Source organism: Gallinula chloropus, assembly GCF_964237585.1.
Source record: "Gallinula chloropus genome assembly, chromosome: 2".
Classification (NCBI taxonomy): Eukaryota; Metazoa; Chordata; class Aves; order Gruiformes; family Rallidae; genus Gallinula; species Gallinula chloropus.
Window position 1 is genome coordinate 137,816,429 of NC_140086.1, and position 288,358 is coordinate 138,104,786.

The window sequence follows — 288,358 nt, forward strand, 5'->3', positions numbered from 1 at the left end:
TTTCAGATATGCACATTTTATTGGGTTTTTTTTAAATGCTGACAATTAAACTTTAAGGTTTTTATTTTCCACCTACAAAAGAGATACAATTATTTCTTACATCACTCGGGCACAGTGAGCAAAAATGTTACGGACCGCAAGATGATCCAGACACAGCTGCAACCTGGCCTGTGCAAGCACTGAAGATGAGCCCATTCACCCTGTGGCAACTTCAGTCTTCCAAGCATCTAAGACTTGGAAACTCACTTAATGTGTGATAATATACAGAAGCAATCCTGTGCAGAGTAAACTTGATGATGACTCTGAACAGACATTTAACACTTTAGTTGAAAAAGGCCTCAGAAGTGGTGAACACCAGAGAAATGAGATAAAATTTACATTTTCTGTGGAGAAAAGCAGTGACCTTTCTGACAGAATAATTCATAAACACTTATTTAGATATGCAAGCATATTTTATATATGTATTTTCTTCTAGAATATCTCAGGACAGATTAATTGCCCTCACATGTGGAAGACTGCTACTAAGAAGCATAATGCAATGGCTCTGTAAACTACAGGGGAGAGATTTGCAGTCTTAAGCAGAAACATCTATTGAGCCAGCTCTGATTCCTGATTCTATTGGACAGACACTGAATGGACATTTAAAAGCCAGACAACGGAAATGAACATGGAAATTCAATACTTAGCTGACTCCAATAACGCATCTATTCATGTCCCTGATATGTACAATTGTAAGATATTAAATATTAACAGAGAAAATATAATACTTTTGCTTTTTGATCAAGTAGCAGTAAAAAAAGCTTTATTTGGCATAAGAGATGACCTTTTTCTTTTGTCTGTCTTGGCTACTTCTTCCTTCAAGGTTTCTAATTAATTCTGTCTGTAATTTTTTAGCACTCTGTAGAACTTCTGGAGTTCCACATTCTTTCAGCTGTCCAGTTTGGATTTGTCTCCATAGACAAATATATCTTCTTTGAGGTGATCATTTTCATTAGCACCAATACTATTGCCATGTTCTTAGGGAATACTGCCTTCAAAGCGATTTTTCATAGCTTTGTTAACTCGTAATCATTTATAAAACTGCATCGGAGTATTAGTAAAATAATCTAATTACTACTTATGCAACTACCAGTTTGGCTTTTTTCCCTCTCTTTAAATGGAATTACAAAGCTAAATCATATCTGTTATTTTGTTGTGAGTGACCTAACAGTAGCCTCAGAAATACTTTCATATTGCTGGACATAAACCCATGCATACACCAGCTTGCATACCGCTGAAGGAATAGGGTGCAGGTATGGGAATATTGTGTTATTCAGTGCAGAGAAAGAAAATGCTTCTGGAGCCTCCTTGGGAGGAACTGTGAAGTTGTTGTTGCAGTCCTGGGATTGCTATCTTCTGCTTTCCATAAATCAGACTCCAGCACCTAGCTATCAGTTTCTAACTGTGTGTGATAACACAAGGGAACAAAGCACCATATAATATATATAATATATTACATATTGTATATTACACATTATATATTATGTTATACATGCAGATTCAAAGACCTGCATACTCATAACTTCCTGCGAATGTCGCCCTTTCTGGGCTCGGTGCTAATACAAACACTGCGTATTCCGCCTCCATCCCTTCATCCTTGGTCTGGGGCAGCACATCAGTTCTGCCGGTTTATTTAATAGGAGGCAGATGGAAAACATGGAATTGTTAGTTTTCAGCATGTTTTTCACTCCTAACACTTCCACTGACAGCATGGCTCTTTGTAGTTATCAAAAGGCAATTAAACAATTGTTTTTGTGCACTATAAAAAGACACATCCCTACCAGGGTACTATGCACGCAGTATAAAATGTCCACATCTGTCAACTGAAAGGAAAGGTGCTCTAATTTTCTGTGGTACAACAAATGAACAGCCTAACAGCCTGATTTTCCCTATTCATGTGCCATTATCCAATTATAAACCAAACTGATATAGTTTAATAAAAGCATAAAATAGGATTAGTTCTATAGAATAGAATTGTATATTAAGGTTTTTTAAATTTATTCACTTCAAAGAGATCCTCTGCCCTAAAATCGGTGTAATTTCCTGATGCTTTAAAAAATTGCTGGTAAATGAGTTTTTCATTTGCAGCTTTGTCTGGTGTAATAGATGTGTGCAAGCTTTTTATTCACCACCATATTGACTAACATATAGTCAGTACTATCTCTGATTATGGCATCTCTGATTATGCTTTTTGTGAAAGACAGGAGAAGCATCCCGCAGAAGCCAGGTGGGAAGTGGAGTGTTTGAAGTGAAGCAGAGGATGCGGTCAGCAAACTGTTGCGTGTTTGATAAAAAGGCTGGACTGGAAATATAATTTGAAAACTCACAAAAACCCTATAATTGCTCAAGAAACTCCCCAGCAGATTTCTCCCAGTGACACAAATGAAACACAGTAGGAGGCAAATATTAAACTTAAGACATAACAAGACCATTGTAGTGTGTTCAGGAAAACACTGATCTCACCCAGACTCTCAGGTAACCACTCTGTGTGTCAGTGTTATCACTGCATATTTCACAGCTCTGAATTGGTCAAAATTGTCTTGGGGGCTTCCTCAAAAACACTAAGCCTGCTTCAGAACATTTTTAAGAAACAATGAGAGACACAAGGGAATCGATTCACAGCCTCCATCCTTGGAGATACTCAAAAGACACCTGGGCATTGTCCTGGGCAGCCTGTTCTTGGTGGCTTGGAGCTTGAGCAGGACATTAAACGAGATAACTTCCAGAGGTCACTTCCACCCTCAACTCATCTGCCATTCTGTGAATAGTTTCTGTAAGGAACCTAAAAGTTCAAGCTGAACCGATGCACTTTTATTAGCTCTACAAAGCAGTCTCTTTTTCTCAGATTCACAGAGGCAAGCAGAAAGGCAATTAAATGGTCATTGTACTCAAGCTACAGTAGCTATTTCATTAAGGCCTTAACTTGTATTTAAACTCCTAAGCAAAGCCGTCTAATACTGAATTTCAGCTCTCAACTAACTTATTCCATGCTGCTAAGTTGTGGTATTGAATGTCCTTTACAGAACAGTTGTGCCTTCTCTAGTTTAGTTGTCTATAACAGATGAGGTGTCTGTAAAATTTTAGGTGTCTGTAACAGCAACCTGCTGTTTGCCAGATCTGGTAAAGGCCTATCAATCTGTAAAACCCTTGCCCAGAAAGTAAATGTACACTTTGGTCTGAAACTGAGCTGGAAAAACCCTTACTACAGTGGAAAGATTCCACCGTAGTTCTACATCAGTAAATGAGTTTGTTTCTGGTCTCCAGCAGTGTAGAACAGGATAGCCATTGCTATGAAGCATGTGACACATATAAAAATGTTACGTTTTCTGTTGTCTCTGTTCTGCACAGGATAGTGGCTTGTGTACCAGCTGAACCTTTTAAGCCTTATGTCATTGAGTCTTAGACCAGATGGAAAGGCTCTCTGACTTTGTGGTGTCGGTAGAAAATAAAACATGATGATCTCATCTTCAGAAATTTAACAGTTGGTTTTGTAAGTTTTTTAAAAAAAGAAAATCATGAATATTCCATTATAATGTGGGGACTGAAGTTATTCTGGAGTCTTAGAGCTGTAAGTCGGTAGTTCAGAGACAGCCTGATTTCCAGGGAATAAAAAATTATTCTGGGAAAGAAGAGTAGGTTTGAGCAGAAAGTGAGGTTATCTGATAAAGCTAGATGCCAAAGGATAAAAAAAATATGAGACATGCTCCTTTCTCCTTTGTTTCCTAAATGCTCTCTTTCCTCACAGCTGCACACCATCCCAACACAGTGGTGGTAGCACTTTGCCTCCATGAGCCACCACCCCATCCTGTTACTCCACCCTGAACAGCATGCTCATCCTAAGCAGCACAGTGTCTCATGTGGGCTACTGCGGTATGGTACGTGGTGACTGAGAGGATGTGGGACTTCCTCGGCATCCCTGGGAACAATGCCTTTAATTATGAGTAACCTTGGATATGGAAAACAGGTATCTGCAAAGCTTTGAGTGATTATTATTATTGGGAGATGCTCTGTCAGACCCAGATGTATGGATATTATACACCGTCTTACTGTCAGTCTCCTTGTTTCGCTGCTTTGCTGGGCCCTCCTGCAGTTTTATCCTTGTTTTATGCTGGGTTTTGGTCTTTTTTAACTGACAGACAAGGCAAGAAGGTGAATATTAAAGAAAATAAAATCCCCCTGCTTATCACAGTACATGTATTCCTATTACAGATTATAAATAGCAACTCTGCTTCACACAGCTGTTAGAAGTCAAGGTTCACATCACAGAGTGGAGTGTTATCACACTGTATCACCCCCCAAGCCTTGTAGATTAACTGGGAAGCTGGTTTCTTCTGCAAAGCTGTCAGTCTTTATTTTTACATTAACGACAGTCTGTATTTCAGTTGCACAGATTAGCTTTCATGCCCCTTCACCTGGGAAATTTTTAATCAGTTTTTAATACAGACTTCTGATACTTAGGGAAATTTTAACACTGTGAATAAATTGCAGTGCTTGGTGCAATACCTCAGTTTATCTGAGAGCTTTCAAGGTGGAAGACGAAGAATGAATCGACATGGCATATATTTGTAACAGTGAACTGCCAGTTTCATTAAAATGCAAAGAATAAAGTCAGAAGAGAAACTTATTTTTATAAATAATAATAGCTTATTCAGTGGCACTGGCCTTAATCTTTTGGGGAAAGCCACTGTAATTGCCAGCTTCTAAAATTACCATGGTTCACTGTTTCCATTTATCTCGACAGAAAGCACAATTAATTTAACAAAAGGGTATCAGCATCTTTGAATCAATACATTTAAAAGAATCAGTAAAAACCTCAGGAAAGGATATAGGGCAGGGCCCCCATTTTTTACAGGAAACCCCATTGCTGTTAGAATTGAGAACTATTATATATGTACAAGCCAAAGCTGAATGTGATTCTCATCAGATAGCTTTCCAGTCCTCTTTCAGGGCCTCTTTCAGCTATGCAGCCTGATTTCAGGATTGAAATTCTGCTTTCTTTAAGGTCAATACTGACACGTCCCTTAATACCCTTTGGGTCAGAAATTCCACCTGAGTTGTATGACAGGCAAAATAAAGACTCTCCAAGGAGCAGCGTCTGCAGATTTTACTGACTTAAGCCTACTAGAGGCACTGAGTAATAATAATGTCTCACATGACAGTACGTGAGAAATCAGTAATCAACGACTAAAGCAAATTCAGAGTAAGAGCTCATGAGTCTTTAGTATAATGGATAAAATACCAAATATTAGCAAATATTCAGGACTTGTGAAGGAAGGAAAAATATTTCTCTTTCTTTTTGTCAGGGTGTCAGATCTCACATAAATCAAAGTGAATGGTTTCAAGGGTTCTTACATTTCTTTCCAAGCGTTTTTAAGAGCCACCTACTAGTAAGGAATGTGAAACAGTAATCTCTTAATTTTAAATCTAATTCCATCTGTAGTGGGGTTTTTCCAGGTGGTCAGTGTGTATTTAAAATTGTGCTTCTTTTTACACGAGAGGGAAAACTCTGAGATTGAAAAAATACTTTCAGAAGGGAGAGGGGTGAGCGGGAGACATATCCTCCCCCTACCCTAGCACTTCCGAAAACAGTCTCCTAGGTCTCCTTCCTGAGTTCTGGTGGAACTCATCTGATTCTCCAAGTGAATCTTTTCCATTCAGGTTGAGTCAATGATGTTTCCCAACACCACTGAATTAATTCCATCATTTCCTATACTTCTCATCTTGCACACTGTGGTTCAGGTTAATTTGCATAAACCATTTCCATTTTCAGGACACATTTATAAAGTCATTTACATAGCTGACAACTGCATCTCAGTGAAAGATTCATAGCGTGGCTTCTGGTCTCCTGCTAATTGAGGTTAGAAAGGCATTACTGATGTAAAAATAATAATGATATCCTGCAACTCAGTACAAACCTACTAATAATTCAGCTCTGGAAAGAAAACAATCTTTTCACATTCTCTTCTTAAATGTAATTTTAAATCCTCGTTAGTATTCCATGAAATAAAATGTGATCCATCAGTGTGTTATGGTCTTCCAGTAAGAGTTTCAAATGTTTTGCTGATCATTCATGGTACATGTAAACAATTTTATTTGACTTTAAGTTTATATACTCCAGAGTTTTAGGAAAAATGAGCTGTTAAAAGATTGAAGATGAACTGTTCAACTGTTTTAAAAATCTTGGCTAGGTTTTTTTGCTATCAAAGTTCACTTGGGATATTCCTGAAAAACAGTTTTATACAATACAGTTCACTGAAGAACCTCTAAGTTAAGCTGTAACAACTCATCTAATTGACCTCTTAGCTAATAGGTGGCAAAGTGAACCACAAAGGGTCATATTCTCATCTACAGGTGTCTCTGATGTTTATATCCCCTATGGCATGTCAGTGTGCAGTAAGGATGCAACGTCTCTTGAGAACTGTTGGGTGAAGCCCAGTGAGTATCCCAGCTCCATTAGGACACCTCCTACACAGCACAACCTCCTTGATTTTGGAATTGTACTGATCATACACAAGACTTTAAGTTATTTCCACTTCCCCATGTATTTTCTACCAGCCTAAGCAGGAAGAGCCTCAGCAGAAGCAGCCTGCCCAGATATTGTGAGGATATCTGTCATCCCTGCCTTCAGTTCCCTGAAACCATTAGAACATCAGCACTAGCTAAGTTCTATTGAATTTGAAAAGCGTTATGGCCTTGAAGATGTTAAATTCCCACAAGCATCCTGAAAATACCTGACTGGCAAAAAAATCCCTAATTACATGATGGCAAAGGGAAAGCTGTTACACATGTCCTTGAGGTTTTTTTAGGCAACAGAGAAAAGCCAGAGGAGAAAGATTTCATTACCTTTACTGCTCACAGTAAATCTTGAAGATGACACCACCCCAGGAAGATCTCTTTGCCCCTTCTCTCCATCTCTGTGCCTGGTATTGCTTCCCCTTATATTAAAGATATATTAATTGATTGTTTCTTAAGATATATCTGTATTATCTATCCATCATTATTATGCATTATTCAATCACCAGGACCAAGGCTGCTGTGTGACTTGGCTAACGATGGAGGTACTGGGTGACCTCATCTCTGGCACCAACCAAGATTTAAACTGAGGACCTGAGGAGGAGCAGGAATGAATTGTCTCAGGCTGATGCTGGAGTTCAGTCTGAGACAGCAGTGAAACACGCATCTCTTCTGCCTTCAATTCTCCACCAAGAAACCCCTGCCTCAGCTGGCTTGTCGAGGTACAGGGATCCTTCTGAATATTCCTGGCTCTTCACTCCCTGCTGGAAGTCCAGAGACGAATTTCCTCTTTCTGACAATCGTTGTGTTTGGGTGATGCAGGGAAGGGCAGCAGAAAGCTTTGACAAAATCTGCTGGCAGAATACAATACAGCATACCTGTCTAATTTCAGCCCAGACTGTCTTTTTCTAAATTTTAAGAAGTTCTTATTATGAATCTGTTAAAGTGTGATAGGTATGGCACATTTCTTGATAATTCTCAAAATGGACTTTTGCTCCACCAATTATCTGATTCCTAGAATAGATTCTCATTACCAGCAGTGCAAGCACATACTCAGAACTTGTATTTAGTCTATAAAAAAGGCTGATCTTGAACAGCCTCACATGAAAGCTCTTTATCCATAGCTCTGTGGTGATATGGGTAAACATGATTTTGCAAACTTGTCTGCACAATCTACATTTTTTTTCATAAATCTGGAAAATCCAGTGCAGCACTATCAAAACATATAGCTTCTTTTACTATGATGTACATGTTTTTTAACAAAAAGGTTTTCCACTTTATTCTAAAATCTTACATATATTATTTTCTATTATGTCAATATATTTTGTCTTGTGCTCATATTTATTTTTCCTTCAAATGGCTTCTTCATTGCTAAAATGTGGCAGAAAATGTAATCCTCACTATAACACCATAGATGCTACTGGAGTTGTAAGGGTTATTAGGCATCTGTGAGAGGTGTCATGCCTTTGTATACAGTTTACACCATGGGTCGTATCACCTGACTCTACTGCATGCAAAAAGTTATCATTCTTCTCCCACTGACTCTGGGGGAGGAATCACATCTTCCTATATAATCCACATGATGGATTGGGTCATTTGATCCTACTGTAATGCAAATAGTGGACATTCTTCTTCAACTGACTTTGAATAATACTTTTCTCTCCTAAGCCTCATTTCCAGGCATTAGTACATATTAGTAAAAATGATTAAATAAGCCTCTCAACATCCTTGGCAAGAAATTCACATTTTAGTGACAGGGAAACAGAGGCACAGAGATGTTAAAGATCTGGCTCCATCCCAGAATTTATTTTGCACATTTAGGATCCAGTTATCCTCACTCTGCAACCTGCACGTCACTTTCTAGCCACACTTCCTGCGCTGGCATTTGCACTGTGTGCTGCAGCAGAGGAAACGCAGCCCCTTCTCCAGGCATGTGAGCCTACACTGAATCTCACTTCTCATGATCCACGCTAGGAGGCACACATCTAGAATCAGAGGTAGGGCTGCTCCCCTGGCAGGACACCAAGGTTTTACTCTGGAACTTGGCGCAGGATCTTCTGGGTTTCCCATGAGTCACGAAGATCATGAGTCGGATCGGAGCGTGGCAGAGCCAGTGACACATGCACAAGCATGCTGAACCGGCACGCACGGGGCACATGCAGGATGTGTTAGATCAACTGCATGCCTGCCATGGCTCTGGTGCCTCTCCAGTCTGAGATTTGGCACAGGAAGAGGTGATCTGTATTTGCCAAGCAAATGCCAGGCATGAGAGCCAGGTGCCTCAGACCTACCTTGCCTGCTGTCTGGTTTTGCTGTCCTTCCCAGACCACTTTCTAATATTATTAATTTGTTAAGAATTGGAATCTCTGGGAAAAGCCTGAAGTGATATGCAGTCAGTCCCATCGCAGTTGGTCAGGATTTGTCCCAGTACAGAACACTGCATTTCCTAAAACAGAATCATGTGGCCAGAATCATCCCTACCTTTACTGTGGTCGTACTAAGCCATGAAAGAGGACTGTGGTCTGAAGTTTATACCACTGACTCTACTGTTGGTCTAGAGTGTTCAGTGGTAAGCCATCAGTGCAACTCTTGAAACCAGATGCACGATCACACATCCTATTAGGAAACAGGGCTGCTGACTGGGGCACTAGGACGATGCTTCGTTTAGTAAGTACTAAAATATAGCCCTTAAATTTATGTGGAATACGTAACTTAAAAGATGGTCTTACTGAATAACAGGTTTTACCTTTAATGTATTAGGTTATCCTAGTAAACTCATATAAAGAAAAATTATCTTTAAAAATTAAGATTCATGAATACTAAATTCTGATATGCTGAATGTCTGCATTTTCTTTTACATCAGTGGGGTACAGGGACATGCTGCCTTGTTGCAGTAAACTGACTTTATGAGTTTCCAAATAAAGTATAATTAATTGTGATGATCATGTAGCATCACTCTGAGGAGAGTTTGCTTGTGTATAGTGTCCTCTCCTTCCCTTCTGAACCCTGCTGGGGAAAAAGTTACATTCTAGAGTCCATCAACCTGACCCTTTCCTCTCATTCAGGGTCTCAGGAAAGAGATTTGGATAAGAGGGTTCAGTTCAGTAATTGGATTTCCTGGGTAAAAGGATTAAAAAATATCAAGCCATTTTTACTTGACTATGTAGAACTAAATATGGCAATTATTCAAGGAGATGATGGTCATCTGAGCAGCAGTGACATAAAATGGTGTTTTCTAGGATGGATAAGCTGAATAAGGCCTCTTTAGCAAGTATAAAAGGGAAGGAAAACGTATTGGATAAGATAGCTGCTTAATTTGCCACAAGTGGGATGTAAAGTTCCAGCAGGCCAAGGCCAGTACTTAGTGATAAAAGATCTAAGAACAGCCTGGCAGACTTTGAGCTGTAAGACAGGATCCAATCTACAACAAAGCACTAGCTGTTGGAACCTGAACCAAGAAGCAAACCACCACTGGCTGTGGGCTGATGGATCTCAGGATATTCACAACAGGATGCAGATTTGGTGGACTTGAACTGGGGTTAAATAGGGTAGAAACTTTTTTCTCCTGTAGGCAGTTCTCTAGACCTTTTGCCTAACATGATCCCTAAGGGGGCAGAGGATTCTGGTTATTGTCCAATTATGGGTTTGCAGGTATGGCTTGTTGTTGTAGGTTTGCATGGCTGGGTTCTGGTGGAAGAAGGGGGAGGTGCAGGGGTGGCTTCTGCAAGAAGCAGCCAGAAGCTCTCTGCAGGCCCAACAAAGCAAACACCAGCCAGCTCAAGGCTGGAGTCATTGCTGACCAAGGCCGAGCCCATCAGCGATGGTCACAGCGCCTCCGTGAATCACACTTAACAGGTAAAAAATCCCCAAACACAAGCTGCCGCTTTTTGCCACCACAGAAGGTCACTTTGCAGACACCAAGGTTAGTGAAGAAGGCAGGGGGAGGTGCCCCAGGTGCCAGAGGGAAAGATGCCCCTGCAGCCTGTGAAGAAGACCATGGTTGAGTCTGCACTGCCTGTGACGCTGATTGCAGAATGATCTCTCCCGGTCCTTATCTCGACTACTGAGCCTCTCAGTATATATTTTCTCCCCTGTCCAGCTGAAAAGGTGAGTGATAGTGCGGCTTTGGTGGGTGTCTTGCCTTTAGCCAGGGTCAAACCACCACACTTGTATCCATACAGTAGATGCTTGGATGTGGTGACATAAAAGTGTAGAATGTCATTTATTTCTAACTCATATATCATGTCCTTTTTGACTACACAAGTGACAATGACTTTTTGTGTTCTTTTCAAGCCACAATTACTTTTGCTGGTAAATGGTCTGTGGGAAATGAAATCTTTCTTCATGGTATACCATAAAGCATAACCTAAGTTTGCTTTTATCTACATTTACAGAAATCCAGGAAAAAAAACCCACAACTACTAATTCTGAAATATAATGATCCTTTCCACACTATAATTACTTAAGTCTTTGATCTTATGCCATGAAAATTGATGAAATTTCATTACTGACTTCATTAAAAGCTAGATGAAGTGCTCAGATTTTCAGCAAGTTCTTTTTTTCTTGGAAGCGCATCTTTATGGAGAATAATGTTACACTTTCTTCCCAGTGGATCTGGCAAATAACAGGAATATGGAAATTACATATATATTCTTGTGGCATAATGTGTTGCTACACAGAAACACACAAGTGAACTCTGAATGAGCCACCACAGCCACCACTGGAAGCCACGTCATCCCACTAGCGCCATGCTCCAGAACAGGTAATTAGTCCTGCTGCTGCAGCCCATGTAACAGCCTAAGAAAAATTATCTTTATAAAGATAATTTTATAAAGGATGCTTTGGATGGGTAATTTATTTATAATGGTCTTTCTGGAAAACAAGGGACTTGCAAGAGCTTTTGCAGATTTATGTTCAGGCATTAGCTTCTCTAATTAGTCATCAAACAAATTGTTTTGTGCATGATTTATTGACCTATGAGAAAACTAAAGAGAATTAAAAAAGTACATGATGTTTTCATTTATTTACTTTTTTTTAAGTAACTCTCCAGTGGCCAAGCAGAAAGCTAGCACAAAGCTAGCTCCAGCATCCAGGAATCCTGATGCACATTCTCTGCTTTTCCTTGCTGGACAACAAAACAAGGATGATGCCTGCCCTGATTGTCTTAAGAAATATCCTGTAGGAAAATTCTCTGCCTAGATACAGGTCTGTAAAATAGCGCTCTCCTCACTGAAATTCATTGTGTTTCTATTGAATACTCTGTTTTTACTGGTGAAAGCCTTTTCTATATGCCTGAAAGGTCAAAATAAACAGAAGGCAAATCAGCAAATTACTGTTTAATTGCATCTTATGAAGCATCGGAACTGTATGCTCCATTCATCCCATACATTTGTTTTACTGAAATGAAAAATTACTTTGACTTCCACTTTTTATTTTAAATGTATTAGTCCTCCTTTTTAGACATTACATTTATTAATGCTCAGGGTGCTGCAATGGCTCTGAATTCTTATCACTCATTCAGCTGATATTATTACCCAGTCAAAGCTGACATCAGAAATGGTACCTCAATATTAGAGGAAGAAATCATGACTGGAATAATTCATAGATGACACCGCATACACTACCCAGAAGAGAAAGAATCGGTGGTGCTGAGTTTTTTTAAAGTAAAAATCTATACCCTGATCCAAAGTCAATAGAAAAATTCTCCATGACTGAAATTTTGATTCTAGCCCTATGCCAAGAAACCTGTGAGGATGACCAGCAGTTGTATCCACAGTCTTCCTTCTCTCTTTCAATGTCATTTAACAGCACTGACAAGATACATATAAAAACACAACAGAGATTTCTGGGTGTGTTCCCTGCAGAATCAAACAAGATGGAGCAGCTTATGCTACTAAAAAGTAACTAAAGAAAAGAATAAGCAGAATCACAGTACTTAGGAACAACAATTAAGAAAATAATAATTGCATTTAAATTATATTATCTATAAATCTCAATACTTCCCCAATCTAGCTTATATTAAAGTGAGGAGAAGGATGCCTTCACTGTTAGTAAACCCCCCAAAGCTCCCAATATGTTGTAAATATGAAAAATAATTGATTATTTTTTACTCTTTTAGCAGATACTTTCTGCTGCTGCAACCATAGACATTGACTCCTCTTCCCCCAGCTGGTCCTTCGCTGCTGATGCATGCCTGAGCAGCTGAGCTCCCCAAGGCCTCCCTCAGGATAACATTTTTCTATGACTAGAACAAACCGAGATGATCCTGGAATCAAGAGTAAGAAAACATGGAATGGATTACAGCCACAATTGAGCATATTTAGTGAGCTGTAAAATATTGTTATGAGCTCAGGTGTTTTTTCAACCTGCAATAATATACACATGCAGAGCTATGAGACAGGGAGTCTTTATAGGTACAAAGAGTTAACGATCCTTTTGAACCTTTGCATGGAAAGGCTGAGGGTGACTAGGCAGGCAGGAAGACAACCAACTCCTAACAATGAGGTTTTACCAAAGACAACAGGAATTCTCAGAATCCGGCCCAGGTATCTTCGTGGTATCTTCTAAAACCAACAAAAGGCTATTTTGGCAGATAGTCAGCAAGGGTTTTATTGAGTAAATGTCATAAAAAAATAGATGTAGTTGGAAAAGACAATGAGACAAGGTTACTCCAAACCTTATCCCAGAAAGAAGTTGCTATGTATGACCGAAATACATGAAGACCAGAAGCAACCATTGTTCTCTTTGGCAGCATTTAATGACGTTCTGAATCATTGTGATGGGTGAAACTGACAGGTTTTTCAGCACTTGCAGTGATTTACATATGTTCTCATCATTAAAGGACCTGAATAACGACTGCACATACTATTCTACTTGTGACTTGCATGATTAATTCTGTGCTTGGCAGTCTGGCTGGCAATGAGTGGCATCTGTGATTAGCCCCCTTCAACCATTTAAAGTCTTAGGGCAGGTGTGGCTTTACATGGCATCTTCTGGCTTTCTTGATGGCAGGATTTAGAGACTGCAGCCAGGAAGATAAGGCTGGTGACATTGTAAGTCCAGTGTCAGTTTTGTCAGCTTTCACAACATGGGAGTATTCACCTGAGTGATCTGACAGAATTTGTTCTAATAGAAGCATTCTGAGGACTCTCATTTGCTAAACAGCATCAGAATAAGCTGGGGTATTAAGCGACAAAGGTACTGATGAAAGATGCTGACATTATTCCTTTATGAAGATACTGAATCCTAATTAGAAATATTCTGTGATCTAGCTCTGCTTCTACGTGGTTAATGTAATTGTTTTCTTCAGAAATGTCTCATCAGCTGTTACTTAATTGCACAATGTATCAAGCTTTAACTAGCAAACATCTTTTTAAAAATAATTGAAGCTTACTGCTTAACAAAACAGTGATTGAAAGAGTTGATACTAACATAATATCATGCAGTATCAGCTTTTCAACTCTCTAATGATGCCTGTGACTTGTTAGGTTGGTTTCACAGCCTGTAATTGTTGAAAGTAGCAAGTTTATCATGATGACTGTGAAAACCTGTTTATCAAACATCTAAGAACACTGACATTCTTGTTACTTATTTAATAATTCAATGATAATCACTTCATCATTATCATGTTAATAAGGTTTCTGGGCTCTTACTTGTGTATTGGAAGTTTGATTACCCAGGATCTTTTCAGACAGCTTCCTTATTATTTTTTAATTGCTTTATTGATGGAGTAATCTACTAATACAATATATTTGAGACAGTGAAGAGAACCAAAAAAATGATAGCAGTAGTAGGACAGTTGGTAGGACATGTGGGACACCCCTTTTATGAAAGTCATCTTCCTCTTTTTTTTTTAAAGGAGTAATTGTACATCGATATGTTGGGGAAGGGAGACTACACCTTGCAGAGCATCTGGCAAAGGTACACCTGTGTAGGCTTCTATTAAAATACTATAAAACATGGTCAAGACAGGTACGTTTGCAGACTGCACACATTTTTATTTTTTTAGGAGATTTTTCTTTCTGTATGTTGTCACTGATAAACAAAACATTGATGAGTCAGTCACTTAAAGCCACTAGCAGATTACTCGTTCAGGCACCCTGGCAGGAAGAACTGCAGATAGATGCTACGGGGCAGCCACAGCCACCCCTGCTAGCCAGGCGTGGCTGGTTGACAAAGTCCAGGGCATGGCCTCCGTGCAGGAGAACTGCCAGGGAACCAGCCAGAATGCCAACAGGAGTACAATTAGCCCTGGCAACACAACAATTGTATTTACTTCACAGATTCATTCTGTGAAATTATTAACATTGATAAAAACAATCAGTGGAAATACAACACAAGCATAGTGAATACTAATGATACCCAGCTGACCTCTACGTCCAGCCTGTGTTGTGAGATGGAATCATGATTTCATTATTTTAATGTCTGGAGAACTATAAAATTAACTTTTTTATGAGGGACTTTCAGTGTATGAAAAAGAACCCAAATTCAATATGGTAACTGTGAATTGCATATAGAGTGAACGTGTTATTTCAGCACATCATAACCAAACTACACACGTAAACACTAGGAGTTGCAAACACCTTAAATATGGCTAACTTGGATTTTGTTTTGGAGAAAATATAAGTGCAAATAAAAAAATAGTCCCTTAATAACAAATTGTAACTATAGTCCTAGTGGGAGGATATGCTTTTAAAAATCTAGTTATGTGTGGACCCGTATTTATCAAAAAATGGAAGAAGAGTCATGTGGGGAAAAACAGGGTGACAAAGAATATGCAAATACTGTAAAGAAAAATCTTTTCATATAGCAGTGCCCTACATGCAGGAATTTTCTTGGATGGTGTATGAAGAAAAAATGTAAAAAAAATTATACATACAATGACAGATCAGCCTCCACTAAAAGACATTTTCCTACTATCTCCTGGAGCCTCAATTTTACTCTGTGGTTCTTTAGTTACTGCATAAACTGTCACCCTAACACCGCTTCAACAACTGTGTTTGATGAGGATATTGCTCCTAACAGAGCCCTATTTCAAACCTGTAGCACTCATGAAGAAGGGTTTCTCAGAATCTGTCATTCTCTTTGTCCCAGCAAGGTAAGAAATGAGTCCATCTGTGAACTTCAGATGGTTTTAGCAGGAACAGTATCTTTAATCTGGTGAGTGCTCTTCCTTTCTTTGAAACAGCTGACTTATTTCCCTGAACTGATGTAAATCAAGTATGGGTGACAGTTCTGCAGTTGGCTGCTTCTCCCTGGTCCTCTCTTCAGTTGTGTACACACAACCAATGCCTTAGTTGAAATTTTGGGTTTAAATAGTTTAAATTATCAAGTATTAAATAAACTATAGGGCCAGTTTCTACATTATACTAATTTTACTTTTTATAATGCTGTTTAAGATGTGGGCATCCCAACATGATGAAGAAGTAAAAAGTGAACAATTGCCTGTCAGTGTCCATCCCGAAGTTGAGCTGATACAAGCCTAACATCTCAATTCAATTTTGACAAGCGGAGACAAACAGAACACTGCAATTATTTGTGGGTTTGTGCACTGCAAAAAGATATGCGGGCTGTCTTACTACAGTTACACAGGGTGTCAGCGGGAGGACTTACTGACAGGCGTTATTTTATTCCTCCTTCTACCACTTTATCTGCCCAGATGAAGACTCCTGGTACACTGAAAGTTCACTGAAGCAGAAGCTTTGGTCTTATACAGCTGATATGACACTACACCCAAGCGGGTCTTGGTCCAGTACTGGGTGTCTCATGTCCTACCAGAACACAAATACCAATTAAAGCACTGTTATGCTAGCTTCTTGTAATTGGAAAAGCCTATCTCTGCTCCAGTGGATGCTGCACCTGAAACAGTACACTCTGAACAGACTCCAAGGTACTGTTTGCTTTGTGCTGGAGTACTGATAAATCATTCTGGTATCATCCTGGGAAAGAAATTAAATTAAACTGTATACAGAGTGAGTCACATCTTTAATAAAATCTGGTAAAAACCACTTTCTAATAAAGCATTGCAAGGGGTTAAAGAATGAAGGAGAAATTACCTTTGCAAATAAAATTCAAATCATTCAGAGAACCAAAAGTTCAATAATAATGAAATCTGCAGGTTTCCAGTTCGAGTTGCTGTATGGTGCAGCAGCATGCCTGCTACGTCTCAATAATGGTGAGGAACAAGGGTGGTTAAGCTCCAGTCAGCACTGAATTTTCATTTTTTTTATGGCCTGTTACAAGACGACCACTGAGAATCTTCATTTTTATCAAACCATAAAATGAGGAGACACTGATGGACTCCCGAAAGGAAGGCTGATTTCTTTTTCCTCCTTTCAGAAGAGAAGCTGAGACAGGTAACGTGTAGCATAAAACCAGGACTGGTTGTAATTAACAGACTTTGCTTTCCTGAAGCCGCAGGGCGGTAGCTGCTCTGCCAAGGCCCCCTACCCCAGCTGGTGGCCCAGTGCGGTGCCACACTGGCATTTCGTCTGCCCCCAACCCACCGCCTCACTGCCCAGCTCCCTCAAATCCACTTGAGGTAAATGCCGCTGCTTTCGGGGCCTGTTGGGCACACGGGCAGGGCGAGTCGTCTGCCGCACTCCCCTGAGAAACGCCACGCTGGCTCAGCGCCTAGAGGTGCCGCAGCCCGGAGGAGCCGTGCCCCACGGGGCTGGAGGAGGCCCGAGGCTTCGGGTTTCGGGCGGGGTCGCACCTGCCATGAGCCCGAGCCCCTGCCCAGGCGCGGAGCCGAGTCGAGCCTCAGCGACGCTGAACTACAGCGCCCATCAGCCCCCGCGCAGCCGCGCCGTACCCAGTGGGCCGCGCGGTGCGGAGCGCTGTCGTGGCGCTCGCCGGGTGAATGAGCAGGGCGGCCGCGTTGGAGCTGGGCAGCGGCCGCCCCGCCGAGCTCCGGTTCCCTCAGCCGCCGTGGGCGCGGGAGTCGCTCCTATCCTTCTCCTCCTTCGGCAGCTCCGGGCGCGGCGATGAGGCGCGCAGGGCTGGGTAAGCGCGTCGGCCCTCGGCGGCGGGGCCTGTAGCCCGTCTGTGCTCCGGGCCGCGACACCCCCCCACCCACCTGCCCGGCGGGCAGCGGCTGCCTGGCCTCCCCTCTCCTGGCGCTGGAGGTTACACGGACAGGGAGAGGGGCTGAAAAGCCTGTCGGGGCAGCCCGTGCTCTCGTCGCGCTGCGTCCGGGCTTGTGGGCCAGGCAGGGCCCGTGCCGGCCCGCGTAGGGCTTTGGGGGGCGGGGGTGTGTCTCTGCCTGAGGGGGGCTATGCCCGCGGGTGTCGGTTGTAGCGAAGCTCAGGAGCTTCGGGTGGGAAAAGTATTGTGTCCATTACCCGCGCTCCTGTCCGTCTCTTTCTAGCTCAGCTGGACGTGTGGAGCAGCACTGGGATTTGCACTTCATTGTGCTCCTGAGTGGTTCTAACGAAGTGTTCGCTTCAGCCTTGTTTCTGTGGAGGGACAGACACGTTGCCCCTCAGTCAAGGCTCCTCCAAATTCCTAGCTGGCTTTTTAGAATTTTAGTACTACTGTATGTTTTCCTGCTATGTTTGGGAAAAAAACAACAACCCCAAAACAACCAACTACTGTCAGTTTCTTACAAATACAGCTTGATATTGCAAATGCAATCCAAGCAGACTTCCTGGTGGGTGTTGTGAGGGCTTCATGTGTCAAGCAGCAGCCACATTGATGGCTATAAAGAAACTTTGAACTTCCATGTCATAGTCTAGAACTGCATAGGTGCTGTGACCTCAGTGTAAAGCTCAGGTGGTGTTTATGCCATAGAAGTGTGACCGAGTTCTGGTACTTCTTTCTAGAAAGTGAATCTTTAGGAGGGGCTGATGAATGCCCTATGGCTGAACCAGGTGTGTCTGTAAACCTTTGATTTACTTCTTTGATTTTGTGTTGTGTAATAGTGTTTTCACAAGGTAAATCAAGTCTTGGATGTGCTTCTTGCTACATCAAGAGAGGTGTTGGGATGTTTATCATTAAAAGGTGGGCATTTGACAATGCTTAGGTCTTCAGTCCTTTTTGTTTTGGTCAGAGTAAGGGTTTGCTCTTGGGTATGATCTGAGAGGGGTTAGACTGGAAGCCATCCAGCTCAGTATGCTGCTTCTGAAGAGGTGAAGGGATAGATGTTTATGGAAGCAGCACATGGGGAAAGAGCACCAGAACTTCTGCTGTTGTCACCAGCTACCTGGTACTTCTTTTTTAGCCTGCAGTTATGTCATGGTCATGTCCATCTTACATGTCAGTGAGCAGCGTTGCAAGTCAGCCCATAGAACTGCCATGCTGAAGTATCTGCCCTTCCTGTCATTCCCCAGTGAGCTTACTTATGCATCTGTAAGAGAATCTGGGCCTGTTTAAAAGCTTTGGGGCAGTTGTTAGCATCTGCTATGTCACAGACTACGTAAGAACCATAGTTATGGTATTTTGGCCTGAAGCTACATGGTGTGTTAACTTGGAAACTCATTCAAAATTGTGTGTCATTTGGTAGGAAGTACTGTAATTATATTCATTTGTTAAACAAGACACAGTGAGAACAAACCTGACTCTGTAAATTATGTTATTGTAATCAACTTCCTGTATTTGGCATCAATAGTTTTGATTTAGGTGGGGGGGAAGAGCTCCTTGACTCTGTGATAAAATGGAAACATACATTTCACCCAGTCCTGTTGAGAATTTGTCATTAGCTCAACTTACAGAATAATGTCAAAACAGTTTACAAATACACACTGAAAATGTTGTCATTACTTAAAGCACAGCTTTAGGAGTTAATATAAAATGATACCTGTTGGCAAAGTAGCATTGTAATTCTCTCTCTTAAAATATGCCAAACACACAGTGAAATTGTTGGAGATGGAGCTTTATCTGTGAATATGGTTGGTGTCTCTTCTCCCTTTTTCCTCAAAAAGAAAAATGGCACCCAAACACAAAACTTTTTAAAGTGCACTGATTGGGAATTAACCAAAGGCATTCAGATAATTTTAGTGTGGCATTCTGACTAGCCATATAAATACTGGTTAATGTTATAATTGGGTTGTTTCAAGTAATCAAGTAGGATCTATATCATAGAGCTTGTAATAGTTAATTTCTGTTTGTCTTTCTCAGACTTGGTCTCTCTTCTTTGGTTTAAAATCTTAGATTTGAGTTCTAAGACTGACTTTTGTTTAGGCAGGACATGGCTTTAATTCTCCTTTGCTCATGCTGGGGTCCAACTGCTGTCTGTAAATCTTCATGAGATATTGGAGGGAACGAATGTGTGGAGCTGAGGGGCTTTCATTCCCTTCAGCCCCATGTACTCTGCAGAGTCTCAGACCCCCCACATACTCTGTCACATTCTGCCTCTGTTTTTTGGATGATAGAGCGTGTGTGAACAGAACTGCAGAAAACTGACAGAAGCAGCAGTGTTCTGCTCAGAGGCCTGGCTTCTGATCTGAAGTCTTGCTTGTAGGGAAATATGTGTTGAGGGTCAGAGTATGCTGTCTCCTTTAAATGTGTGATCAAGTGGTATTTGTCTTTGTTAGAGAATGATCTCAACTCTCCTATCTTCAGTAAGGTTTACTGCTCCATGTAGTGGTCTCAAAGCTTCCTTCACATCTCCATGTGACATCTAGGTTGATTTCCATAGAAGTCATCTGCGGAGACTGTCTGGGGAAAAAACTATACAATACAAAATGACCCCTTCCTCACCTTCCTTCCTCTGTAACTATGGGCTATTGTGGTTACAGGCGATGGAGCGGCCGCTGGGAACTACGGCTACACCAACAGTGGATACAGTGTTTATGAAGAAGAAAATGAAAGGTTAACAGAAAGTCTGCGCACAAAAGTCAGCGCCATTAAATCGGTAAGTATTTAATTATAGGGGTATCATCATGTTTATTGAATGAAATGATACAGACCAGTGAAGCAGGGGACTTAGTTTAAAACATAAACTTAATACAAGAAAGAATTGCTGTCAGCCACAATGGGCAGTCGTTAATTTGTGAAGCTGATTCTTCCTTTCATTAGATTTTTAAGCTAGAGGTGTCCTTTTTGGTAATGTTGAGGACAGCTGTGGTGTTACTTGCAGCTTGTTGTTCTACAGAATGAATTACCAGCCCTGCAGAAACTAGAAACTTCGAGTTTGGGTCAGTAGACTGTCTCTGTTTCATTTAAGAAAATGGACTGCTGCTTGGTGTTATCATCGTGGTGCATCAGCTTCTGCTGTATCTGCTGATGAATCTGTAATGGTACAACAGCTGTTAGAAACAGCATGCTAATATCCCCTGAAAGAGAAGCTGCTTGTTTTAATGATTCTGATTCTTTCTGGAGATTGAGGATTTCTTTCAAGCAAGTCCAAGTGAAAGACAGCTCTGAATAAAAACTGTGTGGTGGTGTTCTGGTTTATGGCTTTATTTTTTTACCTCTGAACAACCGAAGACTATTAAAAAACCCCCCTCCAACAACACACTAATAGGTGCTATTTCTGTATACCTAGTACAAGCCACTGAATTCTTAGGTCTAAAGTCATTCAAACTTCTATTGTGAACACTGTGGCTTAAAAGTATTTTGTTTAGTCTCAAATAGAAACTAAAACCTCAGGTTTAGAATAACAATTTAGAGTAAGTTAAGAGGGTAGAAAGAAAAGCTTTGACCTTTGTTACAGAGTTTCATTTCTTGTCTCCTCTGTTACATTTCAAAACTGATGCATGTTGGCAGTGCGGTTGATTGTGCCCCATGGAGTAGCACGTGTGCTCTCTCTGCAGTTTCATCTTCTAGTGCAATATAATGATCTTGGGGTATAGAATAGTCCTCAGAGAATCAGAAGCCTCGTGTAAAACCAGTTTCGCAGTGAAATGCAGCAGTAAGAAATTGTGGAATTGAGGTTACGCCACACAGAAGTGTGGGTTTAGGCTAATTCAAAGCATGGGCCCCATCTCCCTCCCTTCTGGGAGTTGAGGTGATTGTTCCAAGGCCAATGTGCTGTTAAGAACTGCTAAGAAACCTCAATAGGGGTTCTTCCCTATTTTACTTGGGAGCTGCTTTTAGGCCAAGGCGCTCCTGGGTGGCTGTGTGGCAGCTCTGTCTGCACCCAGTCTTACCTCCCCATTCCAACCTTAACCTTCACACTCGATGTTGTGGCTTGACCTTGGACCTGTCTCATAGCTGTGGCCATGCTGGGTGATCACCAGGCTCTTGCTGACCCTGGTTACTCTCTCTGGACCAACTCTCAGTTGTGTACTCAGCTTGCTCTCTTCTGCTGCACAGCTGCTGTTTCCTGACACAAAGTGGAGAAGGAATAGACAAGGAATTCCCATTGACAGCATAGCAGCAGCTTGGCAAAAGAGATGCACTAGCAGGTTACAGGTTTCAGCTCTAGCAACACTGACCCAAAAAGTGCTCATGGTTCTCTGCACTGTCTGTGCCAGTAGTTTCACCAGTTGTCCCAGGAAATGGGTAATTGCTACTTCGGCATGTTGCGTTTTTGAAAGTCCACACAATTAACTCTAATAAGGAGTTCTCTGTACAAGGAGAAGAGGGGAGGAGGAGCACCAAGTACTTTCTGTGCCTCCCTAGATGCATCTAGTCAAATGACAAATACTTTCCTAAGGGTTACTGACCAAATACTGTGCGTGTTATATTGGGTTTTGAAAATACCAGGTACTGTTCCACGTTTTAACTGGGAAAATGCAAGTCACATTGAATATTTTACTGTTTTGTCTCATCAGTGTGTAGCTGATTACTCTTTTTTTTTTTTTAATAGCTTTCCATTGAAATTGGAACAGAAGTTAAAAACCAAAATAAAATGTTAGCAGATATGGTGAGTGTTTAGTCACTAACTTTTGTTAAATATTGGGGCAGGATTAAGAAGTTAGTGATGTAAAGCATTCCTTCTTCAGCATGAGCCTTTGTATTAAAATGTTGACAGCTTACTGTTGAGTGTAAAATGTGACTGTCAGCAGCAGTATTTCTGTTAAAAAAGACAGATGTGCAAATGCATTGCTTTCAAGGTGCAACCAAAGTCTTTGTGCTTCAGATACGACTGCTGGTTTTCAGTTAGCAAAGGTATAATATTATTTAAAAGGTAGTTCTATGTTTAATTGTGTTTTAAGAATAGAAGAGGGAAGCAAAAATTAAGGAAGTCAGAAATGCCTTTTCTGTTTGCATCCAGCTGGATAAACGGGTGAAAGTTTTTACTGGTTAACTTCTAGAAAATGCCTCTGAATAATTTTAGGCATTATAGCAGCTTTCTAGTACCTAAATGGGGGGCTACAAAAAAGCTGGAGAGCGACTGTTTACCAGGACTTCTAGTGATGAGGGGTAATGGAAGAGGGTAGACTTAGATAGGATGTCAGAAAGAAATTCTTCCCTGTGAGGGTGGTGAGGCCCTGGCACTGGTTGCCCAGAGAAGCTGTGGCTGCCCCCTCCCTGGCAGTGTTCACGGCCAGGTTGGATGGGGCTTTGGACAGCTGGTCTAGTGGCAGGTGTGCCTGACCATGGCTGGGGGTGGAAATGGATGATCTTTGAGATCCCTCCCACACCAAACCACTCCGTGATCCCGCAAACACTTAAAAAAACAGGAAAAACTTCACTTAGCAACCTTGAGGGGTAGTAGTATTTTTTTTTCCTCCTGAGAGTAACGTGCTTTTTGTTGTTTTGTTTGTTTTCAAATGTAGGATAATGATTTTGACTCTACGGGTGGACTTCTAGGTGCAACTATGGGCAGACTGAGAACGCTCTCCAGAGGAAGCCAGACCAAGCTGTTGTGCTACATGATGCTTTTTGCGTTGTTCATGTTTTTTGTAATATACTGGATTATTAAACTGAGGTGATGCACGTTACCTTTGGTTTAAATGGTGTAATTTCAACTATAAAGCAGTCTTAATTAATGAAGACACTGAGTTAAAGTGACATATTCTGCTGATAAAACACACTGAAATTGTTGTAAATTGCATTAGCTATTAATGCAATGTTATATACAGTTTTTTTAATGTATCAGAATCTTTCCCACTATCCTCTGTTTTGGGGGGATTATTTGTAAATACGCAGAAACTGCTAGCATAATAGTTGCTTTTTTAGGGAAACCAGTTTTTTAGAACTGATTTTTAAAAATACAGAAAATAATGGTTGTTTGGACTTAAAGTAACTGCAGAATTACAAGGCTTTCTCTTTCATTCTGCTTTTAATTCTGGACTGTTCTCTAAATTAGAGCTCCAGTTGCAGGCATACAGTAATTTCTACGTTGCAAAAGCAAGAGGAATAGTTCCATCTCTCTAAATTGTTTTTCTCTGTGCATTTTTAAAAGGCTGGCCCAAAGATAACAAATGGAATAGTGGTACCCCCAGAAGTTACTGCTGTGGATAGGTCTGATGGTATACGTGTTTAAGTAGCTTAAGCTGTATGTTTTAGGAGAAGTTACTTAAAACTGGATTTTTTTAAACTGAAATGTGACAAACCATTTTTGCACATTACTCTTAAGCTCAAATGCCTCTGGTCATTGGGATTGACCAATATGGACATAGTACAAATGTTTTCTTTATATTTAAAGCATCTAAAACTTAATGATTCCATTGAATCACAAGAATTTCTACCATTAGTATATTTACTTTTCAACCTGTGATGATCCCTGAATCTAGACTGCATGATTTATGAAATATAAGGTCAGATACTTTGAATTTTGTATTAAAGTACATTATGATGCACCTGTTGGAGGTGCTGTTAAGTTAAGGGTTTTTTATTTTGAAGACTTAAATTTGGCTCACCTGATAGCTTTGGCTATTAGAAACTATTACACTGCTGAGTTTAACATCCAAAATATTGTTTCCTAGATATTGAACATGTATCTACAATTTTGACAAACCTTTTTTAGAATTACTGTATAACATGTTGCCGTTAACAACTAATTATAAACTGATAAATAAAGCACCTCTAGTATCCTAGCTAGTGTTGTATATATGTATAACTTTTTTTTCCTGCTGTAGAGTGCCCTTGTACTTTTTGGAAATGATGCTGCATTTCAGGGGCTATATATGTGTGGGGAGCACTATGAAAATACAAAGTGGAGGTCTATGCTGTGTCTCTTTCATATCAGATTTCACCTAGAATGGAAATCTGACATGTCAATGACTTCTCTGATACAAAACACATGGGATGCGTAGATGCAATTAAAGTTCCAATGTTTCTAGCCGATTTAATCTTTGACTGTTAAAAGGTCTACAATACTTGTACAAATAACAGAACAGTGAAGTACTAACACCAGGATAATGCATTTTTTTTTTTCATATGAGAATTGCTAGGCTTGTTAAAACAAGTACAGCATTCCCAAAGCAGGCAGTAGGATATAGTTTACCATCGAAAATTGATACACCTTTATAATTTTAATGAGACAGTGCAGGGCAAGGTAATTACTGGAATAGCTGTTTGACAACCACATTTGATCATCTTCTAGAAATATATTTCTAGCTCTCCAAACAGAGCATCTGAGTAATTTCTAGGCAATTTTTGGAAGAAAAGTTTTAAACTACATAATATTGAGAAATGAGGGGATGTAGCTAGTTACATGGCCGATCCAGTTCCTGTCTTTGTTCTGAAGACTATGTCCCTGAAGTCCTGACAGCGCATATTGGTGAAATGATCCTGAAGGACTGGTAAAAGAGTAAGTATAAAAACAACAGGCTTTTAATTTTACATGTCAAACTAGATTAAAATGTGATTCGTGCAGGATAGGAACTAGGTGGTCTTACTGTGCAGAGGAGTGATGGGAAATGGAATTGCAAGTGGGACTCTTAAGCTTGTGTCTTCCCTTCTGTGCTGATTCGTTAAAGGAGGGTTGTCAGATTTTTTTTTTAATGTCATCTGGATAGGGTGGGAAATGGGGAGAAAGATTTCTACATCCTCATGTTTAATAGAAAACACAAGAGGCTTTTAAATTAAATACTCAAAACATGCTCTTTTAATGTGAATCTTTGAAACTGAAACATAGTTAAAACTGACTTGTTTCTGTATGTTTTTACTTTATGTGATGTAGCACATTTCCCTTTCATTCCAGTGAAGGGTCAATCTTGGGCTTCAAATCTGAACTGGAATCCTGCAAGTATGCTTGGAAGGGCTAAGATGTAAAGGTGAAACTGCTTTGAGAATATTTCACATGGGGAAGGGAGTTGCTGGGCGCCTTGCATGGCAGCCCAAGAATTTTCCTCAGTGTCTGCGCTTGCGTTGCTCATCGTGTTCTGGTACAAAAGTATTAATTACTCCAACAGGATTTCAAATTCACAAATAGTAAGATTTCAGGATGCTCTAGTATGACCTTGTGGAATAAAAGACACTATACAGTAGCATGAATTGTACTTTTGCAAAGTCGCAGTTAATAGCGGCTGTGTGAGAACACTGCAGTTATGATTTCTCCTGGTTTTGAAACCTTTGAAACCTGTGTTGCTTACACAGTATTTAATATTGCTTGTCTCAGTTCAGTTTGCTGTAACACAGACTCTACCTCCTAACCATATGGATTATTTCCAAATGGAAGGGAACACCATCTTTTAACTCGCTGTTCACCTTGCAGGATAACAGAGACTCCTTAGAGAACTCTTACCACACGCATCTGGTGGTTACAAGGACCATTCCACTGAAGCTTTTTTGCTATACTACAGTGTATCTTCTGTCTTAAATAGCTGTTTCAGGAACAGTTTAAGTAATCATGCACAATTTTCATAGTAACATGTTTATTTTAATTTTTTTCTTTAATAATTACACACAAAACATGACACCTTACTGCTGAAATTCAGGTCTCCAGAAGATCTGGATACAATTAAACAACTGTCTGTAGAGTTCTACAAATAAAAATCAATCCCCACTCCTCATCACCAAACATCTGTGACAGTGCAGCACAAGTCGATACGAATTTGGCAAAGATGGCAGCTCATTGTGATGATTACCTGCTAAAAGTGAAAGTTAGGGAAGGTACTTGTAATTGAGAGCAAAATCACTGTTCCAGTATTTGAATGTGGCAGGGAATAACTTGTTGCCTTAATTATTGATCTCAAAAGCAAAGCTAGCTCTATTCTACATGAAAATTCTGCTTCTTAAGTGGTGGCTCAGATGCTCTAAAACAGATTGAAGAATATGTTTTTTTCCCTGGGTGCTTATTGTGGAGCAGTAGACTGCCCAAAGCAGTCACATACTGAAAAAAATAGGAAAAAATCCCAAACACCTTTGCAGGAGGCCACATACTTTCAGCCTGCTTCATATCAACAGCAATTCAATGTTGGAGAACTTGAGAATGATAATGGTCAAAGACCTTGACAAGCACTTTGATGGGAAAAGTACAGTTATATTTTCTACTTATTTTACCCTTGAAGACACACTGGCTTTTACCTTCAGCGTGCGGTACGAGCCGCTCTCGTGCTTTCTTAATTTTCAAGGAAGCGTCGAGGCATCACTTGCTTGGAAGTGTTTCCATGTATTTGCATATGATGGAAAGCATGGTTTCATCTGTACCACCTCCAATTGACATTAATCTCAAGTCTCTGTAGAAATACAATGAGTCGATTTGAGCATGTGCGTGCTACACTGATGGAAAAACTAGAGAGCACTACGTACCTATTAAGGCTTCTATGCACTGCTTTTATTAGATTGAAACCCCTTGTTTACTGAAGTACATACATGGTGTGGAAAAAATGTGTTCTCAGCACCAAAAATACCCCTTTGCGTGCGGGGATGTTGCTAATTTAGGAGCAGAAGGCTTAAGGTATAATTTGATGTGTCCAATTTTCAGATTCTTTCAACAGTAACTTGGCACAACCCTGTATTTTCATCTTGAAATGGATTAAAACCTCTCCTAGCATACCACCACCCCTGCTTATGCCTAGCCAGACCTCCTGCAGCTGAACTCCAGACAGACTTCTGTTTAGGTCTTATCATTTTGGGCTGGCATACAAAGCATCACAGGCTCTTCACAAGGTTTTCTTCTGGACTGCCTGCTCAGATGACACACACCCCCCCCCCCCCCGTTACATACTGATGCCAGTTGTCTGCAGACCACCTCAGCCTGGTGAGATGGTCTGCAACATCCCCACTGTTCCTTTGCCAAAGCTGTAGGTGCCTAAGCCTGTGGTTGAATTTTAGGGGTTGGGGGAGCTTCTGGAGGACCAGCAGCAAAATGTACTGCAGTACTTTGCTTTGCTTACCTATGTGGTAACAAGGAGTATTTGTCAGTACATGAGGTAGTGGAGATGGTGTGGAGAAGGCACAATTTTCATTCATGTTTTTAACCACTAAGCATACTGGTCTCCCTCATGGCTATGTGAGATCTGGCATAATCTGTATTATATAATATCATAGTATATTATTATAATTTAGAATTAGTATAGTACTATATAGTACATAAAGCTTCTCTGCTTTAAAAATGAATGGCTGCTCCCAGCTTATTCATTTTGGTATTTCTAACCGCATTCATTTAAAAAAAAAGCCATTAATATCAGTCATCCCCAACAGCGTTGCCCAAGTCCCCTGTGCTAGCCAGACTACAGACTACTGCAACCTTAAACAACTGTCTTTTAAAATTTCTTTTCTCATTTGGAGAGAAGAAATAAAACTCCAAACCAAACCCAAAACTGAAGCAGCTCCGCTAAACCACCTCCACTTAACTGAACAACCCAAAGACTCCCCACCTGCCTATGGGCCTTGAAGGCAGCAGAGCTGGCACGATGGCAAGTCACTGGCTCTTTGTGCTGTGGTGCTGCCTGTTTTTTCTCAAGCCCCTGACAATGCTCAGTATTTTGCATCTTCCCAGCACTGTAGCAACAGTAAGTAATTAATCCTCAGAACTCCTCTGTGATGCCGATAAAAATCCTCCATTTGCAGCAGGAGTCCTGAATACACGGGGATGGTTGATAGGAAGTCAGAAATAGGCAGCAGCCAGCTCTGGCTTTGGCCATGACATGTACTTATAGCTGATAACCTGACACGTTTTTTTAAAAAAAAAAACAAACAATGCCTTTTGCATATGTTTTTGTGGGGGAATATTTGTGTGTGTCTCTGTGTCATTACAAAAGTGCCGGTGATCCTATTTTTGTCTCTCTGGGTGAGGTAAGGAATACTTCTTGCAGAATCTACAGGCAGGTGACTAATGCTGATCTCTTACCCAGGGAGACAGGACAGAAGGTTTCACCCAGTTTAAGAGGATCAAGATGACAAAGGACTCTAATGGTTTTCATCTGGCAGCCCTTTTCTGGGAAAAAGATTTGCTTTCAGTGTAAGAAAACAAAACCGCGGGACTAACTAACCTGCCAGGAACTCCATGAGGAAGCTGGAGTAGTTTACATAGCAAAGGCTTGTATATCAGCTATTTATTATGAGTTTATGCTTTAGTAGTTTATATGAAGACTGCATTATTAATACACCACATACATATTTAAACATACACAAATATTAGAATGCTATTGCTTTAGGTGAGCTACGCATTTTGACCTGGCACAGCAACACTTTGTTTCCTGACTTCTCCATTGCCTTTCCACTGTCCCCACGATGGAGCAGCATGTCCTGCACTACCTGCAGCCCTGCTGAGGTGAGCACTGACCTGTCATGGTCAAGGACCTGACCAAGGACAGAGAGGAACTGGCCTGCAATGCACCGTACAGTTAGGTAAAAGTGTCATTTTGAGGGACCAAACCTCTAGCTGCTTCTTGAATGCTGTTTTCCTTAGACAGTGGAAGTTTGCTTGAGAAGGAGACAAATCCTGACTGTTGTGATCTGCTCCTCCAAAACACCCTCTGCAAAGAGTTTTCACTCAGGAAATTGCACACACGAAACATCCACTGTAGGTGATAGGACCTTCTCTACTCAACTATATAAATAGATGGAAATGTTAAAAAGCAATGATGAATTATTTTTTAATTAAAAAAAAATCTTCAATGTTCAGTTAAAAAAAATACACTTACAAGGGAGGTTGAGGAGCCGTTATTACCCACCAAACTCAATCCAGGTTACAAATAATTCCTGGTTAGGCAGCAAAAGGAACACAAAGGACCCTCCATGTCATCACATCAAGTTTCCCAGTTCCACACGTACCATGTAATATAACATCCTTCAGAAATGTATCAAGCACTTCTTAAAGGAGAAAAAAAACACCTCCCTTTCATCTTGGACTATCCTAATTTGAAGGCTGTCACACTAATAAAGTTGTTTTAATGATTAACAAGCCTCTGATTTACAGGCTGAATATGTTTCTGAGTAGTATAATCCAGCAAAGCACTTCAACGTTCCTCTTCTGCCTGGTGTTGACCCCTCTGAATCCAGAGCGCTGTTCAGTCCTTGTTCTGTACAAGACAAACTGTGTCCATCACCTTGTCTGTAAACCTTTTGGTCCCACTTACCCTGAAGATCAGGCCTGGTCTTTGCTATGTTTTCCTCTGGAAAGCCCTTTTATATTTGGATCTAAAAAGCCCTTTCTGTTCACAAACATCCTGAGAGGAGCCTGCTGCATCATCTATCTTCAGAGCAGGTATCTTCACATAACTTTAAAGTCTTGAGAAAATAAATTCAAGACATTTCCTTTCCCCTTTCCAGCAGTGATCAGTGCTGATCAGCCTTGGGCAAGAAATTGAATTTTGGTGACTCCAGCAGCTCTGTTTTCCCTTGCAGCTTGACTTCATGGCAGCAGTCCCTAGGAGATGCTGCTCTCTGCTTCCCTGGTTAGGAGGCCATTTGTAAATCCTTCCCAAGGTTTATGTGGCTCAGTGTATTACTGCTTCCCAGAAGGCCATTTATAGTTTCCTTTCAGCACAAATTGCACATGATTACAAACATTTACCCTGTTTTTCTCACAATTATTATTTAAAGTTTGTATTGCTGGCAAGATTTTCCCCCACAAAATATACTGATGTACTCTCATGTTTTTGTATTTTTTTACTTCCTCCACCTTCAGACCCAGCTAGTTTGCTTACAGGATGTCCTAACCAAGCAGCACCTGAAGGAGCCATTGATCCTGAGGTGGAAGTTTAAGCCCACACCACTCAGCACAGCAGGTCTCTGGCCAGGCTGGCACAGCCCAGCCGCCGTCGCCTGCGCCTACCAGTTGGCACAGCCCTGTCCCTTTCCCCCGAGGGGCTGTTTGTAAGGGCAGGCAGCGATAAGACAAAGGGTGATGGTTTTACACTAGAGCAGGGTAGGTTTAGGTTAGACATTACGAAGATGTTCTTCACTATGAGGTTGGTGAGACACTGGCACAGGTTGCCCACAGAGGTGGTGGAGGCCCCATCCCTGGAGACATTCAAGGTCAGCCTTGATGAAGCTCTGAGCAACCTGATCTAGAGAAGACGTCCCTGCTCACTGCAGGGGAGTTGGACTAGGTGACCTCTCAATGTCCCTTCCAACCTGACACGTTCTATGATTTGGAAGGAACAGCTGAGCAGGAGTGAACATCACCTTGGCCTGCTCTGGAGCACAGCTCCACTTTAAAGTCCTCACTGTACAGTTACCTACTTTGATTTGGCCTCTTGGAGGTAGATGTCATGTGCTTCAACTATCAAATTCCCTCTCAGGACGCTCAAAAAAGTCAACAAAAGCCACAGACAGGCATCTGTCTCAAAACCTCTGCAGAAAAAGGTTGGAACTACCGATTTGTTTTCAGAGATGACTGAAGAATCATTATTTAGTCTTGTCCCAACAGTTAGCTACTGACATCAGAGCAAACTGTTTTAGTCAGTTTGGTACAACCATCAATTGTCATAATGACAAAGACTAATTAAAAACCCCACAACTGTGTAGACTCATTCTAGCTTAGACATGCTTTGTAAAGAATGAACAAATATAAAAATGTAATAAATAATTAAAAGGCATAAAATATTTCAACTGACTTTTAAGACGCGAGGAATGCAAAAAATAATTTAGAAGGAAATGCATTATTTATTTTAAAAATCCACTCAAAACTAGAGTCTTTTACTGCTGCTCTCTTGAGTCTGCCACAATGCAGCGCATGAAGAAATGACAGCATTCTCCCCATCACACCCCACAAAGAGTAAAACTTCTAAGAAGTGGCAGCAGTTAGACACAGTGTTTAGTACATAGAAGCAATCTTAATTTCAAAGAAAAACCCCAAACACTTTTTTAAGAAGGCCAGACTAGTTCTCCCTGTCACAACTGAAGTGTACATAATTACTATCAGACTATATAGACTATATAGGTAGTGACAATTTCAGGTCACTACCTGAAATTGTTTACAACTCATGAAGTCTGAAAAATTGCAATATACTTGCTACAGAAAGTTTTCCTCACTCTGATCTCTCACAGCCTGGGGTTTTCAGATAGATTGTGAGTTTGTTCAAGAATTGATTTTTCCTCAGTCATGATGTCTTTGAGGCATTTCATACAGGGGAGAGAAAAATAAGCAAACACAACTCCAGCCTGGCACTCTCCTCCTTCGGAATCCTGTTAGTAAGGTACAGGCTGGAAAATCCACTCTTATTGGGTTTTATATTGGCTTGTATTTTTTTATTAAACCCTTTGATATTTGGGGTCAAAACCTTTTTTTCAAACACATTCTCTGAATCCTTACAACCATATATGAGACATCTACATATCTCAAATCAACCCAGTATCGACACCTACATGGTGAAACAGCTAACTTTAAGCCTCTTACAGAGTACTACACTTTAGAGAAGTCATTTGTTCTACAAAGTTTAAAAGATTCATGAATAAAGTCATGTGGCAGACAGTTTTGTGCCAGCTTTTTCTGTTATCTCCCCAACAACACCAATAACTAAAATTCACACGTTTCGTGTACTAACCACGCACGATGCTGTGTGATCTTTGAGGAGTAACAGCCTTACGTGTGTCAAAGACTAACATCCCCTTGGAAACGTGGTAAGGATTATGCTACAAAAATCTTTGTACATTGTGAGTAGACGTCATGCCGTATGGTTACGCTCTTTGCTACTTGACAGATCACAGTGACGTGGATGGTTACTCAGACTGTTCTACAGAAAAGAACGGCTTTAGGAAAGCTTCTGCTTTGCTTATCATTACAGATTAAGAGGATTCTGACTTCAACCTGTAATTGTTTATTTTGGTAATACTCTACTTCTCCCTTCCTGGAGCTTGTGGTTACTCAATGATGGAATTTTACTGATTCGCAGAATATTTCAGAGTATAGATATCACACCAGCTTTCAGCTCGTTTATAACAGTGCTGCTTTTAGACGCAGCAAGATGTGTTTCTTTAGCCAGCTGACATAGTTTATACCAATAGGAAATACTCTGGATTTCTTCTCAGGAAAAATGTTACTGTACTTAGAAACCACTTTGGAATTCACACAGAAAATCCCTGCCTACAGTTAGCAATAAAACACTAGTCTAGGAAATCTAAAGACAAGTCAAAGCTATATAAAAGCATATAGACATTAATCTGTAGGCATTACTACATCAACAGGAGATGCTTCAAGACAAGGATTCGTTTTAACATCTGCATTTCCAGGCACCCTTACCTGCTAATAAAGAGGCTATGAAAAAAATGACTAAGAAAACCCATTGTATCGACAGGCGGCTTAAAGCCACCACCATACAGCAGTCTGCACCTTTACCAAAAATTTCAGGAATTCACAAGGCAAAAAAGATTGAGTATCTCTGACTTACCACTATGGCATTCTTGTTCAGAAAATGCTATCAAAAATAGAAAAAACACCCTCAACCTACTTAAAAAGAAACAAGCCGTTTACAGGTGCTTTTTAACAGTTCTGCTCTCACTTTACACAGGTACATTTACCAAAACTCTCAACTAACTGAACCACTAACTTTGCTATCCTTAGGTGTTTTTATATATATATACACACACACACGTCGAACTGAAATCTACTATTGCAAGAAAATGCAAGTTCTACTTTGATCCTCTCACAAATACAAGACACCAGAGCCAGAATTTTCCTAACATCTGCCAGAGAGAACTTTGCTCTAAGCAGATACATGGCAAAATTTGAAGGGATATTAATTAGTTTGCAAAAAAGGCCTCTCTACCTTTTTAATGATCTAACTACTAGCTGGAAGCAGTTACATCTCATACATCTCACACGGTATCTGGTGTGACTGATTAGGTGGAGACTGCTATCAGAGCAGGGTACTACAGGAGCCTCATGGCAACCTCCAGTTTCACATATATATTTTGGGGAAAAAGATAAAGCTGATTTTCACTGATTTTGGAAGAAAGCTTTGGGTTTAGTTCCGTACTTGAAATCAAGACTACAAGCAAAGAAAAAAAGAGATAAAAAATTCACTTCTTGGTGTGCTTCCCCTTTTTTTTTCCTTTTCCTGTTGTCTGGCAGGTACCAGAGCACCATCAGGGAAAAAATGGAGTTTACTTCTTTCACCTGGCATTCGAGCTAACCTGAGGGCAGTGTAAATTACACAGCTGTAATGCAGAGCCAAGATTTTGCAAAAGAATAGTCAGCCTATGTCCTAACACTCACGTGTCACCCCAAACACAGTGGGACAGTGGATGCCCTTGCACCCACAATGCACATCAGTGGCACACTGTTCAGTGGAAAAATACCATTCACACCGGCTGGCAGCTGGGGCCCTTTTCAAGTGGGTGATCTTTTAGCAGGATGGTCAAGAGGCTAAATTTCAGTAAAGCCAGCTCCTATTTTCATTGTTCACTCACTCACCTGTAAAACCTGCTCACCAGAACCTCACTGGTGAATCCCATTCCTCCCCAAAACTGGAGGCAGCTGTCAGTCACTTCACGGGCCAGACGACCTGCCTTTAGCTTAGCCATGGAAGCAAATTTTGTCACATCGTTGCCTTGCACATAGAGAGCTAAAAAAAAAGAAAGGAATAGAGCAGCACAGTTACACACACACCTCTGGCAATCACCTCCCCATGTCCCTTGAGCCTGACAACATTCTTTGCATGAAGAGAAGCACATCTGGGCAGGCAGATGTGGGAGCTCACCAACGGTGCGGTACAGCAGCGAGCGAAGGAGCTCCACTTCAGCTGCCAGCTCGGCCAGGCGGAAGTGCACGGCTTGGTTGTGCAGGACAGGCTGGTCAAACACCTTCCGCTGGCGGGTGTAGTCTACTGTTTCTTGTATTATAGTTTCCAGCGGTGTCAGGACTTGAAGAAACAAAGCACAAGACATCATTTTAGCCATGCCTGTTGCTTTTCTTCTTGACTAAAAAGGTTATGTTTTTTCCACAGTGTACAAATAAAACATCAGGTTTTCTAGAATGAATTACTCTATGCGCTCAGTTTGGGGTGCGGTTCCAATTCCAGAAAAAGAGTCTGGTATTTCCTTGTACCTCGAAGACCTCTTTATCCCTATTTCACCTGAACCCCAAACTGCCAAAACTTGGACAGGGAAGGAAGTTGGGGAGGAGGGAAGGAAGGCAAGTCATAGAGAGCAATACAGAATGACGGGTATGTAAACTTTATCCTTAATGCCTCATCTGGGGCCCTAGCGAAAGCTTGTGGCAACTCCTGCTTTCCATACTACCTGTGTCCCAGAGGTCTCTTACAATCCTAAAGGAAAAATCTGAAGGCAGACAGTGTGCTCACTGAGGGCTGCTGTAAAAATGTAAATTTAAGGAGGCGTTCAGGGAGAAGGCAGAAACCTATGCAGAGATCAAGGAATACGAACAGATCACTTAGTCTGTCTGCATTTTGTGCTCAGATCCCAGCATAGAAAGGGAAGGGAAAAACATTAAGATTCACAGCCATGTTTAATAAATGCTAAAGAGTGCTTCTAATGGAAACAGTAAAATAGGACACTGCTGGAAGACAGGTGAGAGAGATGGCAGACACTGCTTTAAAGCAAGAGAACTAATTCGCTGCCACTTTCTCACCCAAACTTAGCGATCCCCTGTTTTAAACAAGGAGCAAAGTTTCTATTCTGAGGCAAACCAGCCTTGGAGGGAAGGGCTGGGCTCTCAGTCTCTTGCAGCGCAGAGCTAGGATAACAGCAGGTGCTAAATTTGTGGAGAATTTTGTTTGGCAAATGTGGACCCATGTCACGATAGCAAGCCACAGGGAGAGAGAGAGGGTTCACAAATGCACCTGTATGAGAAGGCTCACGTTTTCTTATTTCCAAGTATGCATGTCTACTCACATTTAGCATCTATACCACAAAACTCCATGTCTGAAATGCAAAATACAACCAAGCTTTGGACTACTAAAAAAAATCCCTTTTCCCACTTGCCAGTTATTCACCTGCCAGTTCCTTACAGGTGCTTGGTGTGCTTCCTCATTCCTTTCAGCATTACTTTCAAGATCATCTCTTTTTAAGCTTCTATACTACCCTCACTAGTAGACTCTGCATCCCTACAACTGCCCCCTGTTGTAATCATTCTCCAGCTCTTCCACAGAACGTTATTTTTCACATGATATACCCACAACCTGTAAGGTGATAAGCTTTTCTCATTCCTTAAATATTTTCCTCTCCTTTCTCAAACAACTACCCTCAATACCTATTTTTCAACAGAGCAAATACAATAATATTCTCATTTCTTCTGTGTTAATACACTATGCTGCCACCCTAGTGCTGGTTTTCTGGACAGGAAAATAAGCAGTTGTTTTCAGGGACATCTCTTGTGCAGAGGAAGATCCCTGTTCTTCCAAAGGACCATGTAACAAAACACTGTAGCATGTGTAACACCAACAGCTTTTGCACTTGAATGTCTATCTATGGTCTCTAGCTTGAGAGATGCCAAAGGGCAAGCAAGAAGTGTCTAGGCACCTCTTGTCCCTTGCCCCGAAACTGATACCTGGGAAGCACACAGCCAAGTCTGAGATGCTGGGAGGGAAACAGCCCCTGCAGTGCTAGGGGAGCAGAAGGGAGGTGGGAGGGACAAGGACAAGGGATTAGTCCTGGGCTGTCTGTCAGAGCAAGGTGCTCCAGCATGGCTCATGTGGTACCCAGCATCCAGGTAAATAAGGCATGGAAAACAGCAAAGAGGAGACAGAAGCAGGGCCGCTGGAAGGAACACAAGAGCACCTATTTGGCTTCTGCTTGCAGAAGGGGTTTGGCTCATCTCTGCTCAGGCTGTCACCACACATCAGGGCTGGGAGTGGAGGGCCTGAGAGAACTGCTCTCAGAGTTTCTGCCTCTGCTGTGCTGCCTCCTTCCTGCCCCAGCTGACCAACCCTGTCCCTTCCAGCACAAACCAGTCTGAGATGCTATGACTACAGGTATTTAGAGCTGTAAGTGTAGCTCTAAGACAGCAAAGCTTAGCTGTGCAGCAAACAGCAACAAAGCCCGGCGCATCGGGAATACCATAACAGCCTTGTACAACACAACAGCACGCAACACTTTGCCAGTCATATAAGTACAGAGAAATGCCATTCTTAACAGTGAAGTTTGCTTTCTCTTGGAACTGGTTTTCCCCCCGTGTATTTGTTTCCTCTTTTGTCACACAGTGCTCTCCACATCCTCAGACAAACTTGGCCCGATGAGTTTCAACTGGCAGCATGTGCAGGAAATGTCACTCTAGGGCAGCCTGAGGAACGCACGGTCTACCACACAGCCCAGAATTGTGAAAGTGCTTGAAGCTGCCAGATGCAGAATAATCTTTTCCTCATCCCTCCATCCAACTTATATTTTTCCACTTGAAACTTCTGCTCCCTGCAAACACCCTTTGCCTTGCTACATCTCCTCTCAAAACAAAAGGAAATTAATGTATTTTTTTCAGCTGTGGTGGATCTCTCTAGTGAGACATGCAGTGAGCTCCAAGCTTAGCAATCGGTCTCTCAAGGACGTGCACTGCCGATGCAAAAGGATCTGTCATCCTGCTTACTGGCCATGACTCAATGGTGCTCATAAAACTGCGAGGACAGAACAGATAGAAGTCATTAGGAAAGTGCCATTCGCATCTCTCACACACACTGAACTCCCTCTTTGCCTCCAAGTTAAGCAATTCACAAAAAACCTGTTTGGTTTCTTGCCATAGCAACATTCTTTTCCTGTGATCAGTGTAACAGGTCCACAAATAGACAGTGTTTACCGAGTGTCACAACATGGGAGAGAGATGTGGCAGCTCTTCTCTTTCAATGAAGCATGAAACACTTTTACCAATGCCTTCGATAATGGATCACTCAGAGGAAAAGATCACACCTGTGACCAATTATTGTAATTCCAAGAAAGTAATTTTCCACTTACATTTTAAATCTGTGTGAAAATTAGTTTTAAAATAAAAAATATGGTGAAGAAGGAAGGAAGGAAGCTCCCCATACATTCTGAAATCTGGTCACAAAGAAGGTAATTAATAAACAAATAGAGGCTGGAGCCCATGATACTTCATACTAAAAATACATAAAACCAAAAAGCGAAACACATACCCCCTTACCAAATGCAACAAAACAAAATGATGGATGCCAGGACTGCTCCCTAAAAGCAGACTGATGATTTTCAATGCCACATGAATAGTCACAAACCAGGAAAGAACAGAAATGTCCCTTTGAGGGCCAGAAGTGAGGACTAGGGTTGCACATACAGACCTAATCACAAAACTACTTAAGCCATGCAAGTAAGTTTTAAAGACCTGACCCTGCACCAAAACACTTGTGGGTGAACATACGTAAAGCCATTTGCAGGCCTGGAAGCTGCCAGCTAGATGTCGTGGTGTAACAAACCACATCCAGGAAGCACCTGGCTCCTGTCCGAACGTCGGTTACTCTTTTGTCTTGTTTACCACAACTGTTTACCTCTGAATTTTGCAACTTGGCCCAAACCATGGCTCTTATTGCTACTCCCAGTACTTTCATGCATTTAATATCGGATAGTGGATAAAAGCAAAACCAGGGAGGACAGCAAGGTACAACACGCTGGCCACCATGCTGCACTGGGCAGCTCCCTCTCCCTCGGTAAGCTCCAAGGTTCTCCCTCCCTGGATGGTCCCTGCCTGGCCACGGTGGGGGAAAGCAAAGATGCCCTTCCCAGACTGCTCATCCAGGGCGAGGTTTTGCCTGCTCCTGCTGTGTTGTTCTGGGGACTAAGAATTGAAAGCTGGAGTCCTGATTCCTGGCAGGGCACAGTGACTGCTGGGCAGTTGTGCAAGGCTGGACAGTACCAAGCTGCCAGTGGTTTCTAACAGGAGTGATCTAACCTGCCAGGCTTTGTGTTTGAGGCTGTGAGTGTGTGTCACTTTTGCCTGCAGTGTGAGTAATGCCATGGACTACTCTGCTGCCTGGAGAGTGTCACTGTAACGCAGTGTTTGTGATTGCTTTGTTTAATGTAGACTTCAAACTGAGCATGAAAATGCACAATGCACAGTCTTGAAGTCGGTGTACACCTTGATTAAAGCAGGACCAGCAGGAGACCATGTCGCCTCCTTGCCTGAGTCTGCAGTGGCATCCTTTCAAGTCTAACCTCCTGTTCGTTGCTCAAACAACTTTCCCATTTACTGTTTAACTCAGGCTGAACTAAGAATTTTGGCCCAAACCAAAGACTTTTTTTCTTTTTTTAAAGCATTTGTACTCTAAAATATTTGGTGTGTGATTTTTTCATTTGGTCACTGAATCAGGAAATCACTTCTTGGAGTTCCCCATTCCCCAACCACACACAGATAGTAACAGGCAGGGTATGCACAGCAGCACAAATATGGTGAGATTATTTATATAACCCTGAAATTTAAAGCAGATCAATCTTCTTACAGTGCACTGTGTTATATATATAAGTTGAAGAAGCAAAACACTGGGGGTGGGGAAGATTGAGAGGCTGAAAATGGACAAGCCAGACTTGGATCTGGTTACCTTGGAATATCCAGAATCCATATAACTCAAATATATGGATTTGAATTCAGAATAACAGGGACACTGTGACAATATTCAGAGCTATACCACTTATGTCCAAAGTGTACAGAGGTAAAACAGAACTACAAAACAAAGGTCTTACATCCTGTAAGAGCCACTTCTTTACACTGCCAGTAATTTAATTTTGTAAAATCCAGGATAAACATCATAGCTTACTGTACTACAGGAGAAGTCACAGTCCTCTTTCATGCCAGTATTTTGATAGCATTTGTACTATATTTGTAGCAGATGTAAGAAAATACGACATCATGTTATCAGCAGAAATCCACCAAGAAAAAGAAACAAGGCAAAACCAGCTTCTGTGATGCCTCACAAAATATTTTCTAATTAAAACTTTTCTACAGAAAGGGAAGTTTTATGTATCTAGGCTATGATAGATTTCAGACACAGATCATAAGAGGTCATTGCAATTTACAATAAAAGTGCTGTTAGTCATGCAAAGGGTGACCCACGTCCCTGCCTGGCCCCAGAATCAAAACGATGACTTACCGGTGGCTACTCCCCACAGCCGCTCTTCTTGGAATTGCAACATCTGATATGTAAAACCCTTTCCTTCTTCACCGATGAGGTTTTTCCTGGGGACCCTTACGTCTTCAAAAAAGATCTGAGCTGTGTCCGATGACCTCATGCCCAGCTTGTCTATCTTTTTAGCAACATGAATGCCTGAAGAAAAAGGGGTATTAGAAAGGCCACAAAAAATACAAGCGCCATATACAAGTACAGCATTTTAAGAAAGCAAGGTTGGCAGATGTGAAGGTGTGTGCCAAGACCACAGTGAAACCCACCTTTAGGAAAAACATAACAGTATTCTGGAATTTAAGAGTAAAACAGCCCACATCCTATTTTTAAGACTTTTTTTCCCATTTTATTTAAATAGCAAATCAGAAAGTGCCATTGTAAAGGCCTGCTTTTCATTATGTCCCCAAATAATAACTGTTTACTAGGAGTAATAATCTTAGTTCGTGCACATCTTGAAATAATGCAATATTTATTTGCTTATATTTGATTTTTAGTGCACTATAATAAAACGCTGAGAATTCAATTTAGCAGTATTTGCTGAGGGCCTGCACTGCTGTGAAACGGTAGAGAAATATTTAATAATGTCATTTAACAATGACAAAAACACTGCTATGTTTTTCTTCCTGGAAATCCTCTTCCTTCCCTGTCTTTCACATTTATCATCCCCTTTCTAGACAATGATGATTTTTTTCTGGTACCTGTAGAAGATAATCACACCACACTGCTTTTTTTGTAATAATAAAAAGTTGGACTTAAATTTTTAACTGCTACAAACATTCAACAATTCTATATCAACTCCAAATTTGGTCAAAAGTATGTATTTTATGATGGGCTACAAAACACTGCTTAGTTCATCTAAACAGTCATTCATAGAAGGGTTCATAATGATCATAATTAATTCCTCTGAGTTTGCCTGTGGACATGCTCATGGAGAGGGTTTGCTTCCCCACAGACCTCTCTATACACAGCTCTAACTGTCACATAATGACTCTGAAATGCAATGGAGGTTTGGAGATGAACCCAGTGCCTTCAGGTTTGGCCATGTTAAGAATTCAGCTACCTAGTCACACCAAGTAGGACTCCGTTCTGTTGGCTTTTTCCCAGCTGCAAGTTCTTGTCATTGTTCAGATGCTGACCACTGCACCATAGGAGTTCAACAGACATACACTGATTTTTCTGGTGGCAACCCCCTTGTCCTCAGTTTTTACCTCTGTGCTGCTCTGGAACTAATGGGAATATTCAGGATGGAAGTCAAGTATGTTTCAGAAGTAAACTGAGGCAAGCAACCAGGTATGAGGATTTGTACATCTACCGAGTCAACATATGAAGAAAAAGAGTCCTTCAAATCAGCATATTTGTCATTGCAGAAAAACAAACATTTTCCTACCCACATACATAATCTTCCAACCAGTTTTGTGATGAGGAGGTATTCTGGTAATATTTTCCTCTCTATTCTTTTTTTTTTTTATTCCCCTACTATTATCAACTGTGGCTTAGTTGGAGTTGGTCACTGCAAAAATTGTTGTGGTCCCTCTCTGTTCTTGTCTGTACCTTGCTATCCTTCACAGCTTTCAGTGAACGTTTCTTTCTGAACAAATACAGACATCTCAACTTCTACTGACAAGAGGCCTTCAGCCATGTGAAAATTACTTTGGTTTTGCAGGCAGAAGCAGCTAGCCATCTCTTCCTTCACATTACTCTCTCTGGCTGCGCTGAATAAGATTATGGAAAGTTTAATCTCTCCACAGTATTTCCAAACACTGCTCTCCAAATAAGGTCCACATAGACTTCCCCACTTTCCACTCAAGATTTTTCTCCACCAGCCAATCTATAAACAGATTATGCCCCAGGAATACTTGCTTTGATGTGTTCAACATAGGAAGAAAATTGGACCAGCTGTACAAAAATATTTGACCCTTGGATTGAAAATTATCCAGCAATTTGCACTCAGTCATGCCAAAAAAAAAGCATTTGTGGATTGTTTCTGTATTAAAACCAGACCTAAATAAACACATGCTGAACCATTTACAGGCCCAAATGATTTCTGGAATATCTTTTCCTGTTGGAGTATTACTGCTTTGTCTCTCTGAGAGTCTCAGAGATCATGTCTTCGGTCTACTTCCAGCTGGTTTTATGCAATCACTGTTCCTCACCCATATGAAGATGCACTTACTGCTTTTGTTAGTGGGTGGTTTATTAAGGACATTGCTGGAAAAAGTACAACGACTGCCAGGTCCTTATATTGCTAAATCAATCGTGTTGTGCACTTCCTCAGAACTACCTACAGCAACTTCTGAAGAAAGCTCTTACAAGTTTGGGTAGAGGAGCTAAATGTGTTAATGATTTCTACCCCTACATCTCCCAGATTGCATTTTGAGTTCAAGTTTCCTGAATCCAGCTGCACCCCTTCAGAGTTGTGCCTTACCAGTTTCACTTGCTCTTAGCTTAATTCCTTACTCAGAAGAATGCCAAACTGTGTCAGCCTCATGTGGTGTCCCCTCTGTTGCTAGCACATCCTTCACACTTTCTTTTTTTTAAAGACAGTGATACAGAAGCATCATTTTGGCTACAATATAGGTATAAAAGTCTTTCTCTACTTAATTATCTTCATTCTCTTCATAAGGAGTACTACACACTAAAAATTACCAGCAGCAGTAGAATCATCTGCCCAAATGACTCCTGGAGTTTTTCTGTAATAAATCACAAGCCATCCAATAACACACAAAATCTCAATCTAGCAAAGCCAAGTGCTTGACTTACTAAAGTCACTCTAACAGACAGAGCCATTTGTGCTACTTGCACTGGTATAACTGAGATGGATTGCTCTATCTCTTCCTGGGCAGCTCTTCCCAGGTATCTTTGATTTTTCATTTCCTCTCACTCCTCCCGTCTTCTGACAATCTCTTTTATTTCCTATATCCTATCTTGAGAGAAAGGCAGTCGCTTTCTCCTGACACCCTTTAGTGCCATTACAAATGGAAAGAGGCACATTTTAAATTGCAGCCTCAGAAAGATGCTCTTTCTCCTTTCCCACGTGCTCTTCTCTTTATTATTTCCTCCTTGCAATCTACCCTAGTCCTGTATGAGGACTCAGAGGACAAACCACTGCAGAGATACCACATTAGCACTGCACACCATTTGTCTATATATCTTAATGCGCAGTCATTTTACGACTTGTTATATTCTCTTTCATCATGTGAGAAATTCAGCTTTTTTGAAAGACATCATTAGCTTGAGGAGTATTCCTGTCATTTGGATATCTGTTGTGAATCCATGTTGCCACTATCCAAATTCCATTTATGAGAAACATGTTCAGCAATGTCAAATCTAGACCACGATTTTCTTCACCCCAGAAGACACTGCACACACCTCAAATTAGAGGCAGCAAATTCTTCTTCATATCTCCAATAAACTATCAGTTGTTGAAGTTAATAATTGGCTTTCAGACTTGGAACTTTTTCCTTTTTTATCTCTGCATTATACAAGTATGAAATTGTTAAGACTTTAATGAAAAATGCTGGACTTGTCTCCCACCTCCTTCTGGCTGGTAGCAAGGAATGAGTTACTGCTGCACCATGGGTCCCTTCCCTATCCTGCCACATAGGCTGGTGACTGCAGCAGTTAGTCAGACACAACACACTCGTTCTTGAGCTTCAACACTTGATAGTGCATCATTCGGTGATGTCCTCCAGCACTTCCCGTACAGTCTTGCTCTGCTGCCCCCCAAGGAGCACAATCTTTGGCAGACAGACATCCTTAGGATGTATCAATCCAGCTGAAGCTTCCTCCTGTGTCAAATGGCAGCCTTTCTCATACTCTTCTTCTTTGCCTTCCTGAAAAATCTCACTTCTGGTGTGACCCACCCACTGAGCACAATCAACTGTCTTAATACTTCATCTCAAAAGGTCACCGGTCCTGGTACAGTGACCCTTTCGGAGGCCAATATCTGCATCGGAGAGAAGAATGGAACCCCGTACACTGTGGGGAGTGCAATTTTTGTTTCTAGGAAGACTTCTACACTTCTGCAGATCAACTTCAGGTGATTCAGGAAATTCTTCTATTCAAAATCAATTTACTGGAAGGTCTGTGTATAGGCTGTGGGACCTTACATCCTCCCTGCCAAAGCTACAATGACTTACATGTCTTTTTGGAATAAGCAAAGTAGCTGAAAACCTCAGAGTCAATTTCTGTATGTTTGATCTGCCTCTAACTGTGGGTTGGCGGCTTCCTTGTTTTTTGCAAAACAGATCTCAGAGAAATAGTATTGCATTTGTACTCTGACCCTTTCATGAAAAATCACAGGGAAGACTTCATGCAGATGGCTGATAAATTTACCTGGAAATTCAAGGAAATTCTGGCTCCGAGTTACATGTTCGCTTATTACTTACCAACAAAGTCAACAATGAGCGAAGCAGTTGTGCAAGTGTGAGCTCCCTTTCAAAGCCTGTCTACAGGCTTTTATCAGCTCACAACCCACTCAGAACTTGGCTTAATTCCCAAGGCAACTCACTCGCTTGACTGAATTCATACTGATATTTAATTACAAGACATTCCCTTAAGTAGCTCTCATCATCCTCTTTTGCAACACTGGAGACCTGGGTTTTCTTCTCAGTCTGATCCATCAACTTACGGACCTTCACTTCACTGCCATGGAGGTGTCCCTACATGTGGAATGCTGATAATGACATAGAATTTTATATGTAAAATACTATTGAATTGAATGAACGTAAATGCCAAAGGTTTTAATATATAAACACATTAATATACACTATTATGTATCAAATAGATGACATATTTCAAATACATGTTAAATTATATATGAAATAAATTAATATGTTGTGTAATTTCTAAAATATTAGAATTAGTGAAAACCAAACATGTTTCAAAACTTTTGAACAGGAGTTAAAACTGCAAAAGGTCCCTGCCAACATAACCTTAACTGCATTGTCTCTGAATGATGTCCTGCATGCACACAGCACATTACAGCTGCAAGGTCTGCAGCCGACTCAGGAGCAGGCACAGGGTAGAGTGTATCCTTAGATCAGGATGCATTTCTTCAGTATCTTCATCCAAATTACTAGTTGTCTACAAAACCAAATCCCTACTTCTAAGATCTTTGAAGCTTTCACTCCAGCCAACATTTAAGTCACATACTATTTTTGTAATTTCAATTTATAATGATAGTAGTGCCCTGGCAAAAAACAGCCGTGAAGCACCCTGTGCATGCCTGCACTTCTCTTCAGCAAGCCCGCCAGGTTGGGTGGTGGAGGAAGGTTACCAGAGGAAGATCAGGACACCATACAACATCACACATCATCCACACCATATAACTGCAGCACAGCATTGCATCCTTCCATTATTCAACAGAACTTGCCAGTAAAGCCACCCTAATGGAGTCAGATACTGTCCACGGGCTCCTGGGAGGCAGATGTTGGCATGTGGGATAAGATTGTTTTGGGAGGTATTTCCCAAATTAGAAATCTCTAAATGCTTTATCCTTTTATTTTCCTGTCTGAGAATAACTTTCAATATTTTCTGAAGAAATTAGACATCAAACTGAAAAATACATCTCCATTTATCAAAAAAAGAAGTATATATTATGTTCACCAGTCCTCATATAAAACAGGAAAGAGTTTAATGCTATTTTGGAGAAATAATTTAAGAAAATTTTACATATAGTTCATACATAGCAAAAATCTATGTAAATAGAGCAATATGCTATTTATTTTGCAGATTGTTTGCATCTTCATGCCTTTTGGGGACAGAAAACGAAGATTAAAGTTTTGTGGAACTTCTCCAAAACTAAAAGATACTCGATGTTATAACATTCAAAAAAATGTTGGCTCTATTTTTAGTGATTTATTTGAAGCTTAAATTTTGTCCTTGGCATTGACTTGTCTATTCATTCCCACCAAATGTTAAGTAATATTCCCATGCAAATGCATCTGAATTACGTGTATAAATTTATTTTTGGCAAAATGGACTCTTCAAATAAAATTATTTGAGAGTCACAGGCTGAAGTCTGTAAAATATTTAACTTCCTTCTCATTTCCTCTTGTCCCTTATTTTGTTGTAGCAGTGTACAAACACATTTCAGAACAAACTTTGCATGACAGTGAAACACCTGACTTAGAAGAGCATTTATGGGTGCCGCCCTTTCTGTCAAACAACTTTTTTTCTTGTATTGGACATACACAAAAAGACCAATAAAATCAAATGAAAAAGAAGAGAAAGGGTTCTGTGTTATTACCGGGGAGATTCATTGGCAGACATATGAGAGACTTATTACGATGGGGAGGGCCTTCGCTTGTGTTTGCCAGCAGGCACATCCAGTCAGCTTGGCACCCGGAGGTAGTCCACATCTTACCACCATTTATGACATACTCATCTCCTTTTTTCACAGCTGTCGTCTTGATATCTGTTTCAAAACATAGGAAATGAAGGATTATTCTTGTTAAGGAGGGATAAGGTGTTCCTCGTACGACTGGCAGAGTCACTCCCTTGCTTTCAGGCAGACAGCTAATATTTGGTCCTCCCATCAAGTCTCCCAAGTCCTCTAACCCTTCCAGGCAGCACAAAGCAGACCAATCTGGAGATCTCTTGGAAGGCAAGACAGGGAAACCAGGACACTTCTCTCACCCTCCGTTAGGTGGAGTCTCCATCCCAGTGGATGAAAGAAGAAAACTTTTCCTAAGTAAATTTGGTCGTTAAAAACTCAGGCCAGAAACATTTCAGTCTGGGGAGATCTATTAGGTATTTCTGTTGCTGTGCACATTAGTCACTGAGGAGGCCATTAATTTCAGAGTCCTGACTTATACAAACACAAGCCTCAGTATCTCTGTATGTATAAAGATATACGTACACGCACTTCCTGTGCATTCTTGGTCAGAATGGCGTAATAAATTTAAAGCTAGTAAACTTTCAAAAGGCCAAGTCTAAATTCTAAGAACATCTGTATATGAAGGAGTTCTAAACATCTGCTGTTTATACCCCCTGGCAAAACACAATCTTATTTTCATCCATGACTCTTCACATCATACTGCAAGCAACCCTAGCTGCAACAGCCAGCCAGAGTGAATCAGTAGTTACTATTTACACTCCAGCAGAACTTCCAGTGGTCTGACTTCTTTCCCCTGCAGCTGAACTTCTTCAACTAAAACCCCAGCTGAGGAAGACTATCCAACTGATACCTACCTACAAGTAGCTAATGGTACAAGACAACCCTACCGTACCCCTAACAGCACCTGAAAGTGTCATGAGACTATAAAACCTGTAAGAGCCCACCTACTGAGGGAGGGAGTAGATGGAGAACAAGAGTAAGGCAGCAAGGGGAGAGGATAGGCACATCAGTTGGTTACACCTTCATACAGAGCCAGCTCAATGTGAATACAAACCTTCTTCCCAAAGGTTCTAAATACAAACCAAATCAAACCCAAGTATCTGATCTTAATTTACAAGATCAATTTACAAACTGGGGCTGAGTTCAGCATGGCTGAAGTCTTGTTACTGAAGGAACTGGGGAAAAATGATGGGAGAATATTGTATATGGTGTAAACCAAGGAAATATCAGATATAGCTATGGCTAAAGGAACTTACAGACACTGGTGAACAGCAAGGGAAAGAGATAGCACTAATTTGGATAAAATCAGCAACCAGTAAATGAACAGTCAAACAGTCAACACTAAACAGTCAATAAAAGTACTATGCCAAATCTGTTTGAGGGACTTGATATGAAATCTGTATAATAATGAAGGTCAAAAAACTGAAAGAATCTTAAGTATCTTAAGATGATCATAATACATGGACGTGGACACTGAACAGTCATATGCATGGAGACTAAATAATAAATGAAGGACACAAAAGAATCTAAATAAGAAATATTACATTGTACTGAAGTGGTATGAAAACAGCAAGAGCATACATGGTGATTTACATCATACATCCCTTTGTTGTGGAACTGTTACTGAAGAGATTAGATAGAGGTCCCATGGAAGTTTTGCAGAAGAACAATGATATTACCACAAATATAAACAGTCCTTGCAAGCATGGCGTCACAGGGGAGTAACCAGCCTTACAGATTAAAGAACAAATGCCTTGCTAATGGGAATGTTCAAGTACTTCCAGATGTGATGGCAGATAGTTTGCTTCAAACACTTGAGAAATAACTATTTAAAATCAACTTATGAAAAGTTGATTCTCTTAAACTTTTATTAAAAGAAATATCATCAAGTCAATGAGTAAGTTTAAAATACAGCAGGCTTTGCAAATCTACTTAACAAAGTCAAGTGGCATCAGGCTCACGGATACATCCAGAAAGATAATTTGTAATACTTCACTGTAATTATTCTCCTTGATAAAGCATAGCACAGGAAAAAGGCTACTTCAGTGAGTGCTCTGTAACTCACTTTTGGCAGGTCCTGTAGTGCCTGTAACTCACCAACTCACAAAGCATGTGTTAAGCCCCCTCTAGGAAAGGCCATAAGGCATCATGGAAAAGCATGTAATACAGCTAGTGCCATATAAGTACTAGCTTATATGGTGAGGTGGTCACCTCACCATTCAAATCACTACATATTCGAGCCTCAAGTTTTCTCCTCCACTGTGCTCTTGAGTTCAACTGTGCATCTGAATAGATTTGACATAAGGAAAGGTTGACTCCAAATTCTAAGATCACTATTACAACCAAAGACAGGCAATGGACATTCTTAAACTAAAAAATTAGGAACACATGTCTGGAATTTACATCATCAGCACAGGGAAAAAAACAAACAAACAAACAAAACTTGCATGAAATAGCTTCAAGTCTAACTGAATGAGTAATCACTTCAAAAAACCAGGAGATGGCCTACAGGAAAGGAAAGGGTTAATCATCAAACTAAGCTACAGTTTGGACATCAGAAGGTAAGAACTGCCACAGATCAAAATGAGTTATATCTTGCAGATGAAAACCAACAAAACTGAAAAATATTGATGGGGCAAACAAAAATGTTTCATTAACAGAAATAAAAAGAGAATGAGAAAAAACATGAGGCATACAGAAGACACCTCAAAAATAAATATTTCACATGAGATTACAAAAGGATTCACAATATAGCTGACAAAGCATCTACAGGAAGGACTGTACAGAAATGAAATTAGTGAGAACTGAGGTTTTGGCAGTCTGCACAGCCTCAGAATACATTCAGAAAGAAAAGAGGATTCAATTTACTAGTGGTATCTTATTTTAAACCAATCTGATTTGTTGTAAAAATGGTCTTTCTAGAGAAAAGCTGAACAGGAAAAATCCTGTTGGATGCAAGTAAACTAAAATTAATGCTACTAGGCAATTATAAGTTAATCTTTTTTTTTAAATTAAGAACTAGGACAAAAGTGGTAACGTAAGCAACTTGGCAAAGGAGAGATTTCATCAGTTTGCATTAAAAGAGGAAGTGCTGATGTGCAGGGAGGGAGGGTACTCTTGAAACTCCTCCTTGGATACCAGCCTTTGGACAAAACCTAGTAAATATTTCCATTAACAATCCGTAAAAAAAGAACAGGAATATGCTAATAAAATTTGCTGATGACATCACCAACACAGACAACTGAGAAATCACCCAGCAAGGAAAGAATGATCCTGAGTTTTCAGATTCAACATGGCAAGTAGAAATACTTCGGGACAAAGTAATATGAATGACTGCTCTATCTTACAGTGTTTTAATAGCAAACTGCTAATTGAGATTATCTGCACAGTTAATCACAAGATTGGCAAGTCAGTAAACTGCTGTGTAATATTACATAACGAAAGGTAGTATTTCTATTAGGATTGAAGAAGTAGCATGTGCAATTTTGTTTGTTCATTCTCAAAAAAACAGAAAAGCAGATGGATTGGATTCCACTGAGACAAAATGGTACAAGATATGTACACTGAAGAGGTAGACACAAACAGGGTCCCTTGATGCAGTTGCCTGGAAGACATAACTTGATATGAATTCCAGAACAGCAGTGAGATAGAATGAGACAGTCATTAAAATCAACACAAATGCATTTATTTTATGGTACTGAGAATCCTGAATTTATAGAGACACGTTCCATATCTACTGCTCTGTACTGTTCTGCTTGTCAAGTCATCTCTGTGCTAGTTTTGTTGCACATGGTCACTACTACGTACAATATACAACAACTATGTTTAAAAGCAGACAGGTGCTCCTTCAAATGTACTTGAAATTTATATTAGGCTAATATACACAGTCCTTTTTGTCCTGTTGAACTTTGAATAAATTAATTCCAGGCATCTTTCACTTCTTAGGTAGAAAACCACTTTTTTTTTTTTCTTCTGTTTTTGCAACACCTTCAATAATTTTGGAACCGGCAGAAGAAAATGCTAGATCCACCTTACCCTGTGTCATTCTTCAGTTTAAAATATATCAGCTCACATGTCAGAAGCACGTCTCCAAACTTCACATGTGAACAGTTGCTACATTTTACTACTCCTACACTTAGCTAAGGGAGACAAATTGAGAAACCAAAGGAAACATCAAGTGCAGTTTCACACAGTTCAGTTTACTTTAAAGCTGGGCCACCTGGAGAGGGTATGTTCTCTCTGCCTTGTGCAAACCAGTGCTAGTCAGAATATAAGCTAGTGCTGCTCATCCTTACGGTGTCCATTTAATCACACTTTAGAAGCACTGTTTAGATTTACACAAGGGCTCACATCTTCCCTAACAGGTGAAAAAGTATCATAACTTCTGTCTGGGTTCATCAGATAATCCTAGCTGATCCCAAATTTCTCTTTACCTGTATTAATCAGAGTGTATCATACCAATTAAACTAGATGATAAACATGCAGCTTACAAAAAAGGTTACTTATTATCTGGAACACTGCATCAAAAAATTAAAATCATATTTAGTAAGTTCTGATAATCATCTAATTAAACTAGAGAGGCATTAATTAAAATAAACGATGTTGTGTCTCCTCCATTAACACAATTTGAATTCTGAGTTATTTTAATGAAAAACAAGTCTATAAAAATTATGGAATTCTTCTTATGAAGAACATCAATTATCTACAAAGGTAAACAGCACTGGATCATGCAGGAAGATTTAGTCCCATTATTTCCTTATTCCTACTAACTCTTGAAAATGACCTGCTGCACCCTTGCTCTAACACGGAATTATTATCTACTTGTCTTAAGAAAATAACATGAGTTGGTCAACGAGATGGACATAGGACTCCACTGATCAAAAGCTTCTGTCAAACTTGGTGATTTTGTCTGCAGAAAGGCACCTCAGTAATTTGGAAGAAAGAGCACAATGTTCAACTTGGCAATCCTGTGTTCAACAGAAAACCCTCTAACAGTTATTTCTTGTCATTCTTTTTTCCTTGAAGTCCACCATTCACAGTCAGATGAGATATATTTTTCTACAATATCTGTTCTAATAAGTTCAAACTGTCTACTGCCTCAAGAACTTGAGAATAATAGTTTCATTTGTCCATGTTTTTTAAATGTATTTTTGTGCAAAACCAAGAAAAGCAGTAAATCACAAAGCTAATAGATTTGGAGTGGCAAATTCTTCATTAGCTCTAAATAAAACAATCACCACTTCAGAGTTGGTTTTGCTGCACAGGGATGACAGAAATGGCTGAGGCCAGGTAAGAGAGATCGAGAGGAACCCATTGTGAAAGTGATGCCATCGTTTTCAGAAGAAACTAGCTCTGCATTTTGCCCACCTTCAGTGGAGGGGTCTGTTTCAAGGAAGTGCAGGTACCCTTGAACAGTTTAAATGCACCTGAACACTGCCTATCACGTACGTCTGCAGGTCTGCACAACTGACGGTGGTTGTGCATCTACAGGAGGTGCTGGAGCTTCGGTTACCAGGGGAGGCAGCAGCAGAACAAACACTCAGAGAAATCCAGGGCCAGCATGACAGATACATATTAATCTGTGGTGCTCAGCTCGAACAGGGTTATAGTTATTGATTCACTGACAAATACATTCGATTTGATTGCTTTTGGCTGCATGAGAGGCATGCGTTACTGCTCCTAGAATATTACTTTTTGCCCTCATCACACCAGACTTTCCTACTTTTGTGTTTCTTACAAATGATAGTAGCAAAGGGAAAAGTCAAAGGAACCAGATTCTTTCCATTAGAATACCAGGCTGTGTAAAATTGGCACTTTGCTAGGTTAACTTACTCGCGACATCTGACCCAGCTCCAGCTTCACTGATTCCCAAGCAAGCCACAAAATCTCCAGCTATAGTTGGGACGAGGAACTGTTTTTTCAACTCATCAGAACCAAATCTGCAACAATATAATGACAAAGATAGGATTTAAAATTTATTTATAAGTTAGTTACCGATTTATTTCTACCCACACAGTGATCAATTTTCCTACGACTAGGTAAATCCTGTCCCAGAGCCAAAAGACAGAATAGATACCCTCCAAAGCTATGATTCAGAGACTTCACCAAGCTTCATTTTACATAAGGTTTTTGGAAGTATTCAGCCATTTTGCTCCCAAATAAACATGTGGTCTAGATGCCCAAAATCTGATCTTTATGAATGCTCTTTTAAATGCTGATGCATCTAAGGGGGTTTTCCCCTCAGTGGTCCTGCACCACTTTGCAGTCAGACAGGATGGAAGACCTGTTCTCTGCATATCTTCTGACTTCTGCAACAGCTCTTTGCCATGCTTTAGCAGTGACTGAAAAGTTATGACATGTGAGGACCAACCTCTGCAAATACCTGTATTTTCATTACTTGTATTTCCCATCTGCAATTAAATCACACAATGAAATCCACTAATGCTTCTTCCTAGATGTTCCTAGAGTCCCCAGAAAATAAAAAGGGCAACAGCAAACCACTGATGGCATTTTAACACACACACAAAAAAATCACTTGGCAATATTTCAATCCAGTTAAGAGGCACCCTGTGTTTTTTTTCAATGGTTAGCTGCTTTCATCAATTCAAAACATGGTCCCTCTCATTTCACGGTAGATTTTGTCCTAATTAACATTTGCTGATTTGGTCTTGCAGCATGAATGGTCTAGTTTTTGAAGCTCTCTTGTGCTAGACTGAAATGTATGGAATCTCTGTGAACAGAAATCCATAAAAGTTAAATTCCCCCTCAGCCTCCTCTTCAGTATAAGGCTTCTGAGGTCAGCATCTCCACTCATTTCCTTAGGCTTGCTTGCAGCCAAAGCAGGCTGCAGTTCCCTCGGTTCTCCTTCTAAAACTCCGTCCCAGTACCTCCAAAGGAGTGATGCCATCTGAGCTAAGACCCTGACCCTTCCTCTCCATTCCAACCCTGACATAAAACAGTCAGAGGACGCAGGATGCCCAGAGAACAGACTGGGAGCTGGCAGACACTAATGTTTTGTGCACACAGAGAACTCAATTCCTAGTCCCGTCCCTGCTGATAATCACAGCAGTAGTTCAAAATAAATACTAGAAGTGAGTTCAGAGTGTTTATTCCCTCCTTCAGCATGCTAGGGGAAAGTCCCTGGGTCTGTTATGCAGTGTACTTTGCCGTGGGTTTTTTTTTTTTTTTCTTTTCCTTGGGCCATGATCAAGTACGGCCAGCTGAGCAGTCATTAGATAAAATCACATCACAAGAGGCGCTAGCAGGGATTTTTGGCAGTGCTTTCTGATGCTTAAAACTTTGCCAAGCTTTAGTTATTTCAACAGACGATTTCCATGACAAGAAATTTTCTCAGAATAATGTTTTGGGGTTTCATGCATTTGTTTGCTTGGTTCAAGTTCCAGAAAACAGTTTGGGTCTTCCCAAAATGAGACTACAGAAGAAGTTGTTTTGCAATTAAAAAAAAAGTCTGGCAGAATTATCTACGGAAGATCATGGGTCTCTATGCCTTGCAGGAAGGACACATGTCAGCAAACAGCGCAGCTAGCTATTGTGTTAGAAGTATGTTGGTTTTGTAAACTTCTACCCATCTTAAATGCATCCCAGAAAAATCTCAGGTTTCCAGAAATGCAATACCCGCTCCTTTCCAGTTTAACAGCTCCAGAATTAGAAAAGTCTGTTTGCAATGAGATCATGCTCTGGCTCAAGACAGCAAAGACTACGTGTGCTTTCTGGGCCAGGGCCATACCCCAGAGTGTAGTTTCTCATGTGATTAACTGCGCAGCCTTAGCATCGCTCTCAAGAATATCTTCATGCATGTGTATACGTATACACGCACACATCAATCACATCAATCACACCAATAAACCAGAGCTCCTTGCTGATGCTGGGCAACCCAGAAGCCATAGCAACACATTAAGAGTTTCATGAAAGTGGTCCATCTTTCTTGCTCCACACTTCAGAAGTTACATTGGAATTTAATGAAAAAATGACAATGGTATATACAATTTTGTAAAAGGAAAATAAACCCATGGCAAAATACAGATGTAAGAACACTTCCTTGATCCACATAAGTTCTCTTTCTGGGCTGTGCCAATTAGTAATTTAAAGTCACCTTTATTCATCTCATATATAAAAATCTGGTTTCTGACAGGTTAGATTGCTACATTGAATGAAAACATGTCTATTGCACATCACTATTTCGACTTAATTGGGCTGATAATCATCTTGGTAGAAGAGCAGAGCTTACTCACATTTGTTTCTTCTGCTTCTGGGGAAAAAAGCTGGGTTGAGGTGAATTAATTAAATTAGTAAGGAAAGTTCTGAGTAGAACTGACAGATACAATAGTATGACACACTATTAAGTGCAAATTGAAATTCTGAATATAAACAGCTGCAGGTAGTTCTAAAACGGCTCTCAGCATTTGATCAACTCAAGTCTTCCTGCAGCAGAGCTCACCTATTTGAGCATTATTCACCATCAAAGAAAAGTTTCTGTATGATCTATGCATTATTCTACAGTATCTCAAAGCGAACACAATAGTTTACTCATGGACTTCCTAGAAATATACAGATTTCCTTTAGGCAAAGAAGAGGGTAACTCTGACTTACTATCATTTTACTTCTTACATACTAGCAAGAGGTAAATTTCTCCCAGTTGTCTTTCTGTTCTGCTCCTTGACTCCATGTGCCACACTTCTGCTTCAGTGTAGTCCTGCTGTTGTGGTTTTGCATGGCTGGGAGGGGGCTGCAGGGGTGGCTTCTGCAAGAAGCAGCCAGAAGCTCTCTGCAGGCCCCAGGGAGTATGGTCACAGCACCTCTGGGAATCACATTTAGGAGAAAAAAAAGCAAACAGCTACTTTTTGCCCCCAGAGAAGGGCATGAGAAGATGTAAGAAACTGTGCAGAGACCAAGGAAAGGTTGGGGGGAGGAGGCGCTGCAGGTGCCAGAGAGAAAGATGCCCATGCAGCCCGTGGAGAAACCCATGGTGGAACAGGTTGTCCCCCTGCAGCCCATGGAAGATGATGGGGAGCACATATCCCACCTGCAGCCTGTGAAGAGACCTCATGCTGGAGAGGCATAACTGGCTATGGACACAACATAACTAGCCACCACAATAACAATGATTAATTATACGTTTTTTAATGGTATTAAACTGCACCTGTAATGGTCTCTGCTCTGCTTCTGGGCATGACCTGGCCTACCTTAAATGTGCTAACACATTAAGTAACAAAAATGAGACCACTCAGTGTGCTTGTTCTTGAAGAAACACAAAGCCAAGATCCCCCTATGTTATGCTTGTGGGAAAGCCACTCTTTGAATGAACTCCTCCCATTTCCACCCTTTCCCAGCTGATCCCAGGGATCATCCTGCTTTTCAAATCTGCTTTTCTGATTGTTAGCTGCAGCTTCTCTCCTTTACAGCAAACATGAAAAAAGACAGTAGAATTATAACTTCTTTGACATTAATTCCCAGATATGCTGCTGTTCAGGGTGGAGAAAGAATCAGTGATGAATAAGCTGATGAAATAGAATATCACAGAATAGCACTCACTTCACATGAAATACTCATCATTATCCTTACTGTTTTCCTATAAATAATAGGTTGGGGGAGAAGGAGGAGAAAAAAAAAAAAAAAAAGCAAAGTTTAGTGCCTACTGCCAAGGTAAAAGAGCTCTACACTGATGTGGTGTCACTACAGATGTGTCATCCTATAGCTTTGTACAAGCGCAGGGAAATGTATCTCATTTACTGCCTCAGCTGAGAGCTGCTTTCTCAACTCTTCTTGAAAGCATGTATAGAAGTGAAGTTTTATATCTGACAGACAGTTATGTTTGGAACCAGACACATCAACGGTTTCATCATTACTGACAAAACATCTTGCATTTATTTCTCAAATTTAGAACTTCTACTGCTTCACATAGGGAGCAGGGGGGTAGAGGGGGGAAAGTCTGGGCAACTTCAAGTGAAAGAAACCTATTTTCCCCAGTATTTGTCTACACAATAGAAGTGCACATAAATTAAAATCTGCAGAGTCACTTGCAAGCTTGACTATGAACACAGTTTTCTGAAGGTTGTCAGAAAGTATTATAAAGAATGAAGAGAGGCAAGAGCAGTGAACAATCAAACAGATATGGATAGCATTTTCAAAATGACTATACTCTTTGCAGTTTATATAATTAAAACCGTTATTACAATGTACTTCCCATTTAATTGAATATCTCAAAGGCCTTCACAAACTGAGCCTTGCCACAGCCTCCCACTAAAGCAAGAAACCCAGAGAAGTTGCAGAAACAGCATTGGGAGGCATCCTGACTTTAAATATTTTGCAGGCTTTGTTTTTCCAAAGTATGAAAATGTTAAAAGGTATAGCACGTGTGTGTGTGTGTGTGTGTGTGTGTGTGTGTGTGTGAGTGTGTGTGTGTGCATGCATACATATGTGCATTCATCCATTCAAAGTACTGCACTGTCTATACATCTCATTGAGGGAACATCTCTAATTGATACTGGCAGCACATCTTCACGGCGTATCACGTTCAGAGTTGGTTTGCAGGTGCACTCATACGTGCTCTATGAATGCTGAATAAAGCCCAAACTCAGGGAAGTCAGCAAAGGGCTTCAGACTAAAAGCCTTTGCTGAGTTTTTTAGGGTGTGATGCTTGATTCCCATATTAATGTTTACTTTGGGCATTGCTGATGCATCATGTGTAAAAACACATAGTTAAGATGCCAAATCTGGATTATGTCTTTGAACTCATTTAGGATTCCCATGTTACACAGACACCTCTAAAGAAACCACCCAGGCTGTGAACGCAGCGTGAATCCATGACCCAGGACAAGCTATTAGCCTGCACTGTACCATATGCAGTGAAGCTGCACCAGTGCAAAATTTCCTGTAGTCACCAAGTTTCTCTTCTCACTAGCAAGTTTCACTTTTACAACTTAGAGTGAGACACTGTACTGTATAACTAGTCTGTGGAATTGACTTAACAGCGGAGGAGAAGTTCGCTCATACAGACGTGGAATTCAATTATGGATTGAATCACAATTTGCATCACAAAAATGTCAAAAATTACATTTTTGCATTTACTTACCATGAACATCCACTTTAGTATTTCACTAGCACAAATCTGTATAGTGCTTCTACAGCAGAACACAGTAACACAAGGCAAAAAAACTTCAATGGAAAGAAATCCCATCTTCTTTTACCCACAGTTTCATTCTCAGTTGGACTGAAAGAAACAAGCTATGACTGCAATAGACAGCATGAACTCCATGCTTTCAGCAAGCTTTTGGTGTATTACACAAAGAAGAAAACCACTTTTATAAAGGTTTCCCATGCCTGAGACCTCCCAAGTCACACATACCTAGCAGAAGGACAAAGGAATGTCAAAGGAACTGAGTCTACAATCCAGGCTCTTCAGTGGATTTAGAGGCATTTTCATCCAGAATAGGAAAAAAGAAAACCCCACACCAACAAACAACCAACCCTGAAATGCTCTTTTGTGTAAAAATTCCTCTCTTGTATGTCTGTTCTGTGCAGAGAAGTTTCTAACTTCATCGTCGTTATTTGAATTTGAATTTAATCCCCACCACTACAATCCAGAATTTTAGGCATATCCATATTCCAGGGGCAAACTGCTGAACCAGCCTGTCACATCCCTCTAGTTTTGCAAACTTCTGTTTTGATGTGGAACTACCATACAAATATGTTGGCAACTGCCACTTTTATTAAGGGAGGAAAAAAAACCCAAGCCAAACCAAACCAGCTTCAGAAAGTGCAGGAGCCTCAATGACAGCAAGTGACAGAAGAGGAGCACTGACACAAACAGATGTGTACAAGCAAAATGAGTAACTGTACAGAATGGGTGTATTCAGGAAGCATGCACATGTGCCACAAATTCTCAGACTCAGACTAATATTGATCATTATTTCTGAAAATTCAGCCAGCGAGGAACACCCTGGAAACCTGGAAAAAGAAATTCAATTGAACTATAAAACAGAGTTAGACTGATCCTACTTACCACAAGTAAATGCATCCTTTGTGGAACTGCACTGGGACATCTGGCTAAGAAAAAACTACAAACACGAATAGGTAGATTCTGGAAGTAAAATTGTTTTATTGGTTGTGGCACCAAGGTTCTATGTAAACATACATCTACTAATTTTTAAATAATGCATATGTTTTATCAGTCTAACATTAAAAAAGGTATAGAGCAGGTTCCTTCCTCAAGCATTACTGAAGAGCAACTAGAAAATAAACGTGCACAGTAATTTTACTTTTTTACCCTTACACAGATTGGGTTTTAGGCCTACACAGATGAGAAGTTGGGGTTTAGGCTAAACCAAGCTTTCTGAAAATTACCTTGTAAGAGCAGGAGTAGCCATGCCAGCTTGCACTCCAATAGCCATAGGAATACCTCCGCAGCGGATACTTCCCAGCTCTTCTGCCACCGCAATGTTGTAGGAGAAGTCCAAGCCCATGCCGCCATACTCTGAGGAAAAAACAAATCTGTGACACTCACCTGCAAGACTGGCATGAGTAACAAGACAAAGAAATAAAACAGTGCTACTGCCAACGTTTGTGGACTGCCATTTCACGGCTAATTTTTAAGCATTTGACAATTATCAGCTTTCTTTTCAGAAAAGAACGTTATTATTTGCAAAAACTGAACTTAGCATTACACCTGCTCTGATTACCTGTGTGCACATCAGGTCATCTCTGGATATCCCAAGCAGCATCTCTCCTTTACTAAAGGCAGCAGCAAAAAGTGACATGCTGCTGAAAATGGCATCAGAAGGCAAAATTATTCCATCTAACAACAAGGTCATATGAAGAAATCACTAAGGTAAGAAGTGCTTTTATTTCTCTGTGATAATGCTCGACACCTGTTCTCACCCCTCAGTGCACTCAAGTGAGCTCACCCATCTCACATGTAGCAGCCAAGTCAGCCCAGAGGAAGACTGCGTGCGCGCAGGCGGCATCCCTGTGTTCAGTTAATCCATGCTAGACCCAAGCACAATTGCAAGCACGTGTATTTCATATCCTGGCACCTGGTCGGTGCAGTCATTAAAGCATTTTTCATTAGCAGGAGGCTGATAACCCAGGGCACTGGCCAGGCGCCAGCACGGGCGGTTCCTCCTCCCCACATTCCAATCTGCAAATTCAATTAAAGAGGATATTATTCTTCACCTCCTTCTCATGCCCTGCGTTGATAAACCTACCACATAGCAAAAGGCAGAAAAATGCTACATTGCTATGATGGATGAGGTAATTTCTAGCTGTAATAAATAGTTTATAGTCCAAAGGAAATACGGTGAGAGAGAGAAGGTTACTGCTTGATGTCATTTATTGACTGAGCAGCTTTGACTAGATAACTTTTGCCAACTTTTTAGTTCTGAAGACCTAAGAAAATTTCAAATAAAAAGAAACAATCACCTCACCCTTCACACAGACAATTAGGTGCAGATGCCCCTCTGTCATTTGCACTTGCTGACATCAAACACTGAGCTCAGCCCTCTGCTGACCTGGTTTGAAGTTTGCAAAACAAAACATTAATTAAAAAATCAAAACACCACACTCCGGACTTTGTGTGCTATCATCTGTTTCCTAAACCTACCAAAACTATCTTTGTGCATCCATTTTCTGCAGAAAGGAAAACATGATTGGAAAAGACTAAGAATGAAGCTCAAATCTCAAATAACATCCTTAGGTCAGCTTGAATATTCTGGACTGTCAGAATTTTAAAAACAGCTACTTGTCCAAACTTTTACCTGAAAATACGTTTCTTTAAATTCTTACTTGGAGCTTAATCAGTACAGTGAAACAACAACAATATGGGGATGTGTTTAGCATAATACATAATCCAATTCTCCTGCATTTACAAAGCCCCCATCAATAAATAAATGCTGTAAGGAACAGTAAGGAATGTATGCACACACAGGAGCATGGCTATTTAAAGATGTGTGGTATGAGAATTTTTGCTAATTTGAAATGAATTTGAAGCAGAGTTATAGATTATCACAGCTTCAGTACTGCAAAAGTACTTTAAATATATATACATATATATATTTAAAATCAAGCAATTATTTTATTACCAAAGTACAGTTATTGCTAAGTTTAGGTTTGGTTTTGCCAACCAAGCAGTTACATTCCTGTCTTTCCCTGAATATCACAAAACAAAACCTGTTTCTGGTTTGCCCAAAGCAACTTCACCAGAGGAATGGTATGCACAAGTGACCCAAAGGAGGATTGTTGTGTGTGGGTGTACAGCTTACACACGTTCTTTGTTCATACCTAAATTCATTATACACTACTATATAATAGGTTTGCCTTGCTTTTATTTCAGATTAGTTACTAAAATGGTACATTTTAAAACAAAATGCTGCTAAAGTCCAGATCTCAAAGAATCATAGAATCTCCTGAGTTGTAAGGGACCCATAAAGGATCATCAAGTCCAACTCCTGGCTCCACACAGGACCAGCCAAGTCAGAGCATGGGACCGAGTACATCGTCCAGACACTTCTTGACCTCAGTCAAGGTCAGTGCTGTGACCACTTTCTGGGAAGCCTGTTCCAGTGCCAAACCACCCTCTCAGTAAAGAACCTCTTCCTGGCATCCAGCCTAAACCTGCACTGTCACGGCTTCATATCATTCTCTTGGGTTCTATCAGTGATCACCAAATAGAGGAGATCTGCACTGGCCCCTTCGCTCCTCCTTGTAAGGAAGCCATTCTTGTGATCACACTGAAGGAATTTCCTACTAAAGGGAGGAAAAAAGATCAGATCAAAGCCTTGGGAGTTGTGAAAGTGGAGGGGGGTTACCCTACCACGCAAAGAGATGACGCATCCTCTGAAGGTTTGATAATCTGGATGTAGATAACACAAGAGACAACCACAGGTGCAGCCATGCAGGAAGGCAAATTCTAAGAACATTAAGCAGACAATATCCAACTTTTCATCAGTTCTGTTCCAGAAGCCAAGGAGAAAGGGTTTCATGGAGAAAATGTGAGTGGTTTGATGGGCGATAATTGGAAACTCCTCTTTTGAGCCCAAAGCACTTGACTGAGACAGGCACTCACCTGTCAATGAGCCCATGCAGCTACATCTCACAGCAATTTGGGTGATATACCACAGCTAAAGACAGTTACGTACCATCTCTTTGGCGAAATAGATGTCTGCATCGAGACATGCTGCCAGCAGTGTCGCACACAGCAGCAGCACTGGCTTCAAGCATCACTGCAACTTCTTTTTTCCCCAGCACATGGTGACAGCCTGGCTTCAGCAGCCCCACTGTCGGTGCTCGAGCCAGCTATTTTGGGGCTGGTCCATGCACATCAGGTCTTAAACTAAGACAAACCCACCATTTGTGGTTTTCCTTTTTTGTTCTTATCTCCATCTGTTGCAGCAATGACAATGAACATCTCACAGCATGGATGTTTAATTCTTTTTTGGAATAAGGCTCATTCTTTTTGGAATAACTCTTATTTGCAATATGGGAATAAGCTGGTAGGAGAGTTGTGGTTGCCAGTCCCACCAACAAACACCATTTCCTGGAAGTATCAGTAAAATGCTGTTACACTAATAGGTCCATCTAATTTTCAATCAGAAAAGCAAATATCATGTCTAACAATTTTTGGTGAAAAAACATCATGAAAGGAATCAAATAAATTGAAGATTTGATTTGGTTGTGCTTGTAGGGTTTTTTAAATTAATAACAAGCACATATAAATATTCATGTGTAAAATATTTCTAGGGTAAATATTTCATTTAGCTATGAAATTAGAGGAGTGACCTTTAGAGATTTGTTTGGCTACATTTCCCTTTTTAATACGCAAGAAATTGTAAAAGAATAAAGCAAAATTAGGTGGACAGTCTAATGCACTAATGCTTTTGTACTTCAAAACAGGTAGAAAAAGGCAACCCTGCTACAGTCAAATTGTTACTCTTGCTGACACAACTTTCAACTCCTGGCTCCACACAGGGTCAACCAAGTCTGAGCATGTGACTGAGTGCATCGTCCAGATGCTTCTTGGACTCAGTCAAGCTGGGTGCTGTTCCAGTGCCCAACCACCCTCTCAGTAAAGAACCTCTTCCTGATATCCAACCTAAACCTCCTCTGTCGCAGCTTCATGCCATTCCCTTGGGTTCTATCACTGGTCACCAAAGAGAGGTTGGTGCCAGCCCCTTCGCTCCCCCTTGTCAGGTAGCTGTACACTGCGATGAGGCCCCCCCCCAGCCTCCTTTTCTCCAGGCTGAACAAACCAAGGGACTTCAGCCTCTCCTCATAAGACTTCCCCTCCAGACCCTTCACCATCCTCATTGCCCTCCTCTGGAAGCTCTCCAATATTTCTGTGTCCCTCCTGTACTGTGACCCCCCAAACTACGCACTGTACTCGAGGTGAGGCCGTACCAGCGCAGTGTAGAGCAGAGGTCTTTCCTACAATTGTTTCATTTCTGTGAAGATCAACACATTTCTTGTCAGTTATTGAGCCACAGGCTGCTTGTTCAAATATGACTCTGTTCAATGATGAGACAGGCTTTAAGTCTCTAGTCCAATTTTTTTAAAGAGTTTATTCTATTTGGAATCTGATTCTGAACCCCATTTGGTAGCTGTCAGTGGGAATTACAACATCTGGGGCAAAAAGTTCTCTAAGTGAGTTGAAGCAAAGAGAAACAGGCTTTTCAGAATGTTCCACGAATGTGAGCGAGCCTTGAAAAAGGAATGGTCTGAGCACAGTACAGCTGTGTTGGTATCTCAATCTTAAATACTTAGAGAAATTATCTTATTTGTTTTCAGAGCATCTGAAGTTCACATAAAGTGTACTGACACCAAAGGAAATCACGCAGTTTTATTTCCACTATTGGCACCTAACTCATTGCAAGGAAAAACAAACGTGTGCTTGTAATTCTAGTGACTAGAAAGACAAATAAAAGATGAATCAACTCCCATTTTTAAGGTAGGTCTGAGAGACTTCCACATCTGACACCAAGATGACAGAGCTAATTGCCGGTTTTCAACATACCCTACAATTTTAAATCAACAGAAGCAAAATTGCGTGTTCAAATCTTACTCACCTGTTATAAATATAGTTCAAGAATTTCGACTCCAGAGGACTACAAAGAGCCTTGAAGTTACATAATTACAGACGTCACCAGGTAGGACAACACAGAAATCCTACCGTAATTCCTTTCCTATTCTTTACATAAAAGGAATTATCAAATGGTTACTCTCCTTCTTGTGCAATTTCCCCTGAACCCATTCTCAAGAGTCCAGGGTGATCAAGCTCTTACCACCTTTCTGGAAAAAAAATCATTTCATGTAACAGAAACATTGTGCATCTACTCAGCCTCATTGAAATAAGAACAACGTTTTTTGTTATTTCATGTGGATCAGTACACAAAAAAAAACCCTAAAACCACCATCTTCTCAAAAAAAACCCCACCCAAAAAACCCAAACCAACCAGAGGAAAAAGAAGCAAATAACCCCTGTGCCAGATGTGAAGATTATCTTACCCAGACAGATCAACCTCCCTCAGTTTGTCCCAAAGTTGAAGGAATTATAGTGCTCTATATTTGTGTTTGGTTGATCCTAGAAACATCATCGCCACACAGAGTACTTGGTATCTCACAGATACTCACTAGTTCATCCAAATAATCCAAGGCAGGTAAGGACCCCTTCTGCTAACCACAGTTTTACTCAGAAATATTATTCTTGAAATCCAGCATTCTTTGGAATAGGAAAAATATGGAATGGCTTCTCGTTTCCTCTTCAAACATACACGGTTATCAACATAAGTGCAATCCCTGAGCAATTAACAGAGCGAGTTGTGTGCTCCTGTAATTAATACTCATAGCTACAGAAGCCATCACAGTTCCTGCTTCAGAAACTAAATTTACTGAGATGAGTAAAGTGATTGGATCTGTCTAGCACCATTTTAGATTAAGACACAGCTACACTGGAAAACACAGGACAAACTTCCCTGACAGTGTGAGGATTTAAAAAACAAAACACTCTCCCCCCCTCCCCCACCAACCAACTATTAAAACAACATAAAATGCCAAGTAGGAGTTCAGCAGTGCCTGCCACTGAGCAGATAACCACCATAGGACCCAGTCCTAGCTGGGGGCTGCATGTAAAGAGGGTTCAGAGTTCGTAGGCCACTGCTCTAGAAAGCCAGAGCAGTATATCCTAAACCACTGGTTGACAACAGCTGCACTTGTTACTCTCTGACTCCCAAAAGCCTCCCTCACAAATCTGTAGGTTTTATTTTCTAAATGGTTATACAGTGTCACCAAGAGCCATCTGAGTCAACAATCACATCTGTATAAATCTTCAGACTCAGAAGGATATTGGACATCCCCAAAAAATTAAAAATAATAATAATAAAAAAATAAATCACACAAAGCCCCCAAAATTGGATACAGTGTTATGGGGAGGAAAAAGCCAAACTTCACAGTATAACAGAATAAAATGTCAGCATGGCAATACAAGAAACCTTAACAGTGTAAAATGACACAGTAGTAAAAAGAAAAAAAATATGGAAAAATGAAAATCCAAGATTGCACAGTCCCAAGCACCAGCTGTTGCATCAGTTCCAACTCTTGAGAAAAACTTTATGCAATCACAGGTCACAGATTCTTCAGTAATCTTCTGCTTGCTTTTAAAATAAGATTATTTTTCTCCCTCAGCCCTGACCCAACATCAACACCACAGAAGCCTAGTTATTCCTACAATGTTTTTCTTTAAGGTTAAAAAGTACAGATCTCAATTATTGTACATTTGAAAATGTCAGTCAAACTAAATGCCACAGCATGAAGAAAACAAGAAAAAACCCACATGGAAAAATAAAAGTTAAGAAGTGTACAGGCTCAGTATCACCTCCTGAGCTTCAGTGGCAAAGCCACGCTACTTCTCATGGGGTTTCTCTTTGGGCTGGCTCATAAACAAACCACAGCCTATATTTCAAGAACATCACCTCTGCAATCTCCCCACTGCTTGAGGTCAGTCAATCAGCAGCAACTGTCAACCCTTACACACAGTGATACATTCCTACAACCTGTTGCACATTCCACTTCTTTAAGCTTTTCCAAGTCAGGCTTATCCAGCAGGGAATACTGCTTCTCTCCATTTCGAAGACCATCAGCCTTCTGATGAACAGGCTTTTCCTCTCAAGAAAACAACTGCACAGCTGCTCAACAAGCTACTTTTAAATGTGTGAATTCACTTTGAACAGGTATTAAACCAATTAACCTCACACCTGTACATGAATGAAGCAGATACATTATCTTTACGTGCTATTGGTGCCTCTATTCAGGACTCTTCCCCTCTTGTGAACTATCACAAACTACTACAAAAAGTCTGTGTAACTTGCAACATGGCAACAACACCTGAAGTGCGAATACACCAACAGGTACTATAGGGAACCTACAGCAATATATGGACATTAAATATCCCACAGGTGAACAGGAAAGGAAAATGAGAATAGACTTAGCAGCAAGTAACAGACAGAGCCCAAAGAACATTCTCTAGCTTAAGCACAGCAAATGAGTAACAGCACTGTGAATACGAGTATGTACATTTGTAAGGATTTTTGAACAGATGGATGAAAAGGGGTCGAGATCTGAAAACAGATGAAATTATACTTGGTTTTGTAGCAAGCCCTATGAGCAAAAAGCAGACTAATTAGTTTCATTTCTTAAAAGGCATCAGGATATAAAGTCAATATTTAAAAGATAAGGTTCATTCAGGCTCTCCTGAATTCCACATAAATAAATAACTGAAAAGCAATACTACATGCCTCGGGGATTAAACAGATTTATTACATTTGCTACTTATTAAAATTTCTACACTAAGATTTAATACAAAGGCTGACTATTTATCACTTGAAAGCTGTGTTTAACGTCCTTCCCTACAAGATCTTTTATTCAAACCAAAGCTGATAAATACCTTGCTGGAAATCCAGGCTTGTCTGACATGGAAATCTTTAGCCACTTAGCTCAAGTTGTCACACCCAAAGGCATAAATTTCACTAGATCACAAGTGCCAAAACTTGTAATTTCCATATGGAGTTACAAACTGAGAATTAAAATTGTGGGTATGGGGAGAGAATTTTGACAAATGTTGTTTTTTTAATAAATTCCAGGAAAAAAAAATCAGAATGTGTGCAGTGAATAATTAATTGAACCCTAGATGTGCTCTGGAGCTAGCCTGAGTAGCACAGGGGCTTTAGTTCAGTAGTGCAAAACTCCAAATAGAAATACACCACAGGGGGTTTCCAAAGGAATTTCTGATCAGCACAGGCTTACAGGACCAAACTATTTTCCAGTGGCTGACCCCTGAAAAGAAGCTGAACCTGAACCAGTCACTGAATAAAGCACACCATGCCATCCAAGAATACCCGTCATACTGCAGACCAACATATTCTCATGAGGAAAGCCCCAGCTGAAGGAGCTGGGGCTGTTTAGCCTGGAGAAGACTGAGAGGGGATCTGACCCATGCTTATATTGATGGATGAGGCCAGACTCTTTTCAGTGGTATCCAGTGACAGGACAAGGGGCAATGGGAACAAACTGGTACATGGGAAGTTTTGTTTGAACAGGAGAAAAAACTTTGAGGGTGGCTTAGCACTGGGACAGGCTGCCCAGAGAAGTTGTGGAGCCTCCATTGCTGGAGATACTCAAGACCCACCTGGACACGACCCTGTGCAACCTGCTCTAGGTGATCCTGCCTTAGCGGGGGTTGGACTATGTGATCTCCAGAGGTCCCTTCCAACCCCTCCTGGTCTGTGATTCTGTAATGCTGCAGCTAGAAGCACAACCCTCTGTCACAAAGGAATTTCCTTGTTTATAAATATTAACAGGCAAAAGTCTTTTCAGCTGGCAACATCTGCATCCTCAGGCTGGCGAGCTGTCAGCGCACGCAGCTCTGGGACCGCCAGTTCCACAGCATCTCCTGCCTGGCAACTCCCAAACCCTTGCCCCACAGGACAGACTGTTATGCTGCTGGAGTATCTCCAGATGTTTCAACTTCCCAAGTGAGGAAGAGACCAGAGGAGAGTATCTTCTATGTTTTGTGAGAGTTTGTGAAACCTGATTGGTTTTGAAACTACTTTGAGTTAGCAAAAGCAAAGCAATAAAAAAGCATCCCTATTTCTGAGCAATAGAGTGTGGTTAGCTGTTTAAAGTAGACCCTAAATGTTCTGTTTTCCAGAGTTTGAGCTCAGACAGGGGAACAAAAAAGGTAAGTAAAAATGCAAAAATCTCAATATTTTTATACAATTAAATTGCATTATTTTGTCGAGTCATTTGTTGTTGTTTGGTTTTTTTTTCCAAAAGATATACAAAGGAAATTTCAAAATAAAAATCCCTTCTGGAATGAAAGATTTTTCACAGTGCCTTTACTTTTCTCTGACATAATAAATATTTCAGTTAAACTGACATGTTCCCATGCTTTCTTTGTTCTCGATAATTTTAATGGAAAAAACCCAAACGTTTCATTGATAAATTTTATTTTGTTTAAGGAGCGTGGAAAAACACTTTATGCACTATTCTAGAGACAAAAACCACCAGGTTTTGTTCTCATTTTTGCCTATGGTTTTGTGTGCATCCTTGACCTAAAGATGTCAGCCATACCGTATCATAAACAGATTATCCCTCTCTGTAAAAAAGCTAACACAACAGGATTCTAATCTGCACTGCAATCTCCAATGTAAAATAAAGTTACATCATGTTGTACTGACCGCAAACAAAAGGATTCTCAGTATAATTAATGCTTAAAGGTATCTGTAGAATAAGGAAAAAAAAAGAAAAAAAAAAAACACAAAAACCTCCAGAAAAATCGAAAACCCATTCCAGCTTCCCCAACTCCCAGTCCTGCCTCAGAGAACTCTAACCCTAAGTGCTGATGCACTAGGCAGTATAACTACCTTTTTATCATACAGTTTGATTATAATTTCTTACAACAGAAAACAGATTTAGCCACAGCAAATTAAATTCTATAGTAGAAATGCATTCGCACTACTGATTGTATAAACACTTGTGTCTAAAATCAGACATCTCTCAATCATGAATACTGTATCTGTTACTTACAGACCATTCAGGAATGCAAGCAGGGATGTTCATGCATTCAGCTATCACTCAGGAGCTCCAAGAACATCAGCGGCTGGCTACTCATCTCAATCATTTGGGTTTTTTAAGTATGTATACAATAAATTATATCCTAAATTCTTGTTCTATAAAATATCACACTAGAGCTACATAGCAATAAATATGTTATTTAGGAAAATAATACATTGAATATGTGGTCACATAGTAAATTTGCAAAGGAAGTAAATATTCTTGCATACATTGAGTAATTCTGAATTGAAAAGTATATTAAATCAACATATATACATTATATATCCATAGCTACAGGATAGCTCTGAAACTGAGATTGAAATACCCACATTTTAAAATAAAAACAGCAAAACAAGTTCATCTAATTGGGAGTGCAAGGAGAAATCCTCCCCAGAAATTAGGAAATTTTTCCATGAGGTGCTTGAAAAATAATCTTGGAAGTATTGCCAAATACCTGAGTTCCTATCTTCATGGCTGACTACTCTAGCCAATAACGTACCTTCCTTTCAGAAGAAAAATACCAGTGAGGCTGGAGACCTCTCCACCACCCGAGGAGACAAATATTCCTAAGCCATCCTGCTGCCCCCATCTCTCCCACACACCTACAAGTAGGCAGAAACTGTGGAGGATGGGTGAGGGAAAGTTAGCTTTTTCACAAAGGAAAAAGCACTTGTCAGAACCACATATTTTTACAATTTTTTAAGTTGTTTTTTTACTCTGCACTTTCTGTTTGATCCATCTAATTGCAAACAATTTCAAAAACATAAACTTGGCAACCATCCATCAGGTACCACGGGTTTATTACCGCGCTGTGTGTGCTGCTTCTAAATGAGCAACTGAAACGTCTGAAATAACAAAGAAAATCCCAGTCAATTTATTGGTATGTAGGTGTAAGAATCTGCAGAAACAGAGCACACAATTATAAAATTATGTTAATACATCAAGGCTTGTTTGGTGTTGTGAGAGTTACATTCCTTTCCATCTCACCAGAGGCACTATTCTAGGATCACGTGCAACAGACACAAAAATACTTGCTCGATTTTTCACATCCCTCCATCCAGCTATAATGAAACAGCTTCTGTGGCCACAAGACCTGCTGAGCAGCACAGGGCTCGAAGAAAAGGAACTGAGGAGGACTTTATCACTACAGGCACCTTTTACTATGGTTAGACAGCTCACTATGAAGCCACCCTGCTAAGGTTGCTGATGCACCTTTTGTTTTTCCGTGGTCTCCTGGACACTGTTCAGAGAGATAATATTTTTCTACCACTTTCTTGATACTCTTAACACACATCTCTGAAGAGCTGGCTGATAAGCTTTCCAGTATTTCAGAGACAACCTGAAGAGGTGCTGGGCTGAACTCTTCTGCTCATTGTGATGTTTGCACATGACACAGGAGGCAGCTGGGCATGCCGGGATCATCCAACCACACAAGGAGCCCATTGCTGCTGCACCTTTGGAGTTCACCAGCAGCTGAGGTGCTGCGGGCTTTCCACATTGCTCAGCAGAGGCAACAGACAGGCAGATGTCTGCCCTGGAATGGCTCCATCTTAAAGGTGCATTGGTAGCACAAAGCTTGTATCTCACACCCATGGAAAAACACAGCAGGCTGAACTCCTCTGCATACCCTTACTCTGGTGGAGACACCAATCCCCACCAACTCCAGTCTTCATAAACTGCCCAAGAGCTGGAGCAGTCACTCAGGTTTGTGAGGCAGCTTTTCCAGCAATGTTAGTGTGATCAAAGTCCACACTTCATAGTGTGATCACACACATCACAGTGTGATACACAAGCAGACACAGATTTTAATGTGACCCATTCTGAAGCTTCTGCAATGACTTAGACAAAATCATAACAAATATGTTAAAACTCATCAGCTTCACAACATTGAGCATGGTGCATATTCTTTCCATGCTTCATCATTGTCATGCTTTCTCTCCTTCTTTTATGGACTGCTACTATTTGCTAACTCATTATGCTTAATGAAAAGCCAGATTAAAGCATATCTCAGCTTTAGGTAGTCACAAATTTAGCAATTCGGCAACTGTAAATCAATAGCACTGACTGCTTCCTTTCTTCTAACTACATCATTATACTGAAGAATAAGAAAGCACACACCAAAGACATCAAATTATGCTAAATTCTCGGTCTATGTTTAAAATAGTCAAGGAATGAACGATAATGTTGTTCACTGAATACTGAATGGCTTCAAAATTAGCAATAAGGTTTACAACCATGCTAAACTTTACTGAAACAATAAAAAGTTACATAAACTATTCCTCAAATCTAAATCTGAAATTCTCTTTCCACTTAAAATAAAATAAGAGATGGGGTGAGATAAATTTTTCTATCTGGAAAACATCACAGCATCTCCTAGGCTACAGCCTCACCACTTCAAGTCAAGGGACATAAAATAAGTCAAACATGAATTAATGCCTATCTTCTTCCTCCCAAAAGCCCTTGCAGAAACAAAGGAGAAAACTGGCTCGTTTATTTTTTTCACATTAATGTAAACGTAGTAACTGTAATGACTGAGCTACAGATTTTCTGTTTTTCTTACAACACCAAGTGTTGGTGAAGAGTCTTCTTTGAAATCCTTCTCACACTGAGACTGTGGCGAATGCTGTTTGCTAAGTTTTTGAGCAGCACTGATAAAGTGCAGACTAAACTGAAAGTGATTAATTAAAGCAAGACATGAAAAATGTACCAAACACAAACTCACCCACAGAGCATGCTAAGACACAGACCGGTAGCAATCACACTTTCAAATCAAGCTAAGTCACTATTCTTGCATCTTATGGAGGTTTAAACAAAAGAATCAGATACATTTCCTACTGCACAGATTCTTCTTATGTGTTAAAAGTATTGCCATGAAGAGAGAAAAAAATCCCCACACCCCCCTCAATTAAAGAAACCCTAACCTGTTACCATTTAGGGAAATGGCTGTGTGGGGGTGCTCTGCTGCTGCAGACTGAGGTTACTCTAGCTATGTCTAGAGACTAGAAAATGTCTCCCACTTGCAATTTAATTGCAATTCACTCTGCAAGATTTGGCTTGCTCCTGATTTTGTGTTGGAGTGGTTGGTGCTGTTGGAGTCCTGTTTAATCAGTCCCTGTGAGTTGAAAAGATGGGTGCAGGAATATCACTCTTAAAGCTAAATAACTTTTAGCTAAATAGAAAACTACCTACCAAACTTTACTGTATTGGAATTAAGAACTTTACTTTTATTCAAATGAGTATGGATAAATCACACATTTTTATATGATATTTGTACTTCTTCCAGTTGTTTTCCATCTCCCATTGTGTCTGGAACTTCCAGATGAGTCTTCCAACAAATCCTGTCCTCTGGTTTGGATTTCCCATTCTGACCTGGGATGAAACTTCTTCCTAATTTCTCTCTTGTTGGAAGGTCTTCATCAGTGTAAACCCAGCTTTGGGCACTGTGCATCACCCAACCTTGTTCCTTATGCTCGTGAAGATTAAACTACTTATTTGCCACATTTAGGATGCTTTTGAAATATCCTAGCAAGATAAGCAGGCATTGCAATCAAGAAAGCAATCAGATCACCAAACACAGAAAAGATGGAAAAGAACCAAACCAAATTCTTACAGATTTTACAGCTGGATCAGGAGCCCTCTGTTTAGCCTGCCAGCAACGGAGAATGTGCAACAACAAGGTTATATAAAAACTAATCATATTGGAATTTCATTATCCCTAATGTTTCCCTGTTGACTCACTTTTTCTTTAATCTGACCTCTAGCAAAGTTTCTCAACTGCTTTCAACAACAGCCACAGTACTAAGCTTTGCCAATCACTAAGCAAAAAGCCCTCATTGCTGTTCCCATTTCTTGATGGTCAGGTTTCACTTGGCAGATACTGGGGACTCTGTTACCAGGTCTTTCCTGCTGAGAAAACACCGTATGACAGAGAGGGGCCAAACGCCTGTATCTCTTATCCCTCATATACCTTCATTTTTTCCATCTCCTTGCACAAGGAGAAGTATTTTTTATGCCTTGGAAATAAATGGCCAGTGAGGCAATAAAGCCATGGTATTATGCTACAGACTTCTTTTAAAATGTCTTTCTACCTAGCAAAAAGACAAAAAATTATTTTCCCTTAATGATGACAGCGGGATCCACAAAACTGTAAAAGGCATAGAAGAGGGTGGCATGAAAGGACAAAGTAATTTAGAGAAATATGCACTGCCTACAATTTAATACTGTGGTTTTTATGGTCTCTGTGGCAAAGCAGATGTTGCAAGATACCTTACAGAGATACAATGAGCAGGTCTCTTGATACACAAATGACGGGATTTTGCCACAATCTGGAAGAAGTCAAACGGGGGGTGGGGAATTATCAAACCTGAAGATGGGAAGAGTGTAATTAATTAAGAACACAATAGAGGAGTAATTTCAGGGAAGTGCATGGGGAAGGAAGGTAGACAGATGAGAATGATGCTCTCCATCACACACAAAACAATGGAGAAGGAAGTCTAAGAATAAAATTATTTTATTTTTAAACCTAATTCAATGAAACAAGGGTAGAAGGAAATATGAATCCTCACAACTAACCTGGTATGTGCTCTAACTTGAGACTCCTCTTGGTAAAAGCACATGGTAAGCGAAAGCTGCTTGAGAGGCAAGAGAAAACCTTGGAGAAACACAATCCAGGTAAACTGCTTATTGTAACTCAGAGGTACTCCTCAAACACCAGTAGGGTAAGATGCAAGCTGGAGGCCTCCAGTGCAAACCAGCCCTCAGATGGCCAGTGTCCACTCTCCGGAGCGGCGATATGGACACCACTGAGATCTTCTTGCTAAGTAAAATCCAGAATTGAAAAAACAAAAAGTCTTTTCTGGGTTTCCAAATTTTTATGCAGGCATACAGTTGCATTCTTTAATAGCTTAAGTTTTTTTATTGCCATCCCATAACCTTGTCTGTTATAAGAGTGGAAAAAGGCAGACACAAGACAAACCTAGCCACAGGCTGAGGGCACGCAGCCCTGCAGAGACTGCCACCCCAAACATGGATTTTGGACCTCTACCAGCTGGGACTGCATTTTCCTCATCCCACTGTGAGGATTGGTTTGAAGATAGCAGATTATTCTTAAGTTAACTGCAAGCAGTAGTCAGCAGGAGGAGAATTTTGACTCTTGGAGCAGGAGTGACCGACACACCGTCCTGCTGTCTGCAGCACTGCTGCTATTTCAGCATAGGTATAATTTGCCTCCACCTGTTTCCCCATCCCTCAGCCATGTAATTGTAGCTGCCTGAATGCAACTGGAAGTCAGGAAATAACTGGTACTAAAAAGTAACACATTGGTTCAAATTATATATTTCAGTGATTACTCTGTCTCCCTGCAGAACAGAGTAAAACTTAGTTGGTGGGGGGTTTTTAAATAAACTTGTAATAGATCATTGCCTTTGTGGCAAGAAGGGATGCTTCCACTTAAAACCTTCCCTTTTTTATGCTACAAACAAAACTACACGCTATTTTTTTAGGACTCTTTTATCACTAACCACTATCGAAGGGCTGTCTGAATAATGCAAAAAAATCAAACTAGGTGTATGTGAAAATCCTCCTGTCCCATATCCAAGCTCCCTATAAAGTTTCAAATTTGTTTGTTTAATGCCCTACTTAGTTTTTTTTTGATGACAAGGTAACAAAATACATAAACAAAATCACACCAGTTTCAGTGGTTTGTTCCATAAAGTTTAGTCTAGAAGTTTTTACATCATGTATACTCTCTAACTTCAACGTGACTTAACAAGCTGCCTAGAGGCGTAACAAGAAAACTAAAGACTGATGTATTTCTTGTTTATCATTTTCTCTTTGCAGCTGAGACTATTTTCTTGTTAGTTTCATGATAAATGAATTCATATATTACATTACTTTCAATGATACTGCAAGACAGGTTTCTTTTACACTGAGACAGAACAAAGCTTTTTAAAGAATATAAAAAAATTAGAAAAGTCACAAGAAAATTCACTACTTAGAATTTATACATGTGATTGAAATGTTCATAGGAAATAGTTTGTAGTCAGAAATGGATGGTCTTTATGTCTGCTCATAGAGAACAAACTTATAAACATGAATTTGAAATTGTTTAATAAACACTTTCTCTGAACAAATTTATGAAGATTCTGGAGACAAGCTGCCAGTTCTCAATAACAACTTGATTCCCTTTTCATTATTCATACTGTGATACTGTTCACTGAAAAGAGACTTATTTATATCTGTATCTTATGCATACAGAAAGATGCTCCTAGTGATGATTAAACAATAAAGACTTGAGGACTTGAGAAATAAGGCCAAGTAACTCTACAGTTCCATTAAATGTAAAGATATATTAAATGTAAAAGTAGTCTGTATATAAATAAAAGAATTTAATTTCTTTAATTCCTAGTTATATATTTCATATACATATATTAATACTGACTACAGGTACTCCTCTGATCTTGTCTTGACTTACTTCCTACACTGTTATGATGACTGGCTACAAAATGACTCATTGTCCTGTTATTTTAAAGGCAAAACCTTCAAACCATTTCCTGAGTTTAATGAAAAAAAAAGTAAAATTAATTTGTCAGTGGTTTTTTTGTTTTAAAATCTAAAAAAAAAACCCAACAAAAAAAATTAGATAGCATCATAACACAGAAAGAATCACTGCTAGTTGCACCACTGAAGATTAGTAGAAGCCAGGACTCACCAGTCACTGATAATTAAGCCTATTATCTTTTAGCAGCTCCATCACAGTAAAAATTTAGCCTGGGTCAGGCATGAGCACATTTCTGTCACATCACCCAGAGCATGCTCTACACCAATTCCAGAAATCAAAGGTGCTACCTGACCTGGCCTGAAATCTGCTGAAGATGTTACCCCTTCAAATATCTGTTAGCAAATTTATATTGGGGTGTTACTTTTTGATACCTCTATGGCACTTTTTGGTCTCCCTGCTGTTAGCTTGATTCCACAACCAAAGTCATGGTTCAGGAGAAGTTAGGTAATACGTAGTCCAACAGACAGAAGCTGAAAATATCAAAACTGAGTCTGGAAACAAGATTCAGATTTTCATTAATGAACTGCTATAACAATCTTGCCAAGCAGAGCGCTGACTATTCCTCTACAAAAAATACAGTCTGATATCTTTGAAAGCATACACAGACATACACAATATCTTCACTGCTTTTCTTTGTTATGTTGGTTGGGTTTTTTCCCCTCCTTCAGGAACATAATTTTTTACTGGAACTTTAAAAACCTACTGACAAGAAGTTTACTGTCCTCATTAACTTACCATCTTCACTTTGGAAATAATCTACAGACATCCATAGGCCACAGGCTGAAATCTACTCTAATTTATCCACAAGTACTGGATTTGATCAGTCAATTTCTGTACAGAACTTATTTACCCATATTAAACCTGAAGTCAGATGACATGCTCAAGTAGTCCCCCTCTTGCCACTAAAACTGAATAAAAGAATCAAAAAAATTTAAGAATGCCATGAGTCCCAACTGCACGTTTTCTCCTGAACATTTAATAAAAAACTGGTATGTCTCAAGCAGTGAGGTTTCAATTTTTTGGTAATATGTGATAATCTCACCATTTTATTTGCTTGTAATTTTTCAGGCTAAATTTGTCCTTTTCTTCCACTGTCCTAAACATCTCTACTTTTATTTTATGCCTGACACATACATTGTAATCACACGCCTTTAATCATGCCCTAGCTCAACTACCAAGCTCGTTAATTGCTCCTACAAATTGATCCTTTGAGTTTTCTTCACTTCTTCCCTGATCTCATTAGTTTGCCCAAAACTTTCAGGCCAAGACATGCCCAGCTAAGAAGTCCCATTCCAAATCTGTTCTCAGTGTTAATAACAACATGCAGTTAATTTCAGGTTTGGGCAGAGTTGTACATGAAAATTCCCTGAAACACAGGAAAGGTTGATTCCCTCTTTTTTGAGCTATGAGTAGTAATTACGGTGATGACCCTTGCAGCATGCGTGGTAAACAGCTGCAGAAAGCAGCCTGGTAGCAAAGAGAAAAAGAAAACCACTTCTTAAAGAAGGGATCAAATTCTGCTCCCACTTACAGAAAGGATAACTGCAAACCTCTGACAGCTGAATGCAGTTCTGTGGTACTTGCTGAACTTAGGCCTTCCAATGGCAGAAACAGTCCAGCATCACAGCGAAGTTCCTGTCATGGTCAAGCGTGAACAGCTTTCAAAAACATCTCTCTTGCTGATGGAAAGGTGATTTGTGAAAAAAAGACCACAGACTAAATAAGACTACATAAAGATACATAAATTGTCTCTGGTAGCATGTAAAAAAATGGTCTTTTTCAGTATCTTTTATTTGGGAAAATACAAAGGAAGTATAAGAAATTAAACCGAGTTAAAACAGTGAAAAACAGATCTAAGCTCTTTTTATTGCCACTACATAAGGCACGTGCCAAGAAAACTGATGTCTTGTTTCTAAACTTGTAAATAAACTGCAGCTTTCCTAGTCAATAATGTGTACAGCATTAACTATAAATAATCAAAACCAAGACACTTCGCTTAAGAATACCAATTGCTACTTGGGATTTGGAGCAGCTGATGCATGGAGACTCCAATACCAATTTTACTGCAAGTAAGCAATCCTACTGTTCCTTTTTCTGAATATGAAGTGTGACAGAAACCGCAGTCACCCTTTCTGCTACAGCTTCCAGCTCCTTGAGAAACATGGAAACAGCTACACTTCATCTCCTGTGTATTTTAGGAGGCAGGTCTGCTTCCTTCATTCCCTCCCGAGATGGGAGGTTGGGAAATCAATGTGAAAGCAGCCACAGTTTTGATGGCAGTGTGACAAACACCCACACTGCACTACTGCAATTTAAGGTAGCTGAGGGTCTCCAAAACACAAGGCATCCCTCTGAGTAATAATTCATTTGGAAATATGTGTCACTACCACACTAGCAACAACTGTAAACTCACAGAAAAAAGTCTTGCTAATATTTTCTTACGATGTTTACTACTGTATTGGTTTTAATCAGCCAGAAGCTGGGTTCATGCTGCCAGTCAAAGAAAATGACGGACAGAGGAACCTAATCCCCATATCACTGCATGACCAGACACCACAGAGCACTCTCTCAGATAATGTGCTCTCTGCTCTGCCACCCATACCTTTTGATACCTGGCAGGTTTGCTGCTACATTGGAGAAGCTGGCTAGCCAGGGAGGATATGCACAGCACATAGCAGCAATGCTTCCATGCCCACAAATCCACTGCTAACAAGTCACTTCTAACCACTCAGCAAGTTGGAAGACCTTGAACTACAGTCACGGGCAATAACCAAGCTATCAGCAGAAAAAATGCACAGCATTGTTTTGGAAAATGTAAAAAACCCCACCAAACAAAACCCCAAAAAAACCCCAAACAAAGCAAACAAAAACCCAGCCATGACCAATTTAAATTTTTATTCTTCCAACAGTGAGATCTGAGCATCCACACCTTTTCTGAATGGACAAGGACACTCAGGTGTATGTTCTCTGTGAAAATTGGAGATTGCTTAAGAAATGCTTACAAAACTGCAAGAGTTATGAAGCACAAGCACGCTTCCTCACTTAAATAAAACTGTTAAGTTTTCATATTTCAATATGACACATTTATTGCAAACTTAGAGTAATGTCCATCTGCCCTGTTGTGAGAATGTAAAACTTAAAGAGTTGGTAATGCTTCACTGAAATTTCATTTGCTGATTTATCATGTCCAACCAGCAGTATGGCTACTGATCAAAGAACACCACCCTCTAAGAAAGAAGGCCACCCCCTCAGACTGCCCATAACCGTAAACAAGCAGGAAAGGGCCCCAGAAAAAGGATGCAATTATTTCACCCTTTAGTTGCAAAATAACATGTGTTCATTAATACTTCTTTATGGCCTGGAAAATACATCTGCAGTTGGATGACAGTTGATTTAGTTTTAGGTAGTCCAGTGAAGGGCAGGGAGTTGGACCCGATGATCCTTATGGGCATCTTCCAACTTGGGACACTCCATGGTATGTCTTAACATACACATACACACAGAGCCACATCCACATAATGGATAAGGTGGCACACGTGTGTACACAAAGTGTACACATGCATGCGCACAAGCTGACTGAAGACCACCGCCCAAGGCTTACCTTGGTTCATGTAGGCCACACCAAGCACAGCATAAAGGCTATTATGTCACTCACCTCTTCCCCCTCTATAGATGACAAAAAGGGGTAGAGAGAAAGCTTGAGAGATTTCTCCAAGTCTGCTCAGCCACACCTGCGCTTCAGTGGTGACCTAGAGCTGCACCTGGTGTCTTCATAGAGACCTACTTCCTACCATTCCTACATCTGCAGGTCTAGTAATTAATAGTCAGTGCATTAGTCCAATTAGTTTCCAATTACATCTTTTAAAAACTCGCTTAGAATTACGGCGACTAAGCCATGCTAATTAAATACTGAAGCAGTAAGTAGAATTAAGCATCAGGAGAGGTTTTGCTGTGTCCTGCTCCCAATGCACAAAGGATTTGAGGGCATTTAGTGAAACATTAATTGGACCTGTGAGCTTCTGCCTGACCCTTAATTTTTCTTTAACATATTTAGGCTGTGTAAAATATGCATAAATTCATGAATATGTAAAGCACAGCTACTGAAAATGGCTTAATAAAGATGTCAGAAGAAACAAGCCAACAAAACTTTTTCTAAAATGTCAAAAAAACTTCACTGCTGTGTAACTAACGTAGAAAAAAAAGATACATTTGACAGTAGTACCATACCATCTCAAAGCAAAACAGAAACACCATTGCCACTGGCCACAATATATAGCTAAAAAAGCACTCCTCCAAAACCAGAACAGTAATTCTCACAATAACCTGAATATATGCAATGTTACTGCAGCCCACAAGCATAGTGAGGCATATATATGATGAAAAATAAATCAGATGGGTAATCTGACAGTAAGTAAAGAAACAGTGAGGATAAAAAAAAAATAGTGAAAGTGGAAGCTAGAATGGAATCTTTTCTTCATAAATATTTATGGCACAACAGTGATAGTCATTAATCTCCTCAGTGTCCCAGCAAAGGAAAAATAATTACATTGTGGTATCTTTTGCCATCACATCACAGGAAATCCTGTCCTAAAAGGAGAGCTCCAGAGCTCTGCACCACCAGGTTCCCCCTCCATGACCCCAGGCAGAGCTGGGAAAGAGGCAGCATGTGGGGTAAGTGGCTCCAAACACACCTGCTCAGACTGGAACCAAGGGAGTGGGTAAGACAGGTATTGGGCCAAGGGAACAAACAACTTCAGTTCACAACAGTGCATTTCTCTTCTTAGTGCCATTCATTCCTGTCTTGCTCCTCTCACTCTTTAATGACTTTCTCAGACACGAGGGCATCAGTTGTCTTCAGGACCATGAATTAATCTGGCTAAGCTTGGTAACATCCAGAAATATCAAAGGAAACTGAGCATTTAAAGTTTTTTGTTTGTTTGTTTGTGAAACCAAACTAGAACACTGCACAGCTTCGTAACAACAGCTCTCAGTGCCCCCCTCCTTCTCAGCACTATCACTGCAGCCCACATCACATCAGTTCTATTTCATCAGAAGTAGAACTCTGCCCCAACTTTAAAAGCTGTTCTTGGTGAGAAAGGGGGTGCGGTGACACCTACCCGTTCCCAGAGCTGGCATGTTCACAGGTGCCTCTGGGAGTTTCCCTCAGCTACAGAGAAGCTGCATGAGACATCCCCTGCCCTGTAACCCAAGGCTTATTAAGGTCAGCGATGATGCTGCCTTCAGAATCATTGCAAGTAGGACTTGCCACCTGTCTCGACTCCCCCTTGCTCTGCCTTGTGCTGGGGTAATCATTCTGGGAGAGGAGAAAGCTGCAGCAGTTAAACACTCAGAGCAGACCCATGGATCTGGTTTTGCAGCTGAAGGCAGCTTGAAGGCTTTGTTAGAACCAACAAGGAAAAATGCACTAAGGAAGTAAACAGAGGAAGCGTATTTATCACATCACTTCCTTTTTCTCACTGCAAGATCAATTTTCAAAAAAAAATCAAATTGCAAATATGTGCATCATCTCACTGATGTTCAATAGGAAAAAGACACTTAGGCCTTCAAAAGTTTATCTTGCACAGAGGTTATTTAAACAAAGATGATATTCAGCCCTAAGCAGAAAAAAAAAAGGCCCAGGTAAGCAAGAGGGATGGTATATTCCACTATCTGAGAGTCCCAGCCAGCAGCCTGAGTGTTTAAAGCGCTGCTGCAGGAGCAAGATACAATGCTGACACACAGTCTTCACAGAGCATCGTCTTGAAAACAAGCTTAACTATAATCCCTTGAGTTTGTGTGTTGCAACCTGCTCTGCGAAGGACAAATCTCACACAACTAATAAAGCAATGCTTTGATTCTGTTTTTTTAGTGCCCGTCTTCAAAACATGATGAGATCAAAGGCTATGTTGAACATGGATATTTTCATCTGTCCCTGCACTTTAGAATGACTTCATATTGTTGAGCTTTTTTCTGATTGGTTGCAATTTATTACTTATGAGTAAAACTGCAGCTGACCATTAAAAACGCATTTGTGGTATCCTTCAGATTCTCCAGGGTCAGCTGAAATAAAAACACCTCTGCCAAGCGATTTCACAGCCTGCTGTCTGAGCAGCAAGAACATTTTTCAACATTTTAAAAACATTCCCAGTATTTCTGAAATTAACCACTCTCACAACAAAAATAACTTTACTGAAAAACATGACAGAAAACTGGGGATGGAGAGGGGAAGCTATGTAAGGAGATGCAGAAGGTAAGCACTTCTCTCTATGGTTCATCTGCTGGGGTCTTTCAAGTCTCAGACTACAGTAATACTTCCCCCCCTCCCCCCCCCCCGCAAGACTTTCTGAAAGCAAACAAAAACCATCCTGATGAGGAATTTTCCATCTCCCAGGTTCATCACAGCTACCCAGACTCCTAAAATTAGGGTCTGATTTCTAGCTCTGCTCTGGACAGCCTTTGCCACCTCTGGATTTCAACTGGCAATTGTGAACTCTCCTCCTGGCAGCTGGCTCAGGCAGCAACAAGCTCTGGGTGAGCATCTACCAACGACCCAGTGTCGTGGCCCCTGCTTACAGCAGTGGTTTCTAGGCATAAGCAAAAATAATCATGACCATATGAGAGTTTCCATCCCATTTTCATAACCCTGCAAGTGTAGTGCTTGTGCTGTTCTTTGCCTTTTAAAGTATTTCTCTGGCATAAATAGAGGGGGAAAAGGAATCATGTTAATGGCTTGCACAGCTCCAAAGCCAGGGATAATTGCGAGACACGAGCCCTGCCCTCACCAGTGTTTTGGTTTACTGTGCATTTTGCAACTGTGGCCACAGACAAATTGGTGCCTGCTTATTTACATTAAGTTTTGGTTTCTCCTGTTATTTGTTGTATTAATTTTCTGCTTTCTTTTTAAATTATGTGTCAACTAGATGTCAAACCTCTCCCACCCCCCCTTTTTAATGTTTATATTTGCATGTCCATGGCATTAACTACTTCACAGCAAGTAGATATTTGGGACTCAGAATAATTTGGGTATTGTTCCATTTCACCTTTCCTCACTAAGCTACGTCTAAAAAATACTGATTTCAATTAAGTCCTTTATTATTATTCAGCAGCTCTTATATTTAAATTCCTTTTCCTCAAAGAACCTGTTAGTATGCCTCAATAACTAACTTTAAGGATATTCCCTTGCCAGAAATTAAACTGCAGAGCTTTGTGGTTATTGCTGAGTGTTGTCAGATTAACCTTAATATTAAATTAAAAGCTGTTTCACAATGTCAAAAAGAATGTTCTGTATAATAATCTGCCTTCTGATGGCAATTTTGTATAATTAATGCCACCTTTTCATGCAATCTTTTGTGTTCCGAAGTTTATTCTGTACTCCCACATGGAAAATGAGATCATTCAGCATGTGGAGGCATTTACAGAATACAGCTCACTACTACCCACTGAATCAATAAAATACTGAGGGGAAGGAAAAATATTTTAACATCTCAACTGATTTTTCCCTTTAAGAACTATTAGCACTTTCATTCAAAAGACAGCAAAGAGGATGGTGGTAGCCAGTGTTAGAGATCACCACCCTTCAGACATGCTGCTCCATCTCCACATCAGGACACGGGAAGTTTCTGATAAAGGTTTTCTCCATCTTTCAACACAGACAAGCTTGTTACAGCAGTCTGTGGCAGAGAAGGTGGCAGGTTCACCCTCCCAAAACCACCAGCTGTGTCAACGTACCCACTCTTTATGCAGTTTCTCCTTACTAAATCCATCAGTGGAAGGCAATCCACACCACACCAAGGGACAAACACAGATACACTGCAAACCAGGCAAACCATTTAAAGCCATGCAGGAAAGATGCATCTGCAGTACTCAGCATGGGCACCAGACAGCTCAGAAGTAAGACCTGATGCTGCCTCCTGATTCTCCATCATGCAGCTCCAAGGTACAACATAGCATGTCCCACCCTTTCCACCCTTCCCACTTTGCTCCACACTTTTCCTTGTGGAAACCACACTATTCTACAGATCTGGGTAATGGTCACTCCAATGGTAAACATTTTTAGGTTTGGAATCCTAGATTGTTTTAAAGGCACTTGCCTTAAACCTGGGAGCAATTAAAACCTGTTAAAATTTTAGAAAGATCAGAGTTGGAAGATGTTGGAATTCTTTACATTTACATGCTTTTATGTTTCAGACAGCTAAACAGCTTGCAAAATATCCTCAGAGAAAGCCCATTTCATTCTGTTTCTCTTGTTTCCAAATAGAAAACTGGCATTTACCCTTCTTTCCCTAATTTAAGAGGCAACACCGTAGAAGTTGTGCAATGGACGGATACTGATCTACCAGGTGTGATACTGAAAATCCCTGGAGTTGTGTAGGGGTTACACTGCAGTGAGTCTATGGGCCAGATCAGTTTTTGTGCACATACGTTTGTACGAGCACCTCCAAAACTGAGTGTTCCTTCTGTTTTAAAGGTACCAGCTAGCAGAACTTGTAACACCTCTTTTGTACATTAAAGACCTGCTGGTGACTCAAAGCTGGTGATCATTAATTGCAAAGTTTTCAAAGACCAAAATACACATCTGTAGGAGAGAAGAAACTGGATTCTCAGTAGCAAGAAATAAATGCAATAAAAATGGAATAAAGTGAAATTAGCAACTTGAAAATAGTTGCAAAGCAAGTTTGCTGAACATTTGCAGAACATTTCCTGTTGAAATGATTTCTACTTTAGGAATTTTCCTGCTGGTATTTGCTTCCTCTTGTATTCTCCTCTCCACTTCCTCCTCTGGGACTATGGGACTCAATGACATCCATCTACGACAGAGGATGGGATTCTCAACACTGTGCTTGGAAGCAGATAAGGAGAAAGAATAGGAAACTGCTTTTACTCTTGAGAGAATCTGGTTTATCCAGACATCTCATGAATGTGGTGACTGAGAGTCCAGGAGAGACCTGTCCAAATGTAGCAAATGCATCACTTTCTTGTACAGGTCCACCAGCCCGAAGGTTTTACAAGGACAAATGAGGACATATGGTTTACACAACACAGAGGCATGTAAAGAGAACAGCACCATTTACAAAGAGGTCAGTCAGAGGCTATACTGTGGTCAGATCGAATCCCCAAGTGCAAAGATGCCAGTGTCTTCTCCTCCCCCTTTGAACTGCAGCACTGCTACAAGCATCACCTTCCATAACTGCATTCTTTTAGCAATGTGGAACCTGACACACACAGAACAGGAGTTAATCTATTACTTGAAGGAAGATAACATACAGGTGGTGGGGGAAAGAAAGCCAACAGAGGCTTTCAAATGCTCAAAAAAAATTATTACATGTTGTTCTTTTTGTTCTCCCGAACAACCCTAAGCACAGTGACACTGTCCCACCACCAAAGCTATCCTTCCCCCATGGTGCCAAAAGACCCAGCTAAGCCTAAAATAAAAAGCAGCCTGATTTTGACTTTTTTTTTTTTTTAAATCACGTGCCAAGCATGACACCAGCCTTGTGCAGAGGAAGCATCTGGACACACTGGAATGAATTTCCTGACATGCTCTGAGTGACAAGCTCAGCTAATAACTTCTTCCCATCTCATACAGAAGAGCAAATTGCTCCTGTACTGCTTCCCTTAGAAAAAAAGGGGAACAAGCCCACATTTTTGACCTCAACCGAAGTCCACAATCCAAGTACAGTGGATTTGGAGGCTTTTTGGGTTTAGTTTGTAAATATGGACTTCCTACCAGGATTTAGTCTGAACTGCTCAGCTATGAGAAGAGAGGCTTGGAAAGCAAATCCCTATTAGAATACTAGAGGAGTACGATATTCTATTTATCTTCCAAAATAAAACTCCCGAAAAGGTTATTGAGCAAGAACAAACAAAAGACTAGGTAACAGAAACACAGCATGTTACTAGCTCAAGGAAAAAAATATGCAATTTAATCTTTAATAAGCTTTCCCCACAAAGCAAAGTCCATCTGTCTAAATTTCTCCTAAATGGCACTGTCTTTGAAGAATAAATCCACAGCAAGTAGATGATAAAAAAGCCTCAATTTTCTCAGCCTTCAGGACCTTAAGGTCTTTAACACTGCCAGGAGTATCTGACATAAAAGATGATTTCTCCCCCACCCTTACACCAAGAATTTAATTAGTTTTTCACAAAGTATTTTTATTACACTCAGTTCTTACAAAGTTAAAAATGAAGAAACACCAAATAGCAGTTAGAGAAGTAACACCTGAATCCTCTGAAGGGAAAAGTGGTGCAAGAAAAAAGAGGCAAGAGGCTTGGTGAGAAAACATGCACAGAGGTAGCTGAAAACAGTTGTTACAGTTTCAAAAACAAATATGGATACTAATGACCTGTAAAAAGTGTGATCACAACCATTCCAATATATGAAGTAGGAGGGAAGTGCAAAAATTAAGTTTCCTCTCTTGGACTGGGGGAGGATCCTGAAAAGCTGAAATATCCATTGTGGGCTAGTTTTGGTTGTTTTTTTTTTAAATCACTGGAGCTTTTCATTCCTGGCAAAACTGAGCCTGGAGCAAATCTTTTCCTGCTAGACGTATTTCTCCAGGAGATTATTTTCTTCCACACAAGCCCTGGCTCTGCCATGCTCAACCTGAACCCCTAGCAGCTCTGGATCTGCTGGCTGCAGCCTGATGTCATCTTCCCTCTGGTGCTCCATGGGCTTGGGGAGAGGGCTCTGATGGGGTGTCCACATAAGCCTAAGCCTCGGAGAGGCTCATCATTTGGTGAGCTCTAAAGCAGGTCAGAGTACTCAACCCCTTCTATCACAATCCTGCAGCTGCAAAGTTCCCCTTGGGTCAACAGGTAGAGAGAAATGTTTCAGTCAAGAAAACCATCCCTTCTTCCAGAGCATTTCAGGGCCATCCACACTGTCTAACTGAAGCACCAGGGCTTCACCTTGCATCTCAGTGAAGTGCTGAACTCCATCCAGAGGAGCACAACCTCCCCTTGAGCAGCATCTGCCATAACCCAAGGCTGAACTCTGCTCTCAGGCAGGTTGAGATGATCAGCATCTCAGGCCAGGGGGTTACTTACATCAGCAGATAAAGTCCCGATTTCTGGCATAAGACTACAGCCTCTTGCTGGGACTACAGCTCCGATCCATCTATTTGTTACTATCCAACTACAGGCTATTTTACTCACAACAAACTTAGACCCCAGTGCACGCAGCAGTGCTAAACATGCTAGAGAAGGGAGCACTGGTGAGACAGTAGATGCCACAGAGTATAAGAACCTGTGAAATGGAGTATCCAGCAGCTCAGGAAATGAGCAGCTGATGATCAGAAATACAATTACTCTCCCTGAAGTAACTGTGGATAGTTCCACCATCTATAAAAGTACGTAATAGCTTTGGGATTCCTGTTAAACTTTGTTCCATGTTACTTCTGCAGGATGAGTTTCACAGGTTATGCATAATGTAAAAAGGAAAAAAAATAAATTAAAAATCCTTTCAGCAAGCTTATTAGTCACTGATCTTCCACTCTGCCAAGAGACCCCAGCTCTTGAATAATAAAGCGAGGGTGAGCATAACAGTCTCATTCATTTCCTCTGACGTACAGAATAGGAAGCAGAAGAAATGCTGACTAAAGTCACCTTCAGAGATTTTTAAAGCATATCAATGCCATAAAAAAACTCAAATACCTGCCCCTGTGATACTCATTCAAGGAAATTTTCCATTAATTCTGCCCTTCGTTTGCCCGTTCAGCTAAACAAGTGAAGCCAACTTCTAAGTACTCAAGGTTCTGGGCAAGCACACATTTTCTGCCAGCTTCACGGGCTCAAGGGAAGTGCATATACAGAGGTCACGGGGTTTCAAAGGTCCTGTGCAAAAAAAAAAAAGTCCCTGACCTCCTCCAGAGCCGTGTTGCATTCCTGGCTACTGCTTCCCAGCACTGAAGACATTTCCCAAAGCAGACAAGACCACAGAGTGGGTTTGTGGTCTTCAGAGAAACAATAGCTACTTCACTAGTAGAGATGACTGAAAAAACAGCTCTTCTAGGCTACCCGAGGAAAGGCAACAAAACATTTCTTCAGGAAATGCCACTGACCTGCAAGAAAGTGGTCTCTCCCCAAATGGTCTCCCATACAACTGCTTGAGGATTGAAACAAACAAACACACCAACAAAAAAAGCACCAACAAAAGTCTCATCAACAAACAGAAAAAAAACCTGACACTGAAGTCTGATATCAAAACTGATTCTAGAAAACAGAAAAGTGGTATTAAATTTCAGTGTATGTACAAGTCTGGTGTTTGAAAGAACATTTCTTATCACACTGCCCTTGGCCAACCCTTGGCCAGTCGGTCAACACTTCAAATACTTAAACACTTAAAAAAAGATCTCCAAGCTCTTTATGTTACTGAAAAAAACCCACAACTCTAGATGATTAAGATACCTAAAGAGTTTCTTAAATGGACAGACAGAAAATATTTTTAAAAAGTTTTAATTCAGCCTTCCTTTTAATTATTTTTAATTTTTTTGTTAATAAACAACATTTCTTGTACTTTTTTATTTCTTCTCTTCAAACAGGGTGAAGCCGTATTGCCTCCAGTTGATCATGACTTTGAAATGAAAGCACAAAACAAAACACACCTGGAACAAAAGTGTTACACTAATCCTCACACTGTCTTGTGGCTTCTTCCCCCCTTTTTTCTTCTGAAACCTGTTACACCATGCCTAATCCCCAGTCTCCACCCCAATAAATTTCTGATGTGTCTCCTCCTAATGTCTCCACCAACAAGGTCAGCTGCAAAATAACTGAGGCAGCTTCTCAGGTTTCACTGGCACCATATCACAGAGGCAAGACCGTGACAAGCTCTGCCCAGCACACCACAGTCCTATTCAGAGCTCTGTCTGCCCTGGAGACTGATACGGCTTCACAGAGTCTTGGGGTTGTGGTATTTTTCCCACCTTTCGTTTTTACATCGCACGTTTACTTGTATTCTGTATTGAAATTGCAAGGTGTACAAAAAATCCAAAACCCAAATATGAAAAATCTGAGCACAAATCAAATAATTGCTTTTGCTTTCATTCAAAATTCTAAGGAAAACAACCATCACTTCATCATATCTTATCAATGTCTTCTCTATATTGGGCTATGGTTTGCAGGAAACATTTTTTTGTTCTCTTTGGACATTCCCATTACATGGGAAAAAACAGTATTTAATATCTAGTGGCAACCATTTCACAACTATTTCCATTGGGAATCAAAGCAGTAGGATCAGATAGTTAATACATTTAAGTGCATATTTAAATAAAAAGGCTAAAGGTATCTTGTGCTGCATGATCAAAGGTTTGAGGAACAGCTGACAGGACAAGGAACACCAGCTTTTCTTGTCAACTCCATCAACAGCCAAGAATATGCTGTCCATGTGAAAAAGTCCTGATATTTATTTTATGACAGATTTTAAATGACTGGATAAACTTGCATTCTAGATTTATTGCTTCTTTTAGTAAACGACACTCAAATCTTATTTCCTTAAACCACAAGATGTAAGCACATACCCCACTGCTTTGCTGAGAAGTTGTCTGCTCGGTAGATCATTTGTGGTTTCTAGGAACAGGGTGATGAACCTAATTGTAAAAAACTCTGTCCCATGAATAATCCTTGTTCATGTGAAAGTAAGCCAAAATTATGATTATTTATTTAGTGATGTGCAGAAGACTCCAGATTAAATAATTTTATGCATCAGACGAGAACCCAGAGCACTGTCTGGGACAGAAAAGTTACAGGTCAGACAGATGGACAACTTCCTTCTGGTAGCTCCAAGCTCCAGGCACAGTAGATCCTGGCCATTCCCTGGGAGACTGCCAGCCTTGAAGCGCCACCAAACTACTCAGCTCCTGGAAAATGTTAGGGAATTGCCAACATATTTCAGAGCAATGCTGAGAAACAGGATGCTTCCTATAACAGCAGTGCAGGAGAAGCAGAGTGCATGCTTCTGCTCTGCTGCACCTATGTACGGCTGGCAGAAGGTAACAATCTCTGCAGCATGTTTTTAAACACTAACCTACAGCTGCTGTTTCATTCAACAGAGGCACACTCTGGCACAATTTTTCTGGAGAGAATAAAAAAAAACATTAAAAAAAATGAATCTGGGAAAGAATAATAAATGTTGGTCAGAGCTGGTATTTGTGAACAATCAGCTCACGCGTTCTTGAGCGTTTAGAATATTACATTTATCACTTTCGCTTATCCCTGTGAATGAACCAGCAAGAGTCACGAGTCTGTTCCGCTGAAGAGTGCAGTGCCCTAACAGATGACCAGGACAAGCAGTCTGTGACCATGAAAGCTTTGGAGTCAGGAAGGTACACTGAGGTGCACGGTGCTGCCCAGTCCAAGCTTCATAGCTGGGTCACAAACCCACGACTGCCCTTTGCTCAAAGAAGTCATGCGTGTCAGGGGACTGATGTAAAGCCCTTAACTGACTCCACATCTGGGTGCAGGTTTCCATGTACTCAGATATTTGAGGGATATACCTCTGAGCACTGCAAAGCAGCTTTCCCACCAGCACACCCCAGAGCACTGGCAATTATTTCACAGAAAAGTAAGTGTTCACTGTAGAAATCCTCCCTTGTGCAGCCAGTCTCTTGAGTAGTGCTTGTATCTCAGCATTGGGCTACAGCAGTATTATTTTCAGCAGTAGGATCTGAAATACAAACTTTGCAGAGAAAGCAGGGACATGCCTTTGAAATACATTAAAACCAAGCAAGTGGGCAACATCAGGCCAAACTGACTAGATGTATATTTCTTCAAGATATATAGAGGTTTAAAACCAAAAATCATCAAAAATTCCTTCTCTATGTATAAAATGAAACATACTCCACTGCAGTACATATAACAATTTATGATGTGTACACATTCATGCTTATTGCTGCCAAAATACTATGCAGGACAAATTATTACTTTTCCTTACAGGGTATGGGTAACAGATGGACAGAGCAGTAACAGAATCACACAATCACAAGGTTGGAAAAGACTGATCACTGAGTCCAACCGTTCCTGTCCTATGCTAAATCACATCACTGAGTACCTCATCTACCTGTCCTTTAAACACATCCAGGGAAGGTGACTCAACCCCCTCCCTGGGCAGCCTGTTCCAGGCCCTGATGACTCTTTCAGTGAAAATTTTTTTCCTAACATCTAATCTGAACCTGCCCTGGCACAGCTTAGTGCCATTTACCCTTGCCCTATCTCCTGTCACCTGGCTGAAGAGACCATCGCCCACCTCTCTACAACCTCCTTTCAGGTAATTATAGGCAGCGATAAGGTCTCCCCTCAGCCTCTTCTTCTCAAGACTAAACAACCCCAGCTCTCTCAGCTGCTCCTCATAGGATTTGCCCTCCAGCCCCTTCACCAGCCTGGTTGCCCTTCTCTAGACACGCTTGAGGACCCGTTGTCCCTCTTGTAGTAAGGAGCCAGTACTCAAGGTGCGACCTCACCAATGCCAAGTACAGGGGCACAATCACCTCCCTGGACCTGATGGCCACACTGTTTCTGACACAAACACCCGAGCCTGCAGCTTGGTTTGCACACCTCACTAGTGAATTTACACAATTCTCAGAGTTGCAAAGCACACATAAATAATGCAATTCAAGTTACAATGGCACCAAATACCTGCCTGCCTCCCCACAAATGAGCCAGGTCACCTGGTCCAGTCAAAAGAAGCTGTGAAGTTTTAAAACATCTCTCACTCCTGCCTCCAATGTATCTTCACCTCAAAAACAATTCACCTGGTTTTGTCATTTACTAACCCACTCAGAAACTGATCGATTGATTGTCTGGACTGTACACAAATCTATGAATCAGTTCATTATTTAGACTAAGTCTATAAAAGACTTTCAACATGGTTGTGCCAACACATCAGAGTGTAGGCTCCAAATATTCTAAAGCCTGTTTAATAGACTTTAGAAGAATTTCAGAATAAAACAATTTTTTGTTCATTTCCTACTTCACTTACTCAAGGATATCTCAGTGTCTCTGATGTGTGTTTAAGTATTACACAAGGGTAAACAATAAAATCACAGAGGAGCTAAAAGCAGTGTACACACAAGCCCTATGTCACATAACTAGATATGCTTAACTTCCAGGTTTCTTGTGAAATGGTGATCTCTATTCCTCACAATACCACACAGAATCATTGAATCATTTTTGCTGAAAAAGACCTTTAAGATCGTCAAGTCCAACCATTAACCTAACACTGCCAAGTCCAACTCCTAAACCATGTCCCTTAGCACCACATCTATGCAAGTTTTAAATACCTCCTGGAGTGGTGACTCATCCACTTCCCTGGGCAGCCTGTTACAATGACTGAGAGATGATTCAGTGAAGAACTTTTTTTAATACCCAATCTAAACCTCACCTGATGCAATTTGACCCTGTTTCCTCTTGTCCTATCCTTTGTTACTGGGGAGAAGAGACCAACTCCCACCTGGCTACAACCTCCTTTCAGGTAGCTGTAGAGAGTCACAAGGTCTCCCCTCAGCCTCCTCTTCACCAGGCTGAACACCCCAGTTCCCTAATCCACTCCTCATCAGACTTGTGCACTAGACACTTCACGAGCTTTGTTGGGTTGGACATGCTCCAGCACCTCAATGTCTGTGAGTGGCCCAAAACTGGACGAAGTACTCAAGGTGCGACCTCACCAGTGCTGAGTAGAGGGGGTGATCACTTCCCTCATCCAGCTGACCATACTATTTCTGATACAAGACAGGATGCTGTTTGGCCTTCTTGGCCACCTGGGCACACTGCTGGCTCATATTCAGCCAGTTGTCAACCACCCCCCCCCAGGTGCTTCTCTGCCAGGCAGCTTTCCAGCCACTGTTCCCCAAGCCCGTACCGTTGCATGCAGTGGGATCCAAGTGCAGGACCTGGCACCGAGCCTTGCTGCATCTCATGCCACTGGCCTTGACCCCTCAATACAGCCTGTCCAGATCCCTCTGTAGAGCTTTCCTACACTCAAGCAGATCAACACTCCTGACCAGCTTGGTGTCACCTGCAAACTTACTGATGGTGCACTTGATCCCCTTATCCAGATCACTGATAAAGATATTAAAGCCTGGGGAGTACTGAGCTCTGGGGAACACTACTTGTGACCAGCCACCACATCTCTTTGGGCCCTGCCATCCAGCTTTTTATCCAGCAAAAAGTACACCCATTCAAGCCATGAGCAGCCAGTTTCTACAGGAGAATGCTTTGGGAAAGAGTCTCAGAGGTGTTACTGAAGTCCAGAAATAAATCATTAAAAACACTGCAATTTCAGTTCTCTGCACCTTTATCTCAGAAGTGGCTTGTTCCAGTTTGTCAAGTCAGAAAACCACAAATTGCCAGCTCTAACCTTATCCAAGTATTAAGCCCCAAGGAGCTAAATTCCTTATATTGCTAACCTTAGAATCACAGAATATCTCAAGTTTTAACGGACCCACAGCGATCACTGAATCCAACTCCCTGCTCCTTGCAGGTCCACCTAAATCACAATTAAGAGCATTTTCCAGAAACTCCTAGAACTCTGACAAGGCCTGGTGCCACAGTCACCTGTCTGGGAGGCCTGTTCCTTCCCTCGTGTCTTTTCATTACCATGTAGCATAGGAGGTTATTGTTATGTGCATTACTTGCCCTGTAAGCAAACTGCCTGTCACACACAAGGTTCACAAACACTCTGTCTATGCCTTTGCCTGTCCTTTCTGGGATGAATGCCAAAAAGGATTAGTGCTATCCCCAGGAGACCAGTTAGTAGCACAGGAAGCCCTACAATTGTGTTGCAAGGGTAAGCACAAGATTCACAAAGGTGGCTTGCAGTGTTAGTCACCTGTCACACAGGGAGAAAAATATTGCCAAGACCTGTTTTCCACTTGTATGAAAAGCCACTTCACTGCTAAGGAGACCTCTGAACTTACAGATGCTGGAGTAACTGAGGGTGTATGCAAGATCCCCAAGGATATTACTAATGCTGCTTATGATTTTGCATGAGCCAGGCCACTAGGGATCATAAATATTAGCTCAGAATAGGAGAACCAGAACTAAACACATTTTTTGTCTTTTCCCCTCACCCCTTCCTTTCTTCTTATTCAGCCACACACGTTCAGGTTTGCAGAGCCTGGACACCAGTTTCTCAACTCACTCAAATGCTGGGGATAGAAACACTTACCTAGGAACAACACAGTTTTACTGCAATCTTGCTAATCCCCTCTTCAAGCCAGATGCCATTCAAAGTTTGTGATTTGGTTATTGACCTATGGGATCTGCAAGCATTGACACGCCAACAGCTCTTCAGAGATTCCCCATGTCACCTGCAGAATGACTGTTTTACAATATTTCTCCCCATTTCAGCCCCAGGAATGAAATCAACCTTCACCCCCAGCAGCTGGTAATACAAGACTGAGTGGATAAAAGTGAATCAAGCCTACGTTTCAGAAAGAGAATCTTCCCACACTCTCTGCACTTGGTATGCTGACATGTCTTAAAGCATAAAAGGTGCATTTATAGTTTTCAGAAAGCTTTCCGATTATGCCATCTGGGTTTATGACAGATGTCAACAATATAGCATCAATTTTTTGAGAATGGGGAAAGACAGTTATGTGTAAACTAAAGAGACTTATAATACCGAGGCTATTTTAGTATAAGATCATTCATTGGCCCATGCTTTGTCAAGAGCCAGACTTGCCATTTGATCTACAGGAGGCTGAAGTCCCTTGGTTTGTTCAGCCTGGAGAAAGGGAGGCTGAGGGGAGACCTCATTGCAGTCCATGGCTTCCTGACAAGCGGGAGTGAAGGGGCTGGCACCACCCTCCTCTCTTTGGTGACCAGTGATAGAACCCAAGGGTATGAAGCTGTGACGGGAGGTTCAGGCTGGGTATCAGGAAGAGGTTCTTTACTGAGAGTGTGGTTGGGCACTGGAACAGGTTTACAGGGGAAGTGGCCACAGCACCAAGCTTGACTTGAGGTCAAGAAGCATCTGGATGATGCATTCAGTCCCATGCTCTGACTTGGCTGGTCCTGTGTGGAGCCAGGAGTTGGACTTGATAATCCTTACATGCCACTTCCAAATCAGGAGATTCTATGATTCTATGTAGAACCATAAACTGGATTCCTTTAGTGGAAACTCCCAAACAGTATGTCTTCTTTGATAATGTCTCAACTCCTACTTTTTTTTCAGGTGTTATATTTAATCTATTCAGCTGCTCTCTTTAGTGTGTACCCTTTTCCTATTCACAATTACAAGATTAAGAACAACAGACTTTTTACTAAATTTGCCTCTTCAAAAAAAACACAAATACAACAATTTTCTACAAAACCAAAGGAAATTTAAACCAAAGTTATATACAGAGACTTTCAGAAGCATGAGAACAGGAGGAAAACAAAATCAAGAACACCCTATAAAAGAATAAAACAAAGAAGTCACAAAAGCTAATTGAAATATTCAACTCAATCTAAGAGTGTTTAGTCAGCGGGTTCTGAGCAGGCTGATTGCCAAATAAATGATCACAAGATACTTCTAAGAGTCTTCATTGCTTCTCCTGCTGTTTTATCATGATGTTATGTTGAAATACCATCTTGCCTTTTGATCCAGTTCAGTGCCAACTAGTCAAATTAGCTTTCTCTCACAAAGTAGATCTGGCTTCTGATTCAAATCAGCATGAAGGTCCTCTTTTCACCTTTTTATAGAAGTAAGGACTATCCCCCAGCACCTGGAGTCCTGCCTTGCACTCCATTCTTGATGAACAGGAATGGAACAGGGACAGCTGTTGCTAACTGTGTCTTAGCTACAACTAGATACTAAGTGCTTCTAGTCAACTTCATGACGCCCAATGCATCTGCCAGTTCACGCAAAGCCTGTGATACACAGGGGCAAACTTGGCACAGCAGGTATGCCATGAGAGAAGTGACCATCGAGAGCTCAAGAGCCTAACTGGGCACAAACACAGCTGGGCACCTGTTAGACATTTCTAACTTCTTCTAAGGAAGAGGCATCTTTAATTTCAACATAATCTGCAACTACCAGTGGTACACATACCACATTTTAGAAACTCCTGATCTGCCCCTAAGTATGCACGTAGCTGAATTGGGCGAGTTACAGCGGTGTCCTGCAGGACAAGTGACAAGTGCGAGGATTTGCCTTATCTCAAGTACAAAAGCAGAATCCTAGGAACTAATCCGATCCCTCTATCAACAAAACATTTAAAGGAAGATTATCTCTTCCACAAAGACTCACTGTCCTTCAGTAAGCCTGTTCTCTGCTGTGTGTTTCTGCAAAACTGCAATCGAGAGCTGAACAAGCTATTCCCAGAGGCACTGCTGCACTTCCTAACCAGCCATGAAGAATGAAGCACTCATGTTTCCATGTGGAATCAAGAAAAAGAAATAAAATTAACTCAAGTGCTTATTCCCTTGTTTGATCAGACATATTTGGTGATCTGTGAAGTGCAATCTCCTTCTTGGCATTTTCAACTGCATTTCATCCTGCACTTGCAAGACACTCATGAGAGAGGAGGTGAAGAACAAAAGTCTCACCTATGCAGAACTTGTATCTACACATACAAAAACCTGTTTTACTGAGATTTTATTCCAATCCACTGAATTAAGGACAGATAAGCACATGAAATTTCTTATGCTTATCTGATTGAGGTCTCCAAACCACTGTCATACATCATTAAATTTGTCATGAATTTGACTGAAATAAAGCCGTGACTAACTTCAGTCTATTGGGGTTTTTTAGAGGCTTATCAATGTTATTTCTTGATTGCAAACCACATATATCTCATACCTGCTAAATATTTCAGATTTACTGGCTCATTGGTACCTGAAAACATGGTGCAGTGGCTTTTCTCTCAAACTCTTAAAAGTACAACTACTATTACCTAACTACAAATGCGCTCCTTTGTAAGTGAAAAAGGGCCGAGCAACTAGTTCAGTTGGCTTCGCTTAAATCTACTAAACCAAGCACAAGCACTACAGCTCCTGCCGTGCAGAAATGTTTTTTAGGCAAATGAACACCCTTCTGCCAAATATATCCCCTTTAGCTTCTATCCAGAAAAAGTATGTTTCGGTTACTCTCTTAGAGGCCATAAAGCCCTGTTTCACCTGAACTACTTAGTCCCATTCTACTGACAGAATTCACTGTTCACCCCAGGTCCTTCTTTTGCACATTCCATATAATAATAAGCTCTAGTAATACAGAAAGGGGAAAAGAAAAAAAGAACATCCCCACACTCTTTCAAAATGCCTCTCCGCTACCGAACGCTCATAAGGCCTCATCTTACCAGAGAAATGTATACTCCTGAAGAAGACAACAAGGCTAACTGTAGAGGATAGTCTAGATCTGCATTCCCACATTCAACACACAGACAATTGGAATAAATACGCTTTCGTAAGGAAAGATATTGCATAAATTTCCAATTGCAGTTCAATCAATCATTTGAAACATTTGTTTGGTTTAATCAGATGCTTATCTGTCTCCAGTGACAAGAACATACTGCTGCTTACTTTCTCCAGTCCCTTACCCAGCATATCTGCCAGCAGTAGGAGAAGCAACGTGTAAAATTATACTTTCCCATCCATGTCTTGCCACATGGTTTCCTGATTTTCCTGATATATTTGTGAACGTATTTGTGCAAGTGCATTGCTAAATGTTTGACAGAAATAAATGAAAGCTACTATTTGGACATACTTGTCATAATTATTTCTACATGTTAATGTATTCTGCTAAATATTCCTACAGGACTGCCAGTGAAAACACTAACAGAGTACCCACAACAGGCATCACTATTTCTCATGTCTCACAGTGATACTGTGTGAATATGCAGGGCAGCAGACACTGCCCTCCTACAAACCTTTCTCCCCCCTCCTCTTTGCTTTGCCTGAGCTTTTACACCAGGATTCCTGTGTATTTGCATCAGCTGATAAAAAACTTGTAATCATCTCCGTCAGCATATGCAGGCACATAACAGTACATTTTGAGCCTGTGCCTTTGGCAACATATCCTAAAATTTAGCAACATCCAAGGCTTTCATTCTTAATAAGATCACAAATGACCACATAGATCTTTTCAACTCATCTAATCTGTGCATAAAATGTTCCAAAGAGAATGTCTTGCCCACTTCCCATAACAAAACATACAATGGCCAACTACCAAGACAGTTTCAAATATTTTTGCTGCCACCCTTAATACTTTCCACCCTTAGTTTTCAGACTGTCAGTACCTCAACAGACCAGAAACTTTATAATTTGAGGAGAAACACACAGTAAACACAAATAAAGAAAAACAAGTATACAGAGATGTTGGGGTTTTTCTCCCCTGAAACTAAATACTTCAGGCTGAACTGAGTGTTTCTGTGAAACACATTTTGCACAGAGCAAAAAGACGCTTTTTATGCATAAACAATATTCACTTTTTCAGCATGTATTTTACTAGTAGAAAGAATTTCCTAATAGAACACCACACACGGTTGCCCAAGGAAAACCAGCATATGCACTATTTTTGAGTCCTGTAAATAATACCAGAGCAGAAAAACAGTTCAAAGAGATCAGTCTTTCTCTGGCAGAAGACTGACCAGACAGCTCGGTGAGTTAAATCCACTGATCATCTTAAAGATTCTCCAATTATGGGTGCATGGCTGGGCCTTGCCTGCAGTGTTTACACGATCCTTCTAACTAACATCCGGAACTACTGTACTACAGCCAATATTCTCTACAAGCATAAACAACTGTGGAAAATATATAGAGGAAAAACCATGACAAGTTTGTAACCCACAACTACCTATGGTGAACCTCTGCAATACAAATACAGCCCCAAAGCAGTTCTCCACGCAGAAAAAGCTCCAAATGATAAGGGACTCATGTTCTTTAAAAAACATGGTTCCTATTAAGCAGCTCATTGTTCATAAAGGGAATGGTGTTTACACAGGAAGAAGTCCAGTTTCAACAGATCTGAAACCCAACAGATGTTTCCTTCTATCTAAGCAAAATAAGTGTGTGACCCATTTCTGCCCAATCAGAAAGCTTAAAAACTAATTCTACAGGGGAAAAAAAACCCAAACCAAAACAAAAAAAAACTACCAACAAGAACTGTACTTGACAGAAACCCTGGAAAACAAAACAGAAAAAAAATTAGATTTCAAAATTGCAGTTGCTACTAAAATGAATTCCCTTAAAAATTCAGTCTTGGGATGACACTTGTGCCAAGTCCCTCTGCTGAGACTGTGCTGTCACACAGTTGACTTTCACTTGCCCTCACAAGAACATTTCAGTACTTTAGGATGTGCCTGGCGGTACTACACCATTACAGAGCAAAGCTGGATCTGCTGGTGACATTCTGCTGTGCAACTGAATGCTGTGAAGCCAGCATCTTACAGTGAGTCGGTGCATTTTCTGTACCCAAAAATACCTTGGTCCAGAAGATGAACTAAGATGGACCGTGTGTTGCTGAGAATTTTATACATTTTTTCTAACAGCTTTTATAAAATGCAGCTGCAGAGACCCAACAAATCAGATTAACAGCTAGATACAAGTGTCAAAGCTAAGGCTAAAATATTCTTAAAAATGAATATAACAAGCATTGTCAGTGCATCCAACCTTCTGTGCCCATCTCTACCTCCACAATTCCTTCTTCACTAGATTTCACTCACATTATCGCTTGTCCTAGCTATGTTGTAAGCATTATACAAAGTTCCCATAATGTTTTTTGCACAGCATGCTCAAGACTGAGGTTCCTTACCTCAGCCAAGGCCTCTGCATGCCCTGAGATGCATACAACAAGAGGGGGCTGTAATCAGGCAGCAATGCAATGCACTATTATTACAAACAATATGAATATTAGCAGTATGAAGGAGACGCCTTTGAGACAAGGTGTCAAATACAGCAGAAGGTAGAAGTGGTTTTCTCCCTCCCCCAGTAATCCTATTTGTCCTTTAAATAGATCTTAAGTATAATTTCAAACTGTCAGCATTTTCGTAAAGAAATTCCAGCTCAGACCTAATTGGATTTGTCAGACAAGCTAAACAGTTCTGCAAGCTCCAACAGCTGAACAGCTAAAGAGAAAAAAAAAAAAACAAAACCTTCCACACTGGAATATTTAAGAATATGAAAGTTCATTTCAAGGGGAAAAATCTCCTCTGAAAGTGGTGAAAAGACATAATTTGTTCCACAGTTCAAACCCTGTCCCTTAGCAACATAATGATGCGGTGTGGCATAGCCAAGGTGGTGTGGGCTGCTCCATACAGATGATTATCTGCAGTTAAATGTTCAAACATTGTCACTTTTGCCTGCTCTGAATTCACTGCAATTGCTGAAGGTTTGCCCATGCAATCTTGCTTTTCTTTTAATGTTTTTTAAGTATGAGTAAGAAAATGGGGCAAAAAACCACCCACAGAATTCTGATTAGAATATGGAACTAGCAGTTGAAAAGGTGGCCAGTATGTATTACATCGATACAAACATATAAAAACTAGGGGAATATGTATTTTAGCTGAAGAGCAGAAATATCTCCTATTCATCTGGACTTTTTTTTTTCCTCACCAATATCTATCTGTAGGCATTCAAATTGCTCTGTTCTTCCTGTATCATCAGCTTCTTGTTCTGTACATGCCTCTGTGGGCTAACATAGTGCATTTTAAAGGCAGTCTAGGCCTAAAACCCACACAAACCTCATCCTCTGAAAAGCAAGATGGAATCCATTATAATGATGTGGAGGTTACAGATTAAGGAACTGTAATAGGCCAAATCTTAGAACAATTTCAATGCCTTCAAATTGTTGTTTCTTTATGAAGATTGAGACTATTCCATGTGCATCCAGATCCAGAAGAAAAGCCCTTATACAGAGTGTATGTTGAAAATTAAAGTGATACTTTACTGACTTTAAAATTGCAGATTTTTAATGTTTATATTTAAAGGTATATTAACTTGAACGCACAGCAACATAAATCACAAAATTATTTGGGTTAGAAGTGACCTCAAAAATTATCTAGTTCCAACCCACCTGCCATGGGCAGGGACACCCTCCACTAGACCAGGTTGCCCAAAGCCCCATCCAGCCTGGCCTTGAACACTTCCAGGGACAGGGCTTCCACAACATCTGGGCAACCTGTGCCAGGGCCTCACCACCACCACAGTAAAGAATTCCTAACATCTAACCTAGACCTGTCCTTTTTGAGCCTGAAGCCATTGCACCTTGTCCTATCACTACACGCCCTGGTTAACAGTCCCTTTCCTACTTTCCTGTAGGACACCTCTAAGGATTGGGAGGCCACAATTAGGTCACCCCAGAGCCTTCTCCAGGCTGAACATGCCCAACCCTTTCAGCCCCTCTTCATAGGAGAGGTGCTTCAGCCCCCTGGTCATCTTCATGGCACTCCTCTGGACTTGCTCCAACAGCTCTATGTCTTTCCTCTACTGGGGACCCCAGAGTTGGATGCAGTACTGCAGGTGGGGTCTCATGAGAGCAGAGCAGAGGGGCAGAATCACCTCTCTCGACGTGCTGGAATACATTATTTTCTGTATTTGAGCAGCTAGTAACCAGCATGCCTGTGACTGAGGAGTACAGGTAAACTTTGCATTGAATTCCAAACCACGTGTTTATATGGGGCAAAAGTGTTTTGAAATAACAAAATGAGTCTATCACAGTCAACATCAATACTCAGAGATACACATTCTCTCCTACCTGTTGGTTTATCCACACCAAGGAAGCCAGCCTGTCCCAGGGTTTTAAATACTTTATGTGCTGGGAACTGTCCTTCTTCTTCCCACTTGTCCACAAAGGGGTTAATCTCCTTGTCAATGACCTATATTTGAAAAATAAATGTTAGGAGTTATTAACATAGATATTCCTACAGAAAGACCTTTGACTACTTTTTTCTAAAAACTTCAATTTAAAAAAGAAAAAAAAAGCATGCAGGGAAAATGTCTAAAGCCCATTAATTTCCTTAGCTCCTGATGGATGTTCTTATTCTCCATCCACCCATAATTATTACAACAGATGCAATGAGGCAAATATAAATAATTTGTTCAGCAATTATACCTACTACAACAGGAAGACCTCAGGGCTGGTTTAAGCCTCTCTGAGACCCACAAAAATGGCAGCTCCCTCTCACCATTTGTTACCTTTTTGGGTACAGTTTCTAGAAAGTGACAGGAAGGAAAATCTGGATTATCCTCAGAGGGACTTTACCAAAGAAGGATGATGATCTGTTCACAATGACCACACATGCTACAAAGACAGGCAAGTAGGAGAGACCTCCCTTCCCCTCCCTTTGCCTGAAATGCTCTCAAGGACATCAGCGCTGTGTCCAGCCTGCAGTTAGAACTGGAAAAATCTGTTCTTCTTCCAGATTTTATAGGATTTCCAAGTCTAGTCCCTCGGCAACTCTCAGCTGGACTATTGCTACACACCTTCCAAAAGTCAATGTCCTCAGCTGCCTGGCTATGGCCTTTGCTCTATTCAGGCTGCTGTCTCCTCTTACATCTGGTGAGAGCAAAACACATCTGGAGTACAGACACTACATTCGGTAACGCTTTTAGGTTTCAGAGCACAATGGTTGGACATCTCCCCCACAAAATCCCAGTTTTCCATAGCCATGGGAAGGGAGCAAAATGGGAGCAGTAACCCCTGAACAGAGCCAACTCCATGCCAAACAGATCCATGCCTCAGGGTGCCCCACGTACTTGTGTTTCTGCCACCACATTCTGGGTCCCCAAGCCTACCGACCTGGGATGAGGCAGGCAGGGTTTCCAAGTCGGTTGTACAGTGCCCACCCCTGTCTAATTCCACAAGCCAAGCCCGTGCCACCAAGTGCACTGTGCGGCTGGGTCAGCACAAACAAAACAGTAAAGCCACCTTCCTTTCCCCAAAACTAACCGCCAGTTCCCAGTAGAAAGTTGATGTGTTTAATCCATGACCACAGTTTTGCTGCTACACTGTTTTACAAAGATAGAATTTATTATTTGAAGAACTTACTCCTCTTAGTCTTTTCTCCACACTGAATAAACAAGTCCTGTGGTGCTAACTATTTCTTGAGCTGGAAATAGACTCCTCCTCCTCCCAAACTGCTGCACTTACGAGATCCTGTGGAGCTGTCCTCTGAGCTATCTATTTATTTCACATTCTTTGGAGAATTTCAGCCCATATATGGCTGCTTTCTGCTTCCCAGCCAGCCACAGAAATAAGGATACTTCACTGCTGGTAACAGAAGAATCACTTTTTTTACTTCTTTCAAGAAATTCTGAGAAACACACATACTAAATGTTCAAGTCATTCAGTTATTATTTCCTCCCTTCTCCCTCTCTCATGCTGAATAAAGTAAGCCTCATGATCAACAGTAACAAAATACTCACCTGCACACTACCTAGAACACCCCATATTCAACTTTATGTTGCTATATCCTAGATGCTCGGGCACTAGGATGATGACACCTGTAACACTGAGTTATAGGTGGTGAAACACCTTTTAATTTATTGAAATAACAGCTGATGATATTCACCTCGTAACAGCCAGGGAAATGCCTGAAAGAGGTTATGAAATACACTCAGAAAGTTACACTGTGTTTTGATGGATAACAGAGTTTTGTGCTTGTTATGCCTGGTGCCAGGCCAAGTGTTTCACAGCCTACATACAAAGCTACCTTTGAAGTTAAATGGAGTCATAAGAATGACTAAGGTGTGAGAAAAGTTATTTTACATGACTTCTGCAGATTGCAACCTGCTTTCTCCTGTGCCTTTGAGCAAAACTCAAAATTGTCTCACAGAACCAAAGCTTACGAGCAGGTGAAGTTTGCCATGTTAAACAAAAGAAATCTCTCTTGCATGATACAACAACAAAAAACCCAAACTACCAACAGTAGTTTGCCTCTAAATTCAAGAAAAAAAAATAGTATCACAGTCTAGATACAGATTCCCACAGTTGTTTCTTAGCCACTGGACCATCCACTTTAAACCATATTTTTGTGAAGAAATTACATAGGTCCTGTCAAAAACTTTCACACATTAAACAAAAATTGTTTGCTAAAAATCACACATGCTATTTACAATCAAAAATAACACTTTAAAAAGATTAAACTCACTTTTAGGCATGCAATCTCATTCTTTTAGAAGTATTATTCCTCAGAACAAACCTTCAGAAAACATATCCTCAGAGAATTTGCACAGAGCAAGGCTGTGGGACAATGAGATGGCTTGGATGTGAGAGGGGAACAACTGGGGGAAACACCTCCCCTTGCCTGGTCACAAACATCAGCCATGTTGCTGGAGAACTGCAGTGCTGGTCAACTGGCTAATGCTTCAGTACTCATTTTTTGGTATTACCATCCCTTCATATAAAAGCCAGGTAAAACAGAGAGATTTTCAAAGAGCCGAGGCAACAACAACTGAAGGAACACAAGCAGCTACAGAATGTGTGCTTAAACACTGCCAAAGACAGGTTTATGTGGATGCAGGTCAAATAACACTGCATACTTGATCATTTAATTTGCCCCTCCCCTTGGCTGTGACCAGTTACTAGCATTGGTCCCCCCCAAAATATTTCACACTTGAATTAATTTAAACCTTGGCTGTAACTTTGGATTAAGTTAATTTCACACAGCTTTAAGAAGCTACCATCAACAGATGCAGGAACCTTAACCTAAATCCTAAGGTATACATTCAGTGCTCGACAAATATACAGAAGTGAGCTTTCTGAAGTAGGTGAGCAACTATATTGTTTCTTTTTAGATTATCTTTATTTCATAAGATATGTGAAAAATCACAGGTGAAAACATTTAGACTTGTATCACTAGAATACTGCCTGTAACAAGACCTAAAACTCCTCTCAGAAGTAGTATTTTAACATGGTGTGCTACAGATGCTGTTCTGACACGTATTCCCAGCCATGAAGGAAATCCTTTTACCTGGTCTAGCTGGCCAAATCTGAACAGCATTTGTGATGTAAAGACAATTTAGGAACCATATATCTTCCTTACCAGCTGATCAAGTACCAGCAAACCACGACAGAAACTGTTGTTTTCCTGGCAGTGAGGGCACAGTAAGTTCATGTACATGGCTGGTGTTTTCTCAAGCTGCTTCACCCAAACCATGAGGATGCAAACCTCAAGGACTCAGTTCTGGAGGCTGCCTTGGTTCAACAAGAGTTTGGGCTGCTCTCCAGGAAGCATCCAAACAAATAGCTTCAGGGCTGGGATTTTTTAAATAATTTATGGCTGATACACTGTGGACATTTGCTCAGACAGATACCGAGCGAGCCAACAAACTCACTTCATGTTGAACAATGGTAAGAAAAATAAAAGTGTTTTTATTTGTCTTGACAGAGTTTTGTGAAAACAGCACCTGTAGCTTCCTGCCCAGGAATGGGGAAACGCAGTGGCAGAGTTGGGGAAGGGATAAAGATGGAAATTCTGATTATTTTTTTTTTAGCACACTAATTTCTCTGTAAAACAGAGAAATGAAAATACCTCCCCAAAACACTGCCAGACAGTTGCACATTTTGATTGTTTTTCCACTGGAAATTAGTACACTATTTAAATGAGAGAAGCAAGCAAAACACACATTTGGGGATGTCCCTTCACACAATGCTCAGTATTTTCTGCGGATATTGTATCAACACCTACTCAGAAACATAAGCAATTGCCATTTAATTCTTGGTGTATTCTAAAATAAATACACTACTTCTATAACAGTAGAAACTGCAATTGAATTACTTTGAGTACCAATAGTATGTACAGATGTCCTTTTACAGTAATTAAAGATTTCTTTCCATTATTCACCAGCAACATTATCTTCTATCAAGCAATTCAAATCAGAAACTAAATGTCATACCACTTCTACACACAATGCATCCCTTATAATACTGTGGCCTGGTGGTATATTTCAGCTCAGACAACTCTGCAGCATATGGATGCCCATGCTGAGGACAAGGCACCGCTTCAGCAAGATGTAAACCAGAGTTGAGGTGTTCAACCACTCAGGCCACCAATGGGTGCTACCAAACGTGGCGGCCAAACCCACCCCATGGGTGCAAGGCAGTCCTGACCCCAGAGGAGAGCTCCTCACTGGCTATGCTGCAGCCTATGCAGGTCCTCTCAGCGGCCCCTCAGGGGGTCTTATACATCCCGACAGCAGCTGCTTGTTTCCTACATGCTGGTCTCCATTTGGGTCCCCTCGAGGCACACATCCCAAGCACACCAGAGTTTTGCAGTGTATATTTTCTGTTTCTTCTTGCTCCTGGGCTTGGAGGCCATTGCCCTCAATTGCCTCACAATTCCTCCAAAGCCTAAACAAAGTTTGGTGGCCAATTGTTCCCCAGTAATACTCTTCAGAAAGCTAGAGAAGGGGCACAAGAAGAAGAGTGGGATGTAGAAAAACATTTGGGACAGAAGCAGGGTGAATCAAAGTGGGTGAGAGGATGTCATGTCCTTATAGCTGCTGCCTACTAGAGAGGCTGTGGAGAGACAGACGCTTCGGCTCTGCCACCTCACTGCTAAGGACATCTACTAGGACTTAGTGAGCAAAGTTAAGGTCCTGCTGTCCCTCTTGCATTTGTGAGGTCCCTCCAGTGCTAGCAGGTGGGACCTGTTCTTCCAGTCCTCCTGACACATGGTAGGAGACCCCAGGAAAAGCCAGGAGCTGCCCGGGTGCCCAGATCACTCAGTTTGGTGGTAGCGAGCCCAGTCCTGCAGCGGTCAGTGACACAACAGAAGAGGCAATTGTTCATTGTCCAGTGATACCACGTGCAGAAGCAGTATGTGACACTGAAGACCACAAGAGGTTAAAAACAATCCCATCACACAAAGATGATTTAACCACACAGCAAGCAGAAAACATTCCCTGCAGCAGTAACCTTCCCTGCTCATCAAAAGTTATTTAGCACATGTTCTTCTGGCAAAACAAAGTCCAATATTACCAGTTTGCCTGAGGTCTGAGGCAATCTAGAGAGCAAAGCTGCAACCTACTGCTTCCTCTTCCAGGACTCATTACTACCACAGGGTAAATATTTCCAGGAAGCTTTGTTGTACCATCTTGCGGAGATTGGTTCCTTTTTCAGGTAGGGTTTTGCAGGGTTTTTTTGGTTTTATGTAGGTTTTTTGTTTGGTTGTTGGGTTTTGTGTATATATATATATATATATATATATATATATACACATACACACACACAGAGATTAATTGAAACTAGGGGAATAGCCCTCATTCCTTCTCTTATAAAAATATGCACACTCTTATTGGTCCTAGATGCTTCCAAAACACATCTCCCCTTCACATGAAGAAGTCAAGTCTCCCTCTTGTCCACAACATGGTAGATCTGGCATTTGAGCACGACCCGCACCTCTTATTCTGTATTCACACTGAATACTCAGACAAATGTATGACCTGACACCTGGACAAATGACCGTCTACAAGAGTTGTCACTGAATAATTTGCCCTCTGAGTACGGGATTTGCAATTGCACCTCAATGATATGGAAACTTCTATACTCAGCTGCAAGCAGACTGTTGCTGGGAACAAGCCAAGAAATGTTTTACGCAGTGATATAGGATTGAACTGTGTCCTGGTTTTGGATAGGATAGAGTTAATTTTCTTTCTAGCAGCTGGTGGAATGCCTTTGTGTGGTGGCTGGGATAAAACCAGGACAAACTGAAAAAGTTCAGTTGAAGTGCAGACAGCCATTGCGTGACCCTGTGAAAAACACTTGGCAGAGAAAACCAAAGTCCTAAAAGCAAACTATCCAGATAATTAAAACAAAGAACAAAAATGAAGTAATTTTGACTTCATCTTTTTAAAGCTGCATGATTCATTTTTCAAACCCCCATTTACAAAATTATAATCTAGAGGGCAGTTCCCTGTAAAGCCTCAATATTTTCAAGCCATCATTAAGATACTATATAATAATGTGAGCATAGCACATAGAATAAGGAGGAAATAGCAGGAAAAAACCACAGCGTTTAAGAATCCATCTAACTTAAAACTTTACAACTAGTACCAATGAATGTAGAGAGTGTGGTCTAAACTTTCATATAAAGGTTTGAAATAAGCAGCTTTAATTTCTTTCCGTATTTTTCTGCAACTACTGGAAATACTTTTTCAAAAACATTTTGTTACATATTATTCAATCTTGTTTTCTCCCTGTGAAAACCTAAAATGAATGAGGAATTACCACATGTATCCATGTCTCTTTAAAAAGCCTTTACTGGATTTGAAGGGAAAAATACCCCCCAAGTTGTATTGTCAGTTTATTCTCCATCTTTTTTCAATTGCATTTCCCCCATTATAACTGAGGACCAACAGGTCTAATCAGAAATGTGATTGATTTAGCCTGTACAAATAAACTCACTGCTATCACTCCAAGCACATCCCATAGAGGAGAGACACACAGATTGAAATTCATGGACTAAAAAGCAATTGCATAGAAGTCCTGGATAAATACATGGTATTAAACAGTGGGATGAGCTGTTCTTATCAGCATCTTTTTGAACACTAATCAAACATTTCTGAGCAAGAAATAAATGGTTGTGGGATTACTTAAAAAGAGAAGGTAGGAAAGTTGTTCTTGAAACTTTGTCCTGTATTCACAGGACAAAGAACATGGCAGACACTCATACAACAGGCAGAATGGCTACCAATGCCCACCCCTTGAAAAGGTCAAGACGACCAAGGTCATTTGGTCTCTGATTTTTCAAGTATTTCATGTGCAGAACTCAACCACATTACGTGGTGCCTGCAGGACAAGATGCAACTGGCCCAATGAAAAAAAACCTGCTAGATGAAAAGGACACTTCAAGCCAGCCAGAAGATAACACTGAGAAGAAAAAAGAAAGCCAAGTCAAATACGTCTATCTTTTTTATTCTTTTAATTCCATACAAAAAAACCCCAAACCTTAAATAGATGTTGAAAAGCAAAAATAATAGTTCTATCTACTCTCTTCAAACACATTAACAGTCCCCTTGCCTTGCAGGATTAGAGAGACGAGGTGAGGATGAAGTGAAGTGCCTGGCTGAGCACTGGCTCCATGGCAGGCTTTTAATGCTCACCACCCTCTTTTTCCATGGACTGCAAAGCTGATCTTTTGTTTTGCTTGTAAATGTACTATGCACTGGACAGGAAAAAGGAAGAGACATCAGGCATGTCAGGCATGCTACATATAACCTCTCCTGAATCCACCCTGTGATTGTATTTAGACATAAATACACATAGATTTCAGGTTCTTTAGGTTTCCACTTTTTCCTTTCCTAAGGGGCAGTACATAAGCTTGTGACTTAAGGTAAAGAAAAAGTCATTCCAGCTAGCACTGTAAAGCCGGTTCAGAGGGGCAGGCAACACTTCATCGCTAGTGCCCCTGGTATCTTCAGGATACTTCTACTTCTCTGCTCATTACTGCAAAGCAAAGGTGAACAGGCCTGGCTCGTGGCTGGGCTCCTCCACGGCTACAGAACATAGCTGTGGCTAGACTTGAGCTTCCAAGGAAGCTCCCAGTGGATTTAAAACCAATATTCAGTTGGTTCATGTAAAAGAAAATGAAAAATTTCCTGCGTGCTGGAAAATACATGGCTGGAATTGGAAGACATGCATTTAAAATTTATAATTAGAGCACCACAATTCCTTTTTGTACATTCACTTAAGTCATGCCACAGGCAATAAAGGAATCCTGCAATTTCCTACAGCAGTGCGTACCAAAGGCTGCAGTGATCGGCAAATGCAGGAACAAGCTGCTACTAAATTAAATTTTCCCTTTCTCAAAGGGAAAAAACAATAATGGATGGAAAAACCCTGTAACATAAGAGTTGGCAGCATCTCCTTATATAATAAAACACACCTGTCATTTATTTTTACAAAATCTGATTTTCAGAAAAAAGGTATGCACTTTACCAGTATTCTGCAATTTTGCCTGGTCTGTTCATTTGGCAGCAACTGGACACGCTCCTATTTAAATCAAGGTGTTTCCTTCCTCTCACTCTCTGTGACAGTTCCTCACAATGTACGTCATACATAAAGCAAAGCCGATTGTTGGTTCAGAAATCTGAATCCTGCAAACCTTTTGGTCTCATACATATGGCTGCAGTTTTTACTTCAGGATACAAAAAAAAAAACCCCACCACCCCAAACAAACCCTGAATCAACCACAAATTTTTTGCCAACACTTACCTAAAACTTTAAAAACCTGCCAGGGAGTGCAGAAGCATGCACTATCCCTCCACCCTGTGCAGCTGCTGGTACATCTGGGAGCCCAGCGCTGGAGCAGAGGACACACATCATCACCATACTAAGAAAATAAAAGGTCCAGTCAAGGACCCAGATGCTGAGCCCACCTTAACCTTTTCCTGAGCAATATGATGCTGGAAGACCCGCTCCAGCTGGGGAGGGACACACATGACCCTAGCCAACCCCTCTCCCCTCCCTACCGCCTTCTCCCCAGGACAGATGCCTCCTGCACAGACTTGAGGGTCCTGGCAATCCCTGCACACTCTCAACCACAACCCCTGCAACTGCCCTATCCAAGAATATGGTAGAAAAGGGAGGATCCCAAAATTGCTTTCCACTCTGCATTCCAAGAACTGCAGCTACAATACTGAAATCTGTTTTCCAGCAAAGGATAGGAACACATTTGCAAAGCCTCCCGAGATCAGGCAATCAGTTCTGTGCTGAGTTCCATGAAATTTCTCACCTTCCCTCCTTTGAGCACATGCAGATTGCATTTAATTTAAGCTGCCTCTGTCAATAATATCTACTGCATCTTCCATTCAGCCACACCACAAAGGGCAAAGCAATATGCCATCAAAAGAGCATTTCTCACTCAATACTCAACACCACAGGCTTTAAGTCATGTGGGGCCCTGTGTTCTTTCTGGACAAGAACCACATGTGCACGTGGTACTATTGCAGGGAAAAAAAAGCAGATCAAAGAAATTCCCTTTCTTCTACCTCCCTTCTACCAGTCATCAATTGACTGGATTTAGCCTTATTCCCATCAACCACAAATTCTGTTCATAAGAAGTGTGATTCTTTGTATTTGGTAACGAGGCAACCTCTCCAGGCACCCTGTGAGGCTGTCCACCAGCTCCCAGAACACAAGATATCAGTTTTAATCTTGCCACTAACCTTTTCCCACATACAAGTCACATCCTATCTAAAAACTCCCACAAGGGACTGTCTCAATCAACTTGACCTTCAGGTGGAGGGCTCATCCCAGAAGGAATCAGAATGACCACAACCCACACACTTTCATAATATAATAGGCAAAGACTTTTTGCTTTTCCTTTGCCTGGCACACAGGGAACCCAGAATCAATGAGAACAAGTGAGCGCTGAGACATGGCTGTTTCTAGGATCTGGGGGCAGATGCATTCAAACCTGGGTAATCCTACAAAAGCAAAAACGTGTGCCATGTCAGTCATGGTGCTGATCTCAGATAAGCCTTCAGGAAGGCTGGGAGCTCTGGCTACTTGTATCCAGTTGTGAAAACAATGCAGAAGTGAAACTTTTATTTTTGCCCCTGCAACTCCTACTTCCCAACACAAAGACTGCTGAGCAAAGGTACAGTGTAATGCCCACTAGAGGTTGGGATGTTGAGGTTTGGATCCTTTTTTTGACTGGGTTACATCCCTGCAGGAACTAAACAAGTTTACCTCACTGTGGCCTGTGCCATTCCAGTCCACCTCTGCACTGCAAGGTCCTTGGACATTGTGGAATCGTATGATGGGATCCAACTTCAAACCCATATGCCTATGGAGTTCAGACATCTTCCCCAGCCAAACACTGTTCCTCATCAGAGGGCTCAGCACTTAACTAGGTAGCAGTGCAAACTGAAAACTGTTAAGCAGTGTTGCACCCAGTGCCGACAGGGCTATACCATCCACATAGACTGATGGGTTTCCTTCATCAAGAGATGTCCATTAGAAGAGCTTTCAAATTTTCACAATGCTTTCTTCAACCAACCAGAACTGCAAGTGATAACCAGGTCTCCTGTTGTACTCCCAGGACTTCCCAGCAAATCAGTGGGCCATGTTAAGACAGGGATATCTGTGCTATCACACCTGTACCCATAGAAGTAGTCCTGGACTTAGAACATGGCTTGCTGAGTGAATCCATCAGCTGATGAATCACAGAGGGGCTACAGATGGTCCAGAGAAGGGCAACATAGCTGGTAAAGGGTTTGGAGCACAAGTCTTAAGATTAGCAGCAGAAGGAACTGGGGTGTTCAGTCTGTAGAAGAGGAGGCTGAGGGGAGCCTTTATCAATCTCCACAACTCCCTGAAAGGAGTTTGTAGTGAGGTGGGGGTTGGTCTCTTCTCCCAAGTAACTAGCAATAGGATAAGAGGAAATGGTGGCAAGTTGCATCAGGGGAGGTTTACATTGGATATTATGAAAAATTTCTTCATTAAAAGAGAGGTCAGGCCTTGGAACAGGCTGCCCAGAAAGATAGTGTATGTTCAAAAATCCCTGTGTATGTTCAAAAATTGTGTAGACATGGAATTCCAGGACATGGTTTATTTGAGCTGGTGGTGTTGGACTGATGGTTGGACTTGATTTAGAGGTCTTTTCCAACCTTAAAGATTCTATTCTGTCCTATCCAAAAGGCCCACATCATGACTGAATCCTTTAGACATTAACAGAACACAGTCCTAGAAACCGATCCTAACTATGGCTGCCCTTACCTTTTCTTTGTCTTGGGTCACTGAAAAAGGACAAATGCTCTCTGGAGCTCCTCAAAGAGTGGCTCTGTGCATTTCAAACTGTAGATGGACACCCACCACAATGCAGCTTATGCCATTTTATATATCTGAAATCTATATTCATCACCTAAGAGCCAAGTATCTAGTAAATTTGGGGTATCCTTATGGATTAAAACAACTGACCTCATTAAAGGTCTGCTAATAATACTGAATCATCAGCTAAAGATTCGGACTGTCATCTGAGCCACAAGAAGCTTATACAAGATCTACTTACTGCATTACTCCAGCATCACACAAAATATTTTTACTCAACAAGCTCTAGTTAGTTCCTTCTGTTTTCCCTTTATCTTTTTGTGTACATGTGTGGTTGGGAGAAAGTTAAGCTGGAATAAAATGTTCCAAAGTCCTCTCCAAACAAGCTGATCTTCCTCCAAGATATTATCCATTTCCCCTGGAAAAGGTTGGTTTCTTCTCCAGAGTGGACTTTCTTATTTCCTCTTCTGCCTTTGAAAATGCAATCACAACATGAGCCACTGTGCGCATCCCAGTGTACACTTTTAATGGCAGTACTTACGACAACGCATCTGAGAGGACCCACTCGCAAGAAACCCTTCCAAATCTGCCTGAAGAGCATCTCTGCTCTCAAACACTGCAGTGCTTCTCCAATATAAACATCCTGTCCACAGCAAGTTTGGGAGATGCCCACAAAGGAGAAAGAGGGATCCCAATGACAGACAAAATCCTGACAGTTCTGCAGCAGTACTGGAAACCAAACAGCAGCAGGCGTGGCAAAGAGCACTTTGCAGCATGGTCAATACTCCAGCCTTTCAGTCCTTTAGCTTTCACAAAGCACATGCTCCCCAGGTGTTCCTGCACAGGCAGCGAGCAGAACATCCACCACAAATGAGCAGATTCAGGTGTGACTCCCCTTGGGATCCTGCACCTGTCTCCGACACTTCTCGCATTTTCAGGAACACAGTACGTTTCATGGGAACAAACCCATTCCAAGTTTGACCAACCTCAAGTTTGCACAGCATATTTTGAAGGCTGCCATATATAAAACGGTAAATTGCAGATATAATGGGAATACTGAAAATTATTAAGTTGCCCTGACTTATTCCCGCAGAGAAACTGATGCTGTAAGGTTTTTTTAATGAGAAGTTAAAAACTAGTTATTGAAATCTGAGGGAACATACAGCTGAGGTGGTGTTACCAGGGCTAGTGACCAGGGATCTGTGGCTCTTAAGGGATACTGAAAATACATGCATGGTGCACAAGCCTTGCTGCATGACAGAAAATAATTTTAAGAATCACACCAAGCATCCTGGAGGCCTCCTCATACAATCTATCAGCGTTTGTTTATCCAATTTCATCTTCAAGGAGTGAAGCTGGATGTAGGCTTTCATGCTGCATCTATTCCAAAAAGGGGGAAAAAAACAGAACCAAACCCTCTCCCAGAAAATCAAAGTCCGAGACACAGTCAGAGTACCCTGACACCCGACTGGGAGATGTCACATTCATTAGTATGGGTGCACGAGCAGGGTGGGGAGATTTCATTGCACATTTCCAACCAAACATGGCCTAAAAAGACTTGGGCAAAATTCAATTTTCTGAAGAGTCATGACAAAACCTATATAAACCACAGATGCTGCTCAGTCATAAACCGCTTACTAAGACATGATTTTAATTGTCAGAACCCAATCAGGTGTGACAGTGATATATAATACCTAGACCCAAACCACAAAAATGTCCCTTAGGCCCAGTTCTCCTACTAGAAGACTCTCATTGAGAAGTCCAGCTACATGCAGCAGCAATTCGTTTTAACATGAATATGAGGTAGGGAAAAAACCCAGTGTTTGGACACAGCAGCTTCCATCTCAGACGTATGCACCACTATGACCCTTAGTAACAAGAAGGGCATTGCTCATAGAATTGCCTTTACTGCATTTTTGCTACACAATGAAGCATTTGTACATCAAGTGACATTTTTCTGATTATCAAAAAAAGCTTTTTACAGAGCTTGTTTGACTGTTCTGAAGCTTTTTTTTTTTTCCCCTCCCCTAACCTGACTGAAGATCAACTCTTGGTAAGTCACTGCTGAATGTGCTGGATGGTTCCTCTTAGTCCAGTGGCATATTCCAGCTGCCTCTTCCAATAACAACAAAAATCAATTATGAAAATTTCTGGTCTGTTAAACTGCCACCAAAAATTCTTGGCAATACAAAGGATGTTGCTATATTTATCTATACCAGAAAGCGAACTAGCCTTTAAATGTTTATATGATGCTTCTGTCAGACAGAAGATGACAAAACACACTGCAAATATCCCAGAATCTCAGAATGCATTTTGCTTCCCCTTAGACAGAAGGGCACTCAGTGCAAAATCCTTGAGCCTTACAAATGTCACATTTTTAACTGTCTCCTTCCTGAAACTTTTACCTTGTGTGCATGTTAAGTAAGGGTTTAAAATTACAGATGCAAGTCACGTATTTCAGAGATTCCTCTCCCTCTCCCTTCCCCCCATTTAGTGAGACTAACTTTTAAGTGATTTATCTGTAATACCAGTAAGCTACTACTTTGCTATTCCGTTACTGGTTTTTGTGATTTGCTAGGAAAACTTAAAAAACACAACCCTACCCAAGGTGCTCCAGTGGCAACCCTTCAGTATTTTGCAGGTGGTCCAAAAGAACCATATACTTTTGACAGATAATTTACAGTAATTTTACTAGAAAGTTAAAAAGGAGATCCTGCACGCTCTAATATGAAGGGGCTTTGATTTTTGTAAATATATATACTTAGATATATATTCTATATATAAACAGAAACTCATGGCATACTAGCTAAGAGTGGCAAATAAGGTAGCAGTGTCCTTTGATGAAGTCTGTCACAGGAAAAATCCCCCTTATCCTACAGAGATGTAACACAGTGTAACTAGACTAAGTCACCACTGGATATGAAATGAAATTACATGCAACTCCAGCAAAATACACGTCAATCCTTTTCAATCCTATTTCCCAAAAGCTTCTTACTACTAATGCCAGAGGAAAAGAAAAGTGGACAGCGTGTATGTATCCTATACGTATAGGCATAGTGTTATGCATACACACAGAGTAGGTCAAATGTTTTTCCTTCCAGACAGTTACACTATAATTGAATCACTGCAGCAAGCTGTAGGATACCACTGCACTGCAAGCATTGTTCAACAAGTTGAGGAAAAGTTTTCGATCTGTGAGAGGAAGGGTGGCGACCTATAAAGTTGTAAAGGAAACCACTCACAGGCTTATTTCAATACCCCTGCTAAAAACAGCCCCTTGGAACTGTTAGAGTCTCTTCCTCATCCTGCTCAGAACAATTGGAAAATTACAGACCATTTAACATACATTTATTTAATAGATTAAAAAATAAAATGGAAACAAAATATAACAGTTCTCACTCATCGAATCACACTCATTTCTCTGGTAGTTGCACTGGGATTTAGTTAGATGAAAAAGTGACCCAAATTACATACCAGGTAGACTTAAAAATGTGTTACAGCTCCAAGTGGTCATTCTCTCTCTAGAACTGTACTTTTCAGCCTATCCTAAAGTCATTAGGGACAGGTTCGACTTAAACCAACTGATTGCTAGAAGCATTGGTTGGGGTGAACACAAGCCTGGATTTGACATAATCTGGTAACTTTTTTCCTCCATATGATCAAATAAAACCTAAAGTAAATGCTCTATAAGCTTTTTGTTAAATACAAGACAATAATAAAAGTTGGGGGTTTTTTGCTTACTGTAATTTTTTCTATAATATGATCAAGCACAGGGATCTATGTAAAGAACATAGCATGACATTCCCTCTTAGCCCATGATGCAATTATCTGCACTGAACCCAGCAAGGTAAAACATACTGCTGGCTGCGCTTCAGCAGGCATGGAGGGAATAAAAATGGGGGCTGGGGGAGTGAAGTATCTGTAAAAAGTAAGTAATTGCAGTGTGTCACACAGCAGAGCAGCAAACGCTGCACCAGCAGACACTAACACAGCCACTTTTCCCTGATCCTTTGGTAAATACACTGCTGCAAACATCTGAGGTACAGAACAACGCATGCCTTAACCTATCCAGGACAAAGCAGGACTTGTAAAATCTTCCAGATCCACATTACTGACACCACGAGGTGTGGCCTCATCCTCTGTATTTTAGAAGGACATTGATTTTTTGCTACTGCAGCTGTGAAAAGGTAACAGGGACTATGTAACAGGGAGCAGCATGCCAGGATACAGGTTCAGCAGGCTCACTTCAGATGGCATCAGCACAAACTCAGCACTGTGGTACTAGCTGCAAGATCCCATACTGTGAATCCAGGTGAGAGAAGAGGATTCACTTCCAACTTCTACCAATTCCTTCTGTCACCTCATTTTTGCTTTGCAGAATGTTCAGGAATTTAGACTAATTTTTCAGGGAACAGACTAGCTGCGCATCACTCTTCCTTATTGCTCAGGTTTCTAAAAAGCTCGAGGAGAACAAGCCTCATCTTAGTGACAGAAAACTTGATTAATGAAACAGCCGTTGGGTTATCTTGTTTAACACTGGAAGTGTGAAAGCTGATTCCTAAAAACAAAACCAGACAAAAAACCTGAAGTACAAATCACATGATTCAGAAGCAGTTCCGCTATCTTCTGCCCACAGTGAACTAGGAAAGAGCTGAATTTTGGAAAAGTTCACATTTATCCATGAATGTGTAAGATTCCTCTAAAATTAGCATCTGTGGAGGATACGGCAGCACAGCTCCGGTCACACACATGGGTTAGCATTTAGTAGTCCAGCAATATTATAGGGCAATCCAGCACACACTGCTTTTACAAAGCTACAGCAGCACACTGCAGCTTCAGCCAGGGCTTCAGCCAGGCGAGTGAGGGACCAGCCCTTACCACCCGTGACCTCCGCACGCACACCCTGCTTGTGCGCAGGTGGCTGCCGCGGTAATGCTGTTTACTCCTTGTAGTAGGGACTGAACTTCAGCCCCTTCCCCGTGAGCTCACAGTTTAAAGGCACACTTCTCCCACGTTACAGCCCGGCCGAGGCTCTCTGCCTCCCTAGCTGTGCCAGCTGTACGTGGTTATGCCACAGGTGGCCGCTGACCTCCCGGCTGGCAATACGGAGAGCGCACCGCCACCGCTACCCGCGCAGGGCCACTTGGCGTTATTCCGTTTACGTGCTGAATTGCCGCCTCTCCTCTTTACGATTCGGTTTTACAGTAACCTCCCGTTACCCCCCTGCTAGAAACGGTGCCACCGAACAAGGGGCCACGAACAGCAACTAGCTCGTCTTTTGAGGCAGCTGGGAAGGGGCCGCGGCAGGACCCCCGGGGCGGCAGCAGGGGCCCGGCGGCGGCACACAGCCCCGCACGCCGCCGCTCGCCCCGCGGGACTAAACCCCTCGCTCGGCCCGTGGCAGTGACACACGACAGGGAAAGGCTTTGTCCTCCGCCTGACACACACGGCAGGGAAACGCTTTGTGCTCCGCCTGACGCACGCAGGGGGCACATAGCTTCGTTTCTGACGCTAGCAGGGGGAGAGTTCACTTATTTAAACACGTTCCGAGCCGTTCCGATGCCCTCGCCCCGCTTGCTACCCCCGCCTGTTTCGGCCCACGAGGCAGCGCGGCCGGACGTCCCACCGGCTCCCGGGCCCGCCCGCCGCCGGGACGCCCCGCTACCTCCCCACCGATACCTTCCTGAGGGCCGCCCGCAAGTCGCCGTATTGCGGCGTGTCCCTGACGAGCCCTCCGTCCCGCTGCCCCGAGCTGCCGACGCGCCCCGGGGCCGCACCGCCGCGCAGCGCCGAGAACAAGCGCACCCAGCGCCTGCCGCCGTGCAGCGCCATGGCCGCCACCGCCTGCCCCGCTCCGCCCCACTTCGCTCCGGCAAGGGCAAGCGCGAGGGCCGCGGCCTGACTCGGCGGGCTTTAACGGCCGGTTTGGGTCGCCCCGGCGGCCCCTGCACCGCCCCGTCCTGTCCTGTCCCGTCCCGTCCCTCCTGCAGCTCCTCTCCCCCGCAGCAAGCCACGGCAGGCTCTCGGGTTACAGGCAGGTTTTCTTTAATGCCAACGAACAGCCATGAAGCAACCGACAAACGGGTGGCGAAAGCGGGCGTCGCGAAGCGAAAGGAGCCGTCCCAGCGGGCGGCCACGCCGGGGAGCGGGGAACAGCCGACCCTGCCGAGCGACCGACGTGGGTCTGGGCTAATTTCGGGTTGGTTTCTTTTATTTTTGTAAGAAAAAAACACTAATAATAAAAGTCCGCTCCTGCGCTCGTTCAACAAGGACCGGCGGCGGTGGGGACACGCTGGTGACTCCCTACAGGTACAAGTGTCTGCTCCGGTGGCAGGCGCTGGGTTCGTTTTCCTAAGCGATGACACAGCCTCCTTTCTCCTTGAATGGGTTCTTGTCCTCGGGAACCCCCTTCACCAGCGGGTCCTCGCCCGACCGCTCCTCGATGTAGTTCTTGATCTCTTCGGAGCACTTGGACACCTCGAGTGAAAGAACAGAGAAGTGGTTGCGTTACGGCCGGAGCTCACCTCGTACACCAGAACAGCACATCGGTGACCTCACATCCTTCTTTCTCTTATTTACCTTCCCATCAAATACGAAAGATCTGACTGCAGAGCCAGCCAGCACTAAGCATGTGCAGACTCAGCTTCCTTCAACTTCTTTGACACCCCATATTCACAGAACACGTGAGCATCACTGGAAATGTCTGTGTCACTCGAACAGCATCATTAAACGTGACCTTTTTTCCCCCCAATCTTTCTATTAAGCTGCAGATCATATTCTCCTATGGCATCAACATGACTTATGGGCAATAGCAACTTTCAACTCAATTATGAAGTATTTATGACTTCACATGTTTTCCCAAACAAAAGATGCTGTAATGATTTTTCAGTGGTAACACTCATTCTCACTGTATGGTTCTATAACAGCAACCCTGCGTCTTGAATGCCAGCAAAGGCCTGACTGGGAAAGACAATTTACTTAGAGGTTACCTGGGGTTATTTTGAACAATGGTTAATGAAACAGCTGTTAATAAACAGTGCTATGAGAGAACGTAATATGCATGACACTTTGCATGACACTCATAGCAAACTAGAACTGATGTAGGTGAGCCCGCACAGAACTCACCTGTGAAGAAGAAATGGGTTTAGTCTGTGTTCACTGAGACAGGAGCACACTCAGCACATGTAGTAACCGTGTCTGCAGAGCCCATGGGTGCACAAGCAGGCCCCATCAGTTCCAGAGGATCCTTGTCCACATGCATTTCTTATTTCCCTTCACTATGTAGCAGAAACTGTCCTTAGGTGCTGAAATACCTGACATGCCTGAGGACACACTCCCAGCTCTATCCAGACCTCCTCCCCTCCTGCCCACAACCCCTGCAGAAAAGAAGCAGTGCTGAGTCAGCAGCAAGAACCAGCTGTTGGCCAGGCCACTATATGACTGTATTTCTAATTTAAGGAGTCTCACTTTCTTTGTTAATTATATTTTACTTCATAGGTAAAATTGCAACATAAGAACCAAAGAATTTACCTGCTCTACCATAGACCAACAGAACATGGCCTGTGCAAAATTAAACTATAAACCATTAAAAAAACCTCATAGTTAATTCCCAATTAAACAGTGCAAAAAAAAATAAGGTCCAACCACCTCTAGCTGCATTACAGAAAAGAATTTGGACCTACAAATCCCGTTACACGTGCCTTGCTTGTCTGTGTCTCCCAAACCCTGTTCACTCAAATGGGGGCACCTTATGCCATAGTGAAGTTGTGCTCCAAAGTATATGCAGCACCAGGTTTGTTTTACTTCACTCAGAACTATCAGGACTTTTTATTTTTTACATATAAGAAAAAAAGTCTGCTTAAATACACATTCAGACATTTTTATACATTCAAAAAATTACTCTAAAGGCTTTTTCCTCTTTGTGCTCTAAAGGTATAGGAAAGGGTCAAGAAAACTTTGGCTAGAGATTTCCACTTTTGGTGACACCAGAAGTGTGGTTTCTGCATTTCCCTGTATCTGTAACATCCAAACACGCATCAGGAGACTATGACAACACAGGTTTCGTTCTTACAGTGAAACTTCTGTTGTAACACACTGGTAAAATTGAGGATGCTGCCTGTGCTTTACTACACATGATTTGAAAATACCACTTTTCATAAAGTTAACAGGCTTTTGGTTTATTCCCAATATTTAGGCAAGAGTTGTTATTGTTGTTGTTGTTGTTATTGTATTTGTACATTCCATTTCTTGGGAACTCTCTGAGGGATGATATTGATATCTATAGTACTTGGATGTGGAGCCCTCAATACTGCTGCTGATGCTTTAAGACTATTGACAGCTAAACCATATCTGTTGCTTTTTTGTATTTTCCAGGCTAAATACCTTAAACATAATTTACATGACTAATGTAACTGATTCCCACCTATAAATGTACTTTTAGTCTTAACTAAAGTGTTTGTTTAGATGTATTTTGCTTCAGCTGGCATGCAAAATAATAATAAAACAGAATATTATTTTTATCACGGAGGAAGATCAGTTCTGCATGTATTTAACCTATAGAAAATGTGCAAAAATATCACAGGAAACTGCTTCGCCCGTGGAAAGGAGCCAGCGGTGTTCACGCCTGCAAGGACAGTGTTTCTCTCGGCCTGTGGCTCTGTCCCGGCAGCCCTCTGGCTCCTGCCCGCTGCCCGGGCACTGCACAGCAAGTGAAGCGGGGGAGCGGTGCCGCTGCGGGGGAGAAAGGGCATCTCCCGCAGCCCCGCCCGGGGCGGCGGTGAGGTCCCGGCCGGAGCGGGACCCGGAGCGGTGCCGCTGCAAGGCCTCCGGCCAGCACACCACCCCCTCATTTGGCACCGGCAGATTCCAGCGCGTTTTACAGAGGAGGTGAACTGAGCTCAACGCGCTCCTCCCTTGCCAGGCACGGCTGCCTGGGGCTCCGGGGACACGCAAGGGAGAGGAAGCCAAGGAGTGCCAAATGCAACGGGAACAGCCGCGGCCGGCGGGCCCGTGCCGGCTCCTCGGGGGCCTTACCCCGGCGCCGATGCGCCCCTTCCCCCCCTGTTCCACGGCCACCCCCCTGAAGGACCGGTGCTCCTATGCGGGGCTAGCGGTGCGATGTCGGTAGAGCTGACACCACCAGTCTCTGCCCCAAACGGGCTGGTTGGACCGACGGTACAAACTGCAGTCGTCCCGAAAGAGCCGGGGCTCTGCCGGAGATCGGTTCCCGAAGCCCCGCTACCCTGTCTTCGCCGGGCTCGCCGCGGAGGGACGGGGCGCTCCCGCTCCGCGCCGGCTGCCGCGACCGGCCCCGTCGCCCGCCCGACGTGTCCCCGGGCGCCGAGTGAGCCCCTGCACCCCCGCCCGGAGAATAACGGCATTCTCCCCGCTCCGGCCCCGGTCCCGTCGTTGGCTCCGGCGGCCGGGCAGCCCCGGGCCCCTTCTCCGCAGCCACTCACCGGCTGCCTCTCCAGCTTCACTTCTTTGCGGAGCTGCTCCACTTCCATTTTCAGTTTGTCCTTCTCGCTCAGGTCCTCGATGTTGATGGCTGGCATGGTCTACACTGCCAGAGCGCGGAGGGACGGAGGGAGGACAAAAGGTTACTTCTGGGCAGCGAGGGCGTCGGGGCCGCAGCCCCCGGGAGGGCGCGGGGCGGCGGGGCGGTGGGACGGCCGCCCCCGGCCCGCCCCTGGGCTCACTCACGCGGTGCCGTCCGGGCTGCCCCGCTGCTCGGCGGCGGCCGCTTCCTTTCCGGCGCGGCTGGCACCCCTTCCCAGTGCCGCTCCGGCCTTTAAACCGCCGCGGTAATCCTCACTAACCGGATTAAAGACCGCCGCCCGACCCCGCACCGCGGACGGGGCGTTGACACGGGCCCTGCCCGCACAGGGACGGTCCGGCCGCACCAGCGCCCGGCCCCGCCGCCGCATCGCCCCGGCGGGGCAGCCAGCAGCAGGAGCGGGGAGCTGCAGCGACCCTCTTGTCCCGGCCACCCCTTCTTCCCTCCATCTCTGCTACTACTGTGGGGCAAACGCAACTTGGCCGAGTGTTTTGGTCCAGCAGTGAGGTCTTTCTTCCCCCGCGCCCGTCTTCTGCTGCTCCTGTCCCTCACAGGAGTTCTTGTTTGCCTGTGCCACCAGCATCCTGGGGCACTGTGCTCCTATGCCGAGCAGCAGCAGGTGGTTTGCATGGGCACGTACCTCGATGCTTGTGCACTGCAACTCTGAACAGACTGGACGAAAACATATGGTAAGGAACGGATTTCAGGTCAAGTGCTCAGGCAGGCGGCCAGGCTGTCAGTGGCAGACACAGCAACTTTTCATGGTAGCTATGTCTGCAAAGCAGAATTGCAGCTTTGTGTGAAAGGGATATCATGCCTGGCCTGCACAAAGCATCGCTGAAGTCCTCAAGTTATGATGGGTGTTGAAGATGGGGTACCGTCTGTAAGAGAACAGTAGGAGGGTTTATAAAACACAAGAAGTAGTAGGCCATTCTACTCCTGTGGTTGCATGTATTTTCAAAGTCTAGATTCCAAACAGGGGGCTGTGATCTTTGGAACAGGGTGGTCCTGCCATGTGTGTTTGTACAACACCTAGCATCTCTGATCCCAGCAGCTGCTTTCCTACAATACCAGTGGAGGCAGAATCCACTGCCCATTACACTGGACAGAGCTGCAGGCCTAGAAGCAGCAACTGGAATGGGCCTGTACAAGTCCTGTTTTCTGGCACTTCAAAGGTCGCTATAGGGAGTTGCTCCTCCCTCTTTCACCTCTGGCTTCTCCCCTTAAAGATACTCTTTGGTCTTCCTCTTCCCACTCACCAGATGTAAGCAGCTGCCAGTAGTATGTAAGATTTACATCTTTCTTCTCCAGTGCTGTGCCTATAGTGCTCTTGGGGTTTGTTTTATTTAAGCCAGTTCACTAAAGTCAGTTCCTCTTCCCCTCCCTCTGGCTATGATCCCTCCCTTCCAGCTGTTGGCCTGCAATTTTTACACCCCCCCCATAATCTACACAGGCAGCTGCATCCCCGGATGCAACCAGCTGCTGGTCCCTGGGCCAGTCAAAACAGGTGGAAGGAGCAGGCTGAGCTGCCTCTCTGGTATGGGTATGAGCAGAAACATTGTGGTGTGGAGAGGTACAGAGTCTGTACCATGGTGTGGTGGTGGCAGGCATAGGGAGCAGGAGAGAGGGTGGGTTTTTGTACATGGTTAGAGTGGTTAGGGTAGGAAGGACAGCTGCAGCTTGGTGTTGATAACCCTGTAATGGGAAGCCTGCAGCGAGCTGCCTGCTGGCATGAGTAGCTGCCGATTGCAGTTAGTAAAGGACTTTCTACCACTTGCTCTGTTAACTTTTACTCTCTAGTTCATGTATTTTTTACAGATACTTACCTAATGTAAGTGAATTTATATTCTGTTACAGCAGGGGAGCAGCTGAATAAATACTGCACTGTGCTGCAGCGTAGATGGATAGGTGGGTTTAGCTCAAACTTTGATTTGTGTGTTTTCCCCGGGGGAAATGGAAAATATGGAAAATGGTTTTTGCATGACAGCATTCATTTTGCTGCTGTTGTTTAACGGAGTATTTCAATGACTTTCTTTGAAATTCCAAGAAAATCTGATGAAAACTGAAGGACAACAGTCTAGTAATATTAAAATCATGTGAGAGTTTCCTAACAGTAGAAAGAAGGCCTTTTGTTTCCTAACAGTAGAAAGAAGGCCTTTTGTTTATTTCTTTTTTCCTGGAAATAGAAAATGTATGGGGGCTTTGTTGATTGGAGGTTTGTTTGGGGGGTTGGGTTTTTTTTTTCCTATCTAAGCTTTATTATAGCTGTTGTGCTTCATACATACCTAAAAATGAGGACACCTGTTACTCACAGTTGTAGCTATGAGATTCTAAACCATGACAGTTGTGTCCAACAATAATGCCTCAAACTGTACCAGGATTTATGCTCTTGTCACTTATCCTTTGGCAACTGGAGATTCTGAAAAAAAGAGAAAAGGGACAGTGCTGAAAAAAACAGGGAGAGTTGCCATTCATATCCTCCCAGAAGCTATTGAAGTGGGGGTTGAATTTGCTCCTCTTTCTTGCCTTTATGAAAAATAAAATTGTGTCAAAAACACCTAGTTCATAATCTTCCATGTTGTAAGAAAAGCAGAGGAGCCATGGAGAGAAAGTAAATTCCTGAAATAATCAGGGTGCTATGGAGTTCCTCCTCTTTACACCTGACTGGGGCTGTGGCCCCGTTCCTACAGGCCACAGATTTCCAGAGCCCTGTATGGCAATCTCATGCAGGGCAGTGCTTGCCTGAAGGACCGAGGACCGACACCCTACAGGGAGCAGAGAAGAACAATGGGAGATCAGATTATTGTTATCTATGGAGATCACGCCTAATTTGCAGCCACTCTTATCTCTCTTACTGTATTAAACGTGGAGTAAACACTAATTAATGTAATGGCTCCAATAGATTAGAGAGGGAAAGCATGCTGCCTGTACTGCTCACCCCCTCCACCACCGGACCACGCCAGAGTGCCTGGCGGGGTTAAAATCTACAGAATAAACCAAGTCACGGTACTCTCCGCAATCCAGCTTTCAACCAGCCAGAGTTTCATCCATTCAGCCCACTGGGGTTCCTAGGACTCCGAGCTCGCCGTCGGTGCCTCGGCTTGCTCCAGTTCATCAGCGTTACACGCCGCAGTATTAACCTGGTAACGCGGGCTGACGGGTGTTCGCCCCAGTGGCCCTCGCTAAGCGGCCTGTGCTTGACGCGGGTGGATCGGGACCTGCCCGAGACGCCCGTGGTTGATTTCCAGCGTCCTGCCGCCCTCTGTCCGGAGCCTCCGAACCGGGAGCGGCCGCCACAGGGACGAGGGGGGCGGGGGCGCGGAGAGGACTTTCGCTAAGTGACCCGTCCCGGATTTCGCCGTGATTAACAGGAAATGCTCTCTGAGCATCATCCCGTAATGGGGAGGAGCGGGGAAGGGGGCAGTTCTCCGTAGCCCGGCGGGGGGCTACCCGCTCCCCCGGCGCTCGGGCGCACGCAGGCGCGCAATTTGCCGCGCCCCGGAGATGGCCGGGTCAGCGGGGACCTGCTGCCCCGCTGAATCAGACGTTCTCCTCCCACCACATGCGCAAAGAGGGAGGCGGCCCGGGAAAGCCGTCTCGGCGCATATAAAGCGCTGCCGTCGGGTCGGGCAGCGCCGCTCATTCCCGGGACCCCTCTGCCATCCTTCCACGCTCTCCCTCCCGTCCGCCGCCGCTGCGACATGGCCGCCGGCCGCCGCCTCCCGCTGCCCGCGCTGCTGCTGCCGCTGGCCTGCGCGGCCCTGGCCCCGCGAACCCTCACAGGTAGGAGCGGGGACCCCGCGGGCGGCTATGCGGGGCCGGAGCCTCCTCCGCTGCCGAGGTGGCTTCAGCCCCGGTCGCTCGTGTCTCCCGCAGAGAAGGAACGCGCCTGCCTGCTGCCCCCCGACGACGGCCCCTGCCGCGCCCTGGTGCCGCGCTGGTACTACGACAGGTACACGCAGAGCTGCCAGGAATTCACCTACGGGGGCTGCCACGGCAACGCCAACAACTTCCTCACCTTCGACGACTGCGAGAAGAGCTGCTGGACCATCAAGAGTGAGTCCGGGGACCGGCCCAGCCTCCATCCTCAGCCCCGAGGGCTGACCCGAAGGGGACCAGTTCCCCGGAGTGCCCCGGGGACACCCGGGGGGGACGGAAGGGGGATGTGGGTGCACCGAGGAGGTCGCGCTGCTTGCGGGATGCTTCGTGTCCACCCTGTCTGTCCCGCCTGCTTGTTGAAACTGTCTCGCTCATGCAAGTTTTATGCGGAGAAAGCTGACTGAGGTGTCCCAGAGGGGACGTGGAATTTAACTATTAATATTTAAAACGTAATTTAATCTTACAATTAGTTCATAACCAATGCATGGGATTCCCCCTGTGAAGCCTATCCCACTTTATGCAAGGAGGCAGGGTGTGGGACAAGCTGTGACTTGCTTGCGAGCCGAGCGATGGTGGTTTTTGCCTGTGTCCCCATGTTGTTCGGTGTGGGGAGCAGGGAGGGATGATTTTACAGCGGATGAAATCATTATTTTTTTTTGCAGAGGTGCCCAAATTATGCCGTATGGAAGCTGATGGAGGACCTTGCAGGAGTTACCTAAAAAGATACGCTTTTAACTTGAGCTCGATGAGGTGTGAAGAGTTCATCTATGGTGGCTGTTATGGAAATGGCAACAACTTCAGAGATTTGCAGTCTTGCGTGGACCACTGTCTGCCAGAGAGAAGTAATGGTTGTTCCAAATTTTTAATAAAATAGATGCTTTGAAAGCGATACAAAGATGATATTTCTTTGATGTTTTCCCCTGCGTACTCATACAGAGGTATTTTTGAAGACTTCTGGGAAACAGATGTTTATATTTTCTGCAGACTTTAAACAGCTGTTACTAAAGGACCAGAAGTGCTGTGTTAGTTTGCTGTTGTGACTTTAAACATGCTCACAGCTACACCAAACTGCTCCTTTGACTTTTAGTGAGCTGTGCGTGTGTAATCTGAAGGGAAATAAGGTTAGAGATCTGTGTTGAGGCAGATGCATGAGACATCCTGACAGTCACCTTCAGGGCAGTGGAAAAGTCTTCCTAAAATTTTTAGGTGGATTTTTTTTTTTTGGCAATCACCAACTCAACTTCTGCTAAAAGTTTGTTGCCTGGTGTGACTCTTCACTGTCTCTCCACACAAGCTTTTAAAGAAGAGAGGTGGCAATTATGAGCAGGTGACTACAGCTGAGTCTTGTCATAAACACTAGATTAATACCCAGGGCAAGGTAGGATCTTTGCAGACGTGAGATACCAGAATGTATAAAAGCTGTCACTGCCTAAGCTTTATTAGTGTTTGAGGAGACAGTTATTTTGGGCTGGTGACAGATTGCCAGTGTTTTCTTAGATGAACATTGAATTATTTTTTAATTCCTCTGTTGCATATCCAATAAATTGGTAGAAGGGCTCCAGCAAGAAAAGTGGAATTTTGATGATGCAAAATGGAACATCAATCTTGTGTGGAAAGTGGTGGGTTTTGTATTTTTTGCTGCAAGTGGGCAGGATTTGCTGACAAAATCATAGCAAGGGAAAGCAAAATAGTGCTTTTTTTTTCCCCCACAAAGGTAGTTCTACTGGAGTTATTTTTACATATATATTTGGAATAAGACTATGTAAATAGCTGCTGTATGTGTGGCACCACAAATGATGAATTTCACTTGTGGGATAGTAATCCTGTTTTCTGGGACTGTCCATTGCTTTTTCAAATTTACAACTCACAGGAATACGATGTAGTAAGTCTCTGAAGTCACTGGTAACAGCCAAGTCAGTTCAGTGGGAACAACAGCTATTTAGCCACAAATTACTGGAGGGTAAATTTTAAGAAGCCAGACACAGGTATTATTACATTTATGTGATTTATCTTCTCTTTTGTTTCTTTCCCCTTTTTATTTCAAGCTGGTCCCTTGTTGTGCTACAGCCCAAAGGATGAAGGATTGTGTTCTTCTTCTGTGCCTCGCTATTACTATGACAGCAAGACAAAGTCATGTAAGGAGTTCAAATACACCGGCTGTGGTGGAAACACCAATAACTTTGTTACTGAAGCAGATTGCTACAACGTCTGCAGGAAAGGTTAGATACTTTTATGTTTATTTCAGTCATGAGCAGATAAAACAATCCAAATCCTCACCTCGGCTTGTTAGAAGGGTATGCTTTTTTAATTTTGCACTCGGCCTTGTCTCAGGCAGGGGAAACTGAGATGCAACACTGAATCTTTCTGACAAGAACAGTACAATTTAAGGTGGTTACACCATTTTTGAATGAAATGTAGAGAAGAGCCCACAAAAAGATTAATTAACTTACTAGAGCCCACAAGGAATCAGTCTTTAAACTGATCAGTACCAGCATGAACACTAATTAAGGTCTCATTTTCTTCCAGGTATTTTAAAGTAAGATTAAAATAAGTTGTGAAATCAATTTACTTTTTTTCGTTCACATTTTCAGGAGTTACCATCCTCCCTTGATTCCCTGCTGCCTGTTTCCATTTCCCATCCCCATTTCTAAGGATTTCTGTCTCATCAGTTGTACTGAGTCAACTGTTTCTGTGGCTGTGGGTAGAAGGGCTGGGATTGATAGTTGATCTTTCCTCATGGTTTTATTCAGATCAGCTACTGGCTGTGCTTGTAAGTCAAAACAGTTGTGCTTTTACTTGCAGTCCTGTGTTCATACTAGCTGTTGCCAGTGTTAATGCTCTACTTTTAATTCATTTGTTATATGAATCCATGAGAGAAAAAAAAAAGCATAATTATACATTGATCCTCAGAGCAGTTGGGAAGCAGACACAGCCCAGTACTTAAAAATTGCTACTAACCAGGGAAAGAAAAAGGCTGTATTTGTCATATACATTGACTTTGGGTGTAAGGAAAGAAAAGCCAAAATTAGCTCTGTGGGAGAGATGCACAAGGTGCAAATACTTCAGCATGTAAGATGTGTAGGGAGAAGACTTGAGTAAAGAGATGAATCTTCAGTTTTGGGCTAGAATTTCAGGGCTTGGGCAAGAATTGCCCCTCAGGTACAGTCCTTAGAAGCAAAAATACTGTCTGCCAGTTAGTCATGGCAGTAATACTTCTGTGGGTGACAAGTCTGAATGTGTCTCTGCCATTCTAGTATTGTAAGGGAGTCTTTAATAGCACACTAAGTCTATCTGAAATGCTTGTGATTATCTAATTTGCATCTATTACTACCTGGGAAATGGTAGGGGCTGGCTCCAACCTAGGTGTGCAAAGCAAGGAGGAAGGAGACTGCTACCTCAGCATCTTGCCTCTGCGCTCTGCCCCTGCATGCACCCAGCCAGAGGCACCTGGGGTTCTCCCTTCCTCACTCTTTTTGTGGAAGAAAGAAGTAGGAAATGCTGTTTGTCTCTCAACCAGAGCACCAGATAGCCAAAGTTAAAGGATTGGTTATAAGCTTTTTCACTAACTTAAGGATTTCACAATTCAGGAAGGCTTGGTACAGCCAAAGCCCATAGTTAAGGGCATAATTAGTGCTAATTAATGTTGTGCTTTACATATTCATTTCTATAGCTTGGGAGTGTACAGCAACATTAAGTAAATCTTCAAGGCAACCTAGGCCACTCCTTCTCTCCTGCTCCCCTAATTCCCTCCCCAGCATCTTTCCTGTTACCTTTCGGAGTCTCAACTTGAATTCAGTTGACCTTCCCTGTGCAAATAGGCAACTGCTGTTTAAGTTCATCTATAGCTTCTGGAGTGCAAAGGTTCTGATTCATTTCATTAAAAAAATAAATGTATTGGAGTGACAGTGAAAGGGTTGGGAACTGGCCACAGGGGCTCCTTGTGCAGGTAAATAGGTAGCATAAAGACAAAAGGTCTTCAGTCAGGCGTGCAAAGTACTTGTTTTCTCAACTGCATGGCCTCTGCAAGCATTTCTGGAGATGACCCCGATTGTCTCTGGCCACTCTGCAGCTTCTGTGTGAAATCCGGTTCGATGCGGAAACCTAAAACATTTAACTTTTTCATCTCCCACAAGCACTGGTTATATTTTAGGCTTTGCCCCACTGTTGTTCAGAGAAATGTAGCAATAGAGGGTTGGGGTTTTTTTGAGGTCTTTTCCTTTTTTCTTTTTTTTTTTTTTCCATTTTTTTCCTGACAACACGGTGTGTTTACTTCCATTCTGCTGTCACTGCAGGACAGCTAGAAAAAACTTTGATGTTTGTTCAGGAAAAGAGCAGCCAAGTAGGACTCCAGTGCCAAAGGAGACCTTACAGTGTGAGAGAATGGGAGTCCAGAACACATTTTACAACATGTTTGTTGTTATTGGATCTACTGCTTAAGTAATATAAAAACTGTTGGCATAATAGGAAAAAACCCAAACTGAAACACAAACAATAAAGAGTAGTAACAGTTTTTTCATACTGATTCCCTCACTGCTTCCTTTGTTTTCTTAGCAGGGTCTCAGAAACCAAGAATCAACAAGCCAAGAAATGTAGTCCGCAGAAAAGTGATGAGAAAACTGATTAAAAAGCCTCAGACATATAACCCGAAGTCTTAAAGCTGATGGGCACTTGGATGTTTGAAATATCTTTTGATTCCACTTTCTTCTTTTGCAAGACGGTTTCTGCACAGTTTTATACACGGACAAAGTTCTGTCTTTCAGAACTGCTTTTTATTTCCAATTTACTTTTTATAAAGAACTGCATTTAATAGAAAAAGAATGAACCTAGGTGTGGTTCTTCTGTTGTCTTTGCAGCAGTACTTTGGCAAAGCAAGGCATTTAGATTTCCATGGTTTGTGTAAGGGGGGGAAAGTTACTACTGCCTTGGGAGAATATTTAAACTGTGACAAATTAATGTTTAAAAAATCAATTGTATCTTAGTATAACTAAGGAGAGTGCAAAACTAAACCTCTACCATGGATTTTGCGGGCATCCTCTGCTTGCTAAAAAAGGAACCTTTCAGAAGCATGTTGAGAGGCTTATTCCCCTGCCATTGTAGACGATTTTGCACTATCATTTACATAGACTGTCCTTTGCAGTTCATGTTCATAGTCAACATTTTCAGAAGCCTTTGTAAAAGAAATACAAATTTGAATCTGGCTCATCCCAGAAGACATAATTGGGACTAGGGACACCTTGATAAACACTCTGACAAAGGCAATTAATAAACTATTTGGGTATTAAAATGAAAATGTTACAACCATTATTTTTTCATTACATTTGAAATTTCTGCTGAGTTACACTCCAGATCTGTGTGGTTATGTGATGGCTGTTAAAACAGAAAAGCAGAAGCTTCAGCAAATCTCATGTAATCCCTCTTGAGGCACTATTACATTTGTTATAGTAGATTGTGCCTATGGTGATATTATTGCACCTTCTTTCATGTTTTGTATTTGAGCCGTGTCTGAATTTCAATGAATTTAATCTACTGTATTTTCTAAATACAAGTTTGTAAGTAATGTTAATAAAATGTTTTTAGAAAAAAAAGGAGAGCTTGTTCTGTCATATGCTTCTCTTAATTATTCTGAATTAGTTGTATATCCAATATGTGTAATGGAACCTGTTATTTACTAATTATGACTCTAGAAGAGTTTAGTTGTCTCTTAAATCATTTCCTTATGCTGAGGTCTTTACTTCAAAAAAGCCAGTAAACTACATTGATGTCATTTAACCCCAGCACTTTTTATGGCTCAGCTGTCTCTCCCTGAAGAGCTGCTCTCAAGGTGCTTAGTCAAGCTGATTGTCCACTGCTGGGTCTCCTGTTTGATCTTCCACTATCTGAAGAGCTTTTGTGCACATTGTAGGCTATTTGCTTGAAATGGCATTGGCTTTCAGGTAGAAAATGTCAGGTGTGTGCTTTATCCCCATTTTTGAGTGGGAGCGCAGTGCAAAACGAGTCAAGATTTGGTCTTCCTACTGATTTTTTCTCACTGCTGGATTTTCAGTCTGCTGTGCTTGCCATAGTCCATTTCTGGTTCTTGATCTAAAAAACCCCTTCTTATTTCAATTAATCTATTGCTTAGTGCTGATGAAAGAGCAGGCTCAGGGACACAAAACTGCTGGTGACACAGTTCAGAGTGTCCCGTACTAAACCTCTTCACTGGTAACTGGCCCACAAACAGAAATGGGGCCAGTCTAACCTCACTGTGGGAGAAAGGGCATGTGACCCATAGATGCTGATCATGTCCCTTCCCTTGTGGCAATGCTGCTTAGAAGAGTAGCCCAGAATGCCCTTCTTGAGTATTTTTTTCACATCTAGCACTACTATTTGGGGCACTCCAGTGGCATTTGTTGCAGATTCCTGACCAAGGTTTAAAAACCCACAAGCCGATTTGAGAAGTGAAAGTTCAACTCAAACACTGTTTTTAAGTGTAGAGGATCTTTTAACAGCATCCCTGTGGGGTATAATCTCTGGTAACATGTTTGAGAAATGGACTGTTGCTCCTTAACTCTCTGGGCCTCTGACTTCCATAGGATTACCTTGGGGCATTAATAGTGGGTCTGGGATTTAAAGGGAGCCCAAAATCTGAGAGTAGCTCCCTCTCACTTTAATTTTTGATCTTAGAATTGGGTACCTGGTCACACGTCACAAGATAGCCCGGGCAGTGCAATACTTAGATAGTGTCCTGGAAGAGATTCAAGAGTTTGATAATCTTCTGCTCATGCCCCCTCAGGGGCTCAGTGTGAGCTTTCTTGCTGGGGCAAGCTCCATCCAGGATACAGGAGTGGTCACTGCAACCCTTTGTAATGTGGCTGCTCCACATGCTCTTTTTTTGCATAAAAATATCATTCAATGTCCAAGGGTTTACTCAGTGAACCATGAGAGGCTTGGGTTTTAATGCCTTATTTACCTGATAACACACAGGTATCTGACCTCTTGGACAATCCATAGTTCTTGCAGGGTTTCCTAGTGAGCAGGTTGTAGGGTATTCTGGAGGTCTGAGGTGGGGTGGGGGGGGAAGAGGAAGGGGAGAGGCCATGGAGGTTTCTAGCAGTCCCTTAGTGAAGCTATTCCACTTTGTATAAACAGTACCTTCTTTCCACGTAAATGCCTGAATCCCCCTCCCCTTGTTTTTTGAGCTACAAAGAATTGCAGCTGCCACTATGCTGCTTTGCTTCTATGTTCTCATGTTACTCTCATACCCCAACAGACTCCTGTGGCTTTGACTAATCTAAATAATTCTCCATCATCTACAGCATTTTATATGACTCATGACTTACTTCCTTTTTCAGGAAGGTTGGGTCAACTGTTAGCATTTTGCCACGTTGAAAATTAACACAGCCCATACCATCCAGCAAATTAGCTTTTATTATAGTAGCCAGTGTCCAGCAGCTGGTATTGTGTGTCACAGCCCCAGTTTCTACAGCAGAGGAGGGAAGCAGTGATTATAATCGGTTGGGTTTGTCTTGTCTTGCCTGGACAAACTGCCCCTGAAACTCATGACTAGTGATTTGCATGGGACAGTCATACCTGCTGCTGAACAGTGGATGCTGAATTAAGCAGATTTGACTGAACTCCATTGCAAATAACATCATTGCTCTTTAACTTTCCATTGCAACCCATAATTCTAGTTCTTTTCTTAGTGGCATCTTATCAAGAACTATATCTAAAAATAAAAGTCTGTGTGGATTCTTCATCCTCAGTCGGTGGCAACACTCGGAGAACTGCTTTGTAAAAGCATTTTGGGAGCTGGAGAGTGGCTTCATCTTTATATTGCGGTGGAATTTTAACTATCAAAAAGAGAAAAGAAAAAATCCATGTGGAAACACGTAACGTTTTTATTGATAATCTAAATGATGGCAAGCAAAATTCCACCACATCTATTTTAACAGTGATTGGTCCCAATAGAATACTTTCTCACAGTTCCATGTTTTAGGAACATAACTTGCATCCCTCAAGTTGGCTTGCTGACTGCCAGAAGTTACCCTGGTCCTCTACCGATTCTTGTCAACCGAGGAGGTGGAAAACATGGAACATTTAATTAAAAAAAAACCAACAAAAAAAGACACAATGGATCATATTAAAATAAAGAAATAAATCACTGTAGTTGTGTCTCAGTTCACAGGTGAAAGGTTGTGTCTCCAGGCTTGAAGTCAGCTATGCTGCTAAAGGCACAGTTCCGGATCAAGAAATCTGGATAAACACAGTCCAGCTGTGGTTCTGGAAATCTGGAAGAACCACATTGTGGATGGGCCAGAATTATTATACATTGACATTAGTGTTACTGAAAGCAAAACCTGCCTCATTGTCCTTCTGGAAAGCTTTTTATTATTATGCATAACTCTGACTGGTGATAGTTCAGAAATACTCGCTTCTCTTGAAGTGAGCCTGATTTTTCAGTGCATGGTGGTCCTGTACAGTAATGTCTATCATCTGACTAATTAGTTAATTGCTGAGGATAAGGGGTGTTATTCATAATATAGAGAGACTTAATAAACAGCAATGATATTAAAAGAGAAACAAACCACATAAATAGGAGGCCTAAAAGCATGCTGTCTGAGGTACCGGCAACTGATGTGATCACGAGCTGCGGTTTCCGAATAAATGCCAGAGAAATGACCATTCCCAGCTCATGTCCGAACTATTCCTAACAGAGAGACAGTGCAGGCAAGTTAAATACTAATTTAGGAAATGTAAAAACATTTTATCAGTCGTGTAGGAGTAGAGCCCCTTTTAATAGAGGTTCCCTTTGTACTGGTAGCACTGGCTATCATTTTGGATGAAAATGGACAAAATGGACACCCTTCCAGGCACAGCAGGTTAGGTGCCTAACTGCTTTCGTGGCAGGAGGTTTAAATGCTGTTTGAACTCAAAGTATGCCATGCTGTCTCACGTGGTGGGGCCGAACTTCAAGCTGGTGAGCATATAGTAATATTAAGCCTTGTTTTTTCTCATGTTAGATCCTCATTAAAGGCCTTGATATACTATCTACACGTTAAGTTCTTTCATATAACTGCCAGCCGAACTACAACATTTTTGGTCTGTGGGCTTGCTTGGAGGCTCACTGCTCACCAAGCAAGTGTGCAGCACGTTTCCTAAGAGGACAACACATCATTAAAACTTTTTATATGAGATCCAGTAATAAAACTTATAGTAATTAATAAATGCATATGAACTATGGGGTATTTTTCTCTGTGTGGGAAGCAAGATAAAGGGGTAGATTATGCTAACAAAAAGCTATTTAAAGTGTCAAGAGGGTAAAGGGTGAAAATATACCTCATTATTAAGCCAAGAAAAAGTTTCCCATCATCACAGTAGTTTTCAATGGGAAATCTTGAGTTTTACTGCTGTTAAAAAAGGATGCTTTCTAAAAAAGCCTCCAGTAGAAAGTAGCTCATCTCTAAAAGTGGGAGAGAAGTCTGTTGAGAAAAACAGAGATGACAAATGGTATTTGCTGCTCTCTCAAGGATCCAGGCCGCCACACTGGAGCACAAGGAGCCTGTACAGCTGCTGCTGTGCCAGCCAGAGGGACTCTACTATAGAGTCCAGCAAGACCTGGACTAAGTCCAAATGCTTCAATAACCTTTTAGTGCAGAAGCATGGTCTTGCATGGAGCAGCATTCTCCTGCAGCCATACCTGTGTTTGCTTTAGCTGAGCTCTTTGTCAATTTTAGTCAGTGGATGCAAGCAAATGAATGAAGGCTAAGCAAAAAAAGCCTGACCTTTATTTCAGCTCCCCTACAGCTGCTGCATGTATGATAGGAATGATTGCATGCAATAAGTTCCTCTCAGGTGGGGAAGGAAAAGAATTTCTTTACTCCAATATGTCTTCAAATAGCATTAGGAACAAAACCACTATGAAGCCTATTATATAAAAAGATGGCAAATACCCTGTTTTAATATTAAAGTCAATTCCTTGATTAGGTTTTATCAGGGTTTGTCCTTCCAACTTTTTCAGGAGTCTTCTTTTAAAATCAAAAGCAATATTCATATTAATAGAGATCAGTGTATAAAGAAGGAGGACTTTTAAAATCTCCTTGGTTTGGTTTAAAGTCATCAGACAGCTTGGATATTCTTCCTTCTGATATATGTTACTAGACATCTAATCTAAGTGTCACTTTAGCACTGGCAATTAAATTGGGTTTCTTAACTGATCTCCCAATAGCAATTTTGCATCCTCCTAGTGTGAGTTAATGTAAAATAAAACTATGCAGTATGAATCACACTAAGTTCTAATTCTTATAGGACTATTTAAAGCTACAACCACCTGAACAAAAGTAAATGTGTTACTGAAGTGGAGCTCACCTCATTTTGTTTTTCAATTTTGTATTTTCTTTTTAAAACTGAGAGTGCAGAAAGATTACAGGCTGTACTCTGCAGTTGTGCTGATAGAAGCTGCTCTTGACCTCCAGATATACAATAAAGAAGCTCTTTCCAATGGGCTTTTGCAATGGAGCTGACAGAGAATCATCCAACTCTTTAGTGCCTCATTTTTTGAGTAGACACCTGTTAATATTTTTATCCCCAACACACAGGATTATGCCTTTGAATGCAATAGAGAGCACTTGATAGCATTTAGGATTGAGGCTTCTTTATAATGCTCCTTTTATTTTGTTGGTTTCAGTTTATCATGGAAGTGTCCTGAAGGCTTTCTCATTTCAGCCTTAAAGGCATTAGGGACGACTGTGCTGAGTCTCAGCTGCAGAGGGAGAGGCTCTGGACCTCAGAGTCACAAAATGCCCTTGAACTATTTGTTGCTGAAACTCTCTGTCCCATGAAGGAACTACTGAGAAACAGCGCAGCTATCTCTGTGGAGAGGAGAGAAGTATGATGTATCCTAAGCACTTGAGAAAGCTAAATCAGGGGAAAATAAAATAGCCACAGCTCTTGCAGGCTCCCTCCTTGCCGTGAGAGAGGTGTTTTTCAAGCTGTACAGTGGTGTACAGGGAAGCCTAGGCTGGAAGGGGGAGGGGAGACCCTTCTCTGACTTGCAGCACCTCTTGCTGCTTTGTGCTCTTGAGCAGCCTCTGCCCACACTGTCTTCATGTGACACCCAGGAAACGCCAGACCTGCCCGTTCTCTTGGTGTTTATTAGCCAAGGCTGGACCAGGCAACCTCTGAGCTCCTTTCAGCCCAAGTTTTCCTATGAGTGACTGTCTTCAATGAAAAGTAACGTAATGTTGGAAATGCTATTCTGGGCACTCAGGGCAATTCCCATTGCTATTACCTGGGGAAATCCCTATTCCCAGTGCAAGTCACAGCCCGTGCTGGGAGTTTTGCTCTGGAGGTTATCTTTTCCAGAGCTGTGCAGAACTATGGGCAGCTCAGTGCTGGGTACACGGGCAGAGAGTTACAGAGCAAGAGGAGCAGGGCATGAGGAGGGATACAGCCCTGTGTGCATCAATTTGGGGGAAGCAGGGAGGGGGCTATGGGGAGAAGGAGAGCAGGACTGAGAAGGTGGGGCGGTCACACCACACAACCTGGGCTGCTGGAGTGCTGAGGCTGGTAATGGAGCTGCCTTCCTTGCTCCTTCTAGGAAATCCATCCAACTGCCTTTTATGTACACTATGCTCTATGGTCCAAGCAGCATATTTTACTCTAAGGAGCAATATTGATTTACGTGCTTTGAGGATTACGTGATAAACTTTTTGCCACATCATATTACATCATTGTCATACACCAGCTAATATACAAAAAGGTGAAGAAATTAATAATTCAGCTATCTGGTTTCTCAGGTGGGAGCATACAGTGTTGATAGAGCTTTGAAATGCATCACTGTACTTGGCAAAAGCCTAAAAGTAATATTTTTCTCCTTCAGACATCCAAACCCATAAAATAATGACTATTTTGTTTTCCAGCTGATGCAATAAGTCTTAGCAGCACTGGAGCAAATGCTCCATAAAGCACACCAAAGCACGACTTCAGGATTTTTGCAACTGCTGAATGACTGCGACAGCTCTTCTTCTATTTTATTGTATTCAAACTAAGCAGATGTGAAGAGAAATTGTGATACCTAACTATATACTTACCTTGCAATGGTATGCATTATTGGTAGAATTCATTCACCATTGGCAAACCTACTCCTATTTTCTTACAGATACTCCGGAAGATGATTAGGTAGGACTCAATCTTTCTGTGTGTTTGGTCTGTTAATTTCCATTTAACAGTCAGTCAGCATTCAAGACAAATGGTTATTTTCCTAATCAATAGGTATGGAATCTCTGTCTTGCCGCAGAGGGACCTTATTGGATATGTTTGGTCTGCGCAGGGTGTCCTTTACTTGGAATGCAGATATGGCAATCTGTATTTTGGCCTCTGTCATTTCCTCAGCTTTGGTAACGTGGGAGGACCAAGAGGAGATAGATGGGGAAGGAACTGCACATCCTGTATTTGTACAGAGAGTGTTTGCACAGCTGAAGGTGAAAACGGAAGAGCCCAGGAAACAAAGACCTCATTTACAAAGGTGTTTGATTTGTGGGAGTTTAAGAAGTGTCTGACTGCCTAACTTCTTGTCCTGGTTTTCAGCTGGGATAGTTATTTTTCACAAGAAGCTGAGAGGGGACAGAGCCAGGAGAGCTGACCCAAACTGGCCAAATGAGTATTCCATACCATATGGTGTCATGTGCAGTATGTAAGGGGAGGAGCTGGCTGGGGAGGAGGCACCGCTGCTCAAGGATAGGCTGGGCATCAGGTTCCACGCAGTGAGCAAATTGCGTTGTCTATTGCTGGCTTTGTATATTCTTTCATTAGCATTGCTTTTGTTATTTTCCTTTGCTTTTCCCGTCCTAGTAAACTCTCCTTATCCCACCTCACGAGTTTTACGTTCTTCTGCGTCTCCTCCCCATCCCAGGGGGTGGGGGAGGAGTGAGTGAGTAGCGATGTGGTACTTAGCTGCCACCCGAGCTAACCACAACGGTCCTATTGACAGAGTGGGAATTTCCCAGGCACATTTTTACTAGTGTCTAGGGCACCTTATCTCTGACCTTGGACACTTATCTCTATCTTTATTTATTGAAGTAAATATCTTTGAAAATCTGGCTCCACCTCTAATTTTCATAATGATTGAAGACCAGAGGGTTCATGGTTTATGCAAACTGTTCTTCTCAGAATCGTTCACTTTGGCAGTGCCTAATATTGAGACTCTTTCCCTTCTTGTGTGCTAAGTGCCAGGACCCCACTGTGCAGTGCTCAGGGGGCTGGGTGACCAAGGAAAGGATGTGCAGAATTTGGCCCATTAGGTGGGCAGCTGTCTGGAACAGGAAAACTGAAAAACAGGAAAATAAGTAAAGAGATATATGCACATATAAATGCCCAACTTGGTGCAGCTGCTGAATCAGCCAGAAATTAACATCTCTCCCTCTATACAGAATCCAGGGACAGAACCCAGTCCATGTTGCTTTCTGCCTTTGAATCAATAAATTTGGCTCAGTGCGGTTTGCAGCACAAGATGTTTTCCAGAATTTAAGGATATTGATTGGAGAAAAAAAACCCAAAAGAAAGTAGAATTTCCATAAATGCTGCAGAACAAGAAGATATCAAGGTGTGAACCACCCCCAGTTTCAGTTTTGTAAAGCAGAAACCTGACTGGCATTTTGCGCAATGAAAACCACACCCTTCTCCATTCAGCTCTGATTTATTAACTAGAAAGCTCTCATATCATTCCTTCTTTCTACAGTTGCTGGTACTATCTGCAGTTTCAGAGAACATAAAAGAAAACTTGCTGTGCCAAAGATGGAAGCGATAATAATTTTCATTTTTTAACAGTTATCTTTATTGCATTTCTACTTTCTGTGTTTTCCAGTTCTGAAAAGAATCATTCATATATTAAAAAAAAACCCAACCTTCATATGAAGTTGGTCTCAGGACATTAAGAAAAAACATCCACCACACCCTGTGATTAATTCATTAATCCATCTTTCAAAACAAGTAATCTAATTAGCTTGCAAACATGAATATGACGCACACATGGCTCTTCAAATAGTGTTACCATACTGAATAGTTCAGATTCCTGTGATACCCAGCCTTTCACTAGCTGCTTCTCATTCCAGTATGGCCCAAGACCAGAGCATTTTTGCTCTCAAATGTTCTTGCTCTATAGTATGGAATGAGCTTGTGATCCAAGGTTGGGATGCAAAGAGCAGCTTTCTTTGAAGAAAGTTAAAACTGACTGGCTTAAGCATAGTTGACCAGAAAAAATGTGGATTTTGAAAGACTGTAAAGCTGGGATTTGCCCTCTTCATGAGCACTAGAACTCCACCAAAAATTCCATAGCTCATGCAATATATGTTTTTGTATACATGAAAGAGAAAGAGAAGTGAGGGGAAGCAGCCTACCTGGTGAAGAATGCAAGGAGAAAGAGGTCCATCAACTCAGCTAAGAGAGCTATACCATGTCTAGAGGCTACAAAGTAGTGTAAAGTAAGGGTCACAGCTTTTTGCAGGGCAGGACTGAAGCTGAATTTCATATATGCCTATCAACCAATTGAAAGGCAATCTGGAAAAATTACCCAATAAAAACATTACCATTCTATTCGTAATGATACAATTAGCTTTAAATATTTCAGAAAGACCAACCAGGATAAACAAGCTGGTTTTAATCTGCTATTGTAACATATTTTTTGTCCCTTTTTATGTCAGACTCTGCTGTCATGTCGCAAAATCTCAGAAATGGGACTGTGGTGAGCATTTGGTAACTGCCTCTGTCATCACACCCACATTCTCAGTCCTTTCAGCTAATGCTGCCGTGCTAAATTAATCCTTGTCATCATCCAACAGGGAGGACTTTATTTTATGGTATTGACTTCTTGGCTTTTTGTTAACATTTTTTGGCACAGATTGTGATATAACTGGAAATTTTTTTCTCAAGTTTTTTCAAAGTTCAACCCAAAACAGAATTTAGGTCCTAACTATTTTGTTGATTAACCTATTTATTTTGGAGAACTGTAGGGAACATGACCTGTTACTGAGAATTAAATCGTCCCATTGAGTGCTGCAAAAAGAGGAAAGATGTAAATGCTCCAGCAAAAACAAGGAAGCTGAATGATGTATCAGATTTACCCATGTCTGACAAGATGTCTTCTGTCATACCTAATATGTGGTTAGTGGCTGGCATGGGTGGAGATTAGCATGGGAATATACGTATACACCTTATGTGTTGCGTAATGGTTCTTGCATTGGTTCCCTGCACATGAGCTGAATCAGAAAGCTCTTACGGGATGGCCTGTAGCAGGTTATGGGAAAGGCCACAGATTTGGGTTCATGTGGATCTAGTCATGCTAATAAAACAGCAGGGAGGTTCGCAAATGCATTGATGGTTGAGAATGACCAACATGAGAGTAAGTAACAAACTGATGAAATTTGTCCTTTAGAAGCTTCTCAGTAAGGAACTTCCTGAACTTCCAAGAACATGGCCTGGAAGCAATGAGAGCACTCAGTACGGGTGAAATGCAGTTCTAGTAAGCAGCACTGCTTGTCATAACCCCAAATTACTGTCCTTTGGGCAGTCCTGAAGTTCTAAGTATTTTCTTCCACTGCTAAGCTGGAGCAAAACAAAGCAAAACAAAAGTAGAAATACCAGGTTTTCTAATGAAAGACTAGTTTGGCAATATTGAATCGCACTTCAGATGTATCATTTTTACTGAAAGAAGTACAGGACTAATCATGTCCAATCAAAATGTATCGAATGTAAGGAAGAAAAATGCTTTTCCTTTTCTCCCCTATGAAGTACAGGGAGAAGTTTGTTCTCAACAGTCTCACTCAGACTGGTATTTCTCAACAGAAAGGTTGTTCTTTTTGTAACAGTGAGGCAAAGCCTTGTCAGAGATAACATGTATACCCTGTTCACAGATACATATCAATAAGAAATATTGGAAGCCTAGCAGATGAAAATTCAGTATGATTATTTGACTGAGTATATTGTGAAGAAGTACTGGTGCTTATACATCCACCATTAGTGCAGTTGTCAGGGATGTTTAATCTACAGACAGGTTCCCTTTATCTGGGGCACTGGGGCTGAGGTTTAGTGGAGAAGTGAACATAAAGGAAATGTTTTGGTTTCTACAGATACACAAATTCCTGCAGAGCCAGCTCATCTGTCTCTGCATTGTGCCCCCAGGGCTTTCAGCCCAGAGTCAGCAGTTACCAGCCCAGTCTCAGCCTTGCATGAAAGCACCAAGGCTGCTGCTGCCTGAATTGACTTTGAAAACCTAGTAAAGCTGCACTTGCCTGACACAACACATGGGCTAAGAAATCCTATCAACAGGAAAACTGGAGACATCTCCATGCCCAGCACACAACTAGGGTGATGTGTTGTTGGTTCTACTTATGCTCCCCAGTGAATGAGGAATGATTTTGCAGAGTAGGAAACATGCTCTGTCTGCTGAAGGACAGTTAGAGATGTAGCTTTCACAAGATTAATGAAAATTATTTACAAGTTAGAAAATAGAAGAGCTAACTGATTCCCTAAAACAGCACGGAAAGATAGTGGTAGAAGACAGAACTTCCCTTTGGGTAATTCTAGTACTTAATGCCAAGAAAACTGGCTCCTCAAATAGGTGACTGGTTTTAGCACTAATGCAGTCAGGTCCAGCCAGATGACAGCACAAAAAAGGCAAAGTCCACCTTTCTGCAGAAAGCAAGATGGACATAATCTTAGATTATTTAGCCAAGTGTTTTCTATTTCCAGCTTCTATGTTAATGCAATTTTATTTTATATTTAGTCTTCTTACATACTTTTTTTCTGCTCTGCATTGAATGTTTGGATTCTTTTGCTTTAGACACGTAGGTGTGGAATCTGGTATGATGGAAAGAGCAGATACTGCAGCAGTATTTGACATAGGCAGACACAGGGGGGAGTCTCCTCACACAGCACTGACCCATTCCCACACATCAAAAGTGTTTCAAAAAATAAAATCCCACCAATTTTTACAAGCAGCAGAAATAGCCATACCATTTTTTTGAAGTTAAATCTGCCCAGCAGTCCCTCTTTCTGCACAAGACTATCCTTTTTTACTTATTTGGTGTTTTGCAAAAGACCTGATCCCTAAAGGTCTGTCACCCAAAAGGCAGATGTATATAACACAAATTATACTGAGAAATGTGTAAGTATAGTAAGCTCAGTTTGATTCCTTTTTTCTAATCATAAAGTAGGCCCTGAAAACTAAATGAACTAAATGTGTGTAATAGGCTGTTCCTGTAAAGTCATGCATCTATTTTTTTTGTAACTAAGGGTTATTAATGTACTGAAGCGTGAAAGAGGCTTTTGTCTCCCACTGATTTTATTACATATAATACTGGTTAGTTAGAGGTATTTGGAAGAAACACAGATAGTTCCTTCACTTCCTACGTCACATTTTCCCCCAAAGTTAAAATAAAAAGATTGGTTTGTAGTATTTGCAGTTTGTTTTTATTTTATACCTCTGTTTTTATAGCTTGCTATTTTATCACGTTCCATAAAACTAGATCCAGATCCCACCATGATCTTATTATCCCTAAGTCTAACCCTCCACCCTTTTCCAGGCAATACTTTTACTGAAATTCTTAGGATTTCAGTTGAGTAAAGACTAACTTCATACGGTGGGATTTGGCTTTAAAACTCTCTTAGGTAATCTGAGTTTTCCACTGCTTTAGCAGTTTAAATTCCAGGCACGCCCTACCACAACCAAATATGATGACAACATCTTTTAGAAAATCATACTAGCTTTGCTCCATTAGTTTGCTTCCCCTAAATTCTTGCTTTGGACTGTTGTACCCCCTGTAAGTCAGGTCATACTTTCCTGGCTTTTACTATTCATAGAAGCTACTTAACAACTCTTCCAATACATGTTTGGTAAAAAATGAATAGCAGTCAGCAATGCCAGTTAGACCAGAAAATGTGCTTTAAAAAATAACAACCAGGAAAAATGCTAAAATAACTCTTTTGGTATTGTAATAAGGCTTTCTTTTCAAGTTCAAAAAGTCCTGTGAATTCTCCTGAGGACTGTCCATTTTCTTTTCTTCTTTTGATCATCATGACTGAAAATCTATAATGTACAGTCTCCAAAATATGACTTTTCCTTCTGTAAAATCATACTTTTTTCATTAATGCTTTTCAGAAATAATTTTTATGGCTCAGAAGGGGAGTAAATTCACTTTTAGAACCAGATTTCCATCAGATTTCCCAGGTCCTGCTGTCACAGTGCCATGAAGCTCAGCCCTTGTGGTACCACTTTTGTTCTGGGGTTTGGCAGCACACTGGGCTGAGGAAGCAATCACCTTCTGTGTTATTAGAAACAAGGTTTGGATCATGCTGAGCTGGATTTGGACAGGACAGCCACATGGCACTGTGGGACAACCACACCATCTAAATTTCCACTACAAAGCAGACCTTACCCTGTCCCTGGTTTAATTCCTCCTTTTATTCCCTTCTGGCTCCATGGCCGCACAGAGCTGACATATTCCAGAATGAAATGAGATACCATTTCATTAATTACTGGAAAACAGAATTGGAAGTTATGCTTAATAAGCTTCACCGAGAAGTTTCTGAAAGTACAAAATTGAACCCAATTGGAAAATCATTACAAAAGTAGATTTAGCTCATTGCTCATTAGTGTCAGAGATTATTCTTGATAAATGCCGAACTACTACAAAGCACAAGTTCCCTCATCTTCCAGGAAAGACAGTTTTCTGTGAGACCTAACCTGCATGTTATAATACAGCCAGAACCTTGGGAGCATTTAGTGGTGCAGTTCCCTGCCATATACACAGAGCTTTGTGCATTGTGCCTCCCTGTCAACCTGCAGGGACTTGGAAACCTCCCAGGCGTGCCGTGCTGGACTGTTTTCCTTCTTCTCCAGAGCAGGAGCTCTGAGAGATAAGCTGTCTCCCAAACAAGTGGGGTAAGCCTACAGTTGCTGCAGTGTCTGCCCCATGCTGATCCTGCTTTGCACTCTCCAAAATATGATGAGAAGACATCTTTTCTACATGCTCCACAGCTCCCTCCTTCCACACAGGCGTGTGTGCTGTGTGAGCAAAGCCCAAGTTTGGTGGGTCCTGAGGTCCAGCAGCTTGAAAAGGGGCTTAAAAAAAGACAAGATTTGAATTGTGCTAAGGGAGAATTTTTTTCCTCCTCTCCTTGCAGCCTGCTAGAGATACCAATGAGTTTGTCTTCAGAGCTCCCAGAGCCTTTGAGGTTATTTTCATACAGACAAATGAAATCCCTCTTTTCATGTGAGGGGTATTTGGCTCGTATGCGGGCAATCTGAATAAATTGATACTTCATATCCATGAAAATTTATGATAAGCCTTGATCATAACCTGTTAATGCAATATAGTGGGTGACTAATTTCACCTATTGTATAGCAAGGTAGAACACCGGTAGGCTGTAACGAATGCATCCAGCAAGGCCTAGTTGCTTAACTATCACAGCAAAGTGTTTGTGACATCTTATATCAACCGCCGTCATGCTATCGGTTTGACAAGACCTGCTACCAATTGTCCCTGGTCAGCTGGATGGGTCAGCTGAAGACCTGTACCAACCATATCCTTAGTGAAACAGTAGCACCAATCTATCTGTCAGCAGATTTTCTGAGTTCATTACTGTCTTTTGCAGAGCAGCTGCTTTCCTGCTGACAAGGAAATTAGTGACTCAGTGGCTTAATAATGCAATGAGCTGTTTAATAAGGTAAGGAACTGTTTTAAACCATTTTGATCTCCTCCAAATTGGATAGATTAAATATTTGGAATAATACTTGAGCATCTGCCTGAGTCTTGCTTTCCTTTTCCCAGACGTAAGCTACATTTTTGTTATTTCATGAACTGTTGGTGTTTGAGTAACTGCATCTAGAATCTCAAGAAATAGCCCAAGGATGGACAAGTAACAGGTTGTCTCCCTGATCCCCCTTCACTTCCACCTCTTGCATGCTTGTTTCAGGTGAATTACAAAAAAAGGGAGGGAAATGCTTCAGTAAGATAATCTAAAATTATTCTTTGACTTGATTTTATCTGTAAATAGTCCACCTGAAGAAATTCTGCTGAGGGTATGCCCGTACAATCAAAAGTCTTTGCCTAGCTCTATAGTCACTAAGAGCAAGGAGAGGACAGGGAGAATATCAGGCTAGAAAGGAGTGGTGATTGATCGGAAGACACAAGAAACATTGCACTCTTCCGGTTAATGCCATTTTGCTCGAAGTCCTATGAACATGGCATTTACTTAGAGGTATTAGCTGCACCTCTGTGCATGTTAGTTCAATCTCCTTTTCATCTCTAGCATTTAACCCCAGATCTCTTTGTTGTACTGAACAGATAAACAAACATTTAAAAAGAAGTTCTACCTTCACTATTTCAAGGTTCAAAGAGCCCGTGTAAAGCCTTAGGACAAAGAAGCAAGAAATATTTTTGCCTGAAGGGCTCCATGGCATGCTGACACAGGGGATCCCGTGGGAGGCTTGCCTTTCAGAACCACTGTCAGACTTCTGCTTCCCAGGCAAAAGAATTTGGGAACATTTAGAAGCTGATTCAGATAGTTTCTAGAGAGACAGCACAAACACATTACAGCCATTGGCCAAGGGAGTGGTGGAGCACTCAGTGTTACTGTTGGGGGAGTCTGTGTGTCCTAGCCTTCTGTCTGTAGGAGGTACATACCATGATGTGTGCTTGCCTGGGTGCCAGCAGAAGCTTTGAAGTGTACGGGAAAGATTTGCTGTGTTCCAAATCCTCGTTGTTCGTTAGAAGAAGGTTCACCAAACAAAAGAAAAAGTAAATTAAAGCATACTTACTCAGCCTTATCACAGACCAAATGTAGAAACCTGTAACTTCCTAATACATTCTTACGGCCCCTAAATTGTACATAGGGAAGGTTAACTGCCAGACAATAGGATCCATCAAAGTGACTATTTAAAGTAGCCAGTAAAAAGTGGGCTGCAAGTAGGCCAATGGAACTGATTCAGTCTCATCCCAGCTCTGGCCTATCATCCCGGTTAGGAGTCCCCACAATGAACCCTTCCCTGGAGGAAGTCTGTACTGGGTAATATTCCTACAGTTTCATCCATCAGCTCAATGGTTACAGCCCTTATCTAGATTTGAAGACCCACAGTCAGCTCCTTTCTCTGTCAAGATATTAAGAATCCCACACTTTCTTCATAAATAATCTAGCCTCACAATATACCCTCTTTATAGCTGAGTTTCTCACAATGTCTCTTGTTGAAATTATTCCATAATTCAATATTCATTGAAAGAGAAAAATGCTTTTAAACATATCTGGATTCGAGAAACCTGCTTCAGGGAGTATTTCGTATGAAAAAACCCTGAAGCATCTGCCATCTGAATCTCTGCCTTTCCAGAAAGAGCAGTTTTACACTCAGATTCTAGTAGCTAGTTAATCTCCCATGGGCCCCTTGTGTGCAAAGCTTTTCTCCTGTATGTGCTCTAAGAATGCCAATATCTAGGTGATTATGAGACATGAAAGAATGACAACTTGGTAAATCTCACAAGGGTAGTTATGAATGAGATGTTGGTTTACTTCTGACCATGGCTGAATGATCTTTATTCAGCTGCGGTGTTTGGAGAAAAGAACTGTAGGTATCTACAGAATTTAGGAACTCCCAACATTAGCTGGAAAGCCTAGGACACGAGTTTTGAATACAGACACCTGTAGAGCAGTCACTGAAAAACACACAGGTTTTTTTGTATGTGTACTTTAACAGTTGCCCTTAATAATTCCTTGGGCTGGTTCTCCACTCTACTCCTCTGAAGCCAGTGTGTGCTGCTGTACCAGCATACTCTGCCGGTGGGGTCTGTCATACTGCTCACACATTTCAAATGTATTTCTGCAGTGAACGCCTTCAGCAGGAGCCTCTTTCCAACACCAGCCTCTTCTTACATTTTCAGGTTTTTATTCCATATTGCTAATCAAGTAAAGCAATCCCTAAAAGTACCCGTGGAACAAAGTGCAGCTACAGATCAAGGACTAAATAACAGAGATAATATGTTCCCTGTGCCAGGAGAATTATCTCACCATAAATATTTCACATGCATTTCTAAGTAACTGTGTGTTCCTTTCCAAAGTGCATCATCTGATTGACTTCAGTTTTCAAATGCAGTAATTCCTGCAGGTTGAATAATTGCAGCTGCTGAGCAATCCTGATTTATCCATTCTAACTAAACATTGCACAATGCAGAGAAATCACCAAGGAAGATGTTCAGCTAATCAGTTCCCCATGATAAGGACACCTAGGCTAACTCAAGGAGTCCTTGTTGTGCTTTAAAGACTTGTTTTTTTGGTGTCAATATTTCCAAACCAGTTGCTAGCACAGTTCACTGCCCCCAGAAAGTAAAGCATCATCTTGTGTTGTGATTTCAATTAACTTGGGCTGTTGCAGAGACCTCCCCCTCCAGCCGCGCCTCTGCCTGCTGTGAGAAGTGGAGGAGATTTAAATGGATCAGTTTAGACGGCAGTCAGGTTAAATGAGTGCAGATCCCTACAAGGAAATAGCTCATTTAACTGTTGAGCACAGTATCTTTGTTAAAAAGATACTTGGTTTGGGGTGTGTGTGTAAAATAATTTGATTTCATGTAAAATGCTGCTTTCTCAGTGATTTCTTAAAATACATTTAAGTCCCAGCTGTATTCCCTGGATAAATCATCTTTGAGCTAGGCATAGAAATTATAAAATATCTATGAAAAGAATTCTGGAGGATGAAGTACTGCCATGATGAGTTCATTCCTGAGTAGCTCTGTAAAAATAGCACAAATAATGTCCCGGTTATTTTTTTTCTCTCAGATGATCTATAAAATAAAGTAATGAATGCATTTCTTGCTACGGAAGCAGGGTGATGGTGAAAAGTTCCTATTGAGATCAGTGGATGGATGTAAATCACTGAGTCTGGGTCTAGTGTTTCACTTTATTTCTTCAGTCTTCTAGGAAAGCTGACTGCCTCACCTGTCCAAGTAAACCGAACCAATTTTCATACTGAAATTCCCCCTGTGGTGTTTGATCTGCATTAAAATACTGATTCCTACATTTAGTCTCAAAAGCAGAAAGTAGGTAAAATGATTGTGAGTTTAATAGGCAAAAGGTGGTTCTGTGCTTATCTTGGAAGCTGAGGACTGTCAGAAATTGAAATATCTTGCTAATCTCAGGCATAGTGACTTTTTCACACCTCCAAATTGTGTTGCCTCATGCCTGAAACAGTGTATGTACAACTCTCCATAATATCCTGCTATTGTGTACGCTATTATGGACTACCCTAGAGAAGCAAAGGAAAACATCTTCTCTACCTTTACCTTCTTGTTGTATACACATTTGGGTTATTACATCTTTACTCCAGCTGGGACATCTGTCAAAGACTGAGGAGACAGAAATGGAAGAGGAAATTGCTGATTCTCGATTTATGTCTATCAACTGGACAGTCTTAAACATCTAATGAGAGTTAACATACACATGCAGACCTTTTGCTCCTTGAAGAAAACTTGCACTCAGCCACTAATAGTCTTGTGCATATAGAAAATCTATCTCAATTTTTCTTTTTCACAGGGAAAAAAAAAGTAGAGAATCATCACTTATACAAACAGGTAAAAAAAAACAGGGTAAAAAAGGCTAAGAAAGATGCTGTTTCTACTGAAAACTTCCTCTAAATGAAGAGGAACTTCTCTCTTTTGCTGGACAAGAACGTTCTTAGCATCCACGTCTAGGTCTGGGCCTTAAGGAAATAATTTGCAATCTACACCTAACCTAAATACTTGGTGTTTTACCTCACCTGGTAAATTGTCTACTAAATATAACTGGCCTTAATTTCTTCCACAGCCTCCAACAGTCATAGCTGCTATCTAAGGTATCAAATTTGTCTTCTAAGTAGACAGGTCTCCCAATAGCAATATCCACATCCGAACAGAGCTATTTTTTTGTTGTCTGTCATGTTTGTTTCTGCAGCAGTGCTGCCCTTCGATCATACTCATGTTCTTGCAAGGTTTGGGGTGCTTTTTGTTTTGGTAATGTCATCTTGATAGCAATCGCAAAAATGCAAACAGAAATTGTTGGATTTCAGAGTTCAGGCTGGACTATGATGAACCAAATATTTTGTCTGATGAGTTCATGCCCAGAACTATGACAGACTATGCCTTTCTGCCTCTCTGGTGTCGGGCCTGTGTATCAGCTTGCCTTTTATTTTGATAAAATCAGACAAAACAATGACTGTTGTTACTCTAGCAGTTTTATCTATGCAGATTGCAAGTGGTTTATTGTGTGACTTAGCTTTTGGGGTGTTGTTTTTTTCTTTGCCCTTTGTCTGTACAATGCCTCCCACAGCTGGCAAGGCACACCAGAGTCTTAGCAAACAAAACCAGTCACAGTAATGTTGAATATTGAATTAATTCCCATTAGGTAGCAAATGATGATGCATCCTTAAGCAGTTCTTTCTTGCACTTACTAGATCTGGGATTGCTTTTCTACTTCAGTTTTCTAGGTCTCTTGAAATCATGCTTTCCTAAAACTGAGTTGAATGTTGAGGATGTTCAGTGTATTGTTTGCCAATGTCCTAACAGTGTAAAGAATGAATAAGAGAAAAATAGTAATATGAAAAGGAAGCACTTTGCAGAAGGAAAAGAAAAAAAAAAGTTAATATCAATAGAGCAGATGGAAAAAAAAATGTTGCCTTCTATTTTATAAAAATGAATAAACTTCCTGACCACTATTTAAATCGTAGGGAATTACAGTATTCTACAGACTGGTTGGATATTATAGTATTGTAGAGGATAGGAATAAGATGGGTACATGAGGTGTTTACTGGTTATGGTAGTGTAGGGCTAATGATTGGACTTGATGATCTTGAAAGTCTTTTCCAATCTTGGTGATACTACTATTCTATGATTCTAAGAGTACACAAAGGAGCTTTGTTACAAACCCAGTTGTTTTGCAGAAGCATATTTATCACCTGGAGAGAACCTAAAGAAGCCAGAAGAGCAACATGGTTCACTAAAGTCAGCAAGAATTATTTTTTGTGGAGCACACGTGGTGCAGTAAGCCAGTGATCAGAGAGTTATGAGGGCAAATTGAGTATTTAGATGTGGAGAATAGCTAGCAGAGATAAGAGAAATATCTGATATATTGAGGGACCCCACAGGGGAAGGGAAACAGTTGGCAAAGGAAGAAGATGAGAGGGAATGGGAGCATTATATGTCTAAAGACGTAATACTGATCATGTAGGATGTTTGAAACTTGAAAAAAAGAGAGAAGTTTATCTTCAAAAATGGCATTTTATCTTTTGTAAGGGCATTTAAGTGGGAATTCTCTTTGGGTTCTTTATAAAGATTTGTACTGATATAAGTAAAATGAAACCTAAGCTGGGAATTTTATACAAAGATTAGCCAGTTGAGTCTTTATTACCACTGTCAGGTTATAGAGACTGTGAATTATGTTAAATAGAGATAAATGATTTTCAGCATTAAATAAGATTAAATGAGGCAGAAGTAAACCTTTAGGCATCCTCTGAAAATAAGCGCAAGGAGAGCTGCTGAGTTCAGATGGGAAGCTGTTGGTGTGCCCGTACCTGCCAGCAAAACCTTGGCAGTGATTTCTCTTCTGGACAGCGCTTACTTTTCAGATCCATGCTTCAGTTCCATAATCCAAGAGCAGGGAAAGCTGCTCCCCTGTTTTAATCCCATAAAATTGAGGAGAATTTCGCCAAGTGATCCGAGGTAGAGGTGATGGAAGTCCATGCTCAGCTTTCTCTTTCAAACAAAAAAGAATCAAAAAGCTCTAAAACTTTCAACTTGCAGGATATTGTCACTAGTTCTGATCACTGTTTCACCCTTTTGGGACACTGACACACTGTCCATTCCATGTGCTCGCTGTGTGTAGAGGAAGTGGTGTTGACCTACTGCATGTATTACCAACGAATTGCTGGAAAGCTTGGCTGGTTGGATTGAGCACTGTGCCTCTTGCTTTATGGAGCAGAGGATGCTGCGTTACAGACCTTGGAAAAGATCAAGCTCCCCTCTGTGCAAGCAGTACCTGTGGTACTACTCCTATACCCATTTACAACGGTTTGTTGGGGTGCTAGGTCAATGCTGTTTCCTTGGATTTGCAAGCAAAGGGTTGTAGAACCAGTGGTGCAGACAAAGAAGCACTACAGGGCAAGAACTGCCAACAGAGCAACTTCAGATATTAGGCCTGTTATAGTGAAGGAATTGCATTGCTGAATGAAGACTTTGCAGATGTACTGGAAACATGAAAAAAATACCACAAATTATATTTCTATTCAGCTCTGTGACTCCCAACATAAGAAAGACATGGACCTGTTGGACTGAGTCCAGAGGAGGGCCATGAAGATGATCAGAGGGCTAGAGCACTTCTATGAAGACAGGCTGAGAGAGTTGGACTTCTTCAGCCTGGAGAAGAGAGGGCTTCAGGGAGATCATAGAGCTGCCTTCCAGTAACTGAAGGGGTCTACAGGAAAGATGGAGAGGGACTGTGTACAAGGGCATGGAGTGACAGGACAAGGGGTAATGGCTTTAAGCCGAAGGAGGGTAGATTTAGATTAGATATTAAGAAGAAATTCTTTCCTGTGAGGGTGGTGAGGCCCTGGCACAGGTTGCTCAGAGAAGCTGTGGTTGTCCCCTCCCTGGCAGTGTTCAAAGTCAAGTTGGATGGGGCTTTGGGCAACCTGGGCTAGCGAAGGGTATCCCTGCCTGTGGCAGGTGGGTTGGAACTAGATGATATTTGAGGTCCCTTCCAACCCAACCCATTTTGTGATTCTACGACTCTATAACCAATGCAAGGAAGATTCTGAAGAAATACACTTCAAGAATTTGAGAGTAAGAAAAATCAGGATATTCTACAAACAACTTCTAGAAAGGTCTGAATTCCAGCATGTTTGGAAATCAAGTTTTTTTATTGTGCAGCATATTTTCAAAATCAGACAAAACGGTTCTTTAACCTCTGCCTCTTTGGATGCTGCAGCAAACTGAGCAAAAGCAGAATTTATGAAGCAACTTCAGTTTTTATACATACTTATAGGGGAACTATATCTGACCAGCTTCCTAAGTGTTCCACCAAGTTAACATGGGGCATATCAGTTATAATTTCTTTTTTTTTTCTTGGAAAGACAGACTAGAAATTAAAAGATTGCTTCCTATTGCATAACTGATTCTTAACAGCCTACTGCTGGGAAATGATAGGTCAATGACAGGCTGAGAAGCCTTAGTGGTTTCAAAAAAATTAGTTTGTGAAGTGATATGACACAGTAGTCTGGAACAGCCGAGGTCTGGAACATGGGTTATATCCTTAATTTGGGTTTTGACTGTCAGATATAATGGTGTTATCAATGCTCCTCTCACGCCAACATTTTAGGTTTTCAGAGAAGGGATCAGATTTAGAAGAGGCTCTTCAATTAAACCAGTCATGTGGCAATAAGTGGAGTGTCACCTTTGAAAATTAAAAATCCAGTGTAGGTAGAAAGTGCTACTGCTACAAAACACAGATGTCCTGGGATCCCTGAGTGCTGAACTCTCTCTTGTGTGGGAAAAGCAGGCAAGAGGAGAAAGAAATTGTAGCACTGTTATGAGGATTCCTAGCTCTGATCCCCCTCAGGGTATCTTCTCTGGTGATTCTTCTCCCTCCTGTGATTCTCCCCACGAAAGACTTGAAATATCATGTCAAACAGTTTATAGCTCTGACTCCAATACAGCTTTCATTTTTGGCAGCTGGTCCAAATCCTCTCCATTAACTAGGGCTTATAAGGAACCACCAGTTCATATTGAGTTAGACAAGAGAGAAATGATGTATGAACATTTTACACCAACTTGAAGTATATTACCAGTCCAACTAGTTATTTAGAAAAAGTTATTCTAATGAGCTACACTGTCTGGGTTTGTTTTGGTTGTTGAAATTCTCTCATAGGTACAGAACAAAAGATTCATGAGGAGAGAGTGACAGGCTCCCTGGCAGAAACACTCCAAAAAGAAAAACAACCTTTTGACCTTAAAGAAAATGTAAAGCTAGGGGAATTCTGTCATCTCACAAAACACTGTGACAAGGCTAGGGCTCCAGGGGTGATTGAGAGGATCCATTCACCCCCTTAGATGCAGTTAAACCTGCTAACAATATAGTAGGTCTGATGAAGGACAAGCCTGCGTGATGCAGAGGCAACACAGAATAGCATAATGCAATTCCTTTACATGATGGCCTCAGTGCATTAGAAAGAAATCATTTGTAAAGAAGAAAAATATCTCAACAAAACCAGTGGCACATCCTGGTATTTCCTAGCTGTTCCAACTGGACCTGCTGCTGGCTGGATGGGCCACGCTTTGGCAGAGCTTCCACACATCATAGTCAGTCAAATCTCTGTGAGGTGCTGTAGCTGCCTGGAGAGGTTTGGAAGAGTGTATTGACTTATGTGGCAGGGGGCAATCATGAGTTTGATGGTTGGGAGGAGACACGGAGCTGGCCATATCACAGGGATGTTTCAGACTCTCTTCCCTGTGCCTACTTAAGCTTAGCGGTTTTCAGACAGCACCTGAGAATGAATAAATACAATACAGGCTGTTCTTTATCCCCAGCTCAAAACTTAATTTTTCATTTTGTGCACAGTATTATCCATGCCCACTGGTCTGTGGGACGTTCTCTGCTTAGCTGATGACTGACAGCATGTCTTTTTTCTCTACATATATATTTTTCATGCCATTTCTGCTGCAGAAAAAACACTTTCTGCTGCAAACATCAAAGATTATACTGTTAACTTGAAAGATTGTCCTTGACAGTTTTGCATCTGTAGAACAGTTTAAAATGTTTTCAAGAATCCAGTTAAACCATGGCAGAAAAACAGGTCTAAATGTTGTCTAAAAGGAGATCAAAAGTTCTATTGTAATTATAGCAAGAGCAGAAAGGAAATGAGAAATTCAGATCTGTTCCACTGGGTGCATGATATTCATGTGAGCAAGTTTTCATTATATTAGTGATTTCAGCAGAAGACAAGGAAGATATATAAATTACTTTTCAGTTTGCTGTGAAGGGGAAGTAATTTTGCTGGGCCAGGCCTACACTATGCTATTTAAAAAACATGGTCAAGATCTCTGAGAAAGATCTGCTTCAGTCAACCATAGCAACGCATTTAAACTGTGCCCACAAGGCCAGTGAAGCAGCTGAATGGCTCAGCATCCCTGACTGTCCTGGCCGGAGTCTGCCTGGGGTGGACAATGGCTCCCACTTATGCAGCAAAGTTTGTGTTTCATGGAAACAGGCAGTGGAGAAGGAAAGAGGGTGAAGGTCAAGATGCAATGAGCTTCCTTACCTAGAGATATGAGATGTTTGAAAACCCATGGTTTGCATGTAGGACAAAGCCACAATGTTAGACATGTCCTGAACAACGATGGGACCAGTACAGAGGTAAAAAGTCTGGGTTTCTGGTGTTGGCTGTAGTGCTACAAGTCTCAAAAGAGATTTAGTTATTTTTATTGCTCTCCTCCGTAGACAGTGAGAGGTGTGGCCAGTTTCTTCATCCTTTAGAAAAGTCTCAGTGCCAACAAAGTTCATTATGGAAACTGGTTTCCATCCTCACTGGAGTTTGCTGTGGGATGTGCTCTTTTGTTATAAGACACTCAAAAATACAAGAAAAACACCCACTCATCATACCACATAGTCTAGAGAAGTCACCTCTGATGCCTGCTACAGACGGGACCTCTACATTTTGAGTTAAATCCTGTTATTGAGAACCTTTTGTAGATGAGAAAGATTACTCTGAGAAGCAATTTATGATTAACCTGGTCTACCCTTCAGATTATAAAAGATCTCACTTCTATGCCCTTCTTTCTATGCCCAGTTATTATAAAATAATTGAATAGTTTGTGTTGGAAGGGACCTTTGTAAGTCATGTAGTCAAATGCCTCCTGCAATGAGCAGGGACATCATCAACTAAACCTGGTTGCCCTAAGCCCCATACAATCTGACCTTGAACGCTTTCAGTGATGGGGCATCCACAACTTCTCTGGGCAACCTGTTCCAGTGTCTCAGTAACCTCATCACAAAGAATGTCTTCCTTATGTACAATCTAAATCTACCCAATTTTTTTATTTAAAACTTTTTATACCTTGTCCTATTGCTACAGGCCGTACTAGAAGTCTGTTCCTGTCTTATAATTCCCCTTTAGGTACTGGAAGGGTGCTCTAAGCTGTCCCCATAGTAGCCTCTTCTCCAGACTGAACAAACCCAACTCTCTCAGCATGTGTTCAGAAGAGAGGACCTCCAGCCCCGTGATCATCTTCATGGCTCTCCTCTGGACTCACTCCAACGGGTCCATGTCTTTCCTTTGCTTAGAACCCCAGAGCTGGATGCAGTACTCCAGGTGGGGTCTCATGAGAGTGGAGGGGCAGAATCATCTCCCTTGACCTGCTGGCCATGCTTCTTTTAAAAACAAGTCATTCAGCTTTGCTTTTCTGTAGCATTTGTGTGGGTGCCACTGTTTGCTGCTAACACTAATTGGACATTAGAAATGCGGTGTCACCACCTACTTGGTGATGCTGAGCACCTTTGGGACAAAGCCTGGGGATATTACTGTTCTCAGACTATTGTTCTTGGACCACAGTGCTTGACCACCAGGCCAGATATGCAAATAGGGATCAGTTAACCCAGTATGCATTTGCATTTCACACTGCAACTGGCTTAAAGGAAGAGTCTGAGAATGTTAAAACCACTCAAACTGCTGTCTGTGCTGGCACCAGTATAAAAATTTCTAGAAATAATCTCTGTATAAGAAGGTATTATATGTTAAACTTGGAGACTCAAACCAAGTGCAGCATTAAACCACTGTTGGCTGTGTCTACAGTGCTCTGAGAATGACTTAACCATGTAGTGCAAAAGAATATGCAGTTTAGCAGACTGTATAGTAGCTCCTGGCAGGACATGATGCCAGACACGTTGAGGAGGAAGCTTGACTTAGTTACCTTACAGAGTTTTTGCCTAAACATCTTTATTTGATAATGTATGGAATGATTTTAAATTTTGCTTCCCGTCAGGATCCAGTGCTTGGCCAACATCCAACGCTGTGGGCTGGAGTCTGACTCAGACCCTATTTGCATTCAGGCAAGGTAGACTGGTGACTGAAATGAGACAGGTACTTGCATTGACTCATCAAGTAGTTATCTGAATATCTAAGTACTTCCTTGGAATATTATGGCACCTAAATCTGTCAACTTATTCTTTAGCTGCCGGTCTACAAACTTCATTTCATGGGGATGGTTTTGCCGATATTTTATCATTATTAGATCTTACAATTATGGTACATCAATTCAGTCCTCTCCTCTGCCTTTTCAGTTTTCCAAATGGTTGTGTTAAGAAACACTTTGGTTTTTAACCAATTATATAAATTGCTCCAAACCTCCACTTAAAGATATATTTCCTAGTGAAATAAATTCTATAGCAACAGACACGTATTATTTAATGAGAAATGGTACATAAAGAAAAAAATACTTTAATTTGTATTTTTTTCACAACATTTAAGAATGTGACTTTGCAACTTTAACTCATTTTAATGTACAAATTACTTAAGAGTTATTGTATTCCCCTCTGATTCATGAGGAACTGGAAGCACACAGCAAGGGTAAGGACAAGGAGTGAGGAAATGAAATTTGAGCTTTTTGACTTGCCATCCTGAACCTGAGCGACTTGTACCCCTGGTCCTCAGCCCCTGGAGATGATCTGAATGCACCCTGCCTGTCATGCAGGTTCAGCATGTGACGGTTCTTGAATAATGATTTGAGAAATGAGCCAAAGCTGGTTGCAGAAACCTTGTCATATTTCATGCAGAGAGCTGCCAGTCTCTGCACTGGTTGCTGTTGTTTGTCATTTGTGTCTTCTGTCACCTAGATAAGACATCACTAAAAAAAATTAAAATAGCCAAATCCACAGAACAGGAAAAAGTGATGGCTTTGCAAAGCTTGCTGTTTTTTTCTCAGCAAAGCTTGCTGTGTCTCTTCTCTCCATGTATATGGATTGTGTTATTCTTTCCCTAAGCTCTGAAGGAAAAGAAAAAACCCCCACAACCCACAGATGTACTTTCTTTTTAAACAGCCTGTAAGAAGAATATTATTAGGTACTCTTAGTTCAAATACACGTAGTCACTTTTTTAAGTTAAAGGTCACTATTCGTTTTGGAGGGAGGCTTTAAAAATCCAGGATCTGTAACATTTATCCTGTGCCTCTTGTATAATATTTTCACTGCATTAGCAATGGTCTTAGATCTACAGCGCAATGAGTTTGGAAAACTCAGGCTACTCTGCGTGGCGCTCATTGCTAAGTAAAAGTGGTGTGGTTTTCTCAGACACAAATTGCCTGCAGCCCTCCCTGAAGAAGCAAGAGCTCTGTGTCTGAGCCTGTATTTATTTGGGTATCTATATCTAGGTATAGGAACATATTTTCAGCAGTCAAGTGTGAACATTTTGGAAATGTAAAAATTGCTGCTGGCAAGAGGTAGAGATCAGGAGAAAAATCTGAGTTCCTTCAGAGCCATCAGTAGGATGTAATTGACACACTGACCTTATTATTTTGCAGAAAATCATGTAGTAAGGGGTTGATTCTGCCTAGATCTTATAGCGATGCAGATAGTGTGAGACAGAAAAGACCTATCCACATAGATAGTGTGAGACAGAAAAGACCTATCCACAGGATAAGGCCAAGGGTCATAGAAATGCAGCCTTTCTCCCTTGCTTCTCTTCTTCTCCCCAGGTATTACCTGTCCATGAAGGAATATAAAGCAGAGTTAGAGACAGAGCAGAACCACATTTTTTTCTTTGTCCTAATTTATCTTTGTCAATAATGATGTCCAGTCACTGTCAGGGAGCTGTGCTTCACCTTTACCAAGAATTACAGTTAATGTCCTGGAAGTGTATATTGCATCAAATTCCTGCCAACAAGTCCTCTACTGGACTTCAGCTATGGCACAGGGTTCCCCTTGTCCCAGTCTCTCAGGGGAACCCACAAAAAGAACAGCACAAATTCAGTTTTAATTCATTATTTACCCTCCAGAAAGAACTGAATGTCTCCAGAAGTAATCATCACTCTACTGTTTAGCAGGGCTCTTCACTCAGTGACGTGGCTGCACTGGTCCTGTTTTGCCAGTCCATGAGAATCATTATGCCCTGCGCAGCTCTGAAAGCACGATGAGTGCTTGTCTTCCTCAGACCCAGAGCTAAACAAAGCCTGAAATGGGACATGACTCCTCCTGGCCATAGCAGTTGAAACAATGTTGACACAAGAACAAATAGAATAAACAATTAGTGGCCAGTTTAGGACAGAAATTCTAAAGTGGTGTGGATCATGAGGGCAGTGAGGTTTTGGAACAAATGGGAGCAAAGCATCCTTATTAGGTTTAAGATGGACTTTAGCCCTGGCTTTATAAAGGAGGTTTTAAGATGCGGTTTTCTGAGCAGAGACTCAGTCCTTTCTAGTCATATATGGTTTGCTGGGAGATCTCCTTTCCCTCCCAATCCCCACATTTACATGGCCGTCTCCCAGATGCAAGCTTGCCTGGTGCTCTGATAAAGCCTGTGTCTACGTGCACAACTGATACGTTCTCCAGCCAGCCACAGTTGGCGAGGGCCTGATCAATGTATGTGCATCATACTGCTGCTCACCTATTGTACAGCCTCAGCATCCCTTGGAGGAGCTCTACTGTTTAATTACATGTAAATCTGCAGGAAAAGCTTATCTTTTATTTTGTGCGTACATCTCTGTTACCTCCTTTACCTGGGTCAAATTAAACCTATTACCCTGAACCCATTACCCTGTATATTCTGTACGTGGTAGGAATATTTACCTAATGGAAACTGTAGCTCTTCAATGTTTTTTAAATGATGTATTGATTTGCTTAACCCTGGAGTCAGTCTCATTTCTAGGCATCTAGTTGAACTCTGCAACACTTCTTGTGTACTTTGATAGCAGTGTTTCCGGACCAAAAAAAGAGAGATGCTCTGTTGTGAAAAACCCATCCTTGGGTCCTTCCCTAAATTCAAGACTTGCACATCAGTGCTGTGCCAGGCCATACTATCCTTCTGACCTAGGATGGGCAATGGCTATTTCTCTGAGCAGATTCGGGAACCTCCACAGGCTCACCTCCGTCCACTCCATTCCCTGTGGGCATTTGTACAACTCTCAGTCTTGCCAACTCATGTCTAAGAGAGATCCAGATCCTCTATTAAAAATCTACTCCAATTTCAAAGTTGAGCGACCACAGGCCGAGGCAACTCATCGATGCTGGCTTTGCACAGGCAGTCTGCAGGGACTCCTTCATATGGCAAAGTTTACTGCTGAGGGGTGTGAAATTAAACTTTATGTAGGAAAAGGCAGCTGGTTGTCTTCCTCAGGGACTTGGTAACTGCAGATTCTACAGCCTATTTTGCAAATGATACTACTTAGACATACTTAGCATTTGCAAGTTTGTCCTTAAATCTAAAACGTGTCTCCTCTGCTTCTATTTAAACTGATTTTTTTGTCTTGCTCTACCCCCACAGGCTGCCTAGAAAACCACCCTAAACTCTTTTCATATTGTTCAATTATGTTCTCATTTAGATGCCTCATTTCTATACCAAATTAATCTAATTTTCCTATTTTTTACTTTTATATATCCTAAATTTCAAATAATTCATACTATTCTTTGAATGCAATTTCTTCTGGAGTCTTTCTGGGTACCAAAGCTAAGCTGCTTAAGCTGTAATTATCTAGATCATGGGGGGTTTTTCCACTTTAAAAATAATTTCTTTCTCTTTATAGTATTTGCCCTTCTACAGTCCACTGGGATTTCACTATTTTTTTGTAAATGCTTTTTTTGATGTTAAAAAAATAGCTATTCAAGCACGTGCAGTTTGACCAGTTTCATAAGGAATCAAGGGTGTGTTTTTCCTATGCTTTCAGTCTGAATATATCCCACTCATCTAAACAGTATTCATTCTACCTTTTCCCTCTCCTGATGTGGACTTGCTCCTTCAATATTCAATAGCTCTTTAAACAGCAATCATTATTAAGATTTTTGTGAAAGCTTAGGACAGATAGGTCTTAAACAGTTTAATCCTATTCTTGATACTCATTTTACCACCCTTTCTCATAAGCAACATATGGGTGAAAACATAGCATATTACTTAACTTATGCATTTAGCCAACATTTGGTTTAGTTGCAATTTTTGTTCCTTTCTCTTTGAAATTAATTTTACCCCTCTGCTTGCAGCAATCAACTATACATATCTATAGTTACTATCACTTTTTATTTCTCTCTGATTTTCTGGTTCTCCAGGTATGCCTCATCTGGCCTGGTGAGACACTGTGGCATTTTGCTATTTTTATTCTACAGGAGGACAGAATGGTGCTGTGTCCTTGATATTCTGCCATATTGGAATTGCCATGTCTCCTGAACTGTTTTTTCCAGATTGCTTTTTGTATATATATTTTTTTTAAAGTCCCAATCAAACCCAGTAAAAGTCAAGCCAACCAGGGACAATTTCAGAGCCTCCAAGCCCTAGGACAGAGAGCTGTGCCACAAGCAGTCCAAGGTATCATTGTGCTGTCTGAGCTGTGCCATATTGCCTTTTGTATGAACATCAGGAAAAATGCCAAGAAAGCAACAACAGATGTTCATTTTTGGCAGCTGTGCATGTGATGAAGGGAACACAAAGTAAATACACTGACTATATGGAGGCACATGTATACCGTGAGTCCCACTCTCAGAAGGGCTAAGAAAAGCAAGACATTTGTGCTGATGAAGGGAAGGGATGGCACAGTGGTTTTAGTAGCAGCAGCTTTATGGAAAAAACCATCCCCCTGCAGAACTGCCCTCCCTGTCTTGTGTGACACCCCAGCTCCCCATGACAAAACCAGGAAATTTTCCCATTAAATGGTGTTAAGGTCAGTTAGCCTCTTTTCCTCCTTTGATCCCTTTTTCTATTCCTTGACACTCTTCAAGTAAGGGGTTGCTTATTTCCCTGCTGTCTTTAAATGCACAGGGTGCTGACAGCCCAGCTTGTTCCTTGTGAAACTCTGGGAGAGGAAATCTTCATCAGATGTGGTTCTTTTGTCCTCTGGTAAGCACTTACCTGTTGCTGAAGGAACTGTCCTTCATTAAATTGCATCACCACCCATCAGCAACTGCAAAGACATAAGGCAAAAATTACATTCTGGAAGTGTTGTAAACAGCAAATATAGATAAATTTGGAATAACCACTAGCAACTATTTTGCATCTTTCTTCTTCCCCATATATTATCTGCTTTCTATTCTTTCTCCACTCCCACCACCATTCCTTACTTGCTTGTCACTGAAGTGTTTCATGCCTCCAAGTAGCAGGGCAGTTCATTGGTAACCCAGCATGAGCTCACTCCTGTTCAAGTTTGTATGTAGCTGTAATTGTGGGGTACCTGAGTATAGCCAACAAATTGAACAGCAGCACTGATGCCCCGGGAAGTTATATAGAAAGCACTCCCTGAAATATGTAGCAGGTGAAGAAGTGTAGAAATTAGGTATTTTTTTCTGCTTTCAGTTGTAAAAACAGTCTCAGAAAAATACATGCAGGGGTGTACCACCCCACCCTTAGCACCCATTGTTGGGAACAAGATGCCAACAGGTCCTCTCTTGTTCAATTATGGCTGTTCGCAGAATTTTCAGATGTCTTCTCTAGTGCTTGTGACAGCACCAGCTACTGCTGATCAGAAATGAGAACTACTGAAAGAAAAACCTGCTTTTTGATGAGGGCTGGCTGGCAAAGGCACAAGATCCCTAGCCATAAGGTAGACCCGTCCCACTTGCCCATGGCCCGAAGTCCTTGAAACCCCTGCATTTATCTCTGTTGGTTTTACTAGCAATTGATACAAGATAATTTTACATTCTTAACACAGCTATAGAAACCAATGCATTTGGACCTTTAAAGCTTTCCTGGAAAGAAAAGATGTAAACAAAGGCCTGCCATGCCTTGCCAAGGCAGGGTCATGCCCACAAATATCCTCTCAGCTTTTATATTTTAGCTGTGAGAGATAAGCAGATTGTCTCAGTGAAGCCTTCTATTGCCATGGTGTTTCTTGACATCGCTACAGCCCAGGTATTTTTATTACATTGAATAAACAGTTTGTATAAGCATGTATGTGCATATGCCAGTGATGTATTTACTGAAGTGGTTGCTGCTGGTGTTTGCTCAGCAGAGTATTGTTTATGCTTTGGCAAAAGAAATCATTTTATGCCCATTGCAATCTCCAGGTCCAAACCTATTAGAATAAGCATCCTAATATTTAAAAGAATAAGCATGTCTATGAATAGAATATCATCGTAGACCCTAGACAATGCTGAACATATTTAAAAGGAAGACAAACATCTGCTTTAACCTGGAAAGATTGTGTGCTGGGTTTGGTTGTTGTAGAGTTAGTTTTCTTCACAGTAGCTGGTACCTGGCTGTTTTGGATTTGCACTGAAACAGTGCTGATAACATGGACATGTTTCTGTTACTGCTGAGCAGTGCTTACACAGAGCCAAGGGCTTTTCTGCTTCTCACACCACTCCACCAGTGAGTGGGCTGGGGGTGCACAAGGAGTTGGGAAGGGACACAGCTGGAACAGCTGATACCAACTGACCAAAGGGATATTCCATACCATATGATGGCATGCTCATCTTATAAGGGACTGGAGGAAGAAGAAGGAAAGTGAAGGGGGATATTCAGAGCAATGGCGTTTGTCTTCAAGTAACTGCTATGGAGCCCTGCTTTCCTGAGGATGGCTGAACACCTGCCTGCCCGTGGGAAATAGGAATGAATTCCTTTGTTTACTTTGTTCGCATGCATGGCTTTTGCTTTCCCTGTTAAACTGTCTTTATCTCAACCCACAAGTTCTCACTTTCACTCTTCCAGTTTTTCCCCCATCCCTCTGGAATGGAACAAGCAAGTGGCTGTGTGGTACTCAGTCGCTGGTGGGGTTAAACCACAACAGGTGGGAATTAGTTCTTTTTTTTAATGCAACTGCTTCTGACTTTGTTTCAGTATTGCCTGTGCTCTAGAGTATAGATCTTACCTCTTGGTGTTAGATCCCAACTGTATCTTGTGCATTGCTTATCATTCTCATGTACAGAATATTTTCACAACTTGAAATTAACATATTTGCATCTTTAAACTTCTTTACTTTTAGATGTCTCTCTAATTTCTCTATTTCTTCCTAATAAAAAGCAGCAGCCGAAGCACTAGCACACTGCACTGAGAGGTGCAGTATGAACTGCTTCAAACTACCTCAGCACACATTGTGCAATAAAGCCTGCAATTGCCCATTTCTGACTTAGCATTCCTAAATACTTTAGCCCTGTGAGCACTGGACATACTTGCAAAAAATTTGCCCTATTCCAAATGCAGTGATGCCCAGTAAGAACCCAACCCCAATTCCTTCTATTCCCAAGATCTCCCTTAAAGGCACAACAGAAGTGTAAATGCTGGAAAACAACAGGGTATTGCAACAAACCTGTGACAAAAAGGTCCTTTTTTAGGAGGGAGAGAAAGCTTAGCAAAATTTTCATGCCACAGAGATAACTATTTGCATTAAGGAAAATAAGTTTTAACCATGGTAAAGTGAAACACTTAAAGAAAGCAGAAAAGAAGAAAGTGTTCCAAATGCCCACATTGTTTACCTTTAAACAGTAAAATACATCACAAAGCATACCCTGAGTCAGAGCAGGGTATGCCACTGAATTAAATTCTCTCTCCTGGCTATTGTAGCTGCATAAACTATAGCTTATATCCAGATGACAAAGTGAAGAGCTTATTGATTTCTAGATAGAAATAGCAAATAGCAACAGGCTTAGAGTGGTTCAGCCCCAAGCAGAGAAGAAACAGACTGAGCCTCCATGGGCTGGGATAAGGACAGTTACTGACAAAAACACCATGAAAGGGGAACAATAACAGCCAACTATATTCACACCTGCCGATAGCACAGAGTACCTGACAATTACAGAGTTCTGCAGGACATATGGACTTGCACAACACCCCAGCCACACTCACACTACTCTGGAGGCATCCAGGAGTGCCCCTCCCCAACCAGCCCCTTTTATAGGGAAGTGATGTCAGGTGGTGTGGAAAACAGCCCGAGCTAACTCAGCTCACCTGTACTGGCTGCTTGGGGAGGTTGACTCTAGCCTGGCCAGAACCAGGACAGGGCTCAATAGCAAAAACACACCCCAACCCATAAACTTTTTCAACTTTCAAAAACAAAAGAATGAATTTTAAAATCAGATGTCTGTATCTTACTGAACCTTGAAGACATCTGACCTCTGCAGGGTCATCTTCTCAATGGTGCTTACTGGAAGTTCCTGCCTGTGAAAGGACATCTATATGGTGGAGCTTTCCTAAGTACCTTATAGGCAGTGGTCCACACAGATTGGTGAATTCTCCCACCAGCTTGCAGGTCATACTGTGATGGGTAAGCCTATTCTCTTCTAGTGTCTTATATTTCTGTCACAAAAGGATTGGTGTTTCCAGTGTCAGTATTTGTGCAGGCTCTCTTGCATTTTACTAAGTCTCCTGGTTTTTTCTCTTCAGCAGTGCCTTCCACATGTAGATTTTTTCTTTTCACATCCTCTGCTGAGTACTTTTGCTCTAGTCTGTTTTACAAACCCAAATTATTGGCAATGATATCAGTTGACACCTGAAAGTGTATTTTCCTTTGACTATATAACATCTGTTGAATCTTGGGGGAAAATAAGTAAATAATCTTATATCTTTAGCTCCCTACATCAGTTTGTGCAAAGCACAGATAACACAGTCATTTATACACATATTTGGCAGGACAAAGGATTCCTATTTTTGAAGCATGAGAGAGATAGGAAAACATGCTATTTCCTTCATTTTATGAACTATGTGCCGGTAACACGTTGTCTGCCACTTCCTCCCCACAACTATGCACAGAGCCCAGCCCTGCAAAGCCTAAAGAACTGACTGAGGATGCCTCATTCCTGCAGGTTATGGCTGAGGTTTTGCTCCTGGGAGACAAACTCAGTTATGTTGGAGGAGGGAAAAGCCAACCCAGAAAGAAACTACTATTACTACATGTCAAAAAATGAAAAGCCTGACATGTTACTGTACACAAAGTATACTGTGAGGCGAGACACACAGTCTTCAGCACAGGCCCTTCACTCATTTATGTGACAACCTGTGATGGGAGAAAGTTGACATCAGGTATAAATTCAGCCCACAGAAACAGCAGACTTGAGACCAGGTGTCAAAAAAGCTTCTTTGCTTGATATGCAGCAGAGTTTAGATTCCACATTCAGGATTTATTTTGATCTTCTCATGTCTAGCTGATGATTGAAGTAAGTTGCGTGCTTTGCCAGCTAAATGTCTCCTGAAAGCTACATTTATTTGTAAGACATGACTTTTAAAACATGTTGTTCTTTATATTGATTATTCATTTTGTAAGCTGTTTGGAGTGGACCATAGAATAAGTGCTGTTTTTCTCCTCCGAACATCACACACATAAGACAGGATTTTTTCCCCTTTTTTAAAAAGCAGAACAAACACTGAGAAACTCATCCACGTAAGGTTTTACAATAAATATGGTATTTTGCCCCGTTACATTGTGAATACTCCCCAGTCTGCAGAATTCTGAAATATATTCACACCGAAGTTCAATATATTCACACCAATATAATTTCACTTTGGTGAGAAATATATTGACACCAAAGTTCAACTAATCACCTATCCAACAACTTGCACCTTGGACACAAACACTTTAGTGGGGTCCTTTTACTTCACAAGTGGGTAGTACTGGCAGTCCTGTTCTGCCTGGTTCACAGTGTGTTGTCTTGGTTGGGCTATTGGAGATGCCTGTGGCTGTGATGTCACTCTCATAGTCTTCTGCACAGCATACAGAGCTGCCAACATAGTCCTCATACCCTTCAGCTAGCCCCTTCTCTCTCCCTCCCTCATTTTTTCTGATACCCATAGCCTGACTCAGCCTCTGTGTTTTCACAGGGCTTTTAACTACCAGCCTGAGGCAAGCTGAAAGAGGCAGGAGGAAGGAAGGGAGTAGGCCAGGAAGCCACTAAGCCAATTTCCCACTAACCAAATGAGCAGACTCCTGTACATTTTCCATCTTCTCTGAAGCCTGTTGAGATCAGGAAGACTGAGATTTGAAAGTCTCCCATAGCCATCTGTAGGTCACTCAGCAATCCATGACTTACCATGGCTTCCAGACACTGTCCAACACTGATTTTTTCTAGTAGGTCATATCTCAAGCTGCAAGTTATCATCCCTGGACTATGTGCATTGCTGAAGAGAGGCATAGCATGGTCCTATCCTGAGGTCCACTGGGCTCTGCTTTCTTTCTTTTGCCTGTTCAAGAGATTCATGTCTTGCTGAATGTTGGGGTCCCTGTAACCCCACCATGTGCAGCCTGGTGTCTACCACAGCACCTCCCCATCTGCTCAAGGCACCATGAAGTTTATTCATTTGTGACCTATGAGTTGATTTAAATGTTCACCCGTTTCCACATTGCCTTACATGACTGAGCAGAGGGAGTGCCTCCACAAGAAAGATCTAATAACTTCTTCCCCCATGTAATTCAGCTTTTCCTTCCTAGCTGTATTAACTTGTATTTACTGTAGCTCTCTTATTTTTGATCTCACATGATTCCTTTTTTTCATTAATTAGACCTTGTTCTTAACTAGGCCACATACATACTAGACTACTATCTGATTAAATGAAGAAAATGCCTCTTTAAAAGGAAGATGATCCCCAGGATAAAGGGAACATAGAACTAATGAAAGCAAGGGCAATTGTGATAAAGGTTGTTAGCGTTGTATTTTTGTAGGAAAAAGCAGCTAAAAGGAACATCCTTGTAGTTTAAAATAAAATGCAGCCTTTTCAGTTTGGAATTCATACAGAATTTGACAGTTAAGCCTATTTCACAAACTGATGAAATTTATTTTAGAGATCAATTTTCTTCTGGACTTAAACTTTTTTCCTCAGCAATGAAGAAAAGAACAGAACAAAGATATCACTCCTCATGTTAATTTTTGCCATGTTTTGCACTTCACAGGTGAAGACAAGATTTCTGTGAGAAATTGGAAGATTTTCTGTGAGAAATCTAGATAAGATTTACTTACTATTCAGAAGCTCTGTGGAACTACTAATCAAAGAAAGAGTTACTTTGTAGCTTCATGTCACATGTGATTCAGCCTTATTTCCTAGAAAGACAAAATGACATAGTAACACCACATAGCTGGATGAAAGGTTATACTTTTCATTAATATGCTGTACCATGTCATAGACAATTACAACCATTAAAGGAAGTACTTCTAAGAAAATCTATATAAAATATTCTTTTTCTTGGACAAACAGAAAGTAATCCTTACTGGAAGCTGTGGAAATCTTCCTGGGAAGAAAAGTTCACCTTAACCCGTCATCCAGAAAAAGACTTGCAAATCCAAAATGTCTTCCCTAATCTCTGTTCCATATCAGAAATATTTGACTGGGTGATACATCCCCTGGAATTTAGCAGTTCATTCATTATATAGGCAGCTCCAGGTTCTTGCATTCCTGAAATCAAAAACTAATTGCTCTTCATCAGTACATGCACAAACTCCAGATTTTCCTCATCAACTTTCACACCTGGTTGCAAAGTCAGTCTAAGAAGTTTTTGGCCCTGCTCTTCCTTGGGTACTCCCATTTCTTCTCTTAGTTGTGCTGCCACATCACACTGTCCCTTCATCTGCATTGGTACCACTGCTGGAGGAATGTATGCTGGCAACACAATTAGGCACTTGAGCTAGTTTTTTTAAAAAATATTTAGATATTTTAAGCCGTATGCATCCCTGTTCTGTTTCCCAGAAAGGCCCTTGGACAAAAAGCAGCATTATAAGGTAATATCTGACAATGGAGAGGCAGGAATGAGGGGCTAATGTGGAAAGAAATAGTGAAAGTGACTGAGAAGCTGAATGCCTGGATGCTGGGTTGTCCCTGGCAGAAGGTGGAAGGACATGTCAGGGAATGATGACAAAAGGTAACTAAACCTTTTAAAAATAGAGTCCCACTATAACACCTGATGAAACAGATTTTTAAGTGCTATAATTTCTTTGCTGTCCTTTGATTGTAATGGATTGTGGGAACTATTTTTGACACCTGACTTGTTAGAAGAATACACTCATTAAACAGGAAGGCAGCAAAGTGCAGCTTTCCTAAAAAAATTAGCATTTGTAGTCCAGGGGCTACAAATTATGGCTGAACTTCCATGGTGATCTTTGCAGTTAAACTTAGTCGTAATGTTCAGTTTTTGGGTAAAAAGGAAAATTCTTCCTCCCATCCTCTGGGTACAAGGATGATCATCCTTGTATAACAAGATTTGAGCTTTAGAACAGCTTCAGTGTGTAAATTGACTTACTTGCCAGGCTGCTCAGCTGTATCTGTTCAGGAAATGTATCAGGAGATGTTTTGAATTTGATTCACAAGGCATAGCAAAAAGCATCAGCTGAACAGACTGACTCACTTTAGGGAGGTGAAAGAGAGTGTGAAGGGAGGGAGGTAAGTCGGACCTCATATGCATTACAGTAAATGCTCAGCACATGCAGTGGACTAGATGGGAGAATATTCCAAGTAAAGCTTTATGTGAGTCATTATATTTTACCAGGTGACTGATCAGCACATCCCCAAGGCTCTTCTGTGCCTTTAGTATGTTCTACTTGTGATTAGATAAAGCACCATTCAAATAAAGAATAATTGGGTTCTGGTTCTCTTCCCTCTTACATCAATGCATGCCAGGAGCCAATGGAGTCAGAGGGGTGTAGGGGTATTAGCTCTAATTCCCAGGCTTTCATATGAGTTGCCTGTTATTGAACCTGTACAACAGAATAGATTATTTACAAGTTTTATTCTCAGTATTATTTCCTTAGCTGCCCTCCTGTCTCTTGAAGAAATAGCTGTACCCAGCATAGATCCAAGCAGGAAAGGGTAAGCTTAAGCAGCTACCTGACTCTCCTTGAAGAGATCACTGTCTTTATAGGTATATCAAATCCATTGCTTTTTTATGAACTGCAGTCAATAAGTTTTCACATTGAAGATGAATCTCTAGGAGCTGCTGGTGGGCATAGTAAAACCAGAGGTCGTTAGTCTGCTTATGAGCAGGAGTCGAAGGCTAATAACTTTCTTCACTAAGAGAAGAACTTTCTGCTGCAGGAATAGCTTGAGCTCTGCCTGAAGACCATGTTTTGTTTCAAAACCTACGAGTGCTTCTGTTCCTCCTGCTCCACATCTGTTGGCTGTGTCAAGTCGCCCAGCTGCTGCAATGAGTAACTTCATAAACAATCTTCTCCTGGAGGCACTGAAAAAGCACCCAAGCAACACCCTCATAAGGTGGGAGGGAGCGAGCAAGAGCAAGGGCTCTGAAAGGAAAATCAGTTAGAGAAATATTCAGAGAGATCTGTGAGGGAGGAAATGATTGCAAGACACACTGAAGTGTGCAGGAAGACGTGGGTGTCTGGAGCTTAGGCAGAGCAGGTCTGGTCCTGAAGCAGAGGATGAATGTTCATCCACCTCCAAACGGACTGCAGGAGTCTGCACTGAGCACCTGGGTGACCCCATGCTCAGCAGACAAAGTATGTCACCCAGGAAGTGCCCATGTTGCCCTGAGACCTCAGCCTCAGGGTGACAGTGTTTGCTGCCACAGGCAGAAGCTTTGGTCTGACACCCTGCTCTGCTGGAGAGGGAATAATTCCCCTCTAAAGCATTTGGCTTCTGCAGGGCAATGACTCGGTGGGTTTCAGCCAACCTGCTGCTCAGTTGATGGAGCGAAGTGCACCCATGCACCAAAGCTGGACTCAGCCCTTTGTGCAGGAGATGCTGGCTGAGCTGTGAGAGAGGGCTTCTCAATAGAGAGGGAACCCACATCCTGTCCGTGCTTCTGCTCAAGAGGGATCTAAACTTTTTTTCTGAGGAAATCTGAGAGAACATCTCAAACCCCAGAGAAGACTAGCACTTCCAATTTCATTCTTCTGCCTGAGCTTTCTTCATGGACTACTTCAGGTCCTGTTCTCAGGACCATCAACCCCATGGAGTGCCCCAGCCCTCTGTGGCCTCCCAGGGGCTGCTTTCTGTTCAGCAGCCTGTTTGCAGCTACTCAAGACCTTGCCTAAGCAATGGGTCAAACATTCTTCTTGTACTAAGATTTACTCAACAGAAGATTCAATATCTGTACATACAGAGCCCTATCTCACCTGTTTCAGGGATCCACATGGCTATAAAGAGAATTAGAAAGCCTTATTTTTTGGCATAGGGTTACCTGGCTCATCCATAACTGGGGTGTGTCAAAACACAGATTATTTGGGGAGAGATGTTTGTGACTGATTCAAAAGGAATTTTCCATCACCAGCATTCCCTTGTCAGAGTGAGTCCTGAGGGCACATTTCAGATGCATTCTTAACACTAAGAGTCTCCTAAGCTTCTGGGGACACTAAGTTTATCCTCCAGAATACAGGGGCATCTCTCAGCTGGATTCCTCCTTTTGCTGCCAGTGTCAGAAAAACTGGTAGCAGCTGAGAAGTGCCTTTTTTTCTCTCAGCTCATGAAATGTGGGTACGGAGATGTGAAGTGGTAGCCCACAACAAGGGCTAAGCAGCACTGCTTTGGAGTCATGGATCTGATGAAAACATTCTCTTCATGCTAAAGGAAGTCTTCCTGATGCACTTTTCATGCTCAGGTTTGTGATACTAGCCTTGCTTTGCTGTAAAAAAAACCCCACTGAAACACTAGACCAGAGTATAGATCAAGAGATTCTCTTTATAAGGAAAATATCTATGCTAATTCATTGAATAATGTCTGATGGGGTGATATTTTTAAAAGGACTTTTTGCATTTTTCCTCTCAGCTTCTGTTACATTGTGTTAATGTGTTCCGAGTTATTTCTAGAATTTAAAAAGGCAGGGAAAGATCCCTCATTTTCTCAACCATTACCAGTAACTATGTGTTAATAAAAACATCGATACTGCAGGCTTCCTGATAACACCAGTGAAACAAACTGAATTTTGTGTACTTATAGACTCATGAAGAACACGTTTGTGCATATATATTTGTGTATATGTGTCTATATATACATATACAGAGATCATATATTTTTAAAATAGAAAATTCTTTGAAATACACAGACAAGATTGTTGCTACCGTGCATAGAAATTTAGAGAGGACAAGATTAACACTCCTGTACCAGCAGCTTTATGAAGGGCATAGTGGCACATGTTTGCCATATCAAGTGAATCAAAAACAGGTAGATGAAGGTCTCCACTCTTTGCTCTAATAAAGATTTTTAGCTCTGCTGAACATAACACCTTAATAAGTTAAAAGCCTGGGCCTCTTAGATGTCCTACCCCCATGAGGCTCATCTACACAATCTGACCACTTCCTTTCCTAAAGGATGTTCATACCACAACAGGAAAAGCCACAAGGCCTCAGTCATCTCCTCTTGTGTAAAATCCCACAGCAGGAAAGGGGTTCAGGGGTGGAGGAAAGCTCCTCCAGTTTTCCCGACCATCATGTAAATGGTGATGCCTCTATGGAGTCCTACTCTAGGTACAGCAATCAGCCAAGCCCATCACCACTGCTCTTTGTCAGTCATGGTCCTTTGAAGATACCATTAAAAAAAAAAATCATCAAACCAATATTTTCTGTAGCACAGGCCCCAGGCAAATCTTGAAAAAACTCCAGGTTTTGTAATGCTTTCTCAAACAAGGAAAAAAAAAAAGGCAACTGTGAGGTGTAGGGCTTCTTTCACCCATTTCACTTTCCAGCTCCTCTTTCCCATATTTGTTATGCACTATCTGTTCTGTTAGGTGAAAAGATGGGGCCTCAACTTCAACAGTCATCTACCTTCTTTCACTGTCTCTTTTCCCACAGCCTGTTAAGATTAAGGGGGTTTTGGTATATAAGAAACTAATATCCATAGTTTTGAGTGTTGCTGCTACTCTCTATTAGCTATATCCCTTTATAGTCAATGGGGACCAATCCATGAGCTGTAGAAGTAGGTGAACAATAAAAGATGAAAAGTACATCATGTAGCAGTAGTTGAGTGTGACAGCAAATAAGCAAGTTGTTTTTGCTGTGAAAGAAGATATCATGAAACAGCGTTGCTGTTATGACTGTTGTTATGAGTGCTTTTGCCCTCACTGTCTCTCACAGGAAAAACTTTTCCTCACTGGGACATGATAAAATTCCACTTCCCAGTCAGTGCCCCTGCAGAGGCTCTCAGCACTGCTGGCAGCAAGGTGAACCCCAACTGCTGCCACAGCATGCCTCTGAAGCTGCAGAGTCGTCTACTGCTCCAGCTGCTCCTCTGCTTCTCAGGCGTAGCACCCCTCATTCCCTCAAAAATCACTGGTGGAGGACAGGCATTGGAGTTTATAAGAAGGAGTGAAAGAATTAGCTGGAAACTACCAGGAAACATAGATACAACCAAGGTTATAACTGAGCTCCGTGATTCCTAATGACCAGGAAACATGTTGCTGAGTAAAGAGAAAGCCAGAATGCCAGAGCCTTGGATAATTCAGTAAAACAACCCAAGCAGGAAACAGAAGACAGCACCTTCATTGACATGGCCCAAATAGGACAGGTCTGCCTTCAGACAAGATTTCTTGCACATTCTTCTCCTCTAAGACAAACGTGGTCTCCACCTGCAACTAATTCAAAGTAACTGTGGCCTCAGCAGATCTAAGGTAGCAGCTCTTGCCTTGCTTGGTACTTTCTCAATGCATTAGTAACATCTCCAGATGAATGAGCTCTCCTAAAATGAACAGTCAAGGGTACTGGCTCACCAGACATGTGGCTTCACTTGTCATTCTGATTCTTGCTTCTGCCAAGGTTGAGTTCCTAGTTAGACTGCATGCTTTTTTTTTGTGAACAGATTTAAGAGACAGAGAGAGCTAAAAGACGCTGTTGCCTGAATACATACAGCCCTGAGCATGGCACAGACCTCAGGACAACACCTCTTAAGAGTCTTTTCTTCCAAAATATTGGGCAATCATAAGGCTGATTGCTGCAGCTTTCAGAAATGCAGATGTGAACACCTTTGTGAGCATGGCAAGTCCCACTTGCCACCAAGCAAGAGATGGAAACTTACTGCAGGAGTCCCCTGTTCTCTTAGTGATTCTGAAAGGATTTCTATTGGTGCTGTACTGGTTGCCTTCAGTGCACAGCTCTTTTGAGCTTGTCCCTTATCTGTAATTAACAGCCAGTTTTGGGTCTGTAAAGAAATGGACTTCTATTAGCTTTTGGGCAGCTTCTCCAGCGTCAGTGAACTCAGTAAGTACCAGCACTTGATGTGTACCTGGAGTGACAGGTGGGAGGGAAGGTGGAGCCTAGATGAACATGCTTTTCAGGCTCACAGATCTGATTTATTTTCTTTTCTTATTGTAGCTGCTTATAATCAGAACTACTCACAGAGAGAATAAATATTATGATTATATTTTCTTCTGTTAATTAAAAATGAGAAACAGCAGTGAGTCATTTTTGGTCACAGGGAATAAAAAGTGAATCAACTGTTATTAAAACCAAAACCACTGTTTGGGACACTAATGCCACTTGCATTTGTCTCCTGCCTTCTTTCCAAAACACTTTGCTGGTTTCCTTGAAGGCTTCCTTGACACTAATTAGGATTTCACACTTGTGGGACTATGAACTCATTGAGAGCCAAGGAAGCAGCACGAACTGGTGAACCTCTAAGACGAAAAGATTACGTTTCCATGCGAGTGGTCAGAGAAACAAAACAGCTTCTGAGTCAGGAGTTGTAAATGCTGGTTGGCCACCAGGTGAGCCAAGTTCACGCTGAGCACACAGGTACTGCCAGCCCTAAGCTGTAGCTGCTCTCTGTGGATGGGAGTGAGCAGGTTTTTTTCTGAATCCAAAGGTGTGTTGGGAGAGGCAGCATGGGCCCACACTGTCTTTCACCTGGGCACCAGATTGCCAGTCTGTACCCCATCAGTGTTTCTGGTGATAATGCATGGGCAATGTCAGGCAGACAACATCACCTGCCAACGGGAAACAGAGGCTTCAAGGCAGCCAGAGCTTGGGCTGCACAGACAGCTACAGATATATTACATCACCCATACTTCCATGTTCAGTGGTAGCAGTTTAGAGAAGCCAAAGGAGTAGTTGTCTCTTGCTTTGCTCAAGACCGGTGCAAGGGATCATTCCAGTAAGGCAGAATATGTAAGATTCACAAACTTTGGAAACTTTTAAAACTTTGGAAATGGTGTAAATTTCATGCTGTATTTCTGAGCGAGTGAATGTAGGACAGGGTAGAAAAAATCTGTGGACAAATGAATTGGTAATTACTGACATTGAGATTCTTGTGCTTTGCCCCAGAAAGCAGTTAATCCTCTGCAGAAACAAGATGTGAACATACACTGAACACTAAATTGGTCAATTTTCTTATTCCTAAGTATTGGAATAATATACCAAAGTTACAATCTAGAAACAAAATTTCCCTCAAATCTTCTCAGTTTTCCACTTGGGTTTTTAATGTCCCATTAATGCCTAAAATTGTCCTGAAAAGTAGATTGTAATAATAATTTTGTGACTGCTGTAGCACCAGTTTTTCATACTAGTACAAAGCGGTTTAAGAGAAAAATGCATACTTCCATATCTGTCACCTGTCTCCTGAGGTTCTTTTATTTGTGTGGTGAGTTGACCCTGGCTGGAGGCCAAGTGCCCCTAAAGGTCCTGTACCAGCCCCCTGAGCTGAACAGGGGGAGAAAATATAATGGAAAGCTCGTGAATTGAGATAAGGACAGGGAGAGATCACTCACCAATTATGGCCACAGGCAAAACAGACTCATCCAGGAAAAAAAATGTCTAAGGTATTACCCAATCAAAACAGAATAGGATAAGGAGAAATAAATCCAGACCTTAAAACACCTTCTCCCACCCCTCCCTTCTTCCCAGGCTCAATTTTATTCTCAATTTCTCTCCCTCCTCCCCCTGAGTGGCATAGGGGGCTGGGGAATCGAGGTTGAGGTCAGATCATCACACATTGTCTCTGCCACTCCTTCCTCCTCAGGGTGAGGACTCCTCACACTCTTTCCCTGCTGCAGTGTGGGATCCCTCTCAAGGAAGACAGTCCTCCACAAACTTCTTCAATGTGAGTCCCTCCCATGGGCTGGAGTTCTTCACAAACTGCTCCAGCATGGGTCTCTTCCACAGAGTGCAGACCACCAGGACCAGACTGCTCCAGCATGGGCTCCCCAGGGGGTCACAAGTTACCCCAGCAAACCTGCTACAGTGTGGGCTCCTCTCTCCACAGGGACATAGGTCCTGCCAGGAGCCTGCTCCAGTATTGGCTTCCTAAAAGTCCACAGCCTCATTCAGGTGCCATCAATTGCTCTAGTGTAGGATGCTCCATGGATACCATTGCAGGTGGTATCTCTACTCCCCATCAGTCTCCATGTGCTGCAGGGCGACAACGTTCTCCACCATGGTCTCCTCCACAGGTTGCAGAGGAATTTCTGCTCCAGCACCTGCAGTGCCTCCTCCTTATTCTTCTTCACTGACATTGGTGTCTTCAAAGTTTCTCTCATCTTATCACTCTTTTCTCTGGTGGCAAAAAGGGTTTTTTCCCCAGAGACACTGCCACTGTCACAGATTGGCTTGGCCTTGGTCAGCAGCGGGTCTATCTTTGGACCCTCCTGATACTGGCTCTGTCAGACCTGGGGGAAGCTTCTAGCAACTTTTTAGCATAAGCCATCCATGCAGACACCACCCCTCCAACACCCCCAACTCTCCAACACCCCCACTACCAAAACCTTGCCATGCAAACCCAAAATGGCATGCTGGCTTCTTTATGTTTTGTGCTCCATCCACGGTAATAAAAGTTCTTACAGTGACTTTTGACCTCAGAGATATTTCTATAAATAAATCACTCTCGTGAGCATCTGAACACCTCCACAGCCTCCCCGACAGACTCTCAGAAGCAGTTTGCCCTAAACAGCAAGTAGGAAGCACCTCTAGTTCTCATTGATTTCCACTAACCACTTCTTGCATGATAGTGGTTATATTTTCTCTTTGAACTGACAACCCCCATAAGCTGCTTTAGTTTTAATAACATGAATTAGAACCTTCATGTTACATGCCTGGAATTCAGACTGGCTCCTACTATGTGTATGTGTCAGCCACAATCACTTTGAGGTTTTGTGGTTATTTTTTTCCAAAGGTCTTCTTAGAGTAACAGTATAAAATGCCAGCTTTTTGTAGATTGACATTTGGATGGGCTAGATGGCCACTCATCAAAGCAGAGTGGACTCAGAAGGTTTTAACAGTATCTCAGTAACTCTACCAGGGGGCATCATCAGCACATGGTGAGATAAGAAAATAACATGTTGGGTTTTACTGTAATTAATACTACTGCTACTAACAATAACAACTATATTACTAATAATACATAGCTGTACATTCTGTTTTTCCCCATTGGTTTCAAAGTACTTCTACAAAGGCAGTTGAGATGTTTCAACTCCAGTAAAAGGTAGAGAAGGAAATGCATAATTGGCAACAAAATACCTGATTTTCCCTGTATAGTTAGAGTCACACAATCTCTCTCTCTCATTTTTTTGGATATCTGTTGTTTTTCTCCAGTCCCATAATAGCATTAACAAATAAATTGATGCTAGAGATGCCATATAAAATTTGTAGCTGCTGAAATCATGAAGTCTTGGGAGGAAATACCTTGCAGCAGAGCTGAGCTGAATTAACAATTTTCCAATTACAATGTTGAGAGTGCACAAGAGCTAGGAGATGCTAAGTGTGCATATTATAAGTAAGGCAGAATCAGCACTGGAGACATTTGGCCCAGCTCATCTCATTAGGATTTAATGGCTGGTTGTGTATCACACCCTGGTCGTACAAGGTCACCACTCAGTGCTCTTGCTGACACTGCCAAGGAAACAAACTCATGGTAAGATGATGGAAATAACCTTTTTATTCCCTCAGATAGTAAATTCAAGGGAACCTGCCAGTTTCCGAGAAATGGGAATAGGTATGAGGAGAGGCTACATATTGGGGGCAAAATTCCTGGTATAATAATCTAAAAAGGGCATATACAAGCCACGCTTTCTTTTGATCCAAGCTTTAACGACTGGAAACATGGGCTGGAAGTCCTGGGGCAAGCAGACCCTCCTCTTGCCCAAGTACAGGTGAGGGGAGTTGGTCATGCTGGTGAGATATAGCATGGGTTAGACACCAGCCCTGCAGTGTCAGAATCACAGTCAACTGAAATAACGACAATTCTGTCCATCTGTTTCAGAAGAGCCACAGACACCAGGGAGAGTTCTGGTACTGATTTAGTATCTGGAAAAATAGTCATAGCAGTATTCATTATTATTAGTGTTATAGCAGCACCTAGAGACCTGTCCTGGGACTGGGAATCCTTTGCCCAGGCAATAAGCAGAGAGGGGATGAATGAGATTCCTTGCAGGGAAGAAGTCACAGTGTAAGTGGAAAAGAGAGAGAAAAGCTGGAGAGGGAAGGAGGTGAGGAGCAAAACAGAGGGTTTACACTGGCTGGCAGATAGCCTGGGCTATGCTTGGGTTTAACATCTTCTAAACACAACGGGACCCACCACTTCCGCGTGGCTGTGTTGACATGCACTGTTTTAGCCTGAACTTTCCTCTGTAGGGTTACATTCGGGCTTAAGTTGTCATGGAAGGCATGGTTAGACTCTGCACGTACTCGGAGGTATTGTTAATAGAGGGGGAAAGAACCCAGATGCAACTATGGATTGTTTAACTTTTATGCACCAAATAAAAAATTTCTTGTTCATTGAGATAATTCAATCATTGAAGGAACTGCAGATGAGGCTTTAAGGAAAATAAACTTTAAGACACCAGTGTTTATTAAAATCAGCTGAACTTTCTGAGTGTGAGCTGGAAACCTGCCATTCTGGATTTTATCCAAGCTACTATAAGAATAAATCACTTTTACTGCCTGTAGCCTGAAATGAACATTCATCAGAAAATTAACAGAAAACCCAAACAATTATAATTTTCTAATACTGAGGTACTTTGATCCATTATAAAGAGATAAACCATGCTTTGTTTAATGTATTTCCAACATTAACATCCTAAAATTTCATGTCTGGGAAAGTAAACACAAAATTAGAAGCTCAATTACAGACATCCATGAAAATATTGGCCTTATTTCTCTTCTGATCTCATAATCATACATTGTGGAAAATTAAGTTGTGCATCCCACCAGTAACAATAAAGCTTTCTGTGTGTTTATAGAAGAGAGACAAAGAGCCTTTGGCAAAGCGTTTATCAGTTTTCACTATTTTTCCAATTTTCATGAGCATGGCCTTGCATGAGTTATGAACCTAATGGGACTTAGAGGAAAGTGAGCGTTTTCTGCATCTTGCAGACAATATAAATATAAGTGTTGTTTTGCAGTTTTGCTGGGCGTTTTTCTCCATGCGACGTTGCTGGTGAGGGACACAAGGGTCGTGGTAGCTGCACGGCCACCACCAGGTGTCAGCACAGAAGGAAGGCCCGAGAGCGATGTTCCTCCAGTGTCCCTCAACGGCTTCTCCGACACTTCCTCAGCCTTCCCTCGCTGCTCTTTGCTGAGCTGAAGGCTCAGATGAAGACTGTTCGGGTATTTCAAAGATCCTGCAGCCAAGCTGCATCATTAATTCCCAAAAGAACGTAGGAAACTTGCGGGGCTCACAGTGTGAGAGGCTGATCCTTTTGCAAGTGTGTGCCTCATCCTGGGCTGTTCTCATCTGGCTTTTCATCCTTCTTTGCTGAGCAGATTTCAAAAGTAACCCTTGGTTTGTTTTTTTTTTTCTTGCTAATTACTGTCATACCTCACACAATTAGAGAGCTAAATGGGTCTCACCTTGCACATTTAGATTCCATGCAGCCTCTCTTCACATAGCATCCCACTGTCAGGACACAAAATGAGCAGGTGAAGCAACAAGCCTGTCTTTCAGCAGTGCTGATGGGAGCTGCGGAGGAATCAGCAGGGCCACTCGACAGTGCTGAAAGACCACACACACACATAGGTAGAGAGATCACTGACCTCCCTCTGACATGGCCTGCTTCCCAGAGAGGTTTCCGCTGAAGCCCTGCTCCGTGCAAGTGTGCAGGATACTTGCTTAGATCATCATTCTGTTAAGGTTAAACATATTTTTTAATAAATTCAGAGTGGAAACCTCCATTATCTTCAAGACATCCAAGTTCTAGATGCAATTGCTGAGGTTGGCGTAGCTCTTTTGGTCAATGAGAATGAATCATGAAGGTACCTCATTCTCTTTACACTGTCTGACTGTAAATAGTCTCGAGTGATGAAGTTTCAATTACATTTTCTTTTCACAAATTTAATAAGTGTGAGGTTTTATTATTATTTGCTTCAATTTTGCTTGTTCTTCCTCTTGCAGATTATTTTTTTCCTATTTGCATTTTGCTGACTTGTGTATATTTGTAATTTTAACACTTATTACATTACAGAGTGAATTAGTTCTTCAGTTAATAAGTAGTTTGTGCTAGTTAGCACAAAATATTGTGCAAAAGCATGTGCTAGACTATGTCTGAAATAGCTCTCAAGCTTGTGGTTTCCAATACCTACTCCCTATTCTTTATATTGCAGCAGGTATGCACAAAGTTAGCTGGGTCAGACATGTGGAAGTGTAGTGATTAGTCTAAGGAAATGATTCCTGCAAACTGTCTGTTGTTCACATTGTTGGTCCCTCCACCAGTGAAAATTGGAATTGGGAAAAAAAAAAAAAGAAGAAAGCTTTGGATACCCACATTATCTTTTGTATGGAATAACCTAATTTGTGCAAGTAATACCAGGGAATGGGAACACCTAACATTTTAGCTTTACATAAAGGAGGAATCTCTTAATGGTTTGATTGTCACAGTCACAAAATAACCTAGAGGACTAGGAAAAAAAATTCTCTTGAAATTTGGAGTTCAGCATTATTTTAGAATGGAGGAGTAATTGTGTAGCATGAAAACAGGACCTGGCTCACTGGTGATAGATACTATGCTGTCAACAGCAACTGGGTTTGCAGTTCTCTGTGCTCCTGTCTGTGGTTTCTTTACCAGAAAAAGACTTTTCTCATTCTGATGAAGCTCACTGCTCATAAAAGAGAGAATAGTTTATCTGAAGAACTAAAGGAAAGATGATTTCAGTTGCCAGTACGTTCCTGTATGATTGATACCCTAAGGAAGGAAAGGAAGATGCATGGGATCCAGATGAGAGCATTCAAGACAGAGTTAATAGCACTTCAAGTGCCACTTGCCCAGTTCAAACGTGTGGTTGCGAAAGTTGTGTTGTTTGCTCATGAGAGTGCTCAAAAGCATATGGGAGTACCTTCAAAGTAGTTTGGCATCAATCAGATAGCTCAGTGGACTACTTTATTCAAGATGTAGAAGTGACACCCAGGACAGTGGAGAGAGAAGAGGAGCTGGCTGCAAGTGAGCTCTCTTTGCTCTAGGAAAATGATTTGCTACAACTGAGCCAAATGAAATAAAGTGAATGAGACACAGACACAATACAGAACCTTTGGGGAATCCAAAATATGGACAGGAATATTGGTCAGTGGCTGAAAGTGCTTGGAGCCTTCAAAGGATTTTGTGATGTTTATGAGAAAACTGATACCAGGTGGGACACCTGCAGTGAGATGGCAAGGAAAGCCTTAGAACAGATTGTAGGAATAAATCCGAAAATAATGGAAAAAGAGTGGTTTGATGAAGACTGTGGGAAAGCAACTGAGACTGACATACAGCAAGGCTGTAGCCTGAAGAATCGGGACCGAACTCTGGATGAGAAACACTGAAGTCAGAGGGAAAGTCGTGAGACCAGCAGTGTAAGGAGAAAGGCAATACTTTCATGGCTTGGGGAAGAAGGTGACACATGACAGTAAGATTAGTAAAATAAACACATTTTATAAGGGTATCGATGCATGGAAGAGAGAATATTAACCACATGTGTGTCTGATAAAGAACAAATAAGGAAACCTTTTCATTATAAAAACCCAATTACAGAAGAGTAAGAAGAAGTACTTTTATGTGTCCACTACAGGGAGATGGTTAATAGTGAATGGAAAGCTGTCTCCCAGACACATGAGCTATTTGTAGAAGAATTAAATTTTGAAGTGATTTGAGAGGCGATCAGGAGCTCAGGAACAACAAAACACCAGGTGCTGATGATGTTGCCACTGAATTATTAGAAATGGGAAAGAATATGACAGATTTTTTTCTGTAATTTATATGTTTGAAGAAGAATTCCAAGAGAATGAAAGCAGGCAGCCAGATTGCTATTTGGGAAAAAGGGAACAGATCAGAAACACCATCACCCTCATTTTCTCAGTCATTATGGCCAACAGTATCCTGTTGCTGCTATCTTTTTCATCGTCACATTCCTTTTACTAAGGACATGTATGAAATATATGTTCTGGAAAAGTCTGTCTGCTATGAATCAGCTGTTTTCATGTTGTCATTACTGGATAAGAAAAATCTTTAGATTATTTGAATGTCTACATAATTTTCTTATATTTTTAAGGCGGTGCCTGAGCTGAAACAGAAGCTTGTGAAAAATCTGGTGCAATTATCAGGATGGTGTGATTGTGTGTTTGGAGTGCAAAATATAGTGAAGTAAAGGAATTGCATCTGTCCCATCCTGGAGACTTAGGGCAATAGTGCTGATGGTTTATGTCTTTCCGAATGGGGTAGCACAGTTCCAGCACAACTCGCTAAATGCACAGGTTGTGCAAATGTGGGCACTGCTTTTGTAATCCTGTGAAGGGGAAGTGAAATCTTGAAGAACATGAGAAAATTGAGATCTAATTGTAATGAAGATGTGATCAGTTGAATATGGTTTAAATGAACAGGACAGGGAGAAGTATGCCTTAATGGAAAAGAAAGTACAAAATTTGTGAGAGATGCAAAGAATCCCTACAGCTCTTAACACTGTGATTTAATGGTTAATTTTTTTTTCAATTTAAATCATGATACAACTTTAAATCATGTCATTCACTGGACAGAATCATAGGTCACGTATATATAGCAAAAGGTGGTTTCTTCAGACTCAATTACATTTAAGTATATTAAAAAGCTACAAAACATCTCTTCTTATAGAATTACACTATATTTCCAGCCAGGTGTTATGCCAAGAATAAACAATGTTTTTAACTATCATTCCTTGGTCTTGCATTCAGTTTTAAGTCAATGCAGAGATGTCTGTGTATAATGTTCAAGCAGCATCAGAAAGTGTCAGTTGTCTAAAACTCATCCTGCAACGAGCCTTACAGAAAACTTCTAGGGACATGAAGTTTACCTTTTCTGCTCATATTCCTGATGGTATCCCAGGGTCTAGGTGTAATGACACAGTGCAAGGTTGGCAGCCCTGACTTAACAGAATAATCAAGTCTGTATTATGAGGAGTGCAAATACATTTATTTTTCCTGGCTGTGGGACTGATCCCACGAACAGCACTGAAGATTATTATCCTGTCTTTTTTATGTGATTACAGTACATGTAGCAAAAAGCTATTAGCAAACACTGTGTGCTAGAGCACTGAGCTCCCACCTGCACCTGTGAAAAAGATGATCATTTGGGTGTACTTAATATCCCTAGCTTGGCTGAGAGTTCAGAGCAGCTTTCCATTAAAAGAAACAAGGGAAGACAACAACAGACACAGAGGAGACTCTTTGATGAGCAACTGCCTAGAAAAAAAGGCCAGAAAGATGGAAAATATTATGGGCACCTACTTTTCATTAAAAAAAAGTACACAGCTCTGTTTCTCAAAAATGGGGTGAAGTTGGATGCCATATGCCTTATTCCTTCCTGAGAAAGCAGCTGCTTTATTCTCATCATGTGCACACCAAATCGATGGGGGAGCAGTTTGGTTCCTGAGATCACCCCTGTACCTCTGCAGGACCTGGCTCTGCCTGCTACTGACCTGGCAAAGAAGAGAGAAGCAACCACCAGCCATAGCCATTGCCTACGATGCCAGCTCCTAAAGGCACTGCAGAGATTTCCTACTCTTTTCTTTCTTATACTCTCCCTGGTGTTGCCTAAAGCAGCAGCTGGCTGGGCAGGGAAAGAAATTGGGAAGGAACAGTAACAACCAGTGAAGGGTATCCAACACAGGTTGTGGAACAGAATTCTGATGACATGGAAGGCCGGAGTGAATTTATGTTACAGCTTCCAAGGAAAGTGTTCCCATGGAGGGACCAGAACAGGATTTCTCCCAGGGCTGATGCCGGTATGAGCTGCACAGAAAGGAAAGCCTGGGTAAAGCACACAATCCGTCCTTGCTATGCCAGAAAGGGGAAATCAATTCCCAGGGTCTCACTTGGTGTTCACGCTGGGCAGTTCCTGCAGAACCTTTGTTTCCATCAAAGGGCTGTTTGTCATTGTATTTTGCTTGTGCCACATTTGTGGCATTTTTCATTAATATGCTGGATTATTTTTTTTTTTAATCCTCTCCAGAATGCTGTATTAGAGGCAGTGTGGGGCTTGTGGGCTCCTGCTTTCACCGTTGCATTTCTGTTTTCTCAGATGTTTTAACTACAAAACGTAGAAAACACAGCAAAGGCTCCTTTGCAGCCCTTAGATAGGAAGACAGAGAAGATAAATACTTTCAGTTAGAAAGGCCTGCTCCTGATGGCTTTTTTTCCCCCAAAGGCAATTCTAGGTTGACATCAAAGATGCATCGTGTGTAAACCAGAGCTGCTACTACAGACAAAAGGATTTTAGACTTTTGGGGCAGGGCAGATGGGCATCGCTTAGCTGGGGATTGCTAGAAGAGAATCCTAAGATTGCATTTAAGACTGGAAAGATTCATCTGGTCTGTCCTTTTCCCTGAATCAGGTTTGTATACAGATTTTGCATACTGACTATGTAGGAGCCACATTTCTTCCCTGTTGTGGTTAGATGGTATATTTCTGTCCATTTCCTTTGTGGAAAAATGGGAGCTCTTACTGTGTTTGTCCCTCTGCTGTGTAATCGGGCTTGTTGCTGCCTGGAGCGGGGAGGGAGGGGGAGAGAAGTTTATGAAGGCATGTGGGTGGGAAAGCAGAGCTGTCAAAGGATACATCAGGAGGCTGTGATGAGGTGGGAAGGAGGAAAAGGTAAGAAAAAATGCAGTAAGTATGGAAAAAGCAAGTGAAAGGCTTGTAAAGTATGGAAGACCTGACCTTGGCTTATCTCTCCATAGCTCTGTTGCTGAAAATCAAAACTGCTGCAGCACTCCGGGAGTGCTCTAAGCCTCAGTAACATGCAGCCAAGGGCCTGGCCAGCAGCACCTCTGCACCTTGCTGCCCATGGAAATCCACTTTGTGGGTAAAGGACTTCAAGCCTCCTGGGTCTCCTGACAGTAAAAAAAAATCACAAATTTAAAAATAATGTATATTTAGACAGTGAGAGAAAGCAGACCAGAATCTTGTGGGTTCTATATATGGAAAAGTTTATGACAGAAAACTGCAGTTGTTCTATCCAGCAACTAAATAACTTCTTGTGAAAAGACAGAGCACAATCCAATTGTCCAAAGGTTAGGGGAAAATGTGAGGAGTGTTACAGAGAAAAGCGATCCAGACCTTTAGTGGTAACACACTGGCTAGCAATAGCACTGCCTTTCACAGCATTTAAGGAAGGGCTTTTTCCTGCAGAATTACTGCTGTATTTGTAAGGAAGGTAAACTCTATTTCTTCTGTTTTGCTTTGATTTTAATTTTGCTTAAACACAACTTGAAAAGCAAAAAACCACAAGCTTCTTTCTTGTCTAAATAGAATACAAGTAGACAGCAAAAAAAAATTATCAAACTTTTTTTTCCTAATGGAAAATTAATTTCTCAGTACCCCCATCCCCATAATGTTAGATTCTAGGCATATTTTTTGCTGAAAAAAGAAATGTTTAAATTTTTCTCTTGAGGAATAAAAAAGATAAATCTCCCTGACAAACATGGGCAGTACTTAAAAAAATACTGTTTTACTGCAAACTTAATTTCACTTCAAAATCAATTTTGAGAGAAATTGATTTCTCTCAAACTGTTTTATACCCCAGCCAGGTCCCATAGTATCCCTGCTTCTGCTTAAGAATAGTTCCTAGTGCTGGGGATGCCCCGTCCCCCTCCAAACCTTTTCAACTGCCCCACCAAGCTGCAGATCAGTGCCCACACTGTAGAGAATGGTTCTGCCTTTGGACTACTTACTAACAGGGGAAGGATGTTTCAAGAGGTTGTCTTATGAAAACAGCTATGAATCCATAGGATAAATTACACCTTCAACCTTCCCCTGCATAGGATTGCTGATGGTCGAGCACCTCAAGTTACTCAATAGCTCTCCAATGTTTTTTCAGCTGAACATTATTGCTTTAACAGACAGTAACTGGAACCATGGTGAGTCTTGGCACTTCTCTTATGACCTAGAATTGTGAGCAATCAGTCCTAGAGGTTGTCTTCTCCATCCTACAGCCATTTCGCTCTATTTTGGTCTTCCAGCATCTTCAACCTGTAGACAAAGCTGCTTTAGAAATGAGCAAAATTATTAAGACTGGAAAAGTGATGGAATTTGACATGGGACAGTCACATCACACAATCCTAATGGTAATCGAAAGGGTAGAGTCAGGTCTGTCCATGTCCAACTTCACCTTTCTTATCACCTGCTTGCACAGAGATTTTACTACAGGATCACTAGTAAGCATAAGTCTCCCTGACGTGAGAAAAATAGAAAAGAAACCAAAAGAAAACCCCAAAAAGCACAAATAAGAGGCCAGCTTCAGTTTTTCCTCTCAGAAAGAGACAGACTCCCTGCAGTCATTTAAAGTACAAAACAAATGTCTCCGAGATTTATATCTATGCATTGGCTTGAAAAAATCCTTCATGGGTTTCTGGCAGCCTCCTTGGAAAATGTTATGTCAGAGTTTCTCAGACATTACCTCTGAATGACAGATCGTCTGCGTCCCTCACCACCCAGTCAAGATGTTCAGGAGGCTTATTTATCTGAAACCCTCTCTTCTTTCCAGTTCTCAGTGTTGGGCAGCAGTCACTTCTAGGTAGTTTTACACACTGAGAGAAAGGTTTGCTTTGGTCTTGATGCAATTAATTTTGAATAAACATCCACCAAAACAAATCAGACCACTCGGTTCCATGAATGAGGAAGATTTCATTCTACTCTTCAGTGATGGTTTGTGGTTTGACAAGTTTGTTGCAGAAATGTGTCATAAATGTGGGACCTCACCTTGGCGGAGCAAGAAATGATTTTCAAAACCCAGAGACTATCTTTATCAAGAACTAAAATGAAAATATTATTTTCAAGTTGTTTTTAAAGTTATAAATGACAGTGTACATGGAAAATACAAAATACGTTGAAAGTAAGGCAAACTTGAAGAAAAATATATTATCAGATTGCTAATAAAATACAGAACAGCTTCTGTAATTTCCTTTTCCCTTGACCTTTCTCACAGTGATGCTCCATCCAATTATGCATTTATCACATTGAGTTATTGAAGAGGACCAGTTCTGAAAAGTTTGAGTACCAGAAAATTCCTGCTTCTTTAGCAACAACAACAACCGCAAAACCCTTTTGGAACTCACCTGTAATCAGGGGATGAAATGTAGCATGGAAAATGCCCAAGCGAAGCCACTGTCAAACGCCAATTTGAGAGTATTTTCTTGGGCATATGTTGGAAAATCAGTTGTCAGGTCACTTCAGAAAAAAAGTAAAAATTAATAATTAAGATTAATTAAGAAAAGTAGAATTAATCACTAAAGCTGTCAGGCAATGCTGATTATTTAGAAGAATCAGAGACCTCTCAGACTCCTCTGTCTTGTTGGTTTAGTGCTATATGATGTGCTTTAAATATAAAAATATAAATGTCTGAACTTCTTTGGTGGAGGGAAAGGGCATTGGGGGTTCCTTCCAGACTGAGTTATTTCTCAGAGCAACTGATCCTTTATTAGATCACAGTTTCTTTGTGCCAGATGGCTTCTCTACGTACTGTAAAGTATGAAATGAAAGAAAAAAAAAAGGTGTGATGCACAAGATTGGCATTTCTGTTGGTAATGCAGATTAGCAGTGAGGAAGAACAAACACACTGAATTTGAGGTTCAGATCTGAAGTTTTCAAAACAAATGATACACAGGCAGGTCAAAACTTCTAAAATGTTGCTGACTGAAAAGCAGAACCCAGGATTACACTGAAGAGCCCAGTATCTCACCTGATGGACTTTGTATTCGCGCAATATGCTCCTGGCCACCCCTCAAACATCCCTGGCCCTTTGACAGCCCCCATGCCCCAGGCAGCCTAAAGTCTCTGCTCACACACCTCCTGCTGCAGAACCAGAGCCTGAAGGACTTATTTTGTGCACTGAAACTGTAATACTGAGCTCAAAAATATGCTCATGCTAGGGGAAAAGTATCTTTGTGTTTCATAAAAAGCGTTGGATTAGTTTCTCCTGCCATAGTTATTCATAAAAGCTTCTCAGGTCTTACAGTAATTTTAGAATAGGCTCATTTGCCTGCTGACAACAGTGAGTGAATGAATGGCCATGCTGAGTCCTCCACAGAGGATTTAGAAAGTCTGCCTTTGGAGGACTGACATGTGCTGCTTGGCCACCCTTGTTACTCCATTTGTGGTAACGAATGAAAAAAGTATCCCTCAAAATGGAAAAAAAAAGACACCCATAAACCCGTGGCTTACTAAAGGTTTGATTTACTGTCTTGGGTACCTGTTTCTGAATAAAAGCCAGATTTAATAATAAAATCTTGGTTTCTATGCATTTACCCAAACTTGTGACACCTTCCAATCGTTGATTTTTCTGATGTTGTGTATATAGAAACATGGAATAAGCCTCGACTCCTGGGAAGTTTGAATTTTTAGGCTTTTCCTAAATGAGGAACAAATAAGATTCATTACCAGTGATACAAGTCTGCAATTTTACCATTCATAAATCTGTATGTACAATTTAAAGCAAGTTTCCAAGGCTGGGCTTTGTAAACCACTCATCATAAGGCCTGCAAAGCTCAGAAAGGCTGAAAACAGATGCATTGAGTGCTCAGCAGTGAGTAAAGTCATATTTGAGTCTGGCACACTGGATGTGTTAGTACATGTCTTAGCTGCTGTATGGTCAGAGGTATCACACACACACACGTACCACTGCAGAATGTTCTGCGTTTTACCTTGTTCCCCCATTGCCTTCACTCCCAGTCCAGCTGTTTTCACAGAAAGCATAAACCTGGTGCATTTCCTTGACAGACAGGGAGGATTTTCCCTGTAGGAACCTGGCTGTGATAAGAAGTGCAGGCAGGCAGAACAGGGAGCATCATGCTGTGTGTGCGGTTTGAGGGCAGCGAGGGGCCGCGCAGCAACGATCGCTGGCTTGAAAGTCGTGTTTTAAGAGGTTAGAGGCTCCAAAGTAAGACTTTTTCACGTTTCTAAAACAGATGGGAAAAATTAGTGGAATGGAGTCTGACAACTCCTCCTTGTGACCTTGCTCTACAAGTGCACACGGAGATGTGAGCTGAGCTAAAGAGTCACTCAATGTTGTTCTATGGCACTGTTGTAATGGCATTTTTCAACTAAATTTACTGTTACCTTTGCTCAGAATCCATCAACATTTTTGGAGAGGAATACAGAGAAGGTAAGAGAGAAATGTTTCTCACAGCACTTCCCATAAAGAATGCAAATATTTGCCTTCACTCTGGGTGGGTAAATATCCTTTGGCAATCAATGGCATTATTGATCTTCACTGCACGAATATAGCTAAACAGGAACCATGGGATCTATGTGTAACAAACAGAACAGGCAAACAGGCATGACAAATAGCAATTTTTACTGTTTTTCAATTGATTTCTTAATAATCTATATGTGCTGAGGTGTGGGACTCCATTTAAAATACTGAGATGTAATTCCACTCATTTAAACCCCCTCTGACTTGAGAAAGAAAAAAAATGGGATGCCTGAGCGCTACATCTCTAAAATTATCCCTGACTTGGAGTCCCATCTCTTCCACTTCTAGAGCAGTGCTGTGTGCTTATTCTCTTTCTTCTTGGGCAGGTCAGTCAAGATGAATGAGGAAACCAGTGGGATAAGGATAGCCAAATGTGGTCGATAGTGCTACTATCAATAGTCCCCCCCTTGTCAACAGAGAGATGAATAAACAAAAACTGCTTCCAGTCCATAGAAATATTTCATCCTTGTATTTTAAAAATACAAACCTGTTGGATATAGCTGAACTGATCAAGCCTGTTGGGCAGCTCTTTCATGCCAAATATGTTGCTGCATGTTTTTTATGCTGTCTTCAACAGTTTCTGAAGCTTGTGCAATTCTTGTCAGCCTACTGACCCTATAGGACATGCTGGTAATGTGTCTTGCCGCAGCTGTGATGTGAAAGCAGTGTGGACAGAAGATGGAGGTACATACATCAAACAATTACTAGGAGTAGTTGTATTCTCAGCGTAGTTGCATGTGCCAGAAATCTGTTCCAAATTAGGTTTTGTGGAATCCTAAGACAAATGAGACAGATGGAGATATAACTGCATTCTTCTGTATTATCTTGGGTACACTTAAGCCTAATTGGAAACTATTGAGTTTACTAGCTTGGAACATATACAACACATCTTTAAGGTTTTTCTGATTTACATTTATAAATGTTCTTATCCTGTTAAAGATTTCTTTTTTCTAAACAAAATCATATTTTGTTTCAGTCAAGCCCATACCTGTGTAGCAGAAATATGGTACCCTGAAACACTGAAAGAGGAAGCAATATGACATAAATATAGCTCCCTATTCAAAGGGACATTAACCTTTCATTATACACTGTCACTCCTGTTGAGAATTCAGTGCATACTTGAAAGGAGTTTATTATATGAAACTATTACTTTAGTTGACCTCATAGATTAAGATCTTTGTGCAAAAGAGACAGAGGTTATGACTGATCACCAGCTTGAGTACTCTTATTTATTAAAGGACAGTGGAAAAGGTCCAAGAGCTGCTCCAGTTAAGTACCAAATTCCCTTGCTAGCAATAGTGTTTCAGTGAAATTGCACCTGTTGCACTGTGTGGCCTTTGTGTTAGAGAGAAATAGGCTCTGGTTTTACCTTCAAGAGCCTCAGACAGCATTGCACTGTGAAATGCCATAGCAGGATGGGGAGGAGAGTGGAACAACTTGGAAACTCCACCTCCAACACAGGTGACCACTGCTTGGGGCTCCCAAAATATGCGCACATTTTCTTTCCCTTTGGAGATAACACCCCGGGGCTGCTGGAGGTCCCTTGGTGCTTGTCTGCAGCTCTGGGACTGCATTTCATGGCTAAACTCTGTAACACATGTAATTATGACAACTGTATCTAAACCTTTAAGGAAACTGTAATTACAGATCAGTTTATATCCACAATTATACAGGTTCAGTTCCTATCTTCCGCAGATCCGATGCCTAAGAAATGACAACCGCAGCAGCATCATCATCATTGACTGGTAGATGACAGGTTGGCCATGAGCCAGCAGTGTGCCCTGGTGGCTAAGAGAGCTAATGGGATCTTGGGGTGCATCAGGAGGAGTGTGGCCAGCAGGTTGAAGGAGGTGATTCTCCCCCTCTACTCTGCCCTTGTCAGGCCCCACCTGAAGTATTGTGTCCAGTTCTGGGCTCCCTGGTATAAATAAGACAGGGATCTCCTGGAGAGAGTCCAGAGGAGGGCTACAAAGATGATTAAGGGCCTGGGGCATCTCCCCTATGAGGAAAGGCTGAATGACCTGTTCAGCCTTCAGGAAAGAAGACTAAGAGGGGATCTGATTAAAGTTTATAAATATCTTAAGTATCAGATGCAGGGGGAAATGGCCAGCCTCTTTTCAGTTGTTTGTGGAAACAGGACAATGGGCAATGGCCTCAAGTTGGAGCACAGGAAGTTCCACACCAACATGCGGAAGAACTTTTTCCCAATAAGGGTGATGGAGCACTGGAACAGGCTGCCCAGGGCGGGGATGGGGTGGAGCATGTGGAGTCTCCTTCTCTGGAGATATTGAAGAGCCATCTGGACACCTATCTGTGCGATCTGTCCTAGGGAACCTGCTTTGACAGGGGGATTGGACTTGATGATCTCTGGAGGTCCCTTCCAACCTCTACAATTCTGTGAATTTGTGAATCATTGCTCTGGGACTTGGGGGTGCATCAGAAAAGACTCAGAAGTGCAGGCCTGATTCGTCAAACACCAGCATCGCATCAGCTGAGCTATCTCCACTGGGACTCTGACTCCAGAGAGCTGGAGAAATTAGGAGCACTTGTAGGCTGCCAGGATGACCGTACACTGTTCTGTAGCCTTCAAACCCACCACAAACAGCAGCCTTGACAACCAACCTGCACGTGAAGACAACAGGAAAAATGAAAACCATCGATGGTATTTACTTGTCCATCAGTAAGAATCAGGCACAGAAGGTGAATAGCATGCTGCACTGTTCATTTGCAGCTTCTTAGTAGTTACAGAATTTTCAGTACTAGGAGCCCTTTGAATCTAGGTTTTCCAAAGGCATCAAATGGATGTGATTGAAAGCAGAAAGTGTGAAGCAAGCTGAAAATTATGAAGTGACTCCACTTAACCCCATGCTATATGTCTGTGATAATTACTGACAAGTTCTGTGCCTAACCACATGGAAAATGGGGAAAATAGTGGCATTAATCATAATATGGTGGTGTCAGTTTTCTGGAGAGTTTAAACTCAGATACAAAACAGATTTGTATTTTTTTTTTGTCTTTGTAGTAAAATTATATTTTATTAATTGTTATTAATCTTCTGTGAAAAGAGATTAGAGTAAATCTGAGGGTAACAACAGCATTTTTTCAACTCCTCACACAGAAGAAAAAGGAAAATATTATATAAACTGACACCATGATATAAACAGCCATAAACATGAAAATATAAGAACTCCCCCACCAGCATCACACCAAAGGTTCCTTTTCCAGGCTAAAGAATTGTAATCTATTTAATCTTTATTGAAAAAAACAAAAGGAAAAAAAAGAGACTAAATGAGTATTTCAGGAAGCCTCTGAGTTTATCTCTGGTTAAAACACTGCAGAAGATGATGTCAACTAGAGCAAGAAATTTAACCTAATCCAACACGTAATTCCAAATTTTTTATTGCCAACAGAGTCTATGAATACTGGCAGGACAGAAAAGGCATTTTAAGCATCACTACAAGCTTCCCAGGACTGCCTTTCTTTCTGATTTTATGGAACTTGTCAGAATTTATTCTGACATATCTGTCAAGGTCATGAGTCCTTAAGCGACATTAGGGATTAGAGATGGAGGCCAAACAGGACCCTTGCCCACTTAGCATGCGTAAAACTACTGAGACCAGTTGTATAATGCTTCATTCCAGACATCAATAGACAGTAAAACTGATAGAGATTGCCTGAATCAATAAACTAACCCCTGACTAAAATTTGGGACTAATACTGACATGAATTTAAAATGCAGTGATGGATGCAAAAGGGAAGTGAGGAGAAAAGGGTTACTCTGAGATGTTTGTCTCAGTTTTATGCCAGGTATGTCTCTCTGGGGGAGGAGGAGACTTTGGAGCTTTGTGACTGTAACTCTCCCAAGCACAAGACTCCAAGACAAAAGTCTTTATAAAGCAATGAGTCGCTTTAGTTGATACTGGGGGGTAACATAAGATTACACTCATGTGCCCTCTTTAGCCTATGGATTGGATTAGGATAAAATTACATCTTTTATTTTTTTTCTCTAAACAGAAAGATGAAATATGGTCTCATGTTTCAAGAAAGAAACATTTACATTCTTCAAAGTTCAAATTAATCCTAGAAAGCTGAATGACTTTTGCTGTTCCTAATTGGAATCCTTTATTTTAAATAGATGTAATTAATTTTCAGTTGAAATAAAAAGTTATTTTGAAGGCAAGTCATCTTTTGCAGAAAATACTGCATTTGCTTCTTATTTTTCCTCCTTCTGAAAGCCCTATTCAAATATAAAGACAAAGATGAAGCTACAGGCTTTGCTCTTAAAAGTGCTGCTCTGTCATTACCTTTTTGATGCACGAACATGATAAAACTCTTTGATGTAGCCTTGATGAGCTCCAAATGTTCTTGGACTCATGCAAGCAAAATGGATGTAGCTTCAAAGCAGAAATTCTTCCAGCTCCTTTTTGTCTATAACAGATGAGGACCACTTAAAAAGAAAAAAAAACAGCAGAATTTGTACTTGGAAAAAAAAGTATAGGGTTTGAAAATGTTATGTTTACTAGCATTTGCAGCAGTTTCTACAATGATCTATTTGTAAGACATAAAACTCTTCTATTCCAGTGTTATTTGGTTGCAAAGACATTTCTGTACAAATATTACATACATTTGAAAAAAAATATATAATTTTTTCGTGCTCCGTGGAAGTCTCCAGTTGGGGACTTCTTTCTTTGGAGACTTCTGTAGACTTCTTTGGAGACGTCTGTCTTTGCAGGAAGAGAAATAACATCCACTAGTTTGAACAAAAAAGGGCAAAACAGGACCTGCAGTTCTGTCATCTGCTACTGGTCTGCCCTTGACCTATTCTGTAAAGGAGTTCACACTCATAAATACACACATCAGGAAAACGTGTGGCTGGACTTTCAATCAGTATTAACATCCAACAAGGCTACAGACAGCAGGAAACCTCAAATAATGTACTATTATTAAAACATGTGCCTGAAAATGAAGCAGCTGTGATTGTAGCTTGTTTCTAAGGCTGAAGAACTCCAATCAGCCATGTAAGTTTTGAAGTCCAAGGAGTCTATTGAAAAAAGGAACAAAAAGGAGATTCCATTTTGCTTGGTAAGTTGCTTGAATACATTGGAAGGAAATTTGGCAAATGTCAGGACAAAGCTGATTTTAAATCAATATTTACGATGAAACAAGTTACTATATGCTGTGAGATGTTTGATAATGGACATCCTTCAGTTAAGACAATCTAATCACTTGGAGGATACTGGGGGGCAGTATAGGAGAAAGTCCTCTTGACCTCCCATCTCTTGTCTCACCTGTAGCTATTCACAATGAAATCAGTCAGCCTTCACTGCAATGAATACTTCCTCTGCCCATCCATTTAAACCCAAATTAAACACAGCATTTAACAGAACTTGTGCCTGCATTAAACTGGCTTGTGACATGTCTCTGGACACTATGGGCTGGTGAGTGAATACCTGTGTGGGTGCTTTAGAGATGGTCCCTGTCAAGTTCTAAGAAAACCAAAAGTAGGTGGAGATTTTTCAGTGGAACTTTTTTCTTCCACCTTACACCAATTTGGTGAAAAGCTAAACAACTCTTATCTGGAAAAAAAATGTATTCAGAAAAAAAAAAAACCAAACCCAAAAATGGAGCTTCAGGTTTTCTTGATTGGAGTATTATTTAATTTTCCATTGCCCCTTTCAATGTTATTTGACCAAAAAGCACGAAAATCCTGAATATCTTTTGCAGTAACCTAGCACAGTTTGGTACAACAGTACTTGGAAATACCTTAATTGATTCAGTCTTGTTTGTTCTCCAGGATTTCTTTCTATAATCTTTGAAGTTAAACAGTTTCCCTTAAAAGAAAAAAAAAAAAAAAGTGAAGCTAGGCTGAGGTTTCACTAGAAAGAGGGTGTCCAGAGATGATTAGTGTTTTTTTTACCAGCATTAAGGCAATGTAGCATCCTGTAACCAACTCAGGTATTAGGAATTTTCTGCAGAGTGCCAGACCAATGTCTTACCAGCTCCACAAAGAAGCCAGTGCTGTTATCCCTCTCTGCATGTTGAGTTGGAGGCTCCCAGAGAAAGGATTCATGTGATTTTGTGCTCCCTAGATATGGTGGTGTCTTGTCTTACCGTGTGAAGCCCACACTCAAGGAAGGAAGGGGAAAATCTAAACTGTTCTTACAAAGCCATGATATTCAGGACAGAACAAGTCTATGCAGAGCTCAACCTTTTCACTGACACAGCCAGTAGCTACCGTTTTCAGCAGCATAAAGCAAAACTGCTGTGAAACATGCTGAGAGATGAAAAGGAAAGTAGAGCAGTGGAAAACATTGTCAACAGATGAACATCTCAGAAGAATTTCCTCACTTTAAGGCAACACAGACCTCCTTGCCAACAGCCATTGAGATGATCTCTGGAGCCCAGCAGCATGCCAAATCCATTGCCCCCACCGAAAGGCGTGCAATAATATTCAGTCCTTCAAGAACTTTCTCAAAATTGAAATGATCCACCCATTCAGTTTCTGCTAGGCACTGCTGGACAAATAATACTGTAAAGAGGTGCCTGCCAGTGTCTTTCTAAAACTGAAACAGCTCAGCAGTTTTATCTGAGGTTTATAGAGAAGTTCGAACTTGTTTCAGCTGGGGATGTAGGGCTGACTGCAGATGATGGAAATGAATGTGGCAAATGCAAAAAAAAGTTAGCATAAGCCACCAGAAAGTGAGTTATGTTGTTTTCTACAACTTTCAGAAGCTGGAGACAAATACTTTTCTTTCTTGAATGTAACAGTAAATCCAGGATGCTGGAAGCTGATTTGCAATCCGTCTGCCATTGCCATGGCTGGGATTCAGAAAAGGAATTCTGGGGTTGCTCTCAGATCTGTACATGATGCCTTGGATCTGGATGATCTTGCAAGTTTTCTGCCTGCCTTGTAAAGCTATTCAGACTGCAGCTGCCACAGAGCAGAGGCCTGCTCAGAGCATAAAAAGTAAGGTAAATTTTTTCTTCCTAAAACAGCAAAGAGGTATCCTAGATGCTTGAAGAGTTGGTGGGAGACTACAGCTTGGAGGAAAATGGAGTCCTCATATCCTATTTTTTAGGAAAAAATCTTTGAGGTCCTCTTAAAATAGGTGCATTTTTTCAGACTTTTTTTTTTTTTTTTTTTTTTTGCCTCTGTTGTGTAGAAGAAAGTCTCAGCCTTGCTGGGGAGCTTCCTCTGCTGATCTAGAAAATCATAAGAAGAGAAGGCTGCTGATTTCCTTTTTTGAAACAGAGGTTGTTCTGGCTAATCCCACCAGGTATTATTAACTGGGTTTTTCATATCTGGCAGAGAAAGCCAGAGGATGAAAAATGATTATTCTCTTACTTGCTGGCTACGTTTGAAGAGAGTTGCAAGTAGATGTTGTAACAGTCTTAACAAAAAGTGTTCTTACTCAACACCGAGGACTTTTCCAAATAACATAGTAAAAATGTTTGATTGTCTTTTCAGTCAGCGGTATGCTAGAGAACAGCTACACTTCCCCAGATCCCAGCAGCCGTGGTAATCTTTGCCACTCAGAACAGAAACCGGCTGAAGTCTTCTGTCCGCATCAGTTTCTGGTTACCCTTCCCATGTCTGCATAGGGCTTCTCCACGTGAACTCAGCAGCCTGACTCTGCTCTTTTAGGAAAATGGGGTATTTTAGCACTTTCTGCCCCCTGGGTTCAGCACCTGCAAGCAGCGTCCAAAGGTTACTACTATTATTTCTTGTATTGTTGTGGAGCCTTAGAATTTGAGGGGAGAATCAGATCTGATTGCAAAGGGGGTTGAACAAGTGCAGCTGGCAAGTCCTGCTCTGAGGATTTATGGACCTTTGTAGCCATAATCCTCATTATAATAATTTACAGACTTACACTAGCAGAGTCTGGCAATTTAGCTTGTGGAACATGTAAGTATGGCATGGAGCAACTTAAGGAAATGGCACAAAGGGATATTCACATGAAACAATTCATGTGCCAAGGTTTAGGAGACTAATCTCACTTTATAGCCACTGTATGGTGGAAAGGATCCAAGAAGCTATTCAGAACACTGAAATTAGGCTCCTGCACTGAATCACAACCTGGAAAAGTTCTTGCCCCATCTCTCCTGAAAAAGACGACCACTTCCAATCTGGACACAAATGGTAGATGCCAAGTTTAGGCAGTTTTAACACCTTCAGAAACTGGGTTTTCCCTAATAAGAAGTCTGATGCAAAGCACAATGACACTAAATCATTCTGATGAAACAAGCAGTTTTATGAAAATTTAAATGTGCAAGTAAGCTAGTTGTAATGAAACAACCTGAAATATCAATTGGAAGTTTTGATTTCTACTTTGTGATCTAGATCATTTTTTTTAACCTTATTGTCATATTAAATACTGTTTTTATGGACTTTTGGGAACAAATTTCTGCTGAGGAGCACTGGGTAAAGATGCTCAGGTTTTGGGCAACCAGTCAGGTAACAACAGCTGTGTTGTCACTGGCTGTGATTGGAGATGGAGGACAGGGAATGGATCTGGAGCTGAATTATTTGTATGAGAGGTGCGGCTGGCTTCCTTTGGCTCCCCAGTGAGAGCCTCAGGAGAGCAAAAACTGCGTAAATTTTAGCTGGAGTGGCTTTGTCTCATTCTTTCAGAAGTCTGTGATGTATTGTGTTATTATTGTTGTTGTTGTTATTTTAATAGCAATATGTGCTGCATCAACCACACTTCTTATGCTTATTATTAATAACGGATGCTGCAGGATGATAATACTAATGCAAAAGGAGAAATAAAGCAACAAGTTAAACAACTGTGAAAATGTTCATTGCTTCTTCAATACTCCATTAATCCCAAAGCAGTTATAAAACTCTCTGCTGGATATTGGCTGCAAACCAATGTGACAGACGGTGAATAAAAATAAGTGTCTTTTAAAAACCACCCACAGTAATATATTTCACTTTTACATTTTAGGCCGTCATATCTGCTCCAAGCCATGAGGTAAAAATCTATCTATGAAGTATGTATCTCTGTGAATAACTGTAACAAAAGGGGGTGTGTGTGATCAAATGATATTTAAAATTTAATGTACATACATTGCTTAGAAATAAGTAAACTAACTTTAGAATTTATTTTCTAAAACATTATAAAGTTTATGTTACCTGATAGGACTAATATGAAATTCAATTAATTGTGTACTGAAAGTTCAAATGGAAATCAAGAATTGTCATTGAGAGACTGATCTTGATATGACCCAAAAAGCCATACCCTTGTTTCAGAGGATGAAGTGCTGTTATAAGGCTTGCATAAAGGAAGAAATGGGCATCAAATAGTAACTCTTCTGGCCCACACCTGCTCTTCACTCTTGTAATTGTTCTGTAGTCCTTGTGTTAATGATGCTTCTACTGTCAACCTCATTGTTGACGTAAGAGTGAAACGGATTGCTCTTTTCCTCTTGCAGCAGTTTTTAATGTTTTCTAATTTTGCATCATTTTAAAATATTCTGCAGCTAAGGTGTGGATCCCTTTTGAATTTTCACACGCTTAGGTCTGTAGATAGTGTTTATTTTACAAACAATAAAATAAAAAACAATGTTCTAGCTTTAACCAAAACTAGTCAGGAATCACAGAAAAATACAGCTAAATACTAATGGATAAAAAGCAAACAACTTTAAAAACTTCAAATGTTCTACTTAGATACTTAAAAAAAGGCTCTGATTTCCATTTCTATGAGGTCTTTCACATTTTAAGGTTACACAAAGAAGTCGCCCCATGTCATACTGCCAGGCATAAAAAAATTCCTACTTTTACATGAAAGAGCCACTGACTGGTTTGCACCCAGTTTGTTCCTTTCTATTTTGTTATTTAACTCCATGATATCTGAGATCTTTGCTTTTAATTACTGAACTCCTTTAATGATGTCCCTTATCTGTATCTCAGATCATCTGTCTCTTTTCAAAGATACACGAACCTAATATGCCACTGATGATACCTATTTATGTATCTTTAGGTTAAATAAGGAATGTGAGCACTGTGATTTATGACAAACATATTTCTGAAAAAATGATGAGCCCCGATTCCACCAGGATGAAAAATGATGGATGCAGGATTCCACCACATCTTTCGGTTTACAACCATCTGGGCAGAAAGCAGATAACCAGTAACAGCTCTTCAGATGGCTTTCATAAATATAGGTACAGGCTGAAGCAGAAAGCTAAGCAGATACCTGGAAAACATGGCACTGCTACCTGAACAGCAAAGCAACAGACATAGGACAGAAGCCCAGAGGAAACTTGCTCCAGCTGGCTGGTCCCACCTGTGGAGTCCCAGCTGGCCTTGCAGATGACCCCACAAGCACGGTGTGGGCCTGGGGCAGGCAGGTCCCTGCTGCTCTCAATGGTGCCACATGTGCTCCATGGATGAAAACAGTGCAGCAGCAAGAACTGTGATGCCAGCTCTGGACAGTTTAGAAGTGCTGTCATTATGTGGAGAACAACAAGAGGTCAAATCTTTGGTCTTTTTTCTTTTTTTTCCTTTTATAGCTTAATATATCAACAAGACAAAATCCTGATGTCAGGTTTGATTGGCTGAGTGTTGTTTATGGGCATGTAGCCTGCACTGTCCCAATCTTTTAGACTTCGTTTTGTCCATTGCTCCTGGTACTGCTGCAAGTTTGTGGGTTTATTTTTGTTTTTTACCAGGTATTTTACTGCTAATGGTTTATTTTATATTTCGTTGGCATTGAGTTGGTTTTTTTTCTACACAACTTTCTTAGCAGTACTCCTAGAAGAATAAGCCAGTAGTTGCACAGCAGTGCTGATGAATCTTCCAGCATCCAAAGCATCCACAATTAAAGCTCATTATTCCAGCTTGCTTTACAAGATAATACATTTTCAAAAATCCAACTACAAGTTAAGCACCAAAATGCTAATTAAAAACAAATTAAACATCTTTACATGTTTGAAAGCTGTAAGAACCTTATATTGTGACTGAACTGTCAACAATAACCTTTTATTAGCAGCTCTGTGCACTGTGAAACTGCCACTCACATAGGAAAGGGAGCAGACACAGTACAGCTCGAGCATATGGAAAACAGTGTCACAAAATATAGAAGCAGACAATCTGAATATGTTTTCATTAGATGCTTTGGTAGTCATGGATTGACTGTAAACAAACCATCAAACATCAGGATAGGATCTATAGCCTATTAAACATCCCAACCGCATTTTGTTCCAAGTAGATATGTGAACCAAGGACCCGCATCACAGTGTTAAATACTGCACTTTTTAAAAATTGTGGCAAAACCCACGTGTTTTACTAACAGAGAACACAGATGGTCCCAGTCCAGAAGGGTGGACAAAAACTTGATGTCTGGTCCAAAAATTTACATCAACACTCCAATTGTTTACAGTGGACAACATGAGCAAAGTTGAGTGAAATTTCTGCATCCTTCACAGATTTTCAAAATCTGCCCATTCTTTAATTGTATGACATTTAAAGTGTAGCCACCTGACTACCTAGATAGAAGGTATCAAACCTGAGATGAATGGCTCTACCCTTGCATCACTGCAATTACTCCTTGGGAAAGCAAGATGCCATAGAATGACTTGCTACATCTGGTCTTCTACTTCTCTGCATGGATTTATACCAGAAAAGAACTCACTCTTTCTCCTCCTGCCTTATGAAGTCCACTCCTGTAGCTCTGTAGTTTTCATACCAACAGGTTATACCAGCGGGTACTGTCACCAATCCCTTGAGATGCTCCAGCATGGTCACTGGGGCTTTATGCAAGAGAGACCATAATGAAGCGAAAGGAGTAGGGCACCAGGACCACACTGGAGACCTGGAAAACAAGGAGCAAGCAACTGAAACACCACCATCCCTATTACACGTGGAGACAATACTTAAGTGTGGCATTTTTTCTGCACTGAAGGGCCCTTAGCAAAGGAAGCTCTTACTTCCATGTCAAAGCAAACATAAAACAAACACAATTGTATCCACAACATGTGGATCTCAGAACTAAGAGCAAAGTACACAATCAGAGGTGTGTGAATATGGGCATGGAGATACACCTACATCTTACTAATTTATCAGACACCCCTTATACCAGAGCACGATGATCCCCTTTATCACAAGTAGACATGTATCAGAGGGATAGCAAACCCAAGGTAAGTCTGAACCCTTTCTGGATTGCATACTTTAGGTAAAAACAGAACTCAGTTACCAAGTAAATCTGATCTTAAAAATAAAGCTTTTGTTTATTACAGAGTCAAGACAAAAATGTAGCCTTCTGGCCAGACAAAATTATTCAAGCTTTAGTAACACAACTAGAATGATCCTAGGACTGCACCATTATTATCTGGCTTTTGTAAAAAGCCTACAAGGCTTCACAAAATCTTCATGGAGATAAACCTAATATGCAGAGTCAACCATTCTTGTTGAGAGAAAGGAAAATGTATCTTTCACATTCCTGGTACTGAGGCCTGCACTGAAACAGAACATATTTTCCTCCCTGTTGCTTTCAGATACATACATAATTCTTTCTTCTCTTAGTGATTGGTAACAAGAGAACTTCTTTTCCCTCTGCGGTAGTTCAGCCCAAGCAGCGGCTGAGCACCACACACCACTCACTCCTAGAGGAGAAACAGACAGAGTCTCCACAGGTTAGGAGAAGGACAGTTTACTGACAAAATCACCATGAAAGTAGAACAATAACAGCCTCATACCCAATGATAACACAGAGTACTTTACCAACTCAAGAATTACAGAGCACTACCCAACACAAAAACCAGCCTACCACTCTGGAAATACCCATGAGTACCTCTCCCTGACCACAGCCCCTTTTATGGGGGAGTGATATCAGGTGGTGTGGAAGCAGCCTGGGCTAATTCAGCTCACCTGGGCTAACTCAGCTCACCTGTGCTGGCTGCTTGGGGAGGTTAGCTCTGGCCTGGCCAGAACCAGGACACCCCTCTGTGCTGATTGAAGTGATGCAGTTCGTCCCTTTCTTGCTGTCAATACTGCTGTATGTTAGCAGAGTGTAAGACAAGCCATTCGACATTAACTGGACTTCACAGAGTGAGTCAGTGGCTATTTTACCAAGCAGAGGTGTAGGAAGAACAAAGATGAATCACATACTCCCTTACCTGCAAGTAGTGTGAAGCAGAGAGCTGTCTCAAAACAAGGCAGGCAACTTCTGTAAAAATTTATTCCTCCTTACTAGCTTCAGCTTTCCAAAGACACATGTTTCTTGTTATGTGGCTGTTACCTAAATGCCTATTCTGTTGATTAACCAGTGATTTTGACCTCCGGTGTAGTTGATAAAGCATTTCAAACCCGTCTTTATGAAGTATGCTCATTAAACAAAATCGACATGCAATCACTCTCTTCTAAAACAGGTGAAGTATTTCTCCAGAGCTTTATTTAGTCCCATTTTTTATTCTGAAAATAATTAGATCCTCAGAGTGAAGTGCTGCACAACTTTGGTAAGGGCAGCAGAATGATTCGTTTTCTTCATTCCGTGACTATTGCAGCAGCACGTGCTTCATAACGGAAGGTAGTGAAACGAGATATTACACCAAGTGCTCTCCAGAGGCAGCTTAAAAAGCTGCCTTCTTGCACCACTGCAGCGAACTCCAGCTAGATCACTCAGATTCAAATATTTGAATAGAAGTGTGTATCCAATATGAATCCATTGACCCTTGACAGTAAACAGGAATTCAGAAGCCTTGGAAAGAAACTTTTCTTCTCTGAACTCAGGTCTACTGAAGTCAATAGATTTGCATTAATTTCAACAGACTCAGAGGGTCACATCCAGAACCTGCCTGGAGAATCACCCGTGCAGCCTGAAGAACTGAACTTTTCTTCAACTTCTCCAAATTCCTCTTATCCAGGATAGCAATCTTATCTTGGAAATAGGGGAGGCCAGGAGCTCCTTTGCATGTAAAACATATGTTTTACATTTTACAGAGGTAATTTGAGCCCTGTTCTCACGACAGGATAATTCCTTTCCTTTTGTGTGTGTGTTGGCAGGGAGGACAGGGACAGATGCTATTATTCCCAATATAAAAAGGGAGAATTTAGGCACAGAGATTAAAGATAAATATTTATTAATTTGAATGTCCTGTTTGAAGCAACAGAGCCTGAATTTCCAGAGAGCTTTGTGTTATTTAGAAATATATGTGTTCAAAATACAAATTGCAGAGACTCCAGCTGCAGCTGTGATTTCTCTGTGCTTTAACAAATCAGAGCTCCCAAGTCAGACAGCTGGAAAATGGATAACACAGAGACTGCATGTGAAAACTTCAGTTTACCTGATCTGTCCAGGGCCACACAGGACCTCAGTGAGAGTTACAAATAGGGTCCAGTTCTCTGGGACAGCATTCATTGTCATATGCTGACGCCTCTTCCTTTAGTACCCTGCCTCATCCTCTGCTTATGATCCATTTTCCAGATGGACCTGGATCCATTCAGTCAGACCCTGATTAATTCCCAAACCAGCTCCATGACAGACAGCACATGAGGTAGGAGTCCTGAGGTTAAAACCCACAATGACCATGAACAATGCAATGTCCAAAGTTGTTGCTTTCTCTACATTTCTCTGTGCTCTTAAAATGCTTTCTCACTATTAACAAATAATAAACACAGTGGCTGTTTAATATAAACGAGTCACAGGGTGTGGGCGTGACATCTTTTCTTCTTTGTTGGAGCAAACAGAAGAAAACCCCGAAATTTCATAATATTGATGAAATTGAGCTCAGGGAGAGCCCTCTGATTCACTGATGCTTGACCTAATGAAACCTCAGCAATGTATTATCGTCCTCCCCAAGGACTGGCCCTAGAGACGGAAAGAGATATTCTGTGAACAAGTTGTGAAGAAGTTTGCCAGCAGGAAGAAATTATGAGCCTAGGAAACTTTGGGTTTTCTCCCAAGGAAAGGTAAACTTACTGTCAGTATAGAGCCATATCTCTTTCCTCTATCCACCCCTTCTCAGCTCTGGCTCTTGCCCCCTCATCATTAGGCAGTTCCTCTGCACAAGCTGAGCTTTGGATGCTGAGATTGATGGGTGAATGAGAGTGGAAAGGTCCCCTCTTAATTCTGCATCTGGACAAAATGCAGCTGGTGCTGGGCTTCCCTGGGGAAGGTCTTACTTAACTTTATTTACTTATTTATTTTTCCCTCAGGGAAATCTGTCTGGCAAACTTTAGTAAGTACCTGGTCCACACAAAATACTTGAGCAGTGATAACAAAGGGTATATCCCCAGTGTCTTCTTTTCCACGTTTCAATAAATTGCTCCAAAACAAGCAAAGCAAACAAAAAATCAAATCTAAAAAATAACACCAACATTTTTTAGGTAATTGAGACAGTGCACTTTACACCAACCTGCATCTTAAAAAAATGTGTAGAGTATGTTGTCAGAAATTAAATTTAAATATTCAGTCTCTGGTAGATGCTTAAAAAGAGAATACCAGTTAAAGTGCTTAAGTTCTAGCAAAGTTGTATAACTGAAAAAAAGTACTGAGAAATATTAAGTAGGTTTTAAATAAAGCTGGGTCTGGAAGTAAAATTGTATTAATCTACTTTCTTTGAAAATTAATGAAGACACATTTATGAAAATTATTTGTAAATACATGGTGGTTTTTTTTCACAAGAAAAATAGATTTACAAGGAAACTCACTTTCTAACACTTTCAATGGATCTTATTTTTCTCTTGATGTGACATTTTGAGAAGCAATTTGTCTAAATTTCAAAGTTAAAAAAAAAAAAAAGAAGCAAAAATACATAACAGAAAGTTTGCCTTTCCATTTCGGACCAAAAGTTTAGAACTCTATCTTCAGGTCAGATCTTCAGGAACTGTTCTTTTGCTTAGTTGCCAAATCAGGAAAAAAATCTGCCATACACTGCTAAATAAGTGTCATGCCTGAGCATTCCCTCAATTCTCCACTTTCATTCAGAAATATGCTGGTGAACAGATTCACTATTTGGCCCCTATCCAATGAAAACTTAAACATATGTATAATTACACCTTTATTCACAAAGTATCTACATGGTTTTATCACATGAGTAGGTCCTCTTGGCATTGAAATCTGAATGTTGAAGAGGCAGATAAAGTGCCCCAGAACATTCTTTCAAAGAAGCAGCCTGCCATTTTTAACCCAAAAATAAACCACTTCATAAACCAGGAAATTAACACCTCGTCAGCCATGGGATTTATTTCCAGGGTAGCTGATGAACCTGTGACAATTTAGAATGGCAGTGATTTCATTCCTATTAAGTCAAAAAGAAAAAGGCTGAGCCGATGAGATTTGGCAGATGTTTCTGCACTGGAGGAACAGCTGTTCTCAGAAAGGTTTCTGTCCCTCTGGAGCCTGACTTATAGGAACGACTTCATGTAATTTTATTTTACTGGAGAGGTAAAGAGGCTCAACAAAAAAATAAAAATACACTTTTATTGATAGGTGAACTTTGTACTATTGGAAGGTCTTTTGCCACAGGGTAGAGATCAGCCATTGAAATATTCAACTGGCTGCCACAGGCCCCATTTAGTCAATAGAACCAAATAATCACAATGATACCACCAAAATAAATCACATAAAAATCTTATCTTTCACCAAAACTCTGATTTTGCCAGCAGCAATCTACTTTTGGATTAGAACAGCAATATCAGGGGTTAATAAGACATAGGGAGGTGCCTATATCCATAACACAGTCTAGGCTTTGTTAAAGGAAGGTACAAAACCTCACATGAGAAAAGGCAATTGACCTGTAGTGTCAATGTATTCATTAGACCAACAGTCCCTGGAAAAGCTTCTTCCCCAAAGCACTGGTTTCAGCTGCCACTTGCTGCTTTGGGGAATTCTGGCAGCCTATTCAATTTTTATCAATTAGCAATTAATTAGCAGTTTCTTACAGAAAACATCTGATAAACAAACATAAAATAAACGCATACAGAATTCCCTGAAGATGACCTCCTCTTAAAAATACACTTGAAAAGCTAGCATAAGAACTTTTTAAAAAGAGAAAACCAAAGAAAACACTCTAGTTTCAAGTGATTTGTTTTGAGTTGAGGATGGATGGTCTTTAGACCTTTGTCAGTTCTTGGGTTATACTTGACAAATAGAAGGACCTTTGAAAAGACAAAGATGGCACTAGAATGGACCTTAGTCTCTCCTTGCACAAGTTTGCAAAAACCCTTTCAAACAACATGGACAGCACCAGGAGTAGAAATAGGGCAGAGGAAAACTGGCTGTTTCAAGGGAAGCCTAAAAGACACTTTTGTATGAACTGTTTTAATGGCCACTTGAAAGGTAAATGTAAAATGCTTATTAAAGTTACTTATTAACTGTGTCTCGTTCATTTTCACCCCTGGGTCTTGCCTGAGCTTTAGTGGAAATCAAGTTCCTTGAGGTATAAGGAAAGCACAGTACTACTGATTTCATCTCTCCCTTGCTCTCATACAAGTACCTTGTAACCTACAAGATCTTCTCAAGCTGCCAAAGAACGTATGAGCAAGAAGGAACAGAAAGCTTGTGCTAGAAATAAGAAGCTGCAAGTTTTATTTCCTCAAAGCAGAAGAGACTGTCCACAGCCTCCACAGCGTGATCCTTCATTTCTGATGTAGTGACGAAGTTACAGGACGTCAAATTTGTTTGAAAGGGAAAGAGGAAATGTTGGGGCTGAACATGAGTATTTTACCATATGTAAGTGGAGCTATAAGGGGAGCTGTAAGAATTGTGACTAGTCCTCCTCATTCTGTTTTCAGAGCAAACATGGGAGTTTGGACAACTCATTCTTCTAGTTGAAAACTCCCTCTCATTGAGAGAGGGTAGAGGGGATCAGATTCTCTTGTGCAGTTGTTACACAGCTGGAGCAAGAGCTGAGAGACCAGGTCCACCTGTATGCTCAGAAGTGTTACTCTGGACTGACACACCGGTGGCTTTCAGGTCAACCTTTCAGAGAGCCCTTTGTTCTACGAGGTGTGTAACATCATCCTGTAGACTGTGTCATCATACAGCGGTTATTGCCCTCCATGGTTGCAGGCTGAGTTATACAAGTCACTGCACTGGGGCTTCTAGGACATCTCTTTCTAGGACTGTGTGCTTGATGAAGATGGATTTAGCCATACTGAATAGTGATCTTGCTTCTCTACAAGCACAGCCGTGCAGGACTCCTTGGTGCTGTCTGAGCACAGCATGGTGTGCTGCATGAAAGCTCCCTCACAGCCTGGAACAAACCCCAGTGAAGCACTGGGCTGCTGCTGGAGGCAGAGGGAGCTCCTAGCCAAGGCTATGGCATTCATTTGCTGGGACGACAGGATCCTGCAAGCCCTGTAAGAACATGTTATCTCTGATGTATGTGTATATATATATATATATATATATATATATATGTTGCTGAAGTGTTCTTTTCACTGAAAGCTGGATGTCCCAGCTCAAGCAGCAATGCTGGTCTGTAGATGGAAGAGCTGACCAAGCCCACAACAATTAGAAATCTCCTGCAGCCAAGCCACCAGGCTTTGTATCATGTCAGCTGCTGCTTTGAAGAATCGTTTTTGACTGCCATTTATGCCTCTTGCTTTATCAGCTTAACCTTGTGTTGCTGAATTCATCATTTCTCCCTTTTTCGAAGGAGTGCCTGTTCAAAGGCAGCACAGCTGCAAGTGCTCTGGAGGACCCAGCCATGCCAACACCAAGAGGGGAGTTTCAGAATAGTAGCTTTAAAATCCTCTTGCCACAGCAGAGTGAGGAATGATCTGATTTACCCAGGTGGATGATCGGGCTGTACATACAAAAGTCATTATCTGCATTCCAGGTGTCTGGGAAGATTAGTGATTCACTCAAGTGTGTCTCTGGTGGCTGAAGAGCACATCTGAATCCCCTGCTATGTCTCATGACTGCACAGTTGGGAATGCAATCAGAAATATTAAGCAAAAGCTTCTGGATGATAGAGGCGGGCACTTGTCAGTCTCAACTTGCATGATACGATGCTGAAATGTTAAAACACACAAGTCTCCGGTTCAGATTCCACAGCAGTGCCTGGAACAGGGTAGAAGAGGAATTTAAGGCACCTGAAAAAATAAATTGTCATCACAAACAGACACCATACACCTCCCTGACTAAGGCTCTCCAGGTGCCTAGATCTACTCACCATATACCAAAACATCTCCAGTCAGACCACTTTGCACTCTATGCCTGAGTGCAGCCATTGAAGTCCCCTGTGGGATCAGATCTAGAAGACATTTCCAGATTGCACCTTGCACACAGCCATCAGATCAGTCTCCTCTGAACCTGTATTTGCAGCAAGGTAGTGTCGCTAAGTAGCTGGATAACTCACTTGTCGGGGAGGGGAGGATAACGGGGATCCTTCCTCTTAGAACAGTTCATATTATCAAAGCAAATCTTAAACATTTTCTTTAATTAATTTCCAGCCCCAAGCTCCTTCTTGTATGTTCTCACTTTAGCCCAATGGACCTTCGGTTTTCTGCGCTGCGGATGAGATCCAGTGGAAAGGGCAGGAATGCCCCAGAGGAGAGAGTCTGCCCACCCATACACTGTCCCACAGGGTGTACAAGCTGTACCTCAACCATCTCAGGCTGAAGTATAGTTGGAGCTCCATCATCTGCACAGTGGCTGGCAATTGTAAAGCAGAGACAGCAGTGGTATGAGGCTTATCCTTAGTATTTATGATTGTCCTATTCAATGGGAGATGGATGCTCTGTTCCCGTCCTAAGGCAACAGTCTTCCTGTGTATTTTACAGAGTGCCGCAACATTTCTTCCAGCAGTCTGTGTTTCATCTAAATCCTTCTAAATCCTTCTCACCTGTGCTTGTTTATGTTTGTCTGCAAAGAGCATCCATAGCCCTGAAATACACCAAGTGAAATGGTGGATAAATATCATCCCTTGAATAGGTCATCCTGTTAGTAAAACTGCACACAATGAACAAAAGATGCTTGAAGACAAAGTGATATTGAGCAAGTTTCTAGTAATGAGAAGTACAGGTTGTCTGGGCTTTTTGATAGTAGCTGAACCTTGGTCTCAAGTCTGTATGACAACAAATCTGTGAATGGGGATTTCCTGTGTCAGGTAAGGAACAGCATTTCTCCTCAGGGCCAATATTAGTATCAATATACGTAAATCTTGTTAAGATTCAAGCTTTAATTTCACAACAACTTCATCAGAAAGCAAGCACATTGATACCTACCTCATACAGGAATCCTTGGCAGAAGTTACACTGGTTATGATCTCTCTTGGATTTGGAAAACTCACTCAATGTAATGAGATAACCTTGTAAAGAAATAAAAAACAAGCTCCCTTGGAAGTTGCTCTCACTTCTTTGTCTGAATGAATGCTTCTAGCACACCTGAAGCCTTCGAGTTTACCCAATAATACACTCTTAAAACATTGGCAATCAACTACTAGAAAATCACTTTTAGGGAAGAAGTTCACCAGTTAAATAGACCTTGAATTAGCTGTTTTCCTCCTAAGCTCTCAGCATCTGAAGCGGTGCTAATGCCACTATCTCAGCTTTGGTTGTAGAGCTTAGCTATGTGCACATGTATCACAGCTGTTTTCTCCCCTCTGGACAAGTTCTGTGTGAACCGATGCTTCCAACTCTACTGAGTCTTGCTGAAAGCCACCATGATGGTGGCTGAGGATGAGAGATGACCAAACTTCCTCATTTGAATATTTTGTTCCTAGTTTTTTTTTTTTTAATTGGATTAATATAAATGACTTTTAATACACATCAATGAATATTAATGAATAGGAAAATATTAATTTATTTGAATTTTTCAACTAGGGCTAATAAAAATTTTCAGATAATTTTTTCTTTTAACAAGAAGGAAAAAAGATTATCTATGTTTGTTCTATTTCAAAATGTGTCCAAGAATACTTAGAAAGATTAACATTAAAAGAGGAACTTACTTCTGTTTTGCTTCCTTTACAAGCAGATCCTCAAATCTGTAGTGACAAAACTGTGGCTGTTTGCACAAATCCATTTGCAGAATAAACTCCTATGGAAAAGCTATGCTATACAAGTGAATATCTGAATAGCTATACATATATATACATAACACATATTTACTTGCCTTTTCCTAATTTAAATGTGAGCCATCAAAAGGGTCCCAGAGGTTCTTGGCTTCACTGCATTTCAAACTGGATTTATAAATAAATTAAATTTAGTAAGAATTCTGAACAGTGAGCATTCATTATTAACTTTTTCCCATTTATAACTGTGTGTGGATCTCCATTTCAATTTTCTTTCATTCTGGGAAAATCCATTTATTTCCCCCCAATTTGCTATTACTTTAGGGAAATTATTATTTTAAAATGCAATATTCTTTCCCAGTTCCCATCATGAAAGCAACAAAAGAAACACCGATCATACATTGCTCCCTGGGAAGTCCAAATTTGTCGTTCCTTTTATGGAGGATACCTTTTAGCTTTGCTATTGTTCTCAGGAAACCCAGTACATCGGGTTGTTTAACAGACCATTTTCACAGTATTATTCTTTATTGTCATCCCAGGATTTCTGGCTGATGTGACTACACACATCTACTACCCAGAGCTCCAGAGAAGCTCTTTATATTGCTGTATTTTATTAGTCTGCTATATTATATTAGCCCCCAGGCACTTGAAGTAATTAAAGGAGGAATCTGCTTTTGGAAGAGCTCTTTCAGGGGGTAGTGACTGTGGGCAGCTTGGCAGAGGTGCTGCTGCACGTTTATCGTAGTCTAAACAGTCACAGCCACAGAACTCACACTTTTCCTGCTGTCACAAAGGAAGGCACTGTGAAAAGAAAATCTTATAAAGGAAGCTGTGAAGGTTTAAACAGCAAGAAATGGGTTTGCATTTACTGAAAAGAATGGATGAGGGTAAAGGGAACTCTGCTCACGGCAATCTGTGAAATGAGCTCCTATCTTGGTACCACAAGAATAAATAGGCATCTAAGGGGACCCACGAGTGAACATGCAGTCCTTCCTTGCCAAGAAGTATTTGAACTCTGACATCTCACTGTTATTTCGAGACATTTTAATGGAAGATTTCTTGTAGTAAAACCCTAGTCTGGGGGACAGATGAATTTTGAAGGTAAATAACAATTGTGTACACAGAAAAGCTATTTACAGGAATGTAGAAGAGTTGCCTATTAATTATCTTGTTGGGTTTTGTTATGTTTGTGTTGGGGGGTGGGCTTTCCCAGAAAGCTATAGATTTGTCTATAGAGTAGAAAGACATCCCCAAGTTACAGATAAACAGATACAAAAAGTAGTAAAGGTAACATCACAAAAACTTCTATATATTCCTAAAAACTCTGATGTGTATTCAAAACTCAAAGCTGGTCAGAAAATGGGCTTTTTTCTCTGAAAGTTTTGGTCAAAAATCTGAAATCCAAATATGTTTTTGTGGTTCTCACCTTAACAGAGATCAGGAAGGCGCAAATAGCTGCGCATGATGGAGACTGAGACATTATAAAAAACTATCAGCTAAAGCTGATCAAGAGGGTGACTTTGAGTAAAAAGGAGCAGGTTAGCCTTCGGAAAGCCTGATAATAGCATCACAGGAAAACATGATTGACTTGATCTGAATGCACTTCATACGTTGGGTTCCAAAACTATCTGTTCATTGCTGTTGTGCACCAGCTCAGCCGTAGCTTCAGAGACTCGAGATCCACAAGACACATCAATGCTAATGCTGGAGGGTGGTTTCAGAAACACTTACTGGCTTTGTATTTGAAATGTGTATTTTTCACTTGGAATTATCTATGTTAAACACACAAAAGCAAAAGCAAAAGCAAAATATGCTGCTGAAAAGGCTTTATTTGTTACAGCTAAGGAAAGAATCATCCTGCCAGTATCAAGGCCAGCTACAATAAACCGCTGCCAGCGGGCTTCAGGGTATTGTAAGTCCCAAATCAGTGTCCAGAGCTTGTAGTGATTTGAAGCAGTTCCCATAGAGTAGGGTAGAAGAAATTGAGGAGAGACTTTCAACTACAGTACTTGTCAAAACATTGTTGAATTTTCTGCCAATTTTACAGTTAGCAACTCATTAAACTTCCTCATCTAAAAAAAAAAAAAAAAGGAAAGGCATTGATTTTCTATTTAAATGGAGCAGAACCTTTTCATGCTTTGGCCTATGACTTCCTATATGGATGAAAAAGGTTGTCATGCCAGTAGTTTCCTAGAACCAGGCATTTATTTGGTCAGTGACTCTTAACACCCTCATTAGAAACAATAAGCGATGATTGTGGTCTTCTTTGATAAATGGGAACAATTTTTTATGGTAAATCTGTAAAATGCCTTTGGTTGCCAAACCTAATAAAATCTCAAAAGGAGAAATATTTCTTCTAGCTGTAGGCAACCAGCCATAAACATCTGAGATGGAGACGAAACATGTCCACATAAAAAATGTTTTATGCACTTCCAGTGAGCTCAGTCTCATCTTGATCTTTGCTAATCAAATCTTTACTCGGGAATATAACTTCTTGCCTTATTAGCAGGTACAGCAAAAGGTCAACCATTTAATATTAGCCTCAGTTTCACTTCTTAGTCAAAAGTCATACGGCATATTGGTGGTTTTTTTCAGACTTCTGTATTTTCAATCACATTCTGGACACTGGATATGAAGCTCCTTACTGCAAATGAATGAGCAGTAAGAAAAGGACTGATGAAAAACACAGTGTTTGAAGGTTAAAGATTTCAAAAGACAACAAAACTGATAGTAGGTCAGTTCTGCTAGCAACAATATGAAGTGGGTTGTTAAATCTTCTAAAATTAAAACACATATATGCTCCTACTAACGCCTTTATACATTACAATAACCTGTAGTTGTGATTATATATTATTATGTGTCAAAACAAATGGATTGTAAAACCCAAACTGAGTTCCCTGCCAACAAATCCTACAGTGAGAAGAACATGAGTGACACTTGGAAAAGAGCTTACAGATAAAAAGAAGGCATATGGCTTTCAGATGCTGAAGCTGGTACCAAAATTCTTAAAGGCTTGTCCATGCTAGTAACCCTGTACACTAATTATGGACTTCCTTGGGGTCTTCTTTAATTCAGACAGAGATGAAATGGTTTACAGAGCAAAAAGTGAGATCTGCTGAACTGCTAAAGCTGAACTAAGGTCTTGCAATAAAGTTTTTCTATAGTATGACTGGAAATGGTAAGCAGAGGTATGAGGCCTTTTTACAATGGAACAATTCTCTCAGGCCATTTGGGGAGTGAGGTTAATATAACACAAAATATTGCATAAACTCATTAACTGTAAGAAAAGCATCTGACTCACTAGATGCTCACCCAGAGAAATAAGTCTCTGATCATCTATTTACAGCCTGCAAGCAGAAGCAGGCAGACATGCTTATCTGTAATCTCTTTTTTATTGAATTTCCATATTGACTGTAATTTGTATATACATCCCCATAACTCACGGAAAGGAAAGCTCAGACCTCATGACTTTAACGATGGTGTAATCACCAAGCAACAGAGGAACACACAAAAGCATGACTAGAACACAAAAAATGACACCCAGCATTTGGATGTATCTTCTCACAAACACAATTCTTTAGGATTGCCTTAGGGACAAACTATCTTTTCCAGACACACTTCAATTACAATGGGAACCCGCAGTTAACTTGCATTATTTTTGTCTGTTGTAAGTATGAGACCGGAACACCTGATGAGATATCAACATGTAACAGCAGTTCATGCATGGTATACTCCTTCATTATAGAAAAGAGTAAAGATATTAAAAAAAGCCGCTTCCATCCCAGTCTATCGCAAAGTGCACAAACCAGAACTAAGGCTGCATCACGCTGAAATAGGAGCTATTGCAGAGAGCATCAATAAAGCCCAGCATCCTGTTCTGCAGCGCACATACAACCTATTTGACTCAAGGACACATAGCCATTCCTCCTTCTCTTTGTTAGGATACAGAGTTGTTGCAGAATAGAAACTTGAGATGTGTAGGAAATAAAGAGACAGTTCAGAAATATATGTTTCAAACATTACTTGTTTCCAGAATTTTGTAATATTTCATTACTTTCCTGTCCCAATCCTCCATGAATCTCTAGATTATTTCTTTGAACAAAGATGGCCATCTGCCATAAATTCTGTCAGCACAGGAAAGTGTAACTTTCCACTCCCCTCTTTTTTCTTACTTTCTGTGCTTACCCTTCACACTTAGATAGTTAACATTTTGATATTGATGAGGCAGCCATGGGTATAAAGTACACTGTCTTGCTTTCACATAAGAAGTTCAAGCCTGTCACCTTTTAACAACTTCTGTCGTTTGTCAGAATTTTGCTGGAAACTCTTAATAGCGGGTACAAATGCATCCAGAGTCAATGGTGTTGAATCTAATTCAACATAGATTTAGTCCGTATCTTGCTCTAACTTCTTGCTCCATTTCCTCAATGGTGACAATCGCTTTTAAACTTGCGGTATGAATGGAGCAGCTGCTGTGCTGTATCAGACCCTTCTTCGTAGCATTCTTAATAATACATATAATGTTTTTCACAGAAATTGCCACTGCTGCTCTAAGATCTACTTGATGTTTCACAGAGTGCCTTGATTATACAAGTACAGTCTAAGCACACTTATATTTCTCTGGGCCTGATCTCCATGTGTCTAATCATAGCCAATGCTCCTTGCATTCTTGATTGGTAATCAACTTCGTTAAAGCAAGATTTGAGAAATTACAGGAAGCCTAGTTGTTGGATCAAGGAGAAGAGACACAAAGCCACTGTGAATACCTGATGAATGGAAGAGCCTGTGGGACAAGACAGACACACAAAGAGATAATTTAACCTCAGCAGGAAATCATGAGGAGGAAAGTAATTGTGTCAAGGACAGAAACGAGATCAAGAAACCAGAAAAGAGAAACTTTGCAAGCCCTCCAAGCAGGAGTTAAAATACTTATAGTTCACCAACAAGTTTGGAACATAATATTCTTTGAAATGTAAAACAAAATCTTTGGTTAAAATGTCTAGTTACTGTAGAATCTTTGGAGGCTGAGGCTTTACATTAGTCTGTGATGGATGGTCCTTAGTATAGCTGGTCTATAATCCATACAGCCTCAAATCTGAGCAGCAATAATCATGTTAGATAATAATAACAACAATACTATACCTTAATATCAGTTTAAGGGCAGGCTCTGCTGTGCTAAAGAAAGGCCAAAGGACAATAAGTCTGTCTTTTTTGAAGACTGCAAACACTGTGGCAGATAAAATGTTAATGTTTTATTAGGACCAACGTGCATCCAGATGAGCTGTGATGAAAAATATAAATTTCGAAAGTATCCCACAGCCTTACCATAAAATATCCATTTTAACAACTAGAGGAAAAGAAAAAGCAAATTAAATTGCTCATCACCCCATGGAAAGAGAAGCAGCAAATTAATCCTTATTAAACTTACACCAAGTATGTCTAGGACTTTTAAAACAAGCAAGCATTGCTCCTGCAGTGTTGCATGTGGATTGATGGTGCAGGAAGACACCAGTCAATCCATCCTGCAGCTCCTCGCCCCCAATCCCTTCGGCCCAACCTGCTTTGCCTCACAGCAGGGTAGAAACGTGTGGGAATAGACTCAGCTGCCAGAGCTTAGAGGCTCCCACCTCTTATGTATTAGTGTCAACCTGCAGGATCTGTAGACTTCTTTCATAGAAATGCAGTTAAAAGCTGAGCAAGAGACACTTTGGCATTCTGCTCCAGTGCTATTATGATGCGCTTGTTCATGTGGAATTTCCCTGTGACATCATCAGTGGTAACTAAGCAGGATTTTAGAGCTATGGAGAGATGGAATCTGAACCAAACCCCACTGAATTTTTAAATAGTAAGTAGTCATCTTAAAAAGAATGGACTGCAGAGTGACATTCTTCTAACAGCCAGTGAGACATAGACTTTATTTTCACCTCATTTTATTGATTTTTCCAGAGATAGACCGGAACAACTTGATATAATGTGAAAATTGCTCCAGTGTACCTTTTATATTAAAACAAAGCAAATACCCCCAAGATATAAAATCAATTAAAAATTAATAAACTAATGTGTAAGGAACACAGAGGTAATAAAGCATTTGTTCTTAGTTAATGCATACATTAACTCCTGAATCAACAAAATAAAATAATAAAATCCCCTGACCCCTGAAATAAAATACTTCCTCCTCTGCAATAAATGTTTGGGCATTTGCATGTCATTAAACAAGTAGCTTAGAAAACTGCAAAGAGAACAGGCAGGAAGAAAAACGTGGTCTAGATACAACTGTGCTGCAGCACAAGACTACCAGTCAGTCCATTTTCGGATAGCATTGCTGTGCGACATGGCAACTGCTGTGGGAAGACACGGTAGCAACAAAACCTGCTAAGTAAAAACAAGCGAATCACTGTTTGCATCAGTTCAAGTTTGATGCTCTTTTGAATTTCTGCAATTTGAGATTTGTTCCTTTATGATAAAAGTTACTGTTTGCATGAGGGAGCAAGATTCATCCCTTCATTGACTAAAATATGTCAAAGGAATAAGCAGAGGGCAATAGCTCTGAAAATTTGTGTTACTCTTTATGATTTAAACAGAAGCTTGAGAAATCAATCTTTTTTCTATTGGAGTTGACGAGGCTGTTCAGATCTACACCTCTCTGATGACCCAGTGCTGAAAGCCAAAGGGAAATAGTTGAGTACTGAGAGGCGGAAGAACGGAAGCAAATTCTGTGTGCCTTGCAGCACAGTTTAAGCCGTTTCAACCTATTGATAAAATGTGACCAGATCTGCAGAAACAGCATCTCCATGTGGTCCTTCACTCAATGTCCTCGAATCCGCACGTAGTTAAAGGGCGGGATGCCCACAGAGAAGAGACATGAGAGAAGTGCCACGCTGTAACTGAATGTGGAAAACGGAAGCTGAGAATGATGTAAAATCTGGGCAACACAACAAACATGGCATTTCAAAGACAGGCCTTTTTCATGGCTCACCCTCATATTGATCACACAATAACATGAGCAGTATGATGCCATCATGGCATTGGATTTCCCAACAAAGTGAAATTTACCGAAGTTAAACCGTACATCAACAGTAGTATTTTGTGCTTTTTCTAAATGGAGCTAGAAAGCCCGTATCTGAAGAGTGACATCAATATTCAAGTCGCATTTAAGTCTGAGATTTTATAACTTCCAACATAGTGTTCTCAGAAACATCAAAGTTAATTAAATTTTAAGAGGGTACCCTACAGTGTTATCTAAAAGCAAAAGAGTCATTAATCTGGTGTTCCTTCTCAAAGCCATCAGCTGCTTCCTGGCCTTTGCTAAGATTGGAAATCCATTCTAGAAGCTGCAGGCTACTTTTCATACTTGGAAAAGCACATTAGAATTAATACATTGAACATGCGACAACACATATGCATCAGCAATGTGTGTTATAAGCTGGATCTGCGGCAACTGCGATTAGAGAGGCAAGTGGGCGTGAGGGAAGCAGTCTGTAAGGGCTTGTTTGTCCTGTTGTTGTGTTTTAAAAAATGCATTAGTGACTTATTAAAGGACAAAGGCTAAATTAAGCATTACTAATTGGCCAGTCATTTTAAAGTTTATAACCATCTAGTGAAAATGGCTTTCAGAAAATCTAATTTTGAACCAACTGTTGATAATAGTTATTAAAATGCATAAATAGGCAATTTTTGTAAACTGTATTTTATAGCAGACCAGATGATACAGCTTGAAAAATTATTCTCTACATTCAAAGGGAATCACATGCCTCTACAACAGAAGCAGCACATTCTGAGCAAAGGACAAGTGTTTCTGAGTTGAAAGAATGATCTTAATTCAATTAAGACATCTTGAGAGAGAAGGATAAGTAGCATTTGTAAAGATGGTGCAGATATGGTTAGCAGAAAAACATCAGAACAGCAGATCTAAATTGCAGTTTTCACATAGTAAGCTGGGTGGGACCACAGGATATAGTATTTTATATATAATATTCATCCAGACCTGAACTCCCAAACTGTACATCTCACAGACAAAGCCACTTCTGAATAATTCTATTACGGTACTTTGCATAAAAGTACCTAACAACAATAGTTATTATATCCCAAAAGAATAAACCCATTGAGCAAGATGATTATATGACCTCACTTACATGAAGTCTGTGAAATCAGCTTTAGCCTGAAGTAAGAACAAAGTGGGATTTCCATCTAATGTTTTAATTTTGTGACAACATTCACAAACTACTTGTCGAAAATAAAAATTGGGATCGAGTTTCACTGAGTTGTATGAAAGCAAAACTCTCAACCACAACCCTAAATTCAGCTTGAGGGGCGGATATGGGGGTAGCGAGGTTTTTTCCTTATCTTATTTTCCTTTAACGTACTCTGAAAACAATTGCAAAACTGGATTACTGCATGTAGCATTTTTGCTATACAGAAGTGTGGGTTAAAAAAACCTGTGACAGATCAGGTAAACTTGCATTGCAAAAAAATATGCTGCAAATTATTAAATCCCTTTCACGTTTGCTCTATGTATTTAAAAATATGGGTGGACAGGAAGAGCTTCCACTCCTCTGAAAGTGTATCCTACTGTATACATTTCAGACTGCTCAGAACAGAGCATCTTATGTCACATTTATTATAAAACTTTGAATACTTCATACCATACAAATTTTCAGATCTGTTTAGCCCATATAGCTGAATAGGATTTGATTCCACATTAAGATCCATATGGGCAGAATTCAGTGCCACCAGCTATTTGACTTCCAGATCTCACTCTCAAAAGTATTTGAAGAATTACAGAGAAGGTTGCTTGGAGTTACCACAATAATAAGGATATTAACAAGAATAAAATTAAAACAATGTGGTGTTTACTGTATTTTTCCTTTAAAGGTTTTCTCCTTAAATTTTCTGGGGCTGAACAATCTCTCTCTCTCTCTGAACAAGCTCCTTCACATGCTCCATTCCTATTAAGCTGAGTAAGTGGTGGCATGGTTAGGACTAGTTCAGTGCTAGAACTGCTAAATGGTCTGCTGCTCCTCTTCAGGATGTATACTGGGCAGAACTAAAACATCCTTTCCTTCAGTGGTATGGCCAATTTGGATGGTGCCTATCTGCCCGGTCACTGATCTTCATTATAGATCTTAACATTTTGGAATATCCCACCCACTGTCAATTTTGGTTTAAAGTAACTAATGACTTTAAATGCTATATAAGGTGGATAAACAGGCTAACAAAGTAAGAGTACAATCACAGAAGCCTTGATCTCTTGGGAAACCGGGCAGAGACATTATACAAAATATGCTAGGGCATCTCACACTCTTTCCTGTTACAAGTGACTTCCTCCGATTGTAACAGCAGCTCACCATCAGCACAAAAGACCTCTAACAATCTAGAAGCATCCTGTGCTGTCCACTTGACTGGCTCATGCATCAACAGTTTCCACATCTTTATCCCATACACAATACGTAGCCTTCAAAGTAATTTTTGGTTGCTAAGGCAAGGACAGAGGCTGAGAGCTGGATAGCGTTAGTTATTATTTATACATTGCTGATCTGGCAAAGCACTTCATTACTGACTGAATATCCAAGACGTGATAAATCCCAAAGTTGACTGAGGGCCAAACTCTTAAACACATTCTGGGATCAAGGTTCAGATAGACGCGATGATTTCCTGACACAGCAAAGATGGGTCCTGGCCTCTCAGGGCACTCTGTAATAGAGAAAATGAAGAGAGAGCATCAGCTGGAGGTAACATTTTCAAAGCAAAATAAAAGACAGTGACATTTACAGATTTGTATAGGGGTTTTTCCTTAATATTTTCTTGATTATGCTAGGGTTTTTTCTATTAATCTGAGATAGTAGCATGTCCTGAACATAAAAGATAAGTGATAAAGGGGGTTGATGACAGTATTTTGAAGGACAGAATGGAAACTGTAATGGCAGCAGGCTCATTAGATGACAATAGCATGGAGAAAAGCTCACAAGTACTCGTGGGAAAAGAGAAGGTGAAATGTGTGATATGAAATAATGAGAGATGAACAGAAAGTGACTGAAAATACCCAGGTAGATCCAGGGCCATGAAAAGTTCTCTGAGCTTTGTGCTTTGAACGTCTCCTTTAGCATTACAAGGATCAATGGGGTCAGGCTGCATCCATTGTGCTGTTGGTGTCAGTATGGAGCAATGGGATCTATATCCAGCACACCAGGACCAGATGGGTATTTTTCTGCTTAACATGAGGTATAAATACCTTTCTAAGAGAAAATTTCTAAAGAGAATTTTTTTTTTTTTTTTTTTTTTTTAGGAGTAGGGACCTTCTTCTGCCAGAGCAGTTAGACCCCTACCAATGCATCTAAGTCTTTTAGTGAAAGCCAGAGCCTGTAAAAGCGTGACTCTGGGCCATATTGCACAATTCTACAGATGCCTTCAGGATCCTGCCACAGCTCAAGTGCTGTTGCTTCCTTACTGAAATCACACGAAGCTGAAATCAATCAAAATCTTTTAGTTAAGCCTTTTAGTCTGCTGCTCAGGCTGGAGACTGAGGTGAATCCGCAGATAAAGATGAGAAGAGGGAGAACACATACAGCAAAGCAAGGAATGCTGAGCAACAGCCTTAAGTCTTAAATCAGCTTTGAAAAAAAGACCATAAAGCAAAATGAGCTGGTTGTCAAAGGGGCTCCACAGGTCAGCAAACTTTATGTGTTTATAATCTTATAGTCTTTATAGACTACCCACATCTCAGTTAATCAGAGCTTGTCGGGGGTTCTTGTGAGCATTGTTTCATTGGAAAGTAGGGAAAAAATGGGTCGAATCATAACTTTAAAATGTATATATTTCCCTTAATAAGATGTAAGAGAAACTGTACTCGTTCCCTGGGATGCTTGTTAGGAGCAAACATTTAAATTCAGGTGAGAAGTGTCCTGTCCATGATATTTTGACTTGGACAATCACTGTCCAATCCATTTGTCTGGAAAAATGCCTTGTATTCTTACATATATTTTGATCTGACAGGTCTGACTCACGCAACTCTTCTGAGAAATGAGATCAAGTCATGTTGAATTAACTTGAGTAATACCCAAAATAACTATTGTAATCCCTGGTTTTATCCTCATCTTGGTTGTGTTGAGGGTTGAAATACAAAGCCTGCAGAAACATTGCCTCCACATATACCCTGCATGCTGCTCTCTGCCTCTCCATGCAGGTAGAAGCATTTCCCAGAGCAGCTCTACAGCACCGTGCTGCTTCCAAGAGGACCAGCCCTCAGAGAAGGAGCCTCAACTGCCCTTAGGAGCTGCACTCACAGAAAAACCCTGAACAGTGTTTAAGAGACATGAGGGAAGATGTGGGACAGAGTTGTGTTCTCATTAAGCACCTTATCTGCCTTTTGAGGAGTGTGATATGTTGCTAACCAGTTGCCTGAAAAGTCTCTGAGGCAAACACAGACAGGTTTTCTGGTCACAGATTCACAGACTCACAGAATCACAGAATCATAGGGGTTGGAAGGGACCTCAAGAGATCTTCTAGTCCAATCCCCCTGCCAAAGCAGGTTCCCTAGGACAGATCGCACAGATAGGTGTCCAGATGGGTCTTGAATATCTCCAGAGAAGAAAACTCCACAGCCTCCCTGGGCAGCCTGTCCCAGTGCTCTGTCACCCTTACTGGGAAAAAGTTCTTCTGCATACTGGTGTGGAACTTTCTGTGCTCCAACTTGAAGCTACTGCCACTTGTCCTGTCTCCACAGACAGCTGAAAAGAGGCTGGCTATTTCCTCCTGCATCCCATACATAAGATATTTATAAACATTAATAAGGTCCCCCCTTAATCTTCTTCTTAAGGCTGAACAGCCCCAGTTCACTCAGCCTTGCCTTGTAGGGGAGATGCTCCAGTCCTTTAATCATCTTTGTAGCCCTCCTCTGGACTCTCTGAAGGAGATCCCCATCTTTTTTATACCAGGGAGCCCAGAACTGGACACAATACTTCAGGTGGGGCCTGACAAGGGCAGAGTAAAGGGGGAGAATCACCTCCTTCAACCTGCTGGCCACACTCCTCCTGATGCACCCCAAGATCCCATTGGCTCTCTTAGCCACCAGGGCACACTGCTGGCTCATGGCCAACCTGTCATCTACCAGGATCCCCAGGTCCTTCTCCACTGAGCTCTTCTCCAGCAGGTCATCCCCCAGCCTGTACTGATACAAGTGGTTATTCCTTCCCAGGTGCAAGACTCTACACTTGCTTTTGTTGAATCTCATTTCATTTCTCCCTGCCCAGCTCTCCAGCCTGTCCAGGTCTCTCTGGATGGCAGCTCAGTGTTCCTGCGTGTCAGCCACCCCTCCCAGCTTTGTATCATCGGCGTACTTGCTGAGGGTCGATGCTATTCCCTCATCAAGGTCATTGATGAAGATGTTAAACAAGACTGGCCCCAATACCGGCCCCTGGGGAACACTCTTAGTCACAGGAAAAAAAAAAAATTAAAAAAAAAATGGGCACATCAAATCCTGGCTGTAAACTAATGGGAAAGGATTCTGTCTATAAACCAAAATCTGTTTGTTTAGTTTCTCTTCTCAGTATAGAAAGGCCTCCTTGAGCAGGATACTTTTCACTGCTTTTAGGCTACACTTGCATTTTTACAGCTTCTGAAAGCCTAAGTTTTGTTTGCCGTCTTGGTGCAATTTTTAAAAGGTTAAATCTGTGCATGTTTGTGACATGTAAAATCTAGATAGATAACCTTAAAAGAAATATTTAACTAATTTATACAGCAGGTAAAGGTCAGATTTGGTTTGTAACTTACCAATACTAGTGCTGTGCCAGCAATTAACACATTATCACATATGCACCGTGAAAAATATGCCTGTGAAGGGTGAGTTTTTCCTCACAATTTTGCATGATGGGCAGGGTGTTACAAGACATACACTAGCATAATACTCAGAATGCCGGGAGTGTCAAAGCTGTGTTTGTTAGAACAAAAGAAAAAAATCAGCCATCTGATTTCTGCTGGGAGCTGACAACCTGATTCTGCCATTCTTAATACATGCATTGTATTTGGTAGAACAATGCTACTGAATTTAAGCAAGCAACTGGGGACCATGAAAAGATGAGGCTAAATCCTCTGCAAAAACAATGTTGTTTCAATAACTACAGACAAGTAAAAATCTTTCAGCCCCAGTCACTAACAGTAGAAATAAGACTTGGAAGAAGAGGTGACATACGTGTATCTGATGAATATAGACCTTTGTGTTTAAAGAACACACCTTTCACATGCACTCTTACTTCCAGTACAGTGTTATTTTCTGTTCAGCGCCGTGCGTGCATTGTTTAAAAAGGCTTCAACGTGCATCCTGCATGTGAGACTCTGGAGACTGCTGAGCTGAGAGTATATGCCTGCTACTGGGGGCAAAGGAACAAATTATATGTTTCAAATATAATAATGTGAACAGGAGATATTTTTATAGAGAAAGAGGTTGATCAGCATTAGCTTTAAAATAAACAGGAAAATTAAGTGAGCAAGAAGGAGGGCAGCAGAGTTGAAATTAGGTGAAAGTCAGTTTATGAAAGACTGGTTAGGACTCCAGGGAGCATAACAAGATTAGATGTTATGGTTCCATTTAATGCAATGGCAAAAAATAATAATAAAAAAAAAAGGACAAACCAGTAATACTTAAGAGTCAGATTCTATGTTTTTTTTTCTGAAGCATGTACTTGGGTTCATTCTAAATGTCCAGATCTAACCATCTTCAGGAAATACAACGGATTTGTCATAATTAACATCCTAGAATATCAATAAATCAGGTATCATATATTTGATATATATTCTTACTTCTCTTAAAAAATAGAGATAGGGAGCTATAGCCATGAAATAATTTCATACATTCCTGAAGCCATATCCTCTTTTTTAGCATTAATATTGGAAAACATTAATACAGGGGCTGCCAAAGGTATTTGAAATCCATATCCATTCTCTAGCAACCCCTGCTTTAGATTATGCATTGCTATGATTTGAAATGCTTAACTGTTTCCATTTCCTTCAACTCAGCTATAAGAAATTCAGTGTATTCTGTCTCACCCGCTGGCTGGTAGGCATTATCACAGCATTGCAGCATAAAGGTCGTAAATACTTCAAGAAGCTGATTTAATCCAGTCAAAACACACAGTTGCTTTGAGTATTTTTTTCTTCATCTCTCTGGAAAACACTGCAGTAGATTGTCTGGGGGAAGATTTCATAAGAAATCTTTAAAAACAGACTAGAGAAATCCCACAGACTTGAAGAATCGTGGCATAATTTAATTTGGTACGAACGTCATCTAGGCAAGCCCCTGTACACAGGAGCTATAATTTCCACTTCATACCTGATTGTACCATGTCTTGACTAATTGAGTTTTGAAGATATCCAAGGTTGGAGACTTCACAACCTCTTTGGGCAATATTTAACCACTTCCACCAAGAAAATTCTTCCTTACAGACAATGAGAATTTCTTATTGCAGCTTGTGACTGTTGCCTCTTGTCTTCTTGCTATGCCAATCTGAGAAAAGTCTGGTTTGTCCTCTCTGTAATTCACCTTTAGGTAATTGAAGACAGATATTAGGTCCCTCCATACTCTTCCTGAAGCTGAACAAACCAGCTCCTTCAGCTTGTCCTCATCAATCATATGGTCCAGCCTCCAGAACATTTCAGTGGTTCTCTGATGAACTCTCCCATTTGTCATTCCCTCTTTTGTCAGCTCCACCTTACAGAGGTAGATCTGGACACAGTGGTCTTGATGTAGCCTCAGAAGTGCCTCCTAGCAATCAGCCAGTTCTGTGACGTGTGTGTTTGCTAACAGAGCTCAGTTGGTGGTTTTATTGTTTGCAAGGGCATGTTGTTGACTGGTGTTGACTTGGTGTCCACCAAGGTATCCATTCCTGACTGTTTTCTGTCCATGATATGCCCAGCTACATTATTCTGTTGAAAGTGGAATAGCCTTTATATGTTTAAATTATTTTAATATATAATATGTATAGCATATGGGATATTCTTTCTTTATTTTTTATATATATTTCTTAATTTGCATACACACACACACACCCTCCTCATACCCCATACTCGACCAAATCCTTTTTTTCTGGAACCTTTTTATAACTTTACTGATTTTCCTGTCTTGCTTTTCTCCTTGGTGTAATACTGAACAGAAAAGCAGATAAACTCTAGTGCTTTGTATATTAAAGTGGGTAAACCCCTTATAACCTCAAGTGAATAAACTCTTTTCACCTGTTTTTACCCTTGACTTGAGTGCTGTTGTGCTTTACAGTAGAATAAGATAAAACTTGGGCCATTTATTATGTACATGGACCTGAGCCTCTTTAATTATATTTTCAGTTTTATCGATCTTTCCTTGAAAACCACTTTTTCTAGTAATAGATCCCTTTCTTAGCATTCACCCCCTCTCAGACCTTTGGAAGACCTCAGAGAGTTTCAAATTTGGTAATCAACAGTAAGTAGCAAAATGACTTGCTCTGATGCAAAGCATGGCTGAGTCACAGCAAGTTTTATCAGTGGCAGCTCTCCCTGTGCTGAAGGTCTTTAAAGCCATCAGTTTTCCTAAATTGTGCTGGCAGACTATTTTTTTTTTTGTCTAACACGCAGTGCACAATACTGTGGGAGCTGTTTTTACAAGGATAGCTAGGGAATGAGAAAATGATTCTGAATCTTCTGAGTGCTTCTTCAGTGCCCCAATTTTAAACTATGGAGTGGGTTTGGAGAAGTCTCCAAAAGCAGATACTGATACCAGTTCTGAAGATAGCATTTTACTGCTTACGGCACAGGGTTTTCAATTTGGATTGCCAAGACTTTGCTAGATTTGGAGATAACTCTTGGAGTAACGTGGACAATGAAGGAGAAAGTCCTTGGAAACATTTCCAAGTGTCCCGGGGGAGTGAGGCCATTGCTGAAGTATCTGAATACCTTCTAAGCTTTCCCCTCTAAGCTGGAGGGAAGGCATGAGTTTACAAGGGAGAAGAAAGGGCACAGAGAGGAAAAGGGTTGAGCAGCTCAATACATATCTTCCCATCTCCACTGGCCCTGTCAAATTGAATTCATTTCACACTTGAGAGGCTGAATGGTGACAGAAAAATCTGAAACAGTTTTTACTGAGTGTCTCCTTATTCAGGCAAGCACCTAAGTGAAAAGCAATGGGCTTTTCCGCTCCTAGTCTGCATGAAAGGGCGTGACAAGACGACCAACCATTTATTATTTATTATTTATTATTTTCTGCAGCAGATCACCAAAAAATAAGACAGAATGGAATCAGGACACACAATTCAGGTAGCTCACGTCTCTGCCTAATGCATAGCAGTGGCTGCCAAGTAGCTGCAATTCATCATTAAAGTCCACCATGGTACCACCCATATCACCCAGACCAGGAGTCTGCTGGAAGTAATTTTATTCTCTTTGTGGCCTACATGCATCATTTTATTTTGCCTGGAAAATAGGGCAGGTAAAAGGAAAGAGGTGATGATTATTTTGTTCTAAGGTAGTCAAAGCACAGCAAGGGCTCAGCCAGACCCAGGAGCGCCAAGTGTCCTGCAGTACAATCCATTTTGGACTGTATAACCAGTTCTTCAGATCTTCCAGTGAAAAAGATGTGACATCTCCACAGGTAATCTATGCCTTTGTTTCACCCTGATTACTGTCAAAAAATACTTCCTGATGTCCACCCCTAAATCCCGGTTACTTAAAGCCACGACATTTTACTTCTTACTTGCCGCGAGTTAAGTGATCATAACCTGCTTTCCTTGTTGATCGTTCTTGGAGTACCTTTTAAACTTCTCGACCCACACATGATTGGCTGCTGATCACTCTCACAGCTCTTTGTTGGTCTGTTTGTATCCTATTGCTGTTTGACATTTCAATACAGTTCTTTGGAAAGAAGCAGCTGTCTCCTTAAAAACCGTAGCCACAGACCTCTTTGCTTTCTGCCCAGGTTATGATACATGAAAACTAAATGAACATGGAAACAAGATAATTCCTTGCTACAGTTAGCTTCCTAAAAAGGGCTAAGCAGCCCTTTGCATTGTTGCAAAAAGGGTTGAATCATCTGTTTCTTACTTACACTTGTGAAAGTTAAAACAAGTATTACAAATTTTAGGGGACTCATTCAAAAGTTCAATACCCCCACCCAAATCAATTCACAAAACCTCCATTAGTTTAAAACATACTTAATGACCAAAATTGTAAGCCAGGAAATCCTTTGATGTATTTTCCCTAAATCTAGAAATGGCCATATGCCTCTGAATATTTTAATGGAAAATTTTAAAAATCCAGGACATTCTGAGTAACAAAATTAGCTTTTAATCAAATTTCAAATTTCATTCTTTAAAACATCCAATACATACATTTCTAGAAGAATACTATATTATTTTAAAAACTTACGTGAATTATGCATCTCTTCTAATGACTTGGAAATACGCTTTCTTCATAGCACATTGCACCCTAAGAAAAACCCTATTGCCTCCAAACCTCCGATCATTTTCCGCTGAATCAGGATATTTCAAACCAGCATTTTCCTACTGCCCTACACAATCATTAGTTAACCAAATCTCTCTTCAGCCCTGGACTCTGGACACCAGACATTAGCTGGGGTACTGCATTGTTACTGTATGTTCCTATTTTCCTCCAGCTAGGTTGCTTCCCTAGCCATCTGCCCTTTAAGTTTACTTTTCCACATTATTTTTTGTGTTGCTGTATGCCACAGGATCTGCTTGCTTTAAATAAGGCTGGCCGTTTCATCCTTTTTTGTATTCCATGTTTAAAATTCCAGAGTGAGCGGAAACCCTTCTTTCGCAGGGCCAAGGAGCATGAGACATACTAGCTGCTGCCAGGTTGCTGGCTGCGGACCAGGACCTGCTGCCTCTCCTCAGGACAGGACCGACAGCATCCCGCTGGTGTGAGAGGAAGCAATCCAAACCAAGCAGCTCCACAGCACCTGCAGGAAGCACCTGATTGCTTCTATCTTGTGCCCCAGAGGCAGCAGCTCCTGCTGAGCTCCTGCTGGCATTCTGAATGCAGCCACTTTCTCCTCCCTTGGAGTGGGAAAATAGGTCTAAATTCACACTGAAAAGGGGTGGGGTAGTATGCCACCCTATTCTGCTGCAGTCTGCATGTGGATCACACAAACAGGAATGTGTTATACTGTACTGATTCAGGGAGTGAATCTATTTTTTCACTACACTGATGCAAATTAGACAAAACTGCTCTGAAGTCACGACACCTAAACAAAACAATATGAAGCAGGCTGACTAACCCCAGCACAGTAACTCCTGAATCTCATCCACAAAAGATGGGATGGTCAGGCACCCATCAGCACTGAAGAAGAAAGAAACCTGGCAGAGATGCTTTTTGAGCTGACACATTCTGAGAGGATACAAGGAGCAGAGCAAGGCCATTATACAAATGTTTGTGGGGATTCCATTTTTTTGCAGACTAGTAGTGCAAAGACAGTTGAAATTCACTCTGTTGTGCACATGCTTTCCTTGGAAACCTGATTATGGAGTGCATCAATTAAATGTTCATTCCCAGTCACCAAATCGACCCGTTATGACACAAACTGCACTACCCAGTATTTTTTCCCCAAAATAGCTCCTATAAGTGTGACAACAAACCTTCCTGTGTGGGCTGTATTAAGGTCCACTGACAGCTTACGGTAATGTTAGATAGCGACAAGAAAGAATGCTGTGTGTGAATCATAAACTGCAAATGCTACAGAGCTGATTTTGAAGGCCAGGGCATCAAGGGAGGGAGAAGAAGGGAGAGGGCACATGCTGAAGACAGCTGACAGAGGTGCCAAGTGCGTACCTTCGGGTTTTCAGATACAAGAAGAATTTGGGGACCTCTAGAGGCAGATACAGGCTGACTGAAGCATCCCTTGGGTACTCCTCAATTTAAGTTGTTCTCCCTGGTTGTTTCCACACTAACCTTGCCCATAGTAGGACAGAGTAGTTGTGGGTGAAGAATCACAAATCACCTACATGTAGGGAAAAAAAAACCTTGTGCCATGAGCAAATAAATTTCTCTCTCTGAATTCCTAACTTACGCAAGAGCTTCTCCTCCATTCCTAGCACACCGTTTCTTTCTATCTCAAGTAGCTCCAAGAACCACTAGAGGAAGAGAAGTAAATAAAGGTGATTAAAAAAAAAAAAAACAAAACCAAAAAATTCAAATCTCCAAAGTAGGTGCTGAAATTAAAGTCAGGGACTTTCATGGTCTTGTGGCAGGATTCATCCAGGATCCCTTATTGTACATCCAGATTAGGAACTTCAGCTTGGTGAGCCAAAGCAGGTGAGAATATAAACAAGGAGCCACGATATTCTCTCTCTTCAGTGTGAAACAGCCTTTAACTGGCAAGTAGGGAAATATAGAAGATTGGTTTTAAGCCATTTCCTGTCAGGAATCTTTTTAAGAGTTGCAAGAAAATGCACCCTTTTACTCAGATTCCACACCTGAGTCTTCTGCTCAAAGGAGTGGTACTGACTTTGCTTCCAAGAATGTGAAACCTTTTGAAGAAAGAAGCAGATCCAAGACATCAGGTTCCTAGGGTTAGGTTCATACATCTTCCTGAGAACTTTAAAACCCATACCTGGCATCATTTTTAGTTGCTGCTCAATCGTTAAATGAGGAAGCAACCAAATTCCTAGAACACCAGGCAGTGGATGGGAAATCTGCGTTCTCATCGATGCTCTAAGGAATAAATGGTATTTTAAAATGTAGCAATTATTTACCCAGTTTCCAAGCAATAACGGATAGAGGAAGCAGAACCCAGAAAGAACCTGATTTTTCAAGCTATTTGCTTTTTAGAGCTCTGATGCATTCACTGTCCAGCTATAGTCTGCTGTAACTGCAGACGGCACTGCAATTAATGCTCAGACTTTGTGCTGTTCAGATCCCAGATGTTTCATGAAAACACAGAACAGACCATTAGTGGCCAACGTGTGAAATGCTGTTTAAATAGATTGCTAAGCATTATCTAGAAACTCCCTGAGAGCAGCAAGGAGAATATGTCATTCTCCAAAGGCAGAAGTAAACATCTTTAATAGCAATTTATGTGCTGCAGAAATTTGGCAGTGTAAAATGAAAGAGTCTGAGTTTATAAACAGAAAAAGGGTGTTCTTGGCAACAAACAAGGAAAAAGGAAAGGGGGAAAAAGATAAATCCTTGAAAAAAAATAAATTCAAAGGTAAACAGTACATCCAGTTGTCTAAAGTAAAAGTTGTGTGAACTACAGGCATTTCAAAACTTTGGTGTACATGCAGTAATTTAACATTTGACTCCAATTTGCTGTATAAATACTCTCTCCATCTTATGTCCAGTAACAACGAGCAACAGTAAGGAAGACTCGCAGTTATTCTGAGTCCTTGGACAACAGAAGCATTCCCAGAAACCGGCTAAGCTTGGGCAGGGCATAGGAAAGGCTGGAAGCAAAAAGCCTGTTGCAAGTCTGCAAAAAAGTGCCAAAGTCACACGAAGAAAGAGTTTTCCTCAGGGCTCAGAAAGGGTTGGGGTGCAGTTTGTTGAGCCTGTGAACTATGAAGAAGGATTGGAAGAAAGGAGTCACTCTTGAGGACACAACTGTCAGTGTGAAGATTAATTTTCAACATTTCTGTATACTGTCTCACCCAGCACTTCACTATGTGCCCCACCTGAAGAGGAAGTTTTCTCTGCATACTCTACTCGTATCTTTGTGACCAGAAAAACATTTGTAGGGACTGGAAGACCATGGGATCATTTGGGCATCTGTAACTCAAGAATAAGGAAGGACAGATATATCCCAAGGTGCTGGAAAATTTGTGTCCTGCCACATGCTGAAACACATGACTCTAAGATATAGCTGAAAGTCACCTCCTGCTGTTGAAAAATCAAGACAGTAAATCAGAAACAACATTATCTGTAACTGTATGGAACTGTTGGGTAAGAAAATAGCTAAGCAACGCAGAGGTCAGGCTCTCTGTTCTCAATTTCAGCATCATTATGGCCATAAGTGTTGACAGACAAAAGGTGAGGAAGTAGCATGAAAAAGGGAGAGCAGAGAAAGTTTATGGACATCCTGCTTGGAAAGTACACATGTAAACATCTGTTTGGGCAGCATGTAGGCAGGGAGAATAACTAGAATACACTTCCTTGAGATAATAACTTCAATTAATTTATTGCTAACCTATCTGTAGCATGAGAGAAGGAGGCTTCCATTCCTCCATGGAGTTTTATAGTTTATTCCAATTTAATTCTTCTCTCCAAAGCACAAATATCTTTCTGACATCTGTGCAGACCATATACTGACTTCCAAGTCCTGTCTCAAAATCTTGAAGACATGAGTTCACAACAGTGAAACACTCATGGTAGCTGAACACTACCACATTCATGTGGTCTTGTCAGGCACAAAGTTTTAACTGAAAATCTTTCAGAACTCCCAAAAACTCACCCTAAGGAGATTTTCACCACAAATATGTAAGGAAGAGCAAAGGAATTGAGCTCTAAAAACATGGTTTGGATGCAGAGCAAGCTATTAGCTCTATCTACAAAAAAAATTTATATGCCATTAATGTGAAAAGTAAAATTGCACTCTTACTTAGGAGAGCACTAATACAATATGAAATTGGATAAACTGGCTTTTAAAAATCTGTTGGGTAAATTGGTTTGCAGGAAGAATGTGCTAAAGTAATGGCAGGGATATTGTTCAGAATTTGACCCTTCTGTTCAATGGGGAATTTAGAAGTACCACATCTGCTGTCAAAGCGGAGAAAAGGAGGAAGAAAGTAAGACTCAGCAGAAGGAGAAAGAGGCTATAAATAAGCAAAGAATAACAATCCCTAGCTAGAGATCCTACTATGAAAAGCTAGAGAAACAACCCAAATGGGTTGTTTATTCTCAAGCTGCTCTAACTCAAACAGCTTTCATACAAGCATAGATGGTAGTAATAGAATAGAAATGACTAGCCCTGTCATTGGAGCCAACAGGATGCCTACCAAGAGGAACTAGCAGACAGCAAGCAAAGGCAAAAATTTACCATGCAATTGCTCCTCCAAGCTAGAGTGTTAGTGACACTTTCAGTGTGTGCAGAGAATACCTTTGTGTCAGGTAATCTATTGTGCTTTGAAAACAGAGAACTGCCTTGCCTTCTGCATGGTCTAAATGATTGTTGGAGGAAATTGTGTCTAAATTAAGAAGTGAATATTCAGTACAAAGTTACTTTAGACAGACTTTCCTGCATGAAAAGGCCCAGTCAAATTCCAGGCATCATCACACATCATCATGTCACTTAGAAATTATTTTTAAAAAATCAGTTTTTATTTTTTTCCCAAAATTTATGAAGAAACAAAACCATGGCTGATGAACTGATTCTATTCCCAGTGAACTCACTGTTAGACTGGGCATGGATTCCAGGGGAATGAGGACTGGAGAGACAGGTTATAAAAACTTAGATTGAGATCTGGTAGTAAGTTACAAAAACCATGACTGCTTATTATCCCCAGTTCTATGATTTTAAGGGAAAAAAAAAAGAAGAGGCATCTAATTCAATTAAATTAATTTTCATCCTACCCTACACCTATATCAAGCTTCAAAAATGTTCATTTATTTTGGAATATATGTTTCTAAAGCAACACTGTATTGTAAAATGTCTTGGAAATCTTTGAACAATGCTAGAGTGCTGGCTGAGGCACTGGGAACTGTGCTTTTATTTTGGGGTGTGAGTTGGTTTGCTTGTTTGCCTTCTCCCCCCCCCCAAATACATACTTGAAATATTCAGTAAGTTCCAAAAACTTTAAAACAAGTCTTACAACACTTTTCACTAGGCAGCAATACCTACAAAATAACTGAATGCTATCAACTTGAAGCATGGACCAGAGTGAAAACAAGATTTCTCTTCTCCCCAGTCATCCCTGTCAATGTGTTATTTTTTCCAGTTACTCATCTGCTTTTGATATTCTTCACAAATGATGATACTAGAAACTTCAGTATTTGCTTGCTACAAGTCTTTTAGTTACATAGCTAACTAGCTTCAACCAACTTCATTTGTCACCTCTTTCCTAAAAATAGCAATAGATACTCAAAAGCATAGCAAACTTCTGCTCAGCATTTCTGTGTTCCTCTCCTCATTCTGCTGTACAGATGTAGAAGAACAGCAGAAGTAATGTTCTTGACCAAACAGTCTCAGTAGGGTACTTTTAGGGTATTTTTAGACACTAAATCAGTGCCCTATTTTGCAGAAGTTATCTAGCCTCGATGTCAGTGAAGGTTTCTCCCTTGTCTTTTACTAAGGCAGCCCAGTTAGACAGTCTTCACTTTGTTCCACTAGGCTGATGGATATACTCTTCTGGGGTGCTTTGTATTTGAAGAGTACCCTTTTTTTAACACTTCCTGAATGAAAAGATTATCTCCTGCCTTGAATGTTGTGAACTCAGAGAAAAAAAAATCCTTTCCAACAGACCACAGACAAGGTGCCACTAGACAGACCTCCAATATTTGGATTTCTTTATTGTCTGAACTAAACACATTCCTACAGTAAGAAAATTCATCTTGATATAGTAGCCTTCCTCTGGACACAAATATCTCTAGCAGCTTCATAATAACTACAAAAAAAGGAAAAGAGAAATCAAACAAAACCTGTAGTCCCCTCTCCTAAACATTTCTGTATTCGCAACCTTGTTCTGGAGAAAATTAAAATGCAAAGCAACAGCAGCACAAAAAAAAAAAAAAAAAAAAAGCAGCAAAATCCTTCAACACCTGAAAGAATATCTCATGAACAATTTATAGGCTGTTCTGCAAAGTAAAATTGACTTACAGCAACAAGTTCAGCCCACTGACTATCCCATGCATATTGTTCTTAAATGACATATATGAAACTGGTGATGTGTGACTGAAGTTGTTTTGGGAAGAAGGGAATTATACCCTGTCTGACTTTCCTTGGAAGGGATTGGAAACACCTTTAAATTCATTTGCTAGACCTTTAATAAGAATTGTGTCATGTGAAACATATTTCATACCACACACCATCTGATACTCTTGCAGGGCACCGTAAATAGCAACACTGCTAGAAAGACTGGAAATCACAAATGCTTCAGTTTTCATTATGGTTTAATAAATATGGAAACAATATTAGTGTTAAATGCTTTGTTTGTGTTTCCAACTCCGCTTCTAAGGACCAGATCTTGTAGAGACATGCAGTAAGCCAGTTTCCATGCCTCAATAAAATCCATTAATCATCACCCAATACTGAAATCTGGATGAGTAAATTGCTAGAAAAATAATCTCTGAGGCTGAAACCAGATACAAGCAAAGCAAGTTCAGTGATGTTACATTCAGACAGGTGATGTCGACCTGCTCAAAAGATCAGGGTTTGTATTGGACTGACGTGCATTCAAACCGGTCCCACCACATCCCCAATGTTGTCCTTGGAATTCACCCTCTTTAGAAAGAGTGTATGGAAATCCTAACTATTGAATTTACACCACGTGCCCAAACAAGGACCAGGAATTTTAATCACATCTCTCTCAGATGTTCTTTGGTGATTTGCAGCCTCCTTTGAGCACCCAGCTAACACTGATTGCACTTAGCCTGTGTTCACAGTTTAGTCCGTGAGATTTAACTGGACAACAGATGGATCAATAATATTACTAGAATAAGATGTAGTCGTGTACGTGTGTATGCCTGAGTGGTAAGGAGAGAAGGGAGAGTCCTTGGTATCGTTGCTGCCTGAATTTGGATGATTTTCACACTCCTTTGTAAAACTGCAAGTTAAGTGACAGAAATCAGGCTATGACAAATTTGGAAAGATGAACCTTGTTAAACCCTTATGAGGTGAGGCACAACTCAGAACTAAAAAACATTCAGGATTTTTATTTTTAGTATATGGCTGCAAAAGCTAATGCTTTAAAAGATTTCAGCTTTAAAAAAATGCACTCAAACACACCACATGGGAAACAATGTCAGAAGTTTTATTTTCCAATTGCAATTTATTGGCTGAGACACTTGTTATTTACATACAAATTTCAGATTTTTTCACTTACTGGTGCCTAAAAAAAAAACCCAACCTGGAATATTTTACCAAATTTCTTCTACAGCCAAGGTCCAGAACTCAAATAGAAAAGATATTGTGGGCCAAGACTGGAATGCATTGGCAGCCCTCTGAAAACTTACAATGCTCTTCCTTCTCAATATATGGCAATAGCTAAAATGACTGTTTTGGACTTGCAAAGGTGACAGCTGCATCTCTTCCCTTTCCAACTTTTTTTTTTCCTTTGGAATAACATTGTGTTCAAAAACAGAACATGGAGGGGACAGAACACAGAGGGTATTTGAGACATGACTACCTGCAAAGACTTTATGGCGGTAAGAACTAAGGAGAAGGGTTTGCCTCAAAGCCATAACTTTTATCCAGACTGGGAATAGACAAAGTGCCAGTGAAACTGGGGTTCCTCTGGGAGATCTTAGATTGTAATGTCTGGAAGCTCTAGAGCCAGACATCTCTGCACTGCTTTAATTGGCTGAAGAAGGGCCAACCTTACAGTGCTTTTTCAGAAATATGGGACCTATGTAGGAGCTCTGCAGGTGATTTCACTTACATTTCAGGAGAAAAGAAGATGTAATCAAGGTAGATCTCAGTGGCATAGCTAGGACTGCCACACAAAGTAAATCATTAGGTTCAGAGGAAGATGAGCAAGAAATTTATGCTCAGACATTTCCCTCAAGACTTGTGTTCTGTGGTCTGCAGCTCTCTGAGCACCTGACCCTCAGTGTCTATATTTAGTTTCTGTTAATGATTTGGCTGGTGAGATTTAAATGGGCAGCTGTTAGAGGGAAACGGGTGTCAAAGATAGCCCGTCAATTACATTGCTGGAATAAATGTGTACTTGTGTTTGTGTACCTGTGTGAAGAGAAATGAGAAGAGAGTAAGAGCAGAAATGAAGAGGTGAAAGTTTAAGTTATGTGAATCAATATGATAAGCATACATCTTGTCTCTGTAGTATCTTCATGCTTATTCCCTTTTCCAGGCTAGTGTCTGTCCACTACGTGTGCAGTCTCCTACTTGTTCTGTCAGCAGAACCTAAATTCAAGCCCTTTGAGATGCAAACATTCTTGTACTACTGCCTTTAGTAAGTCCTGTATATTGTGTAGTTACAGATCTACTCATAATTATGCTTCACATTCCTTACATAAAGGTTAAATATAAAAACAGTAAATGATCTTCTCCTGCTAATCAAACTCTCTAGACTAACATGGGTTATAAATATGATGATGGATAAAAATGCTGAAAATTAGTTCCTATTGCACAGATTCCTCACAAACTGCAGAGTCAAGAAGACTATGAGGGAACACAGATGTATCTGCTCAAAACCATCTGAACCTCTGCCTCTTCAACTCAGCTGCACTGTTAATATTGAATAAAGGTGGTTACCATTTTGAAATGAATTCTGCTTATTTCATTTTTACTTAAAAAAACTAAGAAAAAACATAATCCAGATTTCTTCTAGAATGTGTCATTGTGATACTGCTAATCAACCATAAACACAGCTGAAATATTTCCCAACTTTCCTATCTTATATGATACTACAAAAACCCACATATAAGGTATCTCCCATCACACTGCTCAAGTATATGAATGCATATATAGTCCTAAACCTCTGGTAGGCATTTTATTGATCAGAGTAGCATCTCCCCCTAAAGATTAACGGCTCCATTCTGCAAACATTTCTGTACCCGAATAACTCTGCATCAATCACTTCTCTGTTGCTGTGGGAAAATTTTCACGTTCAACATGAGGAGTTTCCTATGTACTACTTGCTTGGATGGACAGGAGTTCATTTTAGACATGTCAAACTGAGTGACCAACTAATGATGATAATGAGAACGATGGAGGCTACACTTGCTGTGAAGAGCTGGGGTTTAATCAGTCATGTGCTCACTACAGTTACATTTTCTAGGCTATTTGACTTCTTAAAATAATGTGCTGGTCAGACTTAGAGACAATAAAATATTTCTGTCTAGCAGAATAAAGGTTTGAGGTAAAATTCACCTTTGTTCACGGAACTACTATGAGCTTATAGCAGTGCTTTAGTTTTACTTAAAACACATTTTGAGGGGATAAGTAAAGCCTGAATGATACACAGGCCCTAGGCCATTCTTACAAAGATAGGAATTTTATTTCTATAAAAGTACATAGAAGAGCCTTGAGTATTAATATAGATTCTTGCATTGCCTGTAACTCTGAATAATGTGAAATTTCTCATATTAAAAATACATTAGTGACTCAATTAATGTAAAGGTTATGTTGATGGGACCTTGCAAGTATGTTTGATTTATGAAATATGCCTGCTGGTAGTTTGTAGAAATTTCACAGGGCTCTTGGGATACTTTCCAGATAAGTTTTATATAGTCTACAGTATTTTATGTTTTGTATACAGTATATATCCCAGGGAAGACATTTCTAGCAGCTGTCAGTTCATTTAGCTCTGAAGAGCTCCTTCTGATGCGTGTCCCACGTTCTCGCTAGAACCACAGAGGTACACACTGGCTCAGGGCATAAGCTTCCGAGCAGAGCTGGAAAATACCTGCTGATTGTGAGTGAATCAGGTGCTCGCCCTTCGGAAACATTCCCATTGCCAGGGTTATATTTATCCCGTTTGCTTTCCTTCTCCTTCCTCTGTCCAGAGCAAGCAAAGCCCATTGTGTTTCTGCTACCAATATGGTATCATTACTGAATGCTCTACTAAAGAAATCATACACAGCTAATTCCTAAATTAAAATAATCTATTCTGTATAGAAAATTGCATTCAGTGTAAATACTAATAACTGAAATGTCTATATCAGTGAATCTATTCATTTTTCCTTGCTCTTTGAAAACGTGAGTACAACTAATGTTCCTGTATTTATCATTTCCTATTTTTTGCTTTCATGTTTCCTAATTACTGATGGAGGGGCATTTGCTTTAAAAAAACCCTTTTCCTCTAGAGGCATATGTCTCTTTTTTTTCTCTCACTCCAAAATGTTTCCGAGATCCTCTAAGAATGTCCTGAGACGTGAACTGAAGAATCAATACTTGGATAGGTTAAATGACATAAATTAAAACTATAAATTTAAACCAGGCAAACATAATTACCCATGCTTTTTTGTACATTAACAAATGAATTGAAATTATTGTACATTAAGCAACTGATTGAAATAAATCTATTGTGACATTAAGACAATTTGTACATCATTCTAATGAGATGTTTGAAGTTGGATAAGCACATAAGTCTTGATTTTCAGGTTTCTACAAACAAAGCTAACGTAGAATTAAACACAATCCATTAATTTTTAAAAGGGCTGTCTTAAAAGAACAGTTACTTCTTGGATGACTTGATGGCTTCTGGGAATAGAAATAAAACACACGCAAAATTTCCATCACTAAGTCATTTGTGACCCAGATATTGTATCTTCCTGACTCTTCCACCAGGCTGCTTCTCAATCAGGCTATTTCTTTTCTTGGAGTACTTATAAATGAAATTCTCTCGTGTGTTCAGATCATTAGAAGAATTGGCCAGACATGTATTCTTTTCCACTTCTCTTGTACTTTATTCTAACTTCCTCTTTTGGTATCTCTAACATACATTATTTCTATCAAATCTTCAAAAAACGCTGTTCATGAGACCTTCCTTCTCCCACCTTTTTATTTGGCAGCACTAGAGCTTGAGGTTGGATGAGGATTCAGAGAAGCTCCACTGGCAGCAGAAATAACATCTGCATCATAACATAATCAAATTTAACCCTTGCCCGAGCACAGTGGTTCTCCTATTTCAAGAGAGGACACTTGGGTCAACATGACAGCATGAGGCATATGAGAAATTTGCAGTATTCTGCCCTGTGGGAAGTGTGCTTCACCTATTACAGAATTTCAAATACAGGTAAGGCCAGTGGTTGTCACTGTCTCTATATTGGCGGGGAGAAGGAAAATAGGAGGAAATTTATCTTTAAGGAAGATATCTGGTCCTGCAGTAGCTCTTTAATGCCATGCTAATCTGCTACAGCTGAGGATCTAAGTAGTGCAGTTTCTCAGAGCCTGAGATGCCCGAGTTACACACATTGTGCCTCTGTTCTGGTCTTCTGGATTTATGCCTCCCCATTCCTCAGATGTACTCACACACCTTCTTGTAACAACTGCCTTAATTTACATGCACGTCTTATGGCACAGTGCTGCTCTGTTCCCCTAGGAATCCTAGGCTAAATTGTTCATGTGCCTTCCAGCCACTTGAGCATTTCCATACTTCTCCTGATGTTGCCTTTCGTGTTTGAAATGGACTTCTTCAATTGGCAGTAGCTTCATAAAGCTGTTTACTTGCCTTTCTTCAAACCCTTAATTCCAGAGTGACCTCTTTTCCTGAAAATTGGAAGTTATCCAGTTAGGGATGCATGATCTGAAGAGCAGCTATGCCCACTCCATGAATTTCCTTCTTGCTGACATGTTTACAGGGATGCAGGGCTAAGGAAGCCTGCATTGCTGCTGATGGTACTGTGACTATTCTTGGAGTCTTCAATCAAGCCACTTCTAGGAAAGCAAAATCATGATTACAAAGTTGTATGCAAAAGAATTAAATATTCCCATGGAAGCCTTAAAGGGACTGATCTAATGTGCTAAAGCTGATGGCAATTTCCCATTCTATTCACTCAGAAGTGGATTAGGCCAAATTTATTACCCTTTTTGTTTAAATGCCGTCTTTTACTCCTTCCATTTTCTATTGTCCAAATTAAGAATGTAGCCCTTACTCAAATGAATTACTTATAATCTGTTTATCAAGGGGTACAGCATGCCTACATGCTCTTCTGGAGATTGCTCAGTGCTGGCTCTTCCTATGCTTCAAACACCCTAAATGTGAATAAAGCCTTATCTGAAGATACTGGGCTCCAGATAGCCCCTATGGCATACACCACAACACGTAGGAAAATCAAACAAATTATGATAGGACATAGTTCACCTCCAAACAGTTTGCAATGCAGGCATCTGTAAAAAAATATGAAAATACCTCTGCCCAATTCATGAGAAGTTTATAGATCCAGCTTGGAACTTGTTGGGTTTTTGTTTTTTTTTTTTATTTCAAATTCTGCACCTGACAAAATGAGGATGGTGCCTGTTTCACAAGTGGCATCCTTACCTGTAGTACCACTAACTATACAAAATTTGTTTAGGAAGGAAAAAAAAAGATGGGGCAAAAGAGACAAACTGCAGAAATGCACAACTTTCCATACTCAAGGGAAAAATGCTTTCCTTTGTAACAGAATGAAATCACTGAAACCTTGGAACAATGTTTTCACTTCCTTAACTTTTCACGTATGAAACGACACTATAATCTCACAACATAGAGTAGCTCAGTCACCTCTTTTGTGCAGAAGTCACAGTGTTGTAATGACTGCTGAGCACAAACAGAAATAAAACCATCAAGGTATGGTTAATAATAATTTTCCAGTGGTTATTTATGGGCCTGATCAGTATTTCATTTGCATGCCAAATAGTAACTACTCATGCTTGCAGTCCTACGGGGCACAATGGAATTGCTTGTAGCAGAACAAATCAGAAAGTGTTGCTTCGGTGTGCTAGGTAATGGTTAACAAAATGGGAGTTTATTAAAAAAACACCCAAACCTTAGAAAAGCTATTTCCAGATTATGGGATGACAGATTTATACTTCAGCAGATGAACGCTACTCAGTAAGAAAACAGAGCAACATAAAATCTGTTTTGAAATAAGTATAAAAACAGTCATTGAGAATGTGATGCTTTCCAATCATAGAATGAACACTATTAGCCAGACAACACACAAAAATCCTGAACGGCTGGACTATGGAAGAAACCACTGGTAACAGCCCATCACCTGCTTTCATACAGTTCAGCTGCTTTCTGCATATTTTAAAGCAATCTGTAGTTACTTGGTGACCCATTCACCCCTTCTCTAAAACCTTTGGAAAAGAAAATACTCCAGGCTATCAGATATGAAAAAGAAAAGCTCTCTATTTCTCCTCTTCGACCTTATTGCTGCAGTGACAGGAAGAGGGATTCTCCTGCTCTCTCTAGTCTTCAGCTTAGGGTTTTGCTTCTCTGTGGTTCTTCCACAAGCATCTCCAGCACTTGGAACCATGACTCATCTGAGCCCACCTAAGGGCAGCTGGATTATGAGAGGGACATGAATACAGCTGGTCCGTAGGGGTGCTGCTCTGTGGTTCCAGACCTTGTGCAGCTAATGAAAACCTCCTCTAACTTCCCTGCTCCTGCTAGAGAAAGCTGTGAACAGTGAAGTAATTGTGGCATTTTGAGAGCTCATAAAAGCAGCTGACTTTCCTCACTGGCTCCACAAGAGTAAAAAGTGAAAGCTACAGTGAAAATGTAAATTTTAAAGGGGTGGCAATTTACATCAGCATTCTTTGAGTGTCTCATCTTTTTTTATGTTTCCCTGTGCCCCTTTCCCCCTCCCATATATCCTAAGGAGGGCAAAGATACTCTCCAAAGGCACCCTGTTAAACAGCTGCTGGAAAAAGTGACAAGAGGTTCCTTTTTCTTGGAAATGTGCGTGTGCCCAGCCCAGCGCCTCCTTCACAGCACTGAGCTCTCCTGCTCCTCTCCCTCCCTCCTCAGCATGGCTCAAGCTCTGTGGAAGGAGGCAGAAAGGCAGTTGGCTGCGTTTGCATGCGGGTTTCTGTGAGAAGGGCTGGCTGTAAAATTTGACTGTAGTCTGCAAGGGAAAGCGGTAGGTGGAAGAAAAACACTTGAGAAGCACTTCAGTAGGAGCTAGCTTTCCATTCAGAAAGTAAGCCAGACGACCTAAAAGCCGGTATCAAAGTTTCTTTTCTATTTTTTTTCCTGTGGCAGAAACGTCCTTCACGCAGAGCAGAAAGCAGCAAGCTATTCTTAGCCGGGCGGTGGTACCTTTTTAGCAAGTTTGTTTGCCTCCTGACTCCATCTGCTGGGAAGACACCTTACTACCTGCTGCCCGCGCTGCCACGTCTGGCAGAAGTGCAGAGGTGAATCACCGGGAATTCGCTCCCTCTCCCAGCCTCATACTGTGGCTCTCTGGATATTTAAATATTGGGCAGCTTGGAGCAGTCACAGCAGAGAAGTCCTCCTCTGCAATACTTCATGCACACTCACTCGACGCTCTCCCGCAGCGTGGGGGGTGTTGGCTCAGTTGCCTCTGGATGCCCGTGTAGCAGGGGGCTGCTCTTCTGAGGAGAGCAGAGGCGCACAGAACGAGGTCTTCCTCGGGCTCTCCTTTTGTTTAAAGCGCGTACAGAACTTCTGGAGCAGAAACGGGAATTTAGATGACTTTGCCGTCCAGTGAACGCTGCGGCCACCTCTCCTTGGTCCTCCCCGGCCCGGTGCACGGTAGGTACATTGTTCCCGCAAGCTGGAAGAGCAGCGGAGGAGACGGGGCAGACAGGCGGACGCGGGGCTGCATCCCCGGGGCAGGCAGGCTCCCCTCGCCGGCAGCCCAGGCTCCGCTGCGCCCCCACAGCCGGGCCAGCGCCCCTCCAGCCCAGGTGCTCGAGCGGTGGGGTCTCGCCCTCCGCGCTCTCCATTCCCAGAGGGACCGAATGGGACCGAAACGCCCACCCGGGTCAGAGGAACTCCTCTCAGAGGATGGTGGTAGCTCCGGCCGGGTCCCTGGGCGCGCAGGGCCCGCGGTCCTGCGAGGAGCCGGCGCTGAGGGGAGCGGGGCGCCCTGAGGTGATGAACCCTCACGGCTGTCAGGACCGGGCATGCCCGACCCCGCACGGGAGGGGCAGCCAAGAGAAGGGGCTTTCGGCTGCGGGCATCCTGTCGCCTCCCCTCCGCCCAGCGTGTTTTCTCCCCCCCACCGTCCACGGGCGGTGGGGCGGGAGAGGCGCACGGGCCCCCTCGCCCCGCACCGCCTCCGCACCGCCCGCCAGCGCAGCGCCGGCTCCTGCGCGGCCGCCCCGCCGGCAGCAGGCGGCCGGGAGCCGCGGGGAGGCGGGCGCGGGGGAGGCGCTGCTGCCGCCGCCGGGCGCTCTCCGTCCGCCCCGCACCGACGTCGGCGCGAAGCCCCGCCGGCGCCCGGGGGGGAGCGGGGGTGGGCGCGTCGCGGGCGAGGCGGGCGAGAGGAGGCAGATGCTTACCGAGTCACAGCCCCGCCGGAGGGGCTTGGCCCTGGCCAGCGCCTGTCCGTGCGCCGGCTGAAGTGTTCGGCCCGCCCGCCCTCTCGGGGACGCGGGGACCCACCGGCTGGGTGTTGGGGAGCGGACGGCGCCATGAGCCCCTCCGAGGAGTGAAGGGCAGTCCGGGCTGCGCCGGTGCGGGCGCAGAACCGCCGTGGAGGTGTCCCGAGGTGACGGGAGGCCGGGAGAGGTGCCGCGCCAGCGCCGGGACCGCTGCTACCGTAAGTCCCGGCAACTTTGCCGCCTGCCTTTCCCGGGAAGGAGAACGTGGGGGTCCAGCGAGCGGCGGCGGGGAGGCTACCCAGGGAGGCTGATCCTGGCTGGCAGATCCTGGCTGGCATTGCAGACAAAAGTAAGTGGGGGGTAAAGGGTAAGAATTAGGTAGGTGGCTATAGGAGCTCTGCCTCGCAGCGGCTGCTGTGCGGTGCCACCCCGGGGGAAGAGGCACGGGGGTGCGGGCGGGGCGCGGGAGTGACCGCAGCCTCGGCGGGGCTCCGCGGGGTGCCGGGGGTGCCGGGGAGCAGCGAACCCCGGAGTTTCTGCGGCAGCTTTTGCACTGGCGAGCAGGTCGCTGCCGTTACGGTAGGGACTGTTCTCCATCCTGGAAGTACAGGGCATTTAAATGACACCTGAGTCACTATCCCGTGCTTCCCATTCATGTCAGATATTATTTCCGTGTTATTTTTCATCTGCTGGCCTGATACCTGTACTTTCTTTGTCATCTGACACCGCAAATGAAGAAACAACATTAGTAGGCTTCAGAATATTGCCACGAATGACAGTAGATTGATGTATGAGACTATTTACTGGATGTGTCCAAGTACAATATAAACGCCTGCCAATTTTGTCTTTAAATTGCTATATTGATTTCATTCTTCGGGCTTTTTGGCAAGGTTAACATGGTTGACCATTTGTAAAGAACAGAAAAAAACCCTTCTGGTTTATTTTAGTTATAGAATGTCAATTGTAACTGAAGTGATGAATGAAAAAAACAATTCATAGAAAGAGTAAATAGAAAGATGTGTATCCCAAGACCTCTTGAAGTCAATATTGTCAATATGTAATGGATACCTTCCTGCCACACTTTCATGTATGCTGGCTACTACTTGAGCTTCTTAAGGGTAATACAGTGCGGGATATTCTTCCCAGGACTGTGCCCTTTTCCTGCTACCATAGAGTTAAGTAGATTGGCTAAAGGGAGTTTAGAATGAATTAATCAAGCCATTGCATTAAAATGCCTTTGTCTCGTTGTAGGCACTGAATGAAATAAAGCTCTTCCTTCTGCTGCTTTTGCCCTCTGGTCTGTGTAGGATGCCACTCAGGTGGAGAACCCTCGTGTTGGGTCGGTGGAAGGGCTCCTACACTGCTCTAGAGCTGAATGTGTCAGGGCTGACCAGGGCAACATTTCGCTGATACCAACAGCTCAAACTGCAGGTGGTGTCAAGCTGAAGAGGGAATTTAATTCACCGCTCAGAATCCTAAGCTAATTGTCAAGTAGGTAAATTAAATACAGGAGAGCTAATATTTCCTTTTAATTTCTTCATACATCTGACAACCTTTACCAGTAGGTAACCTTTGCTGAGTTACCTCTCTGGTGATTACTATACCTGTCACATGCTGGCTGACATGAAATTGTTCTGAAGGACCAAAAAAAATCTGTTTCAGTACCTATCTCTATGTAGTAAAGTATGCTAACTTTATAAATCTTGAGTAAATATTGACCCTAGTAAGATCAATGACAAAATCCCAATCAACTCCTCCAAAAAGTGGGCTCCAGTATAGGTCTTCATTATTTAAAGTGCGTGCCAGTCAGTTTTGGTTAGAAATTCAAGTCACAATCTTTAAATTCTGCTGATGATGGCACTTCTAAGAACTCTCCGTAGCACTGCTTTAGAATCATGGGTAAGAGCCACACAGGTCTTACTATTAAAAAGAAAAAAAAAAAAAGAAGTAGCATATGTAATAGACCATGCTGTGCTTTCAAGAGGAATAGGCCGTTCAGATTTGCCTTGTACTCCAGTTTTTATGGGCAGTTTCATCAGAATACATCATGGAGAAGAGGAGACTGGGGAGTGACCTTATTAATGTTTATAAAGATGTAAAGTCAGGAGGATGGAGCCAGGCTTTTCTCAGTGATGGCCAGCGATTGGACAAGGGACAATGGATACAAGATGGAGCGTAGGAAGTTCCATGTGAATATAAGGAGGAACTTTTTCACTGTGAGAGTGACAGAGCACTGGAACAGGCTGCCCAGAGAGGTTGTGGAGTCTCCTCTGGAGACATTCAAAACCTGCCTGAATGCATTCCTGTGCGATTTAGTCTAGGTGATCCTGCTCTGGCAGGGGGGTTGGACTCAAGGATCTTTCGAGGTGTTTTCCAACTCCTAACATTCTGTGATTCCATGATAAATAAGTTAGATTGCAGTTTGTATTTGTACCATATTTTAACAGAGGTATTCGGACAGTGTTGGGGGAAATATTGTCAGATTATGTTGCCTATGTCAAATCATTTCACAAATAAACTGCTAAATACTTTACTTACAAAAATGTCAGCAAACAATTGAGCTGTTACTGTTTAGTTCTCTGTAGCTCTTAAACTTTAATGTGAGATGAACAGGAGCATCTTTTCTAAAAATCTTCTTGAAATTTTACTGATTAATATACTCACGAGGATTAGGTTAATGAAGTGACTGAATCCAGTTTAGTAGAGCTTTTTTTCTTCATGTCTACAGCAGAGCAGTCTGGAAAACCACCACAAAAATGTAGAGAATTTTCATTAATGATAAAACCCATGTTCCACACAGTATTTTCTGAATTGTTTTTCTTCCAACTTAATTCCAGATCAAAGTAGAATGGAACAATGCTTAAGTATTATATGTTAATTTTAAATCTGTAACTATGGAACTATAAGAAGCTAAATGGGCACTTGCAAGTGTTGGCATGACCAACGTAGCAGCCAATAATTTGCACTAATTTTTGTGTAAGCAAAAATGTAAGAAGAAAGAGCATATCATGACTTAGAGTTCCTGAAACACACTAGACAGAAAAAAGACACCTCTGTATTTGTTTTAAAAATTATGCATGCAAAGAAAGTTCGTGGGGAAATAAGCAACTAAATAATTGAGCTACACTTGACTGAAAGTTGTGCTAGCAAGCACCGTGAAATTCCGTTCTGAAAATGCCCACTGCTTCTATGTATTACTAAGCCATTAAACTCAGTTTTGTTTTCTATTGTCTGGGTCCTAGCTGCTGCCACTCGAGTCAATATTGAAACTCATATCACTGCTAGCACAGATGATACCTGGGCTTTGCAGGGGCAGTGCTGCTAGGTGCTGAGCACTTTCAAATGCTGTCTGTGGTCCTGCCTAGAACTGCAAGCACAGGGCAAAATTCACTTTCTTGAAAAATTTGCCATGTAAATAGTAAAGAGAGGCTGAGATGTCTTGCTGAAGGCCATGCAGTAGGCCAACGGATGACCTAGGTCTGAAACATGAGTCCTTAGTACCTAGCAAGGGTACACTGAGCATCTTTTAACCAGATTGAGTGTTAACTGATTCTTTGATAAAGATACCCAGAAGTGAATGACCAATGCCTTAAGGTTGTATGTTACTTCCCTCTGATCTTGTTTACCTCAGTATAAACCTCAATGTTTACTAGCAGTAGCCTGCCAAAGAACAGCACATAATTACATGTTGTTTGTTCTGTGCTGTTTTTTGGTCTTACACCCACTTTCCATTTGACATTGCTTTTAGTCACTTCCCTACTTATGAAGGAGTGGGGCTGGCTGCTAGAAGCCTCTGGTGAGTGCAGCACAAGTGCCAGGAACCCCACTGTGGCCCAGTCCTGAGAAGCTAAGTGCTGATCTTTGGATGGCTGCCATGCCTAAGTGACAGCACTGCTTCAGGTACCTGAATCAACTGCTTCCGGATGAGCCCTGGGGTCTCTGCATGGGGCTGTGCTACAGAGGTGGTGGTGTTTCGTATGAGAATGTGCTACAACACAGGGGCTGTAGTGAGTGGTTCTGATGCAGACAAAGCCTAGAAGTAAATTTTGTAAGAGGGAACTCTCATTCTTCTGAAGCAGCAGAAGCAACTACAAAAGAGCACATAGCTAAATAGCACTGCTAATTTTAAAAAAGAATTTTCCTTGAAAGTCAATAATGCATATAGCCTAGATATTTTGTGCTGAAGTTTTTAGTTATTTTTGTTACAGTTGTACTTCCATGCATAGATTTTGATGGTGAGATTTGGCAGGTGGAAATAATGGACAGTTTTTAAAATCTTTCCTTGTGGATTAAATTTGAACTGATTTTGCATATTAAATCCTAGAATCATAGATTGGTTTATGTTGGAAGGGACTTTAAAGGTCATCTAGTTCCAAATCCCCTGCCATGGGCAGGGAAAACCTTCACTAGACCAGGTTGCCAGAGCCTCATCCTGCCTGGACTTGAACACTTCCAAAGGAGGGGGCAGCCACAGCTTCTCTGGTTCCAGTATCACTCAATGCCCTTGTAAATAATCTCTCTTCAGCTTTCTTGTAGATTCTCTTTAGATAGAGAACTCTGCTTTAAGTTCTTCCCAGAGCCTTCTCTTCTGGAGGTTGAACATCCCCAAGTGTCCCAGCCTGTGTTCATAGCAGAGGCATTCCAGACCTCTGATCATCGTCAGTCCCCCTTATCTGGAGTCGCTCAAACAGGTCCATCTCATTCTTCTACTGGAGACCCCAGAGCTGGATGCAGTTCTCCAAGTGGGTCACACAAGAGCGGAGTAGAGGGGTAGAATCACTTCCCTTGACCTGCTGGTCTTTTGATGCTGCCCAGGATGCAGTTGACCTTCTGGGCTGCATGCTCACATTTCTGGGTCACAATGAATTGGAGAACAAGCTAATACAAGATGATGATGATAGGGATATTTGCCATATCACAGTCAATAAGCAGCACTGCTTACAATGGTGGGCTTGGTATGCATCCAAAAGTTACAACTGGAAAATTAATGCCTCATGCTAAAGGTTGTATTTGTGGACATGTTTCAGCTGGACACCTGGTATCCACAGATGCTGTAGGAGTCTTACTTCGTGTGATCTGCTGAGCAAACCAGGGACAGGGGTTTCCCTCACCAGTGAGCCCGTGAGCTGTTCAGTGTGCTCCATGCATTTGAGGTGACTTTTGGTTAAGAATTTTGATTCCTTGGGTGGGGGCGACCTGAGGCCGGTAGTTGCCTTGTGGTAGAGAGCTCCATTTGCCTGCTTCTTACTGCCTGTGCTGGCTTGTATGCAAAGACTTACCATTAAACCAAGGAAGAAAAGACATTTTGTTATTCAGCCATAAGGAGAAAATGGAGTCATTGAACATAGTTGATAGCAAATGGCACTCGGAATGAGAGTAGATGGTGCCATGGATTTTTCTGTTGTTCCCAAAATGCCTTCTGAATTAGGATTGTAAGGTGCACAGGTGAATCACTACTGCTTTTAAGCAAGTTGCATACTGAAGTCCTGAAAGATGGGTTACTGCAAGGATCACCTTAACCTGTGCACCAGAGCCCCAGGGAACCTGCAGGGGGGAGTTCTGTGCAGTCCAGGAGGAGATGGAGTAGTACTGGTGTTCTCATGTCTACATATGTACACAAAACAAACTGAAAAATGCAGTTTCTGCAAGTCCATCTTGTCTCCCGCACCTCGACGTGGCTGCAGTACACATGTCTCTTTCACAGTAATCCCATGTGATTCACAAAGGTGACATGGAGTGGCATCTATTTTAAAATAAGCTTCTGAAGCTTGGTTTTTTTATAATTTACTAGAGGTATATTTAATAAAAGACCTGGCACCAATCTGGCGTGGTGTTTGCACCATGCTTTTAATAGTGTTTTTGGAAATGAGTATGCATTTCAGTGTCATGCATCACATTTCCCACTTGGTCATATCCAGCAGTGTATGTAAGAACCACGTCACACTTTGTGGCTTTTGATGAATATTACTAACTATTCCCAAAAATTGGTTGAATAACACATTTTGTAAGTTTTGCATTATTTTTGAATCTGTGCTTTCACTATATTTTATTTATAGGAGCTCTAGGGGTATGTACTTTAAAGGAGTAGAATGATATGATGTATGCTTGTTGGTGGCTTTGACATCTTGACTTTAGTTTGTGATAACCTCATTAGCTTGAGGTAAAGCACAGGATAGGAAATAGCTATTACTCAAAAGCAGGTGTTCAGAGTGCTTTTCTCTTCCCGAATGTGCTTCAAAGTACTGAACTACCCCTCCACAATTAGAAAAGCAGATTTTTAATCTGTTGTTTTGTCCTAGAAATTGGACACTTCTGCAGGCAATGCCAAGCGAGTTCACAGACATATTTGGAGTTTGCTTGAGTGAAGATGAATTGCGCCTTGTCTTCACAGTTGTCTTCTCAGAACCAAGATGACAAATAAAAAAATCTCCTTTAAATAATGTGAAATGCTTCTGAAAACACTGTTGCTATTACAGAGATGTCAAGGCTGTGCTGAGATACACTTGTAAAAGAAAAAGAAACTAAACTTATATTTTGCTTTTTTATTAGTGACTGTAATGAGACTCCACATTTGGCACAGGGTCCCTTCAAAGGTCAGTTGAATTTTCAGTGTGTGGCTTTTTTTCATGGTGAAATATTTACTTAGTTTTCAGTGCTTGAATAACAAAAAATTGCTGTAATCCCTGGCACTGTTTAGAGCTTGATGGAAGAGTGAAAAAGGCAATCAAAGACTGAATAAATTTATAGAGTGAATTAGCCACTTCTGTTTCTCTCGGGCAGCACTGAGGCGTGCTCTGACACGAGAAAGCTCGTGCGACCGTAGCATTTCAGCTGTGCTGTATGCAGATGGATGACTCCATTTCTGTTAGTTTTGATTTCCCTCCAGCTGGTATCAGTAACAAGTGTTAACCTCTTTGAAGAATCACAGGTAGCTCTGCAGTTGGATTTCGTTGATATTGTCTGTATTTGTATCTTCCCTGCAGGTTGTGTGTGCCGGTACAGTTATCTGTAGCAAATCACACTGCCTTGATTTAAGTGATCTGTGAAGAAGTAATGTGACCTCCCCAAGCAATTTTCCCTTTCAAATTTACCCCTGTTAGGATGCAGTACCAAACTGCTGCACACTGCCTTCCATGCAGAACCTGCCTGGGTCTCATTTTCTATGTCACAAATTACAGGGTTTTTTTGTGCAGAACCATCACCGTGTGATTTGCCTCAGCTCGCTTGCTTCACGTTTCCCTCCATTCATGTAGACTTAGTTCTCTTAAGTCTTGTAGTCATAATCTGTAGCCTTAGTCTGTAGCTTGTATTTGATAGTCTTCATTACCTGTAGCTGTGCAGCTGCTTCATCCCTAGGTCTTTCTCTTACGTTTCACTGCCTTTTCTTCACTGAAACACGATGATGTAATTTGCTCTCTGTCAGCTAACAAGAAGATGATAAGCATCTTTCGGATGGACAAGTATGATTCTTCACAGAAGAGGAATGAATACTGTCCCCCAAAAAGTACAGCTCTTAATATATTACAGTCTGTCGTCTCCCATCCACTGTAGTATTAACAACAAAGGATATTTGATGATCTTAGACTGTCATGTCAGTCCCTCTCTAAACTATACTAGCAGCCTGAAACACCTTGTGGGTGTGATGATTTCATACTCTTAAAACATGCTGTGTGCAATTTCCTCCAGCCTTAAGTACTCAAGGACAGGAGAGAGAGGATGCTTACACCTTCACTACTTTGATTGTTTTAAGAAACTCCTATATTTCTTCTTGACTTTGGTACTGAGAAAGGTATCTAAGACTGCTGAGTTTCCTCATGAGACTAAAAGTTGGATCTCTCCTGATAAGAACCCCTCCTATTCTCACCAGTCCACTCCTAATGAGCTCCTCATTTTCTTTTGCCTCCAAATCCCTACTCTTCAAACAATATGGAAGGTGAAAGAGTGGGTTTGCTGCTGTTACACTCAGCTGTGATGTTTCTGCTAGGATGGAAGCACTACGAAGAGAAAAACGTATAGGATGTAGAAATTACACCAAGTTACAAACAGAGTAGAAATGTTTTGCAGTAAAAGGAGAAATGAGAAGAAAGGTATGGTTTGAATGGTCTGTGTACCTGTGCATTTAGTGGTAGAGATGACCTTCTGGAAAGTTACATTACAAAATACCTACTTAGTAGTAGACAGCACTGTCTTGCATTTACATACATTGTAGCAGGGGAAATGTCATTTATGCTCCAATATTTAATTCTGCGTATGGAATGTACTGTTAAGACCGATCACTGATACTGGTTTATTTGCTTACACAGGTGTTTGAGTGGAATATTGAATCTTAACATTTTATGTTGCAACTCTTCCAGGAACTCTATTTCTAACAAAGTAAAATGGCAAACAGGATTAGTGTGAGGCTGAATCAAAGGGTAGTTTAGTCTGACCAATTTAGGGCATCTCTGGTAAGTCCTCAGCTTTGCTTCAGGCTGTATAAGAACATCCGTTGAGAAACTGAAAGAGTAGCCCCTAGACAGTTGATCATGTGCTCCTGACCCTGCAGAGTTGTAGTGCTTGGAGTTTAGCAAATCCTTTAAACCCTGGTCTTGAGAAAGACTCAGTGAAGGGAAACAAATTGGGTGCAAGGAGACTTCCTTTAATTTTCTGAGGGCCACTTCCCTTACTACACGCTGCTCAAGGGCTTGGCTCATTTAAGCCCTTGAGCTGTTTGTGTTACAATACAATATTTTCCTCTGTGTTCACATGTTGCCAAGTACATTTTGGGTTGAAGCAAGATCAAGTAATAAATAATAATCATTGTTACCATATGTTCTCCCAGATAAAGTGGACCCAGCACTTTCCATTTCACTGTTTTTTATCATGTTTTTCTTTTTTATTGTCTGATGGTATTCAATAGTATATGCTTCTTAAAGACTGGAGTAATGTCAGCACTGGAAAGAAAACATGTATGTTTGGATTGATGTTTTAAATGCCTGCTGACTTTATTGGCAATCAGATCTGCAGTGTTTTGAGGGAAATGTGTTCACCCCATGAAATCCCTAATGTAATCAGAGGCCATCACTGGAAAAAATGGTAAGTAGTCACTGTATAATTCTACCACTTCTTCTCTTTCATCTACCATCCAAAATAATTCACCTCTGAGATCAATATGCAAACCAAAAGTCCCAGGCCACTCCAGCATTTTGTCATTGCTGTAGCTGCTGGAGTTGTCTACACAGTGATAGGAATGACAGAAATCTTTATATTTAAAATAGACTATGGTGAAAAATGTAGCAGCCTCCCCTTCAACTAGGGGAAAAGCAATGAGGCTTCATGGCCTATGGAGTGTGAGATTTTAGTACGGTTAAGCCAGACAGAGGTATATATGCACTGTACACAGATGGTATTTTCATACCCTCACAAAATCTTGGGACAATGTTTTATTAGTATCAAATTCTGTATTTTCTCTGCTCATATAAATAATTTGCAATGTATGATCAGAATCTTTATGTACTATATCGTGGGCCACCAAATGTGTTACAGCCATGCCACATACCAAATAAAAGAACATGTTTGTGAAAAGATTTCTAGAAGTGATGAATTCTGGTTTTCAACTCCTATGTAATTCTGCGTGCAGAAATCACAGGGGTATAACCTTTAAAGGTAGTTATGCCAATTACTTTGGCATAGAATTTTATAAAATACATTTCAGAACTCATTTTACTGCCGAAAATGTTCCATTTTTCAATGAAAAAGGAAGCATATACATGAGTTGCATGAATTTTTTTATGAAGTCTAGGTTTTTACTTTCACTATAAAAATACTTCTGTGGGTGAGCAGAATTTCTATTATGTATAAAAGTATTTTATTTCTAGTAGAATACTATTATAATTCAAACAAATGCACTGTAATATAATAAATATCTTGTACTCTGCAATGGGCATGGTTTAGATGGACAAGTATGCAGCATCCTGGAGCAGATACTGGGGGAGAATACAGCCCTATTTACAGTTGGTACTTATAATAAAAGATAAGTTAAATGTCTTAGTCTTTAATCTGTTGAATTTATTTAGATAATTTCAGCCAGATAATTTTCATAATGTCTGAAAATCTCCTCTAGTTCAGAATATATTGTTTTGCTCCTGTCTGTGAATTCTGGTTGCTCTTGGTCTCTGAGAAGTTCTTGTGCTACCATGTGGTGGTAAATGGACTTGGCAGTAGATGGTTTCTGAGTCAGGACTGAACCTTCTAACGTTTGTGTAAGAAGACACCCACACATGTACGTCCCTGATCTTGCTAGAGCTTTGGTCTGTAATCATTTTTGAGGTAGTGTAAACCAGTCTGTGCTGTGTAACTGAGGGCAGATAGAACATGACTGATGCACAGAGGAGGAGCAGGATAAATAATGTGGAGTGTAGGAAAATGGGAATGGTTTCAGACTTGAACAAGGGGTGCTGAAACTGGGGTTAGAAGTTACTACTGAGGGCCACTGGAGTTTAGGACAGCAAGCATTTGAGACAAGCTTGTTTGACAAGTTAGATGCCGAGGGACAAACTGATACTTGAAAATCACTGACATTCCCAGGAAGAAGCATTTAGGTGCTAGTAGGAATAAGAGCCGGTAACACACCAGAGCAATAGGAACAAGATGCATTGGAAGAGACAGAATTCCCTCTTCTCTCTTCCCCACTAAATATACTGGAGTCATGAAGCCAGGTAGTTAAAAAGGGAAGAAACTGAAGTCCAGGGAAGGAGATGGGTACTGCAGTGGCAGAAAGCTTGGAAGGAGATAGGTCTGACTGGGACCTTTGAAAGGTACTAAAAGAATGCTGACAGAAGTAGGTGGGAAGCGCCAGTTAATGTCTGGGAGAGGACAGGGGTGGGACAGAAGAAAGTTCGAAATGGAGGAGCTCAAGGTGAGAGAGGTGATACTCTTGACAATGTGCTGGTCATACATGACCTTTCTATCACCAGTATTCTGCTATCAGCATATACCTGTAAAGATTTCTGTTAAGGTTTTATTTTCCTTCGGGACTTAACCACAGAGGATGTCAGTTTGTCACTGCTGTGACCAATTCAGCCCCGCTGACCTAGAGTTTTGCAGTGGACGTTAAATGTCTCTTTCCTGAGCCATTTTCACCATAGTTAAAACACTGGCATGCTGACTTTAAGCAACAGGATTTATTCTTCATGGATTTCTTCATCATTCTCTACAACTACCTAAAAGGTGGTTGTAGTGGGGTAGGGGTTGATCTCTTCTCCCTGTTAGCTAGTGACAGGACAAGGGTAAACTGTTTGAAGTTGCACCAGCGGAAGTTTAGGTTGGATATTAGGAAAAAATTCTTTACTGAAAGGGTTGATAGCTATTGGAGCAGGCTGCCCAGGAATGTGGTTGAGGCACCATCCCTGGAGGTGTTTAAAAGAAGAGTAGATGTTGTACTTTGTGACATGGTCTAGAGTTGGACTTCGTAGGGCTGGATAGATGGTTGAATTCAATGATCTTGAAGGGCTTTTCCAGATGAAACCACTCTCTGATTCTTGTGCTGAGCTTCAGAGGGTAAAATGTACAGAAGCTATCTGAAAACCTAGTTAATTTAATCAACTCTGTTTAGTTCATGGCATTCAGTGTATGACCAGGACTTGACTTAGCTAGGCACCTCCGTATTGATGGTAATAGTCTAAACCAAGTTCACAGACAGAATCTGGAGAAAATTTTATGTTTCTCAGACAGAGAAAGGCAAGAAGTGTGCACCTCCCAAACTTACAGAAAGCTTCATTTAAAGCAGATATTTAGTAGATTTTTTTTTTTTTTTTTTTTTCTGGACTGCAGGCAAAGAAGGAGAAAGATTCTCTGTTCCTCCTATTCTTTTGTACAGGCAGATGAGAACATTTATAGATGTCTGTCAGTTCTGAAGCTGACAGAAAAAAATGTGGATGGGCAGTTGGAGCAATTTGAAGGATATGGTTTCAGAAAGAGGAGTTCTCTGTTCAGGGAAGAAGTCTTTAGAAAGTTGAGGACCCGCTGAGTCCTTTGGTTGAGTAAGTCAGCCAACTGTAACTGATTATAAAGAGACTACTTTGCAGAGGAGAGTGGGGTGCTGGAAACTTCTAATAGGTAAAAATGAAATAAAAGTAGGTATCTTAATGGAGAACATTTGAACATCCTAAAATACCATTAGAATGACTAGAGCATAAGAAATACAGAGCAGATTAGAGGACACTTCAGTAAATATGATGACATGTACATGATACGATGCGGGAGGACAGCAATCACTTGCATGCATAGAAGCATCAATCACAGTTCACATGAGAAGAGAAGCATACTGCAGACACAAACCCAGCACATAGCCAGTGAGTATGGAAGTACCATGCAATGAAAAATGAAAAACAGGTGTTTCAGAAGATGTATGTTAAATACTGCTAAGCAAACTGAGAGGATCAAAGCCTTCAGTGTGTGCAGATGAAAAATGTCTCTGGGGAAAGCAGCCAGCAGCAATGTTGCTGTTAAAAAAAGGAGATTTATCACGTTGAGACATGCAAGTTTTAAAATATATCAGTACTGGGGTACAGTTTTTGGGAGTGTCTACAGGAAAAATTGAACCCGCGGCATAAAACAAGGCTCATAGTAGGGTATGAGAACACGTAGATAAAAGTCCAAGAATACAAGGAAGCATCCAGATATCTCTGTAACAGACACTCCTGCAGAATTAATTTTGCATGTAAGGTTTAGCTATTTATTAAATTTGATAACTATATTAAGAACAGTGAAGACTGGAAAAGGATGTAACCTGGCAGGCCTGTGTAGTGCTATGTTTCTGAGTGTATTTGAAGACGAAGGTTGTGAACTGCTTGCTGAAAAATCTAGCTGTAAGGCAGTATGAAAAGTGCATACTGCACTGTGATAACTATTTCCCCTTCAAGCCCCTTGGCAATAAAGTCATTAATTAGAAAAGTGAAGAAGCCATGGGAAAGGGTGCACTTGATGATGGCATTAGAGAAGAAAAATGATAGGGTGTTCCATGTACGCATAGATATTAAAGATCTTTAAGGCAATGAATCAGGAACAAATCAACACAAGAACAATCATGCAGTGATACAGGAACAAAACAACCCACTCATGCTAAATGACATCACTGCCAAGCCCTCTCTAACAAGCATATTCATTATGTTAGATGCACAATTTGGTACTGGAAAGTTAGATAGGACATGGAGGGCAGCTAATTAATGCGTTCCAACAATATATTCAGAAGGTAGTGTTTCCAAAATGCCTGCTGATAGATCGTCTGCACAAGACATATCAAAGAAGAGAGATCTTGAAATAGCAGAATATCTCACCCTCTAACCAGAGTGAATGCCACTGAAAACCAGTAGTGTTAATCACATCATACTGAGGACATTTCTAAATCACAGTTAGATCCAAATCTAGTGAGCAGATGAATGGGAACAGTTGAGCACTGGAACAGATTGCCCAGAGAGAGACTGTAGAATTTCCATCCTTGGAGAAATTCAAAACTAGCTTGGATGTGACCCTGAATAACTTGATCTAACTTTGATGTTAGCCCTGCTTTGAACAGGAGGCTACTTAGGTTCTGTCTGGAGGTCCATTCCAGCCTAGTTTTTTCTATGGCTCAGGGAATTACTGTGGTCTGGCGAGGAAGCATCCGAGCATATCCAAAACTGTGAGAAAAGAAAAGGAACTGAAAGCACTAATCACCCAAAAAGAACTGAAACTCAGAGTTGGGGTAGAGACTTGTCTGCTAAATAGCAGAAATTGTGTGATATCTGTAAGAACTTGACGGAGGAAGAGATTCTATTGTTCTGTCTAAGAATGGTCCAAGAAATTTAGAAAATACCAACACAATTTACCTTGAAATAAAATGAAACATTCCATGGGGAAATACCTTTACAGGATGTGCTGCATGTAAAGAATCCCACTTTTGGGACAACAAGCTGGGGACATCACACCAGTGATGTACACGGCAACATTTATGAAAACACAACAATACACTCAGCTCCATTTTAAACATTTTTCCTTCCATGTCTTAGATCTTGTTTCATCATCCTTCATATGTCTGATATGCTGAGCTACTGAGAGCTGGTAGGGAGGTTTAGAATTCTGGCTTTGTTTAAGGAAAAAAGTGCCAAGCCGTCAAAAGCAAATACATTGGCTCCTCATCTGTGGAATCATGATAATGCTATCTCTCCCCAAAGAGTGGTGGTTTGAAGGTGAGTTAGTTGTCAGTGAAGCATTGATACTGCAGTTATGAGTACTGAGGGAAAAGCGACATAAAGAAATTAATAAATAAGTCTACCGTGCAAGGTTTGATGTGTGTACAATGAGTGAGATCTGTGAAATACCAATGATAATGTATTGAATCAGTTTTCATTCAGTGGGTACAGTTCATCCTCGAAAACCCAATGAAGGAGGATTCCAATGGAAAAAGAAGTGTGAGGGCAGATAATTGAAAACTGTAGTACCTATGCCCAAGAAGGCTAAATAAAGGTTAACCAGGTAACTTTGGAGTTACCTTTGTCATCAGCAAAGTCTTTAATCATCTGATTTTATTAAATGAGTTCTTTTTTTTAATGTCATTCCAAGAGATTCCAAGAGATTCTAGATGAGACAAGGGCACCAGTGATTTACAAACACAAGAAAGTACTGTATGTTTTTTGTTTAAAAGATCTTTCAATATAATTGAACACAGAGTTTTTGCTATAAATCTCATCCATTAGTTAAAGGTGGAAAGTGAAAAATCAGAAATTTAAGAGCCTTAGGCTGTGAATAAAAAGTTCAGAAGCTAAAGCTGATATACTTGGAATTCTATTGAGAACTAATATTAAAGTGGTCTTAATGCCACTGAATAGTTAAAGCTCATCAATCTTAAAGAAGGTGACAGTATGACAGCCAGTCTGTTAGCTTTCACATTTAATGCTAGTCCATGAAGAACTCTCATTTTCTCTGTGGATCATTAGCATTAGCCTGATAAAAGAGGTAGAGCTCTGTTCTTCATCCTCTGCTTCCTTTTAAGGTATTTTTTATGAGAAGATTGCGAACACTGCAAGAGAAATGAAGTGGTGCTAGGGCATGAGCTACCTCCTGTAACTGAAAGAACTGCCATCCTGTCAGTGAGAGTGAAGCATGTCAGGAACAAGTTTTTCTGTGACAGGAACTAATCTGTGTTCTTCTGTTCAAAGTAGGTAGAATAGGTAGTACCCTACACTGGGCAGTGTCAAAGCATGAGGGTGGAAAGTGTGAGAAGGTGGCTTTGGTGTTCTTAAAACTCAATTATTTAGATTTTTCTTTTATTAAAGCTGCATTTCACACACTGATTCTCATAGTATCTTCATCCTAAGCGAACTTCACTCTTTAGGCAGACAGCAAGTAAGAAGCACTGCCACACAGACAGGAGGAGTGTAGTACTTCTCAGGGTACTGTACCTGCTAACATGTCATCTGTGACTTTCCCAGAGAGGAGGAAAAAGAAAATCTATCTTCCACGTGTGGATGTGTAGAATTAGGGTTTTCTGTAGCTAGGAGATACACTCCTAGAGCATGGTCTGTGTGCATGATCAAAGTTCCTTTCACTCTGAAACAAGGTCCCTACCCCATCTGCTTACAGATCTCGTTTTGCCGTCCTGCTTAGAGACAATGTGGTTGGCTAACAATCTAAATACCCTCCCTTTTTCATCTTTCTTCCTGTAATTTCTGCTACCCTTGGGCAGAACTCTCCTTTTCAGAGATTGGGAAACAGTGTACAATGGGTATTCCTAAACAAGTTATAACAACTTAAATCACTGCCAGCCTCTCCTTGTTGGTGAGAACAAGGTCCGGCATGGTACCTCTCCTCATTGGCTCCTCTGTCACTTGGACAAGGGAGTTACCATTGATGCATTCCAGGAATGTCCTGTATTGCTTGTGCCCTGCTGTGTTGTCCCTCCAATAGATTTTGGGGTGATTGAAGTCCCCCATGAGGACCAGGTTTTGTGAACATGAGGTTGCTTCTATCTGTCCATAGAAGGCCTCATCTACTTAGTCTTCCTTGTTAGGTTGCCTGTAGCAGACCCCCAGTATAGTGTCTTCTGTCCCTGCCCTCCCTTTAATCCTGACCCATAAGCTCTCATTCACCTCCTCATCCACACCCAGAGAGAGCTCCATGCATTCCAGCTTGTCATTGACACAGAGGGTGACAACCCCTCCTCGCATCCCCTGCATGTCCATCTTAAAACGCCTGTGTCCTTCCATCCCATCACTCCAGTCATAGGAGCCATCCCACCATACCTCTGTGGTGCCAATGAGATCACAGCCCTGAAGGCACATGCACATCTTGTCTCCTCTCCTGTTTCTTCCCCATGCTACATGCATTTGTTGGACCCCCGATGGAGCTGACTGACTGGATGGAGTGGTTGGAATCCTTTGATGTACTTTACCAGGGTTTCCCTGTTGGGAAACAGGGCCCTCACTGGCACCATCCTTCTAGCCTTGGCATGTCATCCCACAACTTGACCAGGCTAGCCTGATAGTATCCCCCTCCAAACCTAGCTTAAAGCTCTGTATCTCCTTGGTGTCCAGCAAAGAGACTAAGCTCACCTCAGGTTCTCCCAGCGCTTGAGGCTGTGTGTGGTGGCCTCAGAAACTATAATTCAGGGAATGTAGATACCAGCAACCCTTTCAGCTGCTTTTGACCAGCAGACATGTGGGGCAGGGATGCTGCTCTGACCCATGATGGCTTGCTCTGGTGCTGCTGGGGGCCAGAAGCAACGTTGCCAGGCTGATGTAGCACTGAACACAACAGACTGCATCCCCGCTCTCCGCTTGCTGCCTTGGGCTGCCTCAGTGCCAGTCTCAGACATGCGCACATTTCTCTGCTCTCAAGCCTGGCCCAAGTGTGATGGCTTGTCCCTCTGCTGTGCAGGCATGGCCTGAGATTTTTGTAATGTAATTGTTCCTTTTGAGAGTCACAGGCATGACTGTGAGCACGGATTTACAGAGGGGTTTGACTTGCTGACATCCAGGTGCTGGCTGAGCACAAATTATTGTGCTGTGGTAATAGAAGTGGAATGGTAAAAAATAACAGAGTTCCCATGGAGTGGGCAGTTAGAACAATGTGAGTAGGCTCATCCTGGTGTGTGTGAGGTGGAGAAACTGTATACTGATGGATAAAAAGCATATTTGTGCTGTTACCATATCAGCTAATGCACCAAATACTTCCAGTTGCAAAAAGAAGGATACCCTTCATAGGCATAGTGAGGATACCCTTCATAGGCATAGTGATACTGGTTTTAAAATTATGTAAACCAACCCTGTGACTTACTGTACATAACACTTATTATATTGAAGTTTTAATTCTTACTTGAAAACAGTTGATTCGTATGAAGTCTTCTTTGTACTGTCAATGTAGTGAATAGTGACCATAGTGACCATGAGAATATGACGTCATGCAGAGAATTACCATCTGTTTATGTAATTATTATCCAGTTGCATTAATCTGTTAGGGAAAAGGTGTCTCGAGGTGGTAGGTATAAAGGTAATACATGTTAAAGTCATTTAACTGCTGGAGTAGTAGAATTAGTCCCAGTGGTAAGTGAGAACATGAGCCTCTGTTTTGATAGTCCTCTGATGAGGACTAGCACGAGACTGCACACTTTTCTGAAGGTTTATGTTTCATTTTGGAGACTTTCTAAACTCAAAGTAATTCTGCAGGGTTTTTCTGATACTTTGCACTCCACAATTGCAAGGGATGTTGGATATAACAAAAGTAGTTCCTTATGTGCCTGACAGTTTCCAACGAAAAAGCAGTATTTTCAGTAAAAAGGAAATGCAGTAGCTGAAGCAGAATGTGGTGACATAACAATTAAGTAACAGGGCTGAGAGAACCTCACAAACTCAAGAGATATAAACTCAAAGCTGAAACCACATTTTTAACTTTTCCTTTTGACCCCATACCAAGGAAAGCCTAAATCACAGTCTGGTTTTCCACCACCTAAAGCACAATATTAATTCCGTCATCCTTGCTTGTGTGCATCTGCACACGTGTGCACACATATTGCATCTTTTAGTTGTTTTCAGTGGGAAGCCTGGACAATGCCTGCTAGCCTGTGGGAGGAGAATGGAAGAAATTGGAAGATTGTTAAGGTGCAACCTTCTCAGCAAGAATACAGGCACCAGAAGGGGAAGAGTTAGGAGGAAAATACAAAGAACAAATGCACATGAAACATGCTGCTGCTGCTGCTACTACAAGAGAAAAAAAGGATACATGACAAGGCTGGCAGAAAAGAAAGAAAATCCTGAGCTTAAAGGAGCACAGAGAGCTATTAATTTTATATTTTCTGTTAATTATTAACACACAACCTCCCCCCAGGTGTGTCTTAAGGAGCTTTCCTGCAAAGCAGGCTGCTTCAGTTTTCTAGGATGTCCTGATTTCCCTCTCCAGGTCTTTTGCCGGAGGTTGATGACGTGCCCAGTAGGTGTCATCCTTTTAACACACTGCACTAGCGCTGCTTTTTTCGTCGTTTCCTTTAAAAGCTTTTTTTTTTTTTCTGTAGAATTTAAATTGATTATCACAGGATCGGCAGATGCAAGACTTTAAGTCAAAGCTCTCAAGTTTGGAATCTCCAATCTTAAAACCCCCTGTATTTGGGAGTATAAATGGAAGAGAGAGCCCCTCACTAGTTCAGAGCAAGTTTCTGAGGGAGTTTACAACAAGCTACAGCTTCACAGCACCTGCTGAAACCACTGCTGTGGTTTCTAACTTAAGGACTGTGGTCTAACTTAAGGACTCATTTTTGAAATGCAATGATTAGGACATCATGTTTACATTTGAGCAATTTACAATAGAAATTGTGACACCTCATTGTCTGCATGTAATTTATTTGTGTTGCATCTTGTTCATTTTTGAAATCGGTTCAATTTTTTCTTCCTAAGAAATAATCCCGACAAGAGGTGGGGAAATGGGTGTTGTTGCAAACCCATCTCTGTTTATATGTTTGCAGGTAATTCTAAATATGAATGAGCTTCAAACTCCTAGTGCTTGGTAGAGGACATCAGTACCAGGTACCATCCATCCATTTATTTAAACCAGTGCCTTGTCTGAGAGCACATAGAGACTTCACAGACTGACATCAGGTGGAAAACAAATATGCTGAAAATGTTTGGAAATGTGTGGTGGATTGAGAAAGCATTTCCAAACATACATTCTTCAAATTGAACAGCCACCTCCTGGTCTGCCTGCAGGTTCACCTTCCTTGGAGCAGAAAAGTGGTAGAAGTCTGCTCCAGTTTATCATTGCTGGAAACAACTCAGAAAAATCACAGCCACTGTCTAATGATACAGGATCTGAAATAAACATACTTAGTAGCTGAGAAATTCTCACTAGTTCTGAAGCCCTCTTTGCACAGAATAGGGTTGACAGATCTGTATCAAATGGAATATAGACTGATTTTTAAAAAAAAAATTTCTCTGATTGACTGCTCTGAAGTTTGTGAACTACTAAGGGGATAAAGATGCCATGTCCATTGCTTATCTGCAGTGGCTGAAATTGTATCTCGAAGTCCTAGCACTGTAACAAGTCAATCATCTAGTTAATTTGCATCAGATTGTCAGGTCGCTCTGAGAAGTAAAGTTTAAAGAAGTCAGGTTGAGATATTTTCATTCATTCTGTCATGTAAGGGAAATTTATCCTGAATGTGTATTTCATCACAAATTGTGTTGAGAATGTTGTTTTTCAGGGGCATACAGCTCATTTAATATTCTCTATTAATGCTTGCTCAGTGTTGTGCTTCTCACATAGAGATGGGTCAAAGGGTCTGTCACTGTTACTTCTTCCATCCTTGTATATGCTGCCTGGGCCCATCTATCTTTACAGCGACAAAACTCCCCAAAAGACAAAAGTAAAAAAAGATGGTGGCTTATTGCTGGTATATATTTAAAGCACATAATATTTCCAGGGCTAGAAAAAGCTCCTTTACAGCAAGAGTATGGGGAAATTTTTCCTGGCAGAAGTGGTGAAAAGCAGTACCACATTAAATGAGTATGTCTGAGGACTGCAAGGATTATCTTCTAACTATGTGCAAACTGCAAAGTCATCTTCCCAAGTCTGCAACAGACCGTCTCAGTTTATCTGCTACCAACCATTGCTTTCCCAGGTTATACCAGACTGGAGCTCAGATGATAGCTTCATATCCACCCCTTGTAGTGTACGAATCATGCCAATTTAGAAAACTGCTGCTGTTGTTTGGAAAAGCCTCAGAGTAGCTGTATTACTAGCAATGGAGGAATGACTCCAATAAACAAAGTTTCAGACTTGGATGGACTGATGAAGTCTTCTAAAACAAGCAGTATGCTGGAGGAAAGTGACAGGGCAAAATTCCTTCTTCCTTTGAGCTTGCATCAGAGGTGGAGTTTCAATATGAGACAGACATCGGGGAGGGGGGGGGGGGCGGGGAGGCAGAGAGATAATAATGCAGAGAACACCCCAGGCAGTGCTCTCTTAGGTGTCACAGTGTGCACCGTCACAGCAGACAGATGTATTTGTCTCATCACTTGCTTGCTGATGCTCCAAAGTTGCTTTAATGACTCATCTTCATTGTTGATGTTAAAGCAGTAGGTGTCTGGTAACAAGGGCTGCCTGTAATCATAACTCAAGCTCTGTGGCAATTGCTTAACAAATCGGCAACCTAGTCAGTGCGTCTGTCACAGGTTAATGTGCAAGCGTGGGGGAACTGGCTGACATGGGAACCCCCAGAGGTGTTTCCAGTCTTTGTGTATTGGAGCTTGCTCTTAGATTTCACTGAGAGGTGTGCAGCACCAAACACTGCTGAGCAGGTACCCGAGGAGGGCCATGTCAGGAAGTTTCTTTTTTTTTCCCAATAAAAAGTACCCCGTATTGCTGCACTGTAAGTGCTCTGTAGGAATGACACCCCACACACTTAGGCAACCTGAAGAAAGGAACAGTCTCTGAAGCACCTCTCAGTGGTTTGTTAATGTCAAATTCCATAGGAAACCTTCATCCCCGTGTATTATTGCAGTCTCTTTAACTTATACTTTTGTCAGTCTCAGAGGAGTTGGAGACTTCTCTTCAGGGCTTTTCAAACATCAAGCCAAAAAACCTTCCTGTGCCGGAAGGTTTACCAGCTAAAGGCAAGAGAAAGGTTTAGTCAATGTTGATAGAAACTGAGCTAGTTATGATGATAGGCTGCAGTTAATAGACATACTCAGTAATGCTATGAGTTTATTTGGAGTGCTTCTTTCCTGCCAGATGTTTCAGAAAATGTGAAAAAAGTTTAATATTATAGTTACAGAGTTAATTAAGAAATTACAGCAAGCACTGAGTGAAATTAGGAACTGTAATCAGGAAGGAAAAGGGTTTTATGATCAGATTTGAAAACAGAAGTGTGAGTGAAGTCGAGAGGAGGAAGAGATTACAGTAGGATGAACCAAGTGAGCTTTTGACACAGCATCGGTCAGTTTTTTTAAAGAAATCATGGCAGAGATCTTGCTACTAGATACTAACAAACATGAGTTCAAAAGAAGTGCTGATATTAAAAGAGAAAATATAGAACAGATCCTGCAGATAGACTGGAATAAATACATGGAAAATTTGAAGCAAGAAAAGTAATTTTTAAAAGGATCCAGAAAAGAATTGTAAGTTGATGAAGTTAAGGGAAGATGGGGTAGAGTAGATACAGGTCTTTAAGATGTGTCATGGCAAAAAGTCTCTCAACAGCGGAATTCTGGAGACTGGATCTTGAAAGAAGTTGCAATAAATAGTTTCATTGGGTAAACTGACACTGTGTAGGCAGTGGTGACTTTTAAGGCTGCAATCCAGGTTTTTTTCCCTCCCTTAAGAGTTTTTCCTTTTATCCTTTCTGTTTAATGGTAATATTTCTTTAGAAATTCATCTGTAACTGGTGATTGTCCTAGATAGGCTTGGTTGGGTTGTTGGATTAGTGTTTGGTTACACAGAAGCTTACTGGGTTTGTCCCTATTTTGCTTGTTTGCAAATGTCCTCCAGATTTGTCTCCTGGTTTATATCTCTTAAAATACAAACCTTGTAAAAGAAAGCAAGCTTCATGAGTGTAGCACCATCTGCTTTACTATCAGTATTTGATGCTACATACTGCTTTTGAACCTGGTAGCACCTTTCAGTTGCTTTGTCTTGTTACAGAAACGGTGTGCTCTTGCCACACCAAGGAGAGCTATTGATGGCACAGTTGCAAAGTAACACATGTTTGAAGATACAGATATTTACTTGAGCTAATGCATGTTTGTTTTCATAATCTGAAGCAGTCTGGGTGTTTAATAATTACTACTACCTAGACCAAATTAGGTATGTCATGATCTTTACTTTAGACATGCTTTATGTGGTTCCTGCTTACAACATACCTGACTTGATATAGGGGCACGCCCTCAGGTCTAATTGTCCTTCAGCGAAAATCACCACTAAGACCAACACAGTTATAGCAGGTGAGGCAAGTCCACCTTACGGTACCCTAAGTGGATAATTCTGAGAAGAAATTATTGATTTCTTTATTGATTCATCGAGCAAGAATTACACAAAGTCTAAGTTAGCAAAAGAACTGAGCAGTTCAGAATGCAACCTCCCATATTTTGTGCCATGTTTATCTATTAATTACATTTTCTGCAACTATCTCTGCCTACCAGGCTGGCAACACATATGCAAAACCCACTTAAAACTATTTCACCACAAACAGACAGAGGTAATGAGCTCATTTCTATGGAAATATTTCAACATTGTTATTGTTGCCTGCATACCAACTGATTTGTAAAAAATAATAGCTTCTCATTTATCAAGAAAGATTGAAAAAATAATAGCATAAAAAGACATAGGAGGTAATTGATTCACAAATAAGCTTGGCTTTCTGTGAGATAATTGATCTAACCCTAATTCAGAATAAAAGTTTATTAAATCAGTGCTAGTAGGTAGCACAGGTAAGGGAGAGAAGTATCAACTGTAAGCCCAATAATTATTTGTCTTGCTTGTTGCAATTTCATCAGTGTGAATCGGTTAATCCTTCTGATGGTGATCCTACTCACATTTGATAATGTAATGCAAAGTACCTTTGCCTTGAATATGATGATCTGGATGAAAAAGAACCCAAAAACCCAAACACAAAACCCAAGAAATCCAACTTTTAAATTATACCTATTAGAAGTTTGCATGAGCTTTCATTGTTTCTGAGGCTAAAGGTGTGCATCAGAAAATTTGTTTGGAAAATTAGAGTGGGAGTCAAGCTTTAGATGCTCAGAAGAGAAGTCTTCAAACAGGCAGATGAAGGGACTCTTCCAAATGCATGAAGTCATCTGTGTACACTCTTAGGGTTTTCCTTTGGGTATTGTAGTTCTCCATGTTTCTTGAATCTTTCACCTTTTTTACAACCAGAATTGCCTCTGCTGTTAATGAAAGTTATCCCTCTGGTCAAGTCTGAGAGGGTCAACTGCTGAGCTGATCTGACTCCTGACATGTCATATGGTTGAAATAATTCTGGAAAGTCAGCAAAGAATACAAGAGTGCAGTAGGTGGTTCCTTAGATCATAGTCTTTACCTAGAACCAATACAGAACCAGTACTGCAGGGATGTTTGATGACTAAACACAGAGAGCACTCAAACCCAAGATTCTTATTATTAGACAGTGGTAATTAAGGACATATTTTTTCTGATTGTTCATTTCTTTATAAGATTGTTGGTGGTAATTATGTTGTCTAAAAATAATTCCCAGCAAGGGAACACACAAAAAAACCTTTAAAAATGTTTTATTCCTCCTTTGGCATCCTATGATCCAGTCAGTAGAAGACAGGAAGTTTCTGAGACTTTCTCAGAAAAGATTTTATGAATGTTTTGGTTTATTCCATCTCCTGTAATTACATTGTACCTGTATATATTACTTCTCCATGCAGTATTAATAAAATGTGAATTTCCCTCTTCCCCTGCTGTCCAAGATCCTGGCCCAATGAAATATTTTATGCATTTCAGTGCTCCCAGTTGAAGCATGTCCAGAAAAAATTTGCAAGGGTGGTCCTTAAAGTATGATGTGGTTCTTCTGTGAAGTGTTAGAAGACTACCCTGATGCATCTCAGAAATAGTATCTAGAAATTAATATAATTTGGTATTTAAAGATGTAAATTGTAAAGTATCTTATAACCATGTGAAACTAAAAGTGCTACACAGTCTGGTATTACAACTCACAGAAACAACTGGGGAAGAAACTTCCTCTATGTAGCTGCCATAGTGCTTGCTATATTCTGTCATCTGTGTTCATAATACGGTGCTAGTTTCAATACAACAGAATTAGAATATCAATTGCCTGTTTTTATTAGAGCACATTAAAGTGTTTAACCAAAGTGAAATTGATTGCATTGAATTGCAAATTTTAAATGGAGAAAAGCAGTTGAAAATAAAATTAGGATCACTAGAGAGAAGTTAATATGCTCTTTAGCTTTACTGTGCAATAATACAAGCTTGAAATATGATTGCATATTCTGCTGCAATTGGGTTATATGGTTAGCTTTGTGCACTTGGCTTGACATAGTCTTTAGGCTGGTTCCTGGAAGTTCTCTGGGTCTTCCTGTCACCAGAATTAACCCATGCATGTCCACCAGAGAACAGAAACCATTCATCGTGCACATCTGTGGTTTTAGTTTAGTTGCATGGGAGCTAAATGACAAAAAGTTCACCAATGAACTTTACTCTATTGCTAGCATAAAAATCAACTGTGGAGGCAGCACATTTGATTTTAATCACATGTGCTGATCAGAGGTTTGCGAAACCAGCACTCCCTGCCCTTAGGAGTGAATGGCTGCAGCTCAGCCATGGACTCCCATGAGGTTCAAGGTGCCCCGGTGGACTGGGGAACCAAGTCTGCTTATATGATGGAAAGACAAATCTCACTGAAGGTAGTGTTGAGCTTGATGTAGCCTTTTCTCCAGTGTATGAAAAGGGAGTGTTTGCTGGCACTGATCCATATTAGAAGGAAAATTAATAATTTCAAAATAGTAATCAACCAAAATAACTTTTCTGTTGTCCTCAATTCTAGCAGTCAGTTTTAAACTTACACTGGTAAGTTTTATGAACAGCAGAGAAACATGGATAGTAAATGTCAACATTTTTAGGGCTTGGAACTGAAGAACTTGCCACTTTCAAACTATGACTACTGTGAGAAGTTTTTTTAAATTTTGAAGTAATAAAATAATAGAAATACAAAGAAACAGCAAAGAACCTTCCTATCAATTATTTTGTGATTATTTAGCTTTTTTTGTACTTCTCAATTTGGTGTTGGGAGTCACCTACAAATAAATGTCTTGAACTGTGTAGCTAGCTTGACTGGTTGGGAGTAGTTACATGTTGTATATTGCCATAGTTCATTGCAGAAGTCATTGTGTGGGTTTATAACTGGTTTTGTGTTTGCTAAATTAATTAATTAATCTCCTTGCATCACCACTGATGGAGGGCCTGCAGTATCTCCCACGACTTCCAATGGCTAGGGATAACTCCCCCTCTCGTGGGAACTCCTTGCTCACAGCTCAGTGCGAGGGAGCTGAAATTGCATGGCATGTGGAGCCTGATTGGAGCTCTGGCAATGCCAAAAGTTCCTGGAAAGCATGTGTGGCTGATGAAAGTTATTTAAAGTTGAACCAATACTTTCCTAACTGATGCCCATGATGGAGTACTGGGTGGTGTTCTCATGGAACAAGCTGTCCTTGTTTCCAATTGCTAAGTCACATTACAGTCAGCTAAAAATACATTAGTTTCCTGGTATTAGTTCTTTCCATGTCAGCAACTGATGTGGGGTAAAGCAGGATTCTGAGGAGGAACAGATCTGGATTTTGAAATCACAACCAGGGTAAGAATGTGGATCTCAGATTTAAGAAATGAAGGGAAATGAGGTCTGTGAAGTACCAAAGGGCAAGGAAGTTCGTATTTCAGATCTGAGCAAATGGTCTTTTTGTTAAAATTTGGTTTTGGGGAAAAAAAAAAAGGTATTAATAGCCTGAAATCAAAAGTGCCTGTTTAATTTGTGTGCTGAAATAAAGGCCTTGTTCAACATCCAAGTGTTGCTGCTGTGGGGAATTGGTTTCCCTACTCTGCTTCAGTTTTAAGTTACATTGTCACCTACTCCTTTAGCACTGTAGTGCTGCATGTAGTTCTTGATCATTCTGTCACTGCGGCAGTAGGCACCAGTCTGGTTCCTGATCAGAAGGGAAAGTCTCATTTATTTCTGGCCTCTGTTTTGGGTGTTGGGTTGTAATTGAGTCTTAATTCATAACAAGCTGTTCACATCAAAAATTCAATTAGAAACAAGATGGGCATTAGTCGATCACTTTGCAGTTGTGTTCAGATGACATGCAGCTGTACAAAATGTACTTTTTGAGTTTTGCATTAGTAAAACTTGTAAAAATCATAATTAGCCTTTTGAAGTTAGGGTTTTTGAAATCTTCTGTCAGAATAAGTTTGCAGCTCCTTTCTTACGTACAAGGGACTAACATTTCTTATCTGCCAGAGAAAACTGTTCTGTGTATTGTCCTCAAAAAAGTATGTCTGTGAAGTCCTGAACTGAAGTGATATTTGCTGGCAAAAAGAGTAAGTCAGTTCAGGCCTAGCACAAGATCATCTTGACTCTGGACTCTGGTGCAACTGTAACACAACTGGCTTTCTTTTGATTTAGAAGATATTTTATCATTCAGAAATGAAGGGATGTATGTAGACAGGTTACCTTCCGTATGACCAACTGGTCTCTAATTTGAGTCTGGCTCTGTAATACAGTACCTCTTTCTAGTCTATCATTTTGTGTGATTTTGTTTAATGTTGGGATATAATGTTTGTTATTAGTATAATGGCTATTTAGAAAAAAAATGCTATGAGTTTTTTCCCCATTTTCGTGACTTACAGAAAAGCAATGGTGTAAGCTAAGCAGTTCTGTATGCAAGTGTCTGAAGAAGCAATCATGCTATTTAGGATTATAGTTATAGTCACTGATAAGTTGACTGAATTCTTCAATTTCAGTGTGATAATAAGAACTATTTTCCCCTCTCACCAACCTCTGCAGGTTCAAGTTATTTTGATTATGACAGAGATTTCTCTGTAGTAGCATTTACATTCAGGTCAGACCTGGTGATTTATTCCAAAATAATTTTTTTTGAAATGGCATTAGCAAAATGTGGCAATATTTTCTTGAAATACTATTGTAGGGAAGAACTGAAAAACAGTAAAATGCATAAGGAGAATATAAAAACCAAGAAGGAAGAAATTATGAGATGCAGAATATCTAATGCAGCCTGATTGTAAAAAGATTCCCTAGGGAACGGGTCGAAAAATCTTTGACATTTTGTACTGGCTGTAATATTATTGGGAGTAAAAAGAGGCCCTGTGGCTCAAATTTCTTTAATGAGTGCTACTAGTGTATGCTTGTATCCCTCATCATCATCATGGTTTTATCATGTAATTGTATAACCTTATGAGGAGCAGCTGAGGAAGCTGAGATTGTTAGTCTAGACAAAAATAGACTGAGGTGAGTCCTCATTGCTCTCTACAAGTACCTAAAAGGTGGTTGTAGAGGGGTGGGGATTGGTCCCTCCTCCCTGGTAGCTAGTGACAGGACAAGGGGAAACGGTCTGAAGTTGCGCCAGGGCAAGTTTAGGTTGGATATTAGGAAAACATTCTTTACTGAAGGGGTTAGCTATTGCAACAGGCTGCCCAGGAATGTGGTTGAGGCACCATACCTGGAGGTGTTAAAAAGAAGAGTAGATGTACTTGGTGGCATGGTCTAGTGTAGGGCTGGATAGATGCTTGGACTTGATGATCTTGAAGCTCTTTTTCAACCGAAAACCTTCTATGATTCTATTTTGCTCTGACAAGAACACTGAAAGAGTCTGCAGGCATCATAAAAGATTTGCGTTGTGCATAGTGGTATCAGTGAAATGAACACATCTGATTAAGAAAAACTACAGGTTGCTGAATTTACCATGGTGAAAGATTTTTCTTTCCATCTTTTTATATATGGATCATGGACAGCACAGACAAAAAAAGGCCACTGTGCAGGTTTGTGCTTGTGTCCATGTAAAACCACATAAAACAAACAAGACTTATCCACTGCATATCTCATAGGGTTAAATAAAAATCTAAAACTTGTCATTAATGGCTAATGGAATGTGCAGAGTTGGTTGATTTGCATGTGACTTCTGTGTACTTATGTGGACATAAGTGAATAATCTGGATGCCAACATAATCTGTTTAGAATTAAGAGCAACGTGATTTAGCTTGTCCTCTTCACTGTCTTTATGATTTACGCATGTAATTTCATTACATCAAGCTGTTAGTTATTTCTTGGAGTGAAAAGAGACTTGTGACCATGTACTAAATTGAGTGTTGGAAGTTCAGTGAGTAAAACTCGATCCCCTTTGTCCATTGTGATGTATTCTTCTTTGTCCTCCTAAATTATCTATGTATTATAGGGCAAAATTTTGCAGACTATTTTGTTAATTTAGGATGTAATCATAAGTATATAAGGACCACAAAGTTTAAAAGTATCCTGAATAAGAAATATCAACAGGAGGCAGGTACAAAGCATTTTGATATTCCCAAATAAAAGTTTTCAATGATTTTTGTAATGCTGTTAGCTCATAAAGGAAAATGTGGACAGGTGAAATGTGAACTCACTTACACATGAGACTACAGAAAATTGTCAAAGGAATCTGACAAAAATATGTAATCTTAGTTTAATAGCACAAAAAATATACTTCTTTTCCATCCATATGTGTCCCTACCCCGACTCCCCAAAAAAGTATTTAGATTTTCACAGTGGAAAGTCAAGACACTTGATGATGTGAAATAATAATTTTTCCTTGGATAAAATTTGAGTATAAATTCACGATCCACGGTTGTTCTAACATGCATCTAGTATTTTGTGGGTAATTGCCCTTGAGGGCAGAAAAATCTTGAAAGACTGAAATGAAGACTTTTAGTCAGTATGCTGTCCTTAAACAAAGCTCTCATTTGGTGCACCCTCATTCACCCAGATTATACATACCACTGTCCCATGTCTGATGAAAAGATTGCATACTTAATTTGTATTTATACACTTCTGATAAATAATTAAGAGCTATAAGGCTTTTGAGGTGTGGATACATCTCAGGCTATGTTCCAAATCACTGCAGTATCATCATACTTAAAAACTATTGGAGCAGCCTCTGGCATGCTCTTGTCCTCAGCGGATTTAGAGCACTCCAAAGGATGCCTGGGTGCAGTTTGGAAACTAGCATGGGCTAGGAATGTGCACAATAGGGAGCTGGCATGTGGACACCCTCTTGTCAAAGAGAAGACAGTTTAATGATATGTATGCTGGTTATTGCATGCCTTAGTGCCAGGGTACTGTTTTGGACATGTTTAGATTAGTGGTATAAATGAAATCTCAGTGTCTTGAATGTGCTACATTTTGCACTGTGCTCATTCAGAAGTTTCCTTAATTCCTGTAGGCTGTACTTTATAAAAGAACAATTTTAGTACTATTTTACGATGTGTATAGGTAAATCCATCTTTTTAACTGCATCTTGCTATTATTAATCCAAACTCAGCCTTAAACACCCCATGACGTACAGCAGTTGACGACTCTAAATCAAGGACTAAACTGATAGCATTTTTGTCATTAACTTATGAGAGGCAGGTTGCCTTTATTGGGGGTCTATTTCACTGTTAAGGCAGCAATGATGAGGAGGATCCATTTCTCTTCTCTGTGGCCATACAGATATACACCTTCGGGGAAAATGAGACCATGATGAGACACAAGGTAAAAGTTATTGTGCAAGAAGTCTGCCTGCCATTACAACTTCTTTTATTCTCATTAGGAGTGACTGTGTGCAGGCAAGAGACCTGGCAGCAAATGCTTTCTCACAGAATCAAAAGTGTTTCTCTGCAAACATTTACATTAAGTAAACTTTCAGTCAGAATCACTGGACCTGGCAGAGGTGGACCAGGGCTCCCCAGAGTTGAGGCCCTCGGAAAGCCACATGACCCAGGGCTCCCCATCTTTCTGGGGATTTGGGGACAGCTGCCGTGAGATGGGGAGCTGGTGTAGCTGCTGGGCAGAAGAGGGGAGGCCGGGCTTTGGGCTGGCGATGCAGGATGGCAGCGCGGGGCACGGGGCTGGGAAGCCTCTGCAGCTGCCAGGGGAACTGAGGTGGGAGATTAACAAGTGTGAAAGTACCAAGAATGTTGATTTCACCGAGCAGCTGCTGGGCGCAGTGAGGTTATTTCCTGGAGGAAGTTTCATGTGCTGGGATTGGAGGAATAAAATATTCTCTCAGTTTCCAGTTTCTGGGAAACGGAAAAATAAAATAATTTTTGGTCTGATTCAGAGCAAAACCAATTAGCCTCCCTGCTTCTCAAAAAAACTTTTTCACAAATGAGAAATCAGCCAGCTTCACTCAACAGACAGACCAGAGTCTTCTGGGGGAATGCACTTTATTCATGCTTGAACTGAGATCTGATTTTGCAAGCCAGTGCAAGGTTGAAAATGGAAATCTGATCCTAGACAACTTACCCATTGTAATTAATGACCTTCTAAATCACCTGGTAGTTTCCACATTTGATCAGCTCTGTCATCTTCACGTATGGTATTAAAACCCAGCTCAGAAGCTATTGCAGAAGTGCTGATCAGAATTCATCCTGATGCTCTTTAGAAAACCAAATTAACATTTGGATTAGAGTGCCAGATACCTATTCCCTGAATGTTTGGAATATTAAAACACAACTCACACTGTAGATGTTAAATGTCAGTACTTAGAATAATGTCTAAATCAGATGAAACCCAAGCAAAGGAGACGTCCAGATAATGGAGGCCTGCTTTTATCTTGTGACAGAAAGAAGAATAATGTTTTTTAGGGAGAAACTGTAGGTGTAGAACAAGTTTCTTCAATCTATGAAACATCTAAGTAGCATCATCTTCAGAGTTTCTTAAATGCCTTTTTGGCAACAGTGTTTGCAGAGCTCACCCTGTGCCAGGTGGTAATTTTTACAATATTTACTACTCAGGATTCATTTTTAAACTTGTGTTTATATTCTTGGCCTTGACCATCCATGGTTCAATGGCCAACCAGATATCCTTTCCCATCAGTAGGGACTGGTCTGGGATCAATCAGTGTGCCATAGATACTTAGGACAAGGTTTTTTTCTATGAGAAGACGAGTCACCCTCTGCTGACTGTGTGGTCTAGTTGACAAAGAGTGTGAATCATTACATTCCCCTGTAGTAGATTTTGCATCTGGTCCCTGACATCTCAGCTGAGTCCTGTGTCACAGTCGGGACAGTATTGTCACAGCTACAAGACAAGCAGCTCTGAGCAAGTGCCATTTCCCAGTGGATGGCACAACTTGACGTTAGCGTGGACAAACCAGGCAGCAAAGTCCCATTGCTGGCATGAACTGGATGGTAAATAAAATTCAGCTGAGTGAATAGTCGGCTGCAGCAGGGCAGCAAGCTCACTGCTGGAGTTGCTAATTCAGTTATAGTAAGTGTTGGGAGGTCTTAGCAGCACCCCTTTGTACAAGTCACATTGGCTTCAGGCAGAAACTACTAATTTAATGTGGAAAACTGGTAAAATCTGGCTTGAAGTGATTATTTAACTGCCCTTTTCTCTTTGATAATCTGTTTTATTCGGGGATAGTCTCTGATCTGTTAGGGAAAAGAGGATAAAAAATAAATCCTTCTCTTCCACAAGTAAAGAGACAAAAGATTTTTCTGTGTATGTATCACGTGCTTCAATCAATCAATCAGCACCATCCAGAGGGATACAATAAAGGATTCTTCAGAGTGTGGTTTGAGGTTACACCGCTCCAAAAAGGAGGACAGTAACATAACAAGCTGAATCCTTTGTGAACTCATCTGTGCAGTTTTCTGATATATTCCAGAGGATTTTTCCAGGTTATACTTTTGATGCAATGCCAGAGTCTTTTTTATCACAGAATACAAGAATATGTTTGTGAAACATGCTACTGGGTTTGAGACTGTAACATCATAGATGGTACTACTGTACTACTATATAATGTATGAGTGTTTCTGTAGAAATTAACAGTAATAACTACATTTTTCTGAAAAAAATTGAGAAATACTTGGCTGTATAATAAACACCAGGAATACTATATGTTCTTCACAGAATTTTACACAAAATATATTGTGAGTTCAGGAAATTAGTCTTTTCCAGCTTCAGGTGCTCTCCCACTTCAGCTCAATAGGGAGATACTACTGTTTCCTATCTTTGTTTTCAAATTACTAAAGTAATTTCTTTTTGCAGAGAATAGGTAGATATTCTATCTTTTCCTAAAACTCCTTGAGATGCCCTTATGAAATGTCAGTGAAAACGTTGTTTTTCTCCTTGCAAAATTCTAGAAAACCTGAAGTGTCTTAAAGCTATGAAACTCAAAACAAAGTTTTTGTTCAGTCATCAGGGGTCATTCTTAGTCTACTGAACCTCAGCTCTTACAGGACTGAGGCTGCATGGCTGATTCAACACCTGCTGATGCCAATGGAGAAAGGTCCATTCAAATCCTTACATAGCAGCCTGATGACATAAGAAGATGACAGGTGCTCTAACTCATGCAGATTTAATACAACAGCTGGTTCAAAAATTAAGATGTACTAATATCTGATAAACTGTTCTCAAAATGGAGTGTTAAAAGTGCAGCCACTTTTGTTTAGGAGCTTTTTGGTCAAAAAAACTGCCAGATTGTTTTAAAAAGTGATATGGGATTATCTCAGTAAAGTGGTTCTACAACATGTTCATTTTTGAGAGACTTGATAAATGAAAGACTTCATTCATGTTTAAAAAAAGAAAAAGTCACAAAATATTTCATTGCAAGCACAAACCTAAAGTTTTTTAAATTATATCATTGGAAAAATAGTATTTATCCCTTTGCTCTAGAAAAACCCCCAATATATTTAATAGTGGGAAGCAGTCAATTTAGAAAACACCAAAACACTGCCTTGGTGTGACTTTGAATCCCTTCCTAGGCCATCAAAGGCAGTCAGCTTCTTAATCTTGATTGTGAGAGCTCATCAAGAAATCACAAGAAAAAAGATTAAGAGGAATGGGTGTTAAGAGATAACTGAATTGCATCTGCATGGGGTATCCACAGTAGTTTTGATGGACAAGACTTCAGAAGTATACTGCTCACATACTTCCAACTCAAGTTTCCTGTGTTTATTTTGCTAGTAAAATACTTCAGTTCTATTCATGGAAAGACATAAAACTCTTGGGATAACTCCATGTGCACATTACTCAGACATTCTGCTGTAGTTCTTAGCAAAATGTATTTTTAGGGTTATAGCGCTGAAGCATTCGTAATTGTAGTTCTAAGAGTGGCTGAAAAGCTAGCACTAGTCATACCTTCTACATCTTAAGGGCACATCCTTCAGTGCTTTTTGAGAGAAATTGCTCATTGGTTTCAATGGGAATTTAGCCTCATCAGTACGCGCTGCAAAGTCAGGTCCCTAGAGAGTGCCACTTCATAAATCAATTATAATTAATTCATCAAAGAAAAAAAAAAACTAATTCTGATTCAGTTTAGAACACCCAATCTCATTTCAAATCATTAGTTACCTAATGATGAAGGAAATTAAAATATTGTTAGAATTAATCATGTGTGATTCAGCAGTCCAAAAGACCTTCAGCTAACAGATCCGAGTTAAAACTTTCCACTGATGCAATATGCTAAACAAATATGACTGGGGATTTTGTTAGATCAAATCATCATTTATGCATAAGCTGTTGTGAGGTAAGTCTAATGTAACATTATTGGTAAGGCATGATGAAGACAAAGCATTTCTGATAAAGAATGTGATTATCTGAGGAAAACAAATGCTACTTGAGATTAAAATCCAGCTTTTCCATTTGGGAACTGTGTTGACAACAGCAGTGATGACAGCAGTATCAGTACTATATAAAGTAGTACCAGTCCTATTATAAAAGTGATGGAGAAGCTGCCTCCACTTTTGAAACGAACTTTACTTATTTTAAAAAACAAACAAGCAAACAAAAACACAACCAAAAAAATCTACTAGATAATGTTTAACACAGAAGCTATATTAATCCAGTGTTGGGACCAGTCCTTAAAAAGCTTTTCCCCATTCCAGAAAAGCTAGGCAAAAGCAGTAGCTTGTGGTCCTTGCTGTAAACATGGAAAGAAATCAAACACATGGGAATCTGTATCTGCTTTTCTTTTTCTGGTTGGTTGGTTGGTTGGTTTTTTATACTTTACAGTAGTTCTCCATGAACTTTCAGAAAGTCAGAACCTGTTTATAAAATACATCACAGCTGTGTAAATAAAATATCTTCCTCTAGCAATTATATAGGGATCAGGACAAAATACAACGCTGCTGAATTCTGATTGTGCTACTGCAGAATCTCTGTGTGCAGCCTGACTGTAATGTTATGCTCCATGTTTGACTGCAAGCGCGAAGAATAAAATACCTGGCAGGCAATGGGGCTGAACAATCTTTGGAATGGTAATTTTTGCATTTTCTGTCTATTCCTGTTTCAAGTACACAGCCATTCTACTGCATTTGGAGAGATGCTCGTGTCTAATGAATTGCGTTTCTTTTGAACAAATTCACCAGGCAATACTTCAATTACGTTTCTGATTCACATCTCACATCTCACTGAGGAGAATGGGATTTGTTCTTTCCTGTTACACTGATACTAAATGGGAGTTTTCCAGAAAAGAAAAGCAAGAATGTGACATCATGCCTAAAACCCATGTTTGCTGCACAGTAGTTTCTATCTTCAAACACAAAGAGAAAGAAATATGGTTCTAATTTGTATTTGCTAAAACTACTGCACTCCTGGGCTGCTCTGTTTTAGTGCTCAGGAATGACAGCACCGTGGCTACAGTTCCATTGAATACACATAATTAATTTTCTAGGACAAATAAGATAATAAAGTCACCCTATGAGTGTATGGTTTCTTAATTAATTACAGTTGCTTCAACTTGTTAGCTTTAGTTTCTTTGGTATCAGTAACAACAGAACCTCAGAAAGTGTCCACACAATTGAGGTGCTGTGGATTTCTGTATGTCCATTATTAACGTGGTTTCATGGGTAATACCAGAAGCCTTTGATATTTTTCTTTTGAAAATAAAGTGTAGGATATAGCAAACAACAATGAACAACATGCCAAGAAGAATCTCATTCTTTGCTATTTCTGTCTGTGCTACTGAAGCCTCGAAAAGTCGAAATCAAAAGTTAGATGAGCCCCTCATGAAGATGTGTTGGAATTAATGTTTGATTCATACTCCACTATCTGAATAATTAGTTGTTCCTTATATTTTACCAAGGAGGTCTCAACTCAGATCTTCATGGTAGTGGATTGCTCCAGCTGAAAAGGGGAGTGGTAGAGTGACTTTGGTGGGCATCCGGCCTCCGTCCAGGGTCAAACCACCACACTTTGCTATCAAAAGCAGCTTAACTCTAAATCTGAAGGAAATCTGCTCGGAAAACACATCAACAGCTGCTGTCTGTACATACAAATAGCAGAGACATGAGAGAAACACTTTCGGTAGAACTTTCCATCCCAAAGTTCTGTTCCTGGAAAACAGGTTGTATAGTATGGGTAGTATTATTATATTCAGATATAATCTTCCCATGATTCTCAGGCCATTTACAAAAACCTTTCTCAACTGAGAAATTCTAACATACATCATATGCAGGGGATACTCTACCTAGGATCAAATCTTTCTCTTCTGGGGTAAAAGTGAACCTGTAGATCACTGGACCTTTATCCTACTCCTGGACAGTATTAGTTGGACTCCAGAACCTTGTCCTGCAAAAACTGCCTGAGCTACACAGCATAGATCAGAAAAAAATGGAAAGAGAAGCAGAATTTGGGATGAACAGTCCCTCCCAGTCTTTGTTTGGAAATAGTATAGATGGACATTCTATTGTCTTCTCAAGTGGAACATTAGCTACATTAGTGTAAGACTGGCTCATTGCACCACAGGACACATTCTTTCTGCTGTTATGCCTTGCAGGATGTTTGGCAACTGAGAAGCCAAATAGCCCAATGTAGTTCTATTTCTGTGAGGTTATTATTTTGCCAGAGTCTGTGGAAGAAAAAGGAGGGTGAACCACCTTCCCCCACTGCTGAGGAGCACAGGAACTTGAATTCCTTTGTGCCTCCCTTTTCATTATTGAATGTATGGTTCTGAGATCGTACTTTTCATTGTCCCTTTCCTTCTTTCATTTTAATGTCATGTACTTTAAGAAAAAATAGTTTTGAGCTAATAAAACTCTACAGATTTGCAGGGTGTAACTGGCTGAATGACACAGACAGATCTAATTAGAGTCTTGAGCCAATAACTGAGGAATCAGCGATCCAACTTTCTGCCATGCCTGGGAAATTCCATTCAGCTAAAGACTCTTTCTGACAGCGCTGGTGGCTTCTCCTAGCAGAATCTCTGTCCAGAGCTGTGGACTTCATCCCACAACTGGTGAAGTCAACAAGACTTTTCTCATTGTTTTTAGGGTTTGACTGGCCCCATTATTCCTCAGAAATACTGTCTGGTCCAAATCCCATCTAGGAGTAATCTGAAATATTCCTGCTGATGTCAGTGGGCTTCAAGTCAGGTTTGAGCACTTCCAGCATAAAGCCAAATAACAGCTTTTACGTATATCAGGAAACTACTTACAAGTATAAAAACTTACTTGACAACAGTTTAAATAGTTTTTGAATGAACAGCTATGTTTAGGGAAATTCTGTTGTTGATGAGTTGGAAGGACATACTCTAATACTGCATCACATACAGATTGCAAATGAGCTATTTAGCTCTTAAAAGGACACTTAAAAGTCTTCTTGAATCATAAATTGATCATGGACTTTTAAAGTCACTGAAAATAAGTAATTTTTCCATGATGGCTTTAGTGAAAAGTAGTGAATTTACCCCCAAAACCTGTGTGCTTGGAAAAAAACAGATCGAGTCTCTGTCACAACCTGGTTTTAGAAAGATTTATCATGAAACTTGAATTCCTCTAATACTTGTGTTACACTCCAGTGAATGCTGTGGGCCTTCTTGTGTGAGCAAATATTATTTCTGTGAGTAATGGCTGCAAAGACTGAGCCATCTGGCAGCAACTGACTTCTTTTTACTCCTTACTGCTTCAGTTGCCTTACTGTGGTAGCTAAATGAGATATTATAATTAGGAACCCACCAACACTGTATTCATTTTTAGAGGTCGAGTTCTGAACACACTTTCCTGACAAATCTCCCAGCACTATCTGTGGGAATGTTATTTATGTCAGGATTAAGGCCTGTATTTGACTGTTAATTTCATGGCAGTGTTGCACAGCCTGATAATAGGGAAGCTCATAAAATAAAGATGCACTTAGCTCTGTGACTAAACTCTGAAATGCATGTGAAAATTGGTTTTTCTTTTTAGAATTACAGCTGGCATTTCAGTGCTCTCTGCCAGCCCTCACTTCCCTTCATCCCCACAACCTTTATTTCTTCCTGATATTCACACAAAAATTGATCACTTCCCAAGATGTTTGTAGAGAAGAGCTTCCATAATTTATGGCTGGCCCTGACAGGATTGCTGAAGCTAGACAACTGATGTATATATTCATATATGTCATGGATGGAGAGATAAGAGGGATGCAGTTCATTCTTAAGAGAGAGGCAACAATATGTTTACTGATATCAAACAAAGTGTGTAAAGGGGTTTGATAATAAACGTCACAGTGATTAAGGTTTGATGGTAGGGTAATCTAGCGCGTAGAGAACAAGGTCAGATGAAACTGTCAGGGAGACCCTCCCATTGAGTCACGAGGTTCAGAGGACCCCCTAGCTTTCTAAACTCCTTCTCAGAGAGGAACCTAGGTGCAGCTGGATCCAGTCTTAGTCCCAGACTTGGTCAACAGTTTATGTCTAAAGGATTATATAGTCACAATTGATCCTTTTTACCACTTAGCTAAAATCACAAAGCTTACTGCACTTATTCCCAATTCACTTACCGAGGGTCTGTTGAGGGTCTGTTGTGGCAAGGATTCTCTAGATTTCGAGGAGTAACCTAAGAGGCATGCCTTTCACAGGGAGATGCTGACATGCAGCCTGTTGTTGTTTCAGGAGTGCTCAAAGGGCTCTTGGGCTGCTCACTATTTATGGAGCAAGAGGACCGACTCATAGTCATATTTACATATCACCTACGGGTGCCAGTGGACACTGCCTGGAGCTCTGTCCAGGTGGGCACATCAGCATAGATAGCCCTTGGCTATTGTGTCATTATCTGTCTTCCTGAAATCACCGTGAGGTGAGGCGGATGCAGACATCACAACCATCACCAGTGGTTACTGCTTAATCCAGATTTATGGGAAAAAGTCAGGCAAAGGTGGGGGTGGGGAGGAGAAGCATACTGTCACAATATAGCTCCACTGAGCTATATTCATTCTGGTTTATGTTTGCAGAGGATATAGGTGTGGATCTGTGTTTTCCTTCTGTCTAAACAAGCAGGTAAAGAAAGTGTCTTTGTAATGCATTATGAAGAACAGCAGTTACAGCTGGTATTCCTACCGGTCACATACTGCAGCTATAGGAAATTTCTCTGAAAAGCCCCCATTTTTTATCTTTGTGCCTGACAGACAGACTCCATTTCCTGCATCCGCTGCAGCAAGAGACCTGTCAGTTCTCGTGCCACTATCTGTGTCTGTCTTAGCAAGCAATTTGGTACAACAGGAATAAATTAAAGCAGTTGGTGCTTATGTTTGTCACATCTTCATTATGCACCTTTTGGGATTTTACTGCAGCCTAGGGCTATTCTGATCTCTTGACCAAAGCTGACCCCTCTGCACCTACACCTGGGCATCAAGGCTGGTGGCAAGTGGGGAACAGCAGAGTCGAGAGTTGGTGTTTAAAGTAGTGAGAGTGGAAGGAAGCTCGTAGAAGGATGTCACTCCCTCACATGGATTTTTAGCATGCACTGAATGGGTCAGAGCCTCCTGCTGCTCCAGGAGCCCCAAGGGTAGCAGATGAGGCCTGAGCACAGTGGAGATGTCCCTGCAGGTGGTTGCTGTGACCTTTCTCCTACCTGACTGCCTGTCCTAACTGAGGAACAAATAAGCTCCTGTGCTACAGGAACCCTGCACAACACTCTGGGCTGGCTCTCCACGGCTACCTCACAACCAGCTATCTCATATTCCTGCCAGTGCATAGGTTTTCATCCATCCTTGCACCCTTGGGTGCTGAACAGTTTGTCATTCCCTAGATTAGGGCTACATCAGACCATACACCATGTCAGCAAAAGTGACAGGGAAAGACTTTTCCTTCCATCCTGCGGGACCCGCCAGCCATTCCTGATCCCTTATCTGCTGGCTACCCACCAAAGCCAGGAATGAAAGCACTTCTGTACCTGACACCTTTCCAACCTGGCCCCCCATGCTGTAGCAGCTACAGTATATACAGCACAGGGTAGGGGACCTCAGGAGAACTGTGGAAGCACTGCTTCCCCTCTGTGCTGTCACAGTAGTTTTTGTTACATGAGATGTGGAGAGGTAGGGAGAGGTGCAGAGGAAAATTGTCATTTTACTTAGGTCCTTATCTTATGTACCATGTACACTTATCTTGTGTACCATGTAAAAGAAAACCTTCTCTCTCCATCTCATTAGTCAGGCAGGGATGGGATCCAAGCAGTTACTGTGTGTATTGACGCTGTCTCCAAACCATCAGGCTATAAAATGCCATGCTGAAGGAAAGGAAGATGCCATGAAGCACAGCTTCTGTGTGGGACTCTGGTGGGGTTGTATTATGGCATGCTGCTGGCACAGTCAGTCAGTACTGGCACACAGCTAGGCAATACAGACTGGAACTAGAGGGGGGGCTTCTGATGTCACACAGAGGAGTTCACCCACAGCTCATAACCACAGACTGTTTTAAAAAGCAAAACAGTCTTTTTAACATATATCACATATTCTCAATGATGACCCACATGCCAGAAACCTCATGCAACTTCTATTCTGCTATAATGACATTCATAGAAAAACAGTATACAGACCTGCAATGGACTCTGGATGACTGACACGGAGATTTGCTAAGGCAAAAGCACTAGGAGCAAGCCAGATAAGTACTCCTGTTTGTGCCTTTGTACTGCTTTTCTGTGGGATCGCAGGACAGGATCCCAGAGTGGCACTGGGGAGCGTGGTCACAACTATGTCACCCTGCACACAGAAGCCCAGTTGAGCAACAGAATCGAAGCTTGTTCTCACCAGAAAGCTATTCAAGTTCTCCAGAGCAGGGAAACTGCTCCCATACATCCCCCAAAGAGAGGTTGTTGTCCTTGCTCTTCAAGAATGATTTCCATCCTTTCAAATTTAAGGTTGTTCAGCTTATCAGTCCTTTTCATGCATTGATTGTGAGGCAACCTCCTGAGGCTGCCGATGTTCAGCTTGCTACTGGACAAATTTTCAGCCCTTTCATGGCACAGAATAATTTGCACCTTGCTGTAACTTCTAGAATTTTGCAACTCTCCTTTGCAGGAGACATACAGACCAATAGGGAAAAGTGAAAAAAATCAAGGTTGTGCATGAAGGGGTCAGAAAGGATAGATGCAGAGCAACTGGCATAGCAAAGTTAAATAAGAATTTCAAGCTAGAAAGGAGGAAAGAGTGCTAGAGATTCAAAGAGTCAGGGGCTGACAGTTCATGACAAAGATGGCAGGAGATATGCAGCATTTCCTTCACTTTATAGCACCTGAAGACCTCATGTTGTGGCAGAAACACTCTGGCTTAAGAGCATTTTGATGACAATGCAAGTGCGACGTGTGATAGCAGTTTGCGGCAGTGCAGCCCACTGTTTGGATTAGACCTTCAGATCCTCACCAGGGGCAGGCATGGCTTTCATTTGTACTTAGGGCACAACTTGTGGGATAGATTTCTCCTAATGGAGAAGACCAAGCAGCTCTGCCGACAAAAGCACCAGGTGTAGTCTGCCCTAGGTGATCCTGCTCTGGCAGGGGGGTTGGACTAGGTGATCTCCAGAGGTACCTTCCAATCTCTATCATTCCGTGATTCTGTGACATGAACTAAGTGGAAATACTTAATGGATTTATTTCACACTTGGTTTAGTGCTCTAAACTGAAATACTAATGCAGATTTGGCCAGTGAGGTACTAAACTGTCTTTTCATGCTGTTCTTTGCTCCTTTTTCTGTTTTGTTTTTTAGTAGTTTTTGGTTGGTTGGTTCTGGGTTTTTTTTTATTTTTTTTTTTTTTTCTGCAAGGTCTTAAGTGTATTATCCTTTTCTCAACTACTTTTCTAGTCTCCTACCAACCCCAGCTTCTCTCCTTGGGACACTAGCTCTTCCTTACCTTTGTCATCCACCTTCTGTTTCTTCCTTTTTCTTTGTCTTCTAGAGCCACAAACCCATTTTGGAGGTTTTTATTTTATCATATCTATCTCAATACCTGTCTATCCTTTCTCCTGACAGTGTTCAGGCGTGTTCTTCAGGTAGTCTTCTTTGCTGAACCACCTTCCTCCCTTCATCCTGTCATCAGATCTTACATGAAATCCATCATGATTTTCAGCCGCGTCTCTAGTGCTCAGGCACTTTTTTTCCTGTGGGTTCTCTCAGGCAACACTTCATACATAAATAGCTCCTATCAAGTACCCACTTGATGGTAAAGTACATCCTGCAGCTTCCTCATTCAACCATCTGCAATTATTTGGTCTCATCTACTGCTACCTTAGTTGACATTATCTTTTCTTCCCTGTCTCTCCCTTTTAAAGAATGAATGTCAAACACATCTCTTTACTGCACTCTGTTTAAAGGTTTCCAATGTTCGATGTCTGCTTGCTGTTTTAAACATGCTGTGTAGGACCGTCTGTCTCCCTCATTTAGACCTGATAATTAACTGCTTGCTTGCTGTGTTCAAACAGTGTGATTCTTTTAATATTTTGTTTTAATCTTTTACCTCTAAGGTTTTGTTTCTGCTTGTAATGCATGATTTTCAGAGTGCTCTGCAGACTAGATCCAGAGCAGGAACCCTGCAATCCACAGCTGAAAGAGCCACAAGGACAGTTAATTTTTCACCACAAAGACGTAGAATCGTAGAATACCCTGAATTGGAAGGGACCCATACGGACCATCAAGTCCAACTGCTGGCTCCACACAGGACCTGACAAATCAGAGCATGTCCAATGCAGACTCTCCTGTTTACACTGTTAAATATGATATTTTCATTGAACACTTGTGTAATTGTAATACTGGTCGAATGAACTGCCTCGTTGCAAAGATGTGGAGAATGTATTTTGTATTGCTGGATCCACTTTTTTTCTCATAGGTAAATAATATAAGTAACATCACAGTTAAGGAAGTTACAACCTTGGACACAATTCTGTTGATGTGGCCAACAACAGATATTTTCATTTTGAATTCAGTAATGAAAAGCTTGCCTGGATGCCATCACATCCATCAGATTTCCAGTGGGAAAGGACTTATCTTTTTATTCCCCAGATGCTGATTTTTAGGTGAACATAAATTGTCTACATAAGTACATCTGCTAATATTAGCAGGTTTTACTACCTTGAAAATATGCCAAAATTCCTAAGAACACATTCTTAAGTTCTTTCAAACCACTCTTTAAGTATTTAAGTTTGATAAATTGGGTTAGTGGTTTAAAATTCATGTTTTGTGATGTGGGAATACAGCTCATTTTCTCCAGGAAAATGAGAAAATTAAGTCTTCTCTTTGGAGACATCCTTAGTTATAACATGGGTGGTATGATATTCACCCTTTAATAATGCATATAATTTATTTCAACATGACTGTGACGGCTGAGATATCCAAACTGACAATTCATAATGCATCAACTTAATTAGCACTTCCACTCCTCTTTGTGAAAATGAACAATTCCGATGAGTCTTGGAACAATAAGGTGATTCTAATTCAAACTGCATGACCCAAAAGAAACCAGAATAATGATAAATTATTTCAATAAAGTGAGCAGAATTATACTGCAAAACTTTAGCTTTAAAACAGTCAGGAGTTACGGAACCACAGAATCACAGCCTTGTTGAGGTTGGCAACCTCGGAAGGTCTCCAATGCAGCATTTTAACTAGCAGTAGTAGTGTCAGCTAGGAGATCAAACCAGGTTGCTCAGTTTTATTTAGTTGAGTTTTGAAAATCTGGAAGGATGGATGAAGACTGTACAACTTCTCTCAGCAACCTGCTCCAATGTTTGACTGTCCTCATGGTGAAAAAGTTTTTCTTTTATCGTGTCATTGTCTCTTGTCCACTTACCATCTTGGTGGCTCTCTGCTGAACTTGCTTTGGTTCATTAACACATTTTGTTTTGAGGAAGGAACCTAAAACCATATGCAATATTCCAGATGTGATCTAACAAGTGCCAAAAAAAGAGTGATAATCACTTCCCTGGATCTTCTGTCTGTGCCAGGATAGCCTGTATAGCCCAGGATGCTGTTGGCCATCTTTGCTGCCAGAGCATACTGCTGGCTCATGTTCAGCTTGCTGTCTGCCAAGACCTCCAGGTGTTGGACTTTGCATAATTATTGGCAAATTGCATTATGTTCCTGTCAGCCTGTTCCTCCAGCATGTCTAGGAAACCTGTTCCTCCAGCATGTCTAGGATACTCTGAATGACAGACCTACCCTTGAGTCTGTTCCCCACAATCTTGTATGATCTGAAAGGTTGATGGCACTGAACTCCATCACCTCCTCCTGTTGAACAGGTCTACTTGTGGCAGGAATACATGTGGCATCTGACCCATTAACTGCTAACCTCAGAGCCTGACCATTCAAGCGGGTTTCTTGCCCATCTAACTGTCCTCTCACCAAGGCCATGAAGTTCTTAACTTGGAGACTAGAGGCAGTGCATAAAACCTTGATAATGAGAAGTTGTGTTTGAAACACTGTCATGGGATGAGGTCATCCTTCTTGCCACCCTACCTTAGAGCTAGGTTCAGTCAGTGAATGTGCAGGCAGGCACTCTTTCCCAGTGGGCATCTGCAGCTGGGGTACTTTGTACACATGTATGCTCACTCCCCCACCCAAGAATTGGTTAGGGTTAACACCCTTTAAAATGTTAAGAAATTGTCTATTTATGTGATTACTGCATCATAAAGGATCCAGGCTTTTTACTGGCATCTTCTTGTCCATGCACTATCATAATATAGTGTGATAGCCCCAATTTGGTGAGCTCTGTTGTGACAGTGGTGAAGGTGCACTCCTGGTCTGATGTTGAGGCTGGGTTACTGTGTGAAGAACAGGTGAGCCTTCATGCATCCAACTTGGGGGCAACAAAACTGAGTCCTGCATTTTAGTTTGTGTACATTTTGTGTTTTACCCTTTTGGGCAGTCCATGTAAATTGTGGGAATTATCTAGGATTCTGGAATAGTCAAGTAGGTGACCTCACTACTAAATCTTGCACACAGAGGCACATTCCCACAGGAAGAATACAGACTGTGCCAGTCCAGGACAGTCCAAGTGTGTGTTTAGGTTTCCTCAGGATAAAAAGAAGGAAATAGAGCATTTTTTTCCTATAAAACTGCAGTTATTTCTGTACTGCCTACTGAAAACAGCTTTGGGCCCAAACTGTGCCATGTGAGCTGCACCAAGACAGTCTCAAAGACAGTGTTAGTTGGGTCAAAATTACACCAGGACAAACCAATGCTTGCACCACACCCTGATGGGATTTTAATTAGAAATACAGATACAGTTGCAGTGGGTTCTGACAGAGGAAGTGGTAATTTTAAATGTTGATTTGGCTTAGGCCTGAGGTAGGCACCAAATTACTCAAGGTGTTTCAAGAGTTAGATAGTTGGGGTAGGCACAGGCAACACTTTTAGGTATGTTAGAATGTCTAAAGCATGTAAGAACATGAAGTTTTGGTACATTATTTTAGGTCTGAATTTGTACCACCACCCACCCCCAACCTAGAGGCCAACTGGACCCTGATTTGGGTATCTAAATCTTTTCTGTCTTTTCCCTTATTGCCAGTTCTTTCTTTCTCCAATATTAGTAGCAGTGGCAGTGGAGAGTGTGTATTTGTAAACAATACTAGAGTCAAAATCAGAGGAAGTTTTCCAGCTGACCTGGATGAACTCAGGATGAGGATCTTGCTCATGGTTTACTTTCCCTACTGCTTCAGTGTTTTTTTCCTGTTAGTGCATCTTTATAAATTTGAGCATGGAAATACATTTACAGGTCTCAGCAAATGACAGGTACATCTCTAAATGGCAAATTTTCATTGATGAAACAGAAGATGACAGGACTCTTTGTATAAAACAACCCTTACGGGGTAAGAAATTATTAGATAAGGAGAGCATTTGGACCAGCTCTCACAGAATAAAAGCCTCTGCCAGACAGGACTCTGGAAACCATGAAATTGGACAAATGTTCACCTATCTTTGTAAATGTATCATGTTTACTTATTATTTGGTGTTTGGTATTACAACTGGGTGTCTTTCCATTAGTATTATAGGTTATAGATACACAGAACTCTAAGGATATGCATAGCGGCTAAATTGCAGTTATGTGAAGGTTGGTTTAAGATGTGAAGTGGTAAGTTTTAAGCTAAACCAACGAATGTTTTGTAC

The 288,358-nt window shown here is 41.2% G+C and overlaps 4 protein-coding genes across 5 annotated transcripts; 2 read left to right on the top strand and 2 right to left on the bottom strand.

Annotated features, from left to right (window-relative positions):
* The first annotated feature begins 17,381 nt into the window (after nucleotides 1-17,381).
* On the top strand, nucleotides 17,382-24,544 carry BET1 (Bet1 golgi vesicular membrane trafficking protein). Its single transcript, XM_084259987.1, has 4 exons — nucleotides 17,382-17,556; nucleotides 20,289-20,404; nucleotides 22,304-22,360; nucleotides 23,217-24,544. Exons 1-4 carry the CDS (start codon nucleotides 17,538-17,540, stop codon nucleotides 23,370-23,372), a joined length of 348 nt encoding a protein of 115 aa, XP_084116113.1. The 5' UTR covers nucleotides 17,382-17,537; the 3' UTR covers nucleotides 23,373-24,544.
* Nucleotides 24,545-26,244: 1,700 nt separating this feature from the next.
* LOC311205675 (putative acyl-CoA dehydrogenase 6) lies at nucleotides 26,245-117,465 on the bottom strand. 2 transcript variants are annotated; one of them, XM_084280163.1, is made up of 10 exons: nucleotides 117,225-117,465; nucleotides 100,527-100,647; nucleotides 58,552-58,681; nucleotides 52,021-52,127; nucleotides 46,099-46,266; nucleotides 39,819-39,992; nucleotides 34,479-34,640; nucleotides 34,193-34,343; nucleotides 26,914-27,065; nucleotides 26,245-26,474 (listed from the first exon to the last, which is right to left on the bottom strand). In XM_084280163.1, exons 1-9 carry the CDS (start codon nucleotides 117,375-117,377, stop codon nucleotides 26,975-26,977), a joined length of 1,257 nt encoding a protein of 418 aa, XP_084136289.1. In that variant the 5' UTR covers nucleotides 117,378-117,465; the 3' UTR covers nucleotides 26,245-26,474; nucleotides 26,914-26,974. The 2 variants fall into 2 exon arrangements, with proteins under 2 accessions (XP_084136289.1, XP_084136288.1); XM_084280162.1 differs by having other exon boundaries at nucleotides 26,245-26,477.
* A 108-nt stretch (nucleotides 117,466-117,573) lies between these two features.
* Nucleotides 117,574-121,385, bottom strand: LOC311205676 (guanine nucleotide-binding protein G(I)/G(S)/G(O) subunit gamma-11). Its single transcript, XM_084280164.1, has 2 exons — nucleotides 121,004-121,385; nucleotides 117,574-118,022 (listed from the first exon to the last, which is right to left on the bottom strand). Exons 1-2 carry the CDS (start codon nucleotides 121,097-121,099, stop codon nucleotides 117,897-117,899), a joined length of 222 nt encoding a protein of 73 aa, XP_084136290.1. The 5' UTR covers nucleotides 121,100-121,385; the 3' UTR covers nucleotides 117,574-117,896.
* A 3,402-nt stretch (nucleotides 121,386-124,787) lies between these two features.
* TFPI2 (tissue factor pathway inhibitor 2) lies at nucleotides 124,788-130,550 on the top strand. Its single transcript, XM_084260229.1, has 5 exons — nucleotides 124,788-124,884; nucleotides 124,978-125,157; nucleotides 125,643-125,822; nucleotides 127,026-127,199; nucleotides 129,532-130,550. The coding sequence occupies exons 1-5, from the start codon at nucleotides 124,803-124,805 to the stop codon at nucleotides 129,633-129,635; spliced, it is 720 nt and encodes a 239-aa protein (XP_084116355.1). The 5' UTR covers nucleotides 124,788-124,802; the 3' UTR covers nucleotides 129,636-130,550.
* Nucleotides 130,551-288,358: the final 157,808 nt, after the last annotated feature.

Coding starts and splice junctions, on each gene's coding strand:
- BET1 (XM_084259987.1), top strand. Junction 20,405..22,303: donor AAGTCAGCGCCATTAAATCG/GTAAGTATTTAA, acceptor TTTTTTTAATAG/CTTTCCATTGAAATTGGAAC. Junction 22,361..23,216: donor ATAAAATGTTAGCAGATATG/GTGAGTGTTTAG, acceptor TTTCAAATGTAG/GATAATGATTTTGACTCTAC.
- LOC311205676 (XM_084280164.1), bottom strand. CDS start 121,099: ATGCCAGCCATCAACATCGAGGACCTGAGCGAGAAGGACAAACTGAAA. Junction 118,023..121,003: donor TGAAGCTGGAGAGGCAGCCG/GTGAGTGGCTGC, acceptor CTTTCACTCGAG/GTGTCCAAGTGCTCCGAAGA.
- TFPI2 (XM_084260229.1), top strand. CDS start 124,803: ATGGCCGCCGGCCGCCGCCTCCCGCTGCCCGCGCTGCTGCTGCCGCTG. Junction 124,885..124,977: donor GGCCCCGCGAACCCTCACAG/GTAGGAGCGGGG, acceptor TGTCTCCCGCAG/AGAAGGAACGCGCCTGCCTG. Junction 127,200..129,531: donor CTACAACGTCTGCAGGAAAG/GTTAGATACTTT, acceptor TTGTTTTCTTAG/CAGGGTCTCAGAAACCAAGA.
- LOC311205675 (XM_084280163.1), bottom strand. CDS start 117,377: ATGGCGCTGCACGGCGGCAGGCGCTGGGTGCGCTTGTTCTCGGCGCTG. Junction 58,682..100,526: donor TGGTGTGGATAAACCAACAG/GTAGGAGAGAAT, acceptor TTTTTTCCTCAG/AGTATGGCGGCATGGGCTTG. Junction 34,344..34,478: donor GCTGCTGTACCGCACCGTTG/GTGAGCTCCCAC, acceptor CTTTTTTTTTAG/CTCTCTATGTGCAAGGCAAC.